This window comes from Melospiza georgiana, chromosome 5, assembly GCF_028018845.1.
Source record: "Melospiza georgiana isolate bMelGeo1 chromosome 5, bMelGeo1.pri, whole genome shotgun sequence".
Lineage (NCBI taxonomy): Eukaryota > Metazoa > Chordata > Aves > Passeriformes > Passerellidae > Melospiza > Melospiza georgiana.
Window position 1 is genome coordinate 32,969,537 of NC_080434.1, and position 211,346 is coordinate 33,180,882.

Consider the following 211,346-nt stretch of genomic DNA (forward strand, 5'->3'; position numbering starts at 1 on the left):
ATCCCATAGGATCCGCTCATGTATTTACTCCCCTGGCACAGGATGCACCTTAGTATCCAAACCTGGCTCGGGATCTTCACGTTCATTGCCGATCTGTCGTGGGTAGAGCAGCGGCTCTGGGTTTCCATTGCCACGGGAAGCACCGGTGTTGGGTTGGGGGAGGACGGCTCTCCAGGCGATGGGAAGCGGATGTTGGACTGGAGAGCAGTAGGGATGCACTCGGAGTGTAGCAATGCAAGACTTGAATGGTGAGATTCGGAAACGGGTTCCTTTGTATTTTTGGCAGTGCGTCCTCAGCTTCCCAGAGCAGTGACCGCTCGGGCTGCTGGTGCCCAGCAGGGCCCAGCGAGAAAGCTCTGGAACGGTGAATCCCTGATGTGTTTTAAGTGTTTGTTCCTGACGCCCTGAAACTGCCATGTCCCTTAAACTTGAGAAAACACAAGCTTATTTGCACTAGAAAGAACGGCCAAAAACAATCCTTAGGAGGACAGGGTGAAGAGCACCGGTCTGAACCTCTTTTTCTCATGAGAGAATTTCCTATTCAAGCCCTCACCTCTGTTTCAAAATTCTATGGTCCCGGCAGAAAGTCTGTCAGTTGAATTATTAAATCCTAATGCACTTTATATTGTGTAAATAATGCTAGGAGCACATTTTTGCTCCCGCTCCGGTAAGGGGATGCTTTGGTAACGTAGTCTAATGCCGAGAGAAGCCGTCTCCTGCATGCACACCTGTCTGTTAGAGACCTGTTGATCCTGCTCGGTCCAGCTCTGCTCGTGTGTTAGAGGAGGACAGGCACTGTATTGAGGATCCTCTCAAACCACCAAGAGTGGGATGATGATTTGGTTTTTTACATTGCAATGTTGCAGAGCTGCTGAGCACCTTCAGCTCTGCCGTCGCAGCGGCTCCTCACCCCTTCCGCAAACTGGGCCCCCCATGTTGCTGTCGAGGCTTAAAGCCGAGCTTTGCTCTTGTAGTCTTGACAAAACCAAGTCCAGCAGCTGCCCCGTACCTGGTTTTCCCTGCTGCTGGCGCCAAAGGTGGGGTGGTCCCTGCAAAGCTTATCCCAGATGGAAGGGGCTGGGGGGCTTCCCCTGCCTTGCAGCTGGGGGAACGTTGTGTTGGGTGCGGCCCACGGAGCTGGCTTTCCTGGTAAAGTACAGAGCTATGGAAGGGTTGGGAAGCATTTTGCACTGGTGTGGAGAGGGCAGAACCCTCCCTCGTGGGCTCCTTGCGTGCAGCCTGGATGGACGGTGGACTTTACCCAGCGAGAAGCTGCAGTGGTTATTGGTATCTACTCGTCGTCGTTAGTGTTTCTTATCTGTATCCGATATATACCAATTCATATCCACGTATAGGCATTACTATATTTATGTGAGTATATTGTAGCCTGTAGTAGCTCGTAGCGAAATAACCTTATTTATCTGAAGTGCAGTCTGAGGAGGGGACGTCTGCTCCCACCACCGGTCTGGATAAACACGTAATTCCAACCAGGGCTGGGCGTGAGCTCCTGGCCGCAGCCCTCGGAAGAATCCTGTAGGTTTTCAGCAGGGCAGCAAGGGGAAGCATAGTTAAAAGAAGGCAAAGCTCTTCCTTGGAGGCGTCATTGAGGAGAGGTGAGAGCTGTAAAGAGGCAGCTGCCAGCCACGTCATGTCTGCGTGCCATTTTACAACCCCTGGCTCTGCAAATCTGTACTGCCATGTTCATAAAATCCCAAGCAGAAGTATTATAATCACGTCCTTTGTACAAAAAAGAACCCCCGAGCAATTATCAAAATCAATGTCAGCACTTTTTTTTTTCAGCTACAGATGTCCTAGTCTGATAATTGCATCATTTTTTTTCCCCTATGGCCTATTGAAGTGACCTAAACTCCCAGGGAAGTGAGCTGCTGGTGGTTAGGAAGCCTTCTGCTTGCGTGACTTGCAGTCTTGTTTTCCAATTCTAGTAATTTTTGTAGTAGAAAGGAGTTTATTATTGTGTATTTTCACTGGGCAGATTTTGCACCAGGTCAAAAATTATCTAATAAGCTTTTTCAGTTTCATGGCATTCCCACTTTTGCTGTACATACACTAGATATATGCAATTTATTAAAGAATTCCTGAAGAAAATTAGACCTTCTGTTTAATTTTCTATGCTGCTTACTCCAAAATTAAGTTGCCCTTTATTTTTAATGATTTAACATGATATGATGTCTAAAATTCACCTTTCCCTTCCTTTGCTTTCATGTAAAGGTTGTGTTTGAAATTAAGAGTTTATTCAAGAAGGAGTGGATATAAAGGCTGCACCATAAGCTACACCCAAGCGAGGCTGTCATGGCCACAGGAAAAGAGCCCCAGCTAGGGGAGAAGGTGCTTCTGGATTTGGGGGATTTGGAAAAAGCTAAAGCCAGATCTTTTGCTGTTCTGTTCCTCCAAAACCTGCGGAAGCCTTCATGGGCTGACATCAATTTTTCTTCCTAATATTTTGTCAGCCTGTGTTCAGTTCCCCACCTGCACCTCAATAAAGGCAACAGTATATATAAAGCATTGAGGTGAAGTAAAATATCAAGAACTCCTGATAGATGACATGGATTAAAAATTGGTTTTCCAGAAATGTCAGAGCGTAAATTGAGGTTTTATAAGGCGGATGTCGTTTTGGCATTTCTGTGATGGATGTAATTGGATCGCTCCCTCCCCGTGCGGAGGGAGGCATCACGCGGAACCCGGACCCGCAGCCTCGGGGCTCTTTCGTGTGCACCAACTTCTGGAAAGGTGCAGGTGCCTGCTGGCTTTCTCACGTGTGGGGAATGTGGTGGTGTTCCTACTAGCCTGGCCTCCAGGGGTCTGGCTCCCCCCCCCAGTAAAACCGTCATTAACGACTTGCTAATTCATCTTCTTAATTGCTAGGCTGCACAGAAACGCTTGGAGTAGCACATGGAAATTGCTAGCTCTGCACAGAGCCGAAACTTAAAGAGGCATATTCTGTCTTTTTGGGGGTTTTGGAGCCATCCAACACACCAGTATTAAAGTGGGAGGGGTAACTGCTCCTGCCCTGGAGGTGTTGGTTGGACACACAGACAATCGGACGGATTTCTTACCACAGTGGAGGAAATCCATCCGGCAGGCGGGAGTTTGCATCTGCTCTTGGTCCTGATCGTTTGCCATGCAGAGATTAATTGGAGGCAGAGATGGCCCTCGGTGGCGGCTGCTGGCAGCCGGAGAGAGCCGAGGCTTCGTGCCCAGCCCCACTGGCACAACATCTGTCAATTCATATGTGGTCACAAATGAACGCAGAGGCGAGGGAGAGAGGAGTATTAGAGATAGATATGCACGGGCATATTGCAAATACTCATTTCCCCCCTGTTTCCAATAGGTCCTTCCCTTGGAGACATTAAACAGACTATCTGTCTGTTCTGTTTCCCGTATTGGAGATGATCAGCGTGCAATAGGAGCGAGATGGGTTTCACAAGCAATATCAACATACTCTACTACTAACCTTAAATCTTTACACTGCAATAGAATCTGCATTTCAAAACAGCAGAGAGTATGTGGGATAAAAGACACGGGTTAACCCCAGGCTCTTACAAGTATTCCCATCTGGTCCTTGTTGGGAGCACATGTTGTTGGCACAATGCAGAGGGAGAGGGGGAGTAAGAGCAGAGATAAGTGCTTCTCACCAAGGCAGGGGAACAAAAAGGCAGGAGGGGGCGGAGGGAAGCGAGGACAGGATGCGTGCTCCAGGGAATCATAGAGCATGGTGATGGTTGTATCCCTAGTAGGAGGAATAGGCAACACCTTCAGCACTGGAGTCCCACAGAGCTGGGGAAGGAGACACAGAGCCTGGATCCTAATGCTGTACTCCCTGGGGACCAGGGTGGTTCTCTTGGGCTGGTTCTCCTTCCTCTTTGGGATCAGTAACACGCTCTGCAAGTGTCTAACCTTCCCAACCACTCAACCATCCCACCGGGGCCGAGTGTGTCCAATGGGTGGAGTTACTGCTTTTACAGCTCGCTCTCAGAGGCTCACGTGGCTGGGCTCTTGCTGGGCTTGCCCAGGAATACAGGCAGAAGCTCAGAGGAGAACTCAGTTGTTGGTGGCCTGTAAGGTTTGCTGGTGCCATCCCAACTTATGGATGCTTGTGTGTGCTTTTCACCAGAGCCTTGCTCCACATCGGCTGCCTCCCGCTCCAGGAATGAGTGACGGAGTGTTGTGTGTATCTGTGGGGCAGCTGCTCTTTTCCATTTCCAAGGAAAGGGGTTGGTGAAGGCTGGAGTGGATCAGAGTAGAACAAAAGTGGCTTTCAAGAACAATCTCATGCCTTTGCAAAGGGTTTTGTGTGGTTTCTAACAAGACTCTGAAGATGATCACCACTTGTACCACCTTTGCTTTCCTGGGCCTGCCACTCTGAGGGCTGAGGTGCATCAGGGGTCGGTGTCAACAGCTGTTGAAAGCTGTGCTTTGAACCAGTGAAGTGCTGGAGTAATTGTCTGGACTATGGGAAAGCTGTCAGTGTGTGGAGCTGGGCCTCCTGATAATGGAGATGGATTGTTTTGGCTTTATCCTGCCTGTGCCTGTTCTCCACCACTAAAAGGGGGTGGATGACACCTTCCTACCTCAAAGGAGTGCAAGAGTTCTTGTGATGGTCTGATGCTGATCAATACTGATGGTATCCGGAAGCAAGACAGGGAGAAATTTGGGGTGAAAGGTCGTGTTTGGAAGGTTTGGAACCTACCTGACTCTAAACTTGAATTTGCCAAGTGCAAGGATGCCTCTAATGTGCATTTCAGGGCCTGGTACAGAGCAAACAGCGTCCATATTTTTCCCAAGTTGAACAACCTGGAAAAAATCTGTTCTTTTAAATCTCTCATGCTGGATACTCCCAGCTCGACACTCCCTCCCTAAGCTATTTCACCCTATTTCCTGTCAGATACTTTTCCTGCTGTCCAGTCCATGTCCCTTGCTTCCATCTAATTCTATTGCTCTCTGCCTTACAGGCCAGGCTCTCCAGAGGAGTTATAAAAACAGTTTGGTTTCTTCCCTGCTGCAGCTCTTACACATAATTAAAGGCTGTTGTCAGGTCTCTTCTGCATCCTTTCCAAAGGAAATACAGAACCTTCCACATGGGGTAATTTTTAGCCCTGGTCATGTTCTTGTTGCTTTCTGATGAGTCTGTTCAAACACAAATGTAGGGAAAGCACAATAAATGACAATATAAGCTCCCTGTGCCAGCATGTTTGGAAATACAGCTTTTCCCTTAGGTTCCTAAATCTCCTAGGATAGTGTGTCAAGAATCACAGAAATACTGGCATGAACTTTCCCTCAGTAACATTTTTAGTGTGAGGAGATCTGGGAGTTCTGTGTAGGTCCAAGGAGAGACAAGCTCCTGCTGTCCCACAGTGCCACCACTGCACATGAATGTATGATGTATATTCATCCTAGCAGCTTCCAGAGGGGCACATGTGTCAGGCATTTCTTCCCTCCTCTTCATAGGGAAAAGGCTGGGTGTGCCAATGCAACCCTGGTATTTTGAACATAAATCAATTATCCCTGCTGTTCCATGTCCAGGGGGGATCTGGAGCACGTTGTGTGCTGGCAGCAGCGACCCCGCCGGCTTTGAGCACGAGAGCAAAGCTCAGGGCTCCCAGGGAGTGAGCCCAGCCTGGCCTTGGCAGTGCTCCCACTGCTTCCCTTGGCAACTGGTGCTGAGCAGGAGCTGCTCTGTCTCTGCACGTTCCCCCTGGACCTGTGGCTGTTTTGCAAATTGTCACTTTTGCTTTGGGCACGGAGGAGGCTGCTGTGCTGCTGCCTGGTTGGGAGGTACCTGATGGAAAAGGAAGCTGGCAGGGGGAATCTAAGGCCAGAGACCTTAGGCTCTGAGAGGGAGGTGATGGAGCACTGCTCTGGAGTAAGTGCAGCTCAGTGTGCAGTCAGCAGGTAGATGGGTTTTCTGTTTGGGTTGTCTTCACCACGCTGCTTTTTCTTTCCTCCTAGATGTTGGAACACTTCTGAGATCTCTATAGGGCTGCCTAGAACAGGAATCTGTGAGGGAACTGAGTGGCCTCCAAGGACAGTCTTTCTCCCGAGCCTCCAATAAGCATGACAGAGTGTTTGAAAAGTGGAGCATTGTGCTGGTGGCACTTTGAAAAGAGTTTTTCCCAGGTAGATATCCTATCAGGGGTGAGCAGAGGCTACTGACAGCCAAGAACAGAGGGCAAGGGTATCATCTAGTTCTTGGCAGTAGCATTTATCCTAGATTCAACAACTCAGTTTATGTGCACATCCCTGTAGTAAGTGATGAAGTTTTTTAATTTAAGCCTTTTTAATAATCTCCCCCATCCTGGTAAAATTAGGGAAAGAGTTTTCTGGCTGAAATGTTTACCAGTAAGCTGAGAATAGGCACTGTTTCACAAGGTGAGCCAAACTTCTGTGCCTCTTACCTCAGAGCATATCCTTTAAGCTGGCATTACATTTCTTGCTCCATCTGGTTGCCAAACACCAAGGTCACTAAAGCAGCGCAGGCAGAAACCCCTGTAGGTGTTTATATGGCTGAGTGCATAGGGACATTCTCCTCTCACTTTGCTGGCAGTGCCTGATCCTGCTAGTGTTGTCCCTTTTTCCTGCTCGATCACAGAGTTCATGTCTAGTTCATGACCTGGCTTGAGGGCCCTAAACCTCTTTTTTTTCTTACAAGTTCAGCATCTTTTCCTTAAGCTTTCATTATGAATCCCTCTGGAAATGTTGTGCAAAGCCCGAATGTGCCTTGGTTCCCTCCTTCACTGTGCGTTTGCTGGCTGCTGCAGCCAATGTAGGACAAAAAGATGTGGAGCTGGCTATATTTTTCCCAGACAGTCGTTTTGCTCCCTGTCTGTTTTGGTGTGTTTTGGCCTCAGCTATTCCAGGGATCCTGTTCCACAGCTCTCACGTGCTTCTGCAGCTGCTGCATGGCTGGTGGGGCTCTGGCAGACGTTACCTCTGGACTGGGCCAGATTCCTGGGGTGAAGCTGCAGCAAAGCAGGAGTTATTTAACCCTGCAGCCAGCCATTCCCTCAGGGATGGCTCCCATGTGGAGAGGGCTCCATGGAGCAGTTCCCTGGGGCAGATCTGGAGCTGTGCTGGTGGCAGACTCCGAGCAGCCGGCGCACACCATCTCGCTTGTAGGCAATGTCTGACAGCTTCCCCAGGGATGAGCTTTGCTGCATCTGCTGCAAGTGCTGCTCTGAGCTCAGGCTCTTCCTTCCCACCACGGCTCAATGGCATGCCTGGATCCTTTGTTATGTGTAACCTCAATTTGGTTTCTTTGAGCAGTGCCAGGATTTCATTCTCCCCGGGACATTTAAATGGGGTGCAGAGTAATTAGAGTCGCTTTTCGCTGCATGTGTAATAGCAAATGCTTCCAAATCAGTTTGGGAATCGACCCAGGGGTTTGATGTGGGTTTGTAAATTCAGGCACGTGGGAGGAGAGTGCCCACAGCAAAGCATGAAGATGTGGAGATAAGAGCTGTGCCTCTGCCAAGCTCCTGTCTCTCTCTTACAGTCCTGTACTGACTCCGCTTGCTGCAGTGGGAGCCACCAGGACCAGGGACCACCAGAGCCTGCCCATAGCACCTGGGTTAAAGTGGCAGCAGACACCTGAGCTAGGCAAGGGACCACCACCCACAGGTACTGTGTGTCCTATTACAGCTCAGAGGGAAGCTGCCAACAGCTTTTTCCTGGATACCACAGGAGCCTAGCTCTTTCATCCTTCCTCTTCTGCCTCTGGTGCATCCTCTCTGGAGAGCCCAGAGGCATGTCTGTCCTGGGATCAGTGTGTGCCAGCATGCAGTGTGCACGTAATCCTGCTGCATCCCAGCCTCCTCTCCAGAGCAGCATTTACTGCTGATGTCAGCACAGTCATCCCTCAGTGCTGCCAGGGGTAACCCTTTGAGCTAACCACTGATAAGTTCCTTCTATCTGTCTTATTTTAAAAAAAAGAAATTAAAAAGAGGAGGAAGGTGCTGCAGTCGCCTGATGAACATTTTCATGGATGCTGCCAGCTTTTTGCTGTGGGTTACCTTGGTGAAGGCATATTACAGAGGCTTTTCTTTTAAAGAGAGCTTAAAACTGTCTGCTTGGCAGTGTGTGTTTTATGCTGATATATGTGAAACCCCGAGAAAACCCCCAATCCAGACCAGGAAGCAGAGGTGGTGCCCACTTAACTCCTGCCTGCAGCATCAAGCTGCACTTTAACCTGTTGCTTTTCACACCTCTTTCCTGCTCTTAGGAGGCACCTTCTAAAGCTGGGATAACCTCCCCTAAACCTCGCTCCTCAGGCTCTTCACAGAGGGAAGTTCACTCTCCTGCTCCTTTCTGCAGCCCTCGAGCTGTTGCAATAGCCCTTGAGGTGCTCTCTCTCCTTGTTCAAAACCCACGCCAGCCTCTTCCTCTCAGTGAGGCTGAAGATGCTGTGCAAAACAAGCAAGAGGGCACAATATGGGGATTTTTCACTTGCCTCAGCCTAAAAACCAGCCTCCTCCAGGCTCTCAGTCTTCCAAGAGCTTCCCACCTTTCTAGCCAAGTGGTTTGTTTGCAAGAAGAAAAATTGGTAGCTTTCTGCTAGCTATAACCGGAGTCCTCTTTCACTAGTGCAGGCATTTTCTCCTTTGAATTCTGTCTGAATGCAGAAACTATTGTGAAATGAGAGCAGTAATATCAGGAAAGGGGAAAGCAGAGTGCTCCTCTGGATAGGGTTTGATACAATTTGAAGCTAATTGTGGAAGATTGGCTGGAAGGTAAACTGATTTGGGCTTAAAAAAGATGGTGCTGGTAAAGTGTGTTAGTGACTCTTCAGCAGATGGTCCAAAATAGCTTTTTTATGGTCTCTGACCTCTAGGAAAGATAACTGGATTTTTGATCTTAGATTGAAGGGGCAATTTCTGCTGGAAGAAACTTGTGTTCTTTAGAAACCATCCCAGGCTGGCATTTACTGTCAAAAACGTTTCATGGGAGTGGACAGAAAACAAGCGAAAAATCACACATCTGAGTCAACCCCAGGAGAGCCTTGCAGGATGCTGTGGCTGAGCTATATCAGAATGAGATCAACCATCCAGTATTCAGAATAGGTCCTGTTGTCATCCATCCTCCTGGTGGTCCATGGCCACCAGAATTTCCTGTGAGGGTGTGATTAGTCAGGAGCTCCTGGTTTTGCAGCATCCTGGACTGCAGAGGAGTTGTGGCCCCAAGGAGAAGCGTTCCACTCTGACATTCCCGCGTTGTGTGGGAGCTGCAGTGCCCGTATCAGGTGGTGGTTGCTGAGGTGGGTATTGAGTTACAAGGGGTGCCTTTCCAGAGCAGTGCTTGGTCACCAGCTGTTGTCCAGGACACTGTGCCTTTTGGTACAGCAGCAAAAAACCACACCTTTCTCTTTGAATTTCAAGTCAGGGGCCTGTTTTCTGCCAAGCTACCCCCCACCGTTTCAAATGTATTTTATTCTCCTTTTCTTTGCACTGGCCCCGTTCTGCTCCGCTCAACAGCTGCTACATTTAATCCCAGAAGCTGCAGTTGGTAGGGAGCAAAGTGATCTCCATATAACCTCCTGTTACTCATAAGCGTGCATTATGAAGCTTAACCGATGGTAATAAAATGTTTTGCTTTCAACATGCTGTCCCTGTGGTCCAATGTTCCCGTCTTCAGGCTCCATCATTGCGGCGGGGCGGCGTACCGGAGCTGTTCTGCTGCTCCCTGGGAACGTGCCTGGGAATACTGGATGTAGGCCTCATGGATACCCAGCTAGGAGGGATGGAGAAGGTGGAGCAGAGTCTTTTCCATAGGTAGTGGCACCAAGCAGCTTTTGGAGGAAGATTGTGTCTTGGCTGGGACCCAAGTGCAGGTTCCCATCTCCCTAAGATTGTCTGGCACTGCAATCTGCTGTGAGAGGCTCTTCAGGGAGCAGAGGAACAGATTGCAGTCCTGCTGCTTGGTTGGGTTTTCTTCATCCCTTTCACAACCACTCTGCAGGTTCATGGCTTTATTTGGCTTCTTGTGTTTCCTGCATACTAAAAAAGGGCATTTTCATGCCATCCTGCACGATGGATGTTTTTGTCCAGGGGGGAAAAAGGATGTTTCTCATCCACATTTAAGTAACCATACAAAAAGTGGAAAGTCTGCTTTAGGAATTTGGGTTTTGTTTACACACCATTGATGCTTTTATTAAAAGCATCTTTTCACATATAAATAATTTAGAGGTCATATGATTTTCCTGCTCTGAAACGAAAGCAGGGATTTCAAAGCAGGGATCTCCAAGCATCATTTCTGTGTCACGGTGGGTTGCATTAGCCCTACAGCTGCCTTTTGTTGAACAGGATGGGGTTCTTCTATATTTGAGGTTTGTGGCATTGGGTTTCAAAGAGGAATTTTCCAGACAGAGCCCCCCAGAAGGTATCAGAATATATGGCTTTGTCAGGCAACGATAACAGCTTTTTTCCTGGAGATTGCCATTTTGTAAATAAGCTTCTTCTCCAGCGGCACAGCTACAGCTAGGAAAGATGGATGATTATTTCTTCCCAGAATGGGTCTTCCGCTGCAGGATCTGGTTTTTATTGCGATAATTAGCATAGAATTAAAAATGGCCCCACATCTTCAGTTTGCACTGTAGTGTCTCTGGTACCCAGCAGCCTGGGCTCGTGTTTTCCTTGGAAATAGGCTGTGTCTGGGAATCGCTTGATTCACCACTGAAAACCAGTGCACAGATATCTGCAGCCTTCAATGCAGCAAAAGCCTCCGCCTCCAAAAAGAAATTACTGCTCCTAATGAACTTTCAAATCAGTTGTTTTTTGGAGACTGGGAAAGTTGCTGAGGATGTTTAGGTGAAAATCTAGAGCAGCGGCTGGAGCAGTTTTAAAGGCATTTATAAATGCCTTTAAAATCTGGAGCTTGGGTTAAAGGTGAGGTCACGGGCAAGCAGACAACTTTTTCTCCTAAAAAACCTGTAATAGCTTTTCTTTTTAAAAATTTAACAGGGTTGCCACTCCAGGTGGAGGCAGAATTATAAGAAGTGTCACACACAATGACAATGTATCTGTAGGAGAAACTAAAGCCGCAGAAATGCAGCACCACGCATAAACTTCCTGGTGAGAGCCGTGCAGGAAATTACTGAGCAATTGGACACGGTGTCCTAGCATTAGATTTATTATCCACTTCCAAATCATCTGCCAAAAATCCTTTCCATCGGAAGACAGGAAAGAACATGTTATAAAAAGACCTGGAAAAGGAGTCCTTTTGGCACGGGAGTTTCCAGGCTGGTAATTGTCCATGCCTTCAGTGTTTGGGTTTGGTCTCAACATTGAGGTCAATGCTACTTAAACCAAATGTGATCCCAGTGCCTACATATGGCACATGCTGAGATGTGCCAGTCTTGCAGGATCACTCCTGGAATACAGTCCTGGAAGATGCTTCTTTGCCCAGTCTATTGCTCAGTGATTGCTTTTAATTCCCCAAGGCTCCAGCATCACTTAGGGAAGGCTGGCATGCTTTTCCCTTTTTCCCCCATGATGGACTTGTTCCTTACTGGGTGGCAGGGTCATGGCCACATCCACATGCTTGTGTACATTCCCCTGGATATATCATGCCAGAAGTTTCTTGTCTGGATGGTGGACTGAGATGGTGGTGTTTCCCCACCATGCACCTTGTTGCTCTCCTCACTGCGGGGCACTGCTCATATCACACTGCACTTCTCCAGCTCCCACATCTTTTCCTTTCTTTCCAGTTGTGTGCATCGATATCCCCTGTATGCACAACCTTGCTCTTTGTGTGTTAAATCCAGCTCTTTCTGGCAGTAAGAGAAATAAGTGACGTGAGTTGGTAGCTCTGTTTTCACTCCTGGGATATTAGTGTTCCCTGCTGCTGGAAAAGCATCTCCCTAGTGCTAGGTCTCTGAGGAGAAACATGTCTGCAGCTGTACCTGCAGCATCCCCCACAGATCCTGCCAGCTCCAGCAGCTCAGTACTTTTGACTTAAAAAGAGCTTTCTCCATAGAAAAGATCCACATCCACCTTGGACGCACCAGATGTAACACAGCCAGATGTTGCCTTGTACAACACTTGGGAGAGTTGGTGGTCCTGTGGTGAGTTTTTTGGGGTGCTTGCTGAAACACAGTGAGAACTAAAGGTTCTGCTTCGTGTGAAGAGGGATCAGGCTGGGTGATGGGGCAGTTGGTGGGAAGTGTGTGTTTACCGAGGGAAAAGGGAATGCTTGTCATCTGTTGGGATGAATCCTCCTTTCCCAGCCTCTCCCCAGGAGCGTGCTGATTCAAAGTCCTTCCCTGGAGCTTTGTTCCTCATGAAAACCAGTGTTTACCAGACCGCCTTCATCGTCTCGTCCTTGTGTTCGTTGTCCTTTGGCAGGTAGGGTGGTTAAGAGAAACAAGCCAGCTTAATGCATGGTCAGGAAGCTGCAATTAACGAAGCAGACCACAAGTAAATAGGTAAATAGGCTAAGCTGTAAGATAGCGTGTAAGAGGAGGCAGTCTGCCTCTGCAAAGTGCATGATAAGCATCGGCCAAGCTTGTTGCAGACACTGGGCAAGGCTGCTTTCGCTAGACTTTGAGTATCCTAGTTGCAAAGGCTCGTCAGTGTTCCTAAAGGCTCTTGGTTTTGGAGTGGGCTCGTCCTTTGTTTTCTGTGCGCCGTGACCGCTTGCTTCCTGAGCGGGTTCGTAGTGATGGAGTTCATGGAGCTGTTCTTTATAGTAGCCTAAAAGGTGTCAGTCGTTTGCTCGTGTGTGTTCACAAGCTGAGCCGTGGCGTGATTTGAAGCACTTTTGGTGTGGCATGTGCAGTTGCAGTGCTGTCTGTTTTTAATTTCCCCCAGGGTAGCGTCCCCGCCTTCCCCCGTGTTTCGGACACTGAACCAAACCGACGCTGGGACTAGCACTTTAAGTACTAGCAGTCACTTTGCTTCGGACTAAACTGAGCACTGCACTTTTGTACCTACTGTTAGCACTGAGTTTTCAACTCTCTTCTTTTCCCCAGCTATTTCCCCTCCTAGGCGCAGTGTTAATTATGTAGGGGCCATCAGAAGAAAATTTTGAGGTGTGTTGGACCACTGTCCAGTGCCTGATTTTCATTACATATCCATTAGCCACCTGAGAGTAGGGAATTTACCCATCCAAGTTTGTTTTACACGACAGCACCAACACCTACAGGCAGACGTGGTGGTTGTTGTAAACTTTGAGGTCACATGCAGACCCAAGGGCATGGCTTTTAAAAACACCAAAGATGCAGGAGAAGTCTCAAAAGGGATTGGGATGGTGCAAGATCATCTCCTTGGCACCTGGAACTGAGTGGAACGGGAGCTCTTGTGTCTGGTATGGGACCCCGGTGAGTCCATGGGACAGCCCAGCCCAAACCAGTCTGAGAGCCTGGTGCCAATAAAGGCTGTGCTCAAGCCACTGCAATAAAAGCCATCATTGTGCCTGCACTGAAAGTGCTGTTGGGATTGGTCGTGGGCTTCAATTGGAAAAGGCATTTTGAAGTAAAAAAGATTTACAGAGCATTTGAAAGATGGAGCACAATAACCCTGGGGTTTGCTGTTGGATTTGGAAAGCATTTTTAGGAGTTGATCAGCTCTCATGTTCAGAGGCAGTTCAGATGTGCTATTCCTGTTAAATTCCTGTGGTATTTCCATATGGAAGGCCAGGGATCAGAGCTCCCTTGCCAGCAAGAAAGCAGCAGGGTAGAGTTAGTAGGAAACATAGTCAGAAATCTCTAGGATTTGGAATGGTGATCCCTGGGATCCTGAATAATCTGGGTTTTGCTGCCCCAAACCACCCACTCCCAACCACCTGGTGAGGTTTTGCTCCTTTAAAAGCCCCTGTGGGTTTTCCACAGCAGCAAATGAATCATGGTGTGTATGAGAGCCCCATGTTCCCTTCATGCCAGGGTACCCACACTTGGGACTGCTGCTCATCATCCTTGATGAGCCCACAGTCAATCCAAACCCTTCTCTGGCAATCCTTCGTGATGGGAGTTTCTCCCCGGTGACACTTGATGGATAAACCCTGCCAGTGCAGCGTGATCAGTGAGAATGCAGAGAAGGGAATTAGGGCTTCTCCTTCACTGCTGCTAGCAAGGGGCCAGCATGGAAATAACCTTCAGCAGCAAAAAGAAATGGGTGTGTTGGGTTTCCCTGTTGCAGCAGATGGAGGAGTTTTCCTAAACAGCTCCAGTTTTAGTGGCTGGTTTTGTTGGCTTCCTTCTTCAGGGGCTTGGATATTCATTGGGAACCCGAGGTGGTTAAAAACCCCAAATCTTGAGCAACCCCAAGTATTATGCTCTTGCATCTTCTGTCACAGATGTAGAAACAGAAATAAAATCAGCATTTTGGGTGGGATTGGTTCTTTTTCTTCTTCACCCCCCCATCCCCAGCCAAATTATCCCTGCACATTTAGCTTTAAAGAAATAGCACCAGGCCATGCTGCTGCTCTGTCTGAGCCCCCAGAATTATGGTGGCTGAGGGAACAGCCCTTTCAGAAAGTACCCTGGTGACTCAGAGCCCACATCCTGCTCACTGTCACCAGGATAAAGGCAAACTATTTGGAAAATCACCCCCTCCCCCCCCCAGCAAGCCCACCATTCTCACTGAGTCCTTGGAAATAAGCTTGGGAGAAAGGGGGATGTGGAACAGGTATTTTTTGTCTTTTTGTCCCCCTCAGGTATAGTTTTTTGTCCTTTGGAGATGGCATCTCATCCTTTGGGAAGGTAGAATTAAGTGTTTTCTCCCGCCTGTCACATTTGAGGCCTGAATGCAAATCCTAGCACAGCACTCTTTGCTCTGGAAGGGCCTTTTAGGTGGAAAAAAAGGATTTTTAGTTGTTTGGGTTTTCAGATAGCTCGTGGGAAGTGCATTGTAACAGCACACAGGCAATGCTTTACCAACCTTTTCTGTTCCTCCAAGAGAGACTTTTTAATTTGCTTCAGTAGTTTAGAGTTTGTTTCCTTGAAAGTCTTTTTGGACCCATGAAAATGCCCTTGAAATGAGTCAAGTTTATCAAAACAAAATTGTGCACACACCCATGCACTGGCCCATGTGTTCGTGCTTGTCTCCCTGGGTGTGTATACACTCAGAGAAATAGATTACTTCCCAAAACATTCGTTTTTAATTTTTTTTTTTTTGGGTTGGTTTGGTTTTTTTGGGTTTGTTTTTCCCCACCCCCAGGATATTAACCAAAAGGTGTTTTAAAGTCATGGCATGAAAACTCCTAAATGTAAATCTGAGTACCTTGTGATGCTAATTAACAGGTTTTCTCCTGAAACTTTATGTGATGCTTAATATTTTCCTTAGGAGGTTTTGTTTAATGTTAGATCATTGTTCTGGAGGATGTTGGTCCTACTGGCATTAAACTAATGGAAATAAAATGCATGTGTTCCAAGTGTAGAAACGGTGAAGAATTAAGTGTGAACTTACTGTACGATACTGATTCTGTTTTCAAACAATCTGTTTTGCTGTTCAATAGTTGACATATGGAAATGCCAATGTACTGTAATTTAGCACTTTTCCAATGGACCCTGTTCTCACTACGCCTGAGGGAAGAAGCAGCTTTGGCTCGAGGCCGACTGAGGGCAGCTCCTGAACCCTTTTCTGCGTGTTTTGGCCCCAGAAGTGGCCAGGTGGAGTGTCAATTTGAGGTTTTCTCATCACTTTGGCGGCTGCCGCAGGCCAGAGTAGGGTGGCTCTTCCATCCCCGTGGCCAATCCAGGGCCATTGTGCAGCTTGGTCTGGTGAAAAGGAGGGTGGAGTTAGATGATTTGTAAGGTCCCTTCCATTGTGGGATTCTGGGATTCCCTGATTTGGGAGGATGGGCTGGTGGCACTGTGCTCCACCAGTGCATCCCCCCGGGAGCCAGGCTGGGCTCGGGCTGTCTGAGCTGGGGTGGGAAAGCAGCCGAAGCAATCCACAGTCCCTGAAATCCAAGGGCAGAAGGGCCAGCTCAGCAGCCACCCCTCTGCAGCCCAAACCCTCCTTTCCTAGTGCTAACAGGGTGCAAAGTGTTACTTGTCATGTACTGTACTGAAAGGGTTAATTGATCAGTGACTGTATTGTACTGTATGAAAACTCATGAATTGCCTTGTATTGTTTCTAATGGACTGTTCCATGTGTCCCCACTGCCCCGTTGTTCCCAAAGGACTTTGCATGTGCTCAGTTGGCTCCTCCAAACTCTCTGGTGCTAACTCCTCCCTATCTGATGGTGCTCCTGCGGACACCAACTGACCACATGCCCGTCCCCAGCTTGAAGTCCACCACGTCTTTCTCGTCTGTTTGTATCACACACACACACACATATATGAGAAAAATTAAGGATAAACTTGAATTTGTTTCAAAGCCTCATTGACAATCTAATGTTTTCTATGTCTGCTTTTATTTTGGGATGGTTTTTCTAGAAAGCAGCTCGCCAGCACCTTCACCCTAGGAGGGGATTTTGCCCTGTTCACTCCTCTGGCATCTGCAGTGAGCTGCTCCCTCGCTGGCTTTTCAGGCTCAGCCACTGGAGCCAGTGAGGAAGAGGAGGTGCAGGTGCCTTCAAAGCTGCCCAACCCTAAAAAGCAGCTGGGATTCTTGTGGCTGCTCGGTCCAAACATAGGTGGGCGGGCACTGAGGGTCTTGGAGGGGATGAGCCTGCCCCTTGCTTTGTAGCAAAAATTGGCTTTTAAGGAGAATGGAGGTGGAAATTGAGTCCCAAAGGTGCCTCCGTCTCCTCCCAGCATCATTCCCGAGCCTGAGGTTTTCCAGGTGACACCCACCTCGGATGGCGTGAACAGGGCCACCCCCTCCAACCCCCCACCCTCATGCGAGCTGCTTTTTGGACAAAATGAAATCTGACTATATTTTATATCGATTTGAAAACAAAGTCTGATATTTACCCCTGTTCTCAACTGAATTTGCATATTGTTGTTTGCCACGATATTTGTTCTGTCCTCAAATAAATTTGCTTACTTGTGTAGTCTTAACTGTGTGCTCGGATTCTTGCCATCAGATTTACCCCTGCTCCAAGGTGCCTGCACCACAGCTCTCCTTTGAGCGCTTCCCAGGGAGAAGAGAAGGAAGTTTTTCCGGGAGGGGGAATAATTTCAGGCTGTTAGTGTTTTTGTCTCCCTTATCTCCCATTAATCTCTCCGGGGCTTTTCAATTTGATGCCCTTTCCCCCCGCAATCTTCCATCATCGGCTCCTTCTATCCGGGTAAGTGCGCGGCAGAGGAGCGGCTGTGCCTCAGCCCGCTTCATCTGAGCTATAGAATTGTTGCTAACACATTTTTTCGGGGTGAGGCATTTCCGACGGCAGTGTTTTGCATTTGGGAACGGAGGGATTTACGGCCGCGAGCTGCGGGCACCGCCGGCTCTTCCTGCACATCGCATTAGCGAGACGCTGGCATCAGTCACCGGAGCCGGCGCGGCGGAAGGCAGTGCCCTCCGAAGGCTGCAAACCCGATTTGCACATGCGTTTCCAGGGAAGTAATCAAATCAGCCGGCAGGCTCGATACAGGGAATAGGCAAATGTTCCAGATTCGCCTGCGTTTGCAAACAGAACCTGTTGCAAGGCTTGCAGGTTTTGAGGTTCCTCCCCCTCCCCAAAATAGCTGTTTGGGGATTAAAATTGTTCCAGGCTGCTGCAGGAGGACATTTTTTATTCCCTGAAAGATGCAGCTGTGTCCAAGAGGAACATTTTGGGAGGATCCTTGTGAGGGTTTGGCTACTCTCCTTTCTTTCGGAATCCATCCCTGTGCATACATCACAGCAACAGAGTCCATTTTCAGAGATTCATCCCCCTTCTCCTGGCAGCATTCTCCCTCTCTTTGCCTCTTTCCTCCCCTCTGACTTCTTCCTGGCTTTTGTTCCCAGTTTACCAAGATGTTGTAATGTTCCCTGCTGCTCCTCACAGTGCTGCCCATGGGGATAGATGCCATCACGGGAAGGAGGGAGACAAATCCTCTGGGGAAACCCTGGGAGAAAGAATCCAGGCTTCCACAGAGGCTGCTGCCAGGTAGGTTTGCCTCCCATGCACTACAAAAATGCTGTGTCTGCACCCCAAAATGTGTTTTAGGGATCTGTATCCTCGTGCCACTGCGTGGTCCAGTGCTCCCCTGCACCCTCACAGGGGGGTCAGGGGCCCTGAGCAGCTCCCACTGGGTTTGTGCACCCTCATCTGCTGGCAGAAGGAAGAACTTTACTGATTTATTTCATTTATTCACTGTGGGGTGGGTTTTTATCCTCTCTAAAACACAGGAGTCCAGCACCCTTTGGGAAGCAGTGGATAAGCCCAGGCAATGCCTTCCATAGGCATTGCTGTTTCTCCTGTGTTCTGTATCGCACCCTAAAAAAAACGAGTTTCAGTGGAAAAATCACAAGAATAAGAAAGCAAGGTATCCCATGGGGGAGTTTAATGTTACACAGCCAACAGTAATGTATTTTTTAATAAAATGGCCTTTTATGCCACTTTACCAGCATTGCCTTTTTAGAAGGTTCTAGCAGAGAAATGAAGAGATTTTTAGAGAAGGTGGTGGAAAATCCTGCCTTCATTAATTCCCTCTGGGTGAGGCTTGTCAGTTTTCCCTGCCAGGGAGCCTGATGAATGTCCCCACTGCTGCTGGGAGACTCTGCAGGCTCCATCCCTGCCACTCCTTTGCAGGAAAATCCCCAGCTGATCCCACGAGCTCCCTCTTTCCAGCAAACCACGTCCTGTTGCTCTGGGGATGCTCCTGGCTCAGGCTGTGGGGTTTTGCCAGAGCTTTGCAGAGGATCTGCCATTGGATCGATACCTCAAAACCTCTTTATTCCTGACAGGGAGCCAAGAGAAATATCTCAGAAAATACCTTTCCATTTAAGCTTCCCCTATTAAACATTTTAATGGTGGCAAGGAATCAGTAAATCGAAACTTAGCACCACGGCATGCATGTCCATGTGGGCTTTGTTTGCTCAAGTTAAATCACGAGGAAACCTCCAGAAACTGAAAGATGGGATAAAAGTTGCTTTTGGTTAAAGGCTGACCTCCTGAGGCTCAGGATGCCCTTTTTTGGGTCATTTTGGACAAGGCAGGGGTGTTTTTTATTGGGGGTGCTGGATGCCCTTTTTTGGGTCATTTTGGACAAGTCAGGGGTGACTTTTATTGAGGGTGCTGCTCTCCTGTATGCTTCGGACTGGGAAGATTTATTGTTCCCTGCCACAAGGCTGGGTTTGCCTTATCCCATGGCTGTTCTGTGCTGCAGTGTCACAAACATGGGCAATATGGTCAGAAATGATCTTCTGGAAAACAAATCAAACATCCAGAGGAGTGTGAACACTTCCTGGCAGCTATCTTTACTGGGAACTGGACTGGCGAGCAATTGTCATCTATAACAGTAGCCACAAGGTTGTGTTTTATGTAAACTGCTCTCTTTTACTTTGCTAGCTGTTTTTAGTTAGAAAATTTACTTCAGGGATGTGATGTTGTGAATCCTTTCATTTTTTTTCCCCTCAGTTCAGGGTGAATTCCTTAAATCTGTCTGTTTTACCCAGCAGAGATGAAGGGAACTGTGACCAGCATGAGTGCTCCTGGTTGGACAGCCTGAGCAGCTCCTCAGCAAAGCTCAGCCTTCCCATCTGACATGAACAAACACACCTCATGGACTTGATCTACCTTGTCCTGCTAAAAATCCCAGGGAAATTTAGCCTCAGAGGTCTCCCAAAATCCCAGTTCTTGCTCTGTGGACACTCCAGATTGTGGCAGTGTCACACCCTCAGTTGTTGCATCTCTGTCATGATATTGCTGCTCCATTTGGCTACAGGGGAGACAGCAGAACGAGTTCAAAGGAGAGAAATAAACAGTACTAGGTAGGAATTCGTGCAGGTCTGTCACACTTTAAAGCTGAGGGCAAGGTGACTAGAGTGCCAGATTGTAAGTAAATATATTAATTTTACTGCTTATATTCACTGACCGTGTATCATATTTGGCACATCATCGTACACGTGATGAAACAAAAAAAACCCTCCAGTTGTGTTTATTGTCCCACAGTATTTCACGGGAATACGGCGAAAGGAATGAACACCGCACATTCACTGAGGGGCAGACAGGGACTGTTACATTCCCAAGCCCTGCTGCCAATGCTTGTGACTCGACATGCACAGCGGGCGCAAACGCGTGTGAGGTTATCCTTTTTCCTTAGAGAGAAGGGAGCAGTTAATTCCTTCTTCCTTCGCCGAGCGCAGCAGCCATAGCCTCACGCAGCCGTGAGGGGAGGGGGCGGGGCAGAGCGGAGGGGCGTGGCCAACGGGGGGGGCGTGGCTCTGAGGCCGACTCAGCGCGCCGGAAGCGTCGGCGCGCGGCGCGCGCGGCCGTGGGCGTGGCCGGAATTGCGCAGCAGCCGCGGCAGGCGGGGGGCGCCGCCATTACGCGGAGCGGAGCAGACTCGAGCGGGCCGCGCGTCCCCGGCCGCCGCCGGCACCCACAGGCGGGCCCGGGCCTCGGGGGGCCCGCCCGGCCCCCCTCGCCATGGAGGAGAAGGGCTTCGCCAAGGAGCTGGACCAGTGGATCGAGCAGCTGAACGAGTGCCGGCAGCTGAGCGAGAGCCAGGTCCGCAGCCTGTGCGAGAAGGTGAGTGCGGGGCCCGGACGTTGGCAGGGCGGGACGGGGCCCGCGGTGTGTCCGGCGTTGGCAGACGGGCTTGCGGCCGGGGCGTATCGGGCTCTGGGGGGCGGCGTGCTGCCTGTGGAACACCGGGCCTGGCAAGAGCGGGTGGTGCCCGCGGGATATCGGGCTTTGGGAGGCGGGGATGCGCCTGGCGGGATATCGGCACTGGGAAAGCGGCTGGTGCCGGTGGGTTTGGGGTGAGCGGGATGGTGCCTGTGAAGTATCCGCCATTGGATGCCTGGAGCGGTTTCTGTGAGATTAGCGTGGCCAGGTCGGTGTCTCTGGAGTATCCAGCGCTGGGACACCGGCGTGGTGCCGGTGGGGTACCCGGTGTGCCGCACAACATGGAGGAGCCCCGCGCTGAAAAGTCGACCCCCACTCAGTGAGGAAACCCACTGGCTTCGAGGTGGGACCTCGGGAAGCAGAGATGAGACCCAGAGAGGCTCCCTGCCCGCTGAGGGGACCAAAATAGAAAGAGGAATGGTTGGGTAAAGGACACTGTCGGCTGTTCTGGACAGGCCTTGGCAAACCGTGCTCGGGTTTGTTTAGTGGGGAATGGGAAAAGCCTTTTTTTCCCATCAGGAGAAAGGTCCTCAGACCTGTGCTGGGTGTTGTCTGAGTAGTCTCTCAACGCTGCAGTCTGTGACCAAGGGAAGATTTTCCTTGCCATATTCTTCCAGCAGATCCTAGCACTCCTTAACGCCCAGAGAGCTTCTGTTTCCTTCCCTTCTTTTTCATTTTTTCAGTCCCGTGCTAGGGCTGTCTGTTTGTTTTGTGACTCTTTCTTCAGAGCTCCCTCAGTTGTGAGGGAGTTGTGGCTGTTCGGGAAGCTGGAGTAGTGGCTGCTGTGTTTTGGGAAGCAGATGGTGGCTGGACACACAGGAAATAGGGAGAAGCTGGGTGGGAGAGCTCAGCTGGAGGTGGGGAGGGTGTTTGTCCTTCAGGAGGCAGATGACAGGGAAGTGTGTCATCTGTCACAGCACCTCGTTCTTCCAGGCTGCTGGAAACTGATGGAAACGACTGGGGCATGAAGGAAACACTGTGCCCTGCACTGACTTGGCTTGTTTAAGTTTTGGGGAGTGGTTGTGTCACCCAGGAGAGGAGCTTACAAAAACCTCTGGGTGTGCAGCCCTGCCACAAAGCTGGTTTAGTTGGTTTCCTTGAAATTATATTTGGAGAAATCCTCTTCTCCCGAACACTTTCTAGCACTCTTGTGTTTGGAGCTGATTTCAGAGGGGCCCAGTGCACTAGTGCCTTTTGCCTCAGGTTTCAGTGTGTGGGTGAACTGAGTACTAAAACAAAAAATCAAAATGAAGTGGGGGAAAAAAATCTAGAAAAATCCGAGAGTTATTTGTGTGGGTCATTCTTGGTTTACGTACTGGCATAGTGGGCAGTGATGAGGGAGGAATTGGACACAGTGGAGGTGTGCCTAGTGACTGTGTACGCTTAAAAGTTGTTGAAATTTGCAGCTGTGGAAGTGGCGTTCTGTCCTCACCTGCCCAGTGGTAACCTCGTTAGGGAGCTGATCTGCCCCTGTGGCTCATACAGGGGTGAGGTGAGGGAGGTGCTGTTCCTCACTGTGATAACGTTGTTCCTATTCTGTTGGTGTTCACAATGGAAATCTGCTCAAACCCCGCAGAAATTCGGAGGCTGATAGAAAGATTAATTCTGGTCACTGCTGGAGCACACAGGCGGGGGAGTTGAGAGCCACCCTGCTTAATCCAGGTTTTTCACCAAGATGGTGAAATGGGCTATGGAGGAAGGCAGGGAAAAGGCTGTCTCCTGAGTTAAACAAGCAGCCATCCATGGACATCCCTCTCCTTGCAGCTTTTCTCTCCTCTCCTGGTTCTTGGGATGTGTAAGAGGGGACACGGTCCTGTTGCAGGCAATTCCTTGTGCTGTGTTGTGGCTGGCAGTGTTTTGTCTCTCTGTTGGTGCTGCTGGTTCAGGAGCCTCTGGGAGCACCTGGGCGCCTTGGCAGAGGCTCTGGGTGTCCCCTGCTGCCTCATTCCTGAAGGGTGACACAGCTCCATCCCTCCCATCCCTCTGACTCCCATCCCACTTGGCTGGTTCTCCTTCCAGCCAAGCTCCCTGAGGTTCAATATCCTCAGCCCACTTGGTGGTACAGTAGTTTGGACTGTGGACATTGGTGGGTTCGAGGTTCAGGTGAATTTTGATCCCAAACTCCATGCCTGGCTTTGGATTCCCAGAGAACAAGCCTCTATCGGTCAGACCAAGCTGAGGGAATGAATCCTCCAGAAGGAATGGAGTTTTTCTTTTCTCCAAGGCTCTTGAGAAGCACCCAAGAAGTTGAGGTGATGGGCAAGCTCACAGCCAGCAAATGGGCTGCTCCTCAGAGGCTCTCTGAGCACAGACAGGCAGCCATTGGTTGGGTTTATTTAATACGAGGGAGGTTTATTTAATAAAAACACCTAAAAGCTGCTGCTTTTTATCCTGACCTGGATATGGTTTTCATCCAGCGCAAGTGGGACAGATGCACAGGAAGCTGATACCATTAGTCACTGTTTTCTGCAACAAAGGTAGCTAAATTTTGACTTCTAAGTCATAGTTATTTATTAGCCTCCTGGATTAAGTGAGTGCTGATGATGCCAGGCAGCCTGCTTGCATCAGAGGTTTTCATTTTTACTTTGTAATAGTGCTTTTTATTTTAAGTCATTTGATGGCAGTGTTCACACTGCAGGCAGTTAGTCACTGCTTTTCTGGGGTGTTTTTATTGATGCTGAGCATTTTGAGAGTCTTGTTCTGCATTAAAAAATCACGTAAGGGCAAACTGGGGCTCCCCAGCCTGATGTAAACGAGCTCTGCAGAGTTCAGATGACAGCCTGGATGTGTCCACGTGCACCTATGAGTGTCCTGCCCACAGGGTGAGCTAAAATGGGTGCAGGGGAACAGCTGCTTGGCAGCACAAGGAGTCGCTCCTGTCACCTGCCAGCTCCTCCTTCCTCATCAGGGGAAACTTCTGGGTTCTCCTGGCACTGACATTTCAGTTTGTGGGCTGGCCCCCCTTCCTGGGATAGGTTTGAAGGGAGCCTGTTTGCCCTGTTCCTGTGGAAAAGGAGCCCTGCTGAGCTCCAGCTTGGAACAAACCCCTGCCTGTTGCTTTGTGCAGCAGCCAGAGCACAGGGAGCAGCTGTTTTGTGGGTTTATATTTGTCTCTCCCAGAGGGTGGAAGCTCTCCGAAGGCGCTGTAAATGCTTTTAAAGACCTGCGAGCAGAATCTGAGTGCTACTACAGCACTCACATACAACATGTTCAGCAGTTCCCAGGCACAGCCCATCTCAGCAAGTCCATGGGCAGGAGGTCACTTTAAGGACCCCTCAGGTTAGGTTCTGTGCAGAGAGCATGCTGGATGCAGTCCAAACTGTCCAAACTGCTTGGGGTGTAGTTATTCCTTCCAGATACATGTTTTTCTGAAGAGAGGCAAGGCAGAAAACATTGGAATGGGAATGCAGGCGTCCTCAGAGGGTATCCTTGGGAAGTGGCTCCCTTCTGGCAGCACAGGGTGAGCCTTAGCTCATCCTGAGCTAAGGGATATGGCAAGGAATACCCAGATCATCACCTGCCTGTGACTGCTCAGTGCTGGTGATCTTCCAGCCCTTTTGTTTGGATCAGATGGAGCCATCCTGTGGGTGTTCCCTGTGCCTCAGATGTGCCAGGAGCGCTGATCAGCATCAGTCAGTGAGCTGCAGGCAGCACAACAAACCTGGTATTTGATAAGGATAATGAGGTGGTGCAGATAGGCTACATGGCATGGTTGTAATTAGCAGAGGAACTGCTGGGTGTGGAAGAAGAGATGACTAAATCCAGGGATGCCATCCCTCCATCTGTGGTGGTTTTGTTGCCAGCTGGGTACAGCCAGGGAAGCTGGTGCTGGCTCCATATGTTCCAATTGCCTCTGTCTTTGCTTTCCAGTTGTATGTGACTCGCCTGTAGAAGTTGCTGAACTGTTGTGCTTGGAAGAGGATTGGAATTTTGTTGGGCAAAATGTGCCCCGGGCAAGGAAATCTAGCCTTGCTGTAGTAAACCTGCTCATCCCCCTGCACTGGGATTTGGGAAGCATCCCTTGTCTGTGCTCACCTACCAAACTCTTTTCCAGTGGTCATCTTGGGCTGTGGGGATGACACCAGTTTCCTGTGGGAATGCAGCAGAATAACATCACCTGCCTCTGGAGGAGCTTCCTCCTTTTGTGTCCTAAACGTGCTTTCCTTGCCAGGCTAAGGAAATCCTTACCAAGGAATCCAATGTGCAAGAGGTACGCTGCCCCGTCACCGTCTGCGGGGATGTCCACGGGCAGTTCCACGACCTCATGGAGCTCTTCAGGATCGGTGGCAAGTCTCCAGACACAAACTACCTGTTCATGGGAGACTACGTGGACAGAGGCTATTACTCAGTGGAGACAGTGACTCTGCTGGTGGCGCTGAAGGTACGGCTTGGGAGACTGGGGATAGGAGCTGGGAGCTGGGAGCCATTTTCTCCTCCCATTGACGCTGCCGTTGGCTCGGGCATGATGGGTGTAAATGGATCCGTGCTGGGAACAGAGTGCTGGGCTGCTGTGGGTGATATTCCATCACTCCTTGTTTCCATGCCTCTGCTAAGGGAGGTTCTGTCCGCCCCCAGGTGCGGTACCCAGAGCGCATCACGATCCTGAGGGGCAACCACGAGAGCAGGCAAATCACCCAGGTGTACGGCTTCTACGACGAGTGCCTGCGCAAGTACGGCAACGCCAACGTCTGGAAGTACTTCACAGACCTGTTTGATTACCTGCCTCTCACAGCTCTAGTAGACGGCCAGGTGAGTGTGGTGTGAAGAAAAGCCTCCTTTCCCTCCCTTTCTGCAGGCTGTGTTGTGTGACATCCAGAGGAACAGTCCCAGACAAGCTCCTGTAACTTGTGATCCCAGGATAAGATGGCTGGGGTTGGGAATGAGTGTTAACAGAGTTAGACCCAGCTGGTTTGGAGGTTATTGCTCCCACTTAATGGATTGCTCTTTTCTTTCTGGAACAGATATTCTGCCTCCATGGTGGCCTCTCTCCATCCATAGATACACTGGATCATATCAGGGCTCTGGACCGCCTGCAGGAAGTTCCACATGAGGTAACAGAATTCAGAAACTTAAATATCTGCTGGTGGAAAATGCAAATGTTTTCTCACGTTGCAGTCCATTTAGACATGTGGTTACACATGGATTATGGCCTTTCCAGGAGCTAGAGCAGATGAACATTTGGGCAAAACACACATAAGTCAGTGTACTTTGATTACAGCAGCCTACATAAGGAGAGCTGTGGGGGTTTCACAGCTGTTTTCCCTTGAATCGTGGGATTTTTGGGCTTTCAGTCTGACTCAAAGAGCAGGATTTGGCAGGGGAGGGTGTTTACTATCTTCAGCCTCCTCGCAGGGGTGGTTGTGAACTGACAACCACCATGTGAAGCCACATTGTATCACCATCCTTCCTCTGCAGCCAGCCCAGCCTCCCTCCTGTGGTGTTGCACCGTGTTGCAGCTTCCTGGGGCATGAAATCTGAACTGAAATCCACCTTGGAGCTCCGGGGGCAGCTGGAAGTTTTGTTGGGAGTGGCTGGGGCTCACAAATGTGTGCTCAGTAAACTCTTCACGTGCCTTGCACTGAGCAGGACGTGCTGGCAGTCTTGCTGCTGTAAATAAAAAGTGTTTAAGCACCTTTCCAGTGGTCTAACAGAGAGCTCCTAATGTTCCCAGGGTCCGATGTGTGATCTGTTGTGGTCGGACCCGGATGACCGCGGTGGCTGGGGCATTTCCCCACGTGGTGCTGGCTACACCTTCGGGCAGGACATTTCGGAAACCTTCAACCACGCCAATGGTCTCACACTGGTCTCCCGCGCTCACCAGCTGGTCATGGAGGTAGGACAAGCACTGCTAGCCAGGGCTTCCAACACCGGGGCCCACGGGGTCTGCTCTGGGACACCTTCTGCTCACAGGGTTGTCGGCACCTTTTACATAGGTCAATACCAAAGAGAGGCTTTAGTCACATGGAAACAACAAAATAAAGTGACGTGCTTTGACCTGCAGCCTAAATAAGGGGATATTCTGGCTTTTCCAAGCAAATTGCCCCCTCCAAGTAAATTGCCAGAGGGGCTGTGTCACGCCCTGTTTGTGGCAGGAATAATCTTTTTCCATGCTGGTTTGTTCTTGCTCAGACTGCTGCTACATCCAACAGCCTGTCCCATAGTGCTCAGCAGTCAGATGTGACAGGGATTATGCCATTTTTGGCTCTCTACAGGCTATTCTTGGATGTCTTGCTGGAAGAATGCCAGGTGGGTCAATGGAGCAGATGCCTTTTTAAAATCTAGTGCAGGTAGATCCCTTAAGCAGAACTGTGTGTCAGAAGTCAGTGGCATTCAGCAGGCAAATTGTCACTTGTGATGGAGGAAAGCTGAAGGCATCCCTAAAAATCCCAAGGCTTTTCAGTGGTGCAGTCCATAATTTACAAGTGAGGAGGGGATGATCTCCTGTAGGCTGCTTGAAGCTGGTTTTGTGAGGTACCTGCTGCTGCTTCTTGTGGTAAAGCATCTATTTTGAAATGAAACTAAGTCAGTTGGAAATACTTCAAGAAATCTGTAGTTTCGCAAGTGCCTCAGAGAGTTTCAGGCCTGAAGAGGAACTTTGGAGGGGCTGAGGTTTAACAGAGACCTTTTGTTTTTCCCTCTCTGTCCCTGGCAGGGTTATAACTGGTGCCATGACCGGAATGTGGTGACCATCTTCAGTGCCCCCAATTACTGCTACCGCTGTGGGAACCAGGCTGCTATCATGGAACTAGATGACACTTTAAAATATTCCTTGTGAGTATGCTGCCTTGGGCTGGGCTCTCCTTCTAGCCACTCTGTGAGGAATGGCTGTTCATTCCCAAAGGGGTTCTTCCATGAAAAGCCAGCTCAGACCACTCTGGAATTAACGTGTGCTCTGCCTTAAAGTAAGCAGTGAGTTAAGCTCCTAAAAGCTTCTCTTCCTGGCGGTCTGGAGAATTGGAGCTTTTGCCCTTCAATCTCTTTATTGCCTAAGCTTGATGGAGAGAGTGAAAACACATGGCTTTATCTATTTGTTTTCATCTTTGGTAAGATGAAGGAGAGGGTCTGAATTGTGCTTTCAGCTGCTCACCTGAGAAAGTGGTGACGGGCTGCTGGGTCACTGATGAGTTTTAACTCTTGTTTGGGGTTGGAATGTTACATGCAGCAGGAAAACAAGCCTGGTGTTTATCATAGCAGTGGAAAGTGACTTGTGGAGGAGGGTAAGTGATCCCTTTTTGTTTCCTGCAGCCTCCAGTTTGACCCAGCACCTCGTCGTGGAGAGCCTCATGTTACCCGTCGTACCCCAGACTACTTCCTATAAACCTCTCCCAACCTTTGTAGAAGGAAGTACACCTGGCATTTTAAAAAAGCAACAATATTTACATGTTTCTGTAAGAAATCAGGGTTCGTCTCAACTCAAATCCCCATCATGGACCAAAATGTGCCATACAGAGGACGAAGAGCATTTAGCACAACTTGAGACTGAATTCCTTACGACATTCTCTCTGTCCCATGCCCATCAGCCCGAAAGTCAGTTTGCCTGCTGTATTTGTAGTCATTGTTTTCCTTCTGGACTGTTCAGAGAGGAAAAGGTAACACTCTAACAACACTCATCTCCTCTGACGCTTCTTTGTACATTTTTAGTTCTAGTGTTTAACTGGCATGAATTAGAGTTTGTTTTCCAGGGAAGTGTACACTAACTTCATCCCCCACCACTCTTTATTTTATTGGAAAGACCGCTCAACTTAACTGGAGAAAGGAAGTGATTCCTGCTTGGGAGTACGTTGTCATAACCCAGATAAAAGCGTTCCCTTTTTAGCTCTATTCCTGTTCTGTGCTGATCCTGCCCCCTTTTTTTTTTTTTTAATTGTTTTGGGGTATTTTCTTTATTTTGTTTTCTCTTTTGTTATTTCCCACCCCCACCCTTCCCCTCTGTATATTTGTCCTGGAAGTGCTTGCAATCCTCCTCGCTGTACCTGAACCAATAAACTCGCCGTTGTCAGCCCCAACACGTGGTGTCGTGCAGGGCCGGGCGGGACCGGGGCGGCACCGGGGGCGGTCCCGGGGCGGGGCGGCGGGGCCAGGCCGAGCCTGGAGCGATGGCGGCGGCCGCCTACGAGCTGCTGGTGCTGGGCGGTGGCTCCGGGGGGCTGGCGGGGGCCCGCCGGGCGGCCGAGCTCGGCGCCCGGGTCGCGCTGGTGGAGCCGCAGCGCCTCGGCGGCACCTGCGTGAGTCTCTTGGCGGTGCACCCGCACCCGGGGCGGGGAGGGACGCGGAAGGGGACGAGCGACGCGGGGCCGGTGCCCTCTCGCTGACCCCGGTGACTCAGGGATGGTGGCGGAACCCCCGGGGGGTCGCGGTGCGGGAAGTGGGAGAGGAGGAATCGCCCTCCCGATGTCCGGGCGTTGTGCAAGGACCTGCCTTGTCAGGCTGAAGCAGGACGGATCCCAATCCCCCATCTCCACCAGCTTCTTCCCGGCAGTTTCCAAGCCGTTTGCAGGATGCCGATGGCTCCTGGATCCTGTGTAGCGCAACTGCAAGGCGGTAAAGCAGAACTCCAGAGCATGGTGAGCTGGTAACGAGCCAAAAAACAAACTGGTTCCTCAAGCAAGTGAGGGACAGGCTCTAATTTTATGCCCTAAATGCATTCTGCTGGGAAAATTAGCATATTAGAAGTGCAGGAAAAGGATGGCAAACACCTTTCTGCTAGTAAATAATTTTTACAGTCTGAATGGAAAAAATCCCCTTGTGTTTGAAGGCCCCACCTTCCATATTATCTTTCAAGGAAGTGAAAGAAAACGAGCAAACCGCAAGACCTTGAGCCTCCCAGGGCGGTTACACCCCTCTTTTTCCAGGAACCCCTAATCCTGCCTTTGTTTTCCTGAGCAGAGAGCTGGGATGTGGAATGCTCTCTGGAGTACTGCCTTGGGAAAACTGGGCCTTGACACTGAGACTTGTTCTTATTCCCTCCAGGTCAATGTTGGATGTGTGCCCAAAAAGGTGAGGCTGTTCTGCCACCGGCTCCAGTGGCGTGGGCTGGGTCTGCTGTAGGTGCCTGCCAAATTTTAGGGAGGTGCTGGCACAGGGTGTGGGGAGGAATTGAGCCATCGGGCTGCTGTGGGCACTCCGGGCAGAGGTGAGGAATCAGGCAGCCTGGCAGGGGTTTTCCCAGAGTGCCAGCAGTGCTCCTGAGCGAGCCAACCTGGGGTTTGCGTGGGCAGGTGATGTGGAACACGGCGGTGCACGCAGAGTTTGTCCACGACCATGCTGACTATGGCTTTGAAACTGCGGGTGTCAAGTTCAACTGGAGGTAAGAACAGGAACCAGTTGGGAATCAGCATCTTGCAGTGAGTGTCCCGCAGGGAGCATCGCACTGTCTGCTGCCCAGGGGTCCCTGCCTGCTTCCAGGCTCCCGTGGGCTGTGCAGAGCTGCTTACAGGGCCAGCTGCGTTTCGGAGAACAGGGAGCCAACCTGGCTCTGGGAAGGACAAACACAGGGAAGGCAGGCACAGAGATCTTGCTTTGGTGGGGAAAGGGTCATAGGGAGCCTCTTTATTTTATGGCATGGCTGTCCACATGCCAGAGGGGTTGCGTTCACAGAATCACGGTTGGAAAAGACCTCTGAGGTCATCGAGTCTAACCTTTGACTGATTACCACCCTGTGAACTGGAGCATGGCACGGAGTGCAAGGTTCTTCCTGAGCTCTGAGCTTCACCTGCTGGCAGTGATGGCATTCCCTGCTCTGTTCCAGGACCATAAAGGAGAAGCGAGATGCCTACGTGCGGCGCCTCAATGACATCTATGAGAGCAATGTGAAGAAGGTGAGCGTGGGATGTGTTTATCTTGCAATCCCAGTGGCAGAAGTGATGGATTTTTGGCCACTTTTTCAGCCCTAATGGATGTCCTCCGACTGTGGAAGCCCTGCCTCCATGCCGCTGTTAACCCCGTAACTGTAACCCCTAAGGCTCACATTGACATCATCCGGGGCTACGGCAAGTTTACCGCTGATCCCGAGCCAACCATCGAAGTGAACGGGAAAAAGTACACGGCTCCTCACATCCTTATAGCCACGGGAGGGCGCCCGGCTGTCCCTTCCGACAGCGAAATTCCTGGTGAGCCTGATGAAATCCCCCGGGCTCCCAGGCTGGGGAGAGGTCTGCCCAAGCAAAGCAGGCTTTGGGAGGGAAGGGGGACAGCTGAAGGGTGCCAAAGCATCTCTGCTTTGCAGGTGCCAGCCTGGGGATGACCAGTGACGGCTTCTTCGACCTGAAGGAGCTGCCCAGGTAAAGCGGGATCCATCTCCTGCAGCCACCGGCGCCATCTCCAGGTGGCTGCACACGGCGTTGTCACTTCCCTGCAGGCGCAGCGTCGTCGTCGGGGCCGGCTACATCGCGGTGGAGATGGTGGGGATCCTCTCCACGCTGGGCTCCAAGTCCTCGCTGCTCATCCGCCACGACAAGGTAGTGCCACCCTCTGTCCCCAGCTGTGCTTCCCGCCCCACTGCCATACCCCAGCCCTGGTGGCCAGAGTGATTTCTGGCTGTCAGTTCCTGGTGAAGGAGGGTCTCAGTTGGCACGGGAGTAGTGATGCAGGGGATGGTGGCGTGGTAGCTATGCAGAGGATGGAGGGGACGTGTTTTAGCAGCACCCACCCACAAGCCCGGTGTTTCTGCAGCTATGCGTGTCACCACATCCATCCCCTTGAGCTTTATTTCAAGTCACAACTTGAAAAGAGGAAGAAACAAAAAGAAAATAATGGAGAAACAAATAGAAGTTTGTTAACCACAAGCATCCTAAACCTCTTGGGTTCCTGGGGCAGGGAAATGCCGGTGGAGGGGCTGCCAGGTGGTGCCTTTGCCTGCAGACCCTCACCTGACAGGGTTGGGGGGATCCTTGCCCAGGTGCTGCGAACCTTTGACTCCCTGATCAGCTCCAACTGCACCCAGGAGCTGGAGAACACCGGGGTGGATGTCTGGAAGCACACACAGGTGGGAGAGCACAGAGCAGCCCCGTGCCTTGTTCCATCCCTCCTGCAGAGGCAGTGCTGGGGGAAAGCTGCCCTTTTGGGTGCTGCTTGCTGAGCCATGGTTTTGGCAACATCCCTGCTTCTGCAGCATGGCTGCTGTCTGTTGTTGCAAGGCAAAAGCCATCTGCACCTTCTCCTGCTGCCCTTAGGTTAAGAGGGTCACCAAGTCTCCGTGTGGGCTGCTGGATGTGACGGTGGCCTCGGTGGCACCCGGCCACAAGCCGACAGAGGCAGTGATCCGGGACGTGGACTGCCTACTGTGGGCCGTGGGGCGGGAGCCCAACTCTGACGGGCTGGGCCTGGAGCAAGTGGTGAGATTTGGGGTTGCCTTTGGTCTCCAGAGCCTGTCACAGGGGCCCCACAAGTCCTCCCATCCCTGCTGGAGCGTATGTGTCTGCTGTTTGCCATGGCAGGGCGTGCGGATGGACCCCAAGGGCCACGTGGTGGTGGATGAATACCAGAACACCACCAGGAGAGGGATCTACGCCATCGGGGATGTGTGTGGGAGAGCCCTCCTCACCCCAGGTACTGCAGCCCTGCCCCCTCCCCTGCTCAGCCCCGTGGTGCCACGTGGCTCAGAGTCCCTGTCTCTCTCTGTCCCTGCAGTGGCCATTGCAGCTGGTAGGAAGCTGGCCCACAGGCTCTTCGAGGGCAGGCAGGATTCCCGGCTGGACTACGAGAACATCCCCACGGTTGTCTTCAGCCACCCGCCCATTGGCACTGTGGGGCTCACCGAAGGTGGGGACACAGGGGCTGGGGACACTGCCTCAGAGCTGCTGCTTGCATACTGGAGATGCTTTGATCTCTAGCAAATGAGCCTTGACCAAAGGGCTTTGACTGCTCTTTTGGCATGTCCCGTGTGCATCCCTCTGACTCCTGTTCCGTGGCTTCTGCTGCAGAGGAGGCCATGGCCATACATGGGAAGGACAAGGTGAAGATTTACAACACATCCTTCACTCCCTTGTACCACGCTGTCACCCAGAGGAAGGTGAAGTGTGTCATGAAGCTGGTGTGCACTGGCAAGGAGGAGAAGGTGAGTAGGGACAGCTGGGAACCATGGCTGGCTGTCCTCTTGTTCCCTTGTGGTCAGCTCTTGGGCTGGCATCCAGCTCCCCAAGCCTGGGTCCCACCTGGCCTCTCATTTCTCCTCCAAAGGTGGTGGGATTGCACATGCAAGGGCTGGGCTGTGACGAAATGCTGCAGGGCTTTGCCGTGGCCATCAAAATGGGGGCCACCAAGGCCGACCTGGACAACACCGTAGCCATTCACCCCACTTCTGCTGAGGAGCTGGTGACGCTGCGCTGAGCCTGTGGGCACCGACACCCCGGGGATGGTGGCAAAAATGTTTCACGTGTTTGCAAAAGTGCCTTACTGCTGGGCGGGTGCCTGGAGGGTGTGTCTGTAGGGTGGGTGTGGCTTGCTGTGCAGCGGGAAGTAAACACGCTGATGCTGGCTGGTCTCTGCCCTTTGCTCTCTGGTGCCCGTCTCCCACTGTGCCCAGCCGTGCAGGGTGCTGGCATGGCCCATGGATGTGGTTTGGGAGAAGGCTGGCAGTGGTCAGATTCCTCTTCTGCAATCCCTGGCACTGGGGCTGGGCAGGGAGCAGCAGGAGGAGTAGGACTCTGAGGTCCTTGGGGTGTTCATGCGTGCTGGGGTATCCTGGATGGGCTCCATCGTCCTCTTTATCTCATGTCCCAACACCACTGGCTCTCCAGCCTGTCCTGACATCTCAGGGGGAGTTCAGGCTGGGGGTTCAGGGACCAAATTCCCTGTTTCCAGCCCCATTTCCATCAGCTGGAAGCTCCAGACCCAGCTGGGAAAGAAGAGGCCTGAGTGGGGTTTTGGGGATCAGAATGGGGCTCCCCGTGGTGAGCCTGGGCCAGGCACCTTCATGTCCTGGAAACAGGGACTGAGGCCTGGGTTTGGGGGGCAGCAGGCTCATTTGGCCAGTTTTAGGGTCCTGTAATAAATAAATCAGGCATTTTCTTTGGCTCAGAAATGAGGCAAGTCCCACGTTGCTGGCACTTGGAGCCAAGCCCATGCGGGCAGTCTCAGGGCTGTGAAACAGACTCCAGCCCTATTTGGGGAGTGTGAGTGGGGGCTCATCCAGGCACTTTAAGGCTTTGACCAGAGAGCCCAAATCCTGTATTTAAAATCAGAGAGCCCAAATCCTGCGTTTGGGGCCTCAGGGCACACCCCAGACTGGTGAGACACGGCAGGAGCCGGGGGGCGGAGCGGGGCAGCCCCAGGCTGCGGAGTATGCAGAGTGGAACTGGGAGCATTTGCACCCCGGGAGTTGCTCCCCTTCCTTTTCTCCCCATGCCCCTCTATCACCCAGATGCTGTTTGCAAGGAAAAAATAGAAATTATGCCATGGACAAAAGCATTGACAGCAGAACTGGATATACCTGGGCAGTGTGAGCAGTCTGTGGAAGTCAAACCAGTGACCACACAGAGGGATTTTAAATCGGATACTTGCAGGTTTCATTTTCACAGGAACTCAAATTTTTTTGGCACCTCCTGCTTACATGTTTCCCTGTTGGAAGAGGTCAGTTAGTCGTTTTAATGACCAGATTAGCCAGCACAGGGGAAAACAACCAGCATTCCCTGAATACCTCCATCACTTCCATATCCATCTGCAATCAGGGGCCAATGGACAGCAGCGTGCCCTGAACAGGCTCTGAGGTGGGACTGGATGATCCTTGAGGTCCAAACCAAACCGTTTTGGAGTTCCATGGACAGTTCCATGAGCTCTCCTCGAGTTTATTTCGCATCCTGTCCTTCCTTCTGCTCCCAGCAGATGGAGCCGCCGGCCTTCCAAACAGATGGAAGCGTCCTGGGACACGGATCGGCCCTGCCGCTCACGAGGCCGTTTTTAAAACTGAAAGGACAATATTCTGCAATGAATCCGTGATGAGGATTCCATGCTGATGTTCCACGGGGAATGGGGGAAGCACAAAGCGATTCCCTGCAAGCCTCAGTTCCCTGCGAGTCTCACTCCCCTGCGATGTGGATATTTTGTTGCTTCCATGAGTAACACTTGTTAATCTGAAGCTCGTTGGATTACAAAGTGAACTCGCCGCCTTTTGGGCTTCCAGGCAGAGGGAATGTGAATATAAGGAAGTGATGGGGAGACAGAACTGCAGCAGTGTGTGTGTGTGCAGGGAGAGCTGGGGTAGGAATTCTAGACAAAATCTTCTTACCTGTATGCAGGATCCTCTCTTGGTCTGAGGTTTCTCTGTGGCTTTTTAGTGCATCCAGCTCCAGGCCCCCAGTCCAACATCCTGGATTCTGGGATTCCATCTGCTGCATCACACAGGGCAAACCTGCCCTCACTGCAGTGTCTGTGTGTGGCTGGAGCTTCTCGGCCTCCATTTACAGCACGTGACGATGCCACACAGAGTTGTTATAATTCCAGCTGAGTTATGCTGGAAAAGAATTTGTTGGTTTCAATTGATATTGGGATATTTGCTTGTTCTCTCAAATTTAAATGATTTGTTAAAGGATTAATTTTTAAACTATGCCAGGAATCAAAAGGGGAGTGTAAAAATAGAGAATTTATTCTTATTAAGGAATTATTCCTACATCTATGAAATCATTAGTTGGAAGCCTGTTCTCCTAGAATCTGTCCTTGGGATGCTGCTTTTCTTTCCAGAAAAACCTGATGCAGAGGCAGGTAAGGCAGGACCTGCCATTTCACCATTTCAACTACAGGGGCCACCTGGTTTCACCTGGGCCACACAGACTGTTGTTTTGGTTTTTTTTTCCCTGAGTTCCTGATGTAAAAGCTGGAATCTCTGGAGAGCCTGGACCTGAATGCTGGAGCTCAGCAGGTAGGAGCAGAGTCTGGGAGATGCCACTGTGCTGGGAGCACTCGGAGCTCTGGGGGAATCTGGGTTCTGATGGATGGGGGGTGGCAGGGGTGGCACCTGCAGAGGTAGCTGTGACTTCCTGACCCTTGTGGAATGAGCTTCCCAAGGCCGAGGGATGCCTCAAGCAGAGCAGGGAGGCTCTGCAACGGAACATAGCCCAGAAACTCTTCCAGCCGGGCACCCCCAAAGCCCCGGGGCTTGGCGCCTGGCTTTGGGCTGGGCTCTCGGCTCCCTCCTTCCTCCTATCCCTCCTCCCTGCCTGAGGCAGGAGCCGCGGGGCTGCGGGAGCGGGGGCTGCAGCCTCGCCTCGCTGCTGCCTGCGGAGCCGGCGGGGGAGCGGAAAGCGGGCAAGGTACCCGGGGGGATCGGGGTGGGGCTGCCTTCCCACGGGCAGGGCTGCTCCTGCCTCCCTGCTGCAGCTGGGAGCTGGGGAAAACCGCGGGAGCTCGGTGAGCAACAGGTCTGTGTGTGAGAGAGAGAGAGCTGGAATGCTGCTGCCACTCCTGGAGGTGCCCTGGTTGGCAGGGGGGCACTACACTGCCTGCCCCGGGATCCCGGTGATGCCAGGGACCTGCCGGCTGGGAACAGCCCCCCTTGGCGGGGGGGGGGGGGGATGGGCAGGGCTGGGATAAGGAGCGGTTTGGGATGGAGATGGCAGCAGGTGCCCTTGAGCCTCTGCCTTTGGGGTTCCAGTCCCCGTGTTGCAGGAGGGCCTGGGCTGGGAGCTGGAGTGCTCTGCAGAACTCCAGAATTGGAGAAAGAAGATCCTGGGGCTGTTTGTTTTGTTTTGTTTTTTTCTCAGTGATTAAGACAAGTTTTATTTTGCTCATTTTATGACAAGACATCATTTTATTTTGCTCTTCTATCAGTAGCAAGTACCTCCAGTAGGAGGAAAGTGTCTGGAGCTTGAAGTGGTTCATGTTATCATTTAAATCTGAACCTTTCCAGGGGCTGCAAAGTCTGAAATGCAGTGAGATCAGTTTGGGGTGTTTTGCTGGGGAAAGGGGTGTAAACAAGTGTAACACTGAGCATTTCCTGAGGCTGGTAGGTAAGATGGCACCTCATCCCAAAAGAACAGATCTGTGCTGCTGGGTTTTTTTCCAAAAGAAAATCCTAGCAAGGAAAACTTCCTTGCAGTCCTTGCTGTTTGGACTGCTGTGGGTTGCAGCTGTCATTTACTGAGCAGAATTGGCTTCAACTGGAGTCAAACCAGGAGGTTTCCCAGGTAATCTCTCAGCGTGTCAAATTCCTGACATCAATCAGAGGTACCTATCCGTGTTATCCAGGTAAGGCTTAGAATTTGGTGTTAATTAAAATTGAGTCACCGAGGCAGCAGCAAATGGAAATTCAAGAGCACTAAAAGGATTCAAAGACTCAAATCCTCAGAGCAGGTCACGGGAAAAAAAAAAAAAAAAAAAAAAATCAATGTTTACCTAAAATGCCTGTGTGCATGTGGATGGTGATGTAAAGGGAGCAGTCAGAAGGTAGGAAGGTGCGGGGACAGTTCAGCCCTGCCACAACCATCATCTTTCTGCAGAGGTGACACTTCATTTAAACCTCTGCTGTCACCCTCACCGCCAGTTCTTCTCCTGTGCACTTATTTAAGACTAAAGGCATTGCCTCTGGGCAAATCCAGCATGGGCTGAGGTGGAGTGTTCAGGATCCAACCCCAGGGTGCTGCGCAGGGAGCTCTCCTGTCCTGCCCTTGGGCCAGGCAGGCTGCTCTGCCCAGTTTCTAGTGAGGCCTAGTCCAATGTTCTGCAGCCCAGGAGCTTGGGTGGGGGGTGAGAGGGTGTTTATTGTGACAGGCTTTAAGTCACGGTGCCCTCACTGTGTGACCAGGTCGTGGGCTGTCTGCTCTCATGCCTGTCTCACAGAGGGCAATGGCACTTCTGTGCCAAAAGAGATGGAAATGAAACAATTCCGTGGCTCTGGCTGGTGCAAAGAACCCCCGTGGTGTGCTCTGTGCCTTGGGATAGGTTTGGATTTTCTGGTCTTTCACTTGGCAATGATTACAGGATCCTCTGTGCCCCCCATTTTGGGGGGACACAAACTGCCCACTGGCAGAGCTGTCTCCTGTACCTGCTGCATTAGCCCTCACTGGCTGATGGGCCCCTCAAACACTTCTGTTGTTTGCCAATCCTGTCCTCCACTGAGACTCTCTCATGATTGTCCCACTTTTCAGGGGTGTTTTTTACCTCTATCTACCTGCTCCCCAATTACTCCCCTCAGTTTCAGTGCCCAATGACAGGGCTGTCAGGGAGTGACTCGTGAGCGCAGGCTGAGCTGAAAGGTGCAATTTAGGAGGCTCATGTCCCATTTGGGGGGAATTTAGTGCTGCCAGGAGCCCAGCAGGGATCATTGATTTAGCTCTTCCTATAGACCAAACCCCAGCACTCACTGCTGAACTGCTGGAGCATCTCTCCAGGGAAAAAGCTGTGGCCAGTCCAGATATTCTGTGGGGTCCCTGCCCAGTTTCCAGTGATGGATGGGAAACTGCTACTGCATCCCAGGAGAACTTGAGTAATTTCCTACTGAAAGCTTTTAAAACAGGGACTTGCTTCCAAGGTAAGGCAGCTAAAATCCTATTGCTTGCCAGGCTTCTCAATAAAGTGGTGGCATAAGTGTGCCTGGGTGTGGAAATCTTACTTTAACCTGATTTCAGGGAGCAGTTGGCTGAGATTTTAGTTAAGATTTAAAACAGCCTGTGATGCATCAAATAAAAAATATATTTAGAAGCTTAAAGGTTGACTAAGCATGAAGTAAAGGAGGAAAAAAGGATTATAATGACAAGAAATAGGTAAGCGGCCTTGGTTCTAATGAAGCAGGGTGGAAATGATATATAAATAAAAATATATATATGTATAAAAATACAGAGCCATTGCCAACTTGCTGTGAATGCCTCACCTGCCATTTGCATCTTCTGATTTACAGTTACAATTTGGCTTTGGAGTGAAATGTTTTCTATTCCCAGCTCGAGTGGATGAGTAATCCACAGCTAAGTCTGCTGTTTATTCCAGTCATCCTGCTGATAGCCTTGTTCTCCATCATTTGAAGTTTGAAATCTTTTTAAAAGAAACACCTATTTCAAAAAGCAATACCTACAAACTATTTCCTTTGGCCCCAGCTCAGCCTATGCAGATAAATGACTCTGAGGGGCGGATAAGCAGTTGAAGTTCATTGAGAGGAGATGTGTGTGCAGCTCTGAGATTGGCACATCTGCCTGGGATTGTCTATTTCAAAATGAGAAATTTGCTTCTCAAGGTGCACTTGTTTTTCTTTATGAAAATAAATGTCAGTAAGAAAAAATTATTTGATTGCAACTGGCTATTTTTAAGGGTGTATTTTCTTCCACAGCTCCTTTCTCCCAGCTGAAAACTTACTAGGATATTCGGGCTTATTTGGAGATGAACCACTCTGAGGTATGTCATATAAAATAGGATGGAAATATTGATGGATGAAAACGTTAAATACTTAAAGAGTAAGTTCTATTACCTTAATTCACAAATATCCCCAGAGTTCCCAGCTCAAGCCCTGCATGGCCCAGACCAAACACCTCCTGCACCAGTCCCTGTGGAACTGGGAATGGGGGGTTTGGGGTGGCTGCAGCTCCCCCTTACTCTGGAAGAGAAGCCAAGAGGAGCCCAGAATCCCATGGGCTGTGCACAGGGTCCCTGTGGAACAGCATTTCAGGTTTTTAGTCAGTGGCTCCCTTCCTGGTTCCCTATGGCATGGATGATCCATGAATTTCTCAGGCACTCACAGACCAATGTCCTGTTCTTTTTGCCATCCTTCAGGGGCTGTGTTTTGCCCCTGGGAATTTCTCACTTTTCAGCAGACCAGGGATCATTTTCCAAAGTGGGAAACCTTGGGAACTGGGATTACTAAGCTCAGGACAAGGGAAGAACAAATTTTTTAGCACTTAGCACACTGAATGTTCTTCATGGACAGCTACACGCTCCTGCTGTTCCTTCCATCTCTGAAGTCTCCTTATTTTTGTTTCAGCCTCAGAGGATCCTGTGAGGGTATTTCACACATAAAAATGAAGACATCAGGATGACAAACCCAGCAGGTTGTGCACAGGGGTGAGGCAGTGGTGGCTGCTCCGGGGGATTTCTTCCACGTGCCCAACATGAAAATAATGGCATCACTTCATAATGGCTTGGAACTGCTGCTCTAACGAGGGAAAACTGAATTTCTCTACCCAGAGGTACACAATTGTCCTGGTCAGGCTGTGAGATGTTACATTGTGGATTTGTCCATGGAGGCTGTGTCTGAGATTCCAGCAGGGAATGAGCCTCCTGTGCTTGGGAACCCACTGTGGGTTGGGGCAGTTTTCACTCTGGGAGCCTCCCTCCCACTTTATTCCTTTGCAGATTATCTCTGGTGTATTAAATGAAGGAGGGAGGCCTTGCTCTTATCAAGTTACCACGTGGAAGCAGATTACTGTTATTCATCCTCTTATACCAATTAGGTATTGCATAATTTTTTCTCTTTCCTTAGATGATTTATATTTCTGTCCTCTGTGCCTCTCTCGATTATTTATCACTGCTTGTTTTAGCAGGCAAGGCCCCTGTGAAAACACAAGGCACTGTCTTAATTTCTCCTTCCAGCCAATCCTTCTCCCCCTCAGCTTCAGGATAATAGAAATCCATGGAGCTTTTCCATTTCCTGTCATCTGCAGTGTTTGCAGAGCCACTTCCCTATGCCTGCACAGCCAAAATTTCATTAGTGCAACTGGGATGAGACTCAGCTCCAGTTTTGCCTCGAGGCTGTTTACAACTTCTTGTTTACCAGCTATGGACAGAAACTATTCCAGAGATCATTACTGAAGTGATTAGAAGCTGCTGCCTCACAGCACAGTGTCAGAAACCGAGAGAAAACACAAAATATGTATCCAAAATAACCATTATTCCTCCTGCTTTTAGTGTGATAAGGGACAGCCCTGTCATGGAGTGACCAAGAACTTCTGCCTCGGATCATCAGAGACCCCTGGAAAAGCCAAACTCCCGCAGGTAAGGGAGGAAAGGCACCTCTGGGGACAGCCCAGGGACAGCTGGGCATGGGGACTGGGAATGTGGTGGGAGCCAAAAGCCACCTTCTCCTGGCCACAGTGTCTCCCTAAAGCAGCTCCTCTGGGAAGCAAAAGATTATGGCAGAAAACTAGTGGGTAATAGTAATAATAATAGTAATGTGGTGAAGAGCAGCAAAGGGAGCAACAGGAATGCTGCTTTTTAATGGAGAGACCATCTCCTGGGATTTATAAAGCCCATCTCCAGGTCTGGGATTAAAGGAGCAGTGTAAACTCATGTTGTCAAACATCTGTGTTGGCATTCTGTCAGAGTTCCCCACCTTGAACCCAGATTGGGGTGCAAGAGCACCAGTGCTGCTTCCTTGAGGGATCAGGAAAATGGGCATTAAAGCTCTTCTCACAAGGCTGACTCTGAGCTCTGTCTGGGGAAAGCATTTGGCACATCAGACATCTCAATAAGATCACCTCCAATGATTTTGAAAGCATGTTGAGTAAAAACTAATCAAGATAAATAAGACTTGGTCTGTAAGGACAGCCCCACAGAACGTACAACTATCCCTACACTTGTTCAAACCAACAAGCAGGTGGTTTTTGGTGAGGGACTCCAGATTTTTGTCTCCCTGCCTGGCTGTGCAGGCATTTAATAAGTCTGTAAAATACAGACCCATTAAGACACTGCACTGCTGCTGATTTCTGGACAGGCGTAAGAGAGCAGAACATGATGGGTTTTCACTGCTCTGTTTGTTCCAAACCTGAGGCACAGCAGAATAAATACTTTTTTTTTACTGCACTTAATTCTTGAGAGTAAAGCACTTGCAGAGGCTTTGCTGAGCTTTCATACAAACTCATCAGGATTCAGATAACTTGTGCCTAAATTTAAATCCCATTTCTATTAAGAAATCTTGAAAGCACCTGTGCTCACACTTTAATTTCATTCCTGCTGCCACCAATTAATTTTGCCCCCTGCTTCTTTAGGCATCCTCATCTGGGAGACAAAATATATGTGGAAAAGAATTTGGAATGCTGCCTCCAAGTCAAGTTAGCTGCTTGGAAATGAACCCAGCTCTCTTGTAGCTCAGCATGTTTCAGACACAATGTGGTCCTTCTTGATTGCAGCCTTGGAGTTAGGTAGCTTGACTAGCAGGGAGCAGGGAATTAAATCACCCAGCTGCACACAAAACCATGTCCATGACATGGGGCTGGATTTGAATACTTGCAGGCAGAAGGCTTGTGCCACTTGAGAAAGCTTTAATCCCTGTTTTTCAGTGCTGGAGTTAGTGACTTTTTAGTGATTATTGCTCAGCCACCTACCTCACTGCTGCCAGGGTGCAAGTGAATTTCATGCTTATTTCAGCACACAGTGGACCCAAAACAGAAAACAATGCGATAATAATACTGATAATAATATTATCACATTGCTTCAGATCAATTGCAAGCAGACTAAAATGGCCTCTTTACAAATATCTTTTAGGGCACATTAGAACACAAGGAGGAGAATGGACTCAAACTCCTCGTTGGATTGGCCTCACTTGGATTTGCTGAATTACAACAGGATGTACAAGTACCTTTACCTGGAAGGAAATGTCTCCTACGTGGACTTCTACCTCCACCAGCCTTGGGTGGCTGCTGTCTTCATCACCTCCTACCTGCTCATCTTCCTCCTGTGCATGGTGGGCAACGGGGGGGTTTGTTTCATCGTGCTGTGGAGCAGGCACATGCGCACGGTCACCAACTTGTTCATCCTGAACCTGGCTGTCAGTGACTTGCTGGTGGAGCTCTTCTGCATGCCCACCACCCTCCTGGACAACATCATTGCAGGTGGGCTGGCTGCCCGTGGGGTGGGGAGAGCTAGGGGCGTGTGTCTAGGGAGCTCTGTGGGCATTCTGAGTCAGTGGAAGGTGTCCCTGCCCATGGCACGATGTTCCTGGCCATGGCTGGAACTCCATGATCTTGCCTTCCATCCAAACCACCCCATGAGTCTACAGTTCTACTCAGGAAATGGAAGATGAGAGCGAATGATTTTAAGCAGAGTCCTGCAGTGAGATGTCAGCAATTCCAAAATGCCTGTTTCCTTGCAGGGTGGCCCTTTGGGAGCCTGGTGTGCAAGATGAGCAGGATGGTCCAAGGCATCTCTGTTTCTGCCTCTGTCTTCGCTCTGGTTGCTATTGCCATGGACAGGTAAGATGCTGCAGAGTCTGTAACCACCAGTGTCGTCTCCCCTGGCCCCCTGACCACTCTGAGCCCAGTCACTAACCCTCCCAACCCTCCCACAACAAATCCGATGCATTTTGCTCCTAAGCAAAATAAAATCTGTGCAGGTCTAAAGAGCAATCTACTCCTCCACTGGTGTCCCTTAAAGAGAGTGGAACTGGGCTATCCCAGCCTGCCTGCAATTGGTTTGTTTCTCAGCCATGAAGCTGGATTGCACAGGCAGCAACTGCCAGGGAGGATGAAAGACAGGCAGTTCAAAATGCGTGTGCATCCCTGCCCGGGATAGGAGGCGTTCCTCACACGGCTTCTCCGGTGCCTGTGCTGCAGGTTCTGGTGCATCGTGCACCCCTTCAAGCCGAAGCTGACCGTCCCCGCCGCCACCATCGCGGTGATCTGGGCGCTGGCCGTGGCCATCATGTGTCCCTCGGCGGCAGGAGAAGCGCTTCCAGCTGCTCCTGGGCATGGGCAACGCCACCCGCCCGGTGTTCTGGTGCCGGGAGGAGTGGCCCGAGCCGGCCATGAGGAAGGCCTACACCACGGTGCTCTTTGCCAACATCTACCTGGCTCCGGTGGTGCTCATCGTGCTCATGTACGCCAGGATCGGTGTTTCCCTGTGCCATGCTGCCGTGCCCGGGCCGGGGAAGCACGGCCGGGAGCAGCGGCGCGGAGCGTGGAGGAGGAAGCGGAAAGCCATCCACATGCTGGTCCTCGTCACCCTGCTTTTCGCCCTGTCCTGGCTTCCCCTGTGGAGCCTGATGCTGCTGTCGGACTACAGCAGCCTGTCGGACGTGCAGCTGCGGCTGATCAATGTGTACATCTCTCCCCTGGCTCACTGGCTGGCCTTCTCCAACAGCAGCGTCAACCCCATCATCTACGGCTTCTGCCACCGGAGCTTCCGCCGCGGCTTCCAGGCCGTGCTCCGGCTCCAGCTCTGCTCCAGGCCCGCCTCGGCCCAGCCAGCCCCGGGCCAGGCCGCCCTGCCCGCTGCCCCCTGCCCGCCGGCCCAGGATCCCCCTCCCCACACAACCAAGGGAGGAAACCGGGTCAATAAGCAGCAGGCTTTGCTCATGGAGGAGCTTGAAGAGAATGGGATGGAGTGAAAGGCACTGTGCTTCTGGAAATCTCTCTGTTCCCCATGGAACAGGGCTGCTTGAACCCTGATTTTGGTCATATTTCATTCCTGTGAGAAATCCCTCATCCTGTGACTCTCATGGACTGAAATACTGCAGACCCAGTCTGGCACTCAGCCACCCCTGGATTATCTCATGGTTGTGCTTCTTCCTGGACATTGTGAATGCTGGGTCCTGCTCAAATGACAAAATTTAGCATTTTCCGTCACATTCCATTTATTCCCCTTGGTTGCTGTTATTTCTATCACGTCCATTATTATTGCAGCTAGTGACACAAGTGGAAATGGAAATTTGAGAAATAAAGGATAAAAACTTGGTTTGGTGGTGTGTTTTTTGGGGAACTCGATTTGATATTGCAGGGGGATAGAAGTCACCTAAATAGACTGAAATTTAAATATGAGCAGGAGAGAAAACACTTGAGAGCCCAGGACAAACCTCAGCAGGGACAAGAGTGATACTGGAAGAATAGTGAGGAATGGCATTTGTGCAAGGAGCAGCACAGGATCACAGAGCACCAAGGCTTATTCTGTAAGGCCCTACAGGAGCCAGACCCCAGGTAAAGCCATTCCCTAGGGCAGTCCTCCCTCAGATAAATAGGAGTGACTTCCACATTATGACATTCCCTGCTGCTCACTGTCTCAAAATGATCATTCTCTTCCCTACACATTACCTAAATTTTATCCTCAAACCTTTACCTGGCTGTTCCTCAGTTTACCTCTAAATGTTCATTTTGTGCACTACAGCCTACCTCAAATTTGCTCCAAAAATTTTTCCCTGTCTGTCCCCTGCTTGTTAACTCATTTTCTCCTCACAATGTTCATTTGCCCTAGAGAACAACTCAGATTTATGGAGGAGCATTTCTCCCTCATTTTAGGAGGAACATTTCTCCCACAAGCACACAATTTCTTTCACTCCATATCCAGTTGAGGAAACACCAAATCAGTGCTTGGCTCTGACATAAAAGATTGGAAAAGGACATTTTGCTGGGATTTGGGACACAGGGTCTTTCCCCCCTCACATGATCCCCGAGTTTGGCCACTGGAGGCAGGAACGGGAGAGGATGAGGCAAGAGCGAGGCTATGGCAAGGGTGAGAATCTCTGATCTCTGAGTTCGCCTTGGCATCCCAGAGCCTCTCTCCGTGCAGATTATGAGGGGAACATTTTCTGAATTGGTTGGTACTGATCTTTTTCATGTTGAATTAATGCATTTTGATAATTTTGTGTCATTTAAGCTTTAGGTGGCATTTTTTAGGTGGCATTTCCTGTGGGGTTGCTGGTGTGCTGAAGGTGGCTGTTGATGCTGGGAAAGGCAATTTCCCTGCAAAGCTTTTCTATAAAACATAACTATATGAAATAATGGAGTTTCTATGATAAGAACGGGACTTAGGCTCCCAACAGAGAACTGGGGTGTGCTGGGCAGGCACTGGGAAGCATGCAATTATTTCTGTGATAATTTCTCCAAACATTGATTTCTGTCTGTTTGCTTCAAAACTTCAAAACTTGTTTGTAACTTCAAAAACTAGAGCTGCATCACAGATGATATCCAAGCTCCTCTTTAGGACAGAGAGCAGAACCTGGGTTCAAGTGTATTGAAACAATGCCAGGAAAACATAAATCTCTCAGAAAATAGCAGAAAATAATGCATTATAAATGTCCTTATTTCAGCCAAGTGCCTGCCACTAGAGTGGGTGAGTATTCAGCTGTACTTACTGAGATAACACACAGGTGATGCACTGGCACTCCTGGATTAGTGTGAATTGCTGCCAGGTGTTTTCCAGTAGATTCAGTTGCAGTGCTGGAACTGTACTGACAAGCTGGAGCCCTGAAGCACAAGAATCTGTGCTGTCCATAGTGAGTGTTGTCTAGTGCGTGTCCTGAGGTCCCTGAGCTAGTGCTGTTCTGTCACTGAGTCAGCTCATTCTCATTTAAACTCTCTTGAAAAGTGCTTGAAGTGCACATAGGAATACAAAAAACATGTGGGAAAGATTTAGGGGTGTGCAGCTTCCCTGCCAGCTAAGGGAAATCTCTTTGCTGTGTGTCACATGTCCTGCAAGCTGGGGAAACACCCACCTAGGGCTGCTTAGGGCTGTGCAGGTGACTTGGTGAACAGCCAGTGGCAATGAGCTGTGCTTTCATCCAAGAAATCATTCCCAAGGGAGCAAATCCGCAAACTGCAACCCCTGCAAGCAGCCTGTTCTTCATCGTATGCCTCTGCCTTGTTCCTTTCCTGCTCCACCCCCCCAAAAATAATAAATAGTAAACAGTAAATGAAGCCCTTCACTGAGAGCCTCCCTCCTCTGGGGGTGCTGCACAGGACGCGTGGTTCTCTTCTGTCCAGGTTATCCGTGCTATGAAAGTCACACTCTCAGGTCCAGGAGGGAGCAGGAGCTCGACTGTGCCACCCTGCCCCGCAGCAGCAGCGATGCCGCGGCCGTGCGCAGGAGGACCAAGCTCCCCACCATCACCAGGACAGAAGTAGAAACTCACAGGTTCTCTATCAATGGCCACTTCTACAACCACGAGGTAGGAAATTTTAGGCTTGGCTTTGTCACCTGAGGGACAGGGAGCCCTGCCCAGTGAGGTGTGCCTCAGGCTCAGGCCGTGGTGTGGCTGCTTTTGTTCCCAGACATCAGTTTTCACTCCGGCTTTTGGGTCAGAAACCAAAATAAGAATCAACAGCCAGATGAGAACCAGACAAGTGATAGAGCAGTTGCTTCGGAAGTTTAAGGTAAGTCTGCTGGCAGGAGGAAGCGTGGCCGTGTTCTGGAAGCGTTCATTCCCATGTGCACTCCCTCCAGCACTGCGGGAAAGATGTGGAATAGCTGGGCGAGGACAGTGCATGGAGCGGAGCGTAAAAAAACCCAGATGGACAATTTTAACCCTGGCGGTGCTGCCCTCCCGCGGACAGCCCCGGAACTGCGGCTCGCCTGAAACAGCAGCGATTATCCCAGCGCCGGTCTGGGACGGGCTTTCCCTGGGAGCCGGGCTTGTGGGAAGATGGGAAGGTTACAGCTGCAAATACTGCTCGAGGCCAGTGCCATGCTGCCTGAAACTACTTTTTATTTTTTTAAATTTCCTTGGAACCATCTCCCACCAACAATGTCGTATGTGGTCAGAAGTAGCTTTGCCCTTACTGCTGCATATTTCTCAAATATCTGGATTTTCCATGGCTGCTTAGTGTTTAATTTATACTTTAATGGTCTTAAGCTTCCCATTTAACTTGTCTGGAGACTTCACTATTGCAGAATTACTTTGTGTGGTTAGTAAGACTTGTGAGTGTCTTGGAAGGAAAACAACTTCTAGGAGTAGCAAGGAAGGGAATTACAGAGCAGGGAGTAGAGTTGTAGGGAATACATTGCAAAGAAAGTGTTCAAAAGCTGTGCTGTTCTCTGAATGTGGCTGTCAGGCACGAGGGTAGGTCCCAGAGGTTTACCTTGATGGCAGCACAAACAGCAGATCTACGTGTGAGGGGAGAATAAGCTCTAGGAAGCAGTTAAGGATGCTGCAAGGAAAGCAGGCAGGACAGATCTGGGTTTGCAGTGTGTTTCTGGTTTGGGCACATGGGAACACGAGGGTTAGGGCTGGCCCAGGGACAGTGAACATGGCAGAACAGCTTTCTGCCTTATGCAGATCCACTATCTTTAGCTCTTGTACAGACAGGATCCCTGTCTCAGGCTTTGATCCAAATCTCTTAGCTGAGACACACAGGGAAAATGTGCTGAGAGGGAAGTGCTGGGAAGGTCTGTGAGTCTGAATGGAATTTCTTTTTTTTTTCACAGATAGAAAACAGCCCCCATGAATTTGCACTTTACGTTATCCATGCATCTGGAGGTAAGCCAGCCACTGTGCCTGAGCACTTCAGCTCTGATCATTCTGTGTGTGTGTGGAATGTGTCCCTTGGAGTAACAGGACTTGTGCCAGGCCTCTGTCCTTGTTTCTGCACTCTGTGTGTGCTGTGGCATTTTGCCTTCTCAGGGACCCTTCAGAGATGTCTCCTCTGGAGAGGAAAAGCTGAATAATTGTGTGTATTTCAGCTGACAGTTTGCATTGCATATGCTGAGTTCAAAGTACTCACTGGTCAGTGGAAAAATACTTCCATAGCAGTTTACTTTTCCAGGAAAAGGGAGATTTGATCTTTATTAAAGGGAACACCTGAGAGAATAGGAGGGAACTGGGGGAGAAGGTATTTTAAATGGCACAACATCAGGGACCTGTTGGGTATCTGGTCATTGCACTCGAGTCAGTATGGGATCCTCGTCAGGTAAAAAGGCTCGTGACTGCAGGTGGTAGATGGAGCCCCTGTGGTTGGTTCTGTGTTTTGTGACACTGCTTATACATTCCAGAAAAGAAGCAGCTGAGGAGTAGAGATGTTCCCTTGCTGCACAGGCTGCTGCAGGGGCCCTCTGAGAAGGTTGCCAAGTTCTTTCTCATGGATAGGGACGTGGAAGAGATCAGCAGTGATGTATGTATATCCTCACTTCTCATAGCTCGTGGAGTTTTCCTCGGTGACCACAGTCAGCAGTGCCTTTCTTGTCTTCTCCTTGGTAGGTGGCTCAGTACATTTCATTCCATCTTCCCTTCTTGGAATCCATTCTGCACAGAATAAATGAAGAGGAGAAGCAGGAGATTCAACAGACAACTGCAAGGTAAACAGACACAGAATGAGGTGTCACAGAGTCCAGGGCAATCTGTACAATTGGCTCATGAGGAGAAGATATGAATGTAGCAGAGTGCAGGTGGAACACTGTGATGGGAAGGCTGGAGGGATTGGGAGGGTTTGTAATCCTTTCCCTGTCCTGCTTCTCTAAAAGATTGCATAATTAACATTGACTACACACAGAGTAGGGTCTTCAGAAAATTTGGACCCTCAGGTAACTTCTCTTTATTTTGTTTGCTGTTTGCTTTCTGGGCTTTCGACTGTCTCGGTCGGTACTTGCTGCTGTTCCCTTGGAAAGGGTAAATGCAGTACCACATGTGGTACCATTTTGGTTCTGTAGCATTTCAGCCACATCAGTGTCTGATGTGCCCTTAAAACTTGAGGTGAGTGATGGAAATGCCCCTGGCAAAAAGGGAGATTGTCCCACAGGTACAAGCCAGAGGAGCTGCCATATTTGTGAGCCTCTCCTGAGTCCAGGAGCACCAAGAGGCTGCAGCATCCACAGATCTGTTACTGCACGATGGGCTGATAATCACCTTGAATCCAAGTGTCAGGAAACATTTAGAAAATACCAGACTTGCCTGCATTGGGAAAGTGGGACAGGGCCACAAAGGTTGGGAATGGACCCACATGTGAGCAGCTGGTTGGAATTTGGGCTGAAGGTTTGCAGAGGTTATTTCAATGCCTTCTCCCTCTCAGGTACACACGAGAGAAGAGGCTGATCCAGCAGCACCTGCGCAGTCGGAGCGTTCAGAAAACAGAGACCACGGTGTGAGGGGACGGCCCTGGAGAGCACTGGGAATGCCCCTGGAACGCCTGGGCTGCTGAAGGACAGTCCTGCTGCCTTCTGGGCTGGGACTGAGCAGTGACAGTGCCCCGTGGGAGAAGTGTCCCCTCACCATTAACCCCTGCAGCGCTGGGGTGCGGGCTGCAAGCACCCACGGAGATGCACATTGCCCAATCTGCAGATGCTGGCTCTGACTTGGAACTTGGGCAAAAACTCCCCTGAAAAGCCCAAGGCTTTAAATCCTGCTGACGTGTGACCTGGCACCGAGAGGCTGGCATAGAAAATTGCTGCAATAACCAATGTGCTGATAGAAAATGTGCAAATTAGGAATATGGTTATCCCTCTGTTAAAGAAATGTTGTATTATATCAGCAGAAAGCTTTTCAGTAGAGCCAAGTGGCAGAAGATATTTATGTATTTAAGACTGCAGGTAGGATTTCCATTTAAGTTATAACACGTCCATGCAAGATGCCTGAAATCCACGGGCTTCAGGCTGGTGGATGCTGAAACTGCTTAAGCTTTGAGCTGCTGTTAGAAAAACATAACTGGAAACCCTCCCACTGAGGAGCTGCTGAGCTCTTAGCAATGACAGGGAATTTATTGCTGAAATACCTCGTGCACTGCAAAGTAAGAACTGACTGAACACTGTGGGGTCCTGAAAGGCACCTCAGTGGTTTCTGTAGTTGGAATTGCTGATTGTGTTCCTTCCTGAGTGTTCTGTTTGACAGGGAATGGAGGTGCTCAGTGAGAGGCCGCGTGTCACAGCCAGGGAGGGCTGGGCCCACAGCCGCCCCAGGGATGCAGTTTGGCTCCAGCCAGCAGGGATTGGAGTCAGCTCTGGGGCCCAGAGCAGGTTTGTCCCACAGAGAGGGACTGAGCTCCCTGGCACAGCTCAGAGATGGGCACTGCCTTTGGGGCTGATGGTGAGTGCTGCAGGTGATTGTGATAAGGGGGAACTGAAGCTTTCTTAGAAAAGCCATCAGCTGGGAGGAGAATCTGTGGAAAACAGGTGCTTGGTGCACTGGCTGGTAGCAGGTCCTGGGCTTTTCTTCTTCTTTCCTTTACCCTGTTCTTAAGAGGACCCCAAAACTGCAAAATCAAAAGGAAGGGGGATGTGGGGGTGAAAGTTGCTTTTCATTTTTTGAAGTGTTGCTGTGGATTTTGGTGTGTCAAGTGGCACTACCAAAACAGCATTGGAATAACCAAACTTCAGGACTCTGCACTTCATTCCTTTAATGTGTTTGTGTGGGTGCAGGAAATGCCAAATCCCAAAGCAATTCCATGTCTGTAACTTCAAGTGCAACATCTTTAAAACCAAGTGCTCAGTGTGGGCTTTGCATGTGGATGCAAATGGTCAAAGGCCTTTCTTGTGTCCCAAAAGCAAAAACCCTTTCTCTGTGAGGTTTTGGAGGGGATTCTCTTTGGGATTTCTTGTGATGCAGCATCCCAGGTGTCCCTGCCTTTGTGCCAAGTCCAGTGGTAAAGGATGGAATGGCTGACACGTGGGGGCTGGGATAAAAATGGTTCTGTTCAAATTAGGCAGAGAATGCAATATGAAAAATGAGCATCCTTTTATTGTCTGAAATAGTCAGGAATAAAAATGCTGGGAAAGGACACGTTGATGTTTGAATTGGTGTCACCTCTCATGATAAAACCCCATAGGGAGCAATCAGAGCAGAAGTATGAGAGCTGGGATCCTTTGACTTCCACAAAGTGGAACTTAATTTTCTTTTTGTCCTCTCTTTCAGGGCAAAAGGAAAAATCATCAAACTCCTCCCATCTTTGCCAAAAGCTTTGGTGTTTGGGCAGCCAAAGGCAAGAGGCCTCAGCACCAGGGCTGGTGGGCTCTGGTCCTGCCCACGCTGTGGGGTAAGTCAGAGGGACACAGGGCTCCTCTTTTCCTCTCTGCTGGCATTACCTGCCATGGGAATGCCATTCCTGCCAGCCCAGCCCCAGCTGTGTCTGCTGGACAAGGGCAGAGGTGAAGGGACAAATGCCAGAGTTCCCTGGGGCTGAGGGAGCTGTGGTGTTGGCTGTGCCCTGAGGGGCAGCTTGGGCACTGCCTGTGCCCCCAGGACTGCTCTGGGGTCAGGAGCCCTCGGTGCATTCCCAGCCCTGCCAGGGGGGGCAGCTGGGGCAGGGCTGGGTGACAGCCTCTGCTGGGGCTGGGCAGGGCCTGGCACAGGGGCAGGGCTGGGAGGGTTTGGGAGCACTGGGAGGAGAATGAGGGATGGTGTGGGCACAGAGCTCAGCCTGTGCTCTGTCAGCACAGCCCTGCAGGGCCCTGGGATCTGGGAACAGCTCCAGCTCTCCTGGTGCCAGGGATGGGCTCTGAGGGACTGGGCTCACCTGTGGCCTCCCAGCTCAGCAGGGACAAGGGGAATGTGGTGCCAGAGCTGGGCCCATCAGGCTCTGTTTCCCTCTGGGAAAGCACAACAGTCTCTGGGCTCAGGTGAGTTTCCTGCAAGTGCTTAGAAGAGCAATCCAGGGAAAAGGGAGTTCAGGAATTGCATCTGCTGCTGGGAACAATGCCTCAGGCTTGTTAGTTTGTGTCTGTGAGAAGTGGCTTTGGGCTGGAGACTGAGTGGGAGGGAAGGGGAGTATTTAGAAATGATATCAGCATTTCTCCCAAAACTGGGGTGCAGCAGTGATGGGGGTGGTTGGGTTTGCTCTGGGCCTTGTTATTCCTTGAGCAATTTTTCAGTTCTGTTGCATGATTCACTGTCCAGTATCTTTCTACCAAAAACTGACAGGAATTTAGGTTCAGGGTTAGAACTTAGCTCCATTCACTGCAAATCTTGCCAAGGCTGGAGGACTGGGGTGATGGCTGCTCTCAGCAAAGGTTATTTATAATGCTGTGTCAGATTTCCCTCAGTGCTGGGCAGGAAAGGTGAGGGTTTGGAGCAGGAATTCTGCAAACAGGGCCTGGGTGATGGCTGGTTTGTTTTGTTTTTCAGTGAGCCAGGGCTGGCACAGGGAATGGTGCAGGTGCTGGTCTGGCAGTGGAGCTGCTGCCCTTTGGAGCCATTTTAAAGGTGTGATCATGGAACATTTTGGGGGCTGTTTTCAGCAATCTGGGTTTAGAGCTCCTGTCCCCAGCCCATTGCTAACCCTGGCACATCTGCTCTGGTTTCAGGCTGTCCTTGCTGGAGCACCCTGGTCCCTGCCATCCCCTGGGACACAGAGGCAGCCCTGTCCCAAGTGGCTTTGGCACCTTGGCAGGAATGTGGCAGCAGCCCCAGAGCAGCTGGAGGTGAGAGCTGGGTGTGTGAAACTGAGCAGGGCTTACCTGGGGCTGGGGGAAGGGGAGGAGTTTCCATCCCCCCTGGAGCTTTCCTGCTGGGATGGGGCAGCACAGGGAGCAGAATTCATTGTGCCCCTCCCTGGGCACTGCTGCCCTTGGTGTCTCTGCTGTGCCACCAGACCGTGGCACTTTGCTGCTGTCACTGCCACTGCCACCCCACTGGGGCTGTGCCCTCCTGCCAGCCCCACCCAGGAGCTCCAGGGGGGTCTCTGTGCTCTGTTGGGAGCGTTGGCTGGGAATGTGCCTCATCCCTGGCAGGGTCCCTTTGTCCCTGGGCTGCCAGCCAGAGCTTTGGGCTGCTCAGGCTCAGGGCTGGATTGCCCAGGGCACTGAGAGGGAGCAGCACAGGGAGGGTGACAGAGAGGGGCTGGCAGAGCCCAGCTGGCAGCCTGTGCTGGTGCTGCAGGTGGGCTGGGGGCACTGCAGGGAGTGAATGTCCCTTCCCTAAGCAGCCCTGCAGATCCCAAGGGCTCCTGGAGCAGGATTTTATTCCTTACTTCCCTTTGTGCAGATTGAGTCTCCAAAGTGCCATGAGCTATTCTTTGATTTCTCTAGGAGAAAACCTCCCAGCAGAGACAGATTGCAGTGGAGGCCAGAGTTGTGTTTGGAGCAGGGAGTGCTGAGAGCTGCATCTGCCTGTGCTGCCACAGCCTGAGCACAGCCTGGGAACAGCCTGGGAAAGGGACTGGGGCAATTTCTGATGCCCCAGTGAGAAGAACACAAACTCAGCCATTCAGCCTGACAGGCCCTCCACCCAGAGCTCAGCACACATCCTCAGAGCTAAGTCCAGCATCCAAAGGGAAAAAACCCAAAAACCCAGAAGAAAAAGGTGATTTATTTTGATTTAAAGTTATTTCAAGTTCTTAAAGCCCAACCAACATTTGCTCTTGATTTTGGTTGGGTGAGTAACGAGCAGTGGGCACAGATGATGCCATTCATGTAGCTGAAAACCTGGTGTAACCTAGAGGGGATACAAGAACTGTTTGTGTGGGAAAATGCAATGTGAGGGGATGTCAGGGGGAGTGAGGTGGCATTTGTGAGGGAATTGCTGAGGTCATTGAAGGGAGCCCAGCAGACAATTCCCCTGGGAAATCCGAGGGCCCACAGCCAGGACTCTCAGGGCTGAGGGGGCAGCCCTGGGACTCACTGTGTCCTCCTTCCTTGGCAGCACCAGCAGGGAAGGGACAAGAGGATCCCTGTGGGATGAGGCTGGAGAGAGCGAGCAGAGGAGCAGCCTCGGGCTGGAGAAGGGCAAAGGGACCAACATGGTGTCACCAGGGCACCTGTGAGGAGCAGAATGGACACCTGGAGGCCACATGGAGGTGAGGAGTGGATGGTTTGGGGCAAAGTCTGAGTTAATCTACAGGGAAATAAGTAGGGGATATTTAGGAGGGAAAAGCTGAGGTGATGAGCTCACCCACCCTGGCACAAGGTGTGTTTGCACAGGCTGGGGCCAGAGGTGAAGGTCAATCCAAAGCCAGCCCTGCTCAACCTCTAAATCCCAGGATAAGTTGTACAGGCTGCCCACTGAGGGATTAAAAACACATAAAAATGAAACCAAGAGCATTAATGAGGTTCCTGGGAATTCCATTAACTTGTTGTCAGAACTCCTAACACAGTTTTGAGCTTTGATGACAAGAATGCATTTCTTTATTTGGATTATCACTGTGTGGGATATGGGGTTTATTTGGGTTTTAAAGCTCTCATGGTGGCCCTGACACTGCTCAGGAGCTGGTAGGAAAAGCAGTCAGAGCTCCTGGCAGGCACAGGGTGTTTTCCCCCATAGTGGATTGTGGAGGAATTGTCTAGGACCTGGATTGTCCCTCTGGGTGATGCCACTTGCTGTGATTTGTGTAATTCCATACATTTAATTCCCAAAACTTCCCAGCCCAGGGGGTTGAGCTGACAGGGCAGGACAAGGATTGTTCTCTGTGTGGTGCCCAGATTTGGGGTTCCCTGTCAGCTGTGCTAGTTCTGATGAATTATACCCATAGCCCCAAATTCCCTGCTCCATTCCCACTGCAGTAACCTCCCAGTGCCCCATGGAGTGTGAGCATTCCCATGCAGAGCTGCTGCCTTGGACAGCAGCTGTGCCAGGAGCAGCAGAGCTTCCAAGGAAGCTCAGCAGCAGCAGCACAGGGACAAGGACAGGGTTACATTCCATAGAACTGGCTGTTTATAACCCTCACCCCAATGGTGTCCCTGGGGGCACTGGACAGAGCTGCCTGGAACTGAGCTGGTTTCAGCCCCTGAGCTCCAGGATGGAGAACATCCAGTTGGTGTTTAAAGCAGGAGAAGGCAGTGGCCAGATGTGCTCCTAGCCTGTGCTGGGGCAGCCCCTGTGCCCAGGGGGGGACATCTCTCCCTGCAGAAGCTCAGCTCCTTTCAGAGCCTCAGCAGTGGCCTCTACAGATTCTTTTCCCTCAGGAAAGGGATGCACATCCCTGTCTTCAGCACACCTCCAGTGGGACCTACCTGTGAAAGCTTTCCACCACTTGTGCACTTGCAGCTGGATCCTGAAAAACTCCAAATTCCATCCCACTGATTTTCAGCTATCTCTGAGGGCTACTGCCTGGGATTTAATGTCTGTGGGGAAAGATTGCCTTGGCTTCAGTGCTGCTGATGGATGGTGGCCTCAGGCTGGGCAGGAGGGAAGGGATTTGGGGTGGCTGGGACATAGCTGGCAGCTGTGGGGGAGCTCTGAACCGGGAATTGCTGCGTGAGCCCCTGTGCAAACGGGCCGTGCCTCCATTCCCAGGTAATGCCAGCTGCTCCTTGGGCTCCTCCTGGGCTCTTGGTGCTCTGTGTGGGCTGGAGCATTTCCACATGCCTGCTCAGAGCAGCCCCTGGCCCAGGAGCCACGGTGCAGGCACAGCTCCTCCTGCAGATCCCACAGACACGAGGGGCTGCTGCCTTCAGGAGCTTCTGGCTCCTCCTGCCCTGCGCTCCCAGCCCGCCGGGACACCCTGAGGGAGCACCAAGGAGCACGGCTGGCAGCGAGCAGGAGACACCGAGGCCTCTGGGCCCAGAAACAGCCCCGGCCTCAGCAGCCACCGTCACTTTGAGCTGGCATCGCTCACCTGCAGGAAACGCCCCCTGCCACTCTCCAGAGGAACTTCCCCACGGGCAGGGTAACCCTCAGGACTTGTCTGGTTCACTTCTTCCTGGGGAAACAAGGGGACATTGTGTGAGCACATTTACAGCTGCTGGGTAAGTCCTGGAAAGGGCAGAAGAATCAGGGTCATGGGGAAGAGTTTGGTGCTGACATGCTGAGTGCCAGCCAGTTCTGCCCTACAGCCATTGCAGGGGCTGGTGTGTAAAGCAGCATTCACAGAAGGGAAGGAGCTGCATTTGTAGAGGAGGTCTCTTACTGGCAGCAGTCATTCCCATCCCACACAGGACCTTTGGAACAACCCTGGGATTGGCTCAGGTGATTGGAGCAGGGTGCTGAGAAGACCAAAATTCTGTGTTCGATGTGCAGCTGGGCCGGTCACTTCTCAGCATTTGACTCGATGATCCTCACGGCTCTGGAAATAAAGAACAAACAGTTGGCACTGGTTTTTTAACACTGGGGTTTTTTTCCCTCGCGTTTCCCTGGGGCTCCAGTCCCACACCAGGCACAACGGGAGCGGGAGCAGCAACGCCCCGGCCCCAGCGGCCGTCCCAGAGCGGCTGCTCCCGGCCGGAGCGCTGCAGCCCCGGGGGTGCGGGCACGGAGAAGGGGCTGCGGGCGCTGTGGCTCGCAGGGGAGCGCGGTGCTCGTGGGGTTACCGGGCCGGTGGAATTGCGGGGCGGCGCCGAGTGAGCGGCGATACCGATGGGGTCCCGGGGCCGGTACGGGCGGTGTCCGCGTCCTTCCCGCTTCCAGCCGCGATCCAGAGGCTGCTCCCAGGAAGCGTCATCCTTCTGGCGGGCATGGTAGCACAGTACGGGCTCCCTGTTGCCGCAGCCGGAGCCCCGGCAGGACCCAGCCCTGCGCTCGCCGCAGCGGTAGCGCCTGTCCCGGAGTGGTTCTTTCCGAACGCGGCGATGCCGGTCCCGATCCCAGCCCCAATCCCACCTTGATCCTCCAGCCCCAGCACCAGCACCCTGCCCGCCGAGGAAGAAGTGGCTCGGCCCAGCTCCCACAGGAAATACCGGCAGGATCAGGACCCGAATCCCCGGGCCCAGATCCTGGTCCTACCCGAGCACTTTGGACCCCGCACAGCAGCAGCAGCACCAGCCCCCGATCCGACTCTTCGCACAGCGCTCCGACCGACGCTCCCGCGGCATCCCAAGCTGAGCATCCCCCGCAGAAAGTTGGATAGGCGCGGATGTGAGGGACCGGGGGGAGGGAAGGGGGGCGGGTGGGGGCGGTGCCAAGGCCCGAGGGGACGCTCGTGTGTCTGGCAATTTTTTTTTAATGTGTGTTCACGCTGCAGAGTGACGGGCCCCCCCTCTGCTTCCCCCCCACCCCACCCCACCCGCTCCCCTCCCTCTCCCCGGGCCCGGTACGAAGCAGGGGGTCCCCGGGAGGGGGCCGGGGCGGGACCCCGTCCGGAGGAGGGGTCCGGGTGAGGGGATGGAGTCTGGAGGGGAGCTACGCCTTCAGGCCCTGCCCCCTCCCCCAGACCCCCTTCTCCGGAGGGGGCCCACCCTGACCCCCCCCCCCGGGACCCCCTCCTAACGAGGGGGCCCCTATGACTCGGACCCCCCACCCCAGGACGCCCCCAGTGTGATGTAGGGACAGCCGGAGCCCCGGCGGTGTGGGGCGCTGTGTTGCACTGCAATGGGGGGACCCCAGCGAGGGCGGGGGCGCCGGGCTCCGGCCCTCAGGGCTTTATTATTGCCCGGCACCCCGAGCCCCGCGGCTGCGAGGGAAGGAGGAGAGGGGAGGACGGGGAGACAGGAGAGATGGGGATGGTGAGTGAGGACGGGGAGGGAGAGGGGTCGGAGTGAGGAGGGAAGCGGGAGAGGAAGGGAAAGGCCGAGGGGGCAGAAAAGCGACGGTGGAGAGGGGAGGAATAGGAGGGAGTAGCGGGGAAGGGACAGGACGGGAAGGAGTGGGGGGGGTCGGGTTTGGGAGGAGAGGAAAGGAGCGTTTCAGGGGGAGAGGGAAGGGGGAGAAAGAAAGGGAATACGCGGAGAAGGAAGCAGGGGTAGAGGGACAGAAGGGGAGGCCGAAGCCTCCGCGCCTTACCTGCGGAGCCCGCACAGGGAGCTCCGTCCGCACCGTGCTCTGAGTGAGCAAATGGCGGCCGAGGTGATTTCCGGGGTCTAAATCGCCTGGGCCCCGCCCCGCGCAGCCGCCCTGGGGCCCCGCGCACCTGAGCTGGGCCCGCCCTGCACACCTGAGCTGGGCCTGCCCCGGTATTGCCAGGCCCCGCCCCCTGCACCACCCGGCCCCGCCTCTGGCCCCGCCCTTTCCCCATCACACCTGTGCCGGCCCCGCCCCCCGCACCGCTGTCCCGCGGCCACGCGGGGGCGCCGCGCTCGCACCGCGCTCCGTGTCCGCCAGAGGGCGCCCTGCGGGGTCCCGGCCCCACACGGCGGCTCCGCGCTCGCACCGGGGAACGGCCGCGATCCCGCAGCCGGCAGCGCCCCGTGCCCGCGGCCATCCCGGGCCCCAAACCGATCCCCGGCCCGGTGCCGCTTCGATCCGCCCGGCGGGGGAGAGGTGGCATCGCCCGGGACCCCCTGGCAGACCCCAGCAGTGCTCTGCCGTCGCGGCCCCGCCGCAGCATCCCGTGCACGGTGCGGTCCCCTCGGTAAGCCCCCGATAGGGCAGCCCCGGGGCCGCCGCTCCGCCCGCCCCCCCCCACCCCCGAGAGCACCGCGCCGCCGGGGCAGAGCGTCGCCCGGCTCTCCCTCCCTTCCCCGGGGCCGCAGCCCCGTGGGGCTCTCGCCCGTCGCGCGTGCCCCTGTGGAACCAGCGGGGCTGGATGGCCGTGAGCGACCGGGACCTTCCTCTCCTCGGTGTCCAGCTGCTGCATTTTGCCCATGCCCATTGCCTGCTTCTTCAAATAGGTGAGACCTGTCCTACCGCTGGGCTCATCTACGTACCCGGTACCCAGGGAGCTGCCCACTCTGCCCAGTACTTGCTCCAAAGCTTCCAGAGGCACCAGAACTGACCAACAAGGAGCTGAGTTGCAAGGAGGCGGCTCTCCTTGCCACCAGGCGAGTGGTACTGCCTTTGGGCAGGTTACAATCCCAAAATAAAACCATTTGGATTGGAAAAGACCCCTGAGATTGATCCCGGTCAGTTCCTGACCCTTCCTTCTCCCCTTGGTTTGGTGATTGAGGAGATGGTCCCTCAGTTCCCTCTGGGGTGCAATCCCAGGGAATCCCAAATTTCACCACAGCCCAGCCCTTCCACGAGGTGCCTTCACCTCCAAGTGCTGCCCTGTGCGCCGGCCCCGTCTGAGCTCAGAGCTGGGGGAGCCCGGGGGCAAGCAGGGATCCAGGGGCCCGGAGGGCAGTGCCCAGTGGGGGCCCAGCAGACCCAGACCTTCTGGCAACTCTCCACATCCAACCGCTCCCCCCCAGGTATCCCAAAATATGCTTCAGTGGGTCCAACACTAGGGTGTCAGGGAGCCCCTTTTATCATCACCAAACTGATTCTGGGATCTTGGTTCCATCAGACAAGACTTGGCACATAATGAGGGAAAACAGACATGAACTCTCCCATGAATGCATAAAGTTACTTTATTTTCAGTATACATTTATTTAATTTTGAAAAATATAAATGCTAAAATATCTCATCATCTTCATCTTTTGATTCCATAAAAGTCACAATAGAAAGCTTCATAAAACTGTAAAATACTATAATGTTATAAGGAATTTCATTTTTATATTACTGGAAAAAAATCACTTTAATATGTTTGAAATGTTTTCTGCTTTTTTTCCTTTTAGTTCCACCATCTGATCCACTTCATTTCATCCTAAGTCCTTGTTCCCTCCTCCAAAGAAAGCACGGACTTAGGAGAATTAAGAACAAGAATAAAAGTATCTCAAAGTGCGACTCGATTCCAACAGAGATACAAGGGTGCGGCAGCCCCGGGAGGGGGCAGCGCAGGCCGGCTCCCCGCGGGCTGGGGGCTGGCATTTGCTGGGGGAAGGTCATCTGATCTTGGAGGGCTTTGGGTCAGTCTCCACACTTATTCCCTGAAGCGCCCACCCAGGCTTTTCCAACAAAACACCTAATTTGGATCGAAAGGACGTTCTGGTTACTCTCCAAGGCCTGCAGAAAACCTTTGCTGCCAGAGGGCGGCGCTTCTCATGCAGAGCCTTTGTCCTGTCGGCAGCGCTGCCCTCAGCGCGACACAAAAAAACACAACACAGAGAGAGAGAAAGACCTAGAACAGCAGTCAGGACACACGGTTCAGAAGAGAAGACCTCATTTTTGGGGAGACAGGTCACCAGGCAGCAGCAGCTGGAAGCTGTGCCCACGGAACCGAGCGGGACAGCCCCTGTGACCCAGCTGATGGCACCTCTCCTGTGGGATTGCTGCACATGCACGGTCTGGGCAGGATGTGCAGCAATCCCCACGCAGCTCCTGTGCTCCAGCCTGTGTCCCCACCGGGTGCCAGCACTGGTGTCCACCAAGGGATGGAGAGCATTGGCTAAGCTGGCATCACAGTTCTCAAGTTACCTGTCCTCCAGCAGCAGGAGGGATCCCAGAGCTGCTCCTCTTCAGGCCTTTCCCAAGTTTCCCCTGCATTTTCAGAGCAGGTTTCAGCTGGGTTCCTAAGATACTCAATACAGATTTCATGGAAACTGAAGGGGAGACCCCTCAAGGGCGAGCAGGGGCTATACAGAGGTGGTGGCTCCTGTGTGGGAGCAGATGCTAAAATTTGGCATTTAAGGTCTCAGCACCATCAGAAATTCCTCTTGACTTCACCAACCCAGACTTTGGTTTCACAAGGACCAAGTGGCAGCATGTGCCCATCCTCTGTGATGGGATTGTCTCCATCAGGAAATTCACCTCGAGAGCTGGGGTACTTTTGCTTCTTGTTCTGTTTCTTATTTTTGGACGAAGCTTTTTGTGTGTTCCCCATGTCCTGGTGAAGCCCAGTTTCCCAAAGATGCCTTTAGATGCACATACCAGTATGAACATGCTGCAGAGAGGAAAACCTCTCTCCTGATGTGATGTCCACTTGCTTGGTTGCACCCCAAAATCCTGGGATGCCCATGCCTGGCCTGCTGAGTCCTGCTGCATTGCTGGTGTGGGGCAGAGCAGCCAAGGTGCAGGGTCAATTCTGCAGATGGTGGAACACAGGGCTGGGATGCAAGAGGATCTTTGTGAATCTGAGTGTCAGGATAAACATCCCAGCAGGCCACCTTCATCTTCCTCCTCGCACACACCTTGGCTCTTCTCACTGCACATACAGACACACTGGTGTTCCAAGAAAACCACAGAGCCATCCCAGGTCAGAAATCAACAACAGGGATAGAACCAGCAGCTGTCCATTCAGGCTCTTCTAAGATCACAAGAGATTTAAGTCTCTTTCACAGCAGGGATCGCTCATTACAAAAAACTCCAAGAACCAACTTAACCCTAAGAAAAACAGATGCTTCGGAGCACAAGGTGTTAATTGAACTGATCCAGCCCTATGCCACATCCTGGAGATTGCAGTGTGATGTCGTGGGTTTGTTTCTTGTAAAAATCACATTATATATGGTACAATACATTTTTTACAGAAAGCCTGGCATCTAGAAATAAGAGGTAGAACTACTCATAACTATATGTTTCCTGCTGCAGGAAAAAAATTCATTTTTCTTTACAGTAATTAAAAAAAGGTTAAAAAAATTGTCAAAAAAAAAGAAGTCATAGGTTAGGCCCCCATAATTTAAACAAAATAATCTAGGAAAATAACACTCTTCCATGTACCTGACGGATTAAGTCCATTAAAGTGTTTCTTTAAAAAAAATTGCATAGGAAAGGGACGTTTCCAAACATGCTACAGCGATGGCAATGGTCTGTCTGTGCTGGGAGTGAAGTACCTTCTCTTTTACCTACACGAGGGTTAGCAGCAGTGGGAGCAGACACGGAATGAGCCTGGAGGTCAGCTGGGCTCTGCAGACAGACAGACAGCGGCTCCCGGCGTTCCCGCGGGGCTCAGGCGGGCCCGGAGCGCTGCTGCCCCCGCAGCCAGGCAGGAGGAGTCCGGGAAACACCGAGGGCGTGGGCAGGGAGGGGCAGGCCGGGCTCCGTTACCTTCGCCGCTGGGAGCAGGGAGCTTCTCAACATTTGGCTAGTGACAAAATGAATTGGTAAAAGATCGGACAGACAGACAAATTACAAAGTAGTTTCTGTTCCCTTGCTCCTCCAGAAATAACCATTGTCTTCAGGATCAAGTTCTATTCTAATTTGAGGCACAACTTTTACTGGAGTTCGTGGAGGGCTGCAAAGAAGAAGACAGACAAAGTCAGAGCAGCACAAATGCTGGGCTTTGGGAATGAACAGCCAGATTTCAGGTAAGGCCTACACACAGATAACGTGAATGAGCTGCTCTGAACACTGCTTGGACACTTCCAGGGATGGGGCATCTTGATGCTCCACCCCAGGCTGTGACAACATCCCTCAGCTGCCACTGAAATAATCCAGGCATTGCTGCTGGGATGAATTTCAGTGCCTGTCTAACAGCTGTAAGCACAGACACATCTTTGGCATTTCAGAGGAATAAACTTGCCTTGCTCCACATCACAGTCCTGCTGCTGGGAGGCCCAAGCTGGCCCCAAGGGACTGGACTCTGAGCAATTATTACTTGCTGCAGTTTAAGGTTATTCTTTACTCTGTTTTCTACCACAATATTGAAAAATGGATTATTTCCCCTTGGCTACAGCTCTCTGGGCTACCCCAGTAGCTCCACATCTTTCTCCTGGTCTGATTCCCAAACCTGTTCTCAGTGCAGCAGCCAGGAGGCCAGGGAAGCTGCCAGGTCTCTCCCAGGTTCTCCACTCCCCATCCCCAGCCCTGCCAGGAGCTGGAGTAACTATGGAATCAACTTGTTCGTGATCACCTTGGGAGACAGCAACCCAGTGCAGGGAATGTTCTCCAAGTGTTTTATTTTAAGAGTCCCCTGGAGGAAATCTGCTGTGTTCTGAGGGGGGCAGAGGTGCATTTTGGGGTGCTTACCTTGGCATGGCGTGTGATTGAAGGAAGGGAATTGTATCAGCACGATGTGTGGCGTTCAAGGAATGTTGGTGATTTTTCTCCTGGGGGAAGAAAGCCTGGGTGTCACTGCTGCACACCCACTGTGCAGTGCCTCCAGCCCTGCCTCAGCTCCCCCAAACCTATGGGCCAAGCTCTTTTCCTGCTAGCTGCCAGATGGATTTACAGCTTGGTGAGGAAGCTCTGCATTCCCTTCTCTCCTCTGAGGTAACACCCCTGCAGTGCCAGCAGCCCCATCCCCAGGAGTTCCCCCTGTTTGGGGCCTGACACTTACCTGGGACCTGTCCCCCTGGGCTACCCCCCTCTGTCACACCCACGTCCTTGGGGGACACAGGGTGGCTTCCCTCTGCTGACACTGTGGGAGCCACGTTCTCTGGGAATGACAGTCCTGTTCCTGCTCTTGCTGCAGGAAAGCTGCTGTCAGTGGTACTGCCAGGAATATGCCCTGGATCACAGTTACACTCAAGCACAATCCCACAGTGGTGCTGCATTCCAGTTGGTTTTTTTTGGTATTCCAGAGGCCTGATATGTTTTAATTTTTATTTTACATTGCTTTTAATTAGAAAGCAGCAAATAAAATACTGGACTATAAAAACGTATAAATACACAAACCAACTACAGTTCAGCCCATAGCTGATTTTATCTGTTCCATCTCCAAGGGCGTCCCAAGAACCAGGCTGATGCCACAACTAACTTTTCCTAACTATTTTAGCCCTTAAGATGTTGGAAAAAAGGCATCTAATCCTGAAATCCTGAGTAACAATATTTAGGATGCAGTTTGTTTTTAGTATCAGGAATGCACTAAATAGATGGAATGAGGAGGATATGAGGTTGCCTGTGGCTGATTTTGGATGATGTGCTGACATCAGCAAAACATTGAGGATATCCAAATAGCCAAGAAAATGCTTCCTTTCCAATGCTTTTATTTTATATCCCAAACTCTGAGTGTCTCTGTATATAAAAGCCACAGGGTAAGGCTTACCATTCCCTGAGGGCTCTATATGCTACCAAAAGGAAAGGAACCTGGCTCCCAGTTCCTAAGATCCATGGATAATTTAAGGATCTAAAGATCAGAGGGGTTAGATCCTGCTCCTAGGAAGCACTAGCCAGGCAGTAGCACTAATTTATTTAGTTTGTACTTCTCCCCTCCCACCTCAGAGGAAAAGGGCATTTGACACCCTTAGTATGTTACAAAGTCATCCCAAAGGCAAAACCACCAAGGTCAGCTGTGATTCCTCACTTAAAAGAGGAAAATGTAAAGTGGGAATGACTGAAAATAAAGATTAAATTCAACAATTAGAGCTATTAACATCAGAAATGAAATCCTAAAAGAAGAGCACAAACCACCTAAGAAGGGAAATATGTTAATGGCCAACTGATCTCTGCCTGTGCAGCTTAATGACACAAATAAATAATTACTCTGTTAAATGTTGATTTTTGCAACTGCTTGGCACCTAGGGGAACAAACAGTGACAGGACAGCGCTGCAAATCCAGAACACAAAGCTCAGTGGAAAAAAAAAAAATAAATCCCACCATCAGCAGGTTAACACCAAGGGGGAGAGGGAGAGGAGAGGAAGAGAGAGTGGGTGGCCAGGACACCTGTCAGGAGCTGGAGAAAAGCACTTAAACTGGAGGCACCAGAAGGAATAACATTGATTTTGTAACCAGCAAAGAAAATAAAAGCTCACAAAAGCAAAATCTGTCATAAAGCAGGGGCCTGGAAATTAAAAACGAGAGGGAAAAAAAAAGAACAAGAGAATACTTCTGAAGTAAAAGGAAAGATTAAAAATTATTTTAAAATCACTAAATAGACACAGATATAGTTTTGTAGTGCAAGTGAGAGTCAAGCAGGCATGCAAGAGCTTAGTTCTACTCACTGTCAGCAGGTTTGCTATCACTTAGGAAAGGTTCCTGCTCCATGATGTCCATTGGTATTTTAATACTTGGGACTTTTTCTGAGTAGGGGCAGTCAGACTGTGAAAGAAACGTGTAAAAGGTCTTAGAATATTCCCACTGCTCTCTCCCTCATCGTCTCCCACACATTAAAATTATCCTTCACACAGATCTGTAGGAAAGGTAAAAGAAAAGAAGGGAAAAGAGAAAAGCATCCTCCAGCATAGCTGCCTGATGGATTCCACTGGTTCCCCACTGCATCCCACTTCCCTTGATTACCCTCATACTCCAAAAATAAAACAGAAAAGAATCATCCTGTGGGATTGTAAATTGTAATACATCTCCTTTTCCACCCCACCGTCATAAAAGACACCATCCCCTTCTGCCTGGAGTCAGCTGCAGGAAATAGAGATGGAAAATGCATTTGTGGGCAGACACAGCAGGCTGCTGGAAAAGCTCCTCCAAACCCTTCATCCTGCTGGGATTCTTGTAAAAGCCCTTGCTTGTTCCCAATTGCTCCACAGGGCCCAGATATGACAGAGGCTCCTTACATCAGACTGGCTCAGCTCCCTCTTTAATGCAAGGGGAGTCAACCCCAGTCTCAGTTACACCTCTGGTTCACCAATTCCAGAGCCCTTGGAAGAATTTTGCAACCCTGGCCCAGCCAGAGAAACAGCAACCAGCTCAGGATGGGGCACAGGGAAAAGCTGGAGTCCCCCAGAGTTGGGGCACCAGCAGGATTTCACCCCCGCTGCCTTCTATCACCACCTGCTTCTGCTCAACAGGAGTGATTGGAACTGTTTGGCTTTTTAAAAAATAAAGGGAACTCCTCAAAGCCAAGGAAAGGCTGTTACTGCCTAAGTTGGCAAAGGCAGGAAGGTGGGATTTGCCAGAAATGTTGGGACATCTTTGTTTCTGAAAAGAACCAGACCCACAACACCAGGGTAGAGGGAGGAGACCTTCCAGTCAGGGCAGGAAAACACTACGGAGGCCAGAGACTGGCTCTCTCTGGATTATTATTCTTATTTTTAATTTATTTTTTAACATAACTGATATCCAGTGCCTTATTTCATACTCCAACATCACGATGTTTCCTCAGGACTATTTTTATGAGGTTGAGGGACAAGCAGAACTCAAAGAAAGCACAACTGACACCCAGCAAACTTCCCTGGCTGAACTCAGATCCATGCATTGCTCCCCAGATCCCACAGGATTGACTGGATTGACTCTGGGGGTGGATATTTCTGGAAGGGAAAGGGTGAAAATAATCCAACCAGTAAGTGCCCAGTGCTGTATGTTCAGGAAGCTAGGAAAAGCAAGTGCTGAAAAAAACCAGCAAGAGTTAAGGACCAATATTTTGCATAAAATATCTTACCCATTAGATTAATTACTGTACCTGGAATTCAGGGAAAGCCTGGGAAGAGAGGAAATACCTTAAAACAGACAGGAGAGAGGGAAGCCATGGCTGGGCATACACTGCTGGATTCACACCAGTCAGGAGGAGGGGATGGAGCCAAACCACTGCTGATTCCTCAGCAGAGCCCCTTTTACTCTCATCTGGGTTTGCTCAAGGGTGCTAAGGAAAACCCTGGGAGCTGGAGCAATGATGGGACAGGGCAGCTTGCTGTCTCAACTAAAAGCCAGTCCTCCCAGCTGTTTTTCCTGCTGTGCTAAAAGGGGATTCTTTCCCAGCTTCAGGTGACCTTACCTCTCCCTACAGCCCAGGAAAGGCCCTTCTTCATGGACATGAGCAGAAGAAGTGACACCATGCTTAGAACTCACCACGGAGTGTGTTTAGCACTTCAACATAAATTTAAAGCATTTGAGTTAGACCTGAGCAGGGGAACATTTAAAGGCACCAAGACTACATTTCTTCTTCTTACATATACAGGAGGAAAGAGAACAGTCAAAGGCACATGAGTGAGGCCTAGCCAGGTCACTTTTCACTATTTAGGGCATGCTGACACCTGAGGTAGGACCAGAGTGCACTGCAGAGGGCACAGATGCTCAGGAAACATGGAGGTGATGAGTTTTACCAACACCAAGCAGCTTTTCCTGCAATATGACAAATCACACCTATTTTGTGCTTTCCAAAAGAGCCATTACAAAAATACTTGAAAAATAAAAAAGAAAACCAGTAGGACCAGAGCTGCTGGTGAAAAGCATTCTCCTCCTAAAATGTAAGAGACAACAAAGGGGAGAAAGGTGTAGGAGGGAAGCTGGAGGAGGCAGGGTGATGAGAGGCATTCTAGCAAGGGGCATGAAACCTCAGCAGGTACCTGGTGCTCTTGGAAAGTGTAACCTCACCCCTAGCAATGCACAAATCACCCATCACAGGCTGGAAAAGGGAAGGCTGTGTAGGAATTAAGTTTTCTTTGGGACTCATTAGCTGCAGCAGTGGCAGACCGAGCTGTCAGCTCCACAAGTGGCTGGCAAATGTCCAGCCTCAGCACTGGGCAGGGCATGGAATGTGCAGGGGGTTAGCTACCTAGGGAGGAGCAATGTGACAAGAGCAGGAAGCTCCTTACATCATCATTGTCACTGTCCATACTGCCCTTCTTCTTTTTCTTCTTCTTCTCATCCTCTTTCTTCTTCTTGTCCTTTTCTGGAATGACGTCGTCAAGAAAGCTTAAGTCATGCTGGGAAAAGAGGTAGTCCATGGCTTTTCTGACTGCCACCAGGGCCAAGATCTGCAAAGGCAGAGAGGGATTCCCAGTCACATTTTACCTTTCACTTGGCACACTGCATTCCTCTCAGTTCTGCTTCTAAGCCCACACTCTTGAATTCTGGCTGTAAATGAACATACAAAGAAGGTGGTGAACACCCGGGACATCTCTGTCAGCTTAAGAGGTTGTGCTGTCACTGCCTCATGTCAGAAAAAATCAGAAGCAGTGGAATACTCCTGTATTTAACACTCTTGTATTAGGAAATAAAGAGCAAACAATTGAGCATTTTCATTTACTTTTGGAGGCAGGTTCACAGGACAGCCTGAGTAATAAAACCTTGACTTATTTCTCACCACTTGCCCAGCTGAACTTTTAAGAAATCAGACAAGGGCCAATTCACGCCCCCAGATATTGCAGAATAAAGTTTACTGGGATTGTGGCAGCAGGAAACTGGAGTAAAAGCTCGTTCTGTGCAAGACTGCAACAAAAGCACTGGGAAAGAAGGAAGGGACTGAAATGGGTGCTTACATGGACACTGGGCCTGACAGCCCCAGCAGAGGCCACTGAGATCCCACACAGGCTTTGCAGAGGGTACAGCAATGGGCTGGGAGCTGTAACCTATTCCCAAGAAGCTGCCTTTAAGGACAGCTTTGTGCCAGGCCATCCTGATGCACAGCACAAACAATTCCCAGGAGAAGATCTCAGGCTCTGACTTGCATAACCTGAGGGGCAATTACGGATGTGAGGAATTACTCAGGGGAGAAAGATAGCACACAGACACTGTGACCATCCCACTGTGGATTACTGTGCTGAAAATGCCTTTCCTCCAAATAAACACGGACTTGGCCACTGGCTGAATCCTCACAAACTGAAGTTTGTGCTTTTTTGCTCATGAGTGCAGAAAATGGAGCTTTTTGCCATCATATCCAGCTCCATCGAAGCTGTGGCTGTGCCTTCCCTGAGTCTGCACCCTTCTAACAAACTTGGTCAGTCTTGGGTTGCAATCAGATTCTAGCATGGGCAAAGAAATTTTACATTCAGCTTCCAACATCAGTGCAACACAGCCATGGAGTTGCGATGGAATGCCACATCAGTGGAAATTACTGATTTTTTACATCTTTCACAGGAGCATGTGTCTCAGCAGGAACATTTGGAGGATTTTTTTAACTGGCATAATCTTCTCATTTCACCATCTTGTTCTTCTCCTGGCTTCTGCCCTCCCTCCCTCTCTCCCTTACATAAGCACTGCAGCTCCTACCAGCCCCCACAACTCAGATTTTACATGTCCATAAACCTGAAATTAGCTGACTTGGGACCAAGAGTTATTCAGGACTTTCATAAAACTTTGCCTTTTGCACAAGTCAGACCCATCTCCAAGCCAGAGTGCCTAGCTGTGTCTATAATTCCAGTAATAATATGAATAGTCACCCACAGAGGGTAAACAACATTAGTGTCTTTTACTGGAGTCCAAGGAAAAGAGACATTCCCTTTCCCTCCCTTTGACACCTCTCTTAGCACTGAGTCTCCTTCTTGGTTCTGTCAATTTGTGCTATTTAAAAGCCAGGGAGACATTTTGCATCTGGTAGCTAGTGTGGGCTAAGCCAGAAACTCTGCACCTCTCCTCGGTTCATGCAGCTCAAGGAGAAACCACAGCAAATCTAACCTTGGCAGCCAGGACTGGTCAACACTAACTACACCTTCCTGGGAAAAAATTAACTTTCCAGGCTCATTTTCCTCCAGAGGATTAATGGAAAGGCAGCCACAGTCACACTGAGCCCCCTGAGTGCCATGAGTGGAGCTGTGAGGCACAGACTCGCTAGGGAGAGGCTGGATTTACACATGTACAGGAGTGTCCAAGGGGGAAAGGAGCAGGCTGTGAGGAAAGGGAGGGTTGGAAAGGACAGCAACACCTACCATGACAGGGAATATGATGGCAGCCACGGTGGATTTGAGGATCCAGAGGAGGGCCAGGCACACCACCTGCAGGAAGGTGAAGAGGTGCACCCTGCGCAGCGGGACGTGGCGCAGGTAGATGAAGTCAGGCTGGTGTTTTAGAGGCATCAAGAGCAGCTTCAGCCGATCCATGAACTGGAAATGAAAAGGAAGAGATGTTGAAATGAAACACAGGATGCACAAAAAAAAAAGAGAGAAAACAAAATGAATGCCCAAACCAGGGTCAGCATCACACTCTGGGGATTTTTTGCTGTCCTCCCTTTCCCTGCTCCTGCCAAGGAAAGATATTCAGCCTTTAGAAGCTGTGCTTTTGTTTTCCCCAAATAAATCAGGAGCAGAGGTCAACAGAGGCGAGGGCAGACATTGCCTTGCCAGAAAACAGAACAGCACCTCACCAAAGAGCGAGGAAGATGGGCAGCTTTCCCAGCAGTGTCCCTGTGCCCTGTGCTGGACCGGATGGACTTGGAGCTAAACCAAAATGGGGATTTCTCAGTGAGTACAAAACACTGTTGATCCCAGCCCCCCCACCACCTGGGTCGGGAGCAGGGGAAATCCCCTGCAGGAGAGCCGGCCCCGGGGCAGCGGGACAATCCCCTCGTTGTCCCCTGCCGGAGCGCGGGCTCACTGCCCACTGCCGGGACCAGACGGAACCGCGGCACTGAATGGAAGCTGGAGCTGTTTTACAGAACGCCTGAGGGAATTCTGGGGCTCACAGGACAGGCAGTCCCTTCCCCTCAGGGCACAACCCGGCACGAAAAAGAAAGGCCTCAATTAACAGGGTGCCAGAAAGCAACAAAACCACTTCCAGCCTCCTTGGGCCAGCTACAGGCGCTGGGCATGAGAGTGGTTCCTTATGTAAGATTTCCTCAACGACAGAGAGGGGAATGGCTTCCCCTCCCTGGAGAACAATGTCCCTGCTCCTCAGCATTGAGGAACAACCCCACTGCCATAAATCATCCTCCTTCCTTGCCTTCAGTCTGTGGCACAGGACCCAAACTACCCTGGGAGCGAGCCTGAGCTGGGGCAGAAGCCTGTAGAATCCTGGAATGGTTTGGGTTGGAGGGGATCCTAAGGGGATCCTCTTGTTCCACCCCTCTGCCATAGGCAAGGACATCTTCCACCAGACCAGGCTACCCCAAGCCCCGTCCTGGTTGCCAAAGATGGACCCAGGTCTTCACAAAGCACCCCTGGCACTGCCAGTGCCCACTTGGCCACTGTCCCTTGGTCTGCCATTTCAGGACACCCGGGCTTGTGGCTAAGTTTGCCAGCAGCTGCCACCCTTCATGGGCTTCTTGGGAAGGAGGAGGAGGCAGTGAAGGAGAAGGGTGAAGCTGGAGGGCTGTGGGAGAAGCCCTGTGCTGGCTGATGACTCACCTGCACGCCATTGAGGGATGCAACTCCCATGTAGAGGAAGACACCATAGAGCACGGGCATGGGAATGAACTGTGGGACAAGAAGAGCAGGAGAGCCCAGGTGAGAACCTCCCTGTACACCACACACCATTAACACGTGGTGGGACAACATTCCCAGCCTGTCAGCCATCCAAACTGCACCCACAGGGGGATGACAGAGAGGAATGAAGCCATGGAAGTAATAAAGCTGAAGAAACAATATGTAAATATGTAATTCATAAAATGAAGCTGAATAAACAATAAATCCTCCTGCTGTGTTCTGAGAGACACAAGGACATTTGTGCAATCACACTCTCCCAGTTCACCAGGACTTGGACATCTTGTCCAGAGGGCACGATTCCAGTCACTCAGCAAGTCAAGGAACAGGTGGGCAGATGTGTTCCAGTGAGCTTCAAACTGCCTTTCACCTCTGATTTGTGGTGTGACTAGAAACAGAAGGCAGAGAAGGAAAGGCAGAACAATCCTGTAGTTTGTGGTACACCGTGTTTTCCCAGGTAACTCAAGTTGTGCCCGGGGAGGTTTAGGTAGGATATTAGGAAAACACATTCACAGAAAGGGTTGTCAAGCCCTGGCACAGGGTTTCCAGGGCAGTGCTAGAGTTGCCATCTCTGGAGGAATTTAAAGGCAGCTCCTGGGGACATGGTTTAGTGGTGACTTTGGCAGTGCTGGTGGAACTGGGTGATCTTAGAGAGCTTTTCCAATTAAAACAATCCTGTGATTCCATGTCCAGTCCAGCTCAGTAAACCATGCAAATCCATGCAGAAAGGATGTTCTTTGGAGTCCCACCTGAGCAACAACAGTCGTGCCAACCCAATCTCTTCCTGCTCTGTCTCTCACACACATTAATCCAGAATTACTCCCAAATACAGGACTGACTTCCTTTCTTTGTTGCCAGGATATGTTCTTTCAAACATCACTTTCTGCTCCCTCAAAGTGCCAAGTGCTGCCCATACCTCCACATGGGGCACACCTCCCTTTGGGAGTGAGGAAGGTGCAGGGGAGCAGCAGACAGGCTGCCTGGAATGAGTCTCTATCCCTCACCAGAGGAGTGGGCAGCCTGCCTGGCATGACAGGAACAGGGATGCCTGGAACAAACCACAGGCAGGAGCTGAGTACCAGCCTCTGTGGGATTTACTGGTGCCCAGGGAGGATGGAATGAGCTCCGAAGGACAGTCCCTAGTGCAGTGCCAGGGGACTACCACTGAATGGCAGCCACAGCCAGGCCATGGCACCCACTGCTCCAAGCAGTCCTGTGCTGGGAATCCTCCCCTTCCAACCCCTGCACTGAGCTCATCAGAGAGGCAAACAACAGTGCAGCTATGCAGTGTTTTAGCATATTCCCCACCACCTTGCTCATTGCTTCCAGCAGGCATTTCCCTGGGGCCACATGAGCACCAAAGTCACCCAGCCCTATGCTGTCCAGAGCCTCCCTGCCTGCATTTCTCCTTCCTTCCTGAGTCTCGCTGCCTGTCCCCTCCTGCAAGCTTCTGAACTGCTACCTCATCCTTCTCTTGGGTTTATTTGCTCCCTCGAGTGAGCCACACTGCTGTTTCCCATCTGAAGGTAAAAGTTTTTTCTGCAGCTTTTTCTGGGCTCTGCCAACAGCTCTGCTGTGAGAGGGACAGGGACCCAGCAGGGGCTTCACAAAGCTGTGGGTGATCATGGGATTCAAAGCCCTCACTAGATCTCAGGGATGACACACAACACAATACAGTAAGCAAGAGCTGAGCTTGCCAGCTCATTTTCACTGCTCTCCTCTCCTGCCCTTCTATTTATTTCCATGGGTTTTTTTAAAAGTAAGAATAATTTCAGCATTCCATCATGATTAATCCTGTACATTATCCTGAGGTGAAACCTCAGTACCTGAGCCTGCAGAGCGGCAAGTGGTGCTGTCATTTTGGAAGACTTTCTCTTGGCAAAGCATTCCTTGACGATGGGGGTGCTGGCTTTGGCCCCCAAACAAAGCTGCTGCAGGCCAACAGGACTAAAACTGTATTTATAGGAAAGTGCCTGTCACCCTCCCAGCAGGGCCAAGGATGTTTCTGTGGAGATCTGCCTGGGCTGAGCAGAAACACCAGCACCATCCAAAACCAGCACAACCACCGCAAAGACCTCAGCAAACAAAGCTGGGATTATTCCGTGGATTGCCTGGTTTATTAAATTTGGGATTGTCAACGTTCAATTTGCTGCTGGCAGGAGAAGACTGAAATGTTCTGCAATGCATTTAGCAGTGCAGCTCTCTCCAGCAGGACCCTGCCACTGGAATTTGCTAAAGGTCCTGAAATCCTGCCATGTCCTTCCCTCTGGCACATGGGCCAGCAGCATGCTGACTTATCCTCAGGCGTCCTCCAGCGAGGATCTTCCTCACACATTGTCTTAGGGGAAGCACAGACAAAGAATGAATGACTGAAGCAATAACAGGGGAAGTAACAGACCCCAGTGGGATAGAGGAAGAGGGATCTTGCAGGGAAAGGTCACATAAACTAACAAGCAGGATTATCACAATCAGCCATTAAATTAAAGGCATGGAAATGCCTGATCATGTGGAGGTGGAAACTGTTACCTGAGACACCAAAATTCGAGCTGTACAAACAGCCTTAGAAATTAAGAACAGGAACACACTGGCATGGAAAGCTACTGTCTCCACTCCCTCCACAGGCAGAGTCACTGCTCCCTGCCTGCCTCTTCCCCTCAGGCTCACATCACACTGTGCCTCACTGGCCCTGCAGCCTCCAAAATCTTCTGTGCAGCCTCCACAAATGCTCTCCCAGACACCCATCTGCTCGGTGCTGTGGTTACAATGCACAGTGCTGCTGCTCTGACATCTTCTGCTCCTACCATAGGCCCATGGATCCATGGATAAGGGCTCCTGCAGCTGACACCTCCTGCTGGACAGTATGTCCATGCTTGGCACCACTTCCATCACTATCCCCAGAGAAGGCAGCATCCTCCACAAGACAGGTTCTCCAGTTTCCTTCTACAATCTGATGATCCACTAAGGATGCATTTCTCCATGGCTACATGCACCAAATCTCTGGTCTTGGAAAACAACAACCTACCTAAATGCAATGGTCCATCAGCAGCACATCTATCCAGAGCTTTGGCTAAACTTACAGGAAAAAACCGGTTCAAAGACTAAGAAATGCCATTTAATTGGACTGCTTCCTCCAGAAACATGTTTTCCATAGTCTGAGCTTTATCCAGAATATGTTTTCCATAAAACAAAGAGTGGAGGTATAAAAGAAAAGGGAGCTTAACTTCATGCAAACATGGAGAAATAACCTTAAAATGAAAAAGACCACAGTGCCCAAGAACCCCAGCCCTGAATTTGGTGACTGTTCTAGCACACTACAACCATGTTGGTGTTTCCTTCCAAAAGGTTTGGATTCAAGCCTTCAAAGAACTGTGAACAGTCCTTACCTTCAGGATGGGAGCCATGAAGACAGACACCCCGGTCAGGATGAAAACGATCACACCAGTGACTCTCTGCTCCCTGAAACAACATCACTGAGTCAGGACCCCAAGTACTGAACACCAACAGGAATCCCCAAAACTCATTTCTGCAGCCACATTTTTCATCCAACAGCCTCAGGCAGGTGGCTGGATCCTGAGCCAGACCTCTGTTTTAAACCTCAGACAGTTTTGTTCCACCATTGGCCCTCCACACCCAAAAACACCTCGGCCAGTAATATTTCAGAATGCTGAAAGACATGCCATAAAATTTCCATCTAGTTACCTAAATAAGCTGCCTGATTTCCAGGAGTAATCCCACTGGAAGACTTCAGACCACTTCATTAAAGCACCCAAACACATGAAAAAGATGCTTCATTAAGTAAAGCTGCTTGCACTAGGTATGATAGGTTTGTATGTTTGACCATTATGTTTGCTAAGGAATTTGCTTCATTTCCCTGGATAGAGAAGCCTGCAGGAAATTTATTTCCTTTAACACAGGAACACTGCACCTGATGTGGCCAAGTAAACTTTGGAGGAGCCACAAGGGGGCTCGCCCAAGGACCTGGCTTTGGAAATAGGGAAAAGGCAGCACAAAATTCTTTGTGCAAAAGGATTTTGCAAACACGGTAATTGAGACTTCCTGGTGGGACATACCTCACTCCCAAAAACTTGGGCTGCTCTCCAGGGGCTGAAGTCTCCGTCTCCATCTTCAGGCTGTCGATGTGAGCGATGGAGATGACGGTAGCAGCCACGTACCAGGGCAGCCCCATAAAGGAGCAGACAATCATCAGAATGGCCACCCAGAACAAATCCAGATGATATCCAGCACCTTTCTGTGGAGGGAGACAAACAACCTTCAGCTTAATTATTCCAAATGCCTCTGGAGCAGGGCAGAGGAATGCTGGACAGGCAGCATTTCCTTCTGCAGCATCCTGGCCAACAGAACCAAACACCAGAAATACATTGGATCCTGTGAACAGCATAAGGAAGCATCTCCCTCACGATACAATGCTATGCTCCTTCAGGAGTGCAACAGGAACAGCTGAAGCCTCATTCCCAACCCAGAGGAGAAAGCTGCCCTTGTTCTTGACTCCTTTTCAAACACCTCTGATCCTCTATTTTCAAAATTCTGTAATGAAATAAAACAGGAATTCCAGCAGTCACAAGTGCCAAGAGAAGAAACAAAAGAGCCACCAAGAAAAGGGATATTCAGAAAAACAGTGGACAAACCTCTAAGGTTTGCTATTTTAAAACAGATTAACCTTTTTAAAATCCCATTCAGCTTGATTTTATTGGAAAAAACAAAATGATCCAGGCCTAGGATGACCCAGGAGGGAGGGCAATCCAGCTTCTCTTGAATAGTCCTCACTGTTTTCCTGACACGTGCACTGCTTACCTTGGCTGGCTGGTGGCACCGGGATGAGCACCCAGCAGTACCGTGCCAACACTTCAGCAAGGGATGAGCAGAAAAAAACATCTTTTTCCTACAGCAGATCTTGTGTATAGAAGTGTTATTTGGTGTGGAACAACAAGATGGGGCTTGTGAACCCTCAATTCCACAAAATACCATATTCACACCATAAACAAAGGAAGCAGGGAATGCATTTTTTACATCAAACAGTACTTTGGAGTACTGGAGTGTTTATAACTTCGTTGCTAAAAAAGTACAGCCAGTGCTGACAGCAAAACCACATTCAGCGGTTCATAAGCTGCAGAGATGAGGGGCCTCTTCCTCATGAGGGAAGAACAGTGAATATTTTCTTACAGTGTTGAAGAAAATGCTATGTCTGCTTGGTTAGGAGCAAGAGACAGACCTAAAACTGCTTAGCCATCTCTGAGGAACATGAGGGCCCAATATTGAGTTTATCTGCTCAGATCCAGGTAGCAAACAAGGATGTTCTGAGGGGTTTTTTAAATCATCAGCCAGCAATCATCACTGTGCATAAGAAGCCATTCCCATTCCCTGGTACTTCAACTCTCTCCTCCAGGTTGGGCTCAGGATGGTCTTAAATTACACATTACTTGTCTAACATTTACAGTGACCACATGAATTGAAACATCCTCCTCTTTTCCAAGCAGAAGCTTTCTTCCCATTTCCAACAGCTCTCCTGATAACTGATAAAGCAGGTATCTAAATAATGACCCACCCCTGCCTGTGTTTTGAGGGAGCCATTACTCCCACAGGTCAGACCACTTGAAACATGCCCTGTGAGCAGGAAGAGACAATCTTCTTTCGCAGGAATTTAATATTTTCCAATAGAACTGACCATGCAGAGGAACAGAAAAAAACCCTACAGGCATGAAAAACTGCATACCACTGGTCTGGAAAGTTTGTTTTAAAAACATGACTACATTTTAGGCTGTTACATATCAGCTCTTCTTTAAATAACATCCAGCTGAGGTTATGCCCTTGGTATGTCCCAAATCTCTCCAGCTTATTGCTGGTATTTGACAGCACCGTGCAGCTTTGGCCACAAAGCCACTTTTCCTGCTTAGAAACAGCAGCCAGTGCCAGGGAAGGTCCATGGGGAGGAAGGTGGCAGGGGGAAAAGCCCCTGCCCATGCTCCAGGCACAAGGCACACCCACCTTGAGCTTGTGCTCCTTCCTGTTGACGATGACGGCGGTGATCTGCTGGTCCATGAAGATGAGGATGGTCACCAGCAGGGCAGGGATGGCTGCTGCCAGGTACACCCACCACGGGTTCCCTCCAAAAGGTGGGATAAACCAACCCCTCTCGGGACTGGTTGGCTTTGAAGGGCAAGGAAAAGAAAGCTTGTGTTAGAGGCACAGTACAGGGGTGATGAAATCCCAAAGCCAGGTCTGCTTCCAGCAATGGAGCTCCAGGGAGACACTTCAGGTTTGTGGCAATTTCATCCCATCCATTAACACCAGTCAAAGGCTCCAAGTATGGAGGCAGAATTTAGGAGATAAACCAGCCAATTAAAATGATGCTAACAAAAAGCCTCCTAACCCTAAGCCTCTGAGTAAACAGGCCCTTTCCAGACTGCTGACTACATTCCCATTCTGAGGGCAAGTCACTCCACACAGGGCAGGTGCAAGGGAAAAGGAACCTCTTCCAAAAGCCAGCAAACAAGCTGACAACAACATACCTTGAATTCACTTGGCACAATTAGTTTTGGTGTGTCCACACCAACCAGGGCATCAATTCCACAGAAGATCAAAATGGACAGGATAATGGCAAAGTCACTAATGAGCTTCCGGGCCTGAAAGAGACGTGGTACCATAACCACAGGAGTTAGCACCACAGAACAGCATTTCACCCATACTTTAGTGCCCACATGGCAAACACTGGCAGGACAAGCTCATAATTTCTTCCCCCACAAATATGGCCACCATCATGTCCAGTGTCATTTGCCACACATGCCTTGGTACTTTACTATGCTCTCTGAAAGCCTAAATGGAGGCATAGAAACAGCACAAACTTCCACAAATGAGATACTGTGAAGGACTGGCAGAGATTACACTGTTTGCTGTTCAAGTAATAAGTCAAACTAAGCAGACAAGAAAACAAACCAGGCTTCCCAGCTAAATCCCTAAGACTGCAGCTCTCCTGAAGTCACTGGAATACAACAACTTAGAGCTGCCAGTGATCAGACCCCAGAATTTAACCACACAGGAGGCACTGTGCTAGCCTGGAACTATGTGAGCTCTCCAGAGCTGCTGTTCCTTCCAGGTTTCTTGGGTTTGCATGGTTACAGATAAATTGAGCTGCATTCCAGCCCGGATGGAATTTGTTTCCTTTGTATTAAAAATAAGAGAGGTTCAATTGTAACACAGTGGAACAGTAAACATCCAAGCAGGATAAATCCCTGTGTGTCAGGATGCCAGAAACGGGGCAGTCTCAGAGAGAAATAGCTTTGGCTCACACGCCTGTAGCCTGGGAGCCTCACCAAGGGACAAAACAGGCAGATGCACCTGAGACGTGCCTGAAAGCTTGGAAGGGTTGCCTTCAGCACCTTTAAGACCCCTGCCACATTACCCAAGCAGGTTACAGCTCCTCTTGGCTCTTCTGTTGCCTTACCTGTGTTCTCCAGATGCACTGGGAGCAATCCCAGACATCCCTCTGATAACCAGATTCAGCAATCAGCTGCACTTTTATCCCGACTGCTTCCCTGCAGAGCATCCCTCCCTGTGTGCAGGACAGCAGCTCCAAAAGGAAGGCTGAGCTGTGCCCTCACAAAGACTGATAGAGTGACAGGAGATACTTACAGTGGTGGGAAAGTAGCGACTGGTCTTGAATTTCTTCAGGGCCATGGAGCAGGTGTAAGTGCCAAAGAAGAGGATGAAAGACATGAGGGTGATGTCAGGGACATAGTCACAGTTGTTGCCCACAAGCTGACCCCCATACTTCAAGCAGTCCTTGGCTGTCAGAGCTGCCCAGTCAATGGTGCTGTTGGCCTGCAGGAAAAAAGGGAATGTTTCCATAAGGATGTGGATACTTGGCCCATGGTGGGACAGGAATGGTGACAGAGTATCTGAGAGGAACAGGGAGGCAGCATGCAGAAGTTAAAATCACTGAAGCACAGAACAGTTTGGGTGAGACCATTTTCCTGCTGGTGTTTGACTAAAAGAGGTTGTTATTCTGTGCCTCAACTTCCTTCCCCCACACAGGGATGTGATCCAGCAAGCTCCACTTCTTTCTCCTTGCTATCCAGAGCTTGCCAGCAGAGTGGCACCACAAGACTCTGCAGGCCATGTGATCCCTGCCTTCCCAAGGGGAACTCACCAGCTCAGAGGAGGGAGAGACCAGCTCATAGTCTGACAGCACCACAGTCCTGTTAAGTAATGAGCTATTAACTGCAAGAGAAAAGAAAACAGGCAATATGGTGAGCAGGATGCAGGAAACCGTTGGGAAGGAGAGACAATTCCAATTATTAAATAATTTCTCTGTCAAGCTGTTTGCCACCTCTTTGCTCCAGAAAAGTTAGGCACAAGTGTTTCAGAGAGACTCAAAAGCCTCAATCATCAATCACTCACAAAACAGAAAAAGAAAAGGTTAATTGAAACATAACCCAAAACCAACGGGGATTATATTTTGAGTTGATGGTAAAAAAAAAAAAACACAAAAAACCAGACAGACAATATAATATTTCATAGCTTTCCAATATTTTCCTAATGATTTCTGGATTAAATTAAATACCCACAGAGTATTCCTAATGATTGATTTCAAATGCAAGCACAACGCCAAAGATACCCAGAAAAGCAAAATGTGATTCAGTGTCCAGCATAAACACAGTTTTGAATTAAAAGAAAGAAAAAAGAGAGCAAGAAATTGAAATCAACAGGATGGAGATAATTTCTTTGAAAGAAGGAGCAGCATTCCCTGTGGCTTCTGAAGCATTAGGAATCATGAATTTGAAATTTCATTTAGAAATGCAATCCTTCCTGTAAATGGGCTCATGGCTGATTGAGGTTTTGCATAAATAAACTTTTTTCACTTGGATGTCTGGAGAGCCACAAGTGCTTCAATGGGAAGTGGAGACTTCCAATTTGGCATTGACCATTCCCATCGTCCTAGTTTCAAGAAGGAATTCACTCTGCCATTCCAGCAGAGGCAGAACCAGACTGTGCTCACCAAGGTCCTGTGTTAATAGGGAAGGCAGGCACCCAGCCCCAGGGAACGGGCTCTCAACACCTGCGAGGAGCAGCCAGCAGCTTTTCCTGTTGGACAGGTGTGCCAACATAACCTGCAGTTTGCTCTGGGCACAGATCAAGTTTCTTACTCACTCCCCATTGTTTGTGGGATCCTAGGAGTGGTCCTACTTCCCTAATGGTACAGCCAGCCTCTCTCAATTTGGATTTGGGTTTTGTAACCCTTTGTTCCCAGAGCCATAGGTACACTGGCTCTATCTGCCATGCAGCCCACACTCCAGAGATAGGCTGCCCTGGGGATACACTTCCCTTCTTGGAAGGGAGGGAATTGTTTGTGCTTTCCCTCTCATCCGCGCAGCCAGGAGGTGGGAACCACCCATGTTTGGGTAACGCCTTGAATAAATCCAGCTCCTGAAACAGGAGTGGCCTGAGCTCCATGGCAGTGACCCCAGCTGCACAGCAGTGACCTGGCCACCACTGCTGCCCCTTCATGGCATTTGGAATACCATGTGGAACGGGGATGCAAGGAGACAGGGGTGCAGAAACAGCTTCTCCACTGGTCATGATGCTCTCTAGAGGAGTTCCAGCAAGGCCAGCTGTAATGTGACATGTAGGTGTAGAAGAAGGGATTACAGGTGACTGTGCCCCTGTCACAGTTGCACTAATTACCAAAGAAGAGGAACAGCCTTATGACCCTCAATGGGTCATAGTAACTAATAAAGATAAGTGTGACAAAAGGGATGGGTTGGCTGCTCAGGGGTGGACCTTGAAGAGGAGGACCTGGGTGACCCCTGAGGAAGAAGGAACAACCAGGAAAAACTAGAGGATGGACAAAATAAGGCAGAGAGTTGCTGCTGAACAAGATCTGTGGTGAGGTTTGCAAGGGGTCTGCTGCTGGAGCCTGCAGTCATATTCCAGCAGGAACAGCCCGCAGATTCTGCAAACTAACACATGCAGTCACAGTCAAGCAGGAATTAGCTGCAGTCAGTCCACCAGGGAAGCCAATAGTAGGAGCTTGCTGTAGTCACAATCAGGATGGCTCAGTTGTAGAGAAGAATAAACTGGGAGCCTTTTCACATCGTTGAACAAGAGTCCGTGTCTTGGCTCACTTCTACCCGCAATGAGAGGTCTGCTGCAACACTGACATTCCACTTGGGATGAAATGTACCTCTCAGCTTCTAAGAGACTAAAACAGGATATCTGAAGGCAACTGATAAAGAAGGAATAATCTACCTATTATCTGGGCTGCAGCACAAGGGAAAAGGAGAGCAAAGGCCACCTCCTGTCTACAAACTGGAGAGGTAATGAACACTCCCTTACCTGGATCTAGTGGTTTACAGGCACAAGAGTAATGAGTGATATAGTCCACCTTGAACTGGGAGTTGATGGGATAATGATCTGCCAGCTTGATCATCTTCTTGAAAGCATCATAAATGAAGATGAAGCTGATGAGGGAGGAAAACCCTTCCTCGGTGAAGCGGGTGAAGTACTTGACCAGGAAGCTGGCGTCGGTGGCCACGAGAATGAGACACTGGAAGGCTGACCAGAGGCCGATCCAGAGGCGGAACTCCAGGTAGTCAAAGTCATTGTCCCTGCAACAAGACAAGGGGGGCAAAAAAGGAAAACATTGGGTTAGATAAGATCAGGAAGTAGAAAGCAGATGTTACATGGAACAAAGCTGAGTCAGGGGATGTTGAATCACAGAATGACCAGGTTGTAAGAGACCTTCAAGATCATTGAGTCCAACCCAGCCCCAACACCTCAGCTAGACCATGGCACCCAGTGCCACATCCAGTCTTGTTTTAAACACATCCAGGGATGGTGACTCCACCAGCTTCCTGGGAAGACCATTCCAATACTTTATCATCCTTTCCATAAAAAACTTTTTCCTAATATCCAGCCTATACTTCCCTTGGTGCAGCTTGAGACTGTGTCCTTTGGTTCTGTCAGTGCTGTCTGGAGAAAGAGACCAACCCCACCTGACTGCAGCCACCTTTCAGGGAGTTGTAGAGAGTGATAAGGTCACCTCTGAGTCTCCTTTTCTCCAGGCTAGACAACTCCAGCTCCCTCAGTTGTTTCTCACAGGGTTTGTGTTCCCAGCCCCTCTCCACCCTCACTGCCCTCTCTGGATGGGCTGAAGGGTCTCAAGGTCCTTCCCAAACTGAGGGGCCCAGAACTGGACACAGTGCTCAAGGTGGGACCTCACCAGGGCAGAGTACAAGGGAGATTGACCTCCCTGCTCCTGCTGGCCACACTGTTCCTGATCCAGGCCAGGAGCCATTGGCCTTCTTGGCCACCAGAGCACACTGCTGGCTCATGTTCAGACAGCTTTTGACCAGTACCCCCAGGTCCCTTTCTGCCTGGGCACTGTCCAGCCACACCGTCCCCAGCCCATAGCATTGCAGGGGCTATTGTGGCCAAAATGCGGGACTGGGCACTTGGATTTATTAAACTTGATCTTACTGGAGTCTGCCCATCCATCCAACCACTCCGGGTCTCTCTGCAGAGCTCTCCTACCTTCCTAGAGATTGACTGAGACTGGACATAGAGTAAAAACCTTCTCCCAGAGGGTGGCTGGACACTGGAACAGTGTTGCCAGGAAGCAGTCATGGCACCTAACCTGATGGAGTTCAAGGAGCATCTGGACAGTGTTCTTGGTCATATGGTTTAGTTTTAGGTAGTCTTGCCAGATGCACAGAGTTGGACTTGCTCATCCTTATGGGTCCTTTCCAACCTGGGATATTCTATGACAAACCCTGGTGCTGGGAATGGCAGGGGATGGAGAGCCATGCACCCAGCTGCATCATTCCTTTCTGGGGACAATGCCCCGCATTGTTTGCTGCTTGAGGCTGAGGTGCTGTGCCAGCACAGAGTCCAAAGGTGGGCTTTTAGGAATGAAAAAGTGCCTCAAGGGAACACTGGAGCAGATGAGGACCTGCCAGGAAGGTCACAGCCTGTTCTGGAGAAGGAAGCAAGAGCTGGTGGGACTGGCAGGCTCAGGCAGCTACAATTCTCTGGAAGCCAGAAGCCCTGACCAGGAAGAGGGTAAGGAGCAGGTAAGAAACAAAATTATTTAGAAAAAGAGAAAGGAAAAAATAAAAATACAAGACCCAAGTGACAACTCTGAAGTATCCAGAGTCAGTGCCTGAGGGGGCAGGAGATCCATCCATCTGAAGGCAGCTGGCAGAAACCCAGCTACACTGACTCCACACCATTCAAGAACTTCAAAAATGTTAAACTATATTATTTTAGCATTTACTTCTCAAATTCCTGCAGCACTTCTGAAGCTGACAGAGCAGGTGGAAAAGCACTGTGTCCTGCAGGATTGCTCCTAGCAGGGAACAGCGTGTTGTGAAAATGAACAACCACAAATGCATTACTGAAAAAATCAAAGCACTCAGTTTCAATTTCCTTGTAAGAAAGGTCTCCTTTGAAAAGGCCTTCCTTTCTGCTCTGGCAGGTTGTTAGGACAATGGCTTTCACAACTGCCACCTCCTCCTCAGGTTAACAGTAACCACCTTCTTCCTTCCAAAACAGTACAAAGTGCTTTTCCATCTCGCTTTTTTCCTGCTGCCTGCTGCACCTGGGCTTTGTCATGCTTGCCAGGTGCCAACAGGTGCAGTGTGTCCATTCCTGACTCTATTCATTGATTCCAGATGAGGGAAGAAAAGAAAGGTGCCCACCTCTTGCTCCACTGTGCAACTCACCCTTTGGTAGTTTCCAGTTTCCCTCCCTAGGATAATCTAACTTTCCAGCCATTTTTTCTAGCCCCCATCCCTCCCTACATGTAGGAACACAAGTCCTGCACAACCTGCCATGCTGAGAACACAGACTACAAGGGATTTGGGGTGTATTCTGTGTAACCTAAAATGATCTCCTTGCAAAACACCAGCCAAAGGGTCACCAGCCCCATGGGTGAAATCATCCATGACACTGCTGATTCCTTTGGGGATTCCAGTGTATCTTCCTGATATTGCAGATGTGGGAATGGTAAATGATCACCCCTAACAAAATGGGCTCCCTTTAGCTCTGGGTGTCAGCTGTCAACAAAGTGGAGAAAGCAGAACTTCTTTATACCAGTTAAATGGAAAAAATGCAGGAAATTTCCTTTAAAAGCAGAAAAGCTCCCCCATGGAATTCTGGGGGCTGTTTCTACCAGAGACACTTTTGCTTTCATAAATAATAGTAACTATTTCAAATGGCCACTGGACAAATTCTTGGCAACCTTGAGACCCACGGGATTTTGTTAGTGAAGAGCAGGATTCATTTCCTTGTTCCTATGGGAGACAGAGAAGCAGTGATGGGGGGAAGCAGCGCACTGCACCGAGAGCAAATTCCTCACCAAGGACTGAAGTGGCCAAGGCTGTTTTTGTTTCAGGAGGCCCCACAGAGACAGGCAGCCACACACTGGGCAGCGCCCTGGGACATGCATGCCGGGACAATCCCTGATGTGATTGCACTGGGTCTCAGCAAGGAACAAGACCTTTCATTCTGTGCACTAAATCCCCTCCTTCCCCAGCAGCAAGCAGCTCATTCCCTGGCTGGATTTCCTTCATGTGGGACATTCCTGTCCCCACCCTCTGCCACCACGTACTCACTTGCTGAAATTGAAGAGGAGCCTCTCAAAGACCAGGACAGGTCCTGTGCTGCTCAGAATGGTGAGGGGCTGGCCAGCCAGGAGGCAGAACACGGCACCGGTGACAGCGGTGCCCAGGAAGCTCTCCAACACGCCCTGCAGGGACACAGCACAGGAGTCACCCTCTCTGAAGGAGCACTTCTGTTGTGGCTGCATGTCCCTGTGCCTGTGACCAAGGGGACAGCATCCTCTGCCCCCCCCCTGCAGCTGTCACCAAGATGTTGGTGCCACACAAGCCACAGTTACTCGGGACAACCCACATTAATGTGCTGAGGAGCCATTAACAGCACAGGCCAATCCCTCCCTTCCGCCCAGGCATCAGGGATGCGGCTGCAAGCTCTCCTGACTTGTCAAGGGTACTGCAAGAATTGCAATCCAGTTTTGTGTCTCTCTTCCTTTAGAAGACACGAGTTAGTGTTTTCACTGAGGAAAGCAACAGGCTGGCTGCCTTTGGGGGACTTGTAAGGCTGAGCCCAGTAATCCCAGGGCAAGGAGCAGCCTTCACACAGCTGATCCCCTCCACTCCTCTTGTATTATTCATGGAGAGGGCCCTTGTGGCCAGAGCATCTGGAATCTCTTTTCCTTGCGTTCTTCCACTTGTCTGTAGCTAAGAATAGCATGTTTTCTCAGAAACAGAAAACTCAGGAGCAAGCTGTGAGGACAGTGCTGGCTGGGGCAGCTCCCAGGACAGGGAGCAGGGATGGGCCACACTCAGTGCCTGCCCCAGCAAGAGTCACATCACTGTTTACAACAGACAAGACACAGACACACAAACTGTGATGTAGTCACCCCAAAAATACTGCTCTCTGAGGGTTTTTTTGCTACTTGATAGTAAGCTTGAGACTTCTGGACACAATGAAGTGTTTCTCAATTTGAACTAGATTTGGAATCAGGTAACATTTCCCCTTCCTCCTGTAATTTAAAGACTGCACCTTGTGCAGAGCAGACAGGCTTTGCTGTGCTACCCCATGACAGTCCAGTGTTGCTCACTGGTGGGACCTGGAGACCTCTCCATTCCTGACTTCCCTGGAAAAGGCAAACTTTGTACAGAAGAGAGGGGAGCTGGGCACTGCACAGGCTGCTGGATCTTACTCTAGCCTGTAATTCATCACAGGGAAGTGCAGGGTTCCAGATATGTGCCCTCATTTCCTATGTTTGACTTAATTAAACCTGCATAAATTAATAATTCAGTCATTATCATTATGAGCTTGATTATTGCTAGGAGATTTGAACTGGACTGGCTAAACCGAATATATCTAAATATAACCTCCTACTTTTCTTATTATTCCACTAACACACAGGACCTCCAGCACTGTTAAAAGAGAATCCCTTCTCTTTAGCCTGAGCTAAGCCATTGATCCAGCCTGTCCATGGATATGTGCCTGGTTCTCAGCTTGTGTCCTCCCACTACTACAAAATTCATCTTTCTAAAGACCTGACATTTCTCTCCTGTGTTACTCATTTTCCTAATAATTTTGGCATTTTCTTTTCACCAGAGAGGCCAAAGCCCAGGTACTGTAGGAATCAGGCAGAGGATTCAGAGTTAGCAAATTGAATTGGACTAAAATGGTACAACTGAGAGCAGATCAGAGGAGCTTCTCGGTACAGAAGGAGCAAAGACCTTCTCTGTTTCTTGGGCCTGCTTTTATTCACCATTTAAGGAACTGCTGTACAAGCTGTCAAAGAACAGCACAGCAGCAGAGAAAGCAGTGAAAGCACAGAACACCTCCATTATTGTACCAAGAATTCCAGCTTTGCCAGTGCCCAAGCACTGCTCTGACTGGACAGCAAAAGGCTGGATTTGCTGGTTCTGAAAGCTCTTGCCCACCTGCATGTTCTCCGTAGCATCCCCAAGCAATCCCCCAAAAGTGATGGCATTGGTGACAGTGGCCAGGTAGATGAAGAGGATGGCTGAGAGGGCCTGGATGTTCAAAGCGTCGTAGAAGTCACTGGCGAAGAACGGTGCTTTCCTCTTGATGTCTTTGATCAAGCCCCCGCAGAATCTGCAGGGACAAGCAAGAGGAGACTCAGGCAAGATGTCTCACAGTGAAACTCAACACCCTAACCCTGCAGAGACACTGCCAGCAATGAAGTATGATCTCTAAGGAGTGAGATCAGCACGTTGCAAACAGCCTTATCATAGCTGTGGTGGTCCAGGGACCTCAGAGAGAATCCTGTAAGGAGAGATAATATCTCAAACTTGTGATGCAGCTGGAAAGGGACAAATTGCAGGACTACAAGCCACGCTTCTGCTGAAACAGACCACTACCATTTGTATTTCAGGAAGCTCATCTGTTGTTTTTTTTTCCCCCAAATATATTAGTTGATGTAATAAAACAGATTAACTCTGGTCTAAGTCCCTGCCTGAATTTCTCCACATAGCAGACACCATGGCTGGGTGAGCCAAACAATGTGCTACATGGAAAAATGATTCAAATTAATAACCAGCAAAAGAACTAGAAGCAAAAACATAAGGGAAACACTCTCGGATGACAAAAGAACTTTCTTGCAGATATCCCTTTTTGTATGATCACAGACAAGACAGTACTTAAGTCTTATAAACTCCACATGGCACTGACACTGCCAGCATGAAAAATGTTTGTTTAGCCTCTTGTTCCCCTGCTCACAGCTCCCCACCTCTGCCAGGACTGCACAGACACTGTGGCAGACAGGTACACACCACCTTCTGACCCCAAATCAGGACACTCCACTGCCTTGTACAAACCAAGGCAGTGTGAAGACTTTCAGACTTTCCCTCTAGAATTTAGACTAGAACTAGAACTGAAAAAGACGATTCAGAGTGGGAAGGAAGGCACAAAGCCACCATGAAGCCCTGTGCACTGATCTTGAAATGCTGAACCCACTGTTTCATGACCACCTGAGCTGTATTCCCACTCCAGTGGACTTTAACATGGCACAAAGCAGAGTAATAAACCAGAGAGTAGGGCCTGGGGCACTGTTACCCTCTCTCTTTCTATCCAATAAAAGCCTTTAGCTGTGCAATCCAATTGCAAGACTAATGTCCAGAAAAGGGAACATGTCTGCTTTTGGCTAAGGCACCCCTTCAGCAATCCAAATGGATTAACTGAGGTTTGGACCAGCCATGTTTATGTTCCCTACAGCTCATCTGACTTCCCAGGCTCCCAACAGGCAGCACCTACCTGGGCCTTCTGTCCTTTTTAATGGCTCTTTATCATTTACTGAGCATCTGATCCATGACCTTCTGCCATCTGCTGAAGCCAGATGTTCTGAACCCTTCACAGAGCCTCACTCTGGGCAGGAAAGGCCCCCAGGACGCATTCTGGTGTCACACCTGAGCCTGTACAGACAGCCCACTGGGCTGGGGATGCTTTGGCAAGGGAGGCATTGCAGGGGTGTCACTGACCTGCCCGTGCGCTGCAGCTCCTCGCAGTCGCCGTGGCCGCCGCCGCCGTGGCCGCCGTCATGGGGCGTGTCGCCGTTCATCTGCACGTTCTCCCCACCCGAGTACATGTTCTTCCTAGGCCAGGACACAGCATGTCAGAGCACCAAGAGGAACCTCAAAGAGCCCAGCAAACTACCAGCTGTGTTACTGTGTGCCTACATCATCATCTCAAAAGGTAGAGACTTCCAGGAACATCCTCCCTCCCTGAAAATATCTCCAGGCCTTTCTAAATAGTGACAGCCAGGTGCAGGTCACTCCATACACCTGGCACAACCAGAACACTGCCTCTTCCCATCCCCTCATGCCCACTGTCCCTGGCCAGCAGCCCCTCTCCTGCTATTACCTCTTATCTGAAGAAGGGAGAGACTTGGGGGGCTCTATCCTAATGGCTGGATCCCATTCCCCAGGGGGGAGCACAATGACTTCATCCAGAAATTCATCGATGCCTGCAATCAGGTCCTGACGGTCCTTGGCTTTATAGGCAATGTCATGGAATACCTGCAAGGAAAAGAGACTCCCCGTGGGAATGGTTTGCATTTTCTGTGGCCCTGGCTCCTTTGCTGAGTTCTACAAAATCAACTTAACTCCTTCTCAGAAACCTCTGAGAAAGTATCAGGACATGCGCCACAAGGAGGTGTGACCCTCAGAAAGCCCCTTCCTTTGGCTGGATAACCACAGAGATTCTTTCCTTTTAGGCATATATCTAATTTTAAGAAAACCATTTATTTCTAACCTTTGAAAATGTTAGTAAAGCAATTATCTATATCATTAGTGCAAAAAAGTTTTCTTCTACATAAGGACTTTCAATTACACTTGCAGAAGACACTTTGACAAAGTCACCTACTTCAGTCTATCAAACCCAGATTCATCTTCACCCCTGTGACACAGAACTGATAACAATATTTACTCAAAAACAATATCATAAGCTGGTTTTAGTGAAAGGCCTGGTATTAATAATGAAGAACAAATGAGAAAAGGTGGGGGGAGGAAAGCATTAATGCTGAATTTTATAGGAATCTTCTGGACTGTGTGGAGAGGAGGTGGATCAGTGCATGTGACAGACGAGTTGGTGGCAGGAAGGGACTCTGTGAGAAGCAGCCCAGTGAGTGACAGACAGCTGGAGAGCTGGGAGCAACTGAGCTGTGATGAAGAAGCTGTAGGGAAGAAAGGAGCTGTAAATGAATCCTGAAAGGCTGTCCATGGCAGCAAGGAGGGGCCAGCTGCTCCTGGCTACACATGAACACTGCCAGTGCTTGGGACACAGTGCCACACGCAGCACCACATGGGGGAAACGGTGCTGTGGGCATCACCTGCATATCCCTGGCTGTGGGATTCTGGGATGGCAGAATAGGACACAAGGTGCAGACCACAACAGAATAAATTCAACAATTAATTCACAGTTGATATGAAAGAGTGATCACTAGCAGGACAATACACACGGCACACAAACCTCTCCTAGAGTCTCACTTTTAACAAACACAAAGTCAGAGGCAGTAATTTTGTCAACAGATGGAATTAGGAGGTAACATGGGTATTTCAGCTGTATGTGAATGCTCCTTCCTGTTGACCAGGCTGGAGGGAAGGACACTGTTACTTGGGAAAATCATTTCCCACTGGAGATGCCAAGATACCTACCTCATCTGACATCAGCGTGGCAATGGCTCGGCCGATCTCATGATAGGACTTGGCTTTGCCCTTTGGTCCCAGCAGAATGAAGAGAAATCTGACAAAACCAAGAGATTGTTCCCACTTAGGATGGCAAAATCAACTGCTTATTACCTATACAGTACCTAGACAGAAATCTGGCCTGAAATTTGTGGTCCTTGTTAGAGATCTGGAGGCTGCCAGTGGCCTCAAGCTATCTTTGGACCAGAGGTTACACCTTGTGGCCCACCATGGTCTGTGCACTATACGAAAGCCTGTCCACCTCCATGGGGATTTGTTTCATGGAATCACAGAACAGTGTGTGTTGGAAAGGATCCTAAAGGCTATCTACCCCCTCTACTAGCCAGGTTCCTCCAAACCCTGTCCAACCTGGCCTTGGACACTTCATTTTCCACATGATCTCTTTGGGCAGCAACTACATCCAAGTCACAGCTGAAGAGTTTAAAAAACACCATGGTATGAAATCTTTGGAAGTGCAAACATACAGATGAAATAACCTCACCAGAAGCACCTATCCCCTTCCAACAGCTGGATTAAATATTATTTTATTTCCTAACCCATATATGATGAGGTACTAAGTTGAATGGCTTATGAGGAGTAATATATCCAAACAAGCACTTTCTGTTCAAGAGAATCTGGAGTCCTAAAAGAAAAAAGGCAGCAAGTTAGTAGGACATGATCCATAAATACCTACTGATTGGCATTACTACACAACACCTCTTAATTGAGTCCTTCACGAGGTGTTTGAGTGTTTTACTGGAGGTTCACAGGGAGGTGAGTAAGCCACACACACCCAGGTCATGTCCTCTGCTCTCCTCCCACCTCCTGGAACTTTCCCTGCTTTACCAGTTCTTACAAAATAACACTCAAGAAAAACTGTTCCTCAGCCAACTCTTTCCAAACTCCAGGATGCAAATTAGCCAAACATATTAATATACTAAAAAAAGGAGGTTCATAACTTCAGGAGCTGCTGCTTGGCATTCTCCTGGTTTTCCAGGAGAACCAGGCACTTCCATAACCCTCTTCTGCAATAACCCCAACCAGCTGGCTCTTTTCCAGCACAGTGCAGCAGCACCTGAATGCTCCTGCACTACTAAAACACTCCCGAAAACAAGGAGACTGTGGCATTTTCCAAATTCTTTGTCCTAATTCAGCTCAGATCTGCCTTCAGTGGGTAGAACAAGATCCTTTCACGGGCCAGACATTACAAACACAAAAACACTAATGCATTTTAGCGGCTGTAGCATTAATAGGCAGACAGGACTGTTTCTTCATGCAGAAAACAGCAATCTTAATTGTATAGGCTATACTGTATAGGATTACCAGAAGACACTGTGTCAGATTTTATTGGTGGGCAATACATTCACACTTAGTTTATTGGTTAGTACATGGTATTGTGCATGTGTATCAAACTTCTGTATTTATAGTTAGTTTACATATTTTTTCTACTGATTTCCATGAGACAGATCTTATTGTTTATGCAGGTGCTAGTTGTTTTTCACCTAAGAATAAGTTGTGTTAACAAACCTTTCATACCTAAGATTGTTTTTGGATGGGAACATGCAAATTACTCAGCTGCACTTAGAAGAAATGACAGGCTAGCTATAAATTTAACAGAGCAGGCCTGATTTGATGAGGCCTTTCTTCTATAATTCTTTTACCTGTCTACAACAAGTGGCCTGAACTACAGTATGTGTGCATAGATTTATTATCATTTAGTTATGAACATTTCCAGCCACAAAAGCCCTCACTCCATGCTGTGCCATACTCCTCCTCTTCCTCTGCTGAAGGCCACTCAAGAATTCCTCCCTGCTTCACACAATACATGCTGAGTTATCCAATGCCCATTTCTGACACCTAACATTGCTAATAATGCTGCAAGGCAGGGAATGGGAGGTTCCACTAAGCTCAAAGCCTCTCAGAAGTATTAATAAAATGCAATGTTTTTCTCAATGCACTGCTAGAACAGCAACTCCATAAGGGCTGAAGGCACCTATCAAAAGAATCTCAGCCAAGTCCTGGAGGAAAAGTGCCTTTGCAGTGAAAAGCCTCCACTGGGAGGACCAGATCTGCCCCTCGCTCTCCAAATACCTTGGACAAGTTACCTCACTTCATTTGAGACCTGCAGACACCAGCCTTTCCCAACTCTGCACACCAGACTGTGCAAGTCTGTGCAGCTTATCTCCAAAAAACATCATCTCCTGGTTCATTCCTCATCTTTCTTGCCATCTTCACCGCATTAAACAGCAGCCTTGAACACACGATTGTGCGTTGCTCTGATGAAAATACAAAGCCATTCCCAAGCCATGTTGCCAGCTCAGGGCTTCCCCAAATGAGGAGTTCCCCAAATGAGGAATCCCAAGCACTGTGGGATTAAATTTGACACAAGAAAACCAAAGGCCTTAAAGGTTTTTTCAATGTGACCAGTAAAAAAAAAAACTCAGGAAAGGCTGGGATATCTCTGTTCCAACTGCATATCCCTGATGTTTCTATTCTAGCCCCTGTGCTCTGGAACCAGGCTGGGAGAGCTGGGGGTGATCAGCCTGGAGAAGAGAAGGCCCCAGTGAAACCTCAGAGCTCCTTCCAATGCCTAAAAGGGCTACAGGAGAGCTGGAGAGGGACTTGGGACAAGGACCTGGAGTGACAGGACAAGGGGGAATGGCTTCCCACTGACACAGAGCAGGGTTAGATGGGATATTGGGAAGAAATTCTTTATGTGAGGGTGGTGAGGCCCCAGCATAGACTGACCAGAGAAGCAGTGGCTGCCCCTGGATCCCTGGAAGTGTCCAAGGCCTGGTTGGACAGGGCCTGGAGTAACCTGGGCTGGTGGAAGGTGCCCCTGCTCGTGGCAGTGAGTTGAAACAAGATGGGCTTTGAGTACCCTTCCCTTCCAACCCAAACCATTCCCTGCTTCTCTATCTGCAGTTGCTGAAGAGCAGGAAATGTTCACCTAACACAGCACCCCAGACAGAGGGACTGGAGACAAAACCTGAGTGTTTAACCCCCTCCTGCCCTACATAAAACCAAGGAGAGAAGCACACAGGTCACACTGGCAGTACTGAGAGAGCCGGTCCAGTTCCAGAGGCTGCACAGCATCCAGCTGGCACCCGCACTTTTACCAGGGAATCAACAGCTGAACCAAATAAAAGGAGAGGCCCCACAGGACAGAAGGCTGGGTATGCCAGAGGCTCCAGCATCCTGCAGTCTGCGGGCTGTAAGTGCAGGCCCACGGCAGGAATACCGCGGCACCGGAGATGTTCCATCACAGCTCCTCCTGGCCCTGAGGGGATTTCCTTGATTGAATTTCCTAGGATGCAGCCATGGCAAATGGCTCTTCATCACTCATGAAAGCCACCTAATGAGCCTTACTGCTTTGATTAGGGCCAGTATTTGCTTTGGAGAACACCAAATGGATAATACTATTTCCTGGGAAAAGTGCTGGCAGGGAAGGACATACTGCCTTTATTATTGCTACGGAGTAATGAGGCTGCCCAGCAATCCTGGATCTAACTTCCTGGCTCCCACCACCACAGCAAGCAATACCTCATCTTACAACTGCTGAAAAGAATTTGGAGATATGTTTAAAAAATAGTCAGTGGGATTAGAGTGGGAAGTTGAAACACTGAAGCACACAGAGGCCAGGAACACTGGGGAATGAATAACCTGCTACAGAATGAAGCCACATCTGGGTCCCCACACGTCTACCTGAATACCCAGAGTGTACAGACAGCTGTGGATGTGGCTGTAAGAAACCACTTGATGAAACTGCAAGAAACACAACACTGCTACTACCACTAAAGAGCAAAGCTAGATGCTCTTTTCCCTTTGTTTGGTACACAGAAAGAGGCTAGGATTCCAGCAGCCATCTAACTTCCAGGGCAGCTTAGACAGGGAGGCATACTCAAGCAGTGACTTCAAATATTTAAGAACACGAGATATATTGCTATTTGTGAGACTGAGATTAATTTGCAACATGAGTCATAATAAATAAAATATTTCTCTGACATTTTTCCTTGAGCCATTATGCATTATAAAGCAACAAGCCCCAGTAGAATTGTATGTCCAAGTTCACCTGACTTTTTTTTGCCCCAGGAGGGCCAGAATTGAATTTTCCATCTCTTCTGAGCTGAAGAGAAATAATATGTACAGCAAAAATGCGCAGAGGGAATCTGGGATCCGTACAGAAGGGGCAGGAAAAAAGCCTCAGGACTTCAATTCAACACTGACAGTGCTCTTAACAACGGCTGAGTTGGTAAGGCAGTGTGTTTGTGTAATGGTTTACTCATAACCAAACTCAGGAGCTGAAAATGATGAAGCAGCTTCAGTGAGTTTTGTTACTTTGCACCACCAATGCTGATAGTTCTGCATGTCACAGCATGGAAGGCATGGAGAACACCTCCTGGCCTGCTGTTTTACCTTGGCCAGGTGGAAATGCAGGTGCCTGGGTGGTGCCTGCCCGGGGCTGGCTGTCCTTACCGTGTGGGGACAGGGACCTCGGTGAGCGCTCCCAGCATGACCGCCTGCTGCAGCCGCACGAAGGCAATGAAGGGGCTCTCCAGGAAATCCACCTCCCCCACCAGCACGTTGGAGGCCTCAGCGTCACGAGGCAGCTTCTTCATGAATTTGTTCTTCAGCTGCAGCAGTGCAAGAGGAGGGAAAAGAAAATTAAGTTGTGCTGGGCATGTTCTTCTCATCTCTGCACCTCTGTGCAGTAACTGTGCACACTCGTGGACGCTGCAGTGCACCCTTGGTCTGGATCCAGCCACGGAGAAATGTCCAGGCTCCAGGGAGACCTCAGCTCAAAGTCTCCAGGGAAGGGGAAAACACCACAGCAGCAGCAGGAGCCCCTGGGTTCTAAAACTCAGCCTTTGTTTGAATTTCAGCAACGACAGAATTAATTTGAATGGAAGGCTTTTTGAAAAGCCTGCCCTCAGCTGGTTCCCAATCTGCCCCCTCTCCCTGGGTGATCTCTGGAGATGTTCTGTGTGTGCCTGGCAAAGGGTGAATGGAGAGGGAGGATGTACTGCCAGGAGCACCAGCAAGAGGGGGGCACTGAACTGGGCTATGAATCCCTAATGAGCTGCATGAGGTGACTCAGGAAGGAGGAAAATGGAAAAAGTCTGCAGAAAATACATGAATTGACTGAACAGGAAGAAAACTGCTGGAACTATCCTACCCCCGCACACTTCAGTCAGGATTACCACCAGAAGAAACAGTAAATAAGCATCAAGGAGCATCGTGGAGGAAGTCTGGAAAAGCCCTACCAGTTTTTCCACAGACAGTGTTTGGAAACACAGTGGTGGTAAAAGAATAATGGGAAGATGGCAAATCCACAACAAACATTTTATTTACCTCACCAGGCTGGCTGTGTGGCTGAACAAAGACCATTCAGCAACACCAGGGCTGGTTTGGACACCTGACCCAAACCCAGGTGATTCTCTGAGGCAGAACTGATCTGCAGCATCTCCTGTGCCCACTCAGCTCCTGAGGCCAAAGGCTCCAGCCCTTTCCTCCTGCCCAGCACAGCAAACCACTGTCACTAATTTTGAAGAGCTGCCATTATAGTGGGGTTTTTAATCTCCAAATGAGTTTTGCAGCACCACTCACCACTTTCTTAAATCATTTATGAGACAGGTAATGAGTGCAATCAGCACTTAAAATCCATTCTGAACCATTCCCCAAAGAAGCTTTGGAAAGATCTGACTCCTCAGCAGCATCCAGGAACATGGGAGGGATGAGGGAACTTCACTTTCCCCTGCCAAACTGAAGATCATTCCACCCCAACCACTAATGTTATGTTAAAAGCCACAGGTCTCCAGCACTGTACTTGCAAAAAGGCACATCAGCCTCAAAATCTCAATTTCCTTAAATGTACTGGAGCACTGGGATCATCAACACCACTCTGGATGGACTGGCAATGAAAGCAGCTCCTGAGTACACACTCCAAAGTAGCACTTAGGGAAGGTTAATTCCCCTGGAGCTTGAACCTGTCTCTGTCTCTCTGTTTTTCTGTATCTGCTCACACAGAGGTTTAAGATCACCTGATCACCTTCCCACAACTTATCCATTGAACACCTGCCTCCAGGGGCACCTTCCAGGTTCCAGGCTGCTCTCTCGCAAGGATGCTTTAGAGGGCCACTGTGGATATGGGGAGAAACCAGGCAGGCAAAACTGCCCTCTGCATCAAGAAAAACAGCCAAAGTAAAGGAAATTCCAGTTAACTAAACTTTCTAGAAGCTTCTCCTTTCCTCCAGAAGGGTGGCATTGATTGTACTGGAAGACAATCATATTCACAGGAGCTTTGTGGAGTGAAAGTACATCACCCAGGCTGACAGACCTCAAAATTGGGAATGTCTGCTTGCAAGTGTGGAGATGAGAAGATGTTCCAGCAGCAAAAGCAGCAATCACTCCCACAATCAATCCCAATGCATTCCCAAGAATGGGATCCAGCCAGCGCTTTCCTGTCCACGGGTCCCCAGGAAAGGCAGGAGGGCTTCTCTAAACAAGGCCAATTTCTTTTTTAACTCCAGCACTGGCTTTGGCACAGATTCCCTGTTGACATGGAAACACTGGGTTGAATACACAGTGTCTACACCACAACAAATAAGAAGGGTTTTGTGCCTCCCTCTGACTGACCACATTCATTCAGAGCCAGGCTCGTCCCACATCCAAGCCCTCTGGAAACACAGATAACACCAGGTCAGGAAACTCCCCTTATATCAACATACATTCCCTTGCTTTATGCTGTTGCATCAGCTCAGGAATAGCAGGTCCCTGGGAAAACAGATTTCCTTTCGTGTCCCCTTTATTCTACATGTTGAGCCCTGAAGGAGTCCTGGTGGTGCAGCCACTCGGAGCTGCCAAGGACATTCTAATAGAGCACAGCCAAGGGCTTCTTGCAGGGGGAGGGACTGGAGTGGGAAGAGCAGTAGGAACTTCTCCAGCTTCCTGTGCTCTGCTGGCACTGCAGCACCAGAGGGGCTGAGAAAGCACCTACTTGACTTTTTTCAGTCACTCTCCTTCACACATAAGCTGGAAAAAAGGGTTTACAATGTTTTTTAGATATTAAGATGTGGCTGCCCCATCCCTGGAAGTGTCCAAGGCCAGGCTGGACAGGGGTTGGAGCAGCCTGGTCTAGTGGAAGGTGGCCCTGCCCATGGCAGGGGGTGGAATAGGATGATATTTAAGATCCCAATCCATTCTGAGATTATGGGATTCTATGAATATGTTGCTAGTGAAAAATTTGATCCAACAACTTGATATTCAGGAGCTGGAGGAATTCTCCAGCTGTGAGAGGCCCTGGGTTTATGGACATAGCTCCAGCACCACTGGTGTATCTAGCAACAGAGAGCTGGGAGCCCAGGAGGGGGCAGGAAGTCTAGATGCTCATTTATTAACTGCTATATAGAAAAGAAGAATAAATTGTCCCAAAATGCCACTGCTTGTCTCTCCAGCTGCAAATGCCCAGGGCATTAACTGCAGCCAACAACTCCTAAAATACGACAAATGAAGGCAAGTCCCTTCTCTGTGCTGCCACCTCAGGAGCAGTGCTCTGCCAAAGCAAACACAATGAAAGGGAATACAACTCCTCTTCCCTAATTACCTTGCTAAAATGCCAAGCAAGCTCACAGCACAGAACATGACAAAAGAGCAAACCCCCAGTCTGCGGGCCCTTACTGAAGCTGTTTCTCACCAAAGTGGTTTGGGTCAGGGCTTCTGCAGGATCCTGAGCCAGCCTCTTTGCCATCCCAGTGGATCCAGCCACCATTCCCATGGTAGAGAGAGCTGGCTGGTGCAAACTGCCTGATTCAGCAGGCATAAGGAGCATCCTGAGCCAGGCAGAGCTGTCTGGGTCCTGGCAGCAGGGATGAATGCGGGAGGATTCTCTGACAGATCACATCTCTGACATGCACGTGAAACCTGAACCTTTCAACATCCAGAGAAAAGGAGCAGGAATGCTGCAGATTAGAGGAGTATGCTGGCTATGAGCTCCCTAGATTATTAGTTGCACCATTCCAAATAGCACTAAAGGTTGCAGAACTGAATATTAAAGATGTAGGAAGACAGGAAAATCACTGAAGGTACAAAGAAGTTTGGTCAAAGCCTTTTTTCCTCTGACACATGGGCATGCAATCCTCTACCTGTGTAAAACCAGAGATTGATTAAGGATGCAGGAAGGATGCAGGAAGGCAGTCCTGCTCCACACAGCTGCTATAGACTGACCTCACCCCTCACATTTCTTACAGGCACACAAATAAATAAAAACTGGGATGTTCTGTGTCTCCAGCACTCCCCTCTGCCTGTATGGCCTCACTGACTGTGCAGCTTCCAGATGGGATGCCCAAATAACAACAGCCAGCCTCCCTGCTGCCAAGGCAAGTGAACCTGCTTCCTTTGCAGCTCCTGCTGTGCTAACATGATGGATTATTGCTGTGCCTTTGTATGGCACACTGAGTCCTGCTCAAGGAAGCTGCCAGGCACCACCACAATGCCACAAATTCAATCAAGGCAGGACTTTGAGTCGATCAGCCATGAAAACTGAGCTCTAAGGTGATGTCTCAAGGTGCAGGAGGACAAGGCTCCCACTTTGCACAGAGTTCATCAGCAGGACATGGGCTAATTAACTAAGAGGATTTTTGGAACTCCACACTTAGCAAGAAATAGTTCTCACCATCAAGAGCCAGGCATTATGTACACTGGAAGTTAAGAACTTTGGAGCCTGCTCCCAGCTGCATCTATTAACAGATTTCCCTATCAGTGCTACCAAAACCATCTGTTTTTATACCTATTATTCACAAAAGTCCATTATCTGAATTTCCTGAGAGAGAAGGGGCAGTGGAGACTGTCTGCACTGCTGAGAGCTGCAAAGCTGCAGCAATGCTCAGCCCCAGCTTTGGGCTGGTCTAGCATTAAAACCACAAGTACAATGAGATTAAAAATGTCACACAGCAGTCTGTCCAATGACAAAAAGCTATTTAACAATCCTCCTTCTTCCCTAGGTGTGGCTGTGTGTACTAAAGGAAACAGGTATTTTGGAAACACAACCAGTACAGGTGATACTAGAACATACTATGACATTGCATGACTCTGAGATCAGTGCAAAACACACTGCTCCCCTTCTCTTTCCATGGAAAGTGTATTTCTTTAGGCAAATATCAATTTCTTTTTAAAATGTTTAATTAGCCTGAACTCACTATTGTACCTCAATTATGTTGTTGTGTCCCTTTCAGGATTTACAGAATACTGTGACCAGCCATTGTTGAAGGATGGGAGCCATCCCCAACTGGCCAGCAAGGCTGTGCTACCCAAACAGGTTTCCAAAGTGACTCTCATTTGCATTCAGAATCACCATGAGACTAGGGAATGCTGGAAGATGCAGACCAAAAAAGAGATTCTCCGAAAGAAACAGCCAGGCTTTGAGAGTAACCCACTTTTTGAACCCAGACAAAGGTTTTTTGAAACTTGCACAGAGACCTCATTCAGACACCAGTTTTTCTAAGAGTTGGAATAAACTCACTCTCACCCCTCAGAGGCAGCAGCCTGGGGGAAGGATGGAAGCACACACAAAGGCAGCCCGTATGCCATACCACAAACATTTCCCTGGGCTAGCAAAGAGGTCAAGGCATGGACATTTGTCACTGGAGGCCAATTTTAACTCTATTACTGACTGCATTTTGGAGCTGCTCTCCCACATCACCTGTGAGCACAGCCACCTTCCCACTAGGATGTGCAAGGGGAGGTGGCACCTTTGTTCCACCAGCTGCTGCAGCAGGGATACATTGCCCTGAGTACTCCTGCTCTACCCCATACTTCCTGTGAACATTCAGCCCAGGGTGCTCCTCTGCAGACCCTTGTAATCCCTCAGCAGGGAGAGGATCCGAAATCCATCACTCCCAGAGTATTTTACCTCCTTTCTCATGGGGATCAGCAAGATGCCATCTACGTGGTGTCACTTGATTCGGACCTTGTAAGAGATGAACCTGCTGTTTGCACGAGTTGGTGCTAAAAGAGTCCAGGAACTAATCACAGGACTCAAAAATACTCACTCCTCTTGTTTCCGGGGCTAAGGTACAGAGGAGCCTTTTGCCCAACATCCAGCTCCTCTCCAAACTCATCCCCAAGAAAAGGCTGGGCCCGGAGCTTACCTGGTCCTTCTCAGGCTTGTCTGAGATGTCGTTGAGGCTGGTGGAGGTCAGGTTTCGGTGAGCCATGGCTGGGCTGCCTGGAGGAACAACACCAACAGCAGTTAAAGCACCTGCTTGGATCCAGTCAGAACACAGAGGCTCAGGCTACAGCATCACCTTTCCTTGGGAGGCTGATGTGGGGAATTCCAGACCCTGACAAGCTGCTTTCTGTCACTTCATGTGGCACAGGGGGGGTTTAAGACACTAACACTTTGTTACCTCTGACCCTCCTAGCAGTCCAGTGACTCCAAGGACAGCAAAAGAGTATTCCTGCCTGTGGGAGATAAGCAACACAGCACCACGCTGCTGGCCAGCTCACCCAGGACCCCACCACAAACTCATCCCTCCACAGATCTGGGACCTTCCACAGTGTACAGCCCTGGCCTCAGCCCCTCTCAGCATCCCATGCACTGCACACAGCACAGGCAGAGAGGGGGGGGCAGCTCCTGCTCCTTTGAGACAGCCCCTAATGAATGCCTCCCTCGCTCTAAGCAAGCTCATTAACTGAGCTCAGGAGCATCTCACTGATTAAAACAACGTGTGTGCCACACCGACGGGCCAGGAGTCAACAATTCCTGACACTATATTCTCCAGAGAGGTGAAGAAACTCTCCAGAGACACAGCACAATAATTACATTTAAACCAACCCAAACAAACAACAAACTAATAGTAAACAAAGGCTTCTGGGACGGATACAGGATCAGAAATCACAGTGGTCATTATGAACAGTAAAAATTATCCTGAAATGTTCCCATCCCTTCTCATCACATTTGCAGGAACCTGAAACACAGCACCAGGAGCTTTTATCCCAGAGCTTCTGACCACGAACTTCATTGGAAAGGGAGGAAATATAAAGGAAGAAAAAATGGCAAGGAAGCATCTCCCAATTGAGGCTGTGTTTTGAGACCAAATTTATTTTATATTATTATAAGGAATGTCCAAGTTCTCAGTGTTCATCAGCTCCCAGCACAAACAAACTCAATAATAAATCAGCATCAGGAGCTGGGAATAAAAAGGAGCAGGAATAAAAAACTCTGGACTCTCCAGAGCTGGGATTTCTTTACAACATATGTGGGTATAGATTCAAAGTAGCTGTATCTGCTGTGTGTTACTACCACGTCCAGCAACACCAGCACAGCCAAAGCTGTTTGGACAAATTAGACAAATCACATGCCACAAAGGGAGATCCCCAGCTCCAATTCTTCCTGCTGTTATTTAAGACCCCATTTAACTGCTATTTTTTCCAGATTACATCACTTGTTTGCTTTGTTTATTGGATTCCAAGCTGACTGTTCCCTGGGATATAATGACCCTTCTCCCCAGAGGAGGAGGCTTTGTGCCTTTCTCTCCCCTTGCCAGCAGCCTCTCCTTCTCCTGGGGAGGTCAACATAGCCACACAAACTCAGAGCAGCTCCAAACAAATCTTCTCCTAATGGTCTCCACATAGCCACACAAACACAGAGCAGCTCCAAATAAACATGTGGAGTACAAAGTTTTGGCTGCTGAGACCCCTGTGGAGGACTTCTGGCCCATGACATTCACCCTTATGGTGCTTGCTAACAAAGGATCATTTCCTGATCCAGGCCCAATTCCCATTCCTGTCTCTCTGGCAAAGGTGACCTGAGCCTGTCCATGGCTGTGCTCAGCCAAGGACTCGTGAGGGAAGTACAGCAGGCAGTCCAAACCCCTCCACGCCATTACCTATGAATCAGCTCCATAGCCATCTGGCAAGGGGAATACCCTGGAATTCAGACTTCAGTCACTTGTCATGGTCACCACAGAACACTTCTGTGCCACCACTGCCATAAGCTGTGCCCCCCTGGGAGGAGCAGTGCACTCCTCTGGGATCAGCAAGGCTCCCTGACACAGGGAATCAGACAGAAGCAGTGCCAGAGACCTGTCCAGCTCACCCCAGAGAGATGAAGCTGGCAGACTATTTCTGAGGATAATTTATACAAAAATTACAATATTTAAGGCCCTTTAACAGGCAAAGGATACTTCAAGAGACAAAAAAAAAAAAGTGCCAGCAGTCATCCTAGACTGCCCTTGGAAGGGGAGAATGGCCTGACCTACCTGCTTCATCCCAGATGAAGGAAAGAAGGCAAACAGAATGAAACAGAGCGATAACAGGAGCAGCCAGAGCAGCACACTCCCCACAGAAGGCACCCACGCTCTCCCCACTGTTAGGTTAACGCACCAGCAAGCATTAGAGCCTGGCTGTGGCACTGCCTGTCCCCCCTGCCCTGCTGGCCCAGCCCCCCTGGCGCTGCCCACACTTACTGAGCCATCCCACGCTGGGGCTGCGCGGCACTCCCAGCTCATCGTCCAGCGTGCGCGTGGCCAGGCAGGGCACCGAGCTCTCCAGCGGGCTGCGAGCTGGTGCCGGCCACGCGGGACACGGCAGCAAGGAGCAGCAAGAGGGCAAAGGGGAAAAGTTAAAAGAAAAGAACAGAAAAGAAAATTATGGCAGAAAGAAAGGCTCAAGCAGTGGTACAGCAAAGCCAGGCAGGACAGAAGGTTGGAGCTGCACAGTGCGGTCACTGAAGCCCACTCATTTAGATCCTGACTTCTCCTCCGCAGCTCCACCTTGCAGCCTTCACTCGGCAGGGCTGGACACAGCTTTCCATCCCTGGTGTCTCAAATTCAGGCATCTTTGAAGCAGATCTCATGGAGGTGAGTGGGCAGCTGCAGTGCTGGTGGCACTGAACAGTTTCAGGATGCAGCACCATCAATAACAATAGGTTTTTGAAAATAAAGATCAGGTCATGTCCCAGGAGCCAACTTTGAGCATCCTGCTCCCATCTGTACACGCTCAGGCACACCAACCCAGACTTGGAAATGCTCACCTTAGTCTGCCATGCTTCCAATGATGCCAGCATACACATTGATAGGGATTTTCCAAGCATTCTCAGACACCACCTCATTTCTGGTATTGTTCAGCTGATGCCACTGTTCAGCTACAAAGGCACTGAGGTCCCAGTTCATGTGAAAAGCACTGAACTGATTAATACTGAACCAGAGGAGCCATGGCTGCCTCATCCCTGAAAGTGTCCAAGTGACAGGGCTTGGAGTAACCTGGGCAAGTGGAAGGTGTCCCTTCCAGTGGCAGGGGGCTGGAACAAGATGGTCTTTCAGCTCCCTTCCAACCCAAAGTCCTCTAGGATTCTAAAGTGGGATAAAACCTCTCTCCCTGCCCCAGCCAGGTATCCTCCAGTCTGTGCCTCAGCTGACAGCCTGCTATTCCCACTCAACTGTTTCCAAACCATGCTGCCAGCACTGTGTGAACAAACAGTGCTCAGGAGGTGTTTAAGCAGCACCCACGCAGTGATGGGACCATGCCATTATTTATGGTGGTTAAACACACACACTTAAACACATCACAGTTTTCTACAGTCTCTGCCAGCTTGGGTTTAGCAGCATTTCATCATTTCTCACTTGCCAAAGGCTCCCACAGGTGTTAAATTATACAAAACGCTGGCAGGCACAAAGCTCTGAAAGAAAAATCTCAAAATGGAAAGCAAATGTCATCACAGAAGGCTGGTAAATATATTGCTCAGTCCTCCAGTCAGGCACCTGCAGAAGGGATGGGCACCACAGATCCCATGTTATAGCATGGCAAAGCTCAAGGTGTGCCAGCTGGAGAGCTGCTAGCCCAGGTATCATGTACTGCTCCAGGGGTGTAGGACAAGGGCTGTGCCAGGAAGGAATACAAACAACTCTTCAAAAGCCACTCAACAAAATGAGACACACACAAAAGCCTGGCAAAAACCCCTGCAGGAGTCTCATCAATATGTAACATGGAAATATCCTTGCTGAACACTTCATACAGTTCACCCTTCTACCAATGGAAGCAAGCAAAAGGGCTGTGTCTTCACAAGGTAACATGGAGGAATTGCTTAGTCCAGCTTTGTACACCCAGAATTTTGGCAATCATCTTTTTCCCAGACAACAGACAGCAATGGAGTGCTGTGATTTATCCTCTTCCATCCATGGCACACAGGGAATTACCCTCTTTGCCCAATTCCTTTCCCAGAGCAAAGGGATTCCTGATAAAACATCCTGCCAGAGCAGGTGTCAGAGCACACCTTGGCCATGTCTCTGCCCATTTGATCACTACCTTGCCTTCAAACAGAGCAGTGACATCAAAGAGGGGGGCTGAGGATGACCCATCCAGGCACCACAGAGCCACCCCCATCCCTAGGGAGGGTTGGGAAAGGATAGAGATGCTCCAGGATCAGTTATGGCAGGGAGATGGGCAGAGACATCTCTCTTTCTTAGGTTCCTGAATTTCTAGAGGCATCTGGGATAACTGCATGGGGCTCATTCATCTCAGAAGTCAAAAGTAAGAATATTTTGGAGGCCCTAAGACTTCCGTTAATTAAGCACTCTGAACCAAATGAGATAGAGGCACCACAGGATTTTTTTGAGCCGTGGCACAGGGTGTATTTCCAAATTTCAGATCTAACAAACAGATCCCACCCCAGGAAATGTTCAAGGGCAGGTTGGCTGGCTGCAGAGGGTGTTCCTGCTGAGCCAGTGAAGCAGGGGGCAGCTGCACCAGGCTGTAAAGCTGTTGTGCAGAGGGCAGGCGGATGCTCAGACCTATTGGATGGAAGTGTCACTGACACTGAGATGAAAACAAACACCTACCTGGAAAGAAACTCAAGGGGAATTTAGGAGTGCCTGGGGCTGGTGGCACAGTCATTAGGGTGATTAGCTATGCTAAGAGACAGCTGCATTCCTGTTGGCCTCATAAAATTTTTATCTGTCTAAAGGACACATGAGACACTCACTGAATCCAAGGTATAACCTGATCAAATACATTCTGTAGTTACTTCTCCATTAAAGTGTAAATAATAAATAACAGTAACGACTACACATCAGGTTTTTCCCCCATATGTCAGTCTTGCCCTCCTGAAGTCTCAATGCATTTGTACTGTCATGGAACAGAGTGTGTTACACATCCTCAGAGCACATCAATATCCCAGGAGGAAGAACAGAGACAGAACACCATAACACGAGTGCCTGAAGACCAGACCAGAAAAGAATTCCTGGAGAATCAGTCCAACTGAGCCAGGACCTGCACAGCCCATTCAAACAAGAACAAGAAATGAATGATATTGAAATCACTTAAAATCCAAGCAAAGAAGGCCTTTAGCCATGAAAAATGAGCAGGGGCTGAGTGAGACTGTGAGGAATGTCCTTTGTCAGCATCACTCTTCCTGGGATAAGCTCTGCCTACGTGCAGGAAAAGGGGTTTGCAGCCGAGAACTGAGGGCATCCCCTACAAGAGGTGACTGAAACACTTGAGCACCAAGGCATGTCTGTCTGGGGTTCAGCCTCCCACACACTGTGGCCACAGGCCAGGGTTCTGCTCCCCACAGCAAACCTGACCATCACAGGTCCAGAAAGGACTTGGGTCATGGAGGTGGTACCAGAAAGCAGCTGCCTTCCATCCAAACCATGGGGAGCATACCTTGGGAAGGCATCCAGAAGGCCAGGCTGGCTGGGGCTTGTAGCAATGTGCTCCAGCAGAAGGAGTCCCTGCCCATGGCTCCTCCAGCTTTAGCACTCATCTGGCCATGCTGTCCCTAAAGCTGTCATTTCCTCCCAGTGCTCTCCCCAGAGCCCAGTCCCTCTCTGCTCCATTGGCCTCCTGCAGGGATGCTCACAGTGAAAACTCCTTTGGTTCACGTTACTGCACCTTGCCTTACTCCCTCACTCACCACCTTATCAAGGCACAGACATGACAGGAGGTATTACCCAGAGCAAGGAACAGTCTCCACACACATACACACTCCTGCTGCAAAACCAAAGGATGATCCAAGGTAGGAAATATTAATGAAGTGTGAGAATAGGTTAGGGAGGAATGTTAGGGTGAGTTTTAGAAGCCAAACACAGCAAGCTAAGAGGCCTTTGGTAGTGCAAGAAGAAAATAATTTTCTTCATTTGCTCTTATTTCTGGGTATTTTAAAATGGCAACTTTTAACCCAATTTCCAGACTGTCACAGGAGACAGTCGAGAGAACTCCAAGGCATGACAAGAGGCATAAAACTCCTCTTCTCTTTACTACCATGAGCAAGAAGATCCCAAATCTCCACCCAGGGGCAAGCACTGAGTCAGTGTCCAGGCCTCCATAGCTGTCTGCATACACACACACACACATTTAGGGACACCACTACCAACATGGCACTACCTATTACACCTTTTTTAGAGAGAACAGGACACATATTCACAGCACACACCACAAAATTATTTTAGGAGGAATAAAGCAGGATGGAAATCAGCTTTACCCCACTGGACAATGATTTTATTGCAATAAAATGCAAGCTAGGTGTTACTGCCAGGTCATTTTTGATTCACAGTGCTACTGACACTGTTACAGACACAGAATGTGCATGGAAGCTTTGTCTCTGCCCAAATAATTCAGATGACCAGCCTTTTAAGGTTCAGGCCCCACCAAAGTTTTTGGCAAATCTCTCTTTCCTATCGTTGCTCCTAAACCACCTCCTAGACGCCAGCTGTGAGAGCACCCCCTGCCTTCCAGCCTGCCCCTGGATCCCTGCCAGTCCAGTGAAGGTGTGCTTAGAGTGCTGTGCCAGGGCCAAGCAGCTGCAGAGCCCCCACTGATGCGCCATCAGCACGGCCTTGCTGCTCCTGGGGTTAGGAAGCGGGGTCAGGGCCACGCAGTTAGTTCTGGGCGGGTGGGCTGCTGTGACAGAGAAGGCAGCCTCTGCATTACCATTATCGGGGTTGGAAAACATCCTACTTGCACTGGAGACGGTCTTTCCAATGTCAGCCAGCGAGCGCAGGTTGGATTTCTTGGTCTGGTGCCGGTGCTTCCTGAGCAGCGTGTAGGTAACCTTGTCCTTCAGGTCGGGTTTCAGCAGCCCCGTCTCGATCTGATTGTCAACGATCATCTCTGTGGCCACACGGGAAGGGGGAGGGAGGGGAGAGCAAAATTAACCACAGAGCTCAAAACCACTTCCAGGGAGAGCAGAGAGAGAGGGCTTGGAGGCATTTTCACCCTGCCTTTTTGAAGGCTTTCTCACCATCTCAAAGCCAGCTTTTGTTTCTATGAAAATCTCTTTTAGACATTCCTCTTGAAACAGGACATAATCCTGTCCTGTTGAGCCAGCATGAGCCACTAACACACAGCTATTGCACTGAGATTCCCTTCTGCTATTTCCTACATGCCATGGAGTCTATTTCAAAGACCAGGGTAAGCCAATTCTTAGCTCAGAAATGGAATCCCCTCTCAGCCTGGACTTTCTTAGAGATACTACTACTCTATGGCAAGTTCCATGATGCCCCCATAAAGCACACAGAAAATCTTCTATCAGCTTCAACAAGGCCTGAGTTCACCTTGCAGGCCCCCAGTAAAACTTAATCTAAAGATAGGAAGAAATCCTGGAGATGAGCCACTAATTAAATCATTCACTTGCAGGACTGAAGTGATGGCAACTACAAGCGGCAGAACTTGCTCCAGTTACCACAGGATGTATTATATGGCTTTACTTTTCATGGAGTCACCAGGAGAAAAGGCCCCCAGCACCCTCAATCCCTGCTCACTTCCCATCAATTCCCTCCTTTCTCCTCCCTTATCCAGAGGAAAAAGGCAGAAAGGTGGCCAGACTTATGAAGAATGTCCCCTGTGAAGTAAGTCTGGCATGAAGTTGTTCCCTTGGTAACTTGAGTTCACACGCTGTCCCCTGAGGGCAAGTGGCAGCTCATATTTGTCTGCTGGTAACTTTTATTTGTGCTAATAATAAAAGTTATGGCAAGGGGGAGGCAGGACACGCATCACATTTGCTAACTCAGTGAGTCAGAAAGTCATCCTCTACGTGCTGCTCAGAATTAAAGCCTCTTCAATTCCCCAAGGAAGTACCTAGCTCTTCCTCTCAAATTAAGACAGGGTGGGCAGAAGCACGTAGGTACCCTTACACAACATGCCTGGCAAAAGGCTGACCTTTGCTAAGTGTTACTTTAATACAAGCTTTTCTGGCTCGTGGTTTTGGTTAGTGAATTTTGGAGTATTTCCTTCAGAACCTACATTCAAGGTTTATCCTTCTCTATCTGGCACTTCCCTTCCCTGTTGCAGATAAAACACAAACAACAGAGAGAGATTTTCTTTGGAGTTTTCCTTTCCTGTGTGTCACTACCAGACACAAGCCAAGTGATCATGATTAAATCATCCTGGAAATCCAGTCCTGTATATCCCTACCTGTCTGATTAAGGGTCTGGACCAGCAAAAACACCCCGCTCAGGACAGTGTCACAGTGTCACAGCAACAGCAACCACCAATGTGTAATTTAATCTCCTAGGAATTAGATTTAATTTGGGGGTTGAAGAAGGAGATTGAAGGTGACATCTCGAAGGGACTTCAAAAGAAAATTTAATGTTTGAGGGTTTAAGGTTTTGGACCATGAACACCAGCTTCTGAAGCAGGTTAACATTCAGCAGAAAACTTGAGAACTTCTTGGGAGGTTTATTTTGTTAAAACTTTGCAAAACTGTGCATTTGGATACACAGACACAAAGGCAAAGGAAGATACATGTCGCCATAAGCACATGCAAAACTAAGTTCAAAACTCTGTATTTAACACCAGAAACACCTGTAATTCCAAGTCTGACGATCCAGTGTATGGGAGAATTCAATGCCATGATAATTTTGACCTTACTTCCTGAGATGATCATTCAAAGCACTGATATTTGGCAGAGAAAGTACTTAATTTTTCTCTTTTAGATCCCCTCGTGTAATGGCTCTTAAACTCAGCATTTTGGTTAAATGTCCTTCCACTGGATGGCTCACTTGGAAAATTTATTTTCCCTAAGTTCTCACACACCATGGGCAACATGATCTGGCTCTCAGCATGTCACCAAGCGTCACCCTGGGCCACAGCTGATTTGACCATACAAAACCTGCCCTCCCACTCTGCAGAGCAGAGCACCAGCTGGTGCTGGAGTGCTCTCCCCTCTCCCTTGTTGGGGATGGGGAATATCCCATCCTAAACACAGCCCCATATGCCCTTAGTGGGCATCTGAACACCTCAGCCAAGAGCAGCTCCTAGCCCGAGTTGTTCTGCATAAACAGTACCTGATGGGTGTCTCTGCTCCAGACACATGGCCCTTCCATGTTCACCTTTTCCATAGTGGACATAAATTAAATGGATGTCTTTTTCCTGCACTGAGAAGGACTCTTTTAATCTATCTGTTATCTCTTTCCAGGTACTTTCTAGTTTTTCCCTCTTATTCCTTTTTCTTTCATTTTTTTCTCTTTTATGGGAAAAGCAGCGCTTTTTCATTAAAACCACCCATAAAGCCAGACCAGAGTTAATAAAAATTTGTGGGGAAGTGGTGAGAGAAAGAACCAAGGCAGGTGTACTTACCCACCACCTGTGGGAGGGAAGAAGCCTCCATATCCAGCATGATGGAGCCCTTCTCTATGCACGTCCTCAGCTCGAACAAGCTGTGCAGGGACAAGGTGGCCACGTGCGGTTTGCTCCATCGCTCCCCACCTTGCTCTACCTTCTCCTCAAACTTGATCCACCTGCAACAGGGCAGAGCAATGACATGGGGTTAAGGCTGTTGCTTCCTTGCAGGGAAATAAATCAGCATTTCTGGAAATAAGGCAACTTGTCCTTCATTATCTGGGCAGTTCTGGTTTAATGGTTGGACTCTATCGTCCTGGAGGGCTGTTCCAAATGGAATGATTCTGTGATTCAATTTCAGGCAATAAAATATGGAATTAGCCACTGCCAAGATGGAGGCAGCATGGAATACTGCTGTCCCATGCCCACAGGCTGACAAAGATGGGAAGAGAAGAGCACAAGCTAGTCATGTCTGAAGGTGCTTTTAGAGAACAAATGAGCCACCAAAGGAGAAGGCACAAATTAAGGAGCTCATTCTTTCCCTCCAGCTGCTGTTTAATGATTTAACCAAGCAGGTTTGAAAAACCCAGAAAACTTATCTCTAATGGAAGGTGAGAGCAAAGGGTGAATCCTGGTTGTGCAAAACACTCTTTATACCCCTAAAACTACATCCCAAGAGCAGAGAAGCAGGAGGCTCCCTGTCCCTGGCAGGCAGCCCATTCCCAGTTCCTCCTGTAGCCTTGACCCTGCCCTTGGCCCTGCTGTGCCCAGCCCAACAGCGTGCAGGGATGGGCAGTGGGGATGGAGCACAGGGCTCCTGTGGGCCTGGGGGATCTCAGCTGGCCCATACCTTCTTCCTCACCACAGCACCCAGCAACAGCTCTGCTGTAAACTGGGGGTGCAGGAAAACGTGGTCCAGTATGCCCTAATGGCAAAGCAGAAATGCTTTTTAATCCCCTCTTGAGACACCATTTTAATATATGTGGAAAATGAAAATTCCAGTGACTAATAATATTAAGATTATTAAGAAAAGGTAAGGAATAAGGTAAGGAAGCTCATAAATTTGTTCAAAAGAATATTATTAACAGCAAGGGAAATTATCTTTAATCCTGAAAAATGTATTACTTGAGGATTAATCAATTATGCTTCACAACTGCAATAATCTCTTTCTGAGACTTTGTTTTTTTAAAGCTGCTTTTTAACTCAAGATAAAAGACTGATTTTCATCTCCAATTAATAAGGTCCTTTTAGTTCACAAAAAATAAGTGTTTCCTAGGACACCTGAGCGATGTGGGTGGATGCAAGTCTGTGCACTTGAGGGGCTTTGTGTGGAGCCACATTTACCCTGTAACAGCAGGAAGGCTGCAAATTACCAGTGTTTGTCCTTCCAGGGAAAGTGATTACTCACAACTATCAATATTTGGTTTCTGTTTACTTTTCTCACTGCAACCCACAGTCCCAACACAATACACCAAACATTAACTTGCAAACCTGGGTGAACAAATGCCTGCTGGATTCACACCACCAGAGAGTGGTGTGGGTTGGGAGGGACCTCACAGATCCCCTAGTTCCAAACTGCTGCCATGGGCAGGGGCACCTTCACTAAGCAGGGAATGCCTGCATTCCAGAGGTGGTCACAGGATACCGAGTGAGGCACAAAAAGGAGAAGACCTGCAGCAGCTGGAGAGCCCCAGCCTGTTGTGAGGAGCACTGAAGTATCTTTGGGGACCAAGACATGCCCAGCATAGCGTGGGGATATTCTCTCTAAAAGGCAGAGAGATGGCAGGAAGGTGATGGGATTACAGAGAAAAGGAATGACAGTGCTAGACTGTGGGATGGTGGATATGGGTTTTTTGAACTTCTGTTATAATCATTTTGGTTCTATAAGCTGTGCCAGGAATTACATTTCTATCCTTCACAATTTTACACCTGATAATATCACCACAGCTTTCACGGGCTGCTGGGAGCGAGGTGCAGCAGACAGAAGGAATGTGTAGGTGTCAGAACAGAGCAGGAAGGAGATGAGGAAGGTAATTTGATTGTTTGCTCTCTCAAATATGAGTGCAGCCTTTAGCCCTGCAACAGCCTGAAGCCAGCATTGCTTTCCCCAGCTGGGAGCTGTGCAGTTCTACACTGGGCCAGGGGAAGCATAGACCCTACAAGGTCTCTTCTGTCCTCTCCTCTCTCCTCTACCCACACAGCCCTGCACTTGCTCCTGTGACCAGTAGCTGCTCCTGCAACTTCCCAGCTGTGGGAGCTGTTCTGTAGCAGCAGATATGAAACAACCCCAAAACAGCTGGCAGACCCTGTGCCCACTGAAGCACAGCACCAGCCAGCTCTGGATGCACTGGGAGATGCTCAGGTGCTCTCAGGAGGATCTATGGTACAAGATTAAGTAATTTCAGCAATGTACTGAAAAATCCCGAGCAATCAGACACTTTGTAAGATCACTATCCACAAAGGCAGGAGGTTGGGTGAATTTAGAAACTTAACAGCACTTCAACAGGGTGCTTTGTTACATTCTGTGTCATTTATACAAAGAATCATGGATCCATTCAGGTTGGCAAAGTCCTCTACGATCATCCAATCCAAACATTAATCCAGCAAAGCCAAGGCCACCACCAACCCATGTGCCTAAGCATCACATCCACACATTTGTTAAACCCCACAGGAGATGAGGACTCCACCACTATCCTGCACAGACAACCCTATGGGTGAAGAAATTTTTCCTAATATCCAACCTAAACCTCCCCTGGCACACCTTGAGGCTGTTTCCTCTTGTCCTGTGGTTTGCTACTTGGGAGAAGAACCCTGCAGAGAACCACCCACACAGCTCCATGCTGCACTCCTACCAAAGATGTGTAACAACAGCTACATCAGGAAGTGCTGAATTCATGGTAAGAGGAAAGGAGAGCAATAAAGGGAGAAAAAGGATGAGCAACAAGTCAGAAGTTAGAGAGTAAAAGGTGAAAAGTCATTAAGTAAGTTTCCCAAGCAACTGAGAAGCAAAAATAAATTAAGATAAGAGGTAAAGGGGTAGGTGGTGGAGCAGCTCATTAAATCACAGGTAAAGAAGATTAGGGTGACCAAACAGGGGCTAACTTTAAACAGACAGTACCCTTAAGAGGGGAAGGTGGGGAAAGAGCTTAGCCCAGCCACCATAAAGAAAAGGAAAAAAAACCCCAGGCTCAGTGAGGGCAATTGGGAATAGGCCAGTGGTGTTCAGATATAAACTACATGTAACTTGTAGCAGCCAGACCCCAAAAACATCCCAGCTTTTTTCTCATGGCTTTTTGACCAAACTAACAGCAGCACCGAAGAACCCAACCAAGGAACTCAAAGCAAAGCAACCCCATGCAGCACTTAACATGCACCTTGAATAATTTCTTCACAAGAAAACAACTTTAAGCTTTTTTTCCTATTTAAAATTAATTCCATCAGTAATTCAGGAGGACAGGGACAGCCTGTCCCTGTGAGGTGGGACCAGGCTCAAAAGCCACTTTGGGGCAATAGTACTGAAGCGCTTTTGACTCAGCCAAATTAGAATTGGCAACTTCTGCCAATTCCGGCTGAGATGTGTCCCCCTTTGCAAAGCACTACTGAGCCCATACTTTTCTCTCCACAGGCAAACTATTGCAATCCATCTGGCACTCTCTTGTTCCCCTGGCTTTTCTTTTGGAATACCTAAACAAACCCTAAAATTCTCTCATTTACCAAAGAATGGCAATTTGAACTTCGCAGGCTCCTTTCTGCAGCTTCCCCATGCGATCCTGCAGCACAGCTATTCCCCAGTGGAATGCTAAACCAGGAATCTCCCGTGGAAAGCACTGCTGGCTGCCCTTCCCTTTGGGGGTAAAGGAAAACCAACCCACCTTGCAGTCTCCTTCCACTCCATCTCCTGTCCATCGACAGCCAGAAGCTCGTCCAGCTCGGTGAAGAGCTGCGGGGGCGCGGGGCTGTCATCTTCCTCTCCGAGGATGAAGCGGATGCGCTCGGCGGCGGGGGAGACTGCAGAGGTGAAAATACTGCGGTTAACGGCCTGTGAGATGACCAGGGATGTGCGGCTCCTCTCCTTGCCCTGCTCCCCAAGGCCGTTCAGCTGCTTCTCCAGGCTGCCTCTGCCATCTGACATCCTCGGCGCTGCGGACACGGGCTGGGAGCGAGGTTGCCTCTATCTCCCTCTCTCCCCTTCCTTGCCTCTCACTGAACTTCTTACAAGTTCAAGCTGGGAGTAAAGTTCAGGAAAACTTGTCTCTTCCTACAGACCTTGACTATGTTACAGCAATTTGCAGTCCTTGTGAAAAAAAAAGCACTATGGTGCTCTGTGGCGCTGCCCGAGGACCGGCCGCTCTCTGAGCAGCCTGGATCCTTCACCCCCTTTTTTATATGACCTAAAACCAGTTCCAGCCAAACCAATTGGGGGCTTGCTGGCACAGCATCCCACTGCTGGCTTTCCCCTCCCTCCCTGCCAGCCAGGTTTGGGCTGCCATTGGCTTGCAAGGGAGGCTGGAACCTCCCCAGCCCACCACTGGAAAACACAGGAATACTTAACAGAAGGATTGTCCTCCTCTATACATGAAGAATGCAACCCCATGCATTTAGTCAGGCACCAATGCACTGAAAAAAACCAACTGGTCTGAGTTGGAAAAGGCTGCCTGTTTAGGCAAAAGAGCTACTATGTTCAAACACACAGCACAAGCAAAGCCTGTTTGTTTTATAAGCTCAAGAAAAAGGACAGAAACCCTTTCTTGGCTAAGGGTTCAAAATTCAAACCTGAGAACATCACTGTACCCATCATCCCAAGGCCCAAGGGCATCTCCTAAAGGTAAGAAGTGGAGCCCACACCACCAGAGTCACCTTGCTGGAGGCCTCCTTGGGGTCTACAGCCTGTTTCTCAGCATATCACCTTAAAATAAAGGTGTGACCATGTGAAATTTTAAGACAGACATCCTTTCTGCTGGATGTTTATCAGCATTAGAGATACACAGCAGACTATGAACTTTGAACAGTTCCACTAAAAACTCCTTTCTTTTCAAAAGATCAGCTGGCTCTCTCTTGCAAAATAATTAATTACATCAGGTGTCCAACCACATTGATTTTTCCAGGGTAAACAGACTCTCAATTTGCAATTGGGAAAAAAGAAACCAGTAAAAAACATGCCCTTTACTCCTTTTTCTTTTCCTTAAATAAACTTTGATAGCTTTCTTCCTAAGTTACTCAGAGTGATGATGCTTCAGTGATATAGATTTCCTTTTGACTGAAAGTATATCAGTAATCATAAATGCCCTTGGAATCTCCTGGGAGCCAAGGACCTTGCCCTGCTGCTACAGCAGCCTCCCCATCATGAGGCATTCAGCTTCCTGCAGGCTTCAGGAGAGCTGGGGAGAGACTTCTGACAAGGGCCTGGAGTGACAGAAAAAGGGGGAAGGGCTTCCCACTGACACAGGACAGGCTTAGATGGGATATTGGGAAGAAATTCTTGCCTGCGAGGGTGGTGAGGCCCTGGCTCATGTTGCCCAGAGAAGCTGTGGCTGCCCCATCCCTGGAAGTGTCCAAGACCAGGTTGAACAGGGGTCGGGGCAACCTGGGGTAGTGGAAGTTGTCCCTGCCCATGGCAGGGGGCTGGAGATGCCACACACATGCATGTTCAATCGTCCTCTCCCTTCACCTACACTAATGAATCTCAATAGCCTTTCATATTTAAATGGAATTCAAATATCACAGCTAGAAAACAAATAAAATACATGCCCATCTTATTGCTTCAAAAAGCAAGATGGACCACAGAAGTGGCTGCTGCTTGGAAGAGGCTGTAAGAGAAGGGACTGCAAAGCTCCTTGAGCGTTGAAGGCATCCACTGGAGCCAATGGGAAAAGTCTCTCTTGAGTCACTCTGAAGTGGCTTCACTATATGAAGTGTTACCCTAATACTGCCAGCCATAACTCGATCACTTCACAATATTTTGCACACTGAACCTGGGTGCCCATCGTCAGTCACCCCCTCTCTCTTGGCTGCCTCCTCTCTGTGTTGCTGATTACCCATTACCTGCACTTAGGGCTGATGATAAGGTTCACAGCCCCATTAGGGCCCTTGCTGGGTCACAGGTCCCGATGCTGGCTTGACCACACGTTCCTGATTGCCATTCTGTGGGTTAATGGGCCGTTTATGGGCTGTTTATGTGCTCTCTTGAGCAAGGAGAACATATTTCCATTCTCATCTCCAGGCGAACACCGTGTGCTCGGCGTGGGCAGCTGGCTGAGCCCCGGACTTAGGGGCTGGGGAGTCATTAACCCGGGGGTGACCCCTCAGCCCCCTGCCTGCCCGACCTCTGAGCACCACCGGGCCAGCCTGGCCCGGCCTTGGCCACCACCTTTGCTTCCAGCCCGGCCATCCAGCTCGGGAGCTGCTCAAACCAGCATCCCTGACGCCAGGAGCAGCTCAATGCTGCTTTCCTTACTGTCTTCAAGAGAACAGCCTGATGGTCAGCAGACATTTGCAGCAGAAAAAAGGCTCATCCACAAATTTAGATGGCTGAGGTTATATATTAATTGCAGAGGGTTGAATGTTCCTACACAACATGGATACAGAGGCAATGCCATCCATGGGGGATGTCTCTCACTTGCCTCTCTTCCCTTTCCTGTTCCATTCAGTCTGTGAGGTAGCTTATAAAATGATAACTTGCACAAGAGCAAACACATCAGCAGTTTCTCCAAGTTCAGCTCAGGCCAGTTCTGAGCACAATACATACCCTTGGGTTCCCAAAGGCAAAAATCAATCTCCATCAAGAGAGAGGAATCTCAGGGAATTCGGAAATAGGGAGAGACATGTTCTCGCACAACGTCAAATGAGGCACGCCTGAGCTTCCCAGCCCTGCTCCAGCAATGGCTTTGGTGGCAGCCATCGCTCACTGCCTGGTGCAATGGCACAGCCACACACAGAAATGCCAGAGGGCTTGGTGGCACTGGCCCCCTATCCTAAAGTCACCTCCTGCTTTGGTGCTGAGGGCCTGGCTGGTGGTGGGTGGAAGGCAGCTACAGCCTGGCTCTCCGGGTGTACAGGGCTGCCTCAGGATGGAGAACAGGGGGTACCTGTGTTGATGCACAAGTTAAACAGCCTGTTCTCCACTCAGCCAACATGCTTTCCCTCCTGCTTTTCCAGCTGGCTGCTATCAGGGACACTTCTGAAGACATGAAAAACTTAGTTCCTTATCAGGAAAATGTTGTTGAACAGGTTTGTGTTTGAAATCAGGATTTCTTTGTGCTTGCTTCAAGAATCAGAACTATTAAATCAGAACTCTTCTTGTGTTTCTACTTTGGTACAGATTTTCAAAGGTATTTTAAAGCCTTAAAAGATAACATTAACTAAATTTAAGATAAACCAAAATTACCCTCTTCACACAGCTATAAAGGACTGAAAATTCACACAGATGAAGTAAGTCACTGGAGACAGATGGAAGAAAACCTTTTATTGTTTTAAATGGACAGAAGACAGCCACATTTCCTTCAGTAGGGTTTCCCTTTACAAGGAGAAGTTATGTTTTGAACATGTTAATGGCATGGCTAGCTGCATAACAAACCCATCCTATCTCCTCCCTGCAATCCTGTAGAAGTCTGACATTGACTCCAGTGAGAACAGGATTAAGCTGCAATACATTTTTCAAAGAGAGAGCCTTCTGAGATATTTTGTTGCCAGAACCACTTCTGATTTTCCTATCTGGCTGAAAATAAATGTAAAATAATTGCAGAGAGTTTTGCTGAGTGACTAGTTAGTAAAAACTTACTCCTATCTTGCCCTTCAATTCAACCCACACTTCTTGAAAAGACTATTCTCTCTGCCTGTTCCCACTTGCTTATGTCTTCAGTACTTTATTACACTGAGGACCTGCACCTCAGTCAACTGCTTCCTCAATCTGAGGCCTAAGGGACCATCAGATACAAAGGTGTCTGTTACTTCTAAGTGAGTTGGCAGCTACAGAAATCCCTGAGAGACCTGGTGCAAATCCCTCCCCAGAGCCTGTGGAAGCAGTACCAAGGAAAGTGGTTTGTCAAATGTGCATTCCAGGCAGGCTTATTAAAATAGGACATGATCACACTCTCCTTCCTTTCTGGGGCTGCCCTCCCTCTGCCAAAGCCCAGGTCAAAGCCATCCACAGTCAGAGCAGTGACACACTTGTGCAGACACCTGTTACAGACTTAAACTTGTTTCCTTTCCAGTTAAGCTAAGTTCCCTTCCAAAATTCTCTATTACCAAAACCAATTTTAATTGTGTGTCACTGTCAACACAAGACACCAGCTAAAGGCATGTGGGGAGGCTTTGGTGGCCCACAGTCCCACCAGCTTCCTTTAAAGACAAACCTGAATAGAATTCCACTTAAAACCAGGAGATGAGAAAACAATCACCTGGGACACCTACTTCTGGAAAGACTGCTCTGAGTTTTTGGGAGCACTGCTCCGAGGCTGCACCCTGGCCTTTCCCAGGGTCCCACAGAAGCAGCCCTGGGTGATCTGCTCCCCAGCTAATCACTCTAAGCAAGCGTGAGAATTTCTCCTTGCTTGTTTTGCGTCTCTGCTTGTGAAGGATCACTTTTTGACCCCACGCCGGGGCAGGCTGGCTGTGAGGCAGATTAGACTTTCCACAGGCAACACTTGGCAGCTGGGAATGCTCCCCACATACCTGAATCCCTCCCCAGGCCACTTCTTGCACAATTGTGGGGTGCAGAGAATGCTATTTGAGGTGCTTGCTCTATTTTGGAGCAAATCTACCCTATATTTTCAGTGTCCCTTACCAGACATAATGAACAGCACTGACTGTCTCTGGAATAATCAATTTTTTGCTGGACTTTTGGACTGCATGATAGTACATGTTTTGCTGTAAATTCCTCTGCAGCACGTGGCATATATTAAGTGTCTGATCTGCAAAAAATCTTCAGTGTTGGACAAATTCTTACTAATAGTGTGTTCTGTCAAGTGCCAGAAGAACAGCAGTATTTACATAATCCCTTGCTGGGCATTCCCAGCTCCCTTGGTCTTTGGTGCTCTGCCTACAGACACTTTGTTAAAACATTCCTTGGAGATGCAGGGAGAGAAAAAGAACCCTTCTTCCAAAAATGTTTCACATCAACTCGTCATTGGATGCAATATGGACAATCAGTCTGGGAAACTTCTAAATAAACCCAGCACCATCTCATGAAAATGTTGTGAGCCTTTTCCTAAAAGGCAGTTCCTATAAAAGAAGGCAGTCTGCCAATCCCATCCACATGGCTGTGACGGAGAGACCACCACATGCTATATCCCAAGTCCCATGATGAGCTTTTTCCAGCACTGCTCCACTCTAGGGAGACTCTGCCTTCAAAGACTGTTTTTCCCAGCTGCAGCCAAACCCAGTAATGTCTACACAACCTGCCAGAAGCACAGGCAGCTGCAGAATCCCAAGGAAATGGGAACAGATAGCCTCCCACAGACACACAATGAGCCATTTGAGCCAAACTAAGCATTTTACCTATTATCAATGTGAGGCTCTGCCTGCTCACATCAATGCCAGGCTCCCCTGATTCCAAGGGTGCTGAATTGGGCATACATGCACCATGCAATTCTCCATGGGTATGCCACAGCTAGATGCTAATCAACATGACTGGCTCCCAAATGGACAGAAAAACAGAAAATTTGTCTTTTTACACCACATTTAAAAATTTTTCTACGTTCTCAGAGTGCCATTCTTAATTGCATTAAAGGCAGCAATGCCTATGACACTTCCTTTTACAAACCAGCTACTCCACAATGACAAACCATACTGGTTATAAATCCTGATATAAAACATACCACAAGCAATTCACTGCAAAATATGGATAACAAAGGTATTTTTGGACCAGTCCTGGAGGTCAGCCATTGTACCTCCAGTTGTGTCAGACTGCTACAGCAGCACATTTTAAAGGAGCGATTCCCAAGCAGTTGCCAAGAAGACTTTAATAAAGAAAGAGCAGCACCTAGGGAAAGCCTGGCTTTCTCCAGAGCTCTGGAACATTTCCTGTTGTCACACAGACACAGGATGCTGTCTGGCATCACACCTCCATTGGATCTGAGCAACAGTCAAGTCCCCAGTGAAACAGCAGAGCAGTGGCTGCCACACAGAACTGAGTTCAAAAATCACTCCCTTCTTCTCATTATTTTCCTTCTTTGGCTTTTCTTGGTTTCCCTTTTCAAAGCAGTGTGGCTTTCACAGTCTCCTTCCTGGTGCTGTCCACCTCTCTGGGATTCTGCTGGGTCCTGCTCTGGTACCTTAAACACTGTAAGCACACCATGATCACACACAGCCCTTCCACACCTCCATCAGTATCACTGCACCATGTGCCCACAAAGCAACTGCTCATCATAAGCACAAGGGAAAACTCCTGCTCCTCTGGTGAACCAAAAAAAAAAAATCCTTTTCTTCTTCAGCACTGAAATGTTGCTCCCCAAAGATGGTTTTAAAGCAGTTCTGAGGAGCTGCAGTCCCTGTAAGCAGCATTGTTTCCTTGCACCAGCCACAAGCCCTCCTGCCAAACTCTAACTCAGTCTATCACTGCTCATTTACCTCGTTTAGGTAACAGGGAGGGTACAGGGACACTTCTAACGACACAGCCATAACAACTCTGGGCTCTCCTCTTGGGTTTAAGCTTCCACACAATGACAAGAGGAAACTTTCTCTCTGCCTCCCAACCAGCCCTCCGGCTGCAATAGCCAATTTTCTGCCTATTAAGCTCTTCTCACAAGCAGGGTTTCATCCCTGTCTATTTGTCTCGTTCAATCAATCTCCACAGCTGACTGTTTCAGCATTTCTGGAAGCCTCCTTCAGCAGGGGCTCAGCAGGACAGAGCTCACTCACAGAGGGAGGAAACTGCGCACGTGTGGGTGAGGATTTTCCATAGTTATTCCCACAGTTTCCGAGCACACCGAGCCCTTTGCCCCGTGTCTCCGGCTGCAGCAGAGCCCACCTCTGTTGCCAGGCAGTTTTTCAAGGAGTACTGAATGTTTCTGGCATCCACACTTTTTGCTTTCAGCTCTTTTCATTCTGTCCCCTCTGTTTTCCATGTTGCCAAACACCTCATCCATTCTGGGCACAGAGGGAGCCGTGCTTTATTATTCCTCACCATCCCTGGAGAGACCAACTGGTGCATGAGAGCTAAAGGCACAGGCTGGGGGGTTCTGCAGGTTGTTATTCCTTCCTCATCACCTGTCCTGCTCCAAACTCCACATAGGAGAGGGAAGCCACGGTGTAAATATGTATTTTATGGAATCCCACACTGGTTTAGGTTGGAAGGGACTTAAAGATCATCTTATTCCAACCTGCTGCCACAGGCAGGGACACCTTCCACTTAGCCCAGGTTGCCCCAAGCCCCATTCAACCTGGTCTTGGACACTTCCAGGGATGGGGCAGCCACAGCTTCTCTGGGCAACCTGAGCCAGGGCCTCACTGCCCTAACAGACAAGAACTTCTTCCTGATATCCCATCTAAACCTGTCCTGTGTCAATGGGGAGGCATCCCCCCTTGTCCTACACATACTCCACACTAAAAGCACTATCACAGAATTACAGAACTGTAGGACACCAGGTTGGAGAGACCTCAAGGATCATCTGCTCCAACTAGCTCAGAAGCCAGAGCTCAGGAGGCCACTTCACCTTGACTCACAGCAAGGTGAGGAAGGCGGCACCCTCCTCTGAGATGCTTTGGAAAAGGCTTCTTTATTTTCCCACCAGCTTCTGAACAGCTCTGCTCAGTGACAAACTGCCCTTTTGGCTCACAACAGTTCACAGCCGCTTATATAAAAAGCTGCAAAGCTAGCCTGAGAATCCAGAGGATGCTTCCATTGACCAGGAGAGCACCAGGATTTGGCCTGACAGGGTGCTTACAAAACCAGCTGGTTTCACATCTGGGTGCTGGTTTTCCTCACATTTCCCTGCTGCTGCAAAGAAGCTCCATCGGGTGGATCCACCCCTACAGACCTGCCTCTTTGGGTGCCTGCATTTACTCTGTATGTTAAATCCTGACCAACACCACTTTCCTCCCTTGGCATCCCTGGAGATGGTAGCACCATCCTGATGGAACTGTCCCACCAGTTAGCAGCGTGGCGAAGCAAAGCTCTGGGTAAATCACCTCTCTGAAGGCATTTTCTTTTTCTCTCTGGGTCGAGTCAAGGGAACTCGGAAAAGGGCTCTTGCAATGGCATTTGGGAGCAGAAAGACCCTATTGAGACAAAGCCACAATGAGCAGTTTCGGGCCAGCCTTTAAAAATTAACCACCATTAACTCCGGGCTTGGCAGGGCTCCAGGCTGCCAGCAGCACACTCCTTCCAAGCAGCTTCCCAGAAACTCCCAATTCAGCTCCTTCTCAAAAGCCTGCTGACATTTGGGCAGCTCTTGCTCTGCACTGGTTTCCCCTTGCAACAGCAAGTGAAGTTCAAGCTTCTGCCTCCTTTTAACTCTGAGCTTCACAGACTCACCCCCACCTCCTACACAAGCTCCAAACCTCCAGGGAACACGACTATGGTGGAAAAAAACAGTGGATTTGCTGGGGTCTCATCCATGCTGAAAGGTAGCTTTACAGCTTTAAGCAAATTTCTGTAATTCAGTCAAGGAAACATAAGTATAAAATATTTCCATTTTCAGGAAAGGAACATGACCAGGATCTACACTAGTAAAACTGTGTACAAGAAAAATAAAAGACCATTATCCAATGGATTTATCCAGGAAAATTAAGCATGGGTTGGCTTTCAGTAAGTGAATGCACTGTAACGAAGATCAATATACTCCAGAAAAGGCTACTGCCAAAACTGAAGAAGGAGGAAAGCAAGTTCAAACAAACCCAACTTGTTTTTTCACTGAAAAACGAGAAATCTGGTATCTAGAGACACATTTGGTGACTCCTTATGGAATGCAACACGAGCCACGCAGAGAGATACTTTTACCAAAACAACAAAGAGGCTCTAAAGCAGCAGTGAAGCACAAATACACAGAATAAGGAGGCAAAGCCACACTTCACTGCACCATTTAGGAACATCTGGGTCTGACACAAGCCCAGGTGAAAGGAAAACTACCAGAAATGAAAGATTCCACTAAACACTGGAGGATAAGTGCGTGAGGCATACAAGGAAAATGAATTATTTAAGACCATTAGCAGCAGGAGCTTGAGAAGCAGCGGGTGACCTGGACCACCTTGGAGTGAGACAGCCAATTAAAGGGATTAAAATGTACAGGAAAGCAAAGCAGCCTCTTCGTGTGAAACCCCAGCAAACAGGTGGCTGCACAGGCACTCAGCCTTTCCCAAAGGGTAATGTGGGACGAGGCAGGTGTCTGCAGAACAAAGAGGAGAGGATGGAAGTAAACCCAAGGAGTTCACAATGAGTGGCGAGGCCCTCTGTGCTCCCATCTCACCAGACCCGTCCAGAGCCAAGGTTTTAGTCAGGTCTGAAATGTTTCACACAGCCTGAATCTGAAGAAAACAATCATCAATCCCCAGAATTACCTGGCACTGCTATCCAACAGGATACCATCTACCATATTTTTACAATTTCTTTCTAGACTCCAGGCTGGGCCCTTTGGAGATTTTCCTTGCAGTTTCCAAAGGTGCACAAGGTGATGCCTTTATTTTTCTTACCCAACTAAAACCACATGGGATCTAAACTGCCCCAGCCTGCTGGGACTTACCCAGACCGGAGGGCTGCAGTTAAAAACAAATCCATTAGCAGAGTTCTCCAAAGTGCTCCTTAAGCAGTTTTTTTTTTCTTTCTTTTAAGCTCCTAAATGCAACTTTAGCAATTATTGGTTTATGTAATTGCCTAACATCTAATGTTTACAGCAACATTTTACAACTTATTTACGTGCAGTTCACTAAATGCTTTAGGGTTAATTGGTCTTTTGCTGTGCATTAAGCAGCTTGCTAATGATTAGACAGTTGGGAAGAAAACATACGTAGGAGGTCAGTTTGGGGATGGCTTGGACCAGGGGAATGGCTGGGGGGCATTTTTGCAGAAGTATTGACCTTCCTAATGGTCAGGTCCCAGCCTCACCCCCAAGTGGCAGAGATAGTGTCTTTTATAGGGTCACATCGTTCCCTTTGTGCTACCTGTGAGGAGGAGGAGGATACCACAGCAAAGGAGAGAGAGAAGATGCAATTCCTTGCACTTGGCAAGAATAATGTTGTACTGCCTGTTCTTAATGGGAGCCCCAGGAGACCCAAGTATTCCCTGTCCTGAGCATCCAAAGGTATGAGGATGCTTCCAGGAGTAGGAAAAGTTACAGTGTGCGTCCCTGGGGCCCTGTGTCACTGCACTGCCATCTAAGGACAGAGTGCTCCAGACATGATACCACAACTGAGAAAGCCAAGTTAATAACTTAATTACCAAACTGGCCCTGCTTTGAGCAGAGGTTGAGACCCGCTGATGGCACCTTCCAGCCTCATTGATTCCATTTTATTAGCAACCTTCCCAGATAGATGATCTCCACTCCAGCTACCTCATCTGCTGCCCAAACATGAACACTTTTGCCACGGCTTCAGGGAAAGTTCAGTAATGAAGAGAGACTGGAAACCCCACGCTGGGTTTAATGATCTGCTTGGCATCCTGGCCTGGAGAACGGGAATAGAAAGGAAAGTAACAAAACACCAACTCTGCATCAGAAGATACTGGCAGACTCTTTGGAAACAGCAAGGGCTGCACCAGCCCAACCAAGACCGAACAGGAAAACAGCAAAACAAAGTTGAACTGCTTCCTTTGCATTCAGGGAATCAACTGTGACCAACCCAACAGGTAGTCAAATTCTACTTTTTAAATCCTTCCCCAAGCACAAAAAACTGGCAGTGGGATCAAAAGCACTGAGCAGCCAGCTGGTCTTAAACATTGTCCAGGACTTAGGAAAAAAAATTAAGAAAAAAATAAGAGGGGAACAAATCAGCCAGGTACTACTGGTAATCTTTTAAACAACTTAGGATGGAAAGAGCAAAGCAGAATTGAGCAGTGTTTTCCAAACTATTCCATCAGAACAGCACTGCCTCCAATGTGAATCTCTTCACAAGCACTGATCTCCTTAAAGTCATTAATTGCCATCTTTATTTCTTTTTAACTGGTCCCACTGCATTTTAAATTGCCTTTTAAAAGTACAGCTGGAGCATATAAACATGATGTGTTGAAACATAGAACTGTTAAAATACAGGAAATAAATTTGAAAAGTTTGTGGTTTTACTGGTACTCAAATTTCATTACCCAGAAATAAGGAATGTACTAATTTTAAAACAAAAAATATTTGACTATTAAGAAAATCTCAGTGTCTGGCAAGTTCTGGCAGATGATTAATTATTGCAACTCAGCAAGGGGTGCTGCTGCTTTCCTTCTGACCCTGCACACTCTCCAGGTGGGCTGAAGAATAGCAACAGCACACATCACCTTTCCCCACTTTTATTGTCTTCCTGCTCCCACCCCTTCACAGCCTCCTGTTCCCCCTTCCCTGCTGGGATCAGGACTCTGGGGTTGCACTATAGCAAAATCTGTTTTGCTGATTCAGCTTAGTGCACGGCCACAAAATCAGCTAGATGGCCCTTAAACCTGTCAGATGGACATGATTTTTTTTACAAAGAGGGTGGAAAACCATTGGCACACAGCAGTGAGGGATGCCCCATCCCTGGAAACATTCAGGGCAGGTTGGATGGAGCTCTGAGCAATGCGGTCTAGAGGATGGTATCCCTGTCCATGGCAGGGGCTGGAACAAGATGACTCTGAAGGTTCCTTCCAACCCAAGCCATTCTGTGACCATTTTTATGATTCCATGAGATGGAATCATGAGATGGCTACAAAACCAGTTAGGTGGCCACAACAGCAAGAGGAGGGAGGAACAAAGGAGCTGGGGTGAGGTGGGAACCTCACCCAGGAGATCTGCCCTGACAAAAAGCTGAAGTTAGGGATAACCCCTCCATAGAGCTGCCCAGATTCCCAGCCCAGCAGCTGGGCCAGGCTCAGCTAAGGCCGAGGATATTCAAAGGGCCCTGTCACCGTGCCAAGCACGCAGCTCCTGTGACAAGGGTCGCTTTGTCTTGTGTCCCCTCCGCCTCCCAGCACATGGGAAACTTCAGAAATTCCCTTGCTGAGGAGAACAACTAAGCTGAGTAACTTGGAATTACAGGCTTTTAAGGTTAGTTTGCTGCTGGAGCCAAGACATATTTCCAGAGCTTCTCAGGACTGAAAACAACCTCCTACTTTTAATGACTTGCCTTTTATCTTTAATAAGGGATTAGGAGCTATTTTTCCAGCTAAAACCTTAAAATCCAGATAATCATAAAAGCAATCAGTAATACCCAATATATGTTAATTACTCATTTTCTTCTCGTCTCTGGTTGCCCTGCTGTCACTCAGGGCCATTAATGTGTCTATAACAAGGCTGCAAATCAAAACCAACAAAAGGCTTCAGGTCCTGTGGGGAGTCACAGGTTCGGACTTGGGGGATTAACCACAGATTATATCTGCAACAACAGCAAGGAAAACAATATTATGGCCAAAGAGGTGCTGAACTATCCCACCAGCCATTTACCTACGCCTGGAGCTGCTTATTCCCACAGCAGTCAAGCAAAGCAAAAAACTGATTTAAAATCAGTTAACAAGCCACTGAACAAACTTGACAGCACTAAGGGGAGCCAAAGCTGCACTCACCAAGTCATTCCCAGTGAAATGTGACTAAAATAATTTTACTTTCTCCACACGAAGCTACACTGGCCTTTCCAAAGGGAATTTAAAGGAATAGCAGGTGTAGAAGCTTTACATTCAAGATCTGGGGCTGGAATAATGCTGCTGATCAGCACATTGCTCAGACAGGTAATACCTATGACTGCTCACAGAAGAGGGATTCACAGTTCCTCGAATGCCATGAATTTGAAGGATGCCTTGGATTTACCAGAATATTATTAAGGTGATACGGAAAAACTGAAGCAGGAGCAAAAATGGATGTACCTACTTGGAATTCCATCCAGCATTTATGCTCTGCCCTCCCTGCACAGCCATTTCTCCCATTTCTGAGTCCTGAAGAGCTCTGCAGGGCCCTGAAAGGAGTTTAATCCCTCGTGCCTCAAATCCAAACTCTCCATCACATCCATTACTGCACCTCTGGGTTTCAGGACGATCTATTGGCAGTCCCAGCCCCCTTGCAAACACGCACGTCCCACACAGGTGATTCCTGACACCCCAAACACCTTCCCCTAATCTCCAAAGCCACAGTCACGTAACACCAGCCATTAGCTGCTTCTCAGCTCTATTAATAGAGCCCAGGCTGCAGCCAGCCTGGTGGCCAGGGCTGCTCCTGGCTCACGTAACACAGTCTGTGGCTCCTCTGTCCCAGGAGCACACACGAGATGTCAGCACCAAGGCTCTCACAGGAATACAGCTTTCCATCCCTGCTTCCCATCCCTGCAAGTGTCCTAAGCCAGGCTGCACCAGCTCAGAGCTGCCTTCTCTAGAGGAGGGTGTCCCTGCCCATGGCAGGATGGAACTGGATGGGCTCTAAGTTCCCTTCCTGCCCAGGCCATTCTGTGATGATTCTATGAACAGAGTATGTGTTTGATTCTGAAGACCTGAGCAGATCAAATTGCTTCATCCAAACGAGAATCAAAAGCTAGTAATTTCAGCCAAGACTACACAAATGTGCTAATCCAGTTTTTCCCAGTGGCATCTTCTACAGGGCAGAGGGAATACTACTGTCAGTTTACATTAAATAAATTATTCAGTTCATTAAAGAAATTAATTAAATATCATGTGACAACAGGAGAGGTTGTTCATTTTTTCAGAATTCTCAGCTACAAGAAGGGGTGGGAAGATGAGATCTAAGGAGAAGAGGGAATTTGGCTGGCTCATTAGTTCAGATAATGCTCCCTTAATCCCTAAAAGGACTTCAACTGGGGAAAAAACCCAAACACCAAGTAACTGCACCATTACCAAAAAAGACAGCCTTCCCCTTGGATATTTTTAATGGAATTTCAATCTCCATCCACATGGAATTTGAAAAAGATGATCCAAAAGGAAGTCCTCCCCATCTCCAGGTGGATACCAGCATGAACATCTGGTCATCCAATGTACAAAACTCAGGATGCTGGACGCCTGCACATCACAATGTCAAATTACACCAGGTATTATAGAGTGTGACTTGGCTACCAAAAGGGAACAGCAGATTCAGGGTGAAAGAAATCCTAACAGCAAATGAAGGAAATAATGACAATGATATCACCAGATTAAATCCATTATTTAAAATAAAGTTCCTCACTTGCTGATTCAAATGAAGCATGATGTCTTGTACACTATTTTTTTTTAAGGCAAACATGAAGAGCTGATGAAGTGTCCCATGCATTACTTCACCCACTGAGCTAAACTCTCCATAGTGAGGTGCACATTTTCATGGCTCCAGGGAAAGGAGAACCATGACCCCAGTGAAGAAGGTACACAGCAATCTGGAAATGCAAGGCAGCACCGAATCACAGAATCCCCTAGGTTGGAAAAGACCTTTAAGAACTGGAAGCTGCAGTGAAGCTGCATTATGGAAAGAAATTCCCCAAGAATGTGTAAAGCACAAGCCAAGGCACACATGGATCCTGCTCAGCCATTCTGATTGCTGAATTGTAACTGATTTATTTGTGTACACATACCAAGAAGGGATTTTTATATTTCTTCTCAAAGACCTGGCTTAAAGCCTCCTGAAACTGGGGAAAAAAGTGACAGGAATACCATGTTAAGAAATACACAGGTGATTTTCAGGGAAATTAAATTCCTCAACTTCTGCCTCCCTGTTCCAAGTATTCTTTTAAAGCCCTAAGTTAAACCAAGGTGCTGAACAGAGAGATCCATCTCCTCCTTCCCCAGTCCTCCACCACAGAGCACTAGGTACACTTTGGTGGGATGCAGTTGTGAGCAACAGGAACACAAGCTCCGAGAATCCCTTTTCCAGCAGCCATCGATCGTGCCCTGCTCTGTCACTACAGTGAGCAAGTTCTGAACAAGGAAAATGAACTTGTCAGGGGCCTCCATCTATTTCAGAGTAAGAAACTCCATCATGTGGAATAGTAACCCCAGAAGAACCAGGCAATGACTGTTTGCTATATACTTCCATTAAATGCATGAAAGAAAAGAAGATGTAGAAACAAAGATTGGTTTTCCAGGTGTTCCTCAACTTTGTGGCACTGGAGAAGCTACGGAATAGAGAACAGCTCTTTCATATACAGCTGATCCCTCAACTACAACCAAAGGTCTTCTGCTTAATTTTGAGATGAAGTCAAACCTCTGCCTACAAAATCACATTGCAGATGAGAACAGTACAATGCATTGATTTAGATAAAATAGCTTTCCTTCAAAACACTTTTGTTTTTATCCCCCAAAGAGACAGGAAATTGTGAGCAATAAACCTCAAGGATGTCTTTTCCAAGATTTGAAAGCTGTTCTCCAGTGGAGATTCCCATTTTAAGCACATGCTTTGCATAACTGAAAGAAAATACATGACCTTGATAGTAAGCAAAATATTCCTTGCAAAACATTTACTCTTTTTCTTGCTGTGCAAAATCTGTCTGCTCTTCCCAAATGAAGGACACCAAACCCACATTTCTCAGAAAAACATCACACCAGATTTAACTGGAGGAAGGTGTTTTTACAAGTTCAGCACTGACCTTATGTTTCTGAAGCTGTTAGCTTCCAAGCAAAGAGCATTTTCCCTTCTGCAACATGTGCTGCCTCGGCTGTGAGGGCTTTTCCAGAGCCACAAGGATGTTCTTCACTTCCACATCAAGTGCATCTGATGGAGCACCAAACACCACCTGACATTGTCCCCATCCCTAATAACATCTCAAGAACTCAAAAAGTATATCCAGGGTTTGTCCTCTTACCACCTTAAGCTACAGGAAGAGCAGTGTCCCCATCATAGAAGCCCAAAATGGTTTGGGTTGGAAAGAACCTCAAAATTTATCTCATTCCAATCCTTGGCCATGTGCAGGGACAGTTTCCACTATCCCAGGCTGCTCCAAGCCCTGTCCAACCTGGCCTTGGACAGTTCCAGGGATGGGGCAGGCACAGCTTCTCTGGGTAACCTGTACCAGGGCCTCACTGCCCTGCCAGGGAAGGAGCTTTTCCTGCTGCACCATCCAAGCCTGCCCTGTCAGTCTGAAGCCATGATGAGCCACCGTGCAGGAACGAGTCACCAGTGGCAGTGGCTCCTACACACTCTGTGTCCATGTAGAGCTGACCTGGCAAAATCCTGCCTGCCTCTGCATTTCCCACAGGCACTGAGTTCAAACACTTGGGAACACCTCACAGCAGCAGTGCTGCTTCCAGACACGTCAGACAAGCAGAGGCAGCAAGAGGAACTGTTCACAATGAATCCTAGGTGCCTGACCCACAGAGATCAAAAAGATGTAAAATTCCAGCAGATTTCCTAGGCCAGATCACAGATGCCACAGCCTTAGGCAGTTGCCACTTCCAAAACTTTCCCGTTGCAACCCCTTTTCCAGACGAAACCTCAGAGGAAATCCAAATCCTTATTTCCAAAAGGTGCTGAACACCAGCAGGCTGCAGCCAAACAGGAGATCAACTTTTCAAGTCTCCAAAACTCAGAGTAAATACTGTACTTCTTCATTTCAAGAAAATGAGTGAAAAGAAATACAAATGCTTTTCTAGTCAGTCTCAGCCCCACAATGCCAAAGTTATTGTAACACAGTCGTTCCCAAGGGGCTGAAAATAAAGAGCCACTATCAGCGTGTATCAATGGAAGTACCACACTGCATTCCTGCCATCCATGAACACGTAACCTCTCTTCCCTCTCAGCCAGCAATCTTCCCTGTAGCTCCTTACATCTGCATATTAATATTATTCTGCCTTTTCTGTCTATCTTCAAAGGCTTCCAAAGCAGCCACAATCCCTTTTGACAACAGGAATTAACAGGTTCTCCCCCAGAGCATCACACCTTCCATTTCTTTGCCCTGCTCACGCCTGTCCCAAATTCTTTGGCAAAAACAGCTATAAACATGGGAACTTTGATCAATAGGGTTTTTTAGCACACTTATTAGAAGTGTGCAATAACCACTGTGGAGGAATGAGGCAAATGTCCTGGTATCTTTCCATTTTTAGAAAAGCCCATAATTACATTAACAAACAACAAAACTATGAGATTAGTCACAGCACTGCAGCAAAAAGAGCCCCAACCCCAAAATAATGTTCAATTAAACTTGAAGGTGATCTGTGGTCTTCCAAAGCATTTGGAATCCTCCACAGAGAGAGAATTAATTGCCTAAAAAAGGTCTGCTTTTAGCACAGAACAGTAGGTTTGGGAAATCTAAGGAAAGGATGCACCAGACAATTTCTGACTGCAAACAATCTATCTCCTCTTGTGCAGAAGGGCAAAGAAAAGTCCCTTTTGTTGTTCACAGGTATTATATCCACTTTGGGAAAGAAAGGAAAGAAGACATCCCCAGCCTCCTAAATGCTACCAAGTCTCAGTTACATGCCTACAGCTCCACTGCTGTGAAATATGGGATGTCCTGAAAGCCAACCCTTTCCAAGGCTGGTACCAGCTGAGAGCTGTAACAGGATGCAAGTCATCTGCAGGGCTTGGTTTATCCATAAAGAATTCACAAGGATAAGGTTTGCTAAAACCTATTCTGCTCTAATGCCTGAGGAAGGGCATCAGGCAGAAGCTGGGGAACAAGATCTTCATTCACAAACCTTACACAGCTGCCATGTTTTTCAGCTTCTTAATATTGAACTGTCCTATAATTAAGAAGCACCATAAGCATGAAAAACACTGTATTCCACAGGCACAGGTTTTTGGACAAAAATCCACATGTGTTACCACTCTCACACAGAAAAGTAAGGTATTTTAAGACTGGAAATGAAACCTGAATGCAAAGAAAATGTTTCCTGGAGCAGGACAGACACAGCTGTCCAAGGCAGCTCCAGGAAAAAAAGGTGAGCAGGTTGCTGTGACCACCAGCAGCAGCTCTTGACTGACATTTTCCACATAGGATACATGTCAGTGCCTGACCTCCCACAACAGGTGGGAAGTCTGTCTCAGTTGTAACTCAAGGAGAAGGTCTGCAACTGAATCACTGCCAAAGGGGGAGTAGCTCCAAGGGGAAAATCAAAGGAAGCTGCTCATCTCCCTAACTCTGACTAAAGAAAGATCCCAACCCAAGAGAATGATCCCTTTTTTATGAGCCCATGTTTACAACAGTTGAGAGAAACTACAAACACACCTGGCAATTCATTTAGTGACAGCTGAGCTGGCATTAAGGCAAGTAAAAATAATTGGGAAAATGACAATGTTCCTCCTAAGTACTGTTGGGGGAAGAAAGCTTTTTTATGTTACTCCACTTCCAAAGGGACAGCAGGACAAGCCATAGAGAGCATGCTGGCTGCTTTCCCAAGAAGACTCATCCTCCTGGGATCAGTTTACAGTAAAGCTCAGCAAGGGGACAGCTCTGAGCAGAGCCACACTTTGGGAAAGCCGCACAACCCCCGGCTCAGCCCGGGGAGTGGGCAGGGAACTGCCAGTCCAGCTCTAGTCCCCTGTGCTCCGATTCTCCCGCTGGTGACAAAGAGAACAGATACCAGGGATGGTCATCCCAGCCCAGCAAGCAGCTGAGAGCACTCCCTGAATCCTTGCCCACTGCCAGGTTTCCCCACGTAGCCAGAGCAGCTCCAGAGCGGGTAACTATTTATATCAGCAATCCGCCCGGCACTTCAGCAGATGCTCAGCCTTAAATATGGCTTTAAATCTTCTTGCAAGCAGCCAGGCTAAATATATGCCTTGGGTTAAATTTGTTCCTGGTGCTGTCCTGGGTCACAGCTCTCGCTCTGCCTGCACTGTTCCTATAGATAGGGGCTGGCACAAGGTGTCCTGGCAGCCTGTCCCTGTCCCACCGAGGTCCCTCCCAGCCTTATGCCAAAGCAGGACCAAACCTGCGGACAAGGTGATGCTGGAACATCCAACCATCAAAAATTGCTCACACTTAACCCCAAATGTGGTTTTGTCTGCAGCTGGAAGCTTCTTATTTATTGCCAAAGCCCTAAAGGAACCCACAAGACAAAGAGCACTCTCATTCCAAAGGCAAACAATTCATTACAAAATACTGCCTGTTTTGCATATACACGCATATGTATTTTAAGCAGACGAGGCAAAAGATTTGGAAATCTTCCCTCTTCACCACTGAATTAAAGTCACATTGACACAGCTGGAACAAAAACCAGACTGAGCTCAGTACAAAGCCCCCAGCACCATTTTTCTGGGCAGATCCCAAGGCATGCTGCCCATCCCTAGACCTTCATCAGTTTCCTGTTTCCCCTTCCCATACCCACACATGATATGCATCATTGGGAACTGCAACATGCTGTGAAACCCTTAGGCCAGGCCAAAGGAAAATCTAAATGACTCCAGGATTAGTCTAAATTGGGAATTTAGAGTGCAAGTTTGATATCTGAACTGCACAACAGATAAAATTTAACTCTAAAATAGCCCATGTGAGTAACTGTAATCACCATGGTCTGTGGTTCCTGAGCTGCTTCCTTTGCTTCCAACCAGCAAATAGGATTCTAGAAGCTGTGACAGTCACTTTATCTAAAACAGTCCATCCTCAAATAGTCCCCATTTCTTGCAGCAGACATGAAACAACTGGATGACACTATTTTCCTGTCACTAGGAATGCAGAGCATGTTTCAAGCCGAGTTTTAATGTTAAGCCTAGACTAATCCACCCCAAGAGCTTTAGGTAGGCTTTGCCAAAGGAGCAATTGCTGCCACTAAATGCATTTATACTGTTTGATGGTGAGCAGTTTATTCTGTACGGTGAGCTTCCATTCCCATGATGAAACCCATGCTGGAATGAAATCACTTGAGTGAACTATTTTTGCTATAGACTCATCCTTCTGAAGTTTCCCATCCTTGGCAATTTACCTTGGAACAGGCTAGGACAAGAAAACCATGATATACAAAGTAGGCAGAACAAGTCCCACCCAGATAAAGGGAAACCCAAATAAGAGCAAGTCCAACAAAATGGGGTCAGGCATGTTCTCTAGGAATACCCAAAGCACAAGGAAGAGCCTGTGCTCAGCTGAGCAGCCAAGTCAGTACTCTGCCTGGGAGCAAGGAGCAGGCAGCAGCCTTCTCTTCAGGAGGCTGACAGCTTTGCAAGATGGCCCAGAAAGATTTGTGAGGCCCAGGACAAAACATCACACACTGAAATTCTCCCACATCATGCAACTCTTTTCTAGCCTCAAAGCTTCTATTACTTTCATGGACTTGAAACCAAGCAGTTTCAGGTGACTTCTGTAAGCACATTTCTTCAGGAGCCCCTTTATCTACCCCATCCCACCAAAATGCCCCCAAACAACTCCAAAACTTTGTGGATCCATCACTTGCCATGTCCCCAGTTTGCTGTTTCCACATAGCCTGCTCCACAGGCAGCATGGAGTGTTTGACTCTGAAATACAAGCCACAGGACATGGTTACCACCCTCCTACTAGTACTGACAGTACTGGCACACCACAATCCAGCCCAGGGAGTGTGAATGAAGGTGCAACGTCTCCACAAGGGGTTTCAGTATGGCCAATCTGGAGTTCTCAGAGAAGGAATACACAGGACCTAATCTATCTTGCAGAGAGAGACTCACTCATCTGGACTCCAGCCCATGGAATACTTTCCTTTACCTCCTCCCAGTCTGAGTGACACCCATCTCTTGCCCAGATTTGGTGCAGGACACTTGCTAAGAGCCTTGATATCTAAATCTTATGGTTATCTAAATGTTATGGTTCCAGAAAAACTTCCCTGTCCTCTTTGCACTGAGCACATCAAGTTTCACCACCTCCAGCTAGCTCTTTCTGCTGCTTTTGCCTGTGAGTGGTGCTCTTCAGTCGTGTCCTTTTCTCCTGACTCACATCCTAGGAGCTCCTTACGTGTCTGAAAGCCACCCCCAGCAGTCCCCCAGTGCCATCAGCACTCCCTGGCCAAGAACCTGTGGTCACAGCCCTGCCAGCTGCTGTCCCCACTCCCTGTACCGTGCACACAAAGCTGATCCATCCTCAGTGCCATCCATCCCCTGTCAAATCCCACGTGCTGGCTCCCAGGGGCAGGCACTGTGAGCAGACTCTTGTGAGTGGGTTTCCAAGGAGGAATGTCCAGGTGGCCCAGGGGGAGCCAGCAGGGTTCAAATCAATCGAAAGGGATTTGACACCTAGGCTGTCTGCCTCCTTCAGCCTCCCAGCTCCCCTCCACTCAGTGCTGCTTGCAAGCAGGAAAATTTGGTTCCAAGGAAGGAAAGCATGGATTTGATCTCCTGCATCACTTCAACACAGAGGAGCTGGGTTATTAATGACATCCTGAAGGCCAAGCCTGTTGCAGAACTGCCCTCAGAGCAGGAATACAGAGGGGAACTGCTGGAGGTCTCCACAAGTCAGGATGCTCAGAACACCCCTCCTTTCCTGCCAGCCATGCAATTCCCAGGGTATTACACACCCTCAGCTCAGAGCTCAACCAAACACCCCTGCTCCATCAGATGAACTCAGTTCCCATTACTGTATTTAAATATCAAGGTCTCCACTTGGAAGCAAGACTTGAACACATCCCAGTACCACATTCAGGCTGGGACTAGTCCATTCCTAGGCTTCCTTACAAAGAGCAGGAAAGGCTCTGCTGATTTATGCATACTTTTATTTCCATGTAACTGCTGAGGCCTACAATGCCCTTCCAGGGGTATCCAAAGAGAAGGAAAAGGCGCCACAAGGGCTCTGCCTTTTCTGAGACATAAATCCATCCATGCAAGTACAAACACATCTATGCAAACCACTTACATCTCAGCTAACATCTGCTTTCCTCTTTAGCTTGCAGATGACCAAGTTCTTCCTACACGTAATTCTGATGTGCTTAATACCATTAAAGTTCACTCAGTGGGTAAGAAATCAGCAAATAAATCCAAGCAAAGACTCTCCCCTGCTTGAACAGATGTCAGATCAGGATTCAAAGCTGAGCAGAACAGCCCACAGCTCTCAAGGATTTTGTTTCAGATATCACACAGATTTGTTTTAACAAACACACAATTTTTCTAGGAAATGGCTGACACTAACAAAGAGAAAAGCAAATTATTTTAAATGATCAGGTACTAGAGCTGAGGCTTCTCTGCCCTATCTTGTTTACTCTTCAGGTTTTTGACATGGAAATCTCAATTTCCATTTCCTTTCATGGTGGCCCTTTGGCTGCCAGTCCTTCACTCACAGCTAAAAGAGCCAATTTTGGCTCATCAGGAAGTCAAAGAGATAGAAGTCAGAAGAGATAGAAGGGCACCTCATGCCTCTCCATAAGTTGCTGTTTCTTCAAGGCATAAACACATCCACAACACAGCATCTGCTCCAAACTTCAAAGCAAGATTACTACCATCATTTCCCCAGAAAGAGAAACCCCAGAGTGGGTCCCTGGAAGGAACAGCCTGAACACAGGCCTTGCCTCAAGAGCATTTGCAAGGGCACACTGAGGTTTAGTGTTCCTGAACCATGACAAATGTATTTATTTCAGGGTTCACTCTTACACAAAATCCATGCTGGAGCCATGTCCGTAGGGGAGCAGGGAGAGCCCTTTGCTATCAGCTCAGTAATCTGTATGAACTGATTGATTTTTCTTTTTGAACACTCCCTTGTGGTCATTCTAGCCTGCTGGCACTAGAGTACAGCAGGTTTTTGGCCTCAAGATCTCTGGTTCCCCCTCCAAATGTTTCTTAATCATCTAATTCCCCAACAGCTTCCCTGTGCAATCAAAGTCATCTGCATTGTCATTGCGCCAGCTCGAACTGGAGAAGAAGATAAACTGGGGGAGCCAAGTGAAAAGGGGAAGGGCTCAGAAAGTCATTGTGTCTGGGAGAAGGGAGCAGCCCTACACTCCCACAGACACCCTGCACTGCTCTCCACCAATCTGCTGAAACCTCAGTGGCTCCACTCATTAGATCAGCATCTGCTGCCATCCCAGCACTGCCATCTGTGCACTCATTTCCCAAAGCCACAGTCCCAACTGGAGGTTAGTAGGTCATGGACATAATTCTCTGTCCCTCCTGGGATGAGAGGAGACTTGGTTCCAAGCTGCAGGAAGCACTGAGAGCCCCCCTGTTACCCATCCTGACCCTCTGAGGCCTCTCCTGCCCCTTTCTGAGGGCGGAAGCAAGAAGTGACCGGCACACCTACCCCAGCTCTGCTGATGGGCGACTTACTGGTGAAAGAATAATAATAAAAAATAGACACCACCTTCAAGAACAGCTAGACCAAGGATCAGCATCTGAAATGGTACCAACAGGAGAAATTCAATGAGGTTCACAAGAGGCAACTGAAAACATAAAGAAAGGAGGGTTCAGAGACAAAAATCCAGGTATTGGTTATACTGGCAGTAAAAGATAAACCCCTGTTTACATATTCAGAGAAATGCAGAGCTTTAGGATGGCTTGTTCCCATACTATCCAACAGATTTGCATGGAGTGTAATCCAAAAAGGGCAGCTTTGCAGGGCCAACCATCACATCCCCAACTCAGCCCTTCTCAGCTGGAGAAACAGCTCTGGCTTCAAATCAAAATGTTTCTAAAGGAGATTTTTTTTCCCACATGGTAAATTCCTTGGACTTTTCTGCCCCTTAGCAGTTTCACGTGAACACAGGGAACAGAATTAGGGAAAGCATTAAGGTGGCTTAAGTAATTATAGTGGCACATGCTATCATCAGTTCAAGACACAAGATTAACACAGCAAGCTCCAGTTAAAGCAGGTCTTCCCCACACTAGGAAAAGAACCAGCCTCTCTTTTGCTCTAAAACATAAACAGCCTATCCTGATAAAGTGGGAATAAAGACCCCATAAAATCTTCCCAAAGGCATCTCTCCTGGTATCTGTGCTGAAACACAGAGGAAGTTTCAAGCTGAAGCTGAAGAGCCACTTTCAATCCACCAAGTAGTTACACACCCTGTGGCTTAAAATACCATGTCAAGGTTAAATTGAATTATTTTCTTCTACATCTACATGACTAATTGTGTCCCCTTGGGCCAAGGGAGATTTCTAAGAGAATTTCCTGGTCAGGAAAAAAACCAGTGAAGACCATTCTCAATTAAGGAAGGCTTAGTCATAGATCTAAGAAAACATGCAGTTAATTGAGGCAGAAGTGACCAGTAAATTAAAATACTGTGTCACTTAGACCTACCCCAAAACCAAAGGATTCTGAGACTAAAGCTGCCTTAGAGGACAATTCCTCTGTTTTGCCCAGACCCAATTTTTCAAATAACTCTTGCTATTTTACCTCAAACTTTGCCACGATTAATTTAGTATTAACTAGCTGGGGTTTAGGAATTTAACTCCTCTCCCAAGAACAGGTTACAGCTATAGAAGAATCTTAACTTTGACTCACCCCAAAATTATTTCTATCAGTTCTTGAAATTGTAGAGGAGACTTAGATGTGTGGCAAGAGGGCGGCAGCATTCGGGTGTGAGATCCAAAAGGGCAGCAAGAAGTGTTTGTACTTCTTATTCAAATTCATTTTTTCATTTCAGAGCTGTGGATCTTGATCACTTCAAGTTGACAACAACCTAAGTGGAATTGCTCAACAGCCCTGCTGTCTGCATTGGTGTCACTGTCACGGCAACTGATGTGGCTGTTTTTTAAAGATGGAAGGAGTGGAGGCAGGTTTTAAAAGCTCTCTGAAGAGCTGGCACTGTGCCTTTAAACGCATTGCCCCCAGGAATAATCCTTACCAAAAGCCCATTATCATTTTATCATTTCTCCATTTCATTCCCCCTTCCTCCCCCAGGGGCTGCTCCTTTCAGACACATCCAGACATCCCTGAAGAATTCAGACCTGAACAATTTCATCCTGCTCTCTGCACAGGTGGAAAAATACTCCCCTCTACAGCCACAATATTCCATGTCCAGGCTCTTGGGACAGTTTCACATGGCACATGACAGCAGACTCCTTTTCACTCCCCAGCACCACTCTGACATCATCACAGCCCAGGAACACTGAAATCCTAGGAATACAAGACTCCTGATAGATCTCCATGACACCTGAGGCACCCAGCAGCCTGGTTGCAGCTGGAGGGGACTGACAAACACTGAGTGACCCAAGCACTACTGGAGACACAGTGCACAAGGAACAAGTCAAGCTGGAATTCCAGGGAATTTCAGCCTGCACTACTGATTTCTTTTGAGGAACCATGCACAATGGCAAACATAGGCCTGGGCTGGTTTATGTGGCTGAACAGTCCCTTCCAAAGGCCATCTGGTGGCACTTCAGAGCCTGGGGAAGGACAGAAAGACAGAGAGCGTGGGGAACAGTGCTGCATTAGGGTGAGATGCATTTTCACCGGCACGAGGCCCCTGACATAGCTGTCCCTCTGAAGACCTCCAAGAGCAGGTCCCAGGAGCAGCCAAAGGGCAGCTGGTGGCAGGGGAAGCGCAGATGCCACATGCCACCTCCGAGCACATCCGCACATGGGGGCTTCTGTCACAGCATACGTCACAGCTGAGACTACCACAATACGGAGTGCCACCACCCCTTAACAGAGCTTCAGCCCATACAGAGCAACACCTTACCACATCAGAAGGCTGCAAGCATCGGTCCATCTTGTTCTTTAGCCCAACCTTGTACATCCCTCATGGTTCATGCACTGCACCTGTGTGCCCTCTGCTCCCTGTGGTGATTGGTCAGTGTCCCTGGACACTCCATGGCTGTTACCTTCAACAAGGTTCACCTGCTGCTCACAGCTGGAGCCCATTGGGGATGAGGCTCAGCAGCCCCACTCCCAATTCCACAAACTGTGTGCCTACAGGCTTTCTACAGGTACCTGAGCCATGCCCATGGGTTTAGTGATTTAATCAGTAAGTGCACATAACTCATCCAGGGACAACTGCTTCTGCTCTCCTACCTCACTCTGAAAAACAACTTCAAAAAAATCTCAACTCCCAGACTTTTCTGGGCTGGAAAAGAATAAATCCCTGTACCTGAGACACTCAGCATTTGTCTTAACAACAAGATTACTTGCTGGTTTTGTGTTGGGAGCCTCAGGACACACCTAAGGCAGGAGGAAGTTTAGCTCTACCTTTTAGGACGCCCACCAGAAATCTGGAATTTGCAAGCAAATAAAAAAATCCAAACTTGACCTCCTTTCCAAGCTGTCATGAGCAAGGAATGAAAGCTCCATGCTCTATGTTCTGCATTTACCTAAAGGAGATGGACAGTCAGTGTAAGGGAAGTGCAAAGGGTTTTACACAAACAGAAGTGCTTGTAACAAGTCCTGATATGACTGGCACATGCACAAATCAAAGTAAAAAAGAAAAAAAACTCACAAGTTTAGGCAAGGGTTGTTGCAAAAAGAGCATTTTTTTAAAATTAGCTGTCCGAGTGAAAGCCTGTACTCTTGCCAAGAAGAAAAGGAAAGCCTTTGCCTAGGGTGATGGATCACATCTAGACCAAACCTCATATCAGCATGTCCCTTCATCCTGCCCAAGTGCCTCAGTGGGAGGTGGGGCTTTGCAGTGAGGCCACAGGAACAAGAAAAATGCCATCCTGACCCTCCCCCAGAAAAAGAGCTGGAGTAAGCAAGTGGTGAAGGTAACCAGGTTTAGCTGCTGCTGAAGCACCCCCTCCAGCATGAGCCTCTTCTCTGTCATTCCCACACCTCAACAAGTCCTAAGTGCCACCACCAGCACCCTCAGGGCTTCACACCGCCACAGGGCAGGGTTAGATTAGATACCAGGGAGAAACTCTTGCCTGTGAGGGTGGGGAGGCCCTGGCACAGGGTGCCCAGGGACACTGCAGACACCCAATCCCTGGAAGTGGTCCAAGGCCAGGTGGGACAGGGCTTGGAGCAACCTGGCTAGTGGAAGGTGTCCCTGCTCATGGCAGGGGCTCGCAGGAGGTGGGTTTGAGGTCTCTTCCCGGCCAAACCCCTCTGAGCATGTGGCTCTCAGGCCCCTGCCCACCATGGAAGCAGGATGGGCAGGCAGCAATCCCACCAGTGCCAGGATCAGCGTCGCTGTGTGTTACGCAAGCCCTCCTCGGCAGGGTGGGAATGGCTGCACCGAGGGCTGTGTCAGCACCTCCTCAGCTGCCCTGCCCCAGCCTGCCTGCCCCAAGCACCTTCCCATGGCCTTTCCCATGGACACTGCCAGCTGCACCCTTCCAGTGCCCCAGCAGGCCCCAGCTACACAGAGGGCAGTCTGCAAGGCAAGCAGTAATTAGCTCTGTGCTTAACTCACCTCTGCACTTGCACTACAGTGGACCCAAGCACTACTGGAGGGGCAGAACAAGGCCTGTTCCAACTGACCCCAGCACCTGGGACCAGTCCAGAGCCTGCCGTGCAGTTCTCAAAGACCAAACCAGCAAAATTCCCTCCTACTCACAGCAAATTCTCCCTGACCACTTTCCCTATGCAAAATGCCAATACAAAAACAATGAAGCTTTGGCCATCCTACCTGGTTTTTGTCAGCTACTGTCAGTGCTCTCACTGAGGTGAGCTGAGGCTAAAAGCTTTTGGAAAATCCTACCCCATGTCTTGAAAAGTCAGGAAAGAAATGGGATGGCTGAAAAATCCAGTAACACGAACAGAAAGAGAACTCTTGGCACAGTCCTGACTGTGCTGCATCTGCTCTGCTAAGTAGGTTCATTTATTTCCATCCTGTAGCTCTCTCCTGCTATTTATAGCATCTGCCTTAATGAACTTTCAAAGTAGACACCCAACTTGAGCATTCCTAAAGAGATGTCTAAATATCCTTGTTGAATTAATTTGATCTTTTTATGAATGGACCCTTCCAGTCAGACTGGCATTCCTCACTGGGAATCACAGAATGGTTAAGGAAACTTAAAGATCTGCTCATTCAACCCCGTGCCATGGGCAGGGACACCCTCTACTACCCCAAGTTGCTCCAAGCCCTGTCCAGCCTGGCCCTGAACACTTCCAGGGATGAGGAATCCATCACTTCTTTGGGCCACCTATGAAATGGGACATTGTCCACAATAAACTCTTCCAGCAAAGCAGGCACTCCAAGATGGGAAGCAGGACCAGGAATTTACCTGCTTCCAGTGCAAATCTGATCCATCCAGCCAAAACCTCACCTTCACTGGGAGAGATGCACTCCATGTGGAATGGCAGCACAAGCCTCCAACAGCACCTTAATGAAATTACTCCCTGCAAACAGGAGAAGTGCTCCTCCAAACCCACATCTGAGGGCTCAAGAGAGGATTTTTACTAAAACCTTTAAGAACTATTGCTGCTGGGTGCAAGAGGAATTCTCTGAGCCAACTAGAAACCTTTAAAAAGCTCTCATATTCATCCTTCCACTCTCTTTATATGGGTCCTCTTACCTCTGCTTTTAGGTATTCCAAAATTTAGATTCTGCAGTTATATTTATCAACATGGCAACATTCTGACACCTGACAAAAATCAGGTTTTGCTCTCTTCAGGGCTGCAAGCACTAAGAGAATTCTACTCCTTGGAAGTAAGAATTTCTTAGAACCACAAGGGGTTTTAAAAAGTCAGTAAAGTATTGCAGCACCTGGGTTTGGGCCAGGGAGGTGAGCCAAAGGGACTTGGAGGGCAACCAGACAATGAGAAAAAACCCCTTCCCAGATCAAGTGGAGATGCATTTCCTCATGGGAAAATCTCTGCACACCAGTAGTACAGAACGAGGAAGAGGGAAATGGACTCAGAGAAACTTCATCTGCCCTCCTTGTTCCTCCCTTGTGTCATCCCTTGCAAGTAGCAGCAAACTGCACCATCCTCTTTGTGCTGACACAAGCACCAGCTGACCCATGAGGCAGAGCCTAAAAAGCCTTTGCTCCTGACTGGCCCTAAATGGAAACCAAAGCTAGGGGGTTAAAGGAGGTGCTTTTAGACCAGAGGTGCTGGGATGTTTCACCTGGAAGAGGATTTGTCATCGTCTGCAGTCCTGCCTGAGAAGCAGGGCGTGAATGCCAAAGTTCCCTGAGAGCAGAGACAGCCCCGCAGGCCTGGAATGTCCTGAAAGGGCTCTGCAGAGGGAACATTGCCTTCCTGCCTCCTCCTCAGTCTGTCAGAATATCCCTGTCTGGATTTGTGAAGGAGGCAAGGTTCCCAAGCACTCATTTCCCTAGGATAAAACGGATCTGTACATGTTCCACCTGCCCAGCTCTCTCCAGATGGGAGAGCTGAAGGTTGTCTAGAACTACCAGAGTTTGGCTCAGATGGACACAGGTTAAAAAAAATATAAAGGGCTGACATTTCCAGACTGCACCAATTCCCAAACACAGAGGCACAGATAGACTGGTTTGGGACTGGAACAAAACTTTCCTAGGGAAGATTTACATTTCTGGACCTGTTTATTCTCTTGCTGGTACCAATGGACATGTTCTGTCAGGTTCAGCTGCTGCGAGCAGCTTGACCCAGTGAGTCAAACCCAGACTTGGTCTAAGTCTAATTGCAAAGTTTTCATCCAAGAAGCTGAGAAATCATTTTCAGGTAAGATATTGAAGCTTAGGCTCATGGTCCTTAGGGAGAGATCAAGAATTGCAAGTGATGTACCAAATCACAACTGGCTTAAGCTTTCTACTCAGGAAAAACAAAGGTCTCAATATATAGGACAATAAAGTTGTTCCCTGAACTTCTACAGATTATTTTAACAACTACATTAATAAAGATTTTGTAAATCAAGCTCTATATACTTGTCCTTGTATTAGAAGAGACACTAAATCACCAGTTGTATACCCAAGCGGAACTGACAAGTGTCTAATACTGGCAAAGGTGATAACTGCAAAATCAACAAAGAGAAGGAGCTCTTTGTATAAATTAAGGATTTCTTAAAATGAGATATGTTGGACCAAAACTCACAGTGCTTGAGATTTCTTCATGTCAGACCAGATTTTGCTTGTTTTAAACCACACACCCCTCACACCTATTTCAGCATCTGATAGTCCACACTCTCTACTGACTGCCTTACATATACGTAGTACAGCTCATATCAGCTTTCTTCCAATTCCATTAAAATTGCTCTGCAATATTCCCCAGCTCTTAGTTTCTAAAATTCTTTTGAAACTGAATTTGAGCCACCCATCCCTCAATCAATGCCTATTATGGGATGAAGATTAAAACCCCAGGGTTGTAACTGAGGTTTCTTGCTAGGATTGTCAGCACTGGACACCAGCCTGAACTGGTACATGCTGCCCAGAGAGAAATGGGCTTCTGTCAGACACACTTGTGTGACACAGCTGGTGGGGAGAAAAGAAAGGCATCTCAGAAAGCAAAAGAAAGGGTGTGAAACACAAAATTCAGGTCAGCTCTGAAGACAGGAGTTTCAGAGGAGGAAAAAGCCCAGGGATATGAGGTAACTTGTAATTCAAGACAGTAATCTGAACTACCCCTCTCCTTTACAGAGCTCCAAGATAACTGAGCCAGCTCGTAAAAAGATCTGGCCACCAGCATGAAACAGCAAGTCCCTGCAAGGACCTGGAAAAGTATCCAGATACCTGAGCTGCTGAACAACGGAGAAAAGGGCACAGGGATGGGGTATGAATGCTACTGCATGGGACACCTGGAATATTTATGCAATTCCACTCCAAAAATCTGCAATGCAAAGAGGTCAGGGTGGAAGAGCCTATGGGAAAACTGCAGATGGAAAGTGATGGGAAGACTGCATTTTCTTACTTGCAGTAATATGTTCTTATCTGCACTTACACCTGCATAGAAAAAACAGAAGAGAAAAAACACCACAAACCCCTCCTCAAATGTCACAGACACAATGATGGGCAAAATGAAAACCTGATGGGACATGACAATCTGATGGAAGAAATAGGTTTTCAAACACAGGCACACTTAGCCCATGGAAACAATTCCCCTAGGATATGATACATTCAGAAGCAAAAAAGAAATTTCTACAGGCCTGGTAACCTGCATGCTAAAGAACAGAGGTGTAAAAATAAACATTTTATGTTTAAAGTTTAAAACATTTGAGTTCTTGAAGTAATTATGTCTTTTGGTGTTAAACCAACTCCTGGTATCTGAGCACTGACAAAAAACCTTCTTTGGGACAACCAGGGAACAAGAGCTGGGAAGAGCAAATGGAATCTGTGACTTGCCTTCCTTTCTAGATGCTGTTCTCTGAAGATGGTAACCAGGCTAAAGACATGACTGATCTGCCTGCCCCATGTTACTGTCTCTATCTACAGCAACTACCTAGCAACATGACTTCAAAATAGAAATGAATGTATTTCTTCAATCCAAGATGCAGTTGTATGGATCTCTCACACAGGAAGCATTTTTCCACTTAGAAATGAAGCTCCAGCCATCTGGAATTAGCCTGAATATTCTAAGCTATATCACATCCTGGCCCGGCCTGCTATACACAACCCCATCAGCCTTCCCATCTCCCCCCTGCTCCTACCAAAGCAGCCATCTCCCAGATTTCAGGACAAGTTTGTGGCCAACAGAGAATACAGCAAGGGGAATGCAACCCTGTGACTCTGCACAATGATGGCACCAGCTAAAGGTCACTGTCCTCTGCATAACAATTCTGGTGGGAATAGAGGCACAGGGGATCCAAAACAGATCTCACCTGCCTGTCAATATTTAGACATTCAATCTCTAAAGATACTCAAACATACAGCAAAGCTCCACTTGAGTCTCCGTTTTCTTTTCAAAACCTAAAACTGGTTAATTACCAAAGGGAAAGAAGCTGTTCGCACTGCAAGTTAGTGACATACGAGGCTGAAACCATGGGGGGGTGCTGGAATTCCAGAGCATGTGCACGTCCCAGAGCCAGGGCAGAAGCTGCAATAGATCCACCTAGGCACTGCTCAGTCTTTGCCCTTGCTTGCTATCTCTTTACACACAGTGTCAAATTGCTTTTCAAACATTCAACCTGTTCCTGCCTGGCATCCCTCAGGGGCCAACTCAGGTGATACAGAGGGATGAAATGTCTGCTCTGGGCTGTGCCTTTTCCAAGCACAGCAGCTGGGTAAGACCACTCCAACCCTGCAACGTGAGATCATTGTTTTTGTGGCTCGAGTTCCATCCTCCATGAGCAGACCCCCTAGAGAACAGAACATTGTAAGGACTGACAAGTGGAAGCAGTACTCACTGAGTGGTTTAAGGATGCTGCTGCTTGTCTCGTCAGTGTTTTCTACGTCTGATTTGTCCGAGTAGTTCTCCGAGATTTTCTCCTTTTCTTTCTTTTCTTTGTGCCCAGCTCTTCTTCTGTGACGCCTCCTCCGCCGGTAGCTCTTCGGCACATGGACCCCGATGTAAATGGTGTGGTGACCTGGGGAACACAAGCACACCAACATTAACTTCAGCTCTGTGCAGTCTGGGCACCACGGGCCAGCACAGTTCACACTGCATTTCTGTCAATCCCACAATGGTTTGGGTTGGAAGGGACCTTGAAGCTCACCTCATTCCAAAACCCTGCCATGGGCAGGGACACCTTCCACTAGCCCAGGTTGCCCCAGGCCTCATCCAACCTGGCCTTGGACACTTTTAGGGATGGGGCAGCCACAGTTTCTCTGGGTAGCCTGTGCCAGGGCCTCACCACCCTCACAGGAAGGATTTCTTCCATATGTCTAACCTAAACTTCCCCTCTTTTGGTCTAAACTCATTACTCTTTGTCCTATCCCTGTTTCACTCCAGAAGGCAAGTGAGATATCTCTGTTAGCTGGCCTAACGTTAATTAGTCCTGTTTTTCTTGTCTCCAGATGTGAGCTTGGAGCTCTGTAGCTACCGTTTGGAGAAGTATTTTTATCCTATCATTTCTGAGAGCACATGCCAGTGCAGACTCTGATAACTGTTGTCCTTGTGACTCATTTAAATACAAAAATAAACCCCACAGAAGGCCATCATACTCATTCTGTAATATTGAACAGAGTGCTTTTCAAACACATTCTACACTAATTTTTCCATTTGTTTTACCAAATACACTGGCTGAACTTAACAACTACCTCATGCCAAGTGATTCAGTTTAATTGAAGAGCTTAGACCAACAAAATCTACATCACTTGACTGTGCAGTCCACTGTATAACAAGTGCCAAAGTACCATTAGGTACCTTACACAGGTGCCACTATAGAGGTCCATGCTCTAAGTACCATTAGGGTGTTGTTATAACACAGCAGAGGAGGAAGGACTACTTACACAAGCTCCTATAAACTCCTACTTGACACTTTCTAAAATAAAAATTAAGAAGTAACAGAAGAAGTGCCAAATCTCATATGTTGGCTGTAAATCCCAAGGATGCCCTTGTACTGAGACTGGGATTTCAAACCAAAGCACTTCAACTACATTTGCTAATGGTTGTGTCTATTTGTGTCTGATAGAAATGTTTTCTTTTCAGGGCTTTCTGCACTTCTGCCAGCTCGGGATGAATATCCTGTGCTTACAGAAAGCACTTAGATGTTGTCTTCTCTGCCCAGATCATTGAGACATCTCACTGCAAGCTGTAAAAGCAGCTCTTACAAAAGTAACTCCTGAGAAATGAGAGCTGGATTCTGTACTTGGGACCAAGTTTGATTTCCCCATTTCAATCCCAGAGTGGCCGAATGGAGAGTTTCAGAGGAACAGACTGAGTAAACAAATTCATCTGAATCAATGACCCACAAACTGAACATGTGTCTCTAATTCCTCTTTATGATAAATCCAGTCTTGGCAACTGAACAACTGAAAATTTAGGCACAAAATACTCAATTTCTGTAACTAACTGATTTGCCAATGAAAAACAACCCTGATTTGCCATTTCAAATTCCACACACTCCTGAGACCAGCTGTGAGGCCTTTATTTTGCATGTTTGCTCATCTTGTTCCAGCCCCTGCCATGGGCAGGGACACCTTCCACTACACCAGCTTGCTCCAAGCCCCATCCAACCTGGCCTTGGACACTTCCAGAGATGAGAGAGAGAGGATTCTGGAGCTGAGCAGGGTTCAAACTCAGGCAGTGAAATAGTGACATAACAGGGTCCTGTGTCTGCTGCCTCTTGTCAGAATGGCCATCTCCGAGGAATGGGATCACAGTGCAGAGGGAAAGGGCAGAGCCACAGAGACATCCGCAGCAAGACCTCCCAGACAGACACGTGAAGATCCAGTTTAGCTCTTGCGTGCCAAAGGAAACCCAGAAAGCTCTTCCAGCAACTGGAAACATCAGCTTTAACATGGCAGATGGTCTGAGTACAGGGACAGGGAAGGGGAGATCTTATCTGAGCACAAGCAGGAGTTGGAGGGTGGGGATGACCCCAGACAGACAGGGCAGTGGTAGCCCTTCCCAAGGGATTCTCACACCCAAAACTCCATCCAAAAGCCTGATGCAAAAGGCATCTGTATTAAACAACATTCCCCTTTGAATCACTTGAATTCTGTGGTCAGCTCGATAATAGAAACACATCATAGTGAGCCTGCAGTCTTAATACTTTAATATGCTGCCAACAGAACTGGACAATCTCTTTAATCTTTGGACCACGTGTGCACAGCACAGATTTTGGTAATATGAAACTCACTTGTATATACGCAGGCAAACATCTGCATTACTTTGCTGCTTTCCCCTAGTCTGAAGGCAGACACTTATTTAATGTTCCTTGCTGTGCCCCCCCCCCCCAACCGTTCAGGGTGGCCAACCAAAACATTTTCCTTCTCCATGTACTTGAAGTGTTTGGCATCTGTTTATATTGTTCCAAATGCTGAGATAATCTCTAAGGCTCCCTTCTCAAAGCGCCTGGGAGGAAACAATTGACACATACTCTCAATGCTCTGGGCTCCTGGGAGATTTCCGACTCACCGGGGGAAGCCAGCCTTTCCCATGAGAACCAGTGCCTGAAAACACAACGTGACACACAGGCACTGCAAGGATCCTGCAGCTGGGGAGGACGGGAAGCATGGAGTGCTAAACTTCAGGTAACCCAACCCTGCCCTCTTGCACACCCAGCACAGCTCCTCCTGGCCCTCCCCAGGACACCCACACCCTCTGTGTGCACTGCTGTGTTACACCAGTGTCTGTGTCACAACACTCACACCCCACCTGTACCAGGCACATGCAGAGCTGCAGGTCCCAGTGGCACCTGCTCTCTTCTCAGTGACAGTGGGCTGGGTCTCTTTGGACTTACACAGACTGTAGCTGAAGTCTTTGACTTTTGTGACCACAGAGAATGTTTACTGTGCCCCAAGCTCACAACAAAATAATTTCATCTGATTATTAACAAAACAAAAAGCAGTCATCATCAGGGAGGTTCCCCTGGAAAAACTCAGTTAAAACAGCATCTTTTGCTTTACTAAGAGCTACTGAATAAGTTCACGACTGAGCACCCAGATTTGGAGTTTGGGCATGGGAGACTCCCTGAATCAGCTCTACTGATGAAAACCCCCTTGTGTATCACCTAGCTGAGGTTCTGTGAAATGCAGCACTCCCTCCCTGCCTGCAGGAATATCTGCTCATCATCATCATCAAGGCCAGCTTGGATGGGGCTTGGAGCGCTCCGGTCTAATGGGAAGTGTCCCTGCCCATGGCAGAGGGGTGGAATTAAATATCCTCAAGGCCCCTTCCAACCACAACCATTCTGAGACACCACTTGATTATGATCCTCTCCATTTTAAAGCACTAGCTCTTTTTTTAAAAGGGTACTAGGGAATGGTTTTTGCTAAGCAAAACCAAAACTCAGTCACTTGGAGACAGGAGCTGAAAGTTATGGAATCAAAGGACAAAGTCTGCCTGCTGCATCTCAGAAGGAATCCTTTCCACATGACTGGATTCTTGAGACTCAGAGTGTGGTAAGACCAGCCCATAAAGAATCTCACGCTGGCACCTTAGAAGAAAACAAGATCAAAATCTAATATTAAAAGAAGTATAAAGGACTGAAAATAAGCTGAGCATTAGCAGTTTTCACCCAGCCCTTGTTTATCCCTTTAAAGACTCCTTTGCAAAGAACAGGGAGAGTCACATTAAACCTGATCAGACTGCAACAGGCCCATGTGGTTACTGATGGCCACAAAGCCAAAATCTTCCCCACCAACTCTGGCCAGATATTTTGGGCCACCTGAAAAATGGACTCTGCTCAGGATGCCCCAGCCATGTCACTTAGAGGCTTATGGCATGGGGTTGGAATGAGATGACCTTGAAGGTCTCTTCCAACCCAAACCATCTGTGATTCCATGAAAGGTGAGACCTTTTCAGCCCATTTTCACAGCCCAGCCATCAGTCTTATTCCCAGATGGAATGGAAAGCCCGAGGTGCCCCCTCCCCCCCCCACATGTAACATCTAGAGATCTGCTCTGCAGTCACACCAGAGGGGCCACATGCTTCGTCAGCAGAAGATGGCACAGTTTTGTGCCCAAGGAGGTGCCAGCACACAGCCAAGCCCACAGAGAGAGCTGGCACCAGCCAGGAATGGCCAGGATCACAGCCAGGTCAGTGTGCTTTAGAGCAGCTGCTTTTCCAACCTGGGGTTCGTGCAAAAGGTGCTTCTCATTTTCTGTGAGAATCAAAGAAAATTAACAATACAAAAAAAAGCCCACAGCTCAGAAGGACAAATAAATCAGGGGGATGATCCATTTTAAAGGGGAGATACTAAAAGTAGCGCTAACGAGGTCCCAAACTAAGCCCTGCTTAGTTTCAAATCAGCTCAAGAAATAAGAACAAAAGGCCAGGCCGTCACGTGCCGGGTGCCCTTAGCTCTACCTGGCTGTAGAGGGCTTTACAGGTGCTGGCAGCAGCAGAGGGGCAGCACCTGCACCCCACCCAGCTGCACCTTCCAGGCCACAAGCTGCTCTGTGCTCCCAGGATGGGATGCACAGCCAGCAGGACACCCCACGCTGGAGAGCTGTTCACACCTTGGCAGAAACAGGGAACACAAGGACCTCCCCCAGCACTGTGCAAGAGCCATGTCCTATTCCCATTCATGCACATGGACAGAGACACTGAGTCTCCAGGGAAAACCAAACTTCTAGACAGGCTGCCCAAGCACAGTTCCCCCAGGCTCACCCACCAGTCCCCACAGGGTTTTCAAAACATGCTGGTATTCCAGTGACCAATTTTCCATGCAAGAAAAATCCACCAGTCAGGGAAAATGCAGAAGGATTCACTGAGCACTTTGTGGAAATCTGAACAAAACTGAATGCACTAGTTGGAGACAGATCAAATCCAAATCCCATCTCCTATAAAGAACAGTAGTATGCAATTAACCAATTCTTCTGTGCTGTGGCAGTTTGCCAAGGAGAAGGGTCAGCATGAATCCATCAAGCGATGGGAACAACAACCATAAGGCTGAGCTGCAGGTTCACAGACCTGTGATAAATGTCTCCTGATAAATGCCATCAGGAGATGAGCCTGCCATGAGGGAAAGACAGAAAAGGGCAAAACATAAAACAGAGGCTTCATGAGAGACAATCCTGAGCTACTATGCCACAGAAAAAGGAAAGAAGACATAACAAGATTAGAAACATCAGGGATCTCTTCCAGTCTACCAGCTCCAACAGAAGAACCCCAAATTCATGGCTTAGATTCAAGCGAGGATCACCATCAGCAGGGAACAGGCAGTTCCTTAACCAAAGAGGGAACTTGTGCAAAGATCATTTCATATATTTGCATTACTGCCCTTTCATCTCTTAACCAGTAGTCCTTGACTAAAATGCCTATGAGGGGAGGGAATGAGCTGTGCAGGGGAACACAGCGGGGAAAATTGGAGACCTTTTTCTCTTTTTTTCTGTAACACCAGGCTTCTAGCACTTCAGTATCTTCAAAAAGGATTTAAAGCATTAGCATGTAACAAAGCTATAGTTAGACAGAAGGGAAGTCTACCTAGCCATTTGCCTAAAGCTTGCACTCCTCTGTTCCAAACAGATGATCCATGACCCAGACTGGACCTGCCAGATTCCTAACAAGATTCAGACGCCACTCCAGCAAAGATGAGTTAGATCTGAGCAACAGGATGGCTCTAAAAGATGAAGCTCACATAAATTCAAGTAAAAAATATCTAAACAGGAAAATAAAATAAAATTAGGTCTTCCATTTTCTTCCTGAAGATCCTAGAAACCCTGCTTGTGCAGATGGAACAAAGTCATTCGGGGGGGGGGGGGGGGGGCAATGAACAAAGGGGTGGGCATTGTTCAGACAGAACAAAGAACATGTGGTGGGAGTATTCTCCCTGAGCTTTACATAAGCCACTGCGAGACTCTTACCCACAGCCCTGTAAGCTGCTTTTCTTTCTCTCTTCTTTGGAGCTGTGAGAGGTTATAAAAGCCACTGAACCTGTCCTGCTGTGATCTGATCTAATCTGGCCAGAACTACTTGGCTTCAATGGAAAGAAGAGTTGAAGAAAACTTGAAGAACAGAGGGCTCCGAGGAAAAGGGCAGAGAAGGGGATCTGTGCCGGACTGTTGGATTTAGCTCTTGGGAAGCACAGTACCTTTGGATTTTCTGGAATCCTTTAAAATCATGTCCCCTTCCAAAATGCTCCAAATGACCACTCAAGAGAACTGATCTTGGCTGAAAATCTTTTCCTATTTCCATCTCATTAATTACCAAGACTGAATGAATTGAGTACCAAGCTGTACTCGACACTCTCAGGCTCACAGGTAGAGGCAGGATTCAGACCCTGCTCCAACAGAAGTAAGAGCTGTGGTATGATGACTAAGGCATCCCAAGCTGCCTCCATTCTCTGGCAAAATCCTCAAACCAGCCCTCTGCAACTGACCCTCGATTCCAAGGCTGCAGTTTAATTGGAACAGGTGTCTGATGGAAGGCCTTGCTGCAAACAGAACAGGGCTCACACAGAGGTGCCCACACAGAGGCACCCCACACCTTCCCAGCAGCACACGTTTCCTTCAGGCACTGCAGGAGTTCCCTGTGCCCCTTCTCAGTCTCTCTTTCAGTCTGGTGTTCTGCTACCAGAGCAGGAACATCACCAGAAGGAAAGGAGAGGACAGGCCTCCAGGAAGGCTGGGAGGATGTTCAAACCAGCAAGTTACAGCCCCAGCACCAGTTTCCAGGTTAAGCCCAGCTTTGGCAGTTCTGGTATGAGAAGCACAGGTGGGAGAGGGAACAACACTCCTGATGTTACCTAGCCCCAGCCCAGGCAACATGACCAACATGTTTTGGGTTACCTTTTAATTTTAAATGTCCTGGAAAAATCGAGAAAGGCTCACAAGCATATCTGGGACTCACATCTGGCAAATGAGCAAAGGCTGTATCTGATTTGCCATCTCCATGCTGAACTGTTATATCCAGTGTTATTGTACCTTAAAAAAGAGCTGTTGGGCAGAGGAAGATGAGAGCAGACAGTCAAACAAGCCTAGACTTGAATCCTGACTGAAATGAGAGCAGTTGCTCCCATCCAAGGCTGCAAGGTGCCATGTGAGGGCCACCTTTCTAGCTGGCATGGGCCCCAACAAAACTAGTTTCACTGCCAGGTCAGAGAACTGATGATAGTTTCCAATCAGTTGGAGTTGATGATCTTAAAGCTCTGTTCCAAGTTCAATGATTCTGTGATTCTAAACTGACTGGAGATGGGAAAAACGAGTCACTGCCAGAATGGTATGGAAACCCACTCCTTCACCTCATGCTCAGCACATGCTGGCACAAAACTTACCACCACTGCAGAGCAACCACCACCTTTCCCTAACCATGGGCAGACCATGCCAGCTATTGACTCAGCTGCTTTTAGAATGCTTTCTCCACTTCTCGTGCTGGCACAGCCAGCTTATTGCTGCCTTACATCAAGTCATTTACCAGCCTCTGAACCCAGACTGCAGCTTTTCTCACTAAACATGGAGAGGGTGGCCATCAAAAACCTCCTCAGCCTACCCAGCACCCTCAGAGCTAATGCTGATTGCTGACAGCAGAGCAGGGACAGCGACATGACCAGAACAATATTCCATGCAATGACCTGCTGGACGCTGCCAAGAGTAAGCACTCTCCTGAAAAGTGAGATTCCATGGGGAATTAAAGCTGGAAAGGAAAGAATATGAAGACCTGAAATCTTTTATCAGGGTGTTTCAAAGCTGGGAAGATTTAAACCACCTCTCTTGTTTTTACTTAATTGTGTGGAGCAGCCCTGCGTTCCAAACTCCACCTGCCATTCCCAAGTTCATAGAATCACAGAATGGTCAGGGGCAGAAGGGACCTTAAATCTCATCTAGTTCCAGCTCCTGCCATGTGCAAGGACACCTTCCACTATCCCAGGTTGCTCCAAGCCCCATCCAACCTGGCCTTGGACACTTCCAGGGATGGGGCAGCCACAGTTTCTCATGGCAACCTGTGCCAGGGCCTCACCATCCTCACAGGGAAATTGTGCCAGATGCTGGTTGCAAAGAGAGCACAAAGGCACTGCCTGAGTCCTCTGAGTTTGGCTTTTGCAGGAGTAAAGCCCAGTTCAGTTTTACTGAAGCAAAACACAGCCTGGTTTGCTTCTACATATAAATTAAGGGTACCAAAGAACATTAATGAGCACATTCTGTGATCAGATTTTACCTGATTAATTTTTTAATCACATTTCTTTCAGAAGCAATTAAAGACTTTGATATGAAACAGGTCATCTGGTTACTTCTGAAAAGGAAGGAGGGTCTGCCTACAGTCACGGATCAGAAACAGAGGGCAGGGATGAGAGGAGAAAAAGAAATGCATGTATATGGGCAAATACAGCTCATTTCTCCCACTGTCAGCCTGTTGTTAATACAGGTAAAGATGTTCACAGTTAGCTCTGCCCTTTTAGCCTCTCTCCTCATTGATCCAACCACCAAGGACTAATCTTGGGCTTATGGCATCACACAGCTTTCTACCAGCAAAATGCAATGACACAACCGGGTCGAGAATAGAAAGCAAGGAGGAGGAAAGTGCTAAAATGGAACAAGCAGTTATGGAACATTGTTACAAAATCCCTGGGTTAGCCACTCTGCAGAGCACAACAGTAAATGACACAACCATAAGAGGACCCAGGAAAAGTTTCCCCTAACAGCATATTTTCCTGAATTCACTCCCATAGCAGTGCTGAGAGGTGCTATGGAAGCCTTTACTTTGCTATCATTTGAAGGCAGGACAGGTATGCTGCTCCCCATTTCCTAACACGTGGAGCTGGGGTGCTCCTCAGGCTTTGCAGTGGAGTCATCAGACTTCAAATCCAGCATCCTCCACCCCACCACAGAGCCAGGGTGGCAGCAAGCCCGGGGGAAGTTCCACTCAGAGAGCCAAGAATACCTTATCTCGCAGGATAAGGTGGGGCTTTACTTTTCCCCTCTTGCAAAATCAGTTATTAAGTAATGTGTTTATGTCACACATACCAGCACTCCTCACAGGGGCATTACAGCAGCACAGTGCTACCTTCAAGGAAAGGAACGTGCAGTGCTCTAAATGAATGGGAAGGGTCCTCTCTCATGGCTCAGGGCAGTGCCTCTTCCTTATTTCCCCCAGCAAAGCCAACTGGTACTTGCTTTCCTTCATGCTCTGCCCTAGACCCAGGCAAATCCCCTGGCTCGCCAGGTCACGTTTCTGGGCACTTCTAGCCAAGCAACTCCTCCTAACTAACATGCACTGAATCCACCTTCAAGCCCTCTCATGGATCCAGGCAGCAGGGAGGAGCTGAAGTGGGAGTAATTTCCAAATGTCAACAGCTGATATCACAGCAACACATTCCAGTGTAGGACCAGGGTGAGGTGCCACCTGAGGGACGGACTAAACACTCCCTGGAGGCAGGCCCAAGGGACATAGTTCTGTCAGGTATGAACAGTTTCTGTTAACACTACATTTACTCAGTGAGGGCACAAGGGACAATTTTCTCACCCTGAAAATGTCTCAATGGCTTCCCAAGTAGAAATGCCCTTTTTTATCCCTCCTTAAAAAGCCAAGTCCTTCCCTCTCCCCCGCACCACTACATAATCAAATTGGTGGGTGATGAGGTTGGAGTTGCTATCTCCATCCCACAGACATAACCTGTGGGCATCACTGACAAAGTGAGCCATGCTCCTCTCTTTTCCCAAGGAACACACCAAAGAGGGATGCTCAAAGTGACACCTTCAAAATTCTGTCTTCGCCTCTTTGAACTCAAAGCAACTTAAAAACAGCAAAAGCAGCCTGGTTCCAAGGCATATTTTAATGATCTGCTGGAGAGTCTTTCCATTCTCTCCTGCTAACTCCTGCTGCCCTATGTCTTCTGATAAAGGTTACAGCTCCCCTTCCCCCTCATGGAAGGAAAAGAAACAATCTCCTCTCTGCTCACTTTCAGTGAAATTAAGTCTCTTGACAGACACTCTTCCTTAAAACACCCCACTGTAAGTGCAGGAATCTAACAAGGACTTAAAACATCTGCACCAAGTGCCAGCCAAAGGTCTGCAGCCTGATATCTTTGCCCTTCCACTGGATCTTACACTAACAGAAGGCAGGGTGAGATTAGATTAGATACTGGGAGGAAATTCTTCCCTGTGAGGGTGGGGAGGCCCTGGCACAGGGTGCCTAGAAAAGCTGTGGCTGCCCCATTCCTGGAACTGTTAGACAGGCCTTGGACCAACCAAGTAGAAGGTGTCCCTGCCCATGGCAAGGGGCTGGAATTGGAGATAAGTTCCAACCACAACTACTCTGTGAGTGTCAGCTGATCCCACACATGCAGACCATGACTGCACCCAGGGTGCACATTGGATACACACACGGATCTCTGCAGAGAGACAGATGTAGCCGAGGACACACAGAGAACTGCAGAAACAGTGAGGCTGGAAACATGGAGACAAATAAGATCTCTCCAAAGTGCCAAAGCCTTTAATGCCTACAGGCACTTCTGCAGTGCCCCAGATTGCCAGGCACGCCAAGAATTCCAGGCTGTCCCACTCAGCACAGAGCAGAGCGGCTGAGCAGTGGCTCCCTGGCTGACCCACCCATGCACCACACGTGCCCTGTGACCCTGACAGATGCCTCAGCCTTGCGTCCTTGGGAAATTTAGCTAGGCTGCTCCCAGGAGCCTGGCAGGAATCACGGGCTGCCTTCAGCACCCCCGAGGGAATGAGCTGGCTGCACAGCCCCAGGGCTCTGCGGAGGCTCAGCCCAGCAGCTCCAGCTCCCTGTCGAGTACAATTAGAAGCGCTTGTTTCACCTCCGCTCCTCATTCCCCCAGCTGGTCTGTTAGCCCAGCTAAACCAAATGAGGATATCCACATTGGAACAAAGGATATGAACACACCACAGCCACAAGTACTACTTCAGGCGGTAACCACATCCCCTGCAGACAGTCAGAAGGACCCTCCTGCACTCATCACCAACCACCACTTGTATTTTACTCCTGGAACACCACACGTGGCCCTTGCGCCTCAAAACAACACGTAGCAACATTCAAGACAGTAAAACATTAAAAAATATCCTCTCTCTCCCTCCTCAAATGTTTCCGCTGTGCCAAAGTGTCAATTATTCCACAAGCAAAAGGCTAATACAAACCTGACCCTGCAGACAGCAAACAGCCTCATTAAACCCAATACAATGATTTAGAGTGGCTGAGCACAGATTACTTCATTCCAGACAGGAAGAAAACACAGGCTTTTTGGTGGAAACGACTGGCTTGGTTTGCTGGAAGTGCTCTAACTCCTCTTTATAGAGACTATTTCCTCTCCTACTGCTGGATCCTTTCCTGTCCATTACTGGTGACAATGACATGGCTGTAACTCTACACCTTTCAACACATTTTCAATTGAAAAGCCACAGGCATTTGTTTGCAAATAAAGAAGTTAGAATAAAAGAAAACCCTGAAGTCAGGAGGGGAAGGATAGTTCTGCAAGGTGAAATCCTCTCCCTTCTAGGTTAAGTCCTATCCTATCCTGTTCTCCTCCTTCCCCCTTACTAGTTCATCAAGACACAGACAATAAATCCTCAGAAAATGAGAAAAAGAGAATTTGCTGCCATTAACTCAGTCCTATCAGCTTCATCATTTTCCAGGAAGAAACTTGAAATAAACTCCTTTAAATTCTTTTTACCTTTGGGATTTCACAACATTTTTAGTTAGAGAAAAAGCAAAAACACGTCCAAGGGAGTCTACTCTTTCCCTATAAAGTGAGGAAATTGTTTTCTCTGTTAAAAAGTTCTCCTTCAAGGGAAAATCATTCTCTTTATGCCTCCCAAGCATAAAAAATAACCCAGGCAAATGCTCACTTCCTGCCTTAAGAGCACCCTGACACTTGGTACAAATTCTGCTGGATTTCCCACTTGGCTTCTCCAGCTGCCTCCACATTTCCAAGCTCACAACTGCAGTGCTGATAGGCAAGCACTGCCAAATAGCTCTATTCACAGAGGAAAGCAAAGCAAACAGCTCTGGTGCTTCCCAGTCATTATGCAGGGCACAGCAACCAGTACTTTGGGGGAAGAGGAAGCGTGTGCCAGCAGCACACAGCAACGTTCGCTCCCCAAATGGAACTGAGGATTTCTCTAAAAAGTCACCTCCACCCCGACCAAGCCTACCCGTGTTTCAGTCAATTTTAGGATGAAGTACTGGGCAAACCGAAGGCACCCAGGTCTCTGCCCTCCTACATACAAACACCAAAGCAAAGGCACCCTTCCTCCCCAGCAGTCCAAGTCTCTTACCTTCCACTTCTTCTTCATCACATACATGTTTAAGGAAGGAAGCCCCTCTATCCAGTACTGCCTCGTCCTCCATCCTATAGTAATAGAAAAGAAAAAAGGAATGCTCAGACTTCTCCTGGAGCGAGCTGTTTGAACCAGCCCAAGTCCTGGGCAGGTTAACTTGCAAGCTGTTGCTCATGTTCCTGTGGGCACTCCAGTCCTCCTTCCAGTGCCTGCTGTTCCTTCATAGAGCTCCTTTCACATGGCGTTCGCTTTAAGCTGGCCTCACGTAGCTCCGATTCTGACCTTGAGAGGACATCAGTGGTGACAGGTGTGAACAAGGTAATCCCAGCTACAAGTCTTTGGGGGCTTTCCTGTTTCTTGTGTCTGGCTTTTGCCCCCCCTCCTCTTTTCTCCAAAAGGTACAGCCGCACAGGCAGGCTTGGGGCTGTCTATGCAAGAGCCAAGAGTTGGTGGGATGGCAGTTTGCCTCTGATGCTGCCCCAGCGGCACAGGGAAGGGAGCAGGCACACCCCCCAGGGCCACACGTTCCAAGCACAGCCCCTAATAGCAGCAGCACAGCACACTTGTCTGCTGGGAGCCCAGCTTGTGTCACATGCTGGCCTTACAGAAATCTGACATATGAGGATTATCCCAAGACCGAGCTACAGTAAGTCAGATCATCACAGCAGTCATTTATGTGTGTCACCCATTCATTCATCCATTTGGGGAAGGGTTTTAGTGGTTGCCCTCCTTCCCCTCCCCTTTTCTCTCCACCTCTGATCTGCCTCTGTGGACAGCAGAGACTCCTAATTCCACGCTTCTGCCATCACCATGCTTCTGCAGAGCTGCCCACAACTCCTGCTGCTGTAGCTCACCCACAAAACCAAACCCTGCCTGCGTTCCAAGAGTACATCTGCAAATCCACTCTTGACAAGCAAATGCAAAAATAATAAAATAATAATAAACAAAATTGGAACTGTGTTAAATAATCTCCTTAGAGGCTAAGTACACATTTGCTGCTCACTACTGGGCAGTTGCCATGGGAGCTTTCCATCCTAATACAGCTGAGACCAAGCTGGTCACTTGTTTTCATAGCAAAAATCAGCCATAAAACAACACCTTTTCCTTATATTTCCTCAGGGGAATAGAGACAAACTCAGTACAGAGTGAGAGAAGGCCTTCAAAAATTCTTCCCATCCATATGCTTCCATTCAAGATCCTCTGAGAGCTGTAGCAGCAAACACCTGCAGATTTTCTTAATGGAATATTCAAATTCAGGAGGGTATAAATGCTGAACAGATGAATCCAAGAGTCCAGAATGCCTTAGGGTGTCTACCTTGCATGCGCAATGCCTGGCTACCTAACTAGAAAATAAAAAATAAGACTCAGCCACAAAAGGAAGAACCAGAGTCCCATTTCATGAAAGCAGTACCTCAGTAGCCACTCTCCCACCTCTGTCAAGTTTTCCTTCACCGCTTTAGCCAGCTCCTCCTTCACACAGGCTGTTTCTGACTGAACTCCAGGAGCCAGAGGATTTGAAGCAGAAATTTCCCTGAGCTAGGAAAGGTGCCATTCCCCAAGCAGCTGCTGCTGGGTGCAAAGGGGTGGGACGTGCTCCCTGCCAGCACAGCATACCAAGCCAGCACTCAGGCACACACCAGCCTCCCCCGAAAGCTCCAGCTCTTCATTAAATTATTTAAGGCTATTTACACATCTTTTCTAATGCAACAAAAGGGAACATATCCCCTGGATACCCTTGCCTGTTTGCAATGACTGTACAGGAACAACCCCGCATTTTTTAAATTATTTTTTTCTACAAAGCAGCACAGTAGCTCCTTGCTAGATACTCAACTGGAAACATCTGGAATAGATGGGACTGGATTTCCAGACCGAACACAAACTACAGGACTAGTTTATTCCTCTGTAAAGTCTGTACTTATCCTGGCATTCAGCTCCATTCCCTGGGCACCCACACACGTGCAGGTGTGTAACACACCTGTGTGTCCCACAGCTCTGCCTAAACCCTGTGTGTCCCAAGGCCAGCTCCTCCAGCCTAGGCAGCATCAGCCCAGCCATGGAGCAACTGAGAAGGAGCAATGTGGTAGAGCAGAGAAAGGCAAAGGAAGGAAGTCATTTCCACTGCAAGGGATACAGGGCTGAGAATTCACCAGTTGCCATCTCCCTGGCAAATGTCTCCTCATCCTTCCCATGACAGCAGAGCATCCTCTCAAGCATCACTACAGCAGTGGGAATGTCCCCCACCTTCCCAGAACATCACTGTGCCAGCCTGGAATGGGTTTATCACATTTAACAGCCATGCTTTTTTAGCTCCAGAGGGCTAGAAAACTGCTCAGCAAGGCTGATGCTTTCCCTGAAACATGTATCCAAAGGAGCTGGGGGGTTTAAAGGGTCAGGAATAGAGCTTGGGTCGCCTTGGCACAGTGCCCCGGCTCTAATCCACAGGAGTTTAGTGATTAGACTCCAAGCACCACCTCCCTTGACTTGGTCTTTTCTGCCCTTCTCAGATTATCACAGGATTTCTGTGGGCCAAAATCTAGCAAGAAAACATCCTTTACTGATTTGCATGGGGAAATTATTTCAGTCTCCTGGAATTTTTCAAATGCCGTGAAATGGGAGTTGCAAATGAAGAAAGAGAAAAAAAAATAGTGATGTGGAACAACAAATAAAGGTTCTCTTGAATCTTCAGGGGGAAGTGGCAGGCAGACTCCTGTTCGTGAAGCACTGCAGCAAGACCACTATCCCATGGAAGACACACATGGACTGGAGAGAAGAAAGCATGGAAAAAATTTTAGGGCCTCTGAAAAGAAATGTGCCTTCGGTTAAGCCTGGTTTACCAACTCCTTGTTGGAAGGTAAAGGAGTTTCCAGGCATTTCTTGTCTAGATCCACATCCTCGTGACTGCTGCTGCAACATTTTGGAAACAAACCTAAAAACAAATTTAAAAATATTGGGCTTCTATTTTCAGGGTCTGACAGAATATGCTCCAGTGAAAAAACACGAACTGCTTGAGTAACTGGCCTCTCTGGGCCGATGATTAGATCAGTGCCAAAAATTTTTAGAAATGATGTTACGTGTCAATAGCATTTGAACAAGAGTCACACACAGGCCAGCAGCAACTCTGCTCTGCCTGAAAAGCGCCGGCAGATCCAGCTCACGGAAATATTCTGCCCAGCTACTCAGCAAGAGCAAGACCAATTTAGTACTAGCAGAGATCCTGGACTTGCTAATGGATGCGCTCATCTGCCAGCATCAGTTCTGCTCATCACAACATGAATTCTTCGCGCGGGTCTCTGGCTGCAGCACCAAACACTCTCACCGCATCTCCCAGGCAGCGCAAAGCAGCGCGTAACCTCGGAGTTAGCGCTCTCCGCGCTACTCCCGGCAGCGGCCGGCCGCCAGCTCCCCCGGGAGATGGAGTGCTGCCACCGCCCGGCTGCTCAGCTCCACAGCTGCCAGACTCGGAAGGCTGAGGGCAGGAGAGAGGGAAAGTGGTGTTTGGCGTAAATAAAAAAGACTGATGTGGCAACACAAGATGTTGCGCGGAGTCACAACTCGCCGGCGTGAATCAATGCCTGACGGAGCTGTGGAGCCAGAGGGGAGAGTTACTGCTCACTGATAAGCTTTTACGATTCTGCCCATTTCCAAGGGCTTTTGCAATCAGGAAGAAACCCCAGCAAACTCTGAACTGCACAAGGAAAAAGAAATTGAGCCAGTTCCGTAACTGGAGCAGCGTAACACAGAGCCGTGAGAAAGTCACATTAGAGAGCAGCCCAGCGAGCTGGGGCGTGGAGGGGATCAAGGGGCTGAGGGAGGAGGGAGAGCTCCAGGTCCCAGAGCAACAGCACGGGCAGCAGGGCTCCCGGCGGATCGGTGGGAGCTGCCAGCCCACAGGGGGCCTGCCCAGCACAGCACCCGCTGTACCACAGCTCTGCCAGGCAGGTGTGGGGAAGCTCTCCACTCTCCCAGGAAAGTCAAGGGAAGAAAGATCTTCCTGAGCGTGCAGAGTCAACCACCCTGTCTGTTTCACAGAGCACAGCACCAGTGACCTGTCAAGACTGACTGTTTTCCTCAGAAAACTACCACAACCAAAGCGGAGTGGGAAGGCATGGATTGGGATGCTGCGGGAGAAAAGACAAACCCAAGCGGATGGTGCATGGGGCATCGTGGGCTGAGCTGTTTAGCAGGCCCCAAATCCCACAAGGTTTTACCCTCAGATCTATCACATACTGCTCCCCCACACCACATTCCCCCAAACACAAAAGGAGAGATCTGCTCTGGTAGGAAACATTCACGGCCCCACACTGCTCCCCTCAGGTGTAATCAACACAACTTGTGACAACAAGCATCATCCAACCTTCAACCACAGATGGATCAGCCAGACCTGAAGGCTCCCATGGACAGGACCTGGACCTGAGCAGAGAGAAGAGCCACCAAAGGCTTCCCTGCGAGTGACACCCAGTGCCGTCACCAAGCCACTCGGGTTAGATGCCAAGTGCAGGAATGAGTCAGCAAGCCAAACAGGCTGCTTCTGTCAGCTGGCTGGGGGGAGACAGAGATAACATTATTCCTTCTCTCTGCAACCTGTGAAGCATTCAGACACTGCAATTGTAGTGGCCAAGTAAACAGGAAACCAGGAAGGAGACCGGGTCCCAGCTGATGCTCTCACAGCCCATACGCAAATGTGTGAATAAACAGACCTAATGTGACCGATTCCTTTTAAGGGCCCTGATGTGTTCTGGTTTTCTCACATACCTGCATATGGGCTTTATCACATAGAAAAAAAGAGCTTCTGCCTACACTCAGCACAGCCTGGTGGATGCACTTTTGGAACATGTTGCCAAATTTATCCTGGATGCATTTTCCCCTGTCAGCTCTAAAGCTGCATTTATTTACAAGCTTTCTCAGCAAAAGGCTGTACTCACCCGGAGCAAAGCAGGACAGAACCCTCTGCTTTGCACACAAAGAACTTGCACCCTAATATTCATAAACCAAATAAATTCCCGATTAAGTCATCTCATTAGGTGAAATGTTTCCCTTTATGGAGGTGTCCTCAGGGATTGAAATTAAGTCCCGTGACAGGATTTAAACAGGAGTCTCAGTTCTTGACCAAACCTTGTTTTCAAAAACTCTTACAGACTGGAACGTCAGGAACTCTAAATGTTTTATCTCAACTCACAGGTGAAGTCTGTGAGAGCACCTTCCTGAAACCAAGATAAGAACCATTTTAATTCATGATGGCAAAATAAGTTCCATCACTTGTATTTCAATTTTGATCTCCGACAATTTCAGAAGAACTCCTGAAGCTGGCTATGTTCCAAAAATTAAGTAACTCCTAGGAAAAGCAATTAGGAGTGAATGAAATTACAGCTTTCTTCTGCACAAGTAATAAAGTAACACTATCAAAACATAGAGGAATACAAGAGGAACTGTCACTGAATGCAGGGCAGGTGTAACAGTTGAAGCCTTTGTTTCAATGTGATTACATGACTTACCATAAAATGACATGACTATTTAAACTGGTGAAGTCAGCTGCCTCTTCAGCTGACTTCTGCAAGAACAAGGCTGCCTTGCACTCCAGCTTCATTTGAGAACTGCAGGATCTCAGTGCAAGCCCCTCTCCAGGACAGGGTGAGCCTCTGCTATCAAGCAACTGGCTCCTGACACATCCATCTGCTGTGTTTCATGGAGCTACAGCCAGGAAAAGGTACAGAGACAGCCTGTAAGGAATTCGAGCTTGCTCTTTGGCAGGAGCTTTGGGAGATGGAATCAAATGAGATGAATCCACAGGAAGAAGTGATTATGGACTGCAAATATTATGAATGTATCTGTTTGAGGATAACATAAACCATACATTTTTGCAGCTTTGTTTTCTGGAAATAGAAATCACCAAAAAAAGATTTCTCTAGAGGCAGAGAGACATCAGGTTTTAAACCTAAAAGCAGTAGTGGATTTTTACTAAAAAATATTATTTCAAGCCAGCCTGTGGCATCTGAACTATTTTTGGCTATTTATTACCGTGACAATGTCATGTCCTGCAATATTTTTGTTGCAGTTTTATGCCTGAGAGGCAACTTCTTACTTGACTGTGCATCTGTCTGAAACCAGTGCTGGTTTGTACAGTAGCTGCTCCTTGTTCCAGGCTCCTGTAAGAGCTCTTTTTGAGGAATCTGTGACTAAGTGTCCCGTGTCACACACAGGAGCAAGTACCATGGGCTAAGAAGCAGAGCAATGTTTCAAGTATGTATTTTACATCAGCTCAGCACACAGCTTTCAAAGTATAGGAGGTCTGGATACACCTATAGAGAAACCTGGACAAAGAAACAGCAACTGCAGGAAACTTCCAGCATCTGCTGCATATTGCTCACCTGGAACCTCCAAAAGCAAGGCATGGGAAGCCTGATCCTGAGGCAAATTCCCAGCTATAAATGAGGATGTTAGAGTGGGCAGCCTGGTCCTGTGACTAAAAGCAAAGAGTTATCTGGGCTGGGTGGTGCTGGGTTTAAGTCCATTTCCCACTGAGCAAAGGAACAGGCAGTGTGTACAATGAGGGGTGGGGCAGCACACACTGGCACCACTCACCCAGAGCTGCTTTTCTCCAGGGAAATCAACCCAGCACACTCAATCCTGGCTTCCCAGCAAGCACCTAGCTCCTGCACTTGTCCTCTCCTGTGACTGCTCTGGGGGGGAAAAGTTCTCCATAGCAATCACACCACACAAAAGGTGTGAGACCAGCCCATAGCTTAATCTCTGGAATTACAGTATGAAGCTTTTCCCTTCCCTCAGGCTTCAGACTGTCAAGTGCACAACTTCTGGAGTTGCATATTGTCCCGCAAACCACTTCCAAGATGATGAAACCCCTCTAAAAGCATCACAAATCTCTGGACCACTGATGGTAACATGGGTACAGAGCATGTGCTGGCTTCCTGCTGCAAGGAGGACAGGCAAGACCTGATCCAGCACAATCCAGACTTGAGCTCTGGCTGGCAGAGGCAGAAAGCCTGGTTGTATAAAACATTTTGGACACATCTGAAGCAGCCAAGGGAGCTAATGCACTCTCAGCACTTCCCAGAGTGCAGGCACAGCGTTTCTGATCCAGTTCTTGGCATTCTGAAGCGATATGTGGATTCACAATATGCTGGTTTCAAAAACATAATTCAGCATCAAGGATATTTTTAACATGGATCATTTTGGGAATCTGCTTAACCACTCGCATGGTGTTACACAAGCAGGAACTCCTCAAAGTGCACTTATCCCAAATTATGCAAACTTTACCTGGTTACTAGATGATGGTCTCTATTAAAACTGCAATTCTTCCACCTTGGAGCAGTTGCTCCAAAGTAAGAAGGGATGTGATACCACTTGAGTTCACCTCCAAAGGAGTGTGGACAGAGCACACAGCTGTAAAATTTAAACAGAAGGGCAAAGCCATCCAAACCAAATGTCAGCACACACACAAGATTCAGGCAGAAGACAGGACTCCAAAAATATTAGACAAGGAAAAAACCGGTGGGCTTTGGACCTCATCCTCACTTGAGAGCCAACTGCTCATCCAGAAGATTTCATAGTGACCATTCCCAGGGGTGATGAGACAAAATCTCTGCTGAGGAAGGTCACTGGCATTGCTCCTGGTGTATGCATCAAATCCTAATTCAATAATAGTCACTCAAAACTAATGCAGACCTGAGAGCCAGAAACACAAACAGCCAGATTTCAAACTAAATGCCCTTCTTGCCTTCACTAGCTGCACTGGGAAGAAAAAAAAAAAAAAAACAACAAACAAAAAACCAACCAAAAAAAAAAAAAAAAACACACAAAACCAACCTAAACCCAAAGGAAAAAAAACCAAACCCAACCAAAACACAAAAAAACCCCACAAAACCACCCCAAAAAACACAAGCCAATGGAAGCTTACTGAAGATGAAGAAATGTTTCCTGACAGAAAAGGAGAGAGGGAAGTGAAGTGCAAAACCAAGTTATTTTATAACTTGAGGCTCAACTGAAAAAAAGAATTTCACCACTTCCACCAATTTAAGGTCCAGTCAGAAGAGAGTCAGTCACAGCCCAGAGCAGCACAGATCCAGGTAGTCATTCTGTCTCTCAAGAGTGCCAAATGCTCAAGAAAACACTGATTACACCAGCACAAGCCACACAGCCAGGAGGATACAGGTCCTTCACAAGATACCCACAAGGATCACAAGCAGAAACACAACTTCAAGTGACAATTCCCTTCCACATGGCCAGAGATGGTGCTCCTGCTCCCGGGAGAGCATCTGCTGTTGGATCAACAATATGTGTGGCGCCGGGCTATCACTAACCAGTGACATTCATATTTTACCTACATGCAGGAAAACTTCCCCTCCTCCAAATTTCACATGGTACCAGAGGGGCAGGTCGGTAGGAAACAGCTGTTCCAGAGCACCAGCATCCACTGGGATATGACAAAGTCTAGGGGAACCTCACTGCCATGGCCACTAGCCCACAGAGAGTTCATCCACACAGCCACACACTTGAGACTGCCTGCAGAGACAGCAAAGGGGAATTTTGTACACTTCTAAGGGAACAGGTCACCGGAGCATGGAGCACAGCATCACCTTGGGGTGGCCCTTGGCCCTGGGTGCACGCAGCCCGTGAGAGCAGGGCGTCGTGCTGACCCACCCGGCACCTGAGCTGGGGCGCGTGACGGCAGCGAGGAGCAGCCAGCCTGTGATCCCTACACCCAGCCCTGCAGACAAATTAGCGATTAATAAGAGCCTGGCCCAGAGCAGGCAGGGCACATGATCGCGTTCTCATGGCGTTAGTCAGTAGCGCAGCGACACGGGCTCCTTCAGCAGGACACCGGCTCCAGCAGCACGAACATGATGCAGCATAAAAACATGCTGCTATGAGCAGACAATGCATGATTCTGCATAAGGCAATCCATTTAGCAATGTTCAACCCACCTCACCAGCAAAATGTGTTTGCTTCTGGACCGGCATTTTGCTCCATGGGACAGTCAGGTTCTTAATTTGGTTCTCAGTGCCCTAAAGCTGGGTTTACTGTATCCTCTAACCACAGCCAAGAGCGCAGAACCCAACTGCTGAGCAGGCAACTCCCAAGTTTTAACAAGACTGTCCTCTACATGACATCCATTTAAGGGCAGCTCAAAATAGACTTATTCATTTCAGCCTAAAACAAGACTGTGAAGAAAACAACAACCCGAGAGCTGAAAAGTCATCTCTTGCCAGAAAGTACTCACAGCTACTTCTTCTGAACCCCTTCCTTGTGACCCATCAATGTTGTCTGGAAGAAAAACTTGTGGGACAGAACTGGTAGGAGCACAGCAATGCTGATAAGCAGCGCTGCTGCAGGACGTCCTGTGGTTTCCAAAGTAACCTAACCATCAGTATAAAGGCTACTGAGCTTGGACAAAAAACCAAGCAGACTTCTGCAAGGGAAGAGAAAATGAGACTTCAGCATCAGTCTTTCTTTCAGGGTCTGGAAAACTTCATCTGTCCTAAGGATGGATTATGAAAAAAATCCTTCTCTGGACAGATAAAACCTCAAAAATTAAGAACACTTGCATCTTCCTTTACCAAAGGAAGGCTGCTCAGCCTCCTCTACTGCCACTTACACAAGTTTGTCACTGCAATGAGCTGCTCTCCCTGCATGGCAGCTGGCTCCTTCTGACTCCAGATCATTAGTCCATAAACATGAACTTCCCAGGCATTCCTCAAATGTTCTCTTCAGATTTCCCATGTGCCTGTACAATTCAGCCCTTTACCCATTAGGGTTTCAAGCAATAGTGCTTTGACATGAGTAAGTGCTATAAAAAATATTTTATAGGTCCCACATTCTCTCTCCTCTTCCTCCAGAACTCTGTATAAAGCAAGAGTTGCTACTTCTGTTTTAGGAACTATAAACTCAAAGGCATCCTCAAGAACCACAGTGAATGTAACGTTCTGTGCTGCTCTGCCTGGGGTACAGCTCATTTTCTTCTCAATATCTAGTAGGGGGCTATGGTTTGGATTTGTGCTGGAAACACACAATTCACAAATGGCAGTTGACCAGTGTTATTGTACCTGTTGTGGGAGCAAGCAAGCAGCGGTACACTGGGGTTAAATCAGGACACTCCTTTTTGGTGTCCAGTACAGGGCACAAAGGGTTCAAAATAACGGCAGATTTGACTGGAATGTGCTAGGTGGAATTCACAGCTGTCATAGCTGTATGGATACTGATCAGGAGGCTCCTGCCTTGCCATGGGCATGCTTGTCTGGCTGCATGGGGTGCCTAGAGGTTGTCAGGGGCAGCTTTTGCTTTCGGTGCTCCCGTGGTGCTTATCAGGCTGCTCTGCTGGGCCTGGGAATGCTCTGATAACAGCAGTGACGACAGCGTGCCTGGGCTGACGGGGCACAGCTCAGGGCTACTCTGCTGCTGTCCTGGGGAGGCTGCAGCTCCAGTGGGAGCTTGGGCCAATGGGCTGTGACCTCTGGGAACATCCCAAAGGATAACTCCAGGCTGGAGAAGGTACATCTCAAAGGATCTGGCCAGGCCCACGCTGTAGCAGGTACACTTCAAAGCATCAGTGGCTGTGCATGAGGACATGCTGGAGTCCCTCACAGCTCATGTTGATCACCCACCATCTGCTTTCATCCTCTTTTCCACATGCACCTAACGCACTGCAGGAAGTCATTCTTTCAGAAAAAGTGTCTTTCTGTAACAGGCCTGAAATAGTTTGCTTTGGTAATAGATATTCATAAAAGCACAAGCAGCTTTTCCACTCCTTTATTAAGCTGTCAGGGTGACCACGGCTGAACCCAGACACGGTCATCAGTCACGCATTTCCTGGAGACACCTGTTAACAAAGAAGGGCTTTATGCCCAGCACCTAATTGCAACATGGCTGTTTAAAGGTAAACGGGAAATGGGCAACAGTAATATTAAATCCCAGTTATCTGCATCCATTATCTTGCATTTTTTTATTGCTAAGCCGAATGACTGGTCTGGGAACAGAGCCAGAAGAGTTGGGCTGATACTACAGATCAAGACTTCATAGATATTTCTGAGAATTACAAGTTAAGGGCCACATCCAGAACTGAACAGACTGCTCCACAAAAACCCACAGGTACCTTGACTGAATCACAAGTCAAGCCTTTCCAGGAAAACAGAGCTGTTGGCAACCCAAGGCATTACTAGACCAGGAATACGTAATGCAAAGGTGTCCTACTCACTACTTAGAATTAAAAAGGCAGAAACAGGTTCGTTCAAGAAGCATTGCCCCATTCATAGAAAAGTTATTACAGAAACTTTTAGAGTTCACAGCAATCTCTACACTCCCACATTTGTGAAGATTCAGGGAACATCCAGGTTACTTGCTGGGAGAGACATTGAGCTTACATTGTTTTTTCAATGCTTTTTAACAAATTAAGTTGCATAGCTAATGTTCAGTGAACTCGGCTCCTTTAGCTTGATCTTTAATTCGAGTAATTATTTTAAAAGCTGGAGACACCATCTCCCTTTACTCAGTCTCTGGAGAGGATTCTTACACTGGAACACACAGTTGGGCTTTTTTCACAGGGCTGTTTTGCAGCATATTCCCTTTCAACAAAATTTATACACTGTATTCCTGGCAAAGGGAAGAGAGCTGTGATCCAAGCAAAACTTGGGAAATACAGAGGTCTTCCTTCTGCAGCAATTCCTGCCATTGCACTGTTTTGTTCACAGGTCCAGAGTGTCCATCCCAGGTTACATTACAGCCCAAGGATGGCAGCTACATGCCTACTCCTTCAAGTTCTACTGCAAACAGGAGCAAGCCATGAGACTGAGCACTGAGAGCATCCTGTCTGGAGCTCTGTGCCCACAGCAGCCGAGCAAGGGCGCCTGGGCTTGCCTTGCCGACAAAGCACGAGCCTAAGCCCAGGCTCGAGCCCAGGCTTGCTCACATTCCTTCCATGCTAGCAGGCTCTCAGGCTCAACTTCAGAGCCCTGCCGAGGTGGCAACACAGAGCCCAGAGACCCAAAGGTCAGCAAGGTGCCTCGTACAAGCCAGAACCCGGCAGAGTCCCATGGCTGGAACCTCACACCTGCCTCGTCAGGCACAGTGCAAAAGCTCTTCCCCAGGCACGGGAAAGCCCAATGGGCACAGAAGGCCTTCTCCAAGCTTGTATGACATGGGAGTTGTACATCATGGGAGACAGCCTGCCTTTGCTTCTAAAGCCCAGCTTCGGTATAAAAATTGATCATTCACCAGTGATTAAAAGGGAGAAACATACTCCTTTATCCCGAGTAAGAAGCACTCACATAGTTACAGAGAATCATTGCATCTATCACGTTCTGGTAGGAGCAGTTCTTGCTCTTGGGCAGCAATAATCTCCTTTCTATGCACATTCCAGTGATATGCCAATAACACAACAGAGACACAAAAGCACTCTGAAATGGAGAGCATTTCAATATCCATTCAAGGCATCTTTTGCAAAAGTTCACTGATATCATCCGACTGGTGAACTGGAACTGAAAAGATAAGCTAGGCAGGTGGACAAATGACAGCTCTAATTTCATTCCAACACTACCCTAAATCAATACTCTATTCTACAGCTTCTCTCTAACATAACCCTCCAAGTGCCTATCAAAGATGCACTCAAGACTTTGCACTGGTCTTTCACTGATTTCCAACCCCACCCTGCAAGTAGCTCATGGCTGCAATCCAGACTTTGTCCCTGCACCCCTCTGGCCCCACTTGATGAATTCTCCCCATACACTGTCCTATCTCAGCACACATTTCTTCCGTTCATGCCAGTGGAACTACTCATGCAGGACTCACCCCAGCACAGCACTTCAGCATGGCCTCAAAGGCCAATGAGTTGAATTGCCTCAAGGCCAGAAGTCACCTGCACTGAAGATTTTTGTGGGACTAAGGCAACAGCTCCACATTTCCAAACATTCTCGCTGCACTGATAGAGGTGTTACTGCACTGACACTCCATCACCAGCACTACTGCTCCCATGAAACCCCGCTGACACATCTACTGGGACGGTACTGCTCAAACCCCATCCCTGCTCACCTAAGAGATCATGAGATGTCAAACAATGGATGTGGAACACTCCCATGGCACCACAGGCTGGCTCGCTGTGCCATCGAGGCTCTGGAACGGAGCTTTGCTGGGGACACAAGAGAACAAAGCCCCATCTATTTTCCCCTGGGGATGGTTGTTCCTGCCCAGAAGAACACACAGGCAGCTCTGTTGAGGAGGGCTGCTGGTCTTGAGCCGTGCTGTGTATCTGCTGAATGCACCAAGTGTCAGCCAGGGAACTGAGCTCAGACTAGACAAATTTAACAAGAATTTAGGTAACATCTGCTTCAAGATGACCACAATTGCTAACTCTGAGATCTCAGCAAAATGTGCACCTCCAATTCCTGTGTGTAAGAAATACACTTCAATCCCAGTGCAATAGACAGGTCTGATGTGCTCAAATGCCACTTTTCATTGAGCTAGTGAGCAACTATTTCCCAGCTTCATTCTTATTAACCTCATATTTAGCAGCCTTGATGAAAAGACCTTTACGCTTACATTGAAGGGCTGACAATGTGTCTGAAGTGTTATACAGCCACTACAGGTACAATAAAAGCAATTAACTTTTGCAACCTTCTGTTCAAGGTTAAGAGTTTAAATGAGCTCAGTAAACCTTCAAGATGTGATTAAAATGAAGTAAAAACTTATTAAAAAAACTTAGGAGGAAAACACCATAATATTCAAGTTGCACACACCATTGAAAAAGAGACACAAGTTCTGTTTCTGCATCTACTGTACAAAATAGAGAAAACTGAAAAATTTTAGTAAAGATGAGTAGTTGGCACGCAAGACTTCAGTTGTCGTCTTTGCCATCAGATTACACATCTGCACAGTCATCAAAATCCAAGTGTTCGCATGTTTCGCTCAGAAAAAGTGGCAGAAAAAGACAGAACACACCACAGGAAAAACTCCTATGTGAAAAAAGCGAAAAATTAGTTGGACATGCAAACCACCAGGACTTCTTGCATAATACCAGCTCATTGTAATAACTTTCAAAAGAAAGTAAAATTCAATCTCCCCCGGGGAACAATCACATCAAATATCAGCAACTTCACAGATGAGCAGCAGTCACCTCGTAGAGGTCAAGAACAGAGGTACCATAGCTCTGTATTGTTTATAGATTATATGTAATTTTATTATTAATAACATTATATTACTAACTATATTTTGAATAATATGAAATAGCTTTTATAGTCACCATTAATAATAGAATGAAGTGATTTGAGTAATCCTCAGTCTTAAAAGAAGTCATGGAACAATTCCCACCACCAAGTTCTTAACTCACTTTGGGATACCAGAAGTATGGATCAATACTTATGAAAGGAAAATTAAGGCTTCTTTCAAGACAGAATTAATACAGAGTATTTAGCAAGTATTTATTATATGCTAGCAAAACAGGAATATGATCCTGTTCCCCTATAAAGGCAGTTATATAATACAGCTAGAATTTGAAACACTTGGAAAATTCTCTTCCTCCACTAAAAGAATTTCCTTCGGAGTAGAAAATATATAGATCAGCCATATTCTCTCTCTCCATACGTATTTATATATATAAATAATAAAGCTATTTTAAATCCACCCCTCAGTCTCTGTTTTACTTTGGCAGCAGAATGAACTTTCCTAATAGCACACGTTTCTGGAATGCAGAGGCTCAAAGTTCATTTGCGCTGCAGATTCAAAGAATTCCAATATTGATGACATGGAATCAACTCTTCTGGTTTTTCTGGTGAGAAATTCAGATAAAAATTCAGGGCTGTCTGCAACCTCCTCTGCTGTGCTCAGGAGGCTCAGCCATACTCCAACAGCATGGCTCTACATGCCTACTGAATTTGGACAGAAATCCACTGTTCCAAATCAAACTGAACGCCAAGAACTGAGATGGAGCTTTCTCTGATTTTCAAATTTCTCATAAATCTCCATGCAGCCTTACTGCACGTGCCAGTCCCTATGGCAAGTTCAAATATGTTCCTTATGTGAAAGACTCATAATTGTGTATGTAATTCAATGACATTTTATCTCTTCAGTTAATGTAATTAAGCCATTGAAAAGCAAGAGCTCTGCAGCTTTTTACTTATGCTATGCACTGTTTTATCACCCAATTATGGGTGCAGTCATTGTCTTTGACACTGTCCAACAGCAATAAAAATCATTCCTGCCACAAACTGCGCACAATCCTGAGCAAACTCGGGAGAAACGTGATGCTACAGCGACTCAAAGTTCAAGGGCAGGGAGGCAGAAACCTTGCTTTGAGTGGTTGTGGGAATCCACTGCAACCTCAACCATTTTATAGCTGTATCTCCATTTCAAGCCCGGCAGTGTGAGCTAAGAGAAAGACCTCTGCCTCCCCATCCAAGCCCTTATGTTTTGAGGGAGCACAAAAGAGGAGCTTTCCTTCCACCAGATGCAGCACAATGACACAGACATGCACTCCTTTATCAATATTAACCATAAACTGCTATTACTGGGTTTTCAAAGAGCACTCCCCGCTCTTGTGAGCCTTCTAAGTGGATTTGAAGCCGGAAGCAGCTAATTGACTTGGAACAAGTAGGAGTTACCAGTACCCTTTTAATTTGCTCAAAGCAAGAGTTCAAATTCTGAACCTAATGCACACAGCAGATATGTGTGAGGTGGCTCTCTGGAGCGTGACAAGGATGCTCTCGCAGTGGGACCATGAAGGCATCTCAGCGGGACCCAGCGGCGCCACCGCTGGCAGCAAAGCATCGCCAAACCCTCCTTCCAAGCCCTCTGCTTCTCCCAGCCCAGGGGAGGAACTGGGGGGCACACCAGTAAAAGCCATGCTGTTTTGATACGGACGTGTATAACAGCGTCATGGCATAAAATCCACAAAATTAAATTAAAGAAGAGAAACTGGTTTACTAGCAAACCTGCACTGACGGATGGCATGTACACACACTTGCTGAACCCACAAGGCCCATTTTTGGGCACCCACCTCCCAAAACAGCACATTTCCCCCAGATTTTCCTTTCTCAAAGCAACACCTTTCCCTTTATGACTGCATCTTTCTGGCAAGGCAGCACCTCCGACTGCAAATAGCTGTTCGCACACTTACTGGCAGAAAAATAAGAACAGGTTTTTTTCTTTAGCCTCTCATGCAGCAATTTTCCTTCCCAACCTTGCCCAAAACCCCTTCCAGCTTATTAATTACAGCTGTCCAGGGTGGCAGCATTAGAAAACCTTCAGCCAGAGACACGCTCAGCTCCTTCACCCTGTCTGATAAGCAGGTAGATCTGAAAACAAAAGGAGTTACAGATTTTTCCTTCTCACAGGGATGTTTTTCTTTGAATTGCACTTTGTGCATAAATTCAACCTTTTCTTATCAGCTTAAGACATCGGTAACCGAAGCATTTACCTTACACTCAACACATTTTAAAAGCTCCTCTTAAAAACCTGCTGCAAGTGATACCACAAGACAGCACCAGTACATGAGGCTGTTTTCTGGCTGCAGAGAAGTTTCAAGATCTAAAATTGTAACATGGAAGTTAAAGGGAAAAACCTGCACAGTTCTGAGCTGCAGAAAATCCTGCCAGACCTTGCTGGGAGCAAACCGGATGAGTGCAGGGTGTTACCTGGCCAGGAATGCCCTGTGCACATAAATGAAAGCTTCATCTCTCCTCCCCACAGCTGGAAAACAAAAGAAAAGGAGAAAAAAAAATCCATAATTCCTTCTCACCCCACCACCATACCTTGGCTCCCTACTCATCTGAGGTCAGCAGTCTACAGTTGCCAGTCCCTTGAAATCTCGGGAATGCAGGTCCCTTAAGTCCAGCAGCTGCTTTTAAAAATGCAAAATTAACTAACCCTGAGCTCAGCAAAAGCAAAGGGTAAGTTACAAACAAATCCTCCTAGTTTTTTTGGAACTTCAAAGTCTGTGTTTCCTTCCTAAGAAGCTGAAGAAGCATCCCTGCAGATTGCACTTGCATTTGCCCTTCCAATCCCACTGACCCTCAGCAGCAGGTGAAGTTGATGAGAGCTAAAATCACCAGCTGAAACCAGGCTTTGCAAAATTAACTCTTTCATCACCTAATCCCGGTGTCAGCAGAAAAACTCTGAGCCTGGAATGGCAGTTCAGGAAAGGACTAGGACAGATCAGCTTATGTACCATGCTCTGAGCAAGCACAGATGCAAACAGTCCCGTTTAATTACTTGGCACAGGACTGGAGATTGTGAGAAGAAAATGAAGTCTCTCATTCAATAGTTGCTGGGGTTTCGGAGCCTGAAGGTTGCTTTGGTCAGGGGGCCTCTGTACAATTTCCTACTGATCTCAACCAGAATAAGAACTAGGTGTATTCCTGCAGTCTATCACACCAACACTTAGCAACATATTCTGTCCCACACACAATATATACAGCTTGGCACACTTTGTGAAATCCAACTAGTGAAGCTTTTATCGTTCGGTTTTTGAGTGGGTTTTTTTTTCGTTGGTTGGGTGGGTTTTTATGTTGTTTTTGTTTTTTTAAACAGAAAGTATGTACATTATGGGAACAACCAGAACAAAGTCCCTAAGCAGCTGGGAGCACACGCACAGAGTCAAGTTCAGATGCACCTCTGACACAAAAGGAGCAAGTACCTATATATAGCACATGGAGCAGTTCCCCAGGGGAGCTGCTACTGCTCGGATCTGCCCCAAGGCCCGACCTTGCTCCTTACGCGCCCAACTTTACTAACGGGAGCAGCTTTGCGGAACGACTCCACGGAGCTGCCGCCACGCACCCCGAGCCCCGCTCTCCTGGGAGAGCACGGCGCCTTTTTCCATCATGTCGTGAGAGCTCCCTGCACACCCGAGTGTTCCTCCTGAACGCGAGGGCTAAAAGGATGCACTCGGAAGAGAAGAAAAATCTGTTAGTAACTAACGCCGTACAGAAAAAAGGAACAAGCCTCAAGATGGTTAAATCCTCATTTCCTCGTGTGCTCTCGCTATGGATGGCAGCGCTTCACAGGAAGCACAGAAAGGGCAAACAAACAGGTCTTGGATAATGAAACACTCCATACAACCATACACCAGGTGGATAACTGGAAACCCGGGAAAGATGAGGCTGCCTATTCAGTGGCTGCTAACAACTCACTGAAGATGAACTGTAACGGTAAAGAAAGTTTTCAAACACCATGAAGCGTTTTAAAAGTTGGCTCCAGCAGAGCTAGGCACCGAAAAAGACACCGAGGACGGAGAAACGCAGCCCGGCGTTTCCACCCCCGCTCCCGCTCACTCACCTCCGGGGCTCGGGTTTGCGGCGTTCCTCCAGCTTGGCGGCGGGCGGCGGCTGCGGGGCAGCCGGGGTGACGGGCGGGCGCTGCGGACGGGCTGCGGGCGGGCTCAATGGGGCATGGCGGGGGCCCTACACCTGCCCCTCCGTGTCTGTGCCCGTGTCCGTGTCGCTGAGCGCCCGCGGCAGTCCGAGCGAGCGGCGCGGCTGTGCTGGCGGCACCGGCCCGGGCCCGCATTTAAAGCCGCCGGCGGGCTCGGCCGTCCCCTCATCCGCTCCCATCCCGGCCCGTCCCGTCCCATCCCATCCCCGGCCGCCGCTCGGCGTCACGGGGCCCGGGGCGGGGAGCCCGGAGGAGGAGTCTGAGGGCCGGGGCTGCGCTTCCCCGCCCCGAGCCGCGCCGGGGCAGGTGCGTGCTTCCACGGCTGGAAGCGGAGGGCAGGGGCGGCAGCGGGAACCCCCGCCGGCTGCGAGTGGGGCTGGCAGTGGGCACCCTGTGCCTCAGGCCGGGAGATGCCAGGCCCCCGAGCAGGGGGATGCTCTCCCTGGGGGCACAGCCGCGATACTGCCGCGGGCTGCCCACGGCTTCTGTCGCACGCCCAGGGCAGGTTCCCTGCCGCTGGAAACGCACGACCCACGGCGCTTCCGGGCCAAAAGCACGTAGCGCTGGAAAAAACCCAAGCAAACAGAATCCAACCAAACAAAAACCTCAAAAACATTAAAAACCCAACAAGAACAACAACCAACCCAGGAAAAATATAGAAACCATAATTTAGTCAGTTCATTTTAATTTTCCACGGAAATAGTACCTTATGTGTTGCTTCTCCTTAACTTGGAGCATCGCAAGGTTCACCTTGCTTGCCAGCCCAGTCCTAGTTCCTCCTCTCTCTCCTACACAGACACTTCCATGGACACTCATCACCCTTTCATAGGTTCCCTCCAGACTGCTGTTGGACAAGAGAAGCAGTGCCAATATCCCTCATCTTGTTCAGTCAGCTGTAGCTCCTGCACTCAGCTTGACTGTCCAGGCCAAGGTGATGAGATCCATAAAATATTTTTAAACCATGGAGCTCTGCAAAAGGCTCACAAAGAACATGGCAGAACAGCAATCCATCATGGGAAGTACACAGACTCCCAGGGGAACAAAGGAGGCTATTGTAGCTCCATAGGGGGAAAACTCCCCTTCTTCAGCAAGGTTTATGATTACTACACAGCAACTGCCCCTTCAGCTGCTCCTCAGCTATCAAGCTCCACCTTTGTCACCCATCCAAACTCTGTACTGGGGAATAACACGCAATCCATTTGCTGGGCAAAAAAAGCAGCAGCAACAGAAACCACAGCACTTGCAGAGCAGAGGGAGAGCGCTGCAGAAGGATCTCTCTGCCAAATTCCTCCTCTCCTTTCTGCTGCTGCCACCCCTGTGCTGTCCCCAGACACTGAGAACAGAAGATTGGCTTTAAGTCACTGTCCCCTCATTCTGTTCCATGTTTTCCTGGAAGATCTCAGAGCCACAGTCTGCACATGAATGGGTCAGGGCTTGGGCTCCTCTGTTCGCTTTAATAAAGCCAGCTTTTTAAGGACCAGTTTTTCAACAGCCAGTGAGTTTCCAATGGGCACAGTGGTGCCTTCCATCACTTACAACTGTATTTCATTTCAGTTAATGACAGTTCCTGTGTTAACAGAAGCAGAGCACCACATCAGTTGAGAAGTTTTGCGTGCTCAAGTCCTAACCCAAATAACTGTACATCTTCCCTCTTCCAAAGGCTCCAAAGCAAGACTGCTGTCTCCATGCCCTAAATCCCTAATGATGTGCCAGTTAGTCCGTACCTTCACTTCACTTCCTTTTTAAATAAACTAGGGAGCTCCTGAAGAAAAGACACATTAGCTACTAGAGAAAATTGCTGTTGTTTTTTGCCACTTAGATAACTCATGGGGGTTTTGGGATCCCTCCAAGCATCATGATCCCTCAATGAAAGCACCTCATGGATGCTTCTCAGCAGCTGCCTCTTAGCTCACTGTTTCAGAAACAAACCTAATTAACTGTACCAATTCCAGTTCCTGACAATTCACTCTAACTTCAAATACTGTCATTTTAAACCTGTGCATTCAATTTTCTGGCTAAAAAAAAAGGTTTTTTATCAGGATGCCTGATTCCAAGTCAGTCTTTAAATATCACACTGCTTCATTTAATCATCTAAAACGCTAAGGGATCCATTTCCAGAAGTCCGTAAATTAAGAGCCAGGCAGTTGTCTTGACCAAGTTTAAAAAGGAGTACGTTCTCTGTGCAGAGAAACACCCATAAAGTGCACTAATAACCCTGTCTGTCATGGTGACTGACACAGTAAATCCCGCTGGCTAGAGTGGGCTTGTGCGGCGCCTGTATGTGTGTACATTCTGGCACTACCCTCAGCCCTTGGCTCTCACGTCCCCTTGCCAAACCTCCTCAGTCGTCTCCAGGATTTTTCTCTGCTCCATTTCATAACCAGAGAGGAGCTCGTCACTCAGCACAGCAGCCTGCTAGCTCTGCCCTCCCTGCACAGGCCACAGAGAAGCAGCTGGATTTGGGAAGACTTTGGCTGACTGTTTGAACCTGCCTTCTGAGCCCGCTGGCTTCAGTCCCGCTCACAAAGCTTTGGTGAGGAAAAGCTCTGCTGACAGCCTTTGCCGACATCCTGGCCAAGGCAATGCCTCAACAGGGCATGGGACAGGACAGCACCTTCACCCAAATGCCTGCTGCTCTACAGCAATTTCTGATCTGCCTTCTCATCCAGCACACACACATTTTCCTCCCTCAGCTAACTCAGGAACTCGTTTTCCAGGGAGGTCACACAAGGTATCACTGTCATTGACCGTGTGTGACATGTGTATGGATAATGAGAACAGGCAAAGTTCTGATGGTAAAGATTAGAGAACATATACGTGCGCATGCTCGGTGGAACTGCTAGGGTAAAACTTTCCCTGTGGGCAGGTTATTCCATAAATACATCTTGCAGCATTTCTGGTATATTCCTCGGAAGCCACTCATGCTGACCACAGCATTGTCAGTCAGAGGTGATGCTGAATGAGATGGAAACTGGCAGCTCCTCCACTTCCAGGGGTTTGTGCACACTACCCAGTGATAAAATATTTGCATTGGATTAAGTCACAAGTAATTCAACCTAAGTCAGGAAGTTTCAGAGTATAAAGATTGCAATGGAAGGATCTAGGTGCAGAGAGACCGCAGCCACACTTATCACAGAGGCTCTCAGCATTTTTCCTTGGCTGACAAACGTCAGTGCCAAGTCATCATGACAAGAGCGGCTCACCCTGAACACACCTGTGCACGCAGCAAATCCTAGTACAACAACAAAATCCCTCACACACGTTTTCAGGACTCAGTCCTCCATCACAGCTATTCCTTGTGACCTTGAGGTTTCAGGGGTTTTTTGGTCTGTTTTACATAGACATGGGTACTACAGCCTTTTAGCTGCTGAACTCAACAAATTCCTGCACTGCATTCCTTAGTATTACAGCTGAATTAGCACTGATTTCCAAGGAAACCACAAAAAGCAACTCTGTAGCTCCCATATTTGCATTCGAGTCACCAAGAAGCAGGACTTGTCTGTCCTTTCCATCCACTTCCCAAGAAATCTAGACAGAACATGGCATCTCAGCAAGCACTCCCTGATAGCTGACTAGTAAAGGTGTAAGGTGAGCAAACCCATTGCTTTTGGAAGCTTTTCTAACAGTGCTGCCTCAGCAGTGAAAACAACATGCACTGGGGTGCTGGCTCTCTAAGAGCACCTGCTCAGCCCTGCCTGCCCATTCCCTGGGAAACCACTGCAGGGCCCTTGGAAGAAAATCTGCCAAATTCCCACTGACTTCCCTGCCCTGGCTCACTCATTTAGAAGAGGCAGAAACAGGAGGTGCTGAAAAACATTAAACTGCGGTAAGACCGAGCAGAACACCAGAGGGTTAAGGGGGTTTTTGTGAAGTGCTTGATGTGCCTTTCATTAATAATGCACCATGTCTGCTTGAGAGCAATGAGCCATCCTGAAGCACTTGGAGACCCACCCAGGTCACAGCACTTCCTTCATTCAGGGCACAAGAGCCTGGGGATTTCATCAGCTGGGGCTATTGCTTCTGGTGCCTTGCAATACTTCTGCTAGCTCCTGAAAGCATGGTATGTTCACCTCAAGGGCTTAGAAAACACAAGTTGTGTTCCACTCCTCTGGGAAGCAACACAGGTTTGGGCTTTGCAGCCCTGTGAGCAAGCCTTGCCAGTCTCCTACCAACTTCCAGGACTGCACTCTCTAAAAAAACACCCCTTATCTTTCAGGCAAGAGCAACTCCTCTGAGAGCACACTGAAATGCCATACTTTGTGCATCCCTCTCTACCAGGAGCCCCGGAGCTGCTGGGGCCAGGAGAGGGAGCCGGCAGTGCTGCTCAAGGGCCCTCTGCTGGGAAGCACCCCTGCTCCCCGTGCCCCCCAGGTCCGCAGGCAGCCCCAGGCGCAGCCCCCCCGAGGGGCGAGCTGCCAGTGTCCCCTCAGCAGTGATCATAGGGGCAGCTCAACGCCCTGGCCCCAGGGAGAAAGCAGATTTCATTTGCCTCGAGTTGAGTCCTGCTCTGTGCAACAGGGAACGAGGCCAAAGCAGCCTTTGGTCAGGGCCAAAAACGCAGGGCTTTGTTAAAATAAAGCAAGTTTGTTCCTACACCCACAATACCCACTGAAGGGTAGGGCCTGAAACACACACTTCCACCACTTCCAGCTGTTGGGACACTGGGACAACAAATACTCCCCCTCTCTGGAAGAGAGGGCTTAGGAAGCAGCCCAGCTGACTGAAGCTCTTCTGGGCTCTCAAACACATCACCTGCTCTCTGCTTCAGAGCAAAAGCAAGTCAGAAGGGACACAGATCCTTTCACTTCTCAGGCTAGGAGGGAAATCCAAGGCTGAAGTCACACCCCTTGAGCACAAGGCTCATTGTACCCACATAAAAATGGGCTACAGACCTGACAGGGGCGATATGGATGGGCTGCAGTGGGACGAGCAGTATTTACATCAGAAGGATTTCCTCTTCTCCCAGTTTGTCCCCAGCTGTCATTTTCATGAGTTTCTTTCTCTTCCTGATTCCTCAGCTATTGGCATCCTGTGCCAAAAAAAAGCCACCAGGAAAGCTCAGAGGGATGGGCCAACAAGCCCTTCAGCCCTTTGCAGAGCACCTGTACTGTGACCCAGACCAATTCTTCTGAGCACCGAATCCTTACAGTGCAACTAACCAGTGTCTTCACCAAGATCCTCCTCACCTCCTGAGCACCAGCTCAGGAAGGCTTCTAATATTTTATCACGGACTGGAAGGATGAGGAGGAATCTCACCCACTCTCAGTGGAAGGTCAAGTCCAACAACATGACTAGTACAGACAAAAATTACAACCTGGAGTCCTCCAGTCAGCCTTCTTACCCTCTGGTTGGAAATAACATCCCACAAGCAGATGGTGACAGGCACCAGGACTAGAAATGCTTTCCCTGATGTACACTACTTCTTGCCTGCTTCTCTAAAATTGAAACCTTGCCTCTACAACACAGAGCATCTGCTCTTGAGCACCTAATATCCTGAAGGAAAAAGCAACTTGAATAGCAGGTCACTGTGATCCTCTGAATTCAAGACTACATCTTTTCCTGATGCTAAGAAATGCCATGTGGGACACCTCCACAGAGCTTTGCATAAGCCAAACTTTAACTGCAGGAAATCTGAAAAACACCATCAGTAACACCACAGATAAATCACCGATGTTTGTACCTCATCCAGCCATATATACACCTGAGCAGTCTTCTCAGATAATGCCTTACAATGGATACTTGGGAAATGAGCTATCAAACTACCACCACAGGAAAGTACACAGTAAATCCATGGACATCTATATTGCTCTGCTCCAGACAACCTACCATCAATTGATTTAGAGTGTCATTTAGGTTACTGTTCTTGGAACACTATTTTCCCCTCACTGTGCCAATTTAAACAACAGATACTCCTCTCAATGTTTCTTCTTTTTCTCACTTCATCTCAGCTCTTTGCATTTAACCATTTTCCTGTTGTGATAATACAGACTATATTCCCAGGGAAAAATGTGTTTCCACTGGTTAACTTTTCATGTCTTCCCTCTGCTGGCTCTCTTTTGATATGGAGAAAAAGGCTACCCAGGAACAGCTGGTACTTATAATACATTGTATTTTCCCTTTTGTCATTTCATTTCTCAACTCCTAATAATTTTTCAGGACACAATTTGTGATGCCACACAAAGTTTGACTTTTGTTGTTTTGGGTTTGTTTTTTCCTTTGCCTAGGGCTTCAGTTTATTATACCATTGTCTATCCTGGGTCATCAGAAATGTTTTCTTTTCAAATAATTAAACAGCAGCATCATTCACAGCTTTGGATTTTCACATCTCTTGTTCTGTCTCTCATCTTTTATATCAACATTTCCTAAACAAAATATCGAAAACCAAACACTGGCAGGTCACATTTAGCCAGAAATTTGTACTCTATAAATAAAGCTTTGAGGACTTAACGACTTTTAAATTATTTGTTAGGTAATTCCAGCAGAAACAGTCTAGTTTAGAGCAAACAACAGTTCCCTGAGAGCACATGTAACTCCAAAAGGGCTTTGCCACTTAAGGGCTGTTTGAAGAGCAAAGCATTCTAGGAAAAAAAAAATCTGAGTGAAAGTGAAACCAGAGAAATGTGCTGTCCAAGCCAAAACAAGGCCAAAAAATAAGGCAAAAGCACCCCTGAGAGCTGGCTGCTCTTTCAATGCTCTTTCCAGCTCTGCAGCCTTCTGCTGCAGAAGCTCCTGGAAGTGCAGGTAGATGAGGAATACCCCCTGCATATAGCCCCAGACCTTTGGGATTCTTCCCAAAGAAAGGGACAAGCAAGCTGAGCTGAAACCTTCCAGAAGCCACACACTCCACCGGAAAACCTTTGGATAGATACCCTGTAGGTATGAAAACCTTGCCTGTATCACTGAGTTGTGCATTTTATGTGAGGCAGCACCAGGAAGTTAAGATGAGAAACCTGCCCACAAGACCTGTTGCTGAAACCACCTATTTAAATACCTCTTGTGGTTACCTCCAGCAGCAGTCCCTAGCAAAGGCTGCAGCCAACCACCCACATCCAAGCTCCTCTCTACAGGAAGGAAGCAATTTGTTGAGCAGGAGTTGAAGGGCAAGGAGTGCCTGCTGCTCTGGAAGCACTGGGAAGGGCAGGCAGTAGAACTTCAGGAGCACTGACCTGTAAGAACAGCCACAAGGTCCAAACTGCTACATACAAGAGATGAAATGTCCAACTGGCCTCAGCCTCTCTGGCCTTCCAGCAAGCAAAATAAATCCGAGGCATCTCAGCTTAAGACTAATAGAAATTAAGGCACTGTATGAAATAAAAATGTGCAGAAACAATATCTTCTGCCTTGAAAACTAATAAAGTCAGGCTTCACTTCAACATTTGTGTAGCAACAGGAGATGACTGCTCTGAGACAACATCCCACTCTGTGTGCTTTAGGGCTCAGGCCTGACAGAGTATCCACAGATATTTGGGACAGCATGTTCTGGTGGAGCGCTTTAACAAAATACGAGTGCTGTCAAAGGGCAGGCTTTCATTTTATGCTTGTTCAACTCAAGAATAAAATATTGCCTTTGGAGAATCTCACATATCGTTTGATTAATACAAGCACATCAGGACTATCTCCATTTGTCAAAGCCTTGAACTTTTGGCTGTTTTCCCCCACATGCGTGGTCCCACCTCAAAGCTCCCATCCATCCTCATCAAGGGAGGGGACATCCTCAAGGCCCCTACCAGCTCATCCTATGAGGCCAGAGCATTCTCTTACCAAGCTGCATTGGAGCAGGCAAGAGCTGCTCTCTAGGGCATGATGTCTTCATGTACAGCCTTGCTTGTGGTGGAAAACGCAGCCTGGGGCACTGACATCCTTTGTTTCTCCCCTGCTGCAGAGGCAGCATAATTCATGTTCAAGCCCTGGTGGTATCCCTAGGCTGAATGTGTAACTATTCCAGGTGCCCTACCCATGATAGGGACAGAGGCAGTGAGGATACCAAGGCAGCAGAAGCTGAGGGACACTTTATTCCCATCCCTCAAGACAATGTCTTCTGGCCTTTTCTTTCTTCTTTCTTACCTATCTTTGTGAGGTTACATTCCAAGACTCCTCACTGAGTTGCTGGGGATATTCCAAGGGATATTAATTGCTGCTTGAAATGACTTCAAAGGATCTTTTCTCCGTCTTGTATTAATAGCCAGAATGAGGAAATTGGTTTGGATTTCATACCTACATCTGCTCCCCAAGTCTCTGCACATTTCAAAACCCCATCTTAACCCAAACCTCCTGCTATTAAGGGCTCCTACTCCATGCAGGCACTCACACCCATCCCTTTCCACTTCCCCACTGATCTACCACCCTGCATTCCAATTGGCAGCCAGAGGTACCAGAAATAACCACAAGAAAGGCTGCCATGAAACCTCCAGCCAAGTTTTGAAAATCCAGGCCCTTGACACAAGCCTCCATGCTTAGAGGGCTTCAGCTGAAAGCAACCTGAACTCAGACTCAAAAGGTTTGTGTAGCAGGGATCAAATATCAAAAAAATGTAAATGCAATTACCTTTTCTTTCCCCTATAAAAGCATGCAGGATAACAGTTGTTCTACAAGGCTGTTAGTGCATACTTGTAACAGTCTGCTGCTGCTCCTGCCCCTCCGGTACTAGCTAATGGCTGGTTTTCATTCCTAAGTGGTTCCCCCAGCCCCCCCGCCAAAGTCTATGCTACAGTGATTTTGGAAACTGGGTCAAAATGCAATTACTGCATTCCCATGCTTTGGGGTGGGGAAAGAAAATAAAAGGAGGAAGAATGGCAAGAAGCGATGGCATTGGCAGCGAGCCAGTGCTGTGCTCCCCACCCTGTCACCTGTGCTGCAGCCCCAAGTGCTCCCACAGCGGCTCTTGTCTCCCAGCATGGGCATCAGGGAAGTCCCAAGGCAGGGTCTCCTGGAGAGACGCTGGTCATCCCTGCCCTCATGGCTATGCTGGAGGTTGGGAGCAGGTGGAAGATGCAGCTGGGGATAGGGAAAAGACCCTGAACCAGGCAGCAACCCCTGCAGATGACAAGCAGTGTCTGCCTTGCAATTCTTGGGGAAAGCTGTAGCACCCAGATCAACTCTCCAAAGCTCTCCCTCAGGATGCCATTCCTGCCTTTTCCCTTACTATGGCATAAGCAATATATCCCAGCACTTTGGTTCTCCTGCTCCACTGCAAACATTGTCCACGGGAGAAGGAAAATAGTGTGTTTAGACATGCCCTTACTATTGTCACACTTAGAGCACAATCTATCATACCTTATCAAATTGCACATCATCAGCATGCACGTGGTTTGTGACAACACATTTACGAGGCTTTTCAGTACGGAAAAGGAATCACTCAAAGACTTATTTATGCCACGTCTTCCCAAGTAGGTCTTTCTGAGAAACACAGAGCCCATTATACACATCCCTGCCTTCCTCTGTCCCTCATTGTTCCTTGTACACACAGTTATCACAAACCAATTGCCTTTGCTGCTCCTCTCCTTGGCTTTGTTTTGCACAGTTCTCAGAATATCAGCTCCAGCTCTGCAGCATTTGCTGGCTCTCCTCCCAATTAATAACTGCAGGTTAGAGTTGGGTCGTTATGGCTGCAGACTAATGCAGAAAAACATTCAACAGCTTCTGAGAGATACACAACCTTTCTCTTCCTGACACGGAATGTGGTTTATCTTGCTATCCCAGTGTTCCAGGGAGATGTTATACCACTTGTCTGAATGATTTAAACAGATCAAAAAGTTGGCTCCACATGAGCATGTGCTGCTGACAACAAGCCACAAGGCTGATGTTATCCGAGAGGTAACTGTATATGCTAGCACAGGCTAGACAGATCGCATGTGGGATAAAAAAAATAAATTTTCATTAAATCACTCAGTCTTCATCCACATACCAGCAATTAAACAAGCAGGAACACAAGGCAAAGTGACAGGTTTCCACTGGATACCTGAATTCTTTCAGACTTGTTGCAAGGCACAGGATTGTGAAAACCCCAGAGCTGGCTTTCTGAGGACTCTCCAGTTCCTAATTTCTCCGGAAAGCTCTCCTATTACAATAACAGAACTGGTGCAAAAGACCTTGCCCCTGAGAAGAGTCTTATGCAGGTCATGACCCATATCAACAGGAGAAACTTGGTGAAATACCAAGTCTGGCACAGAGAGAAAAGGCGGAGTTATGATTTCAGACTGGAGATCATTGTACCCTCTCCTGATCAACTCTGGCTCTCAGCGTCCCGCCCCAAACCAGGCTGCCCAGACCTACCTCCAGTCCCTCCACAGATCCAGCTGTCCCATGGGCTCCTTGAGCAGGAGAACCAAGGGCTCGCAGCAGCTCGCCTTCCACATTTGCTCCAGTTCTGAGAGGCAGAGCCCAGCAAATGCTGTCCCACTCGAACGGACACTCCAGCTCCAGGCCTGTATGACATTTACTAGAACCCACTTCTTCCCGCCCCGCTGCCCCCCCAGAGAAAGGGATCAAAATAGTTTCCCCCCCGTGACATTTTGCTTCATTGCCCGGCAGGCTGTGGGAGCGTCTCCATTAAAGCCTCTGCAAGCCAAGCAAGAGCAGCAATGCCTGCCACCCCAAAGTGGGGGACACCCCAGGAACACCCAACCTTCCTGCTGCAGGCACAGAGGGCATGGGGTCCAGGACAAACTGCAGTATGCCTCTGCTACAATTTGCTCTGCAGATGCCACAGGTGAAAGGCGAGCTCTTAGCCCAGTGACTCTGTAAGTAATACGTGTTGGCTGCCTGTCTGTGGGACAGACTGCCCATCTTGGGGCTGAACCTGAGCACCTGACCCTTCACCCAGCTCACCAAGGCCCATCTCTCCCCTCATGTGTTTGTCCTGGAAACATTGTGCCTCCACAAGGCAGCCCCACGTCCTGCTGTGTGCCCTCCCCACACTGCTGCTGTGGGACCCCAGCTCAGGGCAGCATGCACGGACGTGAGGACACGGCATAACCGCGATCTCGTGTTTCAGCTCCAGGCTGCCAACAAGCAGAAGCAACAATGAGAAGGGAAAGCTGCATCCAGTTCCAGATGAAGGCCAGATAACATCTGCCACCAAAAGGGAGAGCTGGCACTGGGAGCCAGGATGTACATTTTCTTGATGTACAGAAGCACTGAAGACATTGGAGACCTGTGGTTCAGCAGTGGACTCCAGTGTTCCTCCCTTTTGTCACTTGGGTTACTCTTCACTGCACTTACACTTGCCCTCATCCTGGTTCTCAACCCAAAAGCAAAGGCTTGACTACCCATTCAAAAGGCAAAATATGCCTCCACAAAACCCTTATCTCAGACACTAAGATGGGTAAAATTTTCTATTTCTATTAATTGTCCACAGCCAACTGTCTTGGAGCATAGAGTACACCTTCCTTCCAGTTGTACCTAAACCCATCCTTACTCCACAGTTACAAGCAAACAGAGTTATGTGCCTCCCTTTTCAAGGCAAGCATATGAGATAAAACACCAAACCCAAAGGAAATCCCTTTTCCCTCCATCTCAGACAGTGCCAGTCTCTGAAAAGGCATGACCTGGCAGTGTGAATGAGCTCGGGTCACGTATGGCTGAAGCAGAGTTTCTGCTCTCTCTTTGAAGTCCTGCAGCAGGCGTAGCTGTGGTAACGCCGGCTCGGCCGCGCTGTTTGGCTGCTCCTGTGCAGCACTGCCAGCACCCTGCTTTGCCCCAGAGCCTGCTGAGCTGCACCAAGGGGCTCACAGCCTCTGCTCCCAAATGCTTGGGATGGAAGCAGACCAGGCACACGGGGAGGTGCTCTCACCTGCCACAGACACGTACAAAGAGGAATGCACTTAGTCATCTGCCATCTCCAGCATGGAAAAAACAAACCAGTTTAACCCCACTCTAGTGCCTTTCCCATTTCCTTCTCATTCCAATGCACCTCCAGGCAATGGAAACTCATTATTAGCCTCCAGTTAAGCCTCAGAAGAGATTTTCCTTTTGTAATTAACTCTGCACTACACTCACTTTTTCCTGCTACCTTTTTGCTAGGACTTCTGGGAAACAACTCTGAAAACATTTTAAAACACAATTGATTTAAGGAAGGGTACTGAGTGATAGAAATGAGCATGGAAATAAATTCTAGAAATAAGATTCAGACCAGCATATTAATTGTGCAGTGCAGAAAACTTAGCCAGGTTTTTGCCCCCTGAGTTATCCAAGGACAGTGTCCACAGGAAGATGTATTCTGATGCATACTGGTTTAGGAAGCAGAAACATGGCAGTGTTTTCATACCTGGTCTAAATGAAGTCAGTAGTGCTGTTACCTGGGAACATCCAAGTCTGGTACACCTGAAAGGGTAATCACAGCCTGACAACCAGTCTGTCAGGTTATTCTGTTTTGGGGGTTTTTTCCCCTTTGGAAAGCTGGATTGTCACCCCCTTACATTAAATTGTATTTAGGAACAAAGTCGAAGCAATACTGCCCCTGCTCCAAGAACACCTAATGAAGAACTGAATCCTGTTCAATTCAAAGGCACAAGGTAGAAGAGAAAGAATGAAAAGACAGAAAAAGAACAAAGTAAAGTATCCAGCAGTTATTTCTCTTTTAAATCTTAAGGATTTCAGTACATTGGAAAGAACTTACTGTTGATGTCATTAAAACTCTGTTTGGAAGGGGCAATGTTCCGAATTCAGGGTGCAGCCATTGTAGAAACCAGGAGAATTTTAAATTCTTCAGCTCCATGGAAATTAATACCAGGTAGGGGAGGGTGATTTATAACAAACCAAGCTATTTTTAACTGCCTCTTAAAATGTACATTTCTGGCTTCTACAGCTAGCACAGGTGTCAGACAAGTAATGGGTCATACTAAAACACACTGCAGTACTGAACACTCCAGGTGTGCCCTTAAAGACAAGTTGCAGAAGGACAAGTGAAAGCCAATTCTTTCTCTGGAGAGCCTGCTTCCAGCACAGGCCATACAAAACCCACCTCTGCTCAGCAGGGCACGCACCAGGGAGCCAGTGCAGAGCTGTGACAGGAATACACTCCAGAGGGGACAGCTGATCACCAGGACCCTAAAAAGGAGCAATGCCAGACTCTACTTCTTGCTCCTTGTCCCATTCCTCCTTTATCTAAGGCCTTCTTTGGAAAGAGGAGCCTGGCCCCATCCTCTTGAATCCATCCTTCAGACACTTGTATGCACTAATTAGGTTCCCTCTCAGTTTGCACCACCCCATCCTGCCAAGTCTCTGGACATCCTACCAGAGAGGATTGGATCTCTTTCACAGGAATGATGGGCAAGTCACATGAATGACAAGCCACATCCCTGCTCAGGCCAGCTCAATTCTTAGCTTTCACCACTTGTCTGTAAGGTCCTCTAAATCTCTACTGAAAACATGAAGAAGCACAAGATGCTCTTGGAAAATACACAGTTCAGTCTCAAACATGTTTGTTTAGAAGTGTTTCAGAAAGAAAAACCCATCTCTTTTATCTGTTGAGTTGTTGAGGCAGCATTGCAAACATCTTTAAAATACACTATTCCATCCATTTGTTAGAAAATTAGTAGTTTATATGGATCCTGTCCACAAGTCTGACTACTTGTACTGTGCCCTTGCTGAACATCTTTCTTTCATCTGATTTTTGGCCAGTATTGAGGGAAAGCTCAAGAGAAAGAGGACATGTTGCCACTTCAGATCTCTCTCTCTTGGGGTTCTGAGGTTTAGCAATTCTGTATCTAACACTTACTTACTGTTACTTTCTGGCTGTGCTGATTCTCTCCTCAGGAAACCGATTTTTTTTCACTTGTATTGCTTCCTTATTGGTGGAAAGGTATTGGTTAAATCTGCACAGAGCCTGTCTTAAACCAAGACTGTCATGGACAGACAGAAGAATTATAAAAGAAAGAACTCATCAAATCAGGCCTGCTCTGTTAAATTTATAGCTAGCCTGTCATTTCTTCTAAGTGCAGCTGAGTAATTTACAAGTTCCCATCCAAAAACAATCTTAATATGAAAGCTTGTTAACATAACAACTTATTCTTAGGTGAAAAACAACTAGCACCTGCATAAACAATAAGATCTGTCTCATGCAAATCAGTAGAAAAAATATGTAAACTAACTATAAATACAGAAGTTTGATACACATGCACAATACCATGTACTAACCAATAAACTAAGTGTAAATATACTGTCCACCAATAAGATACTGACACCAATAAGATCTGATAATCCTATTAAATATGACCTATACAATAAAATTCAGCATTTCTATATGAAGAAACTGAATCCCATCTATATATTAATGCAACACAAGACAAGCCCCAAAATAAACACTGGTGAGGAAAGAAGGGGGGAAAAAAATTTCAGAGAACAGTTTTGCTGCTGTCTGTAGAATGAAGATCCTAAAATCCTCTTTGAAGATATTTTAAAAACCAAAGAAGAAAGGAATTAACGTCTTTCTCTTATTAACTTCCCTCTTGGTTGATTTGTCAGTGGGACCAGTGTTAAAGACTCTGACTTGAATTTCAGAAAACACCACTGACTCACCCAGAACCCTGCTCAGGTTTCTTAAACTCTCCATGCTTTGATCTCCACAAACGAGAAGCCAGGAGAGCTTCCTTCTCAGGGAGCCTGAAAAGTGACAAGCACAACAGTCCTTGAAGTGAAGGGAGAGCACTCACAGCCCTGCATTTCACCCATTCCAGAGGGAGTGCTGAGCTTAAAGGTCCAAGTTTATTTCCTGGAAAACTTGGCTCAATTGATCCATTTACAAGTTCAAGGCTTTCAAAATGAGGGCTCATTTTAATTTTGAGAATTTTCCTGTTAACAACAACAAGTCATCTGGTTCTTCAGTTACAAAATGATTTCTTTTAGCACTTCCTTGGTGACAGAGGAAATCACAGGAAGAAGGGACATGGGAGACTTACAGCTAACCACATGTCCATACATCCTGTCCAACACCTGCCTTACAGGAATAACACCATTCACTCCTGTTGCTAGTACTACAGGAGGCACGGAATGGACACATTGTTTAAGCAGGTAATTTTGGGAGACCTTTTATATAACAGTTTCCTAAGAACGATTTCACATTCAGGATACAGAGTGGATATTTGAAATGGTTCCCACTCTTGTGTCAACAGGAGTTTAATAAAAAATTCCTGCTTTGTTAGCTGCCTCACCAAGCTCCCACATCAGCAGAACACTTACAGGTCCATGTATTCCAACACTTCTTTGTGCTTTATGGTTTGGGGCCATACCTACATGCTTCACAGAGACATGTCCCTGCCCATGGTAGGGGCTTGGAACCAGATGAGTTTTAAGGTCCCTTCCAACCCAAACCATTCCAGGATTCTATGGGTTTGGCTGCAAAACAGCACTCATCTCACAGAGTGTGTGCATCGCTCACTTAAAATTTCTTGCAGGGGTTGCTGCAGGATCTAATTAAAAGCGATTATAATTAGCTCTGTAGTATTTCCCCTCACACTTTTGCATGAGTAATCAGCTGAAGACGCCAAAACTCAAAACACAAGGGGATTTATCTGGGATGCAAAGACAAGGAAAAGGCTCCTTCCTCTCGGAGCAAATTCCTGACAATGGAGCTGACACCCCGTTGTCACATTTGTAGAACTGCCACCAGAAGCCTGTAAAATGTTACGTGCCATGAATGTCACAGGCTGAAGCAGCCCAGCCTCAGAAAATAGGGTTCATTTGTCTGAAGCCAGGGAACTTGACCACTGCTTCTTTCTGTCCTGCTGTGCATTATTAAAAGGTCACCAGAAACAAAAGCTCTGAAATGGTCTCTGCAGTTCTTTTTAACAGGATCTTTCTCCTCCTTCCTGTATTGAAGACAAGGAAGTTTTTACCTCAATTTAGTAAACATTATCTCCAAGTCAGAGTTGGCACCCAGTGAAATCAGTGGAAGAATCCATTTCTCTTGAAATCACTTGAAATTCTTTGCTAACTCAGACAAACACCAAGTTGAAAAATCTGCCAAAGCTTTTTCTTACTCATCAACCAAAGAGTTGACATTACTCCATCCTCCTTCCCTTTGAGTGGTCAGACATTTTCCACGGCCATTTAACAAATAGCTTGCTGGAAAATCCCCCCACTTCTGCCAACCTGCCAAGTTCTCTCTCTGATGACCCTGAGAGCACAGAGCAAAGTTAAACTTTTTACCAGAGCCCTTTTCCTGGGTGGGATGGAGTAATGTGCCTCTGGAAAAAGAAGAATAGGCAGTTGGCCAATGCAGGAATGCTGCCGCAGGCGTGAGTGGTTTACCTTCTGTTTGATCCCTTCTGCTAAGGGATGACAAGAATGGACTTAATAAATCTGCATAAACACATGAAAGAAGCACAAGTCTGGAGTGATTTGGTAAGCCAAGACAACTCTATGATGTCAGCCTGGATACTCTGGCATGGTGGAATATTCATGTTATAAAAAATATCGTTACAAAGACAGCAGTTATTCTTTTAGGATGAAGAAGCTCCTAACTAAGCAACAAGATGGAACAAAGTAAGAAAAATTATTCAAATTTTTAAATATTTCCCATGACTTTTTTGGTAGAAATATTTTCTGATTCCTTTGCATGGAAAGAAGAAGAAATCCTTCTAAGATACCACAAGATCAGACTGAAGTACCGGGCATGGAGCTTCCTACAAGAACTTTCACTGCTGTTTTAACTAGGATCTCTGTTCCTTCCTGCCTATGTGGCTTCAATGCTGTTTCCAGCCTCAGCTTTCTACCCCTCCCCAAGTCTCTACTAGTGCCACAATTACTTCCATCCCTTATCTCTACACCTTACTTGATCTCTTTGATGAGTTATGCAATGTTTATCCACCATTTGATCTTCTCAGATTGTTTCATAGCAACAGACAACAGTGTATGGTGGATATTGTGTGAAAACACTCCAGCAGAACGTGCCCATGAGTCCTGCTGGTTTCTTGGAAAACTTTATGGTCTCTGGAACAATGCTGGCTAACAAGTTATCTTAATTTTACGCTAAAATTAGAGCAGTTGAACATTATTTATTTTGAGTCCACTGGTTTTAGTGAATACCAGGAAGCAATGAGAATGTGCCCCATGCACTGCAACCCACACAACCTCAACCATGACACTCATGCAGTGGCACTTGAAAATCAGAGCAGAAAACACTGCATGGCAACTACACCAAAGAAAACTTCAATGTGCCCACCACATTCCTTGGACTGAATACCTTTAGTAAAAGGGAAACCCAAAACCTTGGGACTTGGATTCAAAAGAGCTTCTCAAAGTCATAAAGAAAACCACATTCAAAGACCCCCAAGGTAGTACGGGAAAACACAAAACCAAATTCCTCCAGCTAAGTCCCCAAGTGTTGCAGTTTTGGCAGCTGCTGCCTAAACTCCCTCCTGTGCCCCAGAACAGGAAGCAAGCAGAGCAATTCAGGCATTTCTTACCATACCATGCAGGTAGGTAAAAGGCTAAAGTAATGTTTAGCACCCACATTTATTCTGTGACCAAGCATTCCTGAAGTGCCTGTCTTTGGTTTTACACGGAGAAGTGCCTAAAAGTACAAAAGTGTCCTGACTTGGCAGTTTTGTAACCTTTCCTGGTAAAGTCCCATCAACTGCTAAACAGCATATTCCCTCTCCCTTGGCAACTGAACAATGTCCTTCACAATCCCTGCACAAGCCTCTGCTTACAGAAGGGTCTCTGAGTCTTTCCTGTGGGCTCTAGGAGAGATCCTGAACTTTGACTTTGTAAACCAGTGCCTTTGTCCCTCACTCTGTAAGGACTTGCCTAAAGTCTGGCCTCTATTTATGATGCCTCTTCCCTAAAATCTTTTCCAATTTACACATCATCAGTCATTTTCTCATGTCCAACAAGAGAAGTGAAGGTTTTGCAATATAAGACTTCACCAGTATATTCAGATTTCCTGCTGTGATTTAATTTGACTTGTTTGAATAGGTCATTGACTTCTATATTTATATTGCCTGTATTACAAATGAAAATGCAGTGTTCTCAATTAATTTTCAAATTAGCTGCTAAGATTTTAAAACAGAAAGGCTCAAATATACAAAATAACCAGGCACACACACGTTCACCCATTTAGTTTTTCAAAGCACACTTGGTTCACAGGGTAAGGCCACCCATGAGATTCCTAATTTACTTTCTTCAATATGGATCGGCACACAAAGTAAAAAATGCACTCCTGATCACCCTACAAATAATCTGACAGATTTCTATGTCCACTACATCATTGTCATACTATATAATATGGAATAGCCCCCCAAAATTAGATTTCACACCACCAATATTTACAATTTAATTCTTGCTAAGAAACAAAGGGTGAAACCATTCTTTCTGGCAACAGTATAATCTCAGATAAGGAATATCCCATTCCCCTTCCATCTTCCATTCTAAGATCTTATGCCATCAGCACTCAAAGGGGAAGGAAAGGTACGAACTGTTCAGATACATAAACTCCTTCTTACGGGAGAAGCCCTGGAGCTTCCGAACATGTAAATAAACACCTGACTATTAGAGAAGAGCAAGGACCAGAAACAGGTTCTCTGACACATTTCAAAAATAAACACGGCTGTTCCATCCCCATTATCAGATGTACCTGATCTGAGCCTCAGCAGGGGCCACTTGTCTGAGCAAGCAACATCACAGCTCAGGATGGCAGAGCTCTCATGACCTTTATTGTTATTACTGTTATCAAGGACATCACAAAACACTCTTCCTTGGAAGTGCAGTTTGGCTCTGATTTTCTGCTGGAGGAAGGATTCCATTTTTCCTTTTAATTGTTTATTGTTGTAGGAATCAATGCTTTTAAGGTGTTTCATGTTACAATTTTTCCCACAGAAATAGATACTGACTCACTGGAGGAAAACAAAAGCTGAGGAATCTGAAAACAGGGTTCTTGGTGTTCCTAGCTACATTCTCCACCACCACAGCCTACAGATGTGGAATTCTAAGGCCTGGAAGGACTTGATTCTCCTGTTAGGAAACCCTTGCTTTCCACTTAACAGTTACTCTGACCACATTCAGTCCTTCAAACCAATAAATACCGGGAAACAAGGGGAACTTCCTTCTCCACTGGAAAGAGCAGACTTAGTTCCAGTGCTAAGGAACTCTTGGCTGCGTTTTCCCTCCTGTTAGAAAGCTTCACTTTAAACTCTCAAAAAAACACTAAAGAGACACATTCTCTAAACAAGAAAGCAATTTTTACAAGTGACAAGACAAGGCAAATGGCTTCAGATGGACTCAGGGAAGGGTTAGATATTATAAAGAAGCTGTTCCCTGTGAGGCTGGTGAGGCCCTGGCTGCCCAGAGAAGCTGTGGCTGCTCCATCCTTGGAAGTGTGGAAGTGTCCAAACCAGGTTGGACGGGGCTTGAAGCAACCTGGGCTAGTGGAAGGTGTCCCTTGCTCTGAGGGACTGTGAACCATGAAACCAGAGAGAGGCCAGGCTGTGTGAGGGAGGGTATGTGGCCTCCCAGGTCCCCCCAATCTGGGGAGCTGCCCTCCTCTGCCATTCAGCAAGACCACTGCCTTGAGCCCCAGCTCAAGACCCAGGTCTGGGTCAGGTCAGGTGTTTCTGTGTGAAGCATGTGCTGACAAACCCAACCCTGCAGGGAGTACCAAGATGTCTGCATTGCCTTAAAACCTTATTTCCATTTTCCACAAGTAACAGAGTGTCACAGATTCATTTTAAGCTGTTTTCCTAGATCTCATCCAGGTTATTTCCCATTAAATGATACTAAAGGAGGTGTTAAAGGTAGGATGTGATGTAATACACCTTAAATATTTATGGCCTTTGTATTTATTACAGACCTCAGGCCTCCTATACAATATGTGCCAGCATCTCCATTCAATGCCAAACATTATCAACATTCCAACAGGAAGAGTTTATACCTACCTCAAGTTAATAAATCAAAATTACCACATTAGCCTATATATTTCTGTCTAGTTTAAAGGGGCTTTAGAACACTGTGCAAGGAAGAGAAAGTTCCTATTGCTAAGCTGGGGAGTTTATCTACTGAAATAGAGTCAGTAAATAGTTCATTAGAGAGAGGCCATTCTGGAATGCAGTTGGCCAGAAATGAAACACCACAATTAGCAGGAAATTCTAATGGTTTGGTGAGAGTGCTCTGCATCACACTTGCAGAAATAGACCTCAGCTTGCATTTAAATGCCAGCCTGATTCTCAAAACCAGGCAGTGCTGATGTCCTCATCATGTAAGTAGATTCAAAGCTAATTCTGAGCAGAGTTAAAAACAGAAAGCAAAAAAATTGGCCATTAGCATGGAAAGTCACTTTCACTGCTGTATTTTTATATTCTGTCTCTACATTTTTGGGTTGCAACTTCATATTAGAAGATATCAGCTGCTGAAAATCAAACTTCAGCACAGCACTCTGTCCTTCCTAAGCCCGTCCTGCTGCTCATTCCCTGGAGAGCTCTCTCATGCGCTCTCTTCACTCTTCTTGCAGTCAAAGCTCAGCAAGCAAGCAGGAATTTGGGCAGAAGAATTTTCCTGCAGCTTACACAGCAGAAAGCCCCACATTAACCTTCCCCATGACCCTCCCACACACCTAGGCAGGGCACAGTTAGACTCTCAGCTATGTGACTTCTATTCACGCTTTGCCCAAGTGTTGGCTAATTTGGGAGCACGAGGCCAGCAGTGGCAGAAGGAGAGGAACTGTTCTGGGGAGCCAGCAGGTCTGCAGACACCTGCCAGGCAGAAATCCCTGTCCCGCATGGCTGGCATCATTCCCCTTTTCCGACTTGGGATTAGTGTGTCATTTGCACGCATCAGCTCTTCCCACCCAGCATCTCCAGCAGCTGTCAGAGGCTCTTCCCAGCCCACCAGGCAGATGGCTCTGTGGCTGGGATGCCTATCCAATGCTAGGCACTGGCACTTGGCAAGTGTCTGGAATCCCTCAGCAGGACTATAATAAGCACAGGGCATGACTAAACCTGAAGTGCTGTTTACTTTTCCAGAGGCATCATGCCATAACGCATATGCTACAAAGAACTTGAAAAAAAAAATGCGACCCACATCCTCTTTCAATTCCTTACCCCTCTCCCAGCAGCATCTCATCACCCACAGCCAGCAACCCAAGCCCTGGGGAGCTGTTTGGGAGGCAGCTCCTGCTGGGACAGGGAGGCCAGTGTGTGGCCCACGACCAGCACACAACAGGGAGCTCAGCCTAGTTCTGTTCAAATAGCACCAAGCAGGTAGAACTGCTGGGAGCACACTCTAAAAGCCTCAATAGAGTGACACCTTGCACCATGTCACTGTCTACTTTCAGCTGCGCTGTCAGCCCTCTGGCTACCATTGACTCCCAATAGTTGTCCTAATAATCCTTGCACAGATATGAATAAGGAAGGCTTTGAATGGTCAGTCAGGAATTTTTAACAAGGACTACCAGGACTGTGAGTTGGAAGGGCAGGGTTAGTTCTCCTCTGAATGACAGGGGCCAAACCGGCCACTTGTGACATCCTTGCACTTTTTGCAGTTGTAAGGATCTATTTTTCCTCTTCTTTTTTGCAAGCAGAGGAAATAAAGTGCTGGATGCATAACTGCACCTGAAATGGAACATTTCAGTCAACCCTGAGCCACTCTCAAATTTCTGCAGTAAAAACCTCATTTTCTTTGGAAACAAGTCATTTGCAAATATTATCCCAAACTGGCGAACAAAAATAAACAAAGGAGGCAAGTCACAGTCCTAAAAGCAAGGTACTCTGACAGGTGATTTTAGAATCCAGAGATCCACCAGCAGTATCCTAAACCTGTGCCCAAAGTGCTGATGCAACACACACATGCACATGTGTAGGCACATACACACACATCCAAACTCTTTTTATGAGAAGAGCAACCAAGTGAAAAGAAAGGAATTTTTCCTTTCTGAACTCACACACTTTATTAAAACTGGATTTTGGAAGCATTCCAATTCTAATTCCTTCCTCTGAAAGAACTCTGTGTCTTAAAAATACACAGTATGTCATAAGCACTATTTCACTTGTACTTTTAACTCCTAACCAGGCAGGCAACTACCAAAGGCCCTGTTTTAAATGCATGGAAAAAGGCAGATAAAATGGTCTGTTTCAGTTTAAGAAAGCCCAACAGTCAAGTCAAACAATACACAGTCTTTCTTTTTAAAAAAGCCTTCAGTAGTGAAGGTTTTCAGTAAGTTTTGAAGAGGTGTTCTCCTCTTTTTCACTTATAGAAAGAAGAAAAGGTCAACCCTTAAAGCTATTTCTGACTGTGTGCCTGTAAGCACTAATCATATTAAAATCCCCTCTTGACCAACATCTTTGTCACAAAACAAGGGCAAACACCATTTGGAAATCTTTCTGCTAAAAGCACTTCCCTTCAGGACACAGCTTCAAACCATCACCTACAGCCAAACACAATGACATGACCTTCTCTGACCCCTCACTCCCTGCAATCCCCACTCCCAACAGAGTCAGCCTCAGCAATCCTGAGACTTGAACCTTGCAAATCTGCTCCTTCCAGCCAACAACTGGATTGAAGTTGGACCACCCATCTCCATGGGAGGACAGGATCATGTTTCTCTGAAATGCTTCAGTTTTGATGTCAGTAACTACATGAGCTGCACATACATGTAGCTTTCTTTCTGGATTTATTACCCCCTTACATCTGCTGATTTTGGTGAGCAGCTTATTTGCAACCACAAGCATTTGGCTCTGAAAGCTCAGAGCCACCAGTTTAGACCAAATCTTCACCTGGCACCTTCCAGACTTGGGTTTTTCCCAGATTGGTGGTGGCCATACCTGTTTGTCCACCTTGATGAATGTGGTCTCCCATATTTTCACAGCTAACCACACTGCTTGAGTTTTCCCTTCTTTACCAGGAGGTGTGGGTTTCTCATAAAGCAACACAGCATTATCACAGGTCACCACCGTGCTATCAGACTGGAATCCCAGCCCCTTACCTTGTTCAAGGAGTGGATTTCTAGCGGAGCTCCTCACCGGTACAGGTCAAGCCTCTCAGGTAACCAGTGGTGGCCAACCACAGGACGAGAGCTCCATCCAGTGGCCCCTTCTCCAGCCAACACTTACCAGAGCCGTGAATTCATTTTGTATGTGCCCCTTTGGAGACTCTCAGAAACTCCAAGGTGCTTCAGCTCCCCCAGTTTCCATCATGCAGATAATTTCCCATTAGAAATTGGGCTTTTGTATCAAAGGGGATAAACCCCAACATGGACAGCCAAAACCGATGGTAATTTCTGAAATGTTACAGGTCTCCTGCTTTCAGACAACACCAAGATTGCTTCCCACAGATACCCATCCCATGTGTATTCTCCTGAGCCCTTCAAGCCATTACTTAATACAGATCATTCCAAGCAAAACTGCTGATGTCTTAGAGCCAGCACGCTTCCTCAGCAGCTCCAGAAACCAGAGTGAGAAAGGACATGTTAAACAGCAGTGTGACTTTCAGAGCTATCATTGTTTCTACCTCACTGTTTCTGGGACTGTTTTGTTCCAAAGCCTGGAGCAGTGGGACACCTCCTCCCTCCAGAAGGCAAGTCTGCTCTGAGGTCAGCCAGACCTCTCCTTAGTGTATCCTCACAGTGTTTCTGAGAAGGAGTAATGCCAGCTTGCTTCTGCTGTTCCACTTGCTCTAATTTACCTAGGACAAAGGGTTATCTCTCTGATCTTTCTGTGGATGATGTAACAACATGTTGAAGGAAGACAGTGTTAGACTGAATTCCTCCTGGGTGCCTTATAATTAGAAGGCACAGTCAGAACACTGTGGCAATAAGAGAGGTTGGCTTTAAGTAGCTGAGCCAAAAGACAATTTTAAAAAATGGCAGTTGTATAAAAGGCAGAAATAAATACTGTACACTTGTTGTGGAAAGAACTGGCATGACCTCATCTCTAAAGGGATTTAGGTGCTAAATTGCCTCTGCAACCAATTCAAACATTAAAAATTCTTGAGCTTGTGAAGGTAAGTACAGATTTAATAATAAATGTTCTTTATCTAAAAAAAGACTGTTTTAAAAGTCATCTGTAATTAATTGCTGACAGGACTCCAAGTTAAACCCTTTGTAACAGCAGCAGTGCCCTGTTGTTAACACCACATCTCACAGTTGGCAGGGACCAGTTTTCCCTTTCTTCTGTGGCATTACTCAGGCATGGAACAACCTGAGAGTCTAATCCCACTTTCCCTTAGCTTTGCAGGACCTCAGAGGTTCTTCCCATAAGATATTTTCCCACCAGCCCAGGGCATACTTGCTCAGTCCCATTCCAAAAACACTGGACAATGTCTGTTTACTTTGACACCAGAGAACCAGTTGATATTTTTCCTCTCTTCCAGTCATAGAACCATAAGCTACAAGTGCCCAACTAAAATATTAAGTCACGTGTCCTGCTGAAACACACACTGGGTGTGGCTCAGGCAGAAAGATGCACTACAGCTGTAGCCATGGGCTCCCCCCCTTACCTCTGATGCATTTCTGCTCCTTCCTTGTGCTTCAGGAGAAAGTCCCTTTTCAGCTTCACAGCAATGCACGATGGAGGACTGGGAGAGTCTCAGATACTGCCAGCCATACCAGGAGCTGCAGGGGTGCCTAGAACAAACAAAAGAGATTATTTGTTCTGTGCCCAGATGCCTCTGAAAAGGCCAGGGCCACGCTGCAACAAGAAGAGGACTGTTAGTTGCTGGGTGAAACAGTCAGCAGTGGGGCTGAGCCAGGCTGGACCAGGCTACAGCTTCCAACATCTCAATTAGCTGTGCAGGCCCTGAGGCTCTGCTGCAGGTGCATTCCCACCAGGACACCAAGACCAGCTTGTTAGCACAGAGCAACAAGGGTTTTTTTCTCTCTGTAGCCAAGGCAGGCAACTGTGGGACTTGAAGAAGGCACTTAGTTGGTTATTGTGTCACAAGCTTTCAGCCTTCTGCTCCTGTCCAGCCTTGCTTATCCAGCAAACACCTCTGTCCGCTAATGAGTGGAAAAGGGAGGAAGGACTCTCTAGGAGGTAGATAAAATCAGGTGGTTTGACCACTGAGGCTAAGGCTATTTTGGCCATCATTAAAGCATCAGATTAGCGAGTCCATTTCTAAACCACACTCAGGGGAGAAAGGCAAAAGTCAAAGACAAGGCTGCAGTAGGCAGTGAGAACAAGCAAACTTCCCCACAACACACAAACACATCCCCAGAACTGTTAACTTGTGGGCAAGGCTGGGAAATCCTGAAGCTGAGCACCACAGACAATTCTCAGAAGGACCAGTGTATCAGTACAGGAATGATTTCCAGGAGCTGGCAATGACCTGGGTACAGAGCCAGGCTTTTGCCACTACACTGGGTACTGTAAGGACCCCCCTTCCAAATCTACACAGTAATACTGGCCTTACATGGGCACTCTGACACCCGCTGGCCCTGGCCACCTGGGCTGGGCAGGCCAGCCTGTTAGACAGAAAACTCTCAGATAATCTTCCCAAAGAAGAAAGGCAAAACCCAGATCCCGGGTGCTAAGAGATTACAGGAACAACAACCATGAGACAGCAAAACCCAAAGCCATAACGAGCTGCAGGGATTGCTGAGCAGTAACTGTGCTGTGTGTGTTACAAAGCAATACTGTTTGGAATCACTGTGACTGCACACTCTGGCTAGATACTGTGGGCACTTTTTTCCCTAGACACTATTAAACCTTGAAGCTGCTCCTAAAACCTATGCAGGATGTGGCAAAATCTGTCAGGAGTTTAGAAGCCCTGCTCCTTTTCAAATCCAAGCATAACTGAGAAAACAGAGTGACAGTTTACAGAGTGAGGTGTCGGGAGAGTGAGGTGAGATCTCCTGATGACAGCAGGACATGGGATTAAGCCCCATCACACACAGCCCTCTAGTGAGAGTCAAGAATGGTCCTGGGTTGCACCAGGTTACATTGAGTCAGAAGGAGAAATTAAATGAAGCATGTCAACACAGGCTGCATTTTCCTTCTAGGGCAGATAAGGAGAGTGCTGGAGGGCTCTCAGCAGGGAAAGAGCATAGTTGGCTTCAAAAAGTTGTGAAATCTTTGCCTATTTCTAATCAGTGCCTCAGTGATGGGAAAGAATGAGCAATCATTCCTGGACTGGGAGGAAAAAACAATTAGCTTTCCCAAATCATTATGGAAAATAAACCCAACAGTAAGTCATACGAAACCACCATCTGCCCAGCAAACCTCAAATGACACAGTAAATTTGGTGAGAATCTCATGAAAGGAAGCTCCTTTTGCTCCTTTCCAGCTAGTACCCAAAGAGCTGGTGGAGTTACTGGTGAGTCACCCAAATCCCAGTTACACCAGTTAACCTATAAATATAAGGAAGAAAAATCTGTTGTGAGGAAGGGTTCAGTGAATCTCTTGGCAGATTCCACACTTGGGACCATCACACCATCGTTATTTAGATAGAGCCCCTTCACTCCCAGAAGCCAAACTCAATGAACATGTCAAGCAAAGCCACCAAGTCATGGAAAATAAGGAAAATACTGGCAGTGGGTAGGTTTAGAAGAGGTATCAGGAAGGAATATATTCTCTGTGGGACTGGGGAGGCACAGGCTGCCCAGATATGCTATGGCTGCCCCATCCCTGGAAGTGTTCAAGGCCAGGCTGGACAAGGCTTGGAACAATCTGGGATAATGGAAGGTGTCCCTACCCAGGGCAGGGGCTGAAAGAAGATGATCTATAAGGTCCCTTCCAATTCACACCAGTCCTTGACTCCATGATTCAGGAGGATGGAGACGCAGAAGAAGATTACAAAGGATGCAGGCTCCCTTTGCAGCAAAAAAGACAAGGAAATTTTAAATTTCTTACCAAATACAATTGCATATAAATAATAAATTCTGTGCCACTAATGTGTGGGAAACTCATTCACTCGAGCCAATCTGTGATCAGCCCCTAGCTCTACTAGAGACTGTTTTGATGTGGCCTGTTCTATCAAAAGAATTCCAGTGTTCAGCAAAGCTACTTTGAAGTTCTTAAATAACCTTTTAATGACTCTCTACTGCCTCCTAACTTCTTCCAGCCACTCAAAAGTCATGTATCACACATCCAGCTTTAAAAAAACAAATAGATGAACACTGATGCCCAATTTAATCAGAACATTGCTGCAAATCCCTGGAGATGAGGTTGTGCAACACGCTGCCAGGGGCAAGGAGCACACTGCTGTGGTAAGCAATTTGTAACAGCAGTCAGGACAAGTGAAGAAATCAGCAGTGGGACTGGGGTGGGGATTTTCACCAGCCTCCAGAAACACTCCTTGCTCTACATGAATTATAACCAAATGCCTTCCTCATAAGGAAGTCATAACACCGTTTCCTTTTCTTAGGTAACATCTAAACATGCCCAGTTTCTTACCGACAGCAGATAAGCAAAGAGCTCTGGGGTTAAGTGGATCTCTAAATACTACAGCAATGCCAGCTTCACAGAGGCTGTTTCTCTCCATGTTATTTATATTTGCAGTATATTTTTCATCTTACTATCCCAACAATACTGGTTTTACATTTCTAGTTCTTTTCTTCCAAAGCAGTAAAAGTCTCCTTGATGCCCCTTCCTGCCAAAGCAGAACCTGCCTGCGGGGTGAAATCAACTTTCTCACAGAAAAGAACTTTAGACACACACTTTTTTGAGCAGCTGAATGGTACGTTAAACATCTCCTGTCTCCATCTCCCATCAGTGACTTGTAAAAACTGAATGCACTTGGGCTCCAAGCCTGCAGAATTCAGTTACCAAGAAGGGAAAAAGGAAGAGAAAAACCACACAACTTGTATCCAAAGGAAAATGCAAGTATTTCAAATTTACGAGTGTCAGAGGAAACTATCACCCTAACTCCTTTCATTAAACATTGACAGAGTGCTCATCTGCATATCTTAATCTCAAGCAAAAAAACCCAAGTTTGGAGTCAGGTGTGTTTAGCTGGATTAGAGATCACTTTCCCTCTCACCCCACCACATTTAGGGCATGAAACAGAGACGAGAGCCTCAAAAACACCACCAGGTTTGGGACTGATGGCTCTCTCCCAAGTCCTTTCTCAGCATGACTGGGAGATGCTATTAAGAAAACAAACATAAAACCCATAGGCTAACTTGCTGGGTTCCTCTTTGACAATACACTGTGTGCCAGGGGGAAAAGAAAACAACAAACCTTCATTCTCTTACAACATGCGCTTAGCTAAGCCCCAGTTCAAACAGTTGTGCCCAGACCTTGCTCTGGGGGCAAGCCTGCGCCATGAGCTCAGCACACCTCCACCTTGCCTGATGCCAGCAAAGGGCTTGTAGGGTGAGCGCAGCCTTTCCTGTTGAAAACTAACTCTTGCTGCAAGAAATTATTCCAGCTTTTCCAGGCAAAACCTGCACTGACAGAAAGAGCTTTTTAACCAAAGCAGCCGGGCCAGCAGAAGACAGAAGACAAAAGAGGCTGCCAAGTTTGTAATGGCCTTATTTACTCGTTAACCTGTTTACTTGGCAGAGAAAAACCATCAGTAGGTCCCCTTCAAAGCAGTTCTTATTCACTGGCTCTGTGGGGATGTAAAGACCTGATCCCACAAGCACCAGGGGAGCTATTCCTACACACACGATCCTCGAGTGGCAGCACTGCCCTGGGTCTAGACAGGGAGCTGATGTGGCAGAGCATGACTGAATTCATCAGCACAGTAGGCTCACAGTAAGCCTCCTCAGCCCCATCAGCCGTCATCTCTGCAGAGCAAAACACCAAACACCTCCCTTGGGAGGTGGCTGGGACATCCAGACCTTCTAGAGAGAAAAGCAAAAACATTAAAATTCCTTGAGGGACTTACCCTTGCCTTTGTTCTGCCACTGTTGCTCCCTTACAAGTCCAGCAAGCAGGAGCAAGCACAGAGGTTTTGCTGTGTCACTGGCAAGGCAGGAACTCAGCACCCACCTGCTCTCTGAGTGCTGAAGCTTTGGCAATCACTCAAGGTAACAGGTTAGCAGCACGGAACATTCCTAACCTCCACTCTGTCCCTCTTCCCTTCCATCAGATACGGCTGGGAAACTCCACACACTGCAACAGCTCTTCAGGCATGTCTTCAGACGACATTTCCCACCTCTCAGTATAATTGTCAGCTACAGAAAAACAGGTCTGTTTTTATCCTTCCCTCCTTTAGAAACAACAAAAACCCCTTACTGCTGAGCAGACCTTTCAGCATTGTACTTCCAAACCTGGAAGTAAAATTCCATCAATCAATTCACTCCTAAAGTCTATAAACCTGCTTGGTCCAGTCCCTGCTCACCTCATTCCCTCAGCACGTTATGTGACGTACTCTGCTGTATTCAGGTCACTGCCTGCTCCCACCCCTCACTCGGGCATTCCAGTGAGAGACACACTGCAGTTCAAAGCAAGAATTCCATCTAAGCTAACTTCAGGGGTCAAAGGATTTGCAAAAGCTAACAGAGAAAGCTCTCAGAAAGCTGACATCAGTTCCATAAAATCATCTCACTCCCGTAAAAGTGGTCTAGTGCAACACTAAGAACTAGTAGCCCACAAGTTTCAAATTTGACAGTTAACCCGGGCCTCTAAAAAAAGCTGAGAACCCTCATTTTGACCACTGAGGGACCAAAAAACCCCATGCTGTGGATGGGAGTCTCCTGTGGTCACTGTGCAAAGCAGAGGCACTGAGGCAATGCTGCTGTTGGATGACAGCAATGGGCCCAGCACACACTGCTGCAGGAGCAGAACCAGTGTTTGTGACCCTGCTGGAGCACATCCCTGCCAGCCCCAGCCCATGTGTCCAAGCCACCCCAGCCTTCTTTCCCAAGTGGATTGTGCACAACAGATCTTCATGGATTCTATATAGAAAGAGCCTACCTCAAAGCCACCCTGCAAGTACCTCAGCCTCACCCCAGATTAGAGCTGCACTGCTTCCTGTAAGGACTCAAAGCTCCCCCATCTCTATGATCTGTTTTATTGGTTTGATTTCTGTGGAACTACTTTGAAAATGAAGCTTCAGTAATGAACACGAGCCAAAGATCCAGTCCAAGGCATCTCATTCTCATATCCTGCCAGATGAGTAAAACTGTATGAGCCATATCAGAAGAGAATCAGCTCTACCATATGAGCATCTCCCCGTCCAACATCTGTCTCATTGAGAAGTCTATTTCCTTTAACATCTATCTCAACCTCTGCTCTTTAATAAACAGCAACTGACAATTTCTCTCTAGCTCCTGCCATCCTCCCCAGCCACTTCCACAGCAGCTAAAAGGTTAAAAATACAGCCCAGCTCTCAAGGCACACTTTGCTATCAGCAGTACAGGTGCTGCTGTGACTCATGGTCACAACAACAACATGTCCAAGACCTCACACTGTCAGGCAGTCACCACTAGAACCAAGGACTCACTGACAGTTTGGGTATTATTTCAGATTAAAGTTCATTTTTACAAACAGACCACAGTCCCCTTAAAAGTAAACCCCCAGTAATAACAAAAACTTAAGCCAAACCACATACTGTAATTTTTTAACCAGATCACACAGGACACTGAAAGGTTTTGGGTGTTGTACTGCTAAAAAACACAAACAAAAGTCCCCAAACAAAACATCCTGAAACCAAGGAGCAGAAGCGGAAATCAGTACTTACATGAAGAGGCCGAGAATTCTAGGGTCTACATTGAATTTCAAGACTTAAAGTGCTTCCTACTGAAAGAAAAGATCATTCAAGGAACATCCTATTCCAGCCAGCAGGAAATGTCGTAGGACAGATCTAATCCCCTACACAAATGTCTTCCAGGACCTGAAGCAACTACAGTTACCCAAGACAAGGATCAGAATGGGAACGGCCAGTACTTGGCTAAATATCCAGGCTCAGAGATGGGAAGGTGAAATGACAGCACGGTGCAGGTATCCCCATCCAACACAGGTGCCAGTGTATGGAAATGAAATGCAAAGGCTCAGTCCGTGGGCAGCGGCTGATAGACCAGGAAGGAGAACTGCCTTATATTCCAGCACCAGAGACAAGCAGAGGAGATGAGAAAAACAAAAACACCTCAAAGGCAGCACAGAAAATGCGGAGACAGAAAATTCATGACAAAAGTGGCTAAAGGGAGGGTTCCACAGAAGGGCTTTGAAAGATCCAGAGATCTTCAGCCCCTGCTGCACAACAAGCAAACACAATTGCAACATTTCCAGCAGTGCTTTCTGACCTCCTGCCAACATGATCCCAGCTGGATTGTACCGGCGATCCCAGAAGCAATGCTAACAGCAGTCTTTAAAGCCAACAGTGCAACCACATGCTGGAGGTGTCCTCATCTGAGGGCAACTGGCAAGTGCAGACCGTCAATAAAACATAAAATGCAGATGCATTATCACTTTGAGTGTATCATGAGTGAGCAACCTTGGGCCAAAAGGAAATTTTCAGACAGGAAGAGCTAGTGATTCATCTCCGGCATGGACAAATTCCATCAGTCCCACTGCAGGCACAGGCTAAGTCTAAGTCACTAAGAGATCTCAACAAAGGCCATTATTTACATACCTAAGTAACAGCAAGCGTGTATCACAGGAGTTAAAGCATGCAGGACAGCCGTGACACTTGGCAAACACACTAAGAATTCCTTCTGAGAGTGTACTGTGCCATAGCATCCCCAAAGCTCAGTGCCACCTATCCTAAAATGCTGAACAGGCTGGGAAGCCACCAGCAGAGGAAAAACTGCTGTCACACTGTCCTTCCAGGAAAAGGCTCGTCCTGTGCACAAGCCATGGTTATGTCAAAGGGGAAGAGTAAACCTCAGCAGGAAAGAGCTGAACTGTGAGATGAATCTGTTCTCCACAGCTGAAGGTCTAAGAATAGCAGGGGCACTCATTAGCCATAAAAACCTGAGTGTAAGTGCATGTACAACAGCACGAGGAACGCTGACAATGGAGTGCCTGATGGCTCCCAGCCTCAGGGAATCTCCCTTCACTCTTTAACAGCTCAGACTGCTCAGTTCCACAGAACAGAGCTATATTCCTGAACCAGACTGGTTAAAGCAGCACGAGCTGCACCAAAACCCCCACTGGAAAAAGCTCTTCAGTCAGTTGACATGAGCCCACTCTCTAGACAACACACAGCAGAGACAGCAAAGAAACTTTGGCAAGGACAAGCACACCTGGAAAACCTACACAACTACACTGGATGATTGCAGGAAACGCTCGGGAAAGCAGCACCACTGCAGATCAGCAATGAGACCTAAAAAGCCACGTCCTGCTCTTTGTGACTGCAGGCGCTCTCCTCACGAGGCACAGCACAGGCAGGACACAGGTGACTGACCAACAAGGCAGTCAATGACCTGAGGCCACTGTGCTGGGCTGAGGGCTCGGGGTAAAGGCCATGAGTCGCAGCGAGGACAACACAAAAGGTTCAGTGGAGGCTCAGCAGAGAACAGCTATGGCTTCAGCAAAGCAGTGGAGGCAAAGCTGAAGGGAATGATGAGAAAAGAGGTCACAGTCAGCACACATCCATAGCTGGTGCTGAAACCAGGAGGAGGTAGGAAAAGCCCCGGCAAGCAGATGGGTTAACTCAGCAGAATTACTCAGAGAAGAGGACTAGAAGACCCAAGACAGCCAAGAGAAGCAGGGCAGAAGCCACACGCTCAAGAAGGCTGTCAGAGTCAAACACTGCAACACTGGCTTTAACTTGTCTGTTACAGCTTGTATGAGATCATGTTTCTAGCAGTTATTAAAAGACAAGTCACAACAACTTAGAAGGAAATTGGAAAGAAAAGCACAAAATACAGGACAGGAGAAAGCACAGGATGTCCTCTGAAAAGAGCTGCAGTGGCAATATTTTGTAAATAACTCCCAGAAACCAACAGCTTTTTTCCAAGCCAGGCAGTACGAGCCAACAAACATCCATGGTGCAAGCTGGACAACCTTGACTTCCTGGAGATCATATACGGCATGTCCAGCCTGCCCAGGACATTGTGAAGAGCAGACAGCAGAAATCCAAGAAGTGAGCAACAGCCTGCAATCTCATTCAGCCTCAATCTTATCTACGCTGCTCTCATATTCTCTATTCCCATGGACTGAAACTCAGACCCAAGAAGAAAAGTCACCTGCACACAGGAGCCTCCAGTTTGGGGCTCTGAGCATTCCATTATACCCACCTAAGTTAAAATAAATCCCTGCAGTGCTTACTCCCGGTGTGGAGTCCACACTCCTTGTCACCGCTGTCACCGATTTCAATTGGCATTCTGGAGAGGCACCCCCAGTTCAGGTTGCTTTGGCACAGTAAGCACTGTGCATAGGCTCAGAGCTGCTAGGTGTTTTACTTGGCAGCAGGCTGCCAGCATCAGCCCTGCTGGAGGCTGAGTGCGGGTGAGAGCTCAGCCCTGAGGGCTGCCATGGCTCAGACCCAGTGGGATTAGTGTTATCCATGTGCTAATGTTCACTCCCAGCACATCAACAGCTGGTGGCTGCACAGAAGGCCTTCTGGTGACCAAACCCCTGCCATTAGCTCAGCCTTTTCTAGTCATTCACTTAATCCAGCAGGGTTTGCTCTACTCCGCTCCCTCCTGCCAGAGAGCAAGATTGATCTCACTCCGTGCACTATTTATCCTCAGGCCGAGTGAGGGACGGTGACCTCTTCCTTCCTCACCTTTTCCACAGCCATTCACTGTTAAAGCCCAATGCTCCTCTTGCAGCCAGCCCAGGGACTGAGACACAATGACCTCCAGTGGCAGATTCCTGCATGGATTTCTCGCCTTTATCACTAGCCTACAGGGACTGCAGCACACTTTTGCCATCAGTTTGTATTTCAAAATCAAACTTCTCCTAAGTTTCCTTTTCTCACTAACAGTTACAGCTTTCATTTTCCTAGGTGAACTAACACAGCTAATATTGCACCGATGGCTTTTAATATCTTTTAAAGTAAATAAATAACTTCCATTGGCCATGAATCTGGGCCAATGGCATCAGAACATCACAGAGCAAAACCTAAAACTAGGCCTGCCTTCCATTATTTAATAGCACACTTCAGACCTACAAAACAGCACATACATTTTAACAAATGCCTTCTCCCGGGCTCCTGAAGGCATGGGGAGATATCAGTATTTTAAAGACAAAAAGAGTGAAGCTAAGAGTGATTTATTTACTCACAGTCACGCAGAGAGTCTAAACAGGAGCTGGAAAAACCACCTGGTAGCCCATATGCTTGGTGATGCTGAAACCTCTTGGCAAGAGCACTTGCACACTGTGTTTTCCTAAGATACACCTCATTACTGCTGCAAACACACAGACTTCTCTGGGCTAGGCATAACAGGTCAGTCAGTTTCTCCTGGGTCATTTTTATTTCACAAAGATTCCTGAGGATCTAATTATTAGAAAAAGAGCAAAACCAATTCAATACTTGCCACATTTATACACAATTCATTATTAAGTCTGCTTAAATAAACAGAAAACAGTACTAATAAGTAACTGGGACCAAATTATAGAAAATTAGGTTCTACCTACAAAACTGGTAGCTGTTTTAAGAAGCACCTAGAGATGAGAATATGAACTTAAGTAAACTTAGAAGAGAACTTAAAGTCCACTATATAGAAAACAGCCACAAGGACTGAGAATAAAATGAGGCAGTATTCAGACAATTACTCACACAGGTACTTGCATCACAATTAAAACCCTACTAATCAACTAATACTTCAATTTGTTTTTGAACTGGAAAAAAACCAGCATCCCAATTTTTTTCTTGATCTTGATTAAAACAAGCAAACATTCCTAGGCAATTCCATCAGAGTATCTCTTATCCAAGGGAAGAGAAAGGGACACAAAACCCAAAGGCTGAAAAACAATCCTCACCAAACAGCAGACACCAGTTCAGAAACTTTTCGCATCTCTAAGAGGCAAAAGCCAACACAACAATCCTGGTTTGTGGTAGCCTGGGAATAGATGCAAGCAAAGGAAATACTGACAGGTTCTGAAGGCTGAGGCACTGCTGGAGCTGAGGTCTAAGCCGAGGCACAGGCAGACCAGTCTCAGGCCATCTCTGCTGCTGTCTGTCCTACATACAAATAACTGCAGCTTCATGTGCTTCAGGCCAGCCACTTGCAGATCCCCCAGGAGCTGGGGGGCCAGTGGGGCGTGTGTTTGGGGTTTGGTATTGTTTTTTCTCCGCAGCAATTAAAAACATTCTTATAATTGGTCATGACTTTGCTCCTTCCAACCCAAACTTGGCAGGCAGAGATTTTGCAAAGCTTTCTGGAACGGGCTGCAGATAACCTGCCACAGAATTTCTGTGTGCTCTCTGTGATGGGTTTCAAAAGAAGTCTTTATTAGAACTCAGACATGTTTACTTCCTTGCAACAAGCACTGTCATTCCAATTCCTGTAATTAAATCCATAATTTTGACAGCTGAAACTGTAGAAATAATTGCACTGTTAGTCAAAATAAGTTG

At 48.2% G+C, this 211,346-nt stretch overlaps 6 protein-coding genes across 7 annotated transcripts; 5 read left to right on the forward strand and 1 right to left on the reverse strand.

The window, feature by feature from the left end:
• Positions 1–20,417: 20,417 nt before the first annotated feature.
• Positions 20,418–28,676, forward strand: PPP2CB (protein phosphatase 2 catalytic subunit beta). Its single transcript, XM_058024744.1, has 7 exons — positions 20,418–20,571; positions 24,842–25,051; positions 25,246–25,419; positions 25,632–25,721; positions 26,342–26,503; positions 27,323–27,441; positions 27,916–28,676. Exons 1-7 carry the CDS (start codon positions 20,470–20,472, stop codon positions 27,986–27,988), a joined length of 930 nt encoding a protein of 309 aa, XP_057880727.1. The 5' UTR covers positions 20,418–20,469; the 3' UTR covers positions 27,989–28,676.
• A 90-nt stretch (positions 28,677–28,766) lies between these two features.
• GSR (glutathione-disulfide reductase) lies at positions 28,767–33,143 on the forward strand. The gene is made up of 13 exons (XM_058024334.1): positions 28,767–28,895; positions 29,641–29,667; positions 29,889–29,977; positions 30,419–30,488; positions 30,632–30,779; positions 30,896–30,950; positions 31,028–31,127; positions 31,568–31,654; positions 31,842–32,003; positions 32,106–32,217; positions 32,299–32,430; positions 32,592–32,725; positions 32,848–33,143. The coding sequence occupies exons 1-13, from the start codon at positions 28,767–28,769 to the stop codon at positions 32,995–32,997; spliced, it is 1,395 nt and encodes a 464-aa protein (XP_057880317.1). The 3' UTR covers positions 32,998–33,143.
• Positions 33,144–39,515: 6,372 nt separating this feature from the next.
• On the forward strand, positions 39,516–44,234 carry LOC131083645 (neuropeptide FF receptor 2-like). Its single transcript, XM_058024509.1, is given in 6 exon segments — positions 39,516–39,773; positions 40,492–40,578; positions 42,067–42,413; positions 42,674–42,773; positions 43,134–43,235; positions 43,237–44,234. Coding segments are annotated over 4 exon segments (1,194 nt in total). The 5' UTR covers positions 39,516–39,773; positions 40,492–40,578; positions 42,067–42,091; the 3' UTR covers positions 43,907–44,234.
• Positions 44,235–44,954: 720 nt separating this feature from the next.
• LOC131084063 (ras association domain-containing protein 6-like) lies at positions 44,955–49,377 on the forward strand. The gene is made up of 6 exons (XM_058025159.1): positions 44,955–45,024; positions 46,275–46,459; positions 47,716–47,767; positions 48,280–48,398; positions 48,485–48,582; positions 49,293–49,377. Exons 1-6 carry the CDS (start codon positions 44,955–44,957, stop codon positions 49,366–49,368), a joined length of 600 nt encoding a protein of 199 aa, XP_057881142.1. The 3' UTR covers positions 49,369–49,377.
• A 587-nt stretch (positions 49,378–49,964) lies between these two features.
• LOC131084064 (uncharacterized) lies at positions 49,965–56,247 on the forward strand. Its single transcript, XM_058025160.1, has 6 exons — positions 49,965–50,006; positions 51,128–51,248; positions 52,337–52,414; positions 52,516–52,632; positions 53,852–54,005; positions 55,111–56,247. Exons 1-6 carry the CDS (start codon positions 49,965–49,967, stop codon positions 55,226–55,228), a joined length of 630 nt encoding a protein of 209 aa, XP_057881143.1. The 3' UTR covers positions 55,229–56,247.
• A 3,975-nt stretch (positions 56,248–60,222) lies between these two features.
• Positions 60,223–206,663, reverse strand: SLC4A4 (solute carrier family 4 member 4). Of its 2 annotated transcripts, XM_058024753.1 has the most exons (28): positions 206,562–206,663; positions 200,433–200,559; positions 157,638–157,711; positions 145,202–145,381; positions 112,980–113,115; positions 109,126–109,286; positions 106,507–106,659; positions 102,018–102,113; positions 99,699–99,775; positions 94,030–94,187; positions 89,524–89,611; positions 88,232–88,386; positions 87,850–87,963; positions 86,293–86,467; positions 84,427–84,560; positions 81,149–81,420; positions 78,963–79,033; positions 78,446–78,634; positions 77,326–77,439; positions 76,802–76,963; positions 74,869–75,047; positions 74,182–74,254; positions 70,724–70,792; positions 69,311–69,484; positions 67,259–67,420; positions 64,715–64,811; positions 62,801–62,880; positions 60,223–62,066 (listed from the first exon to the last, which is right to left on the reverse strand). In XM_058024753.1, exons 2-27 carry the CDS (start codon positions 200,441–200,443, stop codon positions 62,837–62,839), a joined length of 3,318 nt encoding a protein of 1,105 aa, XP_057880736.1. In that variant the 5' UTR covers positions 200,444–200,559; positions 206,562–206,663; the 3' UTR covers positions 60,223–62,066; positions 62,801–62,836. The 2 variants fall into 2 exon arrangements, with proteins under 2 accessions (XP_057880736.1, XP_057880737.1); XM_058024754.1 differs by lacking the exons at positions 200,433–200,559; positions 206,562–206,663 and adding an exon at positions 175,914–176,070.
• Between the last annotated feature and the right edge of the window lie 4,683 nt (positions 206,664–211,346).

Coding starts and splice junctions, on each gene's coding strand:
- SLC4A4 (XM_058024753.1), bottom strand. Junction 102,114..106,506: donor AAAGACCGTCTCCAGTGCAA/GTAGGATGTTTT, acceptor GGCCGGCACCAG/CTCGCAGCCCGCTGGAGAGC. Junction 77,440..78,445: donor GTCGCTACTTTCCCACCACT/GTAAGTATCTCC, acceptor CGTCTCTTTCAG/GCCCGGAAGCTCATTAGTGA.
- LOC131084063 (XM_058025159.1), top strand. CDS start 44,955: ATGATCCCCGAGTTTGGCCACTGGAGGCAGGAACGGGAGAGGATGAGG. Junction 45,025..46,274: donor AGAGCGAGGCTATGGCAAGG/GTGAGAATCTCT, acceptor TCTTCTGTCCAG/GTTATCCGTGCTATGAAAGT. Junction 48,583..49,292: donor ATTCAACAGACAACTGCAAG/GTAAACAGACAC, acceptor TCTCCCTCTCAG/GTACACACGAGAGAAGAGGC.
- LOC131084064 (XM_058025160.1), top strand. CDS start 49,965: ATGACAGGGAATTTATTGCTGAAATACCTCGTGCACTGCAAA. Junction 52,415..52,515: donor CCTTTGGAGCCATTTTAAAG/GTGTGATCATGG, acceptor CTCTGGTTTCAG/GCTGTCCTTGCTGGAGCACC. Junction 52,633..53,851: donor CAGCCCCAGAGCAGCTGGAG/GTGAGAGCTGGG, acceptor CTTCCTTGGCAG/CACCAGCAGGGAAGGGACAA.
- GSR (XM_058024334.1), top strand. CDS start 28,767: ATGGCGGCGGCCGCCTACGAGCTGCTGGTGCTGGGCGGTGGCTCCGGG. Junction 28,896..29,640: donor AGCGCCTCGGCGGCACCTGC/GTGAGTCTCTTG, acceptor TATTCCCTCCAG/GTCAATGTTGGATGTGTGCC. Junction 32,726..32,847: donor GCACTGGCAAGGAGGAGAAG/GTGAGTAGGGAC, acceptor TCTCCTCCAAAG/GTGGTGGGATTGCACATGCA.
- PPP2CB (XM_058024744.1), top strand. CDS start 20,470: ATGGAGGAGAAGGGCTTCGCCAAGGAGCTGGACCAGTGGATCGAGCAG. Junction 25,052..25,245: donor CTCTGCTGGTGGCGCTGAAG/GTACGGCTTGGG, acceptor GTCCGCCCCCAG/GTGCGGTACCCAGAGCGCAT. Junction 27,442..27,915: donor GACACTTTAAAATATTCCTT/GTGAGTATGCTG, acceptor TGTTTCCTGCAG/CCTCCAGTTTGACCCAGCAC.